At 40.5% G+C, this 288358-nt stretch overlaps 1 protein-coding gene across 1 annotated transcript; it reads left to right on the top strand.

Moving 5' to 3' along the window:
• Nucleotides 1-68014: 68014 nt before the first annotated feature.
• ADARB2 (adenosine deaminase RNA specific B2 (inactive)) lies at nt 68015-263524 on the top strand. The gene is made up of 10 exons (XM_031052490.2): nt 68015-68057; nt 155615-155701; nt 166304-167211; nt 206215-206329; nt 220971-221139; nt 227986-228137; nt 243348-243516; nt 254511-254692; nt 260323-260501; nt 263348-263524. The coding sequence occupies exons 1-10, from the start codon at nt 68015-68017 to the stop codon at nt 263522-263524; spliced, it is 2181 nt and encodes a 726-aa protein (XP_030908350.2).
• Nucleotides 263525-288358: the final 24834 nt, after the last annotated feature.

Below are 288358 nucleotides of genomic sequence, written 5' to 3'. Positions count from 1 at the left end.
AGTGTGAGGTGTCCCTGCCCATGGCAGGGGAGTTTGAATTAGATGATCTTAAGGTCCTTTCCAACCCTAACAATTTTATGATTCTATGAATATACAGATACAGCACACCAAACCTCTAAAACAATGTCTGCAAACCTTTGCTCTGCCTGTGATTCATGACCACAAACTTTGTGTGTGTGAGAATCAGAAGCAGCAGTTTCTGTGCACACCCTGTTCCTCCCATACCACCTCTCTCCTCTGTGATGTAAAGCCCTTAATTTTGCATTTTATGTGCATTTTATGTGTGAGTCTCTTTTTGAGGAAACCATGGGAAAAGACTAAGTATTGTTAAAACCATTGTAAAGTTATTTATGAAAATGTACTGAATTTTGAGAGGTACAGGATATTCTGATGTATGGAGGTGTAAGTCTGGACCTGATTTACACTGATTTCTGGCTTCAATGCAGAGTTTGATTATGAATAATTTTATTCCTTTTACACCTCTCTCCTTCACTCTGTCCTGATTTCACTGTTACCTGTGTGGGTCAAGGGCTAGCCTTTTTTGTCTTTGTACTGGTCCTGATACTGTCTGAAGCTTTTAGATGAAGCCATGATACAAAATAACAAAAGATACATTATAAAACTCATTGTGAAATTAAAATATGTTTTCACTTGGGGTGGAGCTTGGAATAAGAGTTTGAGGAATGAAAGTGCAAAGCATAGTCACAATGATCAAATTTCGTCTTAAGCCATACTTGACCCTCGTACCATAACTAGAAATTTAAGAACAGCCTTAAATATTAACTTAGCTGTGACTTGATAACATGCGATGAAAGCTTTGCAGTCTCACAAATACTTTGATCTGTTTGTGAATTTTATCATGTAATAGAGAAGCTGTCTAAGCCCTCAAAATGTGCTTAAATGAGAAGAGGAAGCAGTGTTGCATGCTGCAAATGTCACCATGAAATGAAAACCGTTAACACAGCATCATGACACATGTCTCGGGGAGAGACACGAACTGCTGCCACACTGCCAAGGGCATTTTTATGAAGGGCGTTGCTGAGTTCAAGAAAGACATGTAGGTTCAAAGCATGACTTTGTGGAAATGAATAGAGTATGATGTTGGTTAGTCAAGAGGCAGCTATCTACTTTGCTGCCACTGGGGACTAAGAAACAGCAGCATCATCCTCAGATGACGTATTTCTCAAACTCTGGAAAAGCTGAGTTCTTTTCTGAGATATGCATCTTCTCCATTCAATGTCCTTCTTTGTCTTCTCCCCAAGTCAATAGCAACCCAGATTTTCACAGAGGAAATGACAACCACCTATTTATATTCACCCTCTTGCCCCAGAACACTGAACTGTTGTTGGCCATTAGAAGTAGTCTCTAGTTCCCTGTAAAAATACAAATCTACAAAAATACAACCTTTAACTCCATCTGCCTTTGAGGAACTGAGTAACTCTAAAACTTTTCAGTTCTTAGAACTAAATTGTGTTTTGCAAGATGGTAGTTTGGAAACACTGCTGTTAGTAATATTCACTATCCTGTAAGCTACAGAAGATCATCATCTGTCAGATCAAATTAAATATTTAAGGAAAAATGCAAGAAGTGAAGTACTGGCTTTCAGCTCTGTAGCTCTTATTTAAAGGAAAAGAAGTCGATAGATGGGAGTGATTTGAATTTGCACTTGGAGGTTTTTTTTTCCTAGTTCATCTGTGCATTTAAGTCTGTCTCAAACACAGGAACCTTAGAGAGATGAGACAGGTTTCCTATTTATCACATGAGAGAATCCATGAGGTTTTTTACAAATTTTCTCTCTAAAGACTATTCATTTTTATCACCATAAAGAAGGGAGGAGGTATTATATACTTATTAACATGGTGCAATCAATTGCTTGTCTGATGTTGGTGAAGGTAGGGTTCTAAGTTGGATTGGCAGAAGAAACCCTAGGGCTAGCCACTAAAGATGGTCATTATCATTTATTAAGCAGGTGTTGAAATGAATTGGTCTTTTATCGTAATGCAGATTTACAGTGCATTAGGCAATCCATTTTTCAATTTAGTGTACTGCCTCTGATAAATTAACAGATGTCGATTGATTTTTTTTTCTTCAGTCCCCCTGTTTACACCTGACAGCCAGTGCTTTATAGCTGAGCGGTTATTTGAAGTTATAAACATTATAATTAGCAATTTTTTAATTAGGCTGACAATTAACAGGAGATTTGCAAAGCTGCTAATTTGACATGTCATACTCTCCACAGTGTTTATGTTAACCACTACTTGAGTGAATTCAATTGAACAGAACTCCGGTGTCTGAAAAATCAATCTCAGAAGAACCCTTTTCCCCACTTGGCTAACATTATGGCACTTCAGGCAGAGAAGTGGGACTTCAATGAAATTTTACAATACGACAGTTCCAGCAATTGAAGTTTAAACAATATGTCCCCATGTTAGTTCAGAGATGCAATTAAACAAGATGTGTCAAACACAGGCATGTTCCGAGCATTTTTTACTAATGTTAGACTTACTTTGAAGTTTTTATTTTTTAAGGACTGAGAGCAAAATAAAACCAGCAAACACCCAACCCCAAACAACACAAAGCCTCAGCCCTGAAGATAACCTTATGTTTTTTGAGCTGAACAAAGGAAAAAGAAATGTGTTATTCTAGTAAGTGTCTGTGTGGTCACTGATGAAATCTGGATGGCTTTTCCAGCAGAATGCTGCATATCCCAGTGCATACAGGTGTGAATTTCCTGGCACTTTCCACTAATTTGACCTTCTCAGGTGGTACAAAATGCACTTCTTTCTGATTGAATTTTCTCTGAGAGCATAATTCTCTGAATGCGGTTGCCAATCCTGACATGGAGAAGGCTGGGTGGATGCAAACCAATAGGGGGGTTAGAGTAATCAGGAGGAGAGAGGAGCTTGGGTATGGAAAGAAACAACTGATAAGTTGCCTGCCAACAACAAGGTTAAGATAATTTGGTGGGGCAGCCTGGAAAAAACCTGTTTCTGGCTGACTGCAGTTGAAAGGACCAGAAGTGATATGTTCTTAGGTCATTTCTGTTAATTAAGATGCTTAATCGCATCCACTTTATAAGGGAAACAAGGATAACCTTTAAATGCAAATAGACTTGGTTTCAACTGAGAAAGCTCAGTGTCTTAACATGGGTGTTTCCATCTCTTATATAGGTATTTTTAAACTTTCTTTCAGTTGGATCAAGTCACATAATTTCATCAGGTGCCTGTTTCTTTTGTATTCTCTTTCTGAATTGTCTCCTCTTTCTCTCCATTTGATGGCTCATCTAGTGGAAGCACCATTAACGCTTAAACTAGACCACCATAGCAATAAAATGAAAGAAAAAATAAATGCAGCCTCTTCCACATCTTTTAAAAATCCTACTTCTTTAATCCTCTGCAGCCATTGAAAGATGTTCACACCCCTTCGCATGTTTGCCTTTCTTCTCTGAGGTCCTCACTTGTGATGGAGGCAAGACACATCCTTAACTTGACTGGTGGTGAAGTACCAGGAGGAACCAGGATGTGCAAAAAGCACAACCCTCTGAAATACTCCCACTCTGCAGCCTCCCCCTAGTAGCTCAAAAGACAATCTCAGCACAAAGTTATTGAACTCTTTCATTTGACTGGTATCTCTCCCTCCACATATCTCTGATTTTCACTTTCTGAACATACCCAGTTACCTAAAAGCTGCATGAGAATGAACAAGGTGAGGTACTTATTCAGATTTCACTCAAATCAAATAGGACAAAGACAAGGGCTTATTTAAAGGGTGATATCAATAAAGGTCTCAGGAGTTGATTCAAAATGGCAAAATACGCTGTATATGTGTCAACTGTTTTATGGGTAAATAGTATCCTGCTTACGTTAAAAATATGCTCCCTGATGGTGACATGGCATTGAATTAATTTCATTTGAATGGTGAAGATTTCTGCCACCTATGAATCTTGCATGAAGTCACCAAGGGACAGATCATTGTCTGGTACAGATTGCCACAGGTTCTGCCTCTGAAATACCCTGTTTTTTCACACAGAGTTAATGATTTCATTTTCTGTTTCTTTTTTAGTGACTAAACAGACACAATTTTAGGTTCACAACCTAGTATGTTTTATAACTTAGAAAACTTAAATGCCTATTTCTTTCTGGAGCAATTAGACAAAGAGTATCTTAAAATGGCTTTATCAGAGCAAATGGGGAATCGATACCAAATGAGTTATAATTAAATATGTGAAGCTGTGGTGCTAGCATCTTACTATTTTTGAGCTAAAACATTTCTAATTGGTTACATGGGTTTGACATGAGGTATATTGCAGAATCCATCTACTATTTGTTTTATGTAAAATCCTGGTTGTTCATTTCAAACATGAGTCAAACACCGCTGCCAAGGAGTGATATTAATGGGTGAAGTATCCATTTTTTTTTTTCCTGTGGGACCAACACCCACATTCTCCTCTGAGAACTAGTCAGGAAAAAAGTATTTAATCACGACTAACATTCACTGCAGAGCTCATCTTCCTTACGTTGATTGCCCAGGGAAATGAGAAAGTTCTGGATTATATAGATATCCTTGGGAAACTAAGAGTCAAGGAGAACTCAATAAATGAGTAGGAGGAGCTTTTCACAGGGGAATTTTTTGAAAAGGGAGAAAAGAGAGTAAGAAGGTGTTTGAAACCTCGAGTTCCAATTGGATTTTGTCAGAAAGCTAAGATACTTGTGGTAGATGAATAGATTTCTAGATAAGATACATACAGGTCACAACTGAATCAAGAAGAAAAGATTCATCATGGAAGGAAGTGGGATAGGGAAAGGGATAAAGGTAGAACCTGAGGAGAGTTATTAAGGTGAGAGAAGGTAGTTCTAGGCAATAATTATCAAAAAAAAAACAAAAAAAAAAAGAGGGGGGAGTGTCCCTCCCTTCTAGCAGGGGAGAAGAAATCACTATTTGAGGAGACCTGAACACAATACAGGCTACAAGAGTGGTATATGTGACACTGACAGGCTTCAACCCATCAGTGTTGCAAACCTTGCAACCAGGATGAAACTACATGTCATATGGGAATATAATTCTTTGCCATAAAGTCCAATAATACTTCAGGAGAGGTGTGGGAGAGGATTTAAATCCTCAAAGCAAACTGGTTAATGCCAGTATAGCCTTTTGAAACTCTTGCATAGTGTCAATAAGGCCATGTCCCATTAAGAAAAAGGAGACAAAGGAGACACTCTGCTAATGAATATCCCAGAAAAGTACGTGAACAACACTCTAATTGAGAAAACTATTTATTTTGAGCTGTTTATTTAAGCACAGGAGGATTCCTAATGGAGCCATCAGACCTCACTCATTGGCTAATAGTTTAATTAGGCCCATCTGGTGGAGGCTGTGGAGAGAACTGTCCCAGCTTTCATATTGGCAGAGAGGTAATTTGTCATCCTGTGGCCCAGTGACTGGCACGCAAACATCTCTAAAGCCAAACAGAAGCTCAGCAATCTGTCTCACATGAGAATAGCTTAGAGCTATTGGAGGCATTTGTGTGGTTCACCTTGGCACACTAAGGAGAAATGACACTATTGCACAGTATCCTTGAGATAACCCCAGCAGTGAAATTCAGGTAGAGTCCCTGAAAGTCAAGTCAATCTTGCTATTGATAGCCAGAGCAAATACAGGGAAAAGGTTTTTTCCTCTCTTTTTCTCAACATCCCCTCTTTATGCAATTCTAATAGAACAATATGGTAAACATGTTTTCTGTTAGTTTCTATTCAGAAGCATTGGTACTTCAGATACAAATTTCACTTCTACAAGATCTTGGAATAAAAACTTCCATTTGGGTAGGAGAAACTCGCTGTTTTTAGGAAATCCACTTTCTAAAATATCAAGTATGGAGCTGCAAATAAATATCTGTACTGCAGAGACTTCACACAACTCTAATGAGTCTGTAAGCTGAGTGACTTGACAAAACTATGGGTTAATTCAGCTAAAGAAGCAATAAAGCTCAAAACTCTAGCAGCAACTGTCTTAAAAGATCAAATCAACATTTTCTTCTCAATCTGGTGTTACTGTTAGTACTAGTGTTAGAAGAGGTTAAAAGTACCACTGCCTCTTTAGGGATAATACTTGAGGAACATGGGACAAGATGCCAATGAAAGCTGTATCTCACATTTGTTTATCCACTAGTATTTATGTGGTACTTCTTCATCCTAGTATAACTCACTGCCTTTTCCAAAACCTTGAAAGCACTTAATATGTCAAATATTTTATCAGCTTTTTTTTACAAGCTCATAATGTTGGTGCTGACTAAAGTAAAAGAAGCAAAAAAGCTCATCCAGTACAAACATAGCAGTTTACATTATAAATGAATCATAGAATCATAGAATAGTTTGTGTTGGAAAGGCCTTTAAAGCTCATCAATTTTCCAACAAACTTTTCTGCGACTTGGGTGGTGTGCCTCAAACATTGGCCAGTGAAGAGTGGGGCAAAAAAAGTCATGGAGTACCTCAGTCTTCTCCATATCCCAGGTAACTAGGCCTCCTGTTTTCTTCCAGAGAGGGCCCACATTTTCCTTAGTTTTCTTTTTATCACTGATGTACCTGTAGAAGCTTTCATTGTTGCCTTTGATGTCCCTGGCCAGATTTCATTCTGTCAGAACTTCAGCTTTCCTAACCTGATCCCTGGCTGCTCAGGTACTTTCTTGGTATTCCTTTTTAGCATCCTCTGTAGGCTTCCTTTTTGTGTTTGTGTTTGTCCAGGAGCTCTTTGTTTATCCACACAGGCCTCCTGATATTTTTGCCTAACTTCCTCTTTGTTGGGATGCATCTTTCCTGAGCTTGGAAGAGATGATCCTTGAATATTAACCAAATTTCTTAGGCCACTCTTCCCTCCAGGGCTTTATCCCATGGTACTCTACCAAGTAGATCCCTGAAGAGGCCAAAGTCTTCTCTCCTGTAGTCAATGTTAGTGAGCTTGCTGTGTGCCCTCATCTGAAAATGCCCTTCCCCTTCTCTGACAAATGGACCCCATCGGCCTCCCAGGAGATCAGGTTTCTCAAAGCAAGTCCTATGGTGTAAGAGCCAAACCATTGGCTATGGCACCAGTCCTGTTACCATTTGTTGATTCAACTGGCCCATGAAAACTCCTTCCCTTTGGCCAGGAGGATTGATGACAAAACTACTTGTGCTTCAGAGTCACTTACTGCCACTCCCAGGGCTCTGTAATCCTTCTTGATACTCCTCAGACTGCTCCTGGCTGCATGACTGGTGCCCATGTGAAACAACAGCAGGGGATAATAGTGGTGCGTAGGCTTGGTAGACTGTTGGATGAGATCCCTGATACAAGCCCCTGGTAAGCAGCACACAGGCAGGAAAAGAGCTGCCTACTACTATCACCTATCGCCTTCTCCTAGTTCCGATGGTTATATGGGTAGCAGATCGGGCTGTCTTACTCAGTTCCAGCATCTTTCCTGATGTGGCAGGTCTTGACACTTAAAGAGTCTGAGTAGCCTCAGAGGAGGCATCATAGCCTAAAAAAATCTGTAAGTCAGTAAATCACTTAGCTTCTTACATCAGGTGCCTATCTAATCCTTGAGAACCAGGAGATGGAGACAATACAGAGATTAAAACAAACATACTTATGAAATGAAAGCAGCTGAAGTGATTGAATTAATCTCATGGGGTTCATTGTGATCTCTTGACCAAAAAATATTAGTACCCTTTTTCCTCTATATGGTGATATTTACTCACTGTTTTCTAAGTTAATAGTATGTCTTTTATGATAGGATTTTTTTCTTTTTTTTCATGAGGTCCTTTCCAACCCTAACTATTCTATGATTCTATGAGCAAGACATTAGAAAACCAAACTGCTGTGTTTAAATACTGTAATTTGAGCTTGAGCAACCTGGTCTAGTAGAAGTTGTCCCTCCCCATGGCAGCAGTTTGGACTAGATGATCTTTTAAGGTCTCTTCCAACCCCAACAATTCTATGATCCTATGAAATGTGATCTTGCTCCTCTTCTTATCTTTTCTTGTTGTGCATGTTATTACAGATGCAGTTATGCATTCATGCTTTATAGATGCTGATTCTTGTGTATAGTTCTTCAAATGGGTAGACACATGTTTTAAGATTCACACAAGTGAGTTCAGAGTCGGCACTTTCAAACCTAGGAAATAATGCAGTGTACTAAAATTCTGCCAGTCTAGTTGCCCCTTTAATTGATTTTGCTTCACATGCAAGTACAAGCATCATTAGTTTGCATTATTTTTAGCAACTTCCCGAAAGAATCAGCAAGTCAGTTTTGTGCTCAGCCTGATAAACTGTCAAGACAATTTTGCCGGCAAAGCTAACTCACACAGAGCAAATATTTACCAAGAGATTATCTATTCTTAAAACAAAGTCACTAATCCAGGTTGTCTCTTCTGGACATAATTCTGAACATGTATATTGAGAGAGCTAAAAGCATAGTAACAGAAATGTTTTGCAATGTAAAAGCTTCATGATCATCTGCTGCCTTCAGCCAAATCTCTTTTGAAAGCTTGTTGTTGTGTGCCTTGCTGCATTGTGAATTCTACTTTGTTTACTAAAGTGGAGGAGACAGTGGGTAAAGTGGAAAAAATTTTCAATGTATATATGTACTTGACTGGTATTAACTGGTATTTTTACTTGTACTGATCAGTTTTCTCCTCACTTGTCTGTTTCACTTGCCGACACCATGTGGGACAGATGACAGTCTTGCTCTTGTTCCTTGCATTTGAGCTAAAATCTGGTGTGTTTTATGTCTGAAGTGTCTAGTTTTTGTTTGTATTGGTACCTCCGAGGTACAGATACTTCATAATAAATTAAATGCTCCTAAAATCACTCAGCAGCATGCCTACTTGCTACTGGAAAAACACAGGAGGGCCTCATATAATTTGCAAGACTCATGTAGACTACAAAACTTTTGCAAAAAGAATTGATCTGCCATCATCTTTATGCCAATAAAGATGACATATAGAAATAAAGCTGGATAATAATCACCTGGAGGTGAGAGCAGCCTGAAGTTACTGTGTAGGGCTTCATGGACAACAACAGCCATACCCTTTCAGCTTGGATGGTACAGTAGTGGCTTTCCAAAGGGAGGCTTTCCACTGAAGCTGCAACCTTGAGTGCTGGTGCCTCAAGATGAGGCTAATAGGACAGGTGCCCAAGACATGGGCCTGCTTGATTGCCCACCTGAGGGCAAGCTGAACAGTTACCCAACACATGCAGTCAAAGGCAAAAATGGTAACAGAATAATATATTATCACACCATGACCCAGAGCAAAGTACTGAATTACTTCAGGGAACTCAGGGAACCCCAAAGTAGATTGAACGGATATTTTTCCTGTGAAGAATGGAGAAAAAAGATATCAAAGGTTTGTTCACTCTTATATGTTAGAAAAAGGCAATCCAACAGGAAAAGTCTCAAGCTATCAATTTATCTTTGTGGGAGACTGCATGGTTATTTATCTTTTTTTAATTATGCTTCAAAAGAAAAATGGTGCTGCAATAAATAACATTAGACAACAGCAGGGGAACAGCACAGAGACCTGACTGTAGTGTGTTCTTCTCACCCTCTTCATTTTAACCTCCATAAAAGTATGGGGTTTTCCATATTGTTTGAGATATTCAGGACTGTGATATTTCTGGAAGCAAGTGAAACACAGCTGTTTGCTGATGAAGATGATACTGGAGATGGCAGGATTACATTAATAGGATGCATGTGCTGATACTTAAGGACCAGTGAGTTCCCAAATTTAGTGCCAAATACACACACAGTTACACTGGGCACATATAAAAATGTGGCAATTCCACCAAAGCCTGAAAAGAGTTTAATATCACTTGTGTACTAGAGAAAAAAAAATGTAAAATTCCTAGATAAGGATTGGGAAGGTACTGGTATCTCTTAAAAGAATTCCAGAACTTTTGAAGGGTCTTTTTCACTTTTAACTCTCAAGACACCATCTAGGAAGGACACGTGAGCTTCAGTGTTTGTGTTGGGCGAGATCTTCTGCACAGTGAAAGCATTTTTATAAATAATTTATTTTACAGGGTTTACTTTGAGAGGTTTCCACTCAGGACACTGACAAGGAAGTTTGCTTTCCAGAAGGTCGAGTGAATGGCATCTCTCTGAAGTGCGCATCTTTCTTAAAGTTTGACAAGGCTGGGGCAGTCAAACTCACTGCTCTTTCATGTTGTTTGGTATTTGGAAGCAAATTAAAGGGAATTATTTAACACTTTTTCCAGTATAAATTTGGCCCTAACGCTTTTTTATAATCATGCTGGCAGTAATGTAACAATTTTTCTTGCAGACAAGTCTGACAACATCATAATTTCAAAAGCTAAAGAGTCTTCCATATTTCTTTCCGTAGGAGAGAAATGTTGGGATTTCCATGTATGTTTTGCCTTTGTAAAAATAGAATTCAGAGTGTGAATCATAGATCATTCTTCACACTCATTAGCATTTTAATGGCTTCTCAATTGTTAACAGATTTGATGTAGCTACTAGAAAGATAAGACTGAGTTGTGATTTACGTCTACGCTTTCCAATCCTGTACTAGTCAGTTATATTACATTTTACTAAGTGTAATGTCAGGTCTCTGAAATAAATTTTCAACCCTTTGAAAAAAACAATGATAAAGGAAAATGCCAATATGCCCTTTGTCTTTGCAAAGTGATAGTTCTGATCTGTTATTTTTGCAGAACACAGAACATTTTCCCCACAGAAATAATAATTAATTGCATAATTTGAAAATGAAAGATGAATGTGTTCTGCATAACTTAACCCTATAATAACACAAAGCAACATAAACATTCACAAAAGAATGATTTGCAAAAAAGTAATACAAAGAAGTTATTGAAAGATTCATATTTTACTGTATTTTTAATGTATTACTCTGTTTCTGTAGAGGAGCAGAGTATTTGATTTGGCTTATTGAACAGCAAACACCTTTCTGAACTTGTATAGACCAGCTAGGATGTAGCTATTACACTTTGCATACATTTTAACTTCTCAGAAGCTATCAGCTCCAGAAAGAGCTGTCAAACCCAAAACACTATAGTATCGCATTTAGAAATATTATTAATGTCAGGAATTATTTGAGTTATCCAAATTAAACTACAGAGTGCATATCAACTGAGCCTGGCTAACTGGTTCCTACCATCTGAATACAGGCTGCCATAACCCCATGTGTCTTCCATGGCGTGTCCCTCTTCCTTCCCTACCCTTAAAGACAGGGCTGAACATAGCCCTGAATGTAATACAGATGTTTAGGATCTAAACACTGGCAGTATGTATTTGATATACCTTTATGTTCTGCTGTGTTAACCCTTGCTTTGAACCAGAGTATCAAAACTTTCTGGACTTGTAAATCAACATGATAGTATTACTTCTCCCATATTGGAGAGGGAAAGGAGAGAAGGGGAGAAATGATTCAGGCATCTTTTCTGAGAGATGACATACCTTGAGATGGTATTTGCACGGTGCTGTTAGAAAGTGCCTTGAATGCACTTTTCATCACATAGCAAATTAGATCCCTTCCGGTTGGAAAGTTAGACTCTAAAAATGTGAAATGTCTGTGGAAGAGATTTCCAGCTGCCAATAAAAGGCTCACTTTCATGAGAATAATTTAAAATGCTTCTGAGTCATTGTGAAAAATAGGAGCAATGGCTGTGTCTGCAAAAACCCATTGAGCTGAGGCACTGAAGATGAGAAAAATTGCATTCATACCACTGTGATCATCATCTGCCCATTCAGCGTGGTGCTCTCCAGGAGAAGACAAAGCTGGAGTGACAGCTCAAGGAGAAGCCTGTGCCTTTCTGTGTCATTGCTTGTGCTAACCTGTGGGAGTGGACAAGTAGAGAAGTGTAAAAAAACACTCCTTGCAGGTTTCTTTTTCCTCTTCCCTTTTCTTCATCCCCAAAGTCTTGATGTAAACTTGCTGTGATAGATGCAGGAGGCTAAAAATAGTGTTGGTTTTGTGTACCATACTAGCAAGTGAATAATTTTCTGCTGTAGGCAGGATGCCAGGGGACAGCAAAAACCTGATGGTAATGGCAGGTAAGGTACAATGATGGAGTGCAGCTTCCAGCCCACTAAATCAGTGGCAGAATACTTGGCATATGGGCCAGTGCTGCTGTGGCCAACGAAAAACCCTGAGGAAATGCTCCCTGCATTTAAAAATTATGCTTGAGATATACATGTTTTATACTAGGAGTTTGATAATTTATCCTTGCAGCATAGAAACCTTGCAGTAACAAGTGCTTGTTCTCATTATATTAGTTGTTTCAGCTTCTGCTTCCTGGATTTTCAGATTCTCTGCTTCTAGCCAAGAGTATCCCATATATATCTTCCCACAAGAGAAATTGTCTTGGGCATGAAAGTTTAAAAATTACAGTAAATGCTGGACAGAATCTAGGAAGAAACCAGCACAATCAGTTTAGATTTTCCTGGTTGTGCCTCTCATATCAGCAGCACTACATCTGGAAGTTATTTCATACAATCACAGCAGATGAGACAGCTCTTATGTTTAGAATTGTGCTCTGAGTTTTGGACAAATTGGAAATCCATTATAAAGATTTACACTTTGCTGAGTGTAAATCCCATTTTTTTAGCATTCTAATGCCATACTGACTATTACTAGGAGCAGTTTCTGTCATCTGGAATGAAATCCTGATCTTTTGAAGTCAAACAGCAAAACTGTTGACTTCAGTAGGACAGATTTAACTCCCAGAGCTATGCAAGACTGTAAGTCACCTGCCACTAGCCAGATCCTTCAGCAGTGGGTATTTTTATCAAGTCGACCTCATTTATGGAGTTGCCTCAGCAAGTTTCTTAGAGAAGATGCAACTGGGATAAAGCAGGTGCCTTCCTAATTGGAAAGTGGGGGAGGCTGAGTTTTACAAGAGGTATTTAGTGCTAAATAAGGAATAGAATCGTTTCCCTGGGGAGCTTGAAATCCTTTTAAAACTTTTATAGCTTCCTATTTCTTTGCCTCCGGTTCCCACTGCCAGATGGAACATTTCATGTCCCAGAAGGATGCACTTCTGTATTCTCACCAGCCTTGCCGCACAAGGGACGATGAAGGGTGGAGATAGGAAATAAGCCTGCTATTTCAGGGGTGGTGGCAGTGATGCTGCTCATGGTGTGCAAGGAGGCAGCACAGAACAGGGTGTCTTGCCTCTCCTGTGCTCAATATTGTTAACTGTGTGGCAAAGTGTGTCTGAATACCTGAACTGAGCAATGAGCTGTGAATTGTGTCCTCACTGCAGCAGTATGATTGAAGAGGTATGTATTTTCTACTCAGCATGTTTGTTTCTCTCACCATTGCAAGAAAACCAGATCCAGTAGTCTAGATTCATCATCTAGATCTCTTCCTCTAGATGATGGATGCAGTCTATACCCTCACTCTCCTTCATTATGCGAATAGTTCAGACAAATCTTCCTTCCCTCCACTTCCCTATTTAAATGTGCTATTGTGAGCAAAAGGCCCAGTGCAATTTTCAAGGACTAGTATTAGATTGTTCACACCGTTAGTTGAAATGAGATTACGATTATACCATCTGCATTCTGTTGTACTCCATTCAAAACCTGTCATTGCCTTTGCCAAATTCAACATCTTTTGGAGTGTTTCTTTGAACACCATTTATCTGCTCCCAGCCTATTCAAAGACACCTCACTGCCTGTATTGGCTGCATTTAATTTCTTTCACTTAAACATTGCTTATTTGCTTTATGTCAGATTTCCTGTTCCACATTATTAGTATTTAAACTTGAACCTATTTAAAATCAGATGTCAAATTAACCTCATATGGTTCCTTTTCCAAGCATTCCTCACTTGCTAGAATACCCTGGAAATTAGTTACTTTTATCTCATGCCTGACATTGGCAGCCATATATAAAAGACAACTTCACCAACAGGCAGAGTTCACCATCCAATTTTTAGCCCTGCTGAGCACATGTGGGACTCAAACCAGAAGCCTCGTGGTTCCCTGGGTCCAGATTTGTTGATAGCTGTGAAAGGGAGCTGTGTCCTCTGACAGAGATCTGAGCTTCTGAGAGCTGGAAGCTTCTCTTTCTACATCTCTCCCTGCCATAGCAATGTGCTGCTTGGCATGCCAGTGGTCCCAGACCCAACTGTCTGCTTGGTACTTGGTCTCCTGGTGTGATTTGGCTGACGTCTAAGGTGTTCTCTAGTCTCTAACAGTAAAGTCCTGCCAGTCTGACTGATATCCCTCCAGCAGCCCATTTTATATATAGCTGGACCTTTACAGCAATGCCTTCAGTTTTTATGTTACTGTTTGCATTTGGTGACATTCCCCTCTTGTAGAAGTTACCCTCCATGCTCCTGCTGCATTTAGCAGCTCTGCTAGTAGCAATTCCCCACTGCTGTGTCCTTCCTCAAATCCTTTTGCAGGATAGGTGAAGGTTGCCAAGCATGGCACACCTGGCAGCCCACTCCTGTTCTATGTTTCATTTCAACTCCCATTCATCTGAGAGGGTACCAGAGAAGTCGTGGAAGATTGTCCTTTGGCTGTTAGAGGCAGCATTGGTGCCCTGTGATTAGGAAGCTGGACCTTCCTCTCCCCCTGCTCATGTGCATCTTGCCTGAAGTACTAGCAGGGACAAATAAGAGGCCTGGCAAGAGCATGCTGAGATGCAGCTATAGGAAGAAAGAAGTACTGAACAAGCCTTGTCCTGTTTATTTAAACCAGCTGCAGCCACATGAGCTATCTGCTGGCTGTCCCCCATTTTTGTTGTCAGAAGTAGAACTTTTGATTGCAGAAGACAATGGTTACAGCCATAGCACATTACTTATAACATGTAACACAGATCATTAAATTTGCATAAAATTGCACAGGGAGAACACCATGTATCTTGCTCTGAACATGATACATTCAGAGAGAACAAAAGTACTCTCATTTATGTATGAGCATACAGGAGTTTTTCTTCCTCTGATTTTGTCTTTCATTAGTTTCCTTATTAGAGGAGTATCTATTCAGTGTAAGGACTTTCTTTTCTGTATATTTTATGGCTCTATGTGTTGTGGAGGCGTAAGGAATAGCAATAACCATACAACACAAAGTCACAACACATCAGGCACACAGTGCAAAACGCAAACCTTTTATTAAAGGGAGATGAAAGATGGCCAGGTTTAAGTTACTGACCTGGGTCTCAGGAGAGCTAAAAAATTCCCTAAGGTCTGTGTCATGACTCCTCAATATTTTCACCTTCTCATATATAAAACAGAAGTACTCATTTTTTTCTGAGTCTCCTAAATATTTAAATTGTAAGCTTTGTATATTGTCTTGTGGCATATACACACACACACACATATATATATATATACACACACTTGGTACATAGTTCAGCCAGCTGGAGTCTTTTACAAAGACCCTAGATGCTACTAACATTTAAATTATAAATCAGTAGCTTTGCAATATTTTCTGTCACATTCATCAAAGATCACCCTACTGAGGTTTGGAATGCCATGTGTTGATTAAACAAGATTTTAAATGTATGCTTAAAGTGTCATAGACAAAACCCATCAACTCATGTGGCTTTTATAAAATATATACCAAATAAAAAAGAATCAAAACTATAGCCAGTATCTGTCTGTATTTGTATTTTTAATATTAGGAGCATTTGGAAGATGAGTACAGGACTCTGAGCTTTAGTCTTACAGCTTTTGTGTGGACCTCTATTGAAGTTGGTTCATTAATTCTGATATATCTAAACACCAGTTCTGCTTTTACACACTTTTTATATTTTGCTGACCTACATACTTCAAAAAATTACAGTACTTTCCAAAACGTTGGACTTCTTGTTTTCTAAGGGTGAAGCCATATTTCTAGGGGTGAAGCTGCTTTCCTATGTTGCGACGTGGTTTCTGCATCAGGTTTGCCATTGCAAATTATTAGAAAACTGTTCATTTTTTCTGTTTAACTTCAAGTTTAACATAGTCATTTGAGAACAGTAATGGCAGCTAAGGAGACTTGTGAAGAAAGTCTTCTGCTGTTTCAAAGTGCCTGCATAGCAAGGAGCAGAAAGCTAAGATTCCCTTAACCTGTTTATGACTTGACTCCAAACAATACACACTGCTGGAGAGAAGGTAATTTCGTGCCCATTATTACTATGCAATCCTGCACCTCCTTTGAACCTCTCAGCTTCAAAATCAACTCCAGTTGTGTATGTTCATTTGAAATCTCTGCTGAACTTTTTATCAAAGCATGACACAGAGCTGTTTCCTAAACACCTTCCCTTTTGCACACCCAAATTAACCACTTTCTCCTCATCTACCCAAAGGGAGAATTATTTTGAGGTCCATTTTGAGGTTTTTGAGGTGGTAGGTTTGGCTCCTCCTGTGTCTGAAGTCAGAAGAGTACATTTTCAACTGTAAGGTCGATCTGATCTACAGGTGTCTTCCAGCCCAGTCCCTTCATCAGCTGACTTTGATACCTGATACATGTGCATGTTGCTCAGTACTTGACTGCAGAGAGGCTGGAATACTTGTAAAGGTTTTACAAGCTGTGAGGGAATTTGTTATTTGAAATAATTTCTTTGTGGAAGGGCACAGGAGAACATTTTATGACCCTTTGCCTTTTTATAAGCTCAGCTTTCCCTGTGAGTTTAGCTTTCCCTGTGAGTTTAATCTGTCCTCCCTTTCCTGTGTCTCAGCTACAGTGAACATGATTTTGTCTGCGTGCAGCTATTTCTGCTGAATATTGTTCTGTGCCCCGCAGCAGTCTCTTGCTCCTTCAGGCCAGCAATGGCCAAGTACACTTAGGACATGGTCCTTGATGGCTTGTTATCAGGGAATACGAACATTTTTCATTAGTAGGTGGCAAACCCCCCCCCCAGAATAATGGGAAAGATTGTGGCAACCTTAACTGTATCTTTGCAAAGAAACAATATAATCCTAACATCATCCCAGTAAAGTCCATCCAATGCTTGAGGGAGTCAGAAAGTCACCAGTGATGTGGATGAACCAGCTGGCCAGCAGGTTAGAAGAGATGGCAACATCTCAGGCACAGCAAGAAAGAAATTAAAACTTTACCCATTTCTGGATCTATGATTTAATCTTTAAACCAAAGGACAAAGAAGCTGAAGCAAAACAATATGAAAATTAAATAAAGATTCCTTGCAGACCCTTTTACACTTCCCTTTGGGTTTCTCCTTCATCTGAATAAAGTCACTTAGCTAATGTATTACATTCTAGGTAATGCCGTAAAACCAGTATATTTCTTTGGCTGGTTTCTTGGTTGTTTGAGAGTAAATAAGTGTCAGGAGGTCAAGGCATTTTCCTATGAAAGTCAGAGGAAGATTGCATCTCTAAGTATTTGGACTTCTAATTGCAAATCACCTTAAACATTAGCAAAGCTGAGATTCATGCAGCAGATTTCCATAGCTTGTATATAGACTATAGCAACTCTGGCAGCTGAATCAAAAGAAAGCACAGAAGGTTGTCTCTACTGCATGTATTCATAGAATCACAGAATCACAGAACTGTTTGGGTTGGAAGAAACTTTAAAGATCATGTAGTTCCAACACTCCTACTATGGGTAGGGATACCTTCCACTAGACCAGGTTGCTTCAAGCCCCATCTAACCCAGCTTTGAACATTTAATATGAAAGTCTACTGTTAATAGTAGCTGTACATACAGTTCAAGGAGGATTGTCTCTTCATATGAAAATTTACAAGAGACGTGGCTGACTTCCTAATTCCTAAAGGCAAGGAGGAGAAAACCTATTGTTCATATGTATGCAAAATGTTATTATGTCCTCAGTGCTACAAGCAGTAAAAAGCAATGAGATGGATTTCAAAATCCTTCATAACCAGTTTCAAATATTTGACAGCAAGTTTCATTAATATATATATTCCTGCTGTGCAAAGAGATAACGAAACAAATTTCCACAGAAATATCACAGGACAGTAACCTTCTTCATGTGTATGGGTTTGCTATACAAGTATTAGTAATAAAGCAGCGTTAAAAAATAAGAGGTGGTCATATAACACCAGAATTAAAATAATTCACTTAGAATGCTCTGAAAAGTATCTTAGATATCAGGGAAATGTGTATGTCCTGTTCTGACTATATACCAAACTCTAGGTGAAAACCTGTGCACCATTTGGAAATTATACACAGGGAACTCTGCTACAGACAGTTTTTAAATACAGTTACTAATAACATAGAAGTTTTGACATCTTATAAAGAAGTTGCTTTTATAGAAAGCCCAACCAGTTAGGCTGCCACTATTGGATTTCCTCATAGAGACAACCAAGCTGCCCTGAACAGGCAGCTTGGTACTCAAATGTCAGTGCATCCAAACTGTGCTATTCACATCAGTGTGGCACTGCATCTAAGTAAATGTTGTCTTGAATCCAAACTTCCATGACAGCCTTTTGACTATTTGGGTTTTAAAAAGTAGCAGTTCTTACCTAAACACTGTATTTTGCTACTTCTATAGGAGCACAGGATGTATTTTGATCTGTACAGACCTGTTACATCTTGGGAAATAAAATCTCCATCCTTGACTTGTTACATCTCCATCCCTGACTTGAATCCTGAACTCCTGATGTTGCTGTCATGTTGATACTATCAATCAAGAACTCCTGGATGTCTTAAGTAAACTCCATATTTCTGAATAGAGTTGCTGCCTATATCTGGGTCATCACTGAGGATCATTTCAGTGAGCCCTGAGCTCTGGCTGCCGTATCATAGATGACTGGATCGATGGAGTCCATTAGTATCCCAGAAAGGAAAGGACCAGCTTTGTGAAAATGTGATGGAGTGTATGGTAACATATGTGGGGGTTTAAGTTAGAATATAAACTTTAAGCCAATCTGTCCTGTTTACAGATTTGATCTGCCTAAATTACAGTGAGGAAGAGGGAAACGAGAATACCATTAAAATAAAATCCTGTAGTATTATCAATAGAAAGCCTACTGAATTTCAGAAACATGTTAGTTGCAGTTAATGTGCAGTAGGTGCTAAAGAAATATTTAAACTATCTTTCAAGGATTTAAATGAAAATTGGCTTCTATAAATACCAATTGGTTTACTTCAATGCATCCAACTGTGACAAAGAAGTGGTAGGAGGGGAAATAAATCAGAAGGAATTAAAATGCATTTGTTCTGAGAAGTGACTACTGATTTCAGCGAAAAGCCATATTGGGTTGAATAAAAGTGGTGAATATTTGCTCATTTATTTAAACCATATTCTTTCCATATATCAGTACCAGTTCCAGTGTTAATGAAATGAATTCTATTAAATCACAACAAAATCGTATCAATTAGACGAATTAAACTGACAACAGTAGTGGTAACACCTAAGTCTTTGATACAAAAAGAATAATCCCATTCAAACTGATAAAAAAACCCCCACCAAATTAAACCCAGGTGCCGGACTGAATCTAAATGAATTGAGCACATATCCTGAATGTACAGTTTGTGTGTGTTTCTACTATATAGTATTTAGCTGAAAGCAGCAATTAAGATGGTACTTGAGCATGGCTGTAATTGCTAATATATGTGTAGCTGTTCTTTAACAAATCCAGCTGGGAGATGCAGGAGTTTGAGACTTATGCACTGGAAAAAGAGAAGTCAAAAATCAAGACATTTAGGGAAGGTCAGAATTATACAGCAAGGCATGTTCATGTAATGTTTTCTCATATTATTGTCTTGTTTCTTTTATATAGTTTTAAACCTGTGCATAGCGTTTAGTGCATTAGGCAGTGGATTTTTGTGTGACCTAATAGAGACTTAACCAAACTATATTATAGAGCAAATTTAATAGAGGGAGGAGCTGATCCTCTGTGTGACCTTCCTGCTCTTTGTCATCTTCTAAGCTGGAGAAACTGCAGCTGTGATTGAGGTCAGGGCATGCTGAGGAGTGCTCTGTGCAAACGGGTACCATCCTGCTACTACCTAAGTGTGACTTGCTCCAGTTGTTTCCTTGGGGCAGAGTAAGGAGCTCACACAGTAAAGTTCAGGCAGTACATAAACCTGTGGGAAAATTGCTCTTGAGTTCAGGAAACCCCATGTTCATCTGTACAGTGTAGGCAGCTCAAAGAGCTGATGTGAACTGTGATTAAATGTATTTGTTCTCATTCTCCAAGCTCAGCTCTGTAGCTCTAGAGCTGAATTCCCTAATAAGCTTCCAGTCCCATTTTTCACTGTGGTGGAATTTTTGCAATGGGATTTGTCGGTAGCAAAGGAAAACATTAAAAGAGATGCATTTTTCTCAAGCTGGGGAACTTTCCTCTTTTGTTTCAGTTTCCATATGTGCTGCATAAAGAAAGGACCATGTTATCATGTTTTGAAGATCAACACATTCTGATTTTGAGGGCTCTCTGTCTTATCTCAGTGGAGTTCTAAGATGCATTTTATATGCTTGAGACCATTTCCCCACTCCTCCCACAAAAAAAAAAAAAAAAATTACCTGATTTTTCTACTCTAATTTTTTAACATACTTCCGATGCTTGGATTTTATTGAGTCGATCCATTCTTCAGCAGATGAAACTATCGGAGATGCAAAGATATTCATGGGCAATAGTTTCATCTAGTGTACCAGCATAGCACCAATAAGTCTATAATTTTACCCCAGGCAAGGAGAAGGTCTTATGCTTTGTAATTTTTTCTGCTACCACCTGCTATTTCCATAACTTAGCATCTCCTTGCTTCCACAGCAACAAAATAACTGAGCAGCTATTAGTGAAGTACAAGTGTATGTATTTGAACCAGGGTCCTTCTCATACCAGGAAGAGATGTTGATCTGTTCTGTAACATCTTTTCCAGATGGCTGCACAGAATGTGCTGCTCACATTGGTTCACTAATGATTTTATAATGTATTTTAATCTGACACAACAATTGCCTAGATCATTCTTATATATTTCAGAAAAGCCAAATAAATATATCTAGTAGTACCACATCATCTGAACGTAATTGGAGGAAGCCACACGCTTCCTACCTGCATTAATCAAATGTTGATGAGCTTAATTAATCTCTGAGATCTAAATGGAGAAAGAGTAATGAAAGCTATTTGCTTGAAAGCCAGAAGAGCTGTCCTGTTTACAGGTAGGGATTTGTAATGATCGGTGTCTTGCTTAAAAACTGTGAAGGAAACACAGTCAAACAATTTTGTCTTGGTTTTGTTCCAAAACGTGATTTTTCTCTCAAGACAGAACTTGCCTAAAGCTCAGCTGTATATATGAGGGCCCATCATTAATACCTCACAATACTTCGATTCTTCACTAACTTTTTGCCACTTATTTCCTAGGAGAGTAAAAATAAATGCATCATTTTTATTAATATTTTATCAAATGTATACAGACTAAAACAGGTAGAATAATGACAGGTTTCTTAACTCCAATTCCACTTGAGGCTGCCCCATTTTGCAATTGCTCTATTACAATTTGTTGGCTGAAGTGATGCTTAAATATAAATATCCATCATAGCTGAAATTCAGGTACAAATAACAAAATATCTTTATAATAGGATTTTATACCTTAAGTTTAAGGCAAACAAGTGCCCCTTACATTTCTCTCATACTTTGGGGGTAAATCTGACAGACAGTGTTTTGCAGCTGGTGATGTCAAATTCAGGAGAGTTTTTTCTTTGTTTTCTTCCGAGCAAAGTTGGTAGCTTTCTTGTAGTAGCAGATTCGTGAAAATTAAATCCAGGAAGATAATTATTTTATCCAGTCCAACTAGTCTATTACAAACAATTCGATCTCGTTGACTCTGTTGAGCTCTGTAATTTGTGCTTAGCCAAATTATGCTTTCCAGCTAGGCCTCTACGGTCACTTGGTAGAGATACAAAGACAGGAAACCAACCACTTCCTTTAATAGATTTTTCCAATGGTTAGTCACCCTCACTGTTGCAAATTTGTGCTTTGTTCCTAATTAGAACCTGTCTGGCATCAATTTCCAGCCACTGGTGTTGCTGGGTGCAGGGGTGGATGATGTCTTTTAGGTCTCTTATTCTTTCTGTCACATAATTGATTTTTCATGAACAGCACAAAGTAAGGCTAAAATTAGCACAGAAAAGCAATAGGAGACATGTTGGATCAGGAGGCCTTCCTGCGAGATAGGAAGGTAATATTTTATCCTATTTATTCTAATATTTTATTGAGCTTTGCATCAGGTTAGTGGATACTGTTTAACCGTGACTTCCTCTGAGGCAGCACATTGTTGAGGCTAATACTGAGAAAATAAATTAATCGTTTGGCCTCTGGCACACTCCACTCTTATTCTCTCCCTAGCTTATTCTCCCATTTGTCAACAGGATGGTAATCGACATACAATTTCACTATCTCGCTGATGGTTCAGATACACATAATCCAGATCTCTGTTCCACAAATGTGGGCTTGTAAAACTGGTGCCTCTGGATTGCTTTAGGCTTCTCTGCATGTAGGTACACATCTCTTGTATGTGTTATCTCATTGTATAGGCATAGGTATGCATATGCAGATGCTCTCAGGCACTACATCTTGTTTAGATAATAGCATTAGTTGATAGCAGGAATTGATTTACAAGTTCTCTTGATGTTTTCATTAAATGGATCATTTATGCACTCTTCATTTTTAAATAGCTCCTTTTTAAGTGTAGTTATAGCTTTTCCCATATGGAACTAACCAGAGTTTTATAGACCAAAACCCAAGGAATAAAAATTAAACACAAGTTCCACCAGTTTTGGTGGTAATTTCATAACTAATGGTACCCAGCGCATTCCCATACACATAAGAAAGTCAAACTGACTAAAAGTTTCTAAAGCCTTTTTCTGGAGAGAGGCCAGTGGGGCTGTAAATTTGTTCATGAAAGATTTCCTGGTCTGAGATGCAGTTTGTGGTCAGAAGGATCTAGCGATGGCATACCAGAATGGGCAAGCACCAGTAACTCAGATTTTGTGCATCCCACGTATTGCAACTTCGGTTCTTCCTGCTTTCCCACACCCAAAGCACATATTCTGTCAGTCTCCAAGTGGAGTCTATTTCTTTCAGCTACTGGATCTGTTCCACTTAGTTTAAATAAACGTCTTAACTCTGGAAATGTTGGCATGTCAGAAATTGGTTTAATTCTGAATCAGAAGAGCATATTTCAACATTTCCCATAGATCAGAATTAAAGGAAAATCTTCTGGAAAATTTCAGGAGTAGTAGATTTAAAAGATATTTTCAAATACTTTTCTCATTTTTAAATTCTTTACATTGTTAGGAATGTTACCTAAATTTAATCTTGCTTTTAATTATCATAGATAATTACTGATAGAGATTGCTGCAAGGCACAGCAGTCTATTACTGTGGTTGCATACAGCACAGCAGTCTTGTGTGTCCTCCTCATGACTGCACTATGTATGTAACTTTAAAGGCTGACTATTCTGAACAGAAGAATGTAAGCAGAAAAGAATCCGTTGCATGTGTTTCAGTGAAGTTAATGTTAACTTTGAAGGACTAGCATGATATAGAGACAATCACAGACCTTATATCAGCAGGCAGCCTTTTTTTTTAGTTTGGTGACATAATATTTTCTCTCCTGTGAAAAGATCAGTAGTACTGTGCCCATCTCAGTAATAATAATAATAATGATAATAATAAAAATGTGGCATGGGCTTTTATTTGCATGGCATGAGGGATCAGCTAACAAAAACTTGAATAAAATATCCATTCCAAAAAACCTGGAATCTGAGCACAACCCTGTTAATCTTCTCATTTGCCTTGTGTACCAGAGGGTATTGCTGTATGTGTGTGTGTATGAAAAAAAAAGAGTTTTGGTGAAGTCTAGATAGGATGCTGAGTGTCAATGCTGTCTTGGAAGAACCTTTGGTATCAGTGTTAGCTTATCTGGTCTCAGATAAGCAAAATTAGTCAAAACATCTTAATAAAAGTATCTGTCTTTCCTCTGCTAAATGTCACCTTATTGATTTCTTCACTGTGCTGTTACAGTAGCAGAATTTGAAATGTTTTGAAACCATCCCTTAGAGCCGCACAACAATAATTAACAGCAGAGCAAGTGCTGAGCAGCAAGTAGCTGATAATGACAGTCTAATGTTGACTGAATGTGATTAATCATGGATACTACCCATAGAGCTTTGGATTTATACTCAGTTATTATAAAGCACTGATGAGGTCCCCTCTTGATCTTTCACAATGTATGTATTACAAGCATCTCTTCACCATAAGCAGAAGAAAGCAGAAGGAATGCTTTGAGACTTGTATTTCTTAATACGTTTACTATCGCTCCATTATGCAGCTAGTGTCTGGTATTCTCTTAGGAAGGCAGTATCATAGGGAAGCAGGAGCCGTTCATGTCTCTAATCTTTCCAGCAGACAAGGCAGCAAGCAATATATATTCACAGTCCAAAAGCAACAAGCAAGTGCCAGTATCTTGATACAGGATGCCTTTCTTTGCACAACCTAAAAACAGCCTTTCAATGCCCAGCTTTGCTTAGGGTAAGCAACCATGATCAGTGCTATGTGCGTACTCGTGGCTTCATAATTCATATAAAATTGCATTCATTCTTTTCCTTCTCTATTGTTCCTGCCATCATGTTCCACTTGATCAATCCACTCTAATAGCAGTTTGGCACTTGACAAGTGACTAGACTCTTAACCCTGAAGGGAGTTCAAAGCAAGTAAAAGGGCACAAGAGTTTGTCATGTTGCAGTACACTTCCAGTCCGACCTGAAAACTCTTCATGGATTAGTAAAGAAGATCTCAGTATTTAGAACTGCACTTCTCCAAACTCAATTCAAAACCAACTCAGTCTCACCTAATCCCCCAAAAAAGGAAACAGGAGGGAATAGTGACTTTTAAACTGAAGTATGCTAGGTATACACTCCTAGTTCTTAAGCAGTTAATGAAGAAAAGACCATCCATATCTTCTCCTCTATATACAAAGGAAAAGTCTAACTTCAAAGTTGAATGCAAAGAAATAACACCACTGGTAGTCAAGGCATCTGGCTGATGAAAAATATGCTCATTGGGAGGCTGACCAAAAGTCTTAAATGCATTCTTAGTTGTTTCACTGACTATGGGAAATGAAATATACTGCTTGAATCTTACTGATCCTTGTTCATCACCAACAAGTTCAAGAGTGAAAGTCCGCTGATAAAAGCAAATAATCTTCAAATGCTTAGAAGATAATAGAAGGTAAGAGTGAATAATGGCTGTTGATATACATGAAAGAGCTCTTTGGGAATTACTCTGAAGGGTTCTTGAAACTGTTGATGCCAAAGCTACAGAGTCAGATCCCTTTCTTGTTGCTATCATTCACCCCTTTTTAGAGTTCACAGACTGTGGAACATATGGACATGAAATGTTACCTAAGATGAAGGCTTAACAGTATTCAACACCTGACTTGATAGTCCAGCAAAAGCTGAAAACTTCCACTGAAGGAATATGATTTTTACTGATTTTGGAGGACATGAAATGAGTGTCTTAAACTGGGAAAGATGCAAGTTTCTGGGTTCCAGGCAAAAAGCAGTATTAAACTGGGGGAATGGAAAGGAAAAATGCCATGTGGCCAGACTGTTCCTCAGCTGAATTTCCTCAGAACTGGAGTATATGGTCTAAACAGTTGTTTTCAGTAGGATATTATGATATGCAAGTTTTGTCTAACTTTCTGAGGTAACTCTTATGTCCTGAAGGTATTTCATAAGAAAAGTAAAAAAATCCCCTCCCAAACTAGAAATGTGATAGACAATATCTCACTTTCTCTGGAAAGATTACTGGGTTGGGTTTCTTTTCATTGTCATCTCACTTTTAAGGCATTCCTCCGTAGTGCTTTGGAGAATGATAGATGGACGTAGCATTCATAATACCTTAAGTGTGATTCCATTTGTGCTTGATTTCCACAGCTAAATAGAAAAACGTGACTCACTGGAAATCCGATTTTCAGACAAGACATAAAACATCAGAGCATGGGTGGTAATTACAAAGTCTGCATAGCTTTCCATAACAGTAGAAAGTTGTTACTCTGAGATCTTAATCATCTTGTGTTCACGAGTTTTCAGTAATCCCGCATATTCCAATGGATTTCTTTTAGTAACATCTTTCTGATTAGAATGCTCTTTTTTTGCAAGCACAAAAACAAAAAAGGAAATAGTTTGTAAGGAAAACACCACATGAGAATAAATGAAGAAGCAGAATAACAAAAAAAAAAAAAAAACAATCAGTGGAGAAGACTACTTGACTTTGTGGAATTGTCTCCCCAAGTTAATTTTCTTCCTTTAAGTGAAACAGACACAAATGTTCTAGATAGGCATCTTGGAAACCACAAAATAATTATTTTGTTTTCCCAGAAAAATAAAATTTTGAAAAATTCTCTGTGCCTCAGAAAACAAATAAATTATAATAAGTGAAACCAATAGAAGTGAGAAAAATAATTGATCACTGTGTTTTCAGTAAGAGGGAAAACTCCGTTATGCCAGAAATTGTTTTTTTGTTCAGTGATGGTATTTGTCATGTGTCATTCTAGTCTAATTAAAGTAGAAGCCACAGATACCTGGAAGCTGAAATTATCTTTTTCTTTCCTGTCACCTGCCAGTTTCTGTTTTGGGTTTTTTCCTAAAGCTGTAATTCAGTGCAGCACTCCTGAAAACAGAAACTATCCAGACATATTTTCTTTCATGTGTCTCTTTTTGATTTTGCTCCTAACTGTACTGAAATCTGTTAGTGTTACCATTGTTGTTAGTGGAAGCGCTAACAAAAGGTTTTATTGGATCAAATGTCTATCTACCTAACATGAGCATAGGATTAATATCTTTGTCTTTTGATTTGCATATCAAAAAGTATAAAAAGAGAAATGCTTGTTCAAAACAAGGAGTTACAAAGTATCAATAACATAAGAGTTATGCAATCTGTTTATTTTCTGTCTTATCACTTATTACCACTGATTCTGGTAATTACTTCTCCCTATCACAGAGCAAATGCCAGGCGAGCAGCAGAATTTTACATCATTCTCTGCTAAACCTAGAAACATCATCTCTTTACTTGTATGAAAGTGGCTGCCATGAGTCTGAATTAATGACTCTCTATGTGTGCTATGTTCATGATGGACATTAAGTCTTCCAGGTATAATTTTCTGTAAGAAAAGTCATTTTATTTCCAGCTGAATAGGCACTCTATCATACTGCCCAAGTCAAACAAAGTTATTATTTGGCTTTTCGCCAAGTTGTACAGTACAGAAAGGTCATATTTTTAATAGCTTTGTACTCCACAGTAATCAAATTTGTAAGCCTGGAGAAATAAACTACTTGAATATATCATTGTTCTTTGTGCATGTTTAACCACTAGTGTTCTTTTCATATTGTACCCTTCTTCCATGCTTCGACAGCAAAGCAGCTTGGGTTTTACTTTTACCTTGGTTATTAGTTTTGTACAGTCAGGTATAGTGTGCTGTTCATCTAAGAGCAGGACTAGCTAATCTGAACTATTTCTTGCTAAACGCCAGTTTTGAGGACTAAACTAAAAGATATTGTTCTCGGTCAGGTGTCTGCTGATAGACAAACAAGGTTACATTATTGTAAACTTGGGTGCACGTAAGTGTTAATAACTTGCTTGAATCAACAATAATTAGAAAGAACACCTGCTTTTAAAAGTCATTTTTCTTCTGGTTGACTGGGTACTGCATTTGCAGGAAATGGATGCTGAGTACATGCAAATGAGATTTCTAAGTTTTTCTTGTGTTTCATTTTAAAAATAATCATGCCCTGTTGTGCAGCAGGAACAATCCAGCTCATTTATTGTTCAGCAGCACCTGTGTGTCAAAAAAAGAGCTGTGAAACCTTGAAAAGTCCAGAGGAAAAGAGAAAATTTTGCATTAGCACTTGGGTTATCTATCTTCTTAAACATTAGATTAACCTGAGGTTTTTGTGATTTTATAATAGCAGTTGTTATGAATTGGCTTAGAGTCAAGGTACAATCTGACTGGTGAGAGGAGATGAAGTATTAACCTGTAACACAACGGCTGGGAATTGGGGCTGCCAGACAGGACTGTTAGTGCAATGTATATTGATAGCTTCTTGATTATGAGCTTTTTGTCTGTCTCAGAATAGCTGAGGCTAGTTGCTGTAGCTACACTGCTTTGGTAATGCTACCTTTCTTGCTCATTGCTTTCATTGATCTTTCCTTTTTTGTTTCTTGATTTTTACCTTGCATGCAATTTGGCGGTCAGTTTGAAGTATACAACTTTTGGCCATGCTTCTTGACAACTACAGTGTGAGACTCATATCCTAACTGTCATTTTAAATAGTCTTTCTTATGTTAAATTGCTAAAGATGGTACTAAATACCACTCAGTATTTAGCCAGAAAACCTAAGCAATATTGTCATGGAGACAGAAATTTTCCTCACCTGTTACAGATTTCATTGCTACAGAGCACTGCTAGAACTGGGCTTTATGTTTTGCCTATGTAACATATGCTACAAAATTTGAATCCAATTTACCTAAAAATGTTAATATATAACATTGTTAAATTATGAAATTCTGTGTTTAAAATTAAAGTGGTCTTCATTGGATTTAGCTTAATTCACTTTGGAAATGTCCATATAGAATTACAATGCATTTTAATTAGTCAAGTAAAAAGCTTATTAAACATAATTATGTTGTCTACCTGAGCATCGCTTGTATTGTCCTCTGTCTGTAACGTTCTCTGATAAAAAGCTTTATTTTGTTAAACCAGTGCTTTTCATAAGCATTAGAGAAGCAGCAGCATGTTTTACCTCTATTGAATAGTGTTTTCCTTGTGCCTGGGTTTCATCATAAATATTGTGGTACTCAGGACTCACCTCTAAAAGACCCACCTTGCCATGCACTTCAGCATGATCTAGGCCCTCTCCTACAACTGCTTTCACACAGCAGGAAGCCCCTAACCCAGCAGAGCATGCTGTTCCAGCTAAGCATAAGTCTGTCAGCTCCCAAGTGCAAGGAGTTGGGGGCCCTGCTTTGCATTTTGAGGAAGTAGGTCACAGAAGCAGTGGTTGTTGTGAAATGAGCCTGCAGAACTTCAGAAATTATCATTTGTGGAGAATTAAAAGAATGCTTCAATATATTTGACAAAAGCTCTTCAGAAGTAGAGTCTTTGTGCATGTGTTGAAAAATGAGGAAAATGCAGAGTGTTTTAATTTTTTATGCTTTTTTTTCCTTAGCCCTCCAGTTTGTAGCAATCTTTTCTTCCAATCACCATTTTTTCTTGCCTATTGGAACTTCTTAAATACAGACCAAAAAGCGGTGGTTTTGGTTTGGAGGAATTTTTTTTCCTTTCTTTGAAAAGAAAGAATTTGTTCCTCTGCCAAATTACTCTAAGGTAAATTTCAGTTTCAACTAATTATCAATGAGTAAGATGTGTCATCACATAAAAATAGGATTTAACTAAGCAGAAATGTTAGCAGATTCTTGATATTTCAAACCAAGCATCACAAAGTTTCAACACACATGAAGTGGTGTCATAAGCATAATTACATTTAAAGTTGTGTGACTTCCTGTTGCCATATTCATAATAAGGTCACTGTCATCTTGGCGATGGCCGGGTATTGAGCATCAAAAATCATTCCCTTGAGATGCAGTTGCAAGCATTTACAAGATGAGACTTTTTTCCTGAAGATATATTTGAACTTGCACAACTTTGTTCCAACAAGAGGTACTTCAGGACTGCATTGAAATCTTTGAAGAGGTAAGTCTTTTTTCAATTAAGGAAGGAGCAAGACACTTTCTGATGCTTTTAGTAGACTGAATTAGATCTCTGAGTGAAGATTTGAACTGACAATAGTGATTTTAAATGCTTCCTGTGTTTTGTACCAAGGGCTTCGGGTTGTGACTACTCTGCAAGGCACAGTGGTTGTATACAGCCAAACAAACAGCCAGTGACACTGACGCATGGCTCTTATGCCAGCTCCATTGTGGATGAGGTGATTGATTGCATTGCACTGGCAAGGGATATTCTAGATAGACTCAGTGTGCAGCTGCAGCCAGGCAAATAAACAAAAAAAAAAAAAAAGCTTCAAAAATTCCCACTTTTAAGAAACGGAGACACTGTTTAAGCTCTGACTGTGATCAACATTTGATGCACTCATCTTTGGGAGCAAATCTTGTGAAGAAAAGTGTTGGAATATCTTATTTTTTCATATGTCCTGGTGTTTGTCTCCAAAGATGTCTGTGAATCTGCTCCTTATGGACCTGCATACCACACCTGCAATGTTACATGGTTTTTTTGCATTTCCCTCTTGTTTAGGGCATGCTATTTCTTCTCTCCTTGGACTAGCACTACAGGACAGGAATGCAACATAAGCAGCAAAGAGGCATTTTGCACACTGGTGGTGTTACAGTCCCAGTAAAATCAGCCAAGTAATTGGACTGAAATGGCAATGTCATGATGAACCCACTTCTAGTGCCTTTCAGCAAAAGCCTCTGGCATCCTATGGAAGGCCATGTGAAACTTGAAGCCTGCATGACAACATACTTTTTTCTTCATATTCCCTTTAAAGTTAACGAAGTGATGTATCATTGGAAACACAGGTTGATTGTCTGTGAAAATACCAGTTAAGCTTTAAAGGAAATATTCAATGAGCATAAAATTCACAAATGCATTAATCTATAACTCTGTGTGATATGAAAAGGAAACTAGTATTGCATTTTCCTGCATCTTACAAACCTGTCTCATTGAGGGTGGTTCCAAGGAACCAATTGTGGAGAACTGAAAAACAAGAGGTTTGAGTACAGCAGGAAATTTAGAGGGTAAGCACAGGCACAAATAGGCAGAAAAATCTGCTGTAGATCTCCACAAGATAGAAAAACTGGCAGAATCGTGTTCATTACATGACAAGAACCCATGGCATGGGCGCTGCCCACCCAGAATTGGTGAAATCAGGGAAAAAATCTGAACCATGGGTTTTCCAAAGCCACTGGAGAGGATGAATATGTACTCAATCCTCTAAAACTTCTGTACAGCCCTTGATCTTAATAGTGTTACTTTTTCTCTTGTTTAGTACCTGTAATACAGTCTGCAGTCACTGAGACAGAAGCAGATTGCTAGGATGTGAAAGGGCAGTGACCGAAGTCAGCCTCCCCACTACCCTTCCTTTTTCTTACCTTTCCCCTGGGCCAGGTGGAAAAGAATAAAGCCAAAAGCTTAACTCATATTAAAGAAGTAGCACATATGACTTTCCAATATTGCAGATATACTTCAGGCACATTCTTTGCTATATATAGCGCTGAACGCATTTTTGATGGCTTGTGCTGCTGTGGGTGGCTCTTCTTCAGGGGTATCCAACCAAAAGCAGTGCTGAGTTAAGGCAAGGTAGATGTGAAGGAGAAGAGGTGGTGCAGGATACAGATATATATTGAAAAGCATATATGCAATTAATTTCTATGATGCCTAATCCATAGTGCCAGATGAATACTAAACACTGAGGTCAAATCTGTTTCTAATGTATTTTACACAATTGCATTAAAGTCTCTGTGAACAGAAAGAGACGGTGCTAATGTCAGGAACAACTCTGCCCCTCCCCAGCACTGAGGGGGGCAGAGTTTACTGCACCAAGCAGTTATGCAGCTAATTGTTTGCCTGGAAAAGTCTATTAGACCATGTGATAGTGCAAGTGATGTATATCCAAACTGAAAGAGATTAATGATTTTGTAACTGTAATCATTTGTACGGCTAAAGAAATAAGTTGTTCTGTTAAGATTTCAGGCAGCATTGTGCAACAGTGGATATCCCATGTATGCATTTCATAAGGGCACAGACTCCAGCCCAGGCAAAATATGAGTGTAAGATCCATGAATGAACAGTCATATTCTGAAGTAAACAAAGGAAAATATAAATTGTGCTCTTATCTAGGACCAGGATGCTGTTGTAAACGTGCTGCTTCTGTTTGCTTGAATCACATGAGGTATTGCTGATACAATTTGGGAAGGTAGTACTCGTGTTTACAGGCATCTGAGAAGCATAGTGAATCACAAAATGGAAAGTGTAGAACAGAGGAAGGACTGGGGGGAGATCAGGCATAGTCTCTTTTGCTTGGTTTCAGTTGCATTTGTACTTAAATATTTGTATTACAACACTGAGACAGCAAATGGTTAATAGCCAAAGACAAAACCCACTGTGACCATCAGGTCTCTGTGCAATCATCAACAGAACTAGCTATTCTAGCCAATTTAATAGCTTGAAAATGAACTCATTAGTGGTCTTTTATCAGTGGAAAAAAGTCTATTAAATTCGGATGTGTGAAGAAGCAGTACAGAGGCTCATTTCCATCCCACTTGTGACCTGAACAAATCAGAGAAATGCTTTTCAAGGAACAGGGTCAGGCTTGACTGCAATAAGGTATTTTCTACACACAGCACCAACTTGTATCTTTCCTTCAAGTTTCTGATGCAGTTAATTTTAATTTACAGCCTATTTGTTGCTCCCCACATCTCTCCCTCTTGCCTCCTTCCCAGTATCACTGTCATCCATAAACATGTGGGCTGTTTATACTTTATAAAGAGAAAATGTACTACAGTCTGTTGGATTTCTTGATATACCTGCCAGTGATAGCCTTGTGACAGCTCTGGACTCCACTGCTCCCTGATGAAGGCAGTAAGTAAAGATTCAGATCCTCATCTGGAAGCTAAGTACCACAACAGAATTATGCTGTTTTACGTCACCTTGGGATCTAAACAGAACTGTGGGCAGAGGCAGAACATAACTCCAATCTTTCTGCCCCTTTGAAGAACAGAAAGCCAAATGTGAAGTGTTTGACATGTACTTATCTCCAAAAAGGCACAAGCACTTTTTATATCAGTATATTGACATTGCTGTGGGATTATGTCTTTAAAAAAAGCTGTTTCTGTAATTTTTGCTTCTGACATGATGCATAATGTTGAGTGAACTAACATTCATATAGAATGAGACTAAACCACACTTTTCCATCAGAAGGTGGTGGGATAATACTATCAGGCAGCTGCCTGCCTTTTGGCAACAGTCCATGGTGAGCTGTAAATATTCAGCCTCTTGAGGAGACAAACATTTAAGGACTGCCTTTGACAGAAATATTCAAAAACCATCTCATGTCTTGGTAGGAATGAGTTAATTATAGGTCCAACTCTGAAATGAACTGCTTCATACACTTCTGAAACATTGCATTTCCACAAGGAGTGATACTATCGTTCCTAGACAGTTGTATGCTGTCACTGCATACATAGCAAAATAACACCATCTTCAACACTGTATGAGAAAGGCTGTTTCCCTTTTCCCCTGCATCTGCTTGGTCAAAAGTTAAACTTGTAATGGAATTAAATTATTTTTTTCTAATTTAATTCCAGACATTTTATGCACATGTATTTAAACTTACATTACTTAATAATATACTAGGATTACTTAATGGCCTCTCATCCTGCCCTGAAACATAACCCTATTATTCCAGTCTTAGCTCTTTTATGAATAGAAAATCCCAGCTATGGTAAATTCCTTTGAAATGAAATGATGCTGGGATTTTACAGTGAGTCTGTGGGCTAGTTTGAGACCACCAAACTCATTTACTGTTGTCTGTTAAGCCAGGCATGAATCACAGTTCTCTGGGGTGAAAATTTGCTTTATTAACCCCGTGGGTCACCCAGCTACCAAGGCAACGGCTTTCTGCAATGAGTTACTCCATAACTAAAGCATCAGCCACATGAATCAAATCCCTTGATTAGAACAGAGGCTGGTAAACCTCAGACCAGCCACATAAATACTTCCCAGAAGTTTGTTTAGCTCTTAGCAGAAGCTGTTCTCCTTCACTTGCTTTCAAAGGAGAAAAATTGAAAATTGGTCCCCAGCCTGCCTTGCCAGCCCTGAGCTGGCCTGATAACTTGATTCACATGGTCCCAGCCTCCCAGCACACCACAGCAATTCTCCTGTCATTGCCTGGCATGCTCCTTCCTACATACCTCTGTCCTGGGGGATGCCCATCATTCCAGAAGGTCTGGACATGTTATTAGGTTGTCTTGTAGATGCTTGAAGGTTTGTTAAGAGCCTACCCTGCACTTTATTGTGCGTCGAAAGAGGAAGCACTTGATACTGTATCCCATGCAGTCCAAACTTAAATAAATTTGGAATTAAGACTCAGTATTTATTTAACATATTAAGATAATCAGAAATCTCGTTTACCTAGGAAAAAGGTCCCACCTTTTCAGATCTTCTGAAGTCTGGTTTAATCGCTGTGTCTCACTCAAAGACATGTGATAGAATTAAAAGAATATGGCAAGTGATTGTTATAGGAAAATTTTATTGAATAAATAAGTGTCTGTCTGATTTAATGTGTTAAGATTTGTATCCAAGTGTTTCAGTAGATGTCCTGAAGTGCAGCCAGGCTGCAGTGGAGCACTCTTAGGCAGGTACCATTATTAAAGAGCATTGCTCAATCTTCTTGCTGAAGCTTTTGATGCACTGTAAATTTGTTTGCAAAATTCCACTGTGCTTTGCTTAGCACATCTATAGACTGGCAGATGTGTGCATTTGTTGCTGAGAAGTAATTTTATGTTATCTGAAGTCCCATTCTTATGTTTCAAAGTCCTTCTCCACACATCACTGGGAATGTTAAACTCTCACAAAGCAAGGGGAGAGAGCCATTTAAACAACATGCATGCAGATAACATGCTGGTTTTTATTCTTTGTTCTCAGAAAGTATGTACTGTGCAAGAAAACATGGTCACCTATCCTCTTACTGGGGAAACTGTCATTCCTAATTCATTTATACAGGGTACTTAAGATGCCTTGAGCGAACTAAAATAGCTTTAAAGGAAAATTAATCTAGTTTGACTGGAGGAAACTAGTTTGGTATTTTTCTAGAAGTGTAACACATTTATTAAAGAAAGAGGACATGCTGCTTTTGTAAGCCCAATCAGGAAGACTGTTAATAAAATCCTTAGCTGTACTTTCACCTCCCCATGGTGGGAGGATGGCAGCACAACCATCAACCAAGCACTTTCCAAACCAAAGTGGAGCAGCAGATGCTCCTGGGCAGCACCCTGCCAGGTGGAATGTGATGTCCTACGCTGCTGGCAAGCAGAGCCCCCCTCATCTTTGCCCACTGGTGGGAGGGAGGCATAAGCCACCCAACCCTCATGGTGGCAAGGCAGCGGTATTGGCTTTGAATGTCCCCAGTAGAGCAATTGTGAAATGAAGGAGGTAGTCCTGCTCAAGAGTAGTCATAGGCTGGCAGGGCTATGACTGCTGAGAGGCTGAAAGGCTCAGGAGTGAGTTAGTTTCCCATAATAACTCCACAGGAAGTTACCTGCTGGCCCTGCCTGAACTAGGCATGTTGAGCAGATACGTTGAAGGGCAGAGTTTAACCTCTTCTCTGACAAAAAGATTGCTGAAGAAATGTGTGTTGGCTTAGAATGACTTCTCAGCTTTGTATTCTTTTCTTCTTGCATCTCAGGGAGTCCTGTTCCTGTGACTTTTTGTGTTGAAGGATTTTTGCTTTATTGCTCTGTGAATAGAGACTTAAGAGTGATTTTTCTAGGGACACTAGTGAAAGTACTTTGTAGAAATTAACATACTATTTTGTATTAAACTCATCAGCTTATTCCTTTTTTGGAAGGGTGGAAACCCAGAAATGACAAACATGTTGTTTCTTTGGTTCTTATGATATACGCTGCTTGGTGGCAATGTCAGTGTGCTATACCTCAAAATAAGAGATGAGGCTAATTAATGGCTAATATGTCAACATAGAAACCCTTCTTTATGTGGCTGGATACTTTCAAGAATACTACAAAAGTCTTTCTAATTTTTTTTGTGATATTTGATCATGTTGTTTTACAACAGTAATATTACTACTTGTAATAGGATTTTTTTTTACCATTTTAAAAGCACACAGATTTTTAAGGTCTAATTTCTGTCATCTGTATTTACCAAAAAGATTTGGACTTTTGTCCTGACAATATAGTCTAAGGAAAAGTGAGAGTCACAGTTAATTTTAAAATTGCAAATGAAAGTAGAAAAACCTTAAAACCCCAAGATGTATGTTTTGATTGCTTACATGAAAGTCCTGTAAATCTGTTGATGAAGGAAAGGTTCTTTTTTCTTATGAAAAGGAGCTAGATCCTACACTGATTGTAAATAAAGCTATTTAGAAGTAAGGTGAACAGGCTGCAGTGTTTGTTTATAGACTTTAAGTATATTACAAAAATTCTACCCTGGCATCAATGAAGAAATAGTTTCTGGAAAATATTGAGGCAAAAGCTTTTTTAGAAAAATAAGGGAGTTTATCTTTTAATCATAAAAAAAAAACAAAACAAAAAATATCTGGACCATATATATGTAGCATCTCTTAATTTTCTTTATAGATTTACAAATCCGCTGCCATAGAGCATCATGTGGATATTTAGAGTTAGACATTGCAACATAGCTAAGATATTTATTTTGGTAACTCACTCTAAAAAACATTATGTAAATCCTCCCAGAAGTCTGGGACAGTACTTACCTTGCAATGCTATCTTCTTTGTAAACATAAGTGGTCTGTTTATACTGACATAGCTTCACTGTCACACAGGTTGAGCAGGTTGTACAACACCTGTTGTGCATGTTAATGTGTGCTAGATAGGAGCAGGAAAACAATGCATGTTTTTTAGACAAAAGTGTTTCTGGGTTCTGATTTGAATCCTCTAAGATACCCGTGTTTATACGTCATAGCTTTAAGAGCATTAATATCTTAAAGAAATATATTGTATACATAGGCTGACATGGTCATCCCAAAGGTCAAATCTTAATGATTAGTAATTACTGACTTTGAATGAAACCTAGCATTATTTTAAAGTGCTTATAATTACATAAGTGTGTTTAAAATTTATTGTCATATTAGAATCTCATTATTGTAGTAATGCCAAGTACATTAGATTCAAATACGTATTCCCTGTTCCCTATTCTGACCAACTGGCTGTTCCCTGTGCAGTTCAGGATGTGCTTAAGAAAATTTACCTTTTGTTCTGCTTTGATGTGGAGTGAACAGAAGCATTATTCTGTCTGATGAGCTGGGATTGAACTGTTGCATAAATCCCCAAACAATGGTGAATTCCACCTCATTGTGAGAAAAAAAATGCATCTCATTAGTTCTCTGCTGTCATTTCCTGTAAGTTATCAGCTTTAGAGCCCTCCTTTGAAGAATCTAAGAGCTGATTTTAAAATAGGAAGAAATTATCTCAGAACTTTTGAAGAATATTGGCACTTTTCCTTTAACAAATTAGAAGCTGAAGGAAGACAATTGAGAAAAAGTGTCTTGTCTCACCTCCCTGCTCCATCAAAACGCTGTTCTTTAGGCAAGATCTTTCAGGGATATACTGTCTCCCGACTGTCATCACTTACACCATAGAGAAGCACCTATGAAAAGCTGAGAAAAGGAATGCTATACCACCAGTCTGCAGACTGCTGTAAGTATTATTATGGTCATGTAAAGATTCCTAAATAAATTATAGTAATACAGAAAAGATGACAGTAGCCTCTGATAATGACTTACATTTCTGGGACCCCAATGTCAAAATCTTCATGTTCAGACAGATGAATGTCTGTTATAGACAGACACAGAAAATATAGTAGCTGTGGCTCTTGTGCTGTGCCTGTCTAATAAGACCAAGCTTTGAAAAAGTCAGTGTGTGATTATTTTGATTTAAAGGAAAGAGAGGTCATATTTTTCCTGTATAGAATTGTGTCTTATAGAAGGACATATTATGTAATGCTGGCTGTGTATGAGGACCAAAAGAGTCTTAAAATAGTATTGATTTAATCTGTTGAGTAGGATTTTTGTCGCAGTCTTTTATTAATTGGAGTGGTCACTACAGCACAGAATGTTCTTCTCATTCCTGAAAATTATTTTGGCATAATGGGTTCACTCTGACTTCACCCTACCTTTTTATAGCCACTGTGAGGCCAGGTAGCAGAGTCTGAAAGGTGAGATACCCAGCTCACAAATGTACATCACTGCTCTAGAGGAATGCATAAAGTGCAAATGCTGAAGAGTGTATCTGTGTGACAGTAAATTATTCAGGCATCATTTGAGCTGCATCTTTTAGCGTCACAGTAAAAAACACACCTGGGAGCACCCGTCTCGGAGATGCTGCTGCAGCTGGTGGCCAGGAACAGGGGGAATGCACAGCACAGGCTTGAACGAACACAACAGCTCCTAAAATAATACCATAACCATGACTCTGGGTTTTTTGTCTCCGAGACTGTTTTCCCCATAGCAATGTGGGACACATCAGCTTTCAGCTGACTAAAACCCATTCAAATATCTCTGCTATTCATTCCTATAGTGCTTTGCATTTCTCTTCTGTTTCCTACCAGAAGATGTAATGGAAACTGCCTAGAGGACTAATATAAATAAAATTAAGAGTGATTGGAAACCCAGCACCAGTTTGTATAGTGCAAGAACTGATGGGGTATTATTCACTTTGTATCAGGCCTTAGCTCCATTTATTCTCTTTATTTTCCTGTTCAGTTAACTTTTAACAAGAGGGAACTCTCAACAAACCCCTTGCTCATTCATTTTAGTACTTTTATTTATCTCCTGGTGCCTGCTGTGGATAGGAAGCCTAAAGATATTTCATTAATGGAGCACATGAAAATGAACCAAGTGGACAACATAAAATATTAATTTTCATGGTTTTTGTTATCAAGGTTGTACAAAATAATTCAGACAGATTAAAAACACTTTTAACCTTACCCCAAATGTTAACTGAATGAAACTGAAAATCAAAGTATTTAGCAGCTTCTGCAGCACACACCACTCACATCTGTCCCCTGTGGGTCAAGAGCAACACAAGAATTAGTGGCTTTTGGCTAACCAAGTGCAAGCCACAAACACTCATCCGAATCACTTGCAATAGCAGGAGTGTCTGTAATCTCAGGGATCCAGCTATTAGCAAGTAGCTTTTCACAGTAACATTTGAAAAGATCTTTTAATGTACAGAGCAAAACTCCAGCAATACACCTCTATAGGTTAAAAAAAGGGACATATACTTTAGAAACACTGGTCTTGGAAATGAAAAGAGGCTCAGAGATTTGTGAATACTGTTTGCATTGTAAAAACCTAGGAGTGGCCCTGTGGCTTGCAGCAGATGTATATGGAGCTCAATGTCTGACAGTGGCCAGTTGCAGACATGAGGACAGATTATACGCTGCTCTTAATAGTCTATCACCACTCACTGACCAGCAGCTGAAGCATTTCCTGAGCTAGACACAGTGCTTTTCACCACGACAGGAACAACAGGAAAAAAAAAGTCTTGCATAAATTACTTTATTAGTGTATATAAATTGTCCATCTAAAGGCTAATTGGTATAATTGCATAAACCCACTGATTTCAGATCAAGTTTACTGTATATTAGCTATTCATTCCAGAGCTGCCTTGGTACAATTGTCTTGGATTTCGTCTGCTTGATGGGTCTATTCCTCTAAGTGCTAGATGTCCTCCTTTCAAAGTTAATTGAGTCCAAGTCAAAGTCACCCACCATAAGCAGAATTTAGTTGCTAATTCCAGTCCCTGTGATCATGTGTTTTCTTATTCATTGTATATTCCACTCCTTTGCCTGGATTCCGGTTTCAGAAAACTCTCCCTGTACTTCTCCTCCTGTCCTGCCTCCTGAGTGACACAGAGTGTCTCAGCATCTGATTTCACTACACTGCAAACCTCTTTAAAGTACTGATCAGACCTTCAGTTCTTCCCTTGCCTAAAAGCTGTTCCTATTTTAAAAGCTCTTTGGCTACTGTTTTCAGCCTCTTGAATGTAAGTAAGATTCTGGTTTTAGTTGATATCTACTGCTGTATTATATTTTCCTTTCAAAAAATGCTTCAGTATGGGTCCCTATTCCCCTCTTACTGTAGGTTACTATTTAATGAGCTTTAATAAGCTTAGATGCTGAGATAGATGGATTCTGCTTCCTATATTTAATATAATGTGTTGCCATGGAGATAAGTTCTTCTCTAACAAGTGACAAATAAGCCAAAGAACACTTTGCCAAAATAGTTCAAAGATTGGAAATGTGACATTAAAAAAATCTTTTTGCCACTGAGCTAAATTATTTATTTTGATGCTCTTTTTGCTGTTCTATTTTATCTCTTCTCTCTGGAACCAACTTTAACATCCTCACTCCTGCTCAACAGGACTGACAGGCATGTACCTTTGGAGCCTATCCCAGTTCTGCCCCATGAACTGGATAACGTCACTCTGTGATGGAACTCGCATTTGTCTCCACTGTCTTGCTCTTTGCTCCCTTGTCAGCAAAGACTTAAAGGCTTTTCTTCATCAGAGATCGATCAGTTGGGGTTTTCGTGATCCCACGTCTAGCAGTTCACTATGCAGCACTGCAGGAATTGTACCAATTGGGATAACTCACAAGCTCATCTCCTTCTGGGGCTTACAGCCTCATTATTTTATTTTGTCCTTGGTACTCCTCTGAAGCTCTTTGCCATTGTGTGAGTAACTCTACTGGATTAGCAATTTAGGGTTTTGTTGTTGGGGGCTGATGGTTTAATTGATTAGATGGATTGAATAATCCATTTAAAATATCCACCTGTCAGAGTAGAGCTAGACAACTGCTACCTCTATGTGTTGAGACACTGAAGCACCGGTTTCAGAAATATTCTCCTTTGCCTTGCTAAAACCCTCGGGAGCCCTGCTATTGATTTAACCCCTAACATGGCAATGAGGGCTAGGCACTCAGAAAGCACAAGACAACATAGCTTTCTCAGCAGTGAAAATGGCATTAATAGTAGGAGTAGCACATGGAGCTTCCCTGGAGAAACTATGTTGATTCTGAATGCTTTCAATTGACCACTGAGTCCCATAATAAAAGATGAATTTGCTGACATTGCAATTAATTTTCGCTTTGCAAAAGGCTGTGCCTTACTGCACCAACCACTATGCTGGCTTGTGTCATCCATCTTTGGTATATTCACAGCAGCACAATTTACTTGTTTCTAAGAGGACTGACTTCCTGAATTTCTCCTTATTTGCATCAGTAACAACAACAGTTTAACAACAGCAATCAATATTATTAAAAAGGTTTCATTTCTTCTGTTTTGAAGTCATAACTTTGAGAGAGCAGAATTGATTTTTTTTTTTTTTGAACCTTGGTTGCTAATAAGGATCATAATTTTCTTCTCATTTAAAGAAACTCCTCTTCTGTCCATCTAAGTATCAAAAAGCTTCTGTGAAGTGTTATTAGTGTTTAAGAAGCATTGGGTACTTGTCTAGAGCTTTACTGCTAGCAAACTACAGGTATTTATTTCAAATCTGTGCACACTGTGTATTTCAGTATTCTCCCTGAGCTAAGGAAGTGATCTGGCAACTAATTATCTGCACAACTTCATAGAAGTCAATTTTGCCAGCAGCAGCACATATTCAGTGAATATTCAGTATATCTATGCTGAAGGACTGTAATTCAGCAAGAGACATATACAGACCAGACTGGAGCAAATGCAAGTCTGAATGAAACCAAGATGAACAGCACACACTTTTCCCTGTGCTTACAGTCAGCAAACTTCAGTCACAGTAAGATTGAAGCTTGTGTTTTCTTTATTTTCTATAAAGAAAGAGAGGACTTACATAATCAGAGTCTATTGGAAAAATGTGTAGTTCATGTAAAAAAATCATGTATCAAAAAATTGAGGCAAACATTTCACCTCAGGAATGCAGGTGGAGTTCAGGGCACAGATGTGCAGAGCCAGGCTTACTTGGACAAGAAGTGGCTGTTTGGCCAGGTGTCCAACATTAGCTGCAGGAGAGCTGAGACTTTCTTGTTGGCTCTGAGGTTACTATTTTGCCACTGATAGCCCTCCTGTCCTACCAGGGAAGAATGTATCTCCTTCAGTTAATGAGTACAAATTCAGTTGCCTGATCTTCTCCAGATTTCTCTCTTTCTCCCACTAATTCTCTCTCTCACACACACTCATGCTCATCACTTTATGAGAGCAAGCATGTTCTTGACATTTTACCAGTAGCAAAGAAGGCAACAATAACCTTTGACTAAAACTGTTTTTTAGATAGGTACCTAATGTGAAGTGTTGACTGCTTGCATGTCAGATGACTGTGTTTCCTAAGGGTTTTGGAGAGCTAAAACTCCAACCTGAAGGGTCTGTACAATCATGTAACATTTCTTCTATATTTTCTTACTGTTTGCTGATTCTTTAACCAATACTGTAGGCGTGAGGCAGGTTTACTTCTGGTATATTAAATCTTCTGACAGATTGCATATGTGGAGGGAGTCTCTTGGAGGGAGAGCAGGTGGATGTATCAATCATTGTTTAAAGTTGGCTCACGTCGTTTTGCAGAACTACTGCCATGTTGTTATCCTGGGTAACTTGGTAGCTTGAGGGTTGGGCAGTCAGTCCATGTGATTTCTCCCAGGATTCACTTTCAGACTCTTTGCTGTTTTATATCCACCTGCTTCCTTTCGGAAATGTGGTTAGACTGTAAGACTAGAGCCATCATGACTCTGTCAGTGATGAATAACCAATTCACTTGTCATTCTCCCTGATCATGCCATAAATGCTTTATGCTGCTTTTCACAGATGTTGTTTGATGGAAAACTTGCAAACTAGTTAGGATAAAAATCTCATCAGAGAAGGTTTACTCAACATCTCTAGTCCCAGCCTCTGGACTGAGTCAAAATGCATATGCTTTTTTTTTAACAAAAGGCACTGGAAATCCTGGAGCACTTCCATGCCACCTGGCCTGAACCCTTCATCAAGTATCAAAATACCAAGAGTGCCAAGTTATCACTAAAATGCAAAGTCCATGCTTTAAGGCATCTTCCATGTACAATTTCATCTCAGTGAACTAACTCAGCCAAGTCAGCTGTAGCTGAACACTGTGGCCTGCGGGACTGGGGCTGTACACACTGGGGAGGCAGCACCTGCTCTTGAGCTAGTCACTAGCATCAGAAGTGTTTGCCCTCAGGCTGTCCAAAGTAAGGTTGAAGTGTCCAGTGAGGTGCCAAAGGCTTTGATTTAGGTCCTCAGCTTTGTTTCATGAAGTCTGCTGTCACTGGCACTATTTTAGATTTCCAGAACTATTTTACGAATTACTGGAAAGACCAACCCACGCTGGAAGAAAACAGCACTGTAATTCTGATGTACATTCTGCCCCATGCCTCCGTGTCCTTCATGCTGTCATAAACCACTTTTTCCAAACATCACATCCTTGTTCAGAGCCTGCTGGATAGTAGGAGAACTTTCTGTAGTTTTATGAACAGCAATAGATTATTATATATCCTTCACCATATCTTTGAAACAGTTTCCTTCATCAGCATCAAAGCAATCTTTTCATTCATTTAGAGCAAAAGACTTCTGAGCTACCTTTCCTTCCATTTTTGCATGTTTTACTGTAATACCTGGAGAGCTACCTCCTGGATTCCTCTGTAAATTCCATAATCAAATGGATTAATATTCTGTCCAATTTTGTGCTTGTGTACCTGATAATGCTTCCTAATTTCCTTCTGCTTAAAACTATCAGTAGTAAGCATTTTTCTCTGCCATCTCTTGTAGAGCCCTTATGATTTTCAGACAGGTTTTTACACAGATATCATCTTCCTGATGAAGTCTGACAGGTCAATTGTAATTCTAAGAATGGGAATGTTTCAGGACTTGTATACTTTTGATAAATGTCTAAAAAAATTCAGGGACTTTTAGGTCTGATAAAAGGAGCCATGAACAGTTCTGGGAAATGAACTTTTATTTTTCTACCAAACACTACAGACAGATACATCTCTGTGCTGGTATGCAGAGATTACTCCTGTGGGTGATCTCTACAGGCAGTCTGCTCACCATGTTTCTGTAATCAAACTGCCAGCTCATATTGCTTGTGGCACTACTTTGTTAAGAAACAATTTGAAAAGATGATGAGTTGAAATAGGAAAGGAGTCCTGAACTTCTGGGGGAATTGAGTACCGGGGGAGCGTAGCTCTTTTGGAAACTGTCAGGCTTGGCTCTATGCTCATGACAAGGAGTACAGGTGAGATTATCTGTACTCCCTTTGCCATCAATAACTATCTATATTGTTCTTTTTAGTTATATTCTTAGTTACCAGGAAGTAACTAAGCCTGATCCCTCTCACACTTCTTTTCACATCAATGTGGCTCTGTTGATTTTCCTTTACAGCAGTGTGAAAGGAAAAATTGATGTATTAAGGAAATATTTTACTCTCTTTCATCACACAAAGGGTAATAATATTTTTAAGGTGACATAGGGAAAAAGAGGAGGAGTGTAGTCAGACTTGAACATTCAGTAGAAAAATGAGTCTTGGGATGCATAAAATTTCTGTTTAGGCAAGTTCAAACTAATTTTATGAACCATTCACCCCGCTCAACTTTCTTTTTCTATCTCATTTTCCTTTACCAGCTGAAAACAAATATAACAAACATCAGCAGACCTTGAAAAAACACATTAAAATTGAGCACAGGGTTCCTCCTTTCTTTCAATATATCTCAGCTAAATTGAAATACAACTATATTTTTTAAGATGACAGCTTTCAAGAAAATGGTATCAAGTTTAACTTTAAAAAAGACTGGTTTAGCTCAGTCTAAGAAATTTAGGTAATTATATATTCCAAAATATGCTGTAAAGAACTATCAACAGACATGTTCAAAACCAAAATGCAGCATACCAAATTATTTAAAGCTCTGCATGTATGTGTTGCTTTGTCTTTATAGGTTGTTAATTAGAATGCCATAAACCACAAAGAACCTACAGCCAAAGGCATTCATAATGATGTTAGATTGGAATGTGTACTACTGCATTTGTGAGCATTCATTACCTTTTTTGTCACTGCTTTTTGGATATGAATTGACATTTCCATCCCTAGGAGCAGAAACAGTTTCCTTAGACAACAACAAGCAAACATCTCCAGTGACTGCTCAGTGCCAGTACCATTAGATATGACATGACCTTTGATATAGGAGGATCTGAGTTAGAAAAGTTAAGTGCTGTTAATTGTTTCCAAAATTCAGAGGTGTGGGTAGCTGGTAGTTTCACTAGGCTTCCTAGATTTATAAGGCTTTTCAAAATATATACCCTGTGCACTGACCTCCGCAGGAGAGTTTGGTGCTGGTATGAGGTGTACCCATATATTTGTACCTTCATTCCCTCAAAAAAACAGGCAAAGAAACTGCCTGTAATTTGTCAAATAAACAAATGGCATGCCCATCAGACAGGGCAATGTGCAGGAGCTGTTTGAAGTTGTCAGGAAGGGCTGGTGGAGCTGCCTCAAAGCAACTCCACTGTAGTGTTGCTATCAAGATGCCAGGTTTGTTTCTTTGACAGTTGTTGGTAATCTTCAGTGATAGGAAGCTGGTGTGTGTTTTGAAGAAGAGGTACAAGGACATACTCTGAATTCCATGAGTCAATACCCTGCCATAAAACATGAATTAGTTACAGAAAAAACAGGCTGTAAACACTAGCTCTTGTGCCTTGAGAAGGGAGGGCTCACATGTTTTGTTGAAAGCTGCACATTCTGTGTGGGGACCCTGCTGGACTTCCAAGCAAAGAACCTCTTGTCCTCAGTAGGATCAGGATTATACATTTAGATTTGCCTCTCATGGCCAAAAGATTATGAATGATGTAAAAAGAATGAGACAGATACTCAGCTGGTGCCACCAGCTGGTACAGGTACATGCAAGCCCATAGTGTTGCTTTGATTTACACTGTTTGGAGGTTTAGTTCTGGACACAACCACATTATTAATACAGATGATACTTGCTGAACCTCACCACAGCTGTTGCTATGCTACTTAGATGTGAAGACAAACTTCACCTCCTTAAAAGAGAAAAACCTACTCTCCCCTGTTGCTGCTCTGCCTCTTGGCAGGATCTGAAACTGCCTGTCCTGCCTGAAGGACAAGGCAGACTGGCTTTATGGGCTGTCAGCACAAAACCCTTATCTGCACATTTTCTCTGTCCCTGATTGTCCTGTCTGCAGGACATAGCAAAAACAGGCTTGCCAAAACTCACCTTGTGCAATGCTTCCATTTTGTTCTGATCTTGGCCTGAAAATTCGTCTTTTCTGAAGCCCACAAAAACTGAAGAACTGCTTAGGTTGGCTTTATCCCTAAAAAAAAAAAAAAAAGCTGAAATCCAGCCTCTCTTCTTGTCTGAATGAGGGCTTAGGACATTCAATCAGAAAACTGTTCATTAGTTACTGGTTTAACCAGCTAGAAACATAGGTTTTACTCGTTAATTCTTCCAGAGGGTTGCTAGAAGTTAGTGCAAAAGCATAAGCAGGCACAATTTCATTTCATTTCTAGGAACTTTTGCATACGCTCTTTCCAAAGCAATTCAGTGAAAAATGTGATAGCATCATAAGCACTGAGAGACATAGATCTGATAATTTAGGATGCAAAGTATGTCTGTTAAAATTTACTAAAATATGGCTTTGATTGATGTCATGACTGAAAACTGCTATGACTGATGGCATTTCAATGGTGTTTGTGAAATGGAAAGACCTAAAGCTTCAGATCATCCATCATGTGCAGATGTTTACTTTGCTGCAAGGGTTCTCATTCCTATAAAGGAGGCTGCCTGGGTGGGTTATAGTAAGAGCACCAGCATTCTCCATGCTCATAGCTACCTGGAGAAACTCAGCACTGCAAGGTATAATCCTTTACACAAGTTCTAAGCTTATTTTAGAATTTGTAAAGGGTAGAGAGAAATAAAATGCTGACACGCACATAACACAGACATTGGAGTTCACTTTGGCAGTTAAGTTTTGCACTTGGTTTATTCATGGCAGGATTGTTTTCTGGACCCACTCTTAGGGATTGTTATGGACAGCGAAAAAAAAAGGTAAGAACTTTAATTTCTCCAACTGGAGTTCACTTTTAATGGGAGTGTTTTTTTATTGAGGAGGAAGGTATGGTTAATGAAACATAACTGATGATCCACTAGGGACTTCGCTGTTCATATTGCTGCTCATGTAAGGACTTAAGTCACTATACTGATATGCCCAAGATAAGCAGGCAATATGGGAGTGCACAGATAAGATATTTGCCTTGTTATTCTGTTATACTGTATTTGTAATATGTTGTGTAGTGCTATTTAATTTGCAGTTATTATGCCCAAGATTGATAGATTCTGGTTATCTTCTATAGATAGCATAGTATACAGACAGGACCAGCCCCAGACAAAAAAGTCAAACGATTATCTGGGACCATGCAGGACAATTTCCTGACCATCAGATTATTGCTTGGTACCCAGCTTAGCTGGTCATATTCCTAGGCAGGCTGAACTCTCTTCTGGATGTATAAGGGTGCCCAGAGAGGCAGCAGCTGCAGAGCTGAGGGGTAACCCCTTCTCACATCTTTGTTGCTCTAAAGCAGGGACTAAGCCAAGACCTGTGCCCCTAGTTTGGGACATGTTGTACCAGCCATGAAAGTCAGTAACTTGGTAGATGAGTGTAATGGAGATGTGATGGGGACAGGAAGGTGAGGAAGCGGGGGCCAAGTCATGGCATGAGGATTCAAAGTGAAGAGTGGTATAGGTTGGAATAGAGGAAGAGGACAATGACAGCATGAAAGGAGAAGACAAATTTGCATTTTTAGGACCCATCTAGGTCCTGGATTTTGATGGATTCCAAAATGGCTAAAGCCTAGCCTGGAAGTAATTTTCAAATGTTAGCTTATTATAAAAAAAATATGCGTGATGTTGCAGTTTGGTAATAGTAGACATTTACCCGGGGATAAAGTTAAGTTCACATGTTAAATTTTCATGCTGTCATAGCTTGAGTTTTATTCAAGAAATATTTTTCCAAGGGGGATTTGTATTTGCCTGAGTGACTTAAGGTGCCAGATGGCTGAAGGTACTTCAGCTTTGTTCTTTTCTCTAACACTGACTACCTGCCAGTTCCACACTCTTTTAAATACTGTATGTACCTAAGAAAAAAAAAAATTGCTCCATAAGAAAAATGAAATATCTCACTGTTGCTAAAAGACATATAAAAAACCCCAAAAAACAGTGCTGCACAAGCTCACAAAGTACATCTCATCTGATCAGATCCTGCTTGTGCTTCAAGCTCTCAAAGGAAGCACCTAGTCAGTGTCCACCTCTCTGAAAGAGATTGCAGGTAGGAGAGTTTAAGGACCCTGAGACAGCTTTAACAAATTATTAGTTTAATTTGAGAGAAAAATGCCTTTGCCTCAACTTGGAGATGCAGATGTGACAAAGGTCTATAGGATCAGATCTCCCCATGGCATTACCCCATTCTCAATTCACAGCTTAACAATCTTCACAGGACAGGCCATCTTTTGAATAGTGTAATTTCATGACACTATCCATTTAGTCCTGTAACAGGTATTGCCATTGCTAGTAACAGGTCATAGACTCTGTATGGAGTTTGTAAGGCCTCAGAGCTGAGGCTTCGTAAGTTTACTATCTCTGAACTTCTTCTCACCTGCCTTCAGTTTTGATTTCCCTGGCTTAAGTGTGACAGCAGATTCTTTGATTGATCAGGTAGCTATGTCTAACTTGCTTTACTTTGTTTATCTTTGTGTGGTACAACTGATAGCTTTATATAAATAGGAATAACAAGCAGTTATGCTGTGTAGAATAAGATATTTATGGCTCTGAGTGATGTCATGCAAAGAAATGCATACTTGGCATTATAGCAGATGCCTTGAGAGGTGGAGACATAGGATGGGCATAGAGGCATGCAGGCATGGAACAATAAGAGACATAGGTGATAAGGCACAGGTGAGCACTGGGGACCCCATAGCTATAGACAGTTCAATAGTCATCAGTTAAAGAAGCTCAGACATGGGGATGGAAAAATAATGGGCTAGGGGGTAACCCAGAGAACACAGAAGTTATATCTGTCATATGCAAAATTCATCATGTGATGAAATCTGGATGTGTGGAGCTGCAGACCAGCAAGCAATGAGCAATGGTGCAAATGCATGTTAACAAACATACAAAAATAACCCAAGTACATTCTGGCATGAAGAAGAGACTACATGGCATCATGCTTGTCCTGGTGCAGGTTGTCTAACAAAAGTTGTGTGTCACAGCAAGGTGGAAAGGTGGAAATATATTACTTTGTTTTGCTTGTAATCCTCGTTGAGTAATCCTGGCATATTCTGCGCTTAGCATTAAAAACATAAGTATTGACAAGATAGTTTGATTGAAGGCAATCTAGAGTTTTGTTACGCTTGAGTGTTGCACTGGATGGGAGTAAAGTCAGATGAAACAAATGTTTGTTTGGTATTAATGAACAAAAATGTCCCCTACTTTGGCATGAGAAAAATAAAAACTCAATGGAAAATAGTTGCGCATTTTTCTTCCTGGCATATCATCATGTATGGACCACAGCTTTAAATTCCAGTGTTAGTCTTCATTATGTATGAAATTACACTGTTCTGTTGGTATAACTCTCTCACCTTTAATAAAGAAACATGAATGAGAAATTTGGCTTAATTGCATAGTGTTAAGTCAGAGCAGTGTTTCTAGCGTCTAAATTCTATTAGTGAAGACATCCTAGAGCCTGAAAGAGCAGAAAGGGATACTAGTTTTGTCTGGGTACTAAATTGGTACAGATGGGAGGTACTCCTGGTCTAGTTCAGTACCTGCTATGTCTCTGCCATGTCTCTGAAATCCTCCGCCATGTGGGTCTGCATACAGCTGGTCAGGCAATGTGGCTTTGACTACACTGTACACTAATCAGGCTTTCAAATGAAGATGGAGCATAATTAAAGCCAGTGTAAAATTACCCAGAAGGCAGTAACACATTTTAACAGGCCGTAGCTCTTTGACATTTATATAATGAAAAAAGTGTGCTTTCTCCTTAGGGGTATAAACCCAGAAGGTGTTTGGTCTGACTTAGCTGGAGGGGCTAATGACCTTCAAAAAGATGTGCCATGCCTTGCAGAATACAGCTGTAAGGCATGAAAACAGTTTCTTTCTGTTTCTGTGCTGCAGACACCAGCCTGGCTGGTGGCCTCAACTCACATGCAGAGCCCAGCAGCAGAAAATAATAATAATGCTGTTCTGCAGAGGCAGCAGTGCAATGATCTTGCTTTGAATGTCACCTCACACATCAGCCTCTTTTTTGCCTCTCATGCGTTGAAGTACTTACACTCTCCAGAGTGGCAGAAATAGGTTTGCCAGCTCTTGCAGACTCATCTGTTTGAGCCAAATGAATCTTCAGGTGGTAAAGGTGTCTAAAAAGGTAGAGAAGAAAGGCCACCCAGGAGTTTTCAGACATATCTCCAGCTTGGGCACCAATAGCAAATTCAGGGCAACTTCTGCTTCCCCTGTGAATGCATAGTAATGGGATTCCTGCTGTCCCGGAGGAAAAAATGCTGATTTGGGATCAGTAGTAACACTGCTGTACAGGGAAATGTATTGAAGAAAATGCAGATGTTTCAGAGAGTTACGTCACATTCTGTCCCACCGGGGCTCTCTGGCCACAGTGACCAAAAAAGTAAAAGAGAAAAATGAGCCATTTGATTTAGAATGGCAGCTAAAGCAGGAGTTACACTACTGTGCACATAAATTTCCACCTGATCATTTCTCTAAAATTAAGTTGATGTATTGAGTCTTGAAAAATGCTAGTGGGGGTCTGGAAGGTAGAAATAGGGCTCCTGCACTAATGCAGCTTTATAGGTATCATTCTGTCTGGTTTAGCGCATCGGTGGGACTTCATGAATCAAACTCTCCAGGGAGTGATATTAGTGTCCTGGGAGGTGTTAGTCCAGTCTGCCAAGATCTAGATGAACTTATGTGAGGTAGAAACTATGAAGAGTGCACTGTTCAAGAGAATTCCCTGCAGAGACAGAAAAGGCACTGGGGCAGTCCCCTTTCACCTAAAAGGTTTGGAGTTTCATGAGGGTCCATCATTTTCTGTCTATCCCAAGGTGCTCAACCACCACTTAAGTCATTTTCCCATCTCATCATGTAAATGAAATGCACCATGTTTCTGTAAGAGGCTGACTGCTGTGATGAATATTTTTTTGTTTGATTGGATAAAGTTTACACGGACTTACTATTCCAAACATACTTTCCATTTGTTTACAGCTGATATACAAAAAAAAAACCTGATAGTCCATAATCAGGAAAGCACAGAAGTCTCTTAAAACATAAAGCAGAATTCTCATTAGGGTTGATATAATAAGGTCAATAATTTGGAAATAATGCTACTGTGTCGGTATTTCTATATACTTTTCTTCTCAGGGGTTCATAAATATCTCATAAAAAAGCAATTGTCTCAGAATGAAAAAACAGTGGGTAAAATTTTATATAAAATTAGTTAAGCATTGGTTTTAATTTGAAATATTTTCCTGTGTTTACTACTGCTGGTTTGCTAATCTTTGGCAAAAAAAGACAAATAGTTACTTTTATGAAACAGTCCTGAGGAGGTAAAAATCTCTCCTTTGAGCTCAGCTGTTCAAATTTAGAATCCTCTGAAATGTGCATTTTCCCTCCCACTGTCATGCTGGTAGACAGCAGGAGGAAAGGCTCGGAAGGAAGGATAGTCTTTGATGCCTTGACTGCTTGCTGCAGTGCATGCGGGTCAGGGCCTTTGCTTGCACCTGACCTCCCAGCATTTTGTTTCTGCTGAGAAAATGCCCTCAACATCTGTGTGCCTGCTAATGGACATGTGTAAAACTGGAAGTGTCCTGGTGACAGCGTGCTGTTTTACAGCCAAGCCGAGCTAGTGCCCTTCAGGTGGGCATTATGTTGCCTGTTCTGCTGGTAGGACACATCTGGTCAATTGAGGCCATCCCTACATGACCACCCAGAAGACTGGTACTAGTTGTATGAAAATACAAAATAGCAGTGGAAGCAAAAGGAGAGGGAATAGGATGGAAATTGTGCGTTAGGGTTTTCATTTCAAAACATGACGTTGTGAGGGTACTAAATATAGGGTACTAAAGACACAGATGGCAGAAAGATGTTTTCAGAACTGCGTGTTCAATGTCTCTTGAACTAAATAAGAGCTCCATTTCCAGGGCATAACTGGAAATGACACAGGTCAGTAGCGCACCTTTAGACAGCAAAATGCCTTTAAATTTGACCTGAAGTATTTAACATCTGAATTGTGAACCTTGGACACCTGTAAATTTCTGCGAATTTCAGCCTTTATATTCTTTTTCTGTTTCAGCATTTCTGGATATTTTATCATTTGTGTAATTAAATTACCAGGAAAGGGTAGGTAATCTTCTAATTGGAATATTACAATTTTGTATTTTCTAAAATCATTTTTAAAAATTATAAAACTGTGCTGGACTTGATGGTCTGTAGTTCAGTTCATCGAGAGCATTCAAATAACAGGTAATGTTAATCAAATGCTTATTCATGTGGTTTACAGGTAATTTCAGTGGTTTTGACTTTATTAAAATAAAAATGGATGTATTTTTATTGTGACACGAGAAGCTACAATAAATTAATGGATATGTTTCTCAGCTCATTAAAAAGGTAGCAGCTTGATATTGCATTGTTACTGCTGATTACTTCTATAGTGAGAAAATGTATGGCTATTCCATGCAGGCAGTAATGATAGATAATAATTGGTTTTAAAGATGCCACCAGAAAACCCTAACAAATGGAGGAAGTGAAACAATTCTAACATGACCAAATGAAATAAAATGTACGATACATTGTTTGTTATTACAAAACTACTTCAGGTAGCTGAATGCCAGCTCGATACCACACACACACACAAAAATATGCTTGTAAGGTTTTTCAAAAGTCAGCATATGTTTTAATCTGATGTGTAATTGCATGTGACAATAATGTACATGAAAGTGAACCAGTATCTGGCAGTTTGGTTGGATTTACACAGATGCTATATTCTGAGGCTATGAAAAAAAGACCTCTTTTTGTCTCACAGCATATTTAGAATTCAGGTAAAACTCAGATTCAGTGGAACTTCACACTATCCAAAAGGGACAGTGAATAATACTACAAAAATTAGAAGTGCTACCAGAAAGAGAATTGCTACTTCAAGTCTAACTATATCTGATTGCTTTCCCTGTGACCATGTTTAATCCAGTGTAAGGAAGGTATTGTATTTACTGAGGTGTCTTGGAAAATTACAATCCTATTCTTATGGAAAATGAACTAGTTTTTATGGTGGACTGTACCCAGATACTGCTTTATTAACTGAGGGTTTTTTTCTGCCCTATAGTAATTCCATTCGTGCATTGTTCTTTCCTGCACATCTGTGTTGCTGTGGGAGTTCTGAGAAAATGTGTAGAGGATGAATGCTGCTGGTTGTTATGTAGGGCTTTGGACGGTTGGTATTTGGCTTTATAAAAAAGAAATAATTCCAGAGATTCTTGTAGAACAGGTCAAGGTTCATACCTCGTAAGCTAAATAATATAAAATAACCAGACAAAGCAATTATATTGTGGAATAAGAGATCCCCAAAGGTTGTTACAGGGGTTTAACTACTGTGTCTGTAATTATATCACTAAAATGCCCTGCTAGATTAGGCTGAACAATCATTCTTAACCTAAAGACTGTCTGTGGTAGCTCTCTCAGAATCCCTTCAGTGTTTCTGTGAAAAGAGAAGTATGGAATTTGAACATCACAGGCCAGATCCTGTGAGAGAAGAAGGTAGCCTTTAAAGCACTGAATGAATGTGCTCCTTCAGGGTAAGAGTTATGAGTGCATCACCCAATGATTACTGAAGGAAATGTTCCCCTTCCGAAGCCACACCTTTAGGTAACAGAAAGTGCTACTGTGTTCTGAGGACCTGCTCCTGATAGCCTTTGTTTCAACGGCCTTAATTCAGTTGTAAAAGAAGGCTGACAGGCTTCTATGACTTGGTAGCACATGGTCATGGTGTTGTGGTGGCTATGCCTGTCCTCCAGCCACTGCTGTCATAGCCTGGCTCCCAGCAGAGAGTCTCTGTCCTGAGATGAGCTGAAGCAATTCCTTGATGGGGATGGGGATGGGGAAGATTCTGGCACCTGCTCCCTTCTGCTCTGCCAAAGGGTTCACAATCTCCTGGAGAGGGCACAAGTGCAGAACTTTCTTAAATTGCAGCTAAATCAGCCTAGAAAAATCACTGTCAGAGCCCCACCTACACAGCAGTGGCATTGGTCAGATTTGATACCTAAAGGTATCTAGAGATGGACATCCATTTCAGGTCCAGCCTTCTAGACAATGTCCTTTGCTGTGACAGTTCTCAAATTTATTTTTCATTAACTTCCTCCCTAATGCCACTTCTACCTTAATCTGAGATCCTAGATATTGAAATCAAGCCTCAAAAGATGTGAGCAGGACTGGAAATATTCTGAATACTACTGGCTTTTACTAAATTAGTCAGAGCCAAGGTCACTTATTTTGAAGCCAGAGTTCAGTTTTGTGTGTCAGGAGGTTGTATCCAGAAGGTTTTCAAAATAACTTCTGGATTAACAACATTGGGTTTACCTCCTTTTCTTTTTCCCTTCCAATAAAGTTTTATTGGAAAATTATTTTGTCATGATTACAGAAAGTAAATTGGCATGTTTTCTACCTTGGGAAGTCCTGAGACTTCTAATGGGAATTTGATTGAGATGGGAATGGTTGGGATGGGAATGGCCACCCAAAAAGCCTGACAAGCTAGGAAATGTCAGCCATTCATTTCTTCCCATTTTTAATACAGATCTACAGTGAAATACTTAAATTGAATCATTATAATTTCATTGGTTTAGAGCATAGCATGGCGTAAGCAGATAGAAAGATCTTGATACTGAGATGGAACAGATAAAATACCTAACAAGACTTTTTCTAGAACTGATGTATAGAAACTCCATTAAGATCTTCAATACACCTTTTAAAGAGCCTTTGCCTCACCAAAAAAAAAAACAACAAAAGCTAGACTGATACACAACAAACTATCTTTATTATGGACTACAGTAATTGCTTTCAAATAAATATCATACTTTCCCATTACTTTGTTCTTCCATCTTTGCTAATTATGGTTCAGTAGTGGACATAACCCTGACAATTTAAAGCAAGCAGAAGTTTCACTGAAATCATAGCTTTCACTGTGTAATTTCAATCTCTAATTGCATGAATGCAACGAATGCATGAATGTAACCCATTTGTTTACACTGTTCATTTAGGCAAGTATACCAGCTAAGGCATTTGATTCCTAGTCACACAGTTGACTTTTTCCAAGACATATTTGGTGAAAGTGTCTCTTTCCACAGTAATTTTTGACACAATGGGATCTTGATCATGATTGGGCTTTCTGGCTGGTGTTATAATTCAGACAGTAGTAATGACCTCACATCTAAGAGAGGACAAATGAAAAACTATCAGATAAAAAAATAAAGGTGAAGAAGAAGACTGAATTTGATTCGACAGTCAGCTCTTTCGGAGAGATATTTTCTTTTCTGTTCTTTATTGTGAATCTCTTTTGGTTTTGCCTATACCGAATGTACACTCCAATGTGATTTGGTGCTTTTCTTTTGAAATCAATAATCATTGAAGTTATGTGGCACTTGCCATAAACCCAAGACATCTTTTTCTCTGTACAGAACTAATAAATCTTATCCAAACCAATTTCTTCTTTTTCTTCAGTATATGTTTTACATAAAATTATTCATGGGTTAAAAATAATATGGGTTAAAACTTAAACAGAGGAAGTTTATATTGGATATAAGGAGGAAATTCTTTACTGTGAGGGTGGTGAGGCACTGGAATGGGTTACCAAAGGAGGCTGTGAATGCTCCATCCCTGGGAGTGTTCAAGGCCAGGCTGGATAGAGCCTTGGGTGCTATGGTTTAGTGTGAGGTGTCCCTGCCCATTGCAGGGGCATTGGAACTGGATGATCTTAAGGTCCTTTCCAACTCTGACTATTCTATGATTCTATAAATATGCATCTCTGTGTATGAGGAAACAAATATGTTTACATGCCGTTGAGTTGTTTTACCACATAACTTAGATTTGCACATATATACAAAAGAATAAAAAATTAAGATTTGCTTTGAATTGTGTAAAAGACTAAGGATCCTGTAATGACTGCTTGGTGGAAAGGAGGGTTGTCAAACTCATTGTCATTATAATTACTCTAGTGTTCAGTCTTCTAACTAGTACTAGCTAGAAATTGTGACATTCAAGGGGATTGCTTATGATAATAAATACTGTCAGCATCCAGTGACCAATATTTCCATGCTCTTAAATGTACATTTTAAGTTCTCTAGATAGTGAAATATCTAGTATTTTTAAAGCAAAATAAATAAAAAGCCTTGAAATTGAGGATTTAACCTTTTCTGCCTGCAGAGGTGTCTTGCTGGGTAGCTGGTGTGAAACAGCTTATTACAGCACCCAATCGCAGTTATTCACTTCTGCAACATCTTCCTTGAGGAGGTTTCATAGTATTTTGTGAATGTAAGGAAAGTTCTCCTTGTTACCAGAGGCAGACAAGTGTCAAATCTGTTGTACTAATTATGAAATCAAAGTTTCATTTACATTTTTAGTCCTTTTAGAAAGCAGAGTTGAAAGACAATTTCAGGCATTACACCTGCCTGTTGGTGACACTGACAAATAGCACAGTTTTACACTTGTATCATAACCTTTAAAAATGTTTTCCCATCTTCATTGTTCCTCAGGGAAGGGCTTACATGAACAAGAGCAATACTAATACCTGGAGAGAGCAAGGGAATACTGACTACACACAAACTGCTGTCTAATGCACTATTAAATAAACTGAAAATATGGGGAAGGAAACAGTTTTCTGTAATTCTTTTCATCACAAGGTCTAAGGAGTCCTTTAATAGAGGCAGATAAGTATCATTCAGGGTAAAAGTGATTAAGAGGGATTTTTCTTGCACTTTCTGAACCACCTCTTGGGTGGTTCAGCGGATATTCCCCCCATGGTCCAAAGCATGATCTGAACCTCCAGGCCGGCAGAAGCTTACCCTTCACAAGGCTGTAAGGAGGCTAAGGACAGCATGGGATGTCCTTCTGCCACCCTGAAAAGCTATAGACTTGTGTCCTTCAGAGCCCAAAGCTCAGCCTTATTAGAAGCTGGCCTTTTTGTAGTTTAAGTGGTGCAGGCACCGTCACGTACCAGCACGGTGTCCTTAATGGATGCACCACAGAAAGAGAGTGACTCCATTAAACCAAAGTACAGCCTTTTAATTCCCTTTGGTCCTGAGCGCTCACTTATCACTATCTCACAGCATCCTACATCCAAATCAAACCTGTCAGCTGCTTGGAGCTCTAGTTGTATTTAATTTAGTTAGTTAAAGCGGCACCTCGACTTCTCCCTCCCAACCGCAGACAGGTTCCTTTCATGCTATGCTGAGTGGGCGTTTTCTCTCCTGACATGAAAGGGCAGCCAATTTGTAAGGGGGAAAATTAAATTTAGGACACTTAGTTCATATGAGAGGAAGGAAAACAGAGCATGGGGGTGAGACAGGGGTATAGCATTTATAATGTGCATTCAATACATACACGTATATGGATATATACTTGCAGAAACAGTAAAGATAATAGACCAAAAACAGCTAGTAATTTTTAAACAATTGGTAATGCTGCACATCTTTTCATAATAGGCTATTTTGCATTTATTGCTAAGACTTCATGAGTTTCATTAATTTTTCTTTTGTCCCCAGAAAGAAACAAAAAACAGATTTCCTTCTACCCTACCCTGGAAATCCAGAACAGCCCTAAACCACAATATTTTACCACGACTGCGAGTGATCTGAATTCAAATTTTTATGTGTGCTTAAGGGTTTCTTTATGATTCTGAGCAAGTCCCTCAGCAGTTACCACTTCCAGTGCTCCAGTCCTCCATCTGTGAAACAGGACTAGGTCATCCTTCTTTTAGTTCCCCATTTATTGTAGTTCACTCAGGAATCCTCTGAAGCACGTATTGGCCATGGATATATGAAGCACCTATCAAAATTAACTCTGAGGTGTGTTTTTCTTTCAGTCTGACTGCATGAATCCCCTTAAAACCAGTCTCTATAGAGCTGTGACCCTGAAGCAGGGGAATATAAAAGAGGATTTAACTGTGGGAAAGAATAAGATTGGATATGCAAATGGTAGAAGATACCAAGTGATTGTTCAGCAGGAGGGCAGGCAAGTGCTGCATGCCTCAGGAAAGACAGCCAAGTGTCTTGCTGAAGTTTTACATTCCAAAATCTGTTTCATGGAGAATGATGCATTTGCAGAGTAGACGTGTGTAGCTTGTACTTATGCAGTAGAACAAGCCTGTTTTGGCACATGAACTTTCTGCATGATGGAGAAACCACTGTTGTGGAGGTTTTTGCATCACTAACTTTTCTGGAAGCCCTGAAGTAAAATATAGCAATTCAGATTCACATGTACGTTCATTCTGTTGGTGTTCCTCACAAATGGGAAATATGTTTCCCTTGGTGAATTTAGACTTGATACTTGCTTTTTATCTTTTTTGAAGATAAAAAGTTCGTTCACATTCTCTCCTTCATCCTATGCCTTCCTGTCCTGGAGCATTGGCTGCCTCCAAATGCAAGAAGGTAACAGGTACATCCTGAAGAACCACTTCTTGCCCTTTAGCTGAGGCTGACAATGAGGGAAGAGGGACAGCTTAGTTTTTTCCTAAAGAAAACAAAGGTCTCTTGGCATCTACTGACAAATCCTTAAGCACAGCTATCATAGTATTTGCTCCCACAATCAGTGACCAGGTGCTTCTGCACACAGTGTTATCCGTACACCCTTAGGAGGTGATTCTTGTATTAAGACCATACTGTCTATGCAAGCCAAGTTGAATGGCAGATTTTGGAGTTCATGCTGAGTTATATCTGTTCTCTTTATTCCTATGGCTGTGTCCTGAGTTTAACTGATTTGACTAGTGGCTCCCCATGGAACTTTGGGGTAAACAGCTTTGTATTACTTAAAGTTCACAGAATTCTATCTGCTGTTTTGATATACAAGGTCAGAAAATATTAAAAAGATTATACATTCAAATACAGTGTTTAATGCAGATTGTTCTTTTCCCTGCGATTGATTTGCCATGGTGTCTTGAAATTTATTCACGCAAGGGAGCTGTGATAGATGATGTAAATTATTTTGGTTTTCCCTTTTGACTTAAATAATAATTGCTAATATCTTAGTGTAATATGGAAATATGGGAATAAGACTTGGCAAAGTGTTGCAAAGTTACTTTTTTTTCTTTAAGGCAACAGCAATTATAAGCATGAGTTCATTATTCAGAAAGAGTGTGTTTCTTTAACAGAGGAAAAATGTCACAGTTTAAGAACGTTACCTGAATGTTGAGAGGCGATGCTGTCAGATACACATCCAAATAAAAGATAATCAAATTGAGATATCATTTTTTTTAGCCAGTGGTCTTTTTTTACAAACTTTAACTCGTGGCAAGAGATATAATATTAATAGGTTCTGAAGATGAAAATACAGGTCCTGGCATAGAAGTTAGCATTTTGTAAAGCTGCCTCTTATGCTTATTTCTAGGGATGGAAGCTTAGAAATACAAATTGGAACTGGAAAATTTAATTTAAAACAGCCTGAGCTGTTTTAAAACAACTGAGCTGGACCTTGCAGAGCTGCATCCATCCCAAAATAAGTCACTGTATTTTAGTGAACCTACATGTGTTCTCATTATTAACTTGGTTTTAAAAAATTGTTTTCTGACACAGTCATATATGATGTATAAACCAGTTTAACAGAAAGATCATGGGAGTGTACACTCAGGCAGGACAAATGTCTCATCCAGAACTGGTCACCAAGGTCAGGAATGTGTGAACCACGGAACATGGGAACTGTGTGAGTGGTGTCCCACTGTCTTTGTTATGAACAAGTCTCGCTGCTTCTCCACCAGAGATTGCTCTCTGAAAGATGTAAATTGGCAGGAGGTAACAGAGGTTCTCCAGATATCCCATGGTTAAACTGTGTGAGGACTGGTAGACTGAGTGTTCACCAAGGTTGCAAGTGATGTCTCAGCAATGCCTGGTTGCTTCCAGCAGCCAGAGACTCGAGTCACCAGCACAGCTCTGCTGCTAGCTATGAGCCTAACTTGAACCATGGATGTGCTGATAAATCTGAACAAATGGACTGCTTTGATGAAAATAGGGAAAAATAAGGCAGGAAGTGGGACAGAGAAAGCAGAGTGCTCTGAGGTGGCTTGAGTGACCTCAGTGAAGAGCTGTAAATCTGAATCCTCAACCCCTGATGTCCGTAACACTATCACATTGCTGGTTTTCTTTCTTCCTTGTACTGAAGAACTTGAGTCTCCCCAAAGTAGCAATAGAAAACTGAGGCAGCTCATCTTCCTTTTGCTGCTTTAGACCCTGTCCTCTGGAAGATACCTACTTACAGACTGCATATCTAATTTTAGGTTTTGATCTCCATGCCAAATGATTCCTAAGACATCAGTCTCTCAAGTTCATGAAATTCTTATCCTTAATACTCACTGTTTGGATAACATACTGTGGATGGCCTCTATGTAGGGTGATATACTGTCTCTGTTCCTGTTCATGCAGAATCACGAGGCAGAAGACTCAACAGTGATAAGATGCTTTTGGTGAATGTGCCTTCCAAGAGTCCATTTCCACATCTTCTGTTTTCTATTGTGACTGCCAGGTGCCACCAGGAAAAAGACCTTTTACAGCATCATGCTTTTGTTGGTGTGACCCCTCGATGAAAGAGGTTGCTGATAGGTCACTACAAGAAATAACTCTGTGTTGGGATATTGTGTCCAGAGTGAAGGCTTGCAAGGACTATAGACCAGCCAAGAGGGTGGAATTCAAATAGTCTTTTTTCCTGGCTGAGGCAATGCTCTCAGTACACAAAAGGCAGCGGTGTGTCTGTATCAGAAACAGCCTGCACTGTCTGCCAGCAGTACAAAGGGTATTGTTCCTCCTGTTCCCTACAGAACAAAGACCCACATATGGGAATCACAGAATGTAATATAAAAAAAAAAGGGGAGGTAGCCAGGAGCTAATGGGAAGTGGCAAAACCCTTCATATACTTTCTCTTCCTGTAATATCTAAATATATCTCCTCAGATAGAGAAAGTGCTTCTTCAGCCAAGCCAAGGGTCAGAAGATCATATTCAAGTATGGAAAATAAATTGCATGTTTGATATTCCTCTGTGCTATGGAAACATGAGACTGTCAAATAAAAATCCACCAAAAATAGGTGAGCTAGCAATGCATTAGAAAGTGCAAAACCACAAATTATTCTGGTAAACCTGTTCTTACACTGCTTGTGCAGATAATGTGCATGTGCTTTTACAATAATAAGCATATCCTATGGATTTCTGTATTACCTGCAAAGCACTCAGGCTGATTAGGACCCCAAGTTTAATTTGGTCCTAATCAGCTCCAGGCAAGTGGACCGCGAAATTAGCTTGACACATTAATTTTATGTTTTATAGTAGGCAGCCCTGCTGAATTTGCCTGACTGTGCTACACCAATTTTATAAGCCTATATATGCATGAATATATATATATATATATATATATATATATATATATATAACATTTGTCTCAAACACAAGTGCCACGATGTAAGATGATCCAGTTTTTCTTTTGACTACAGGCAATGCCTCTTGGGCCTCACATTTAAAGCTTCACGCTTTCTTTTGGTTCCAGTCTGCTGATGGTGCTAATGTTTAGTGACAGTTACTCAGTACTAATGATCACCTTTGGGGATTTTCAGAGTGCTTGCCTCTTGTTGGTCACTAGTGAAATGTAATCAATAAATCTGCCAGCCAGGCTTTTCCTCTTGCTTTTCCTATTGGAATTAAATGAACATCACAGTAACAGATTTGTGATGGAGTCCCCTTGCCAGCCAGAGCCATTCTGTACATGAGTAATGCCAGTTTAACTGATCTATGAAGCATACCATTAAATTCTAAATACATGAAAGAAAACAGATGAGTAATATTTATCTTAAGATTGTTCTTGGGTTTAATTATTCACTGGAAAAAAAAGGAGGAAAGATAAAAATTGTTTAAAAATTTGTTCTGTTTCTCACTTTCTTCCCTGATGAACTGCTTTTCTCTTTATAGCTTACATCCATATTAGCATGAAGGACCATTCCTTATTTTTTTTTTCTGACAAGTTCTTCCAAATAATTTTTCTTTCCAGTTCAAAGAGGCATGTTTCTTACTGTATTCTACATTCAGTAAGTGCCTTTAACATTTATTTTCATTGTTGTTCACCAGACAAAAGCTACCTGTGTTTTCTCTGTAGGGGACAGAGGATGTCACCTTGTAATCCATCAGTAGTATGAATTAAAAGTTAATAATCTTTCATCTCAAAAAAATGCATTGCTTATCTTAAACCACTGTCTTTAGTATAATGACATTATGATTGTAAGAGTGATTTTTTTGTCGTTCCATCTGTCTGACGTAGTACTCCAATAGATGTTAAACGTTTTCCACTGCATAGAGAGTAGTGTGCCTTGGACCAGAGGCAGAGCAAAATCTTGCAAAGCACCATGAGAGACTTATGTGAAAGATGTAAGTTTCCCTAAATTTTTTATGCAAGTTTAAGAACTGCTTCTGAAAGGCAGGGGTCTGCCCTCATGTGCTAAGAAGTCGTATAATTCCAGTGCTGCTTGTGTTTGTGTTACAGGGCTGTGGGATAATGGCTAAAAGCATCTTACGTGACAGGGGATGAGTAGGTGTTTCTGAATGCTTATAACATTGTCACAAAGTGAAAGCTCCCAGGCCTTTCAAAAGCAACAGCGGCTTTCATGAGAAAACAGGGAGAAAAAAAAAAAAACAGAATAGCAACCATTTATTTGTCTACTTTCTTCTTTGCTTTGCCAGTGGGAAAGCACAGAGTTTATGTCCTTCTGTAGCTCATTAAGCTTTTCTGATGGTTGACAATTTAAAAGCTGAAATCTGTAACTAAATGGTTACAATAATTACAGTCTAAATGTGGTCTAAAATAGCTGCACCTGAGGAAGTCATGAATTAAAAAAAAAGGGGTCCTCTCATGGCAGTCACCTTCTTATCTTGGCCAATTGCCTACCATTTTCTTGGTTATATCCTAAGCAACCAAATGACACTTAGCTCTAACACTTGTCCTTCCTGTCAATACTGTTCTAATGCAAGTCCTTTGAAAGCCTTTTCCTTTGAGAGCAGAAGCAGAGGAATGCAGGAGCTGCTGGCTGAGCATCACAGGCTGCCTGCAGGGTTGAGGTTATGCTGTGCATGTCCAGCTGGGTATGGGTCTGTGGCCAGGAGACCCTCTCTTTGGCTACCAAACAAGTGCTACTGTTTTTCTGCAGCTTCAGGAGCAAACTGACATTGACTGTCTTGTTTGGTATGTGGGTTTGAGGCACCAGAGAGAAACCACAGCATCAGAGCCATGGCAGAAGAGTAGGAGGCAGGGTCTAATAGGTTACCTTCCCCTGAGCTTGCTATAGATATACTTGGAGTTTCAGTAGCTCTCAGTTACATCATGTAAATGACTCACACTCTGCCTTAGTCCTTGTAGGATGAGGGTCAACTTTTGGTCAATTAAGAAAAGTAAATTCTATCAACTTGCAGACAAACTGCAGTTTCCTGAATTTCATGACTTGTGCTGAGTAGGAAAAGGAAGTGCAAAGGAGATGAAAGAGGGTGAGTTTGTGTTGCTTTATGTTGTTCTCATCTGGTGGTGCCTCAACTTATACAAAGTCAACTGAATAATCTAGAAGATTTAGGCCTATTTTGACATAATTTACTTATAAAAACAACTATTGTAATTCTGCCAATAAAAATGCTTTAGATCCCACATCTTTTTCAAAATGTTAATCATAAATTTAATGCATTTTTCTTAAGCCAAAGGTAACCAAATACTAAACCTGAAAATGGCATATGTGTAATGAAGTATTTCAGAAACAGAACTCGGGAATAGGCTACGAACATATGCACATATGAAATGTGCAACACCTACGTTTGTGTTCTGTATCACTCCTCATATGTGAGTTCTGTCACACGCATGTGAATAAGTAGCATATGGCTTTCAAAAAATACTCCCGTGGATGCTCTTAAAATATATCTCACAAGAAGTGATTCCCCTCTTCTGAGGAAAACTTCCATAGTTTTTCTCCCCATGGGCACTAATATTTTAATCATTTTTCATCAACGTGTTCATTGTCCAAACAGGCTGCTCAGCCCCCAAAATAGCAGGGAAAAAAGCTCGCATGAATCCAATCCAGGTGCTAACTGGGCGCTGCAACTTATTGACTTACCATGGGGAGGAATTGCTGTGTCCACTAAGGCAAAAGGACCCTGAGGGGATTAAACACTCCTCCCCTGTTTGTGACATGGAGGGGTTTTCCTACCCCACAAGGGTAGAGAGGAAATTTTGAAAAACCCAATAAGATAAATATTGCTGAGGTTACTCCCATTGCTGCATCCTACTGTGAAGTCTTTAAGGAAAACATGATAACATCTGAGACAACAATGCATGAGCAACCCTGCCTTCTTCCCTCTGCTTCCACCTGCATCTTCACCCCCATCTTGACCATGCCAGTTGTCTTGCAAAGGGTCTGTCCCATAATCTGGATCATTATCACGGTCCGGGTTAAAAACACACCTCCAAGAAAAGGAGATTAATATTTAACTCAAAACTGTGATTAGGGCAGACCCTGCCATGGGAACAGCAGCATGAGGTGGGGACAGTGAGCCACGCTGTAGGGAGAGGTTAGGATAGATGAGCACCCATAGGAAGGGCTTCATCTGGGCTTCTCCTTGGGACTGTAACCCTCTGAAATGTCCACAAAAGAAAATGTAAACAGCAGAGGATTTCTGTTTTGATACCAAAGTGATTCTTTTTAACAGTTAGGGTAAATTATTTGAAAAGTAAGACTTCCAACCAGGCCTAAATCCTCTGTGTGATGCCACACTGCTGTGGTTCATGGAAGAGTTTTAGGTGCGATGGCTTAGTGAGCATTACTCTGCAGCAGGCACACAGCCTCATTAGGAAACATGCCAGGCATACCTCCAGGTAGACATGTCCTTGTGATCCTCCTGGCATAACCATTAGGAAAGTAAGCGTTCACTGCTGGGCTTGAGACGTTTCTGAGTAATGAAGCATGAGGCTTGGCTGCAGGGGTATGATATGAGGCTTGGCTGCAGGTGTGTGATAGGCAGGTCCATTAAGGCTGTTCTTTTCTGGTTTGTCCTGTTTGGGTTTTTTTAAGCTCAGAGAGTTGTGTTGTCGGCACTTTTAAGATGGCATAACAAGAGCAAAGTCAGTTGCACACAGGAGTAAGCAGCATGTCCGATAGAAAATACTGATGGGATCAGGCCCTAGGACTAAAAAATTCTTATCAAAAGGTTTTTATTTTTTATCACTTCCATTCAGGCCTGTCACCCCTGTTCGATAACTAACGCCATTGACTTCAGCTGAGTAAAGATTACATGTGAATTCAGTGACTGACGGATTAGGACATGACATGCGAGACGTATTTTCTCTTTCCAGAGCACTTTGCTTTGGTCTTTTTACAGATGACAATTATAGCATTTGTGCAGGCTGATAACACTACAGTGCAGCAAATACTCAATTAAATATTTGCTCTGGGTTTTTTTCCCCATTTTCAGTGATTGCATGCATGCCAACATATTTTGAATCCAGTCCAGCATTTGTTTGCACTGTATAACTTTCAGAAATGTAGCAATTATAAGCCATTAAAATGAAAGAACTTATGAAACGCAGATGCCAATTTATAACCTAAGTCAGTGCCTGTATTATATTACTGAACTGACATGTATTATTTAATTAATAATTAGAACAGGAGTTCCTTCAAGCCATCCACCATTACATAGGACCAAATTATGTCCCTAAGAGGGAAGTTAAGAAACTGCATAGGCATACACGCTGGGGGAGCCATAGGGAGATTGGGATTTCAGGTGGGCTTTTTATATGGAGATAGCACAGACTTTCTGCAGAAAACAAAGTCTGTCCACCGGTGCAGGAAGTGCTTGAACCAGGCTGGAGCATATTTCTGTAGAGCCCTGAGTACCTATAGGTTCTGAGTTATTCCTGTGGGTATCTGTATAGGCTGTATAGGGACAGGATGTAGCTTGGACTACATGTTCAGAAATTATGCATAAAGAAGTAATTTGCTATGGGCTATTGCTGTTTTAACATGAGTGTTGCATATTTCCACGTTAACATAAGAGGTATTTCCATATGCTCTACAATTTATTTGCAGTTATCCATCCTGAGGCCATCTGCTCAGACCCTAAAGGATAGATATGGAAGCAAAGAATTATTTGACCTCTTCTGAAAGAGCATTGTGTATGGGAGTTCACTTTGTGTATCCATGCCTGTGCTCTTAACAGAAAAGCCTGTTTCACTGTAATCTGACAGCCACTGAGAGAGAAACCATTATCTGCACATCCTGGGAGGGCTGATAACACCAGTCTTCATAGCATCTAAAAATCTGTGCTGAGGGATAAGGAAAGAAATTAACACACTTTAAAAAGAAAATAATTACAAGTTACTAGCTTATAAATCAGGTTTCATTAATATGAACCATGTTCTACTGGAACATAAATTTAGAACCCCCCCCTTTCCTTTGACCATATCACTTTGGACATGCAAAAGGCAAAGTTTCTAAATGCAGCTTCCTTTTCCTTAATTTCTTTTCTTTTTTTTTGGTGTACAAATTTTTTCATCTAGAAACTCTGCTCAGCCTGGAAATGAAAACATGTAACAATTTTGCTGTGCATCAAAAGAGCATCTAACTCCTTCTATGTCATAAAATAAAACTATAAGAAACAAAACTGCAAAAACATGCTGTTAAAGTAACAGCGTTTGGATGAAAGCAAAGAAATTCAGAGTTAAGTGCTTGGTGTCCTTTAACTCAACCCAATTGTGTCTAGGAGAGATTGCACTTTGCAGCACTTCACTGTGTGATCGTTTCTAACCCTGCAATCCCAAACACAATGGGGTGAATTAAGACTGGAGGGGAAGCATTAACTCTTTGTTGCAGTGGGTGCTGACAGAGAATCTGGCTGTGGAGTGCTAACAGTGTGATTAGTGTAGTGAGATTCAAACTGCTAAGAAAAGTCAGGGCTGCATAGTTTCCTGCAAGTCCAGTGAGCTGGTTAAAACCAAAAAAGTTAACAGGAACCACCAACAAAATACTACAGCATAGCCCTATTTTTACTCTTGTATTGCATCTCTCATATTGCCAGCCCTCAGGCAACAGAAGTGTGAAGTGAATACTTCATACATATACACAAAAAAGTACATACATAATACATTATAGATCCTTTTACTTCCATACATAAGGTCCCAGGTGGTGATTTCCAGAAAAGGACTTGTGAAAAAATGGCAAGCCTAGTCAGGATTGTAACTGTAGGCAACATGTAACAAGCCTCTTACCACCACAAATAGAATATAAAAGAAGCTGTGTACTTGTTCAGTGTAAAAAAATACATTGTTGGTTTTGGGGTTTTTAAGCAACTCTCAGGTGTAGTATGTTGTTTCTGGAGTTGTTGACACTAGTTGCTAGAGCTGCAAAAGCCCCATGATCAATTCTGGGTCACCAGCCTAAGGAAATGTGGCTCATCAGGAATCCCAGTTGCCCGATTGCTCTACAAACACAGGTACTTCCAGTCTGCAGAATCTATGACAAAGCACATACCTGATTCAATATTCCTGTGGGCTCCAAATGGACTGAGAATGACACTGGTATCTCTGAAGAGCTCAGTCAAGAGCTTCCTCTCCTGAAATGACAGATATCTTAAAATTGGACATACAGGTGTTCGGAGTAGAGATGACAGTGGCCACATGAATTCTGAGATGTGGGAGCAAATCAAGGCCACATGTTGCCCTCCCTAAACAACTGGGGACAGACCAGAAAGATACCCCCTGACTAGTTGATAAGGGACACTACCAGAAGCTTAGCACAAAACCTTCATGTAACTATTCCCAGTCTGTCTCCTTAGTGTTTATTTGCAACCTGAAGCAGTGGCTTGACCCAGAACTCCTGCACAGTCTCAGAAAAACAGGCTGCAGTTTTGATGTCAAACGGGTTTGGTTTGGTTTGGGGCTTTTTTAGCATGAGGTATAGTTTAACTGGAATTCCCTCTAGCCTTGAGGCTTATTTGTATGACTTTGGATATGGAAGCATGGGGAGATTGAGTGACTTTATCAGTGACTTTCGTTACTCAGGTAGGTCTTTCATTACTTTCATTACTGTGGTAGGTCTAGGAATTAGACCTTGATGTTGGGCATTCAGAGGAGTACTTTTCTTCCTGAATAACTGAGTGGCAATACACTGCATTCTTATTTGGAACATTCACATTTGATTTTCGGTTCTTTCATCTCCAGAGAAAGAAGTGCTCTGGATTCTGAGCACTCAGCCTCTGAAAGTACACGAGCCAGTATTTCTGTCAATTAATGGACGTTAGAGGAATGGAGAATGTCCACTCTGACATACATGTTTAAAGCAAGGGGTGAAATGGCAGGGAATATTGCAAGCTAATTCTTCCCATCTGAACTGTTTTTCCCAGTGACTTTTTCTTGTGCTACTATTACAGGTTAAATTCAACTGTTTTATAAGCTCATGTCCTATATAAAGGGCATAATGACTGCTCTGAGAATAAACATTAAAAATGTGAATAATTTTAAAATAAGCAGACAGCCATCATTAATTCACTTGGCACTCATTACAACAATGTTAATAATGACTTATGCACTGGACATTAATATAGTCTTCCACTGAAAAGCTGATTTGCTTCTAATTTTATTTCAAGGAAAATAATTGATACTTAAAACTTCACCTATTCTGCTTAGTTTCCAAATCTTTTAAAAGTTAAGATTGGGAAAATAAAGAAGCTGTCAAGTGAGAGGGGACGTATGAAGGTTTTTACTCTCTAGGTCACACCCCAAATGTACACCAGTGTAAAAGTGATGAGGATTTGGTGGCAATTCAATAGTTTACACCAAAGGAACTGGTGACCTGCCTCCATTTACAGGGGAGCAGGTGTCTCCGGTGGCTTCTGCAGGGGGGTTCCTTGCAGAAGGGCTGGTAGAACTTCAGGCACATGTTATAGGTAATGGGATCCAGCCTATGTAGGGGCAGCCCACATAGCTACTGCCCAATGTGTGTTAGTTTGTAACCCATGGTGGGAACATGAGTTTCATTTGCATGGCTGTCATTCTAGAGCATTTCCAGATCAGTATTGCTTTCTAGATGCAAGGGTCAGGCATAGTATTTGCAGCAAAAGGCATAGTAAAGGCAGAATACATTGCCTTGCTTTGTTCTGAGGGTGTTTTCAGGTGCTGGCTTCCATCATTAGAGAAATTAGAAATACTGGCATTGTTTTGCCAATAAGTTGAAATGACTGTCTCTCTACTAATGTGCTCACAGTGAGTGCAAGCTTTCAGTTGCTGGAAAAGATGTGAACAAAAAGGTTTTGTTTCATTACTTGTTTGAAGTTAGGAAACTTTTTTGGATATGATCCACATTTCAAAAATTGGCTTTCATCTGGTAGTTTTATATGGAAATTTGTCTGTCTCCTGGTGCTGTATGAAATGCAATGTATTCAGAACACTTTTATTCAATGTGAATTGTTTGGGGAATACACATGTTTAACAATGAGTACTATCATCTGTAGATTGCTGAAGTTCTAAATTGGCCTCCAATTACGCCTAAGATTATTGAGGATGCTTTAATTGATCTCACTTTCAGCTGCAATAAAATACTGAATGCCAAAAGCAAAACTAGAATTCTGCTTCTGGACATGATATAAAAACAATTGAAAATTGCTTGAAAGGGAATGGCTTGCTTGGTCTTCACTCTTTGTCTAGTCTGACTAGCCCTCCAGGAAGTCTCTGTGATTTTAGAAAATTGGTTTATAAACTCATTAGTGTTTAATAGTCAGTATTTTTCAGCAGCAGTTTTATTTTACTGTTCACATCAGTAATATGTTAACTCCTTAATATTCAGCCATGGAGCAGGCACAAGTGAAACCTGCTGTTGCAAGAAGGCTCACTGGACTGAAAGAACAGCTATTCCTCTTGGAAAAAGGGAATATGAAATAGCTGGGGTATGGTCTTTTTGTCCTGAAAAAAAAGTATCCATTTCTGGATCAGGTTTCCCGTGACCTGAGATGGGTTGGAGTGATCTGGTGATCACAGACTACTGAGGGGTGTGACTTGGGGCATTTCCCATCACGAATCAGTGTCTTGCCTTCCTTTAGGGTAAACATGTGCTCTCAGTCTGTTCCTCCATATCTCTGGCTGGACCTGTAGGGATTTTGGCAGTATGCATGACATGGATTTGCCACCTTCGTCCTGCTGTTCCTGGCCCCATGCTTAGGTAGCACAGGTACCACAATTGTCCTTCCACCCTCTGCCCTCACAATGGAGCAGAAACAGAAGCCTGGGGAAAGGGAGAAGGCTGTGGCTGCCTAGAAAGATGTGCTGGGCACATCTTTCTTTTGCCCTAGAAAGATGTGCTGGCTGGGCATGTCTGCTGGTTCCCTACCCTAGTTATTTGTTTCCCCTTGTTTTCTTCTATTTGTTTTCACAGACACATTCTCCAGACATTGCCCTCCAGTGCATAATCATTCCCCATATTTGCACTCCAGGGGCCCAGTGTCAGACATGAGCCAGGGATAAAAAATAACTTATTTTGCCCATTGTTTTTGACAAGTGGGACACACGCACACCTTTATTTGGTCCCTAACCACCAACAAGAAAAAATCAAAAGGATTAACTGCCAGTTCTCAGATTAAATCCAAACTGTCTGTTAAACCCCTAATTATCAGCTTGCCTTGTGGGTAAAATGGTACCATTCAATTATTGTTTTTTGTTCTCTTGTCAGCTGCAAAAAACATATCACTGCTTTTCAAACCAGCCAAAAGAGCAGAAATTCTGCAAATTGCTTTCTAAACGTAGTTACTTTAAACCTAATACCTCTCTGCAGCATGTCAGCAATTGTACAATGCAATGTTGCATGCAAATTTTATTTAATGTAGATATTCCAATTATTTGTTTTACATTATATAATTTTAGTGAAATTATTTTCTTTGTGGCCATGTTCCATGTGGTTCAGTTTGACACATCCAACTTAGCACATTAAAATAAACACAAGCACACACACATAGACACAGGTTTTATCAAGCTACTGTAAATTGTCAAATGATAGCTCTCTGCAGCCATGTTGAGGTCAGAAAGAAAACCTCTTTTTAAGAATAACCTCAGTACTGATCGCATTTTATAGGAACAGTTATGTGTTTGGGATATCCTTGGTCAATTTATTATCCCTTTGCTTGTGTGTGGTGCTGGCAGTCGCTACCAGTAAGCACCAGCACCCACACCCTCTGAGCCGCTGCAGATGACACAATGGCTCTGTTATACAGTTGAAATGACTAAAACTCCACTACTCGCATGATAGAATACATGACATATTTACATCCGACTTGGCTGGTGGATTTTGGATGTTTCACTTCCTTAGCTTTCCATTTTTCCATTCACATAATATGAAATCTATTTTACTAAAGCAAAGGGAGCTCAGGGAATATTTCCAATGGAGGGAGTTAAAACCTCTCCTTCCCCTCCCTGACTTCCCCCTCTACACAGACCTGTAAGTAATCTCTGCCATAATCAGGGATCTGTAACACCATCATGAGTGGCAAATAAATATAGCTTTCGCCAGCCTCCAGGTTTGTGAGCAATACATCTTACCAAGGCAGGCTGAGAGATGGCTCTAGTTCAGCCTTTCTGTATCATATAGGACCTCGCAGACAAAGATTCATAGGGATTGCTTTCTTTGGCCAAAATGGTAATTTTCAAAATATTCCAGCACTTGTTAAAATGGAGGTCAGGTTTTTATAAGGTCCAGCATCCTCCTGCCCCAGTGGGAAACTTCATAGAATCACAGAAAACTTCCATGGGTTTATTTGCGAAAGTGAAGCTACATATATCATACGCTGCTTGAACCAGTTCTTACTTTTCCTTTCTAATGTTAGAAAGAGCTATATATTTATTTATTTGTAGATGAAGCTGGAATTCTCTTGCAGTTCTTCTTCAAAAGGCTACCAAGAAAATTGACAGTTTAAGGGCATAATCTATCATTCATCTTTTGTTACAGGAGGAAATACTTTGCTGAGAAAAAGCTCGGTGCTTGACTTGCCAATTAGAAAATCTACTTGCCTTGGGCAAGTGGTGAGAATAATTTTCAAGGCTGGTTTAACCCCTGGATGGGCTGGTGGGAGATATTTTCTCTCTGAAGCACAGTGAAGCAGTACACATGGAGTGAGTTTCCCCAAAGTTTCTGTCACTGATCATTGCCTGTCCTTACTCAAAGACAAATGACGGTTTGACTTCTATTGACTGAGAAGAGACCACGGGGGTCAGAGGCAAGGAGAGTCAGCCAGGCCAGGCAGCCAGGAGAGGCAAGTCACACCTCATTAGCAGGCATGCAGGTAGGAGAGTGTTAGATTTGTTTCAGGCCCCTTGTAAAGGTGCCTTGACAGCTTGAGTTATGCTGACAGCCTCCCCTCAAAGGGAAAGAGAGTGTCAGGCAAGAGAGATGAAACATGTTTCACTGTCACCCTCCACACAGCATAAATGGATGGCCCAGCATCTTGCCATCAGCGACGTTCCCATCTGGGGAAAAAATGGAAGAGTTGAGTTTGATGTTATAAATCACAATAATTTGTTACAATTTCCAAAGACAAATATGACAGGGTGAAATTACTTTGCGGTGCTGAGACAGTCATTTGCAGAAGCCATAAAGTGCCAGTATAAATCTGAGGATGAGATATATTTAATCTGAAGAAACAGAGCACAATATCACCTTAGTATATTGTGTTTATCAAGAACTTAGCTGCAGTGATGCTATGGTATTGCAGGTTGCTCATTTCATTTTACCCTTTGAAATCAAAATGACTATTTTATAAAAATTCAAATGAGGGAGAAAGATTCTTTTGTATATGTTGTATTTGCTTCATTGAAAGGTAGAAAAATTGATTATGTCCTCCAAGAAAATGATGCAATGCTCAATGTTGACAACAGAAATAATTTGGGGTTTGCAAGTGGTATTTTGGAGAGAGACAATGTACTGTTATGCATTCAGTTCTGTGTCTTCACAGCCAGTCCTGTTCATCAGCTCTTATAATAACAAACCCTCTGGCATACTGTTCCTTTTATAAGTGTCCAGGTCACAAGCATTACTCGCAAAAGCTGTACCTTGAAACTTTTATTTTCCCCCTTCACTGATGATGGCACAGTCCAAGAAGATGTTTTGAAGACAAGTTGTTGGAAAAAAAGCAGAGGCGAATTGAAGGTGTTACCCTGTGATATTTACATGGTCACAGTCTAGATCATGAATTTAATCTTTTCTATAGCAGACACCATTTGAGGTGGCATACGGAAAGGAATGTGTGTGTGTGTGTGTGTGTGTGTGTGTGTGTGTGTGTTCGAAGTGTAGAAGCTGAAGGCATCATTAACCATTGCCTGTATGTTTGCATGTGCCCATATGCATACCTTGCTTTAGCCACATGTAGCAGAAGAGCATTGCTGTAAAATTATTTGAGTAGACATAAATGAAATGATTTCCAAAGAAAAGTGCAAAGTCCTTTTAATAGTATTTACTTTAATAGCAATGATTTTTATTTCCCAGATAAGAGAATGATGGAATATTACACATCATTTTTTTTAAAAAAAGGCCATTAAAAGAGAGAAATAAGTGTAAATGCTGATTTGGTACTCACTTAGATAAGCCTTGCCCAAGCCCTAATTTTTTACTTCTGTGAATCCCAGATTTTATATGTCAGTGAGTAGATGATGATATGTTCACCCATTCCATATTTGGGTGTTATCAGGAGAGAGATGAAACACATTTCAGTTTTGCAGTCGCTACTGAATAAATCAAATCGTGGTGATGCAGTGTGATGGTATGAAAATCTCGCAGCCTGCGAAGTCAGTCACTCATACGTGATGAAACTGGATTACTCTTCTTAAAACACTCTTAACTGGAGCTCCCAATATGTCAGCTCACTGCTCTGGAAGAAACTGGCAGGTGTTTTTGAGCTTGTTGAAATGACAGCAACTTTAGTATATGTTAAGAAGAAAGGGTTTACTGCTGCCTTTCCCTCTTCCTACTGTCCTACAGATGAAGCTCAGCTTGTTTCAGCCCTTTGAGATGTCATTCATGAAATCTAACAACTGCACAGGGGCAGCCCGCAGTAACTGCCTTTACAATTTGTGTCTTTGTTGCTTGCTAATTTCCTGAGCTCTGCACTTGTCAGTGTATCCAACACATAGCAATAATAATAGGACATTTGTTTTCATGCTTGTGTTATCATTGTGTTTTCATTTTGTTTCTTAAAAGAGGTAATATGTATAGCTACTACCCATGAAAGGTAGTTTCTAAAAGGCTTGTGTTTCAGGAACGCGCCAACTGGCATGTCTTTGCCAATGCTAGGGTACCTGCAGTGGGTTTGTAATCCTGCTTTAGTCAGAATGAGAATCACATGAGCAGAAGGGAAAAGTGTAATTTTTCCCTGCTGAAATGATGTATAAATAGTATGTGAAAGCTTCTTTGGTCTGACTGCACAGGTATCTTCTGGTCTACTTCCAAAAATGCTCTCACATGTTTCCCACACCCCTTCTAAAGATCTGCTGTCTCTAGCCGAACAAAAAGTTAAAAGATTATTGTAGAAGAATAAACACCTGAGTTCCAACATGACCAAAGGTTAACATAGGAGGGCTTAGAATCTTTCTTCTGTTACATATTCAGCATAGAATGAAAGAAGCAGTTCAGCATCTTGCTGCTCAGCACCGATTTACTGCTTCAGTGGAGTAGTACTGGAAGGAAAATTAAGAAGGCATTCACACACACAGCACATACTGTGAGCAAGAAAACATCTGCTAAATTGAACCCCGAAGAAATCAGGTGGGCAGAAGTTAACACCTAGACCACCTGTGTGATGGTCAAAACCACTTTACCCTAGAGCAGCATGGTGTGGGGCAGGAGGAGCAGTGAATGGTCTGTAAGTGCCCCACTGGCACCTGCAGACTCTTAGCTGGGAGGTTGCCACAGGAGAAGTGGGCTGCTGGAGTGCAGATGGGGTTTGCACAGCAGGATATTTCCTTTCAGACAAAAACTGTGTTTAGCAGACAGGATGGTACAGATGGAGCCTAGTGTGCCTGGACCAATGAAAATGGGTAGGGTGGGATGCTGCTTTGCACCTTTCCCCAGCATGAAGAAGTGAGAGAGAGACAATGAGGAAAATGTTAAGAATTTTGCAAATTCGTTTGTCTAAATTTCCTCACTTCTTTGCCTCTGCTCTGACCTTCAAGTTTTACCAAAACAATCTTGAAAACGTTTCAATCCATTTTGCTGTGAGTGCTCCCTGAGGAAAGAGGCTGGACATTTCTCTGCATGATGGGAGGGAGATGTAATCACCTGGCTGGGGCACCCCGAGGTGCTGCACAGCCATTAATGGAAGGTGATAAGGGCAGCAATCCCTTTCTCCATCAGAAAAAGCAGCTTTTTCTAAGTGCCACCAGCCTGCACACTGCTGTGTAAACTGTTCCCCTGCCATTCCCACCTCTCTGCCCCTCAGGGCTCAGACAACCTTTAGCTCCTGAATTGTATGTGGGGTTTTTTTGTTCTTGATGCCTTCAGTATCTTAACAACAACAAAGCCCTTGCAGTTGTATCGCTTTGTGCAAGCTCTTGCCATACCTCACAAAGCTGCTTTCAACACGGAAATGTTTTCTGGGCAATGCCAACAGGAAGTGGGAGCTGTAAGAGAGACCAGTGAGATGTTTGTGAACTCCACCAGTGCTTTCCAGAGCAGCCAGGCTGAGAAAGAGTTGTGAAGTGTTGCTGCTTGGTGACTGCTGCTCCACCATCTCCGGCTGGTCCTGCTGGCAGGGGCATCCTTTCAGTGACTCAGTCACCTCCTTAGGGATCTCCTGAACTTTCTGCATTTGTGTGTCCCTTTGTCATCATATGTTCTACTTCTCTTACCAGTTCTCACTGCGGCAAGCTTAAGATGCCCAAGGTTTGACTGAACCAGAGACAGTGCACAACGCAATTTCTTAGGCCTTACTAATCTTAAAACACTTGTATTATCTTTGAAATAGGCATGATCTCCAGGATTAAGCACAAGACTAGAAGTCCAGGTGGATTATTTTTCTCCTTTATCTGTTGTGTCATTGTATGAACATAGATAAGTGCTTAACCACTCTGCCTGTGCTCAGATCTCCTATGGCAAGACATTGTGACTATGACTTCGCTGACATGCTCTGGCAGCTCTGGTTAATAGACAATACAAATTATTTTTTCACCTCCTTGACCTTAAAAACAAGACTAGCCATGATTTCACAGTTGACACATATAGTTGACAATGTACGTGTAGACCAGAGAGGATCTGGAGTTGCTCATGTTGACACAATGACCTGTTACAGATTCCTGGTGTTTGGGACTGGAGTAGTAACACTTAACCACCACATCTTATATTTGGAAAATCATGGCAGTCAGGTGATGTTCCCAATGACTGGAAAAAGGGAAATATAACCCTCATTTTCAGGAAGGGAAAAATGGATGATCCAGGGAACTACAGACCAGTCAGTCTCACCTCTATGTCTGACAAAATCTTGGAGCAGGTTCTCCTGGAAGGCATACTAAGGCACTTGAAAAACAAGGTGCTTGGTGACAGCCAGCATGGCTTCACTAGGGGAAATCCTGCCTGACCAATTTGGTGGCCTTCTATGATGGGGCTACAGAACTGATGGACAGGGGTAGAGCAGCTGATGTCATCTACCTGGACTTGTGGAAAGCATTTGACAATGTCCCACATGACATCCTTGTCTCTAAATTGGAGAGACATCAGTTTGATAGGTGGACCACCTGGTGGATAAAGAACTGGCTGGATGACCATATGCAAAGAGTTGTGGTCAATGGCTTGATGTCCAGCTGGAAACCAGTAACGAGTGGTGTCCCTCAGGGATCAGCGTTGGGACCAGTCTTGTTCAACATCTTTGTCAGTGACATGGACGGTGGGATTGAGTGCACCCTCAGCAAGTTTGCCAGTGACACCAAGCTGTGTGGTTCAGTTGGTACACTGGAGGGAAGGAATGCCATTCAGAAGGACCTTGACACACTTGTGAGGTGGGCTGATGCCAACCTCATGAAGTTTAACCATGCCAAGTGTAAGGTCCTACACCTGGGTCGGAGCAATCCCAGGCACAGCTACAGGTTCGGCAAAAAGGAAATTCATGGTAGTCCTGCGAAGAAGGACTTGGGGATGTTAGTCAATGAGAAAATGAATATGAGCCGGCTGCAGTGTGCACTCACAGCCCAGAAAGCCAACTGTATCCTGGGCTGCATCAAGAGGAGCGTGACCAGCAGGTCGAAGAAGGTGATCCTGCCCCTCTACTCTGCTCTCGTGGGACCTCACCTGGAATATTGTGTGCAGTTCTGGTGTCCTCAACATGAAAGGGACATGGAACTGTTGGAACAAGTCCAGAGGAGGGCCACGAGGATGATCAGGGGGCTGGAGCACCTCCCATATGAAGACAGGCTGAGAAAGTTGGGGCTGTTCAGCCTGGAGAAGAGAAGGCTGCGTGGAGACCTCATAGCAGCCTTCCAGTATCTGAAGGGGGCCTACAGGGATGCTGGGGAGGGACTATTCATTAGGGACTGTAGTGATAGGACCAGGGATAATGGGTTGAAGCTTAAACAGCAGAGGTTTAGATTGGATCTAAGGAAGAAATTCTTTACTGTGTGGATGGTGAGGCACTGGAATGGGTTGCCCGGGGAGGTTGTGAATGCTCCATCTCTGGCAGTGTTCAAGACCAGGTTGAATGAAGCCTTGGGTGATATGGTTTAGTGTGAGGTATCCCTGCCCATGGCAGGGGGGTTGGAACTTGACGATCTTAAGGTCCTTTCCAACCCAAACTATTCTGTGATTCTTGGTTTGTGCAGACTGACAGATATTTAGGTAATTGTCTGCAGCCCCTTAACTAGAGCAACTCACCCCAGTGAAGAAACTGAACAAGGAATGGATACTTGCAGCATGCAGCAGATGAAAAAGAAGTTGTCTTGTGTTATATACGCACTGCACCTCTTCTTTCTGATCACAGGATCACAGAATCGTTAAGGTCAGAAGAGACCTTAAAGCGTATCTTTTTCCAATCCCCCTGCCATGGGCAGATATGCCTTCCACTAGACCAGGTTGCTCAAAGCCCCGTCCAATCTGGGTTTGAACACTGCCAGGGATGGGGCAGCTGCAGCTTCTCTGGGCAACCTGTGCCAGTGCCTCACCACCCTCATAGGGAATTTTTTTTTTTTTAATATCTAATATAAATCTCTCCCCTGACAGCTTAAAGCCCTTCCCCCTTGTCCTACCACTGCAGGATTGCCTGTTCCATAGCCAAGGGTCCTTGAGTTGTCCTTTTTCCTCTTACACTCTTCTGTCAACAGCATTACTTTGCAAAAAATGAGTTCTCTGGAAGCCATTTTTGAGCCAACTGCAGCCTTTGTGAAGAAAAGTGAGTAGAGAAGAGAGGAGACCCCAGCCTTCCAGATGACTTCTCATCTGGGAGAACACTCTTATCAGAAGAAAGCCTCTGTGACCCAAGAGAAAGATGGCTGCCCACTCCTCAAAAGACAGAGGAGGAGCAGAGGCACTGTGGCTCACTTCTCAGATCTGGCGGTGAGCACTCCCCTGCACATCTATTTCCACCACTCTGGGCTGGGAAGAAGGCAAAGAGTGAAAGAGTGTCCTTACTGACTTTCCTATGCTCTAGGGCTAAACTCAGTTTCACAGTAATTTAATTTATTGCTAATTCAGTACTGAGCCATTCTGAATGTGCTCTTTCATCAGTCTGATAATAAAGAGCATATTCTGCTCTGAAAATTACTGGAAATGGGAACTTCATTAATGTTCATTTTCTTTGGGGAATCCTCTGTTCCTTTCTGTCTGCTGTCTGGCCACAGAAGTTCTGTAAAAGAACAGTTCATTAGAGCAGAAGAACCATGCCTGAACTACAAGAAGTGTATTTTGATTCAGAGAAATTTGATTATGGAAACACAATTGCCTGGATTTTCTGTTGGTTTTATTGGTGCAACATGTAACATGAGAATGCATACCATGAAAGTAAATAAAATAAGCTCTTGCAGGTCAGTGTGTATGTTTCTCCTACCAGTGTGTAGGTTAAGGTTGCTTACTGTTTTGTTTTGTGCTTTTACTGTCCGCAAAGGTCAGACTTTAAAACTTCCCCTGGTGCATCCTTCTGCAATCCAGCAGATCTTCCAATTAGCAAAATGTTCATTATATGCAGCTAATACAGTATGGATTTACTCATTCACTCTCACTGCTGCTTCCTGGGACCCTTGGAATAATTCATAGACTCTTTGCCTGAACACCGTATCTTTCAATAATCAATCTAAATTGCAAAATAAGCAGCAGCAGCATTGTTTGCCTGGCACTATTTAAAAGTCATGGACATGGTGGAATGAAGGATGAGGGAGCAGATCCATTCTCAATATAGTATCATCCTTGAGAATGGGACATTGCAAAGACATTGATATATAAAAAGATGGTAAAAAAATGGACTTTTATGTATTTGGGAGGTGAGGCTGAGGTGTACATCATGAACAGTGACACAGCTCTGTAACAAATAACAGTGTATATTCTAGAGGAACATGTAAGGAAAAAGGATATAATCTATATTTTTGAAGTTAATTTAGTGTCCTTAAAGGTGCCATACTGAATGCAACCTGTTCATCCATAGACTTGTCGTATGGGCAGCTGCCAGGTGAAGGACACTTACTGCTGTGAAGAGATGGGTTGGACAGAAGAATAAATGTTGTCCTCTAATTTTTCTGTCTGTATGGTGTCTGGAACCTTTCTAAGGACATGGGAGATTATATAGAAACACACATTAAAAGCAGGAGGGACAAATCAAAGTGGTGGTCTCAACTCCAGTGAAATGTCATTGTCTTTCCCACAAGAAAGGTGGTAGAAAATTAAAAGAAAGGCAATCTCAGCATGGTGAGGCATGGTCTCAACATGCTACTGACTAAGCTGTTTCTGCCAAGTGCACAACACAGGAGAATCACAATTTCTTTCTGTGCTTGTTTTGGTTTCTGTTATACTCAGAATGTTGTCTGTGAATAGAAAGAAAACACACCTTATTTATAAAGCAAATAATCTATTGTTAGTATAACTGAATATTAATACTCTAAGAATCAATATTGGTCCAGATTTCATTATTAGAAAGAATGCATTTATTCAGAAAATAGTTTCAATAGTAATATAGCTAAAATTGTTATACACACACATCACAGTTTCTACTCCATTTGATGGTGTCATACTCACCTTTCCCCAGATCCTCTGGATCATTCTGATGGTAAGGTGGGCACTATGGTGGGTCATCAATATCTGGACTTCTTCACTGGAAGGCATATGTTGTTCATTTTTATGGTTCCTTCTTTCTTATCCCAGGATATATTCTGAGTCAATTTTGCATGGTTGATAATAGGTTTTTGCATCTTACACTCTCCTCATTTGTCTGCAGCTCCAAATTACAGCCAAAATTCTATATATGCTCTCCTTCACATATGTTAGGAATGTTTTCTTTGCTATCTTTACTACACTTTAAGCAGGTTTTTAGTAGCTCCCAGGCTGCATCAGGGAATATAGGCAAGCTGTTTATCACTATGCAGTCCCCAGTTCTGATCTGTGCCCTGTCTCTTAGCATCCCATGCCTGCCCTCTTACATGCCCTTCTCTGTGTTTCCACCTCTTAGGGCTTCTGCTGTCACATGAAGTCTGTAGTTACTTGACAGTGTCCTTGTACTAGAGTCATAAAAATCCCATTCCACACAGAGTAATTGCTTATTTCCGTTATCTACATAAAACTATGGCTGTAAAACACAGAGATAAACATAAGTGAAACAAATTAGGCATAGGCACCTGGTCAATTAGTGGGATTGCTGTCACTGCTAAACCAGAGGAAACAAAGCTGCGGGCATGTCAGAAATTCAGACAGAGAACACCTGACAAGCCTCAGTCTTGGCCTGTTAGTAGCAATGGCATTAGCTGTTGAAAGGTTTGGAGCAGTGTTATAGCTACTGGTTGTGGTAGTCAATGCATGTTTGGGGTAGATCAGCCTGTGAATTCCTACAGCTGGGAGCAGAGTAAGCTGGAAAGGTCTTAACTTTCTGCTCTGCTGCAAATAGCTTCTGGAGATCATTGTGGGAAGCATATAAACTTAATTCTTTTAACCTTTATACTTAGGAGTAAATACAACACCCAAGATATGGATTATTCCTGTAGAATTAAAATCTGGCCTGACCCACCTCGCTGCCTAACATCCTCCCAGAGTAATTATCTCAGCCCTAAGAAACCAGGTGTTCCTAAGAATTCATAAATGGTGAGATTTATTTCATCTAATATTAGAAACCTCTGCATCTAGATTTCAGCTATGTGCTAGTCACAGGCTTTCTTTCTAGCCTTTTTTCACTGCTGCTGTTTTCTTTGCTGCCTACAACAGAATCTAACTAGCTCAGATGAAGATTGCAGATGTCTAATTTTGAGTGAGATAAATAATTCCCAAATTATCTGCTGAAAGCATATTCCTGTATCCATTTAAAACAATCCTTGTTTTTAGTTCATGATAGGGAGCTCTACACTATTCTGAGCTTTGTACTGCAACATAAAAGAAAAGACGCATAAAATTAGTCGAGGTTAATAGGAAATTTCAGCAGTCACAGTTCTCCACTGTTAGTCCTATTTAGTTAAAGAAAACTTATTATGCATATTTTTGGTCCTTCCCTCTGCGGCAGAGAGGTATTACCAAAGGTGTGTATGGGTTAAATTTACAGTCAACCTAAGCAAAAAAGTAGTCAAATACAGAAGCACTGTTTCTCAAAGGGAATAATGGTGTAGGATAAGTAATTGCACCACGTATTTCTAAGTTCTGGAGGGCTCAGTCTCCTCTAATAAACGATGCATGGAGACAAAATGATTTAGCACAATTATATATACAAAGCCAACATCCCAAGAAAAATAACTGAATCAAAGGAGAGCTAGGATGCCTATAGGGTTCATAGCTGTAACTCAGCAAGCTCAACAACTGGCTAAACCCAGACTTCGTATATTGGTGAAAGAAGGCCAGTAGGACAGTATGTCCTGGCTCTGACAGCCCTTTGTGAAAAACTTACGGCAAAGCCTCACTTTCCATAGATTTATAAAGCTCAGGCAAGGAAAGATCATCTAGTCTGATGTCCTATATATCACAGGACATTAAATTTCTTCCAGTTAGCTCTGAGTTGAGCCCAATAACTTAGGTCAGCTGAATGCATTTGAGTCTTTAGAATGTTAAATGATACTGTGCCAAAGAAAGATATAAAGTGCTGGTACTTAGAATTATTTAATAATAAAATGTGGATTAAACAGCATTGCAGATGATTGTAACTGATTTTGCAGATCCATGAATTCTGAAGAGTCTTGCTTTTACAGTGTAGGCATAAATTCATCTTTATAGCTTTATTTCAAGGTTTAAATAGCTCAGTTTCACCATACAGTTACTTCTGTCTTCAAGCAGTGCACCTCCTCACACTCCATCAAAATCAGAAGGTCTGCTCTGGGATCCCTAGAATAGATCTGACTTGGATGTTTGTTCCTCCGCAGAAGACCTGTGTAGGACATAGAAGATTCACAGAAGCTTTTTCTTTGCTACATTTTTTACGCATTTTCTCATGACATGGTGATTTCGTACTTTTCTGTCCTCCCAAAGCAGGAACAAGTGGAAGGTTGTGTTGATTTGTGACTTTCCTCCTGTGTTTTTGTAGTGTTTCGCATTTTGATTCAGTCAGGAGCGATGCTAATTTTACAGTATTTGAGTTATTCTTCTTCAATCTACAAACCATTCCTGGATTATGTTTGATTGAGGAAATTTTCATTCAAACTCCAGCTGTTAACAAGGATATCAAGGAGCTCCTACAGTCTCCTCCAGATGAAAAAAGGACAGTCCCTCATCTATACTGTGTAGCTACCAATATAAGCTCCTTGTCATGTCATGATGATCTCTTAGGATGGTATGTAAATGTAGGATTAGGTGGTGCAAAAACTGGTCTTTGTGGGATCCTGACTGTAGGAGTTACCTGCAAGGAAAAATAACAGTGGGGTGTGATTCTTCAAAATGTAGTTGAAAGGTGCTGTAGAAAACTGGTGTCCTTACTTTCAGTGACAATGTAATTGGGGCAGCACATGAAGACCACATGTGCTGAAGATTACTGGCAGAACAAGTATCACTGACCTAGGCCTATCACCCCAACTTTTACCTTTTTTTTTGAAAAATGATGGATGGAAATCTGTCCACCTAATTTGTAGATAGGATTTATGCCTAGTTTTTACCAGTTTAATGAAACAGCGAAATAAGTGCCCAGATTCCCCATCTGTGCAATACAGATGAGGTGCCTCAGGAGGCCTCCAAGAGGAGTTCCTTTCTACCAGTTTTAGGTAGCTAAACATAAGTAGACAGGGTGTACCTCTTAGATCCTTCAGCAGGTAATCACAATAATCTGTTTTGTCTCCATTGGTTATGTTAGGAATTCACTCTAGATGAGGCTACTCCATTAGGTGCCTAAAGTGGATGAAGCCTGGATGTTTAAGTTAGGTGGATAGGCTCCTATAATCGAGTTGTTCTAACCACCAGCTAATTGCCTGATGTCATCTAACTCCAGGTACAAGTGTACTTTTAAGGAGCCTGCACCTTGTCCACTGGTGCTTGGAAGCTGACTGTGAAGAATGCTTTTTTTCTGTAAGTAGATTGTTGTAGTAGTCAAAGGCAAATTAGCAAAATTGTCTTGGGTCAATTACACCAAAGTAGTGACAGGCTTCACAGCTTCATATCTTTACTTTCTGAACCACACGGTTATGTGGTTGCAGAGCTTCCCCAAAGTAAAAGGGAGCAATGTCTCCTTTCAAATTTGACTCAGTATTGTTCACATAACCCAGCAGAGAAATGCTAATTAGTAGGTAGATTAGATGCCTCTATCTGCATTTGTCCTTGGAGAGATGGTAGATATATTTTTCTAGCAACCTTGTTATCCTCTTCTCATTCAGTAGGCTGGATTAAAAACCAGTGCACTAACCCAAAGGGTGTATCACGTAACAGCATATCTGTTATGAGTAAAACGCTGTTTAACAGCTAGCCAGTGCAGAAAGTGATGCTTTACCCTCTGTAATATAACCACACAGCTGCCCTATGCTGTGGCATGACAGGATGAGCGATACTGGAGACCATTCACGGGTTTCTTGTTTTCTCACACCCTCCTGACAGCTAAACAACATAATCTACTTTGCAGTATATTTCCTTATTGTGAAAAACTTACCTTAGTATATTGCAATAAAAAAAAGAAATATTTGACTGTTCTACATCTCCATTGCACATACTGTCAAGTTTCAGGCTGCCATTTAGATGATGCTATTATGGTGGATCAGTTAATAGAGGAAATAGCTTACACATCAGTTTTCCAATCCAGCCCTGCAACTGAGAACATTCAAAGTCTGGAAATAGTATCTTCAGAGTCTATTATCTGTCTACAGAGTCTGTCTACAGAGTTGCTATTATAATGCCATGAGGGTGGTTTAGTCTGACATGTTTTACTTCACTTGCATTTGTCTTGATGCATCCCCCAGTTGGTTATAACAGCTTTGTTTACTTACAGCAGCTCTCTGAATAGTGTTTACTTGATCATATTCAGGCATCTGGGTGTAACTACAGTAATAACTGTCTTCTAAAAGGGCAACCAGTTTTAGTAACAAAAATACTCCCAAACCACATCACTGTCACCACTTCATGCTGTGACAGGGCAGGCAAGTGCCCTGCCTTGTGACTGCACTAGACTTCTCCATTTGTGGTAAATGAGAAATTGCTCTGGGAATCTGAAACCCAGTGGTCTGGTGACAAAGCAACATTTTTTAGGTCAAGAACGTGGAAAAAAAAAAAAAAACAGGAGGATTTGGAAAGGATGGTAAAGGTAAAAGGAAATCAAGCGATTTGCAATGGCAGGCTGAGAGTTTGTGATTATGGTGTAAAAGGCATAGTCAGAACATCAGAAACAAGATTTTACTTTGAAATGCAGAGGTGGTCTGACTAAAGCACAGGGAAGAGGTTAATTTAAAAGGAAGTTACTGTGCTGATGAGGAAATACATGTTCATCAGGACCTTCTGAATGACCTTAGGCAAATCACTATTTCTCAGCTTCTAATTTGGAAATGAGTATAATAATACTTCTCTGCTTTACAGGAGAGCTTGTGTGAAAGATGCATCTTATAAGCAGTCTTGTGCTTAGTACCTAAAAGAAAAGGAAAAAGTCTTCTAAGACTTTTGATCCTACTGGTTTCTTAAGGTCAGAGTGTCTTAAGAATCATGAATCTAATATGCTGCCCACTAGAGTAGAAGGTGTTACCTCACAAGATGCTGACGCAAGATCAAACCTCCAGCACCTGATAGCTAAATGCTTGCCTGAAGCAAGATCAGTCAGGACTGAATCATTTCAATACATTTTATATGCCTGTGAGTGTTTAGTAAGGAAGATTTTGTCCACTGGAGAAATTAAAAGTATGGTTTCTTAATCTATCCATGTAAATTCCTTGTAACTAGGTATTTTAAAGTGTTTTCAAAAAATAGAGTTTTAGGATAACAGCTACAAGATATTTAACTCATCTGCCATATGGCTTACTATCATAAAATGCAGTTATTTGGCTACTTTTCTTTGCGATTTCTGCCTCTCTAATCTCATAATAAAAAAACAAGGTACATTTCATAAGACGATGCAAAAAGGTACAAAATATCACCTTCAAACTGTGTCAGACTAGCCTATAAGACTAGGTCATGGTATCTTTTTGGCAAAGAATATGTCAGGATTCAAAATCATTTGGTGTTTTCGTAGGAAATGCAAATATCCAGCGATGTTAGAATTTTGGAAGATTTTAGAAGTAACACAAATCCCTGTGCTTCAGGGAACAAGCCAATCTATAATTAATCAAGGTCAGAAAGAAGCCTTTAGGAAAACCCGCTTTGTTGAAGAATATCTACAGCAAGTTTTTAGCTTATTACTCTCAAGTATTTGGTGTTGGATCAAACCCAGAATAGAAAGACAAGCGATCAGGTTCCATGTGGGGCTTGCTGTTTCAGTTCCTCATTATGTATTTGTCACACAGACATATATAATACAAATACTGTCACACAGTATTTCTGCGTTGTTCCCTACCTGCTGGTGTCACAGTCTATACAAACTCTTATTGAACAGGATATTCTTTGAGCTCCCAGGAACACATCAATGTTTCTTCCTAACTGCATGAGCCAGCTGTCTTCATTACATATCTGATCAATAAATAGCGAAAGACGTAAAGTGGACCAATGAAAAGCACTCACTAAACAAGTCTTTTTTCCAAGAAAACCTTGATTTCAGATACTTTTTAAAAAATATATCTAACTCATTATTTCCATAGACTACAGAAGAATGGAAAATTTGCAATTGCTTTGCATTGTGTTTCCAGCAACCCAGGAAAATAAATTCCATGTTTCTAAAATCCTGCCATCATTCTGGAAAAGAAAGTAATACTCGCCCCATGTGGAGTGCTCATCCTCCCTGCTGCCGGCTGAGCAGGTTGAAAGGAAGGACCTTTGTTCGCAGGTCTCAAATCACAAGTCAAGAAAAGCCAATGTGCAGCACACAACCCTAAGCACTCCACAACTGCCCCTTTTTGTCTCTTTTCCCCAAAAAGCATTCTGAGGGCCAGAGCTGTTTTTTTAGAGAAAACTAAATCATTTGCCAGAAATGGTTTCTCAGTTACAGAGAAAACTTTTTCATTAAAAAGAAGGGTTATACAACATTGATCTGGTGGGGAGAACTTCAGCCAGAGTACTGAAGATACTAATTTAGATACTCGATTTGCCTGATTTAGATCAGGGGCCTGACCCTTATTCTCCCACATTTCAGATGAGTGACCAAATCACTGAGCTATCAAGGCAATCGCTCTTGATCTCTGGCCCTCTTAGTATCTCATTAGTGAATCAAACAGAGCGGCACGCTGAACCAGGGTCTCCCACTTCCCTGTGTGTGCCAGGCTGTCTCATACACAGTGGTCACAATTTCTGTCTTCTTTGAAACACCTCCAGGAGATCTTAGCTCCTTCCTACTGGGAAGAGTCCTGAAATCCCAGGAAGTACATTGGGCTAAAACCCCTTTCTTGCCTGGCTCCAACTCTGAGTTTCTCATAGGGTTGCATCCACATTATCAAAGTTTGTGTAAATATGACAAATGGTTAGTCTATAGCTCTGTCATATTGTGTGCTGGGGACTCTTTTAGAAAACAATCAGGGCTCAGGATGTAAGAGCATGTCAGTGCAATGCAAGTGCAAGTCAAATGCAGAGTGCTACTGCTATTGGTTGAGTTTATTTACATAGATATTTCCTGTGAGCTTGGTTATGCGGGGGTTTTTTGGTTGTGGTTTGGTTTTGGTTCAGTTTTTGGTTTTTTTTTTTTTTGCTTTGTTTTGTGTTTGTTTCATTTTTTAAGTCATTCCCTATCTGAAACATTATTCTCCTCTATTCTTGCTGATAGTGGTTCTTTGAAAATGTCACCAGTTGCTAGTTATTTTATGTTAAGCCTAGGTCAGAGATGAGAATGACCCCTTAACTCACATCCTCTTCAAATTCCTGAGCACTCGGTGCTCCATTACAAGGTTCCGCAAAGGGGAGCTGGGTACCCTTAGCCAGGAGGAAATCCTCTCAATCAGTTCAGTGCTGGTTGAAACCCAGACAAGTTATGACCAGCCTCGCAGAAACAAGTCAAGAGGAGAGCCCAGCCTCAAGCACCAACCCCAAGAGAGCTCTTCCCTTCCTCGGTTTTATCCTGGCCAGGCTCAGTGTTGCTGCTCAGCTGAGACTGGCTCCTACTATCTGCATGGTCATCATGCTATCAGCTACCTCCAGCCACCACTCCGTGCCTGGCCAGCTCTATGCCGATCAGCTCCACATCTGACCCATCTCAAAGGTCTTTGCACTCATGTTTAGGGCACATATTTTTCAGCTTCATCATTTTTGTTGTTACATCTTGAATCCTTTGCTAAACAGCTACTCAAGCAGAATGCCAAGGATGCTTATAACAAATGAAGCTGTACAGGTAAAGAGACCTGGTAATGCAGCAGCTGGGCCTTCATGCAGAAGAGAAAAACTACTTGCACCAAGGATGAAATGAAAGGTACATCCTTGTGTTTAGCACTTCAGAAGATTTTCTTGGGTGGAACAGCTTTTGTCTCAGGCAGAAGCAGTGTCATCCCCTAGGAAACAGATATCCTCTTGGAAATAAAGACATATTTAGATTAGAGAGATTTCCAAAAAAAAAAAAAAAAAGAAAAATACAAAGCATTAAGGTTAGAATGTGGTGTCTGCTTTGAAAAAAAAAAGGATCAAATACTTAACCAGGGCTGAGAGTGTTCTGTCTGAAAGAAATGCCTTTATAAGGATATGAAAGTAATAAAAATGGCTAGTACTCACAAGGAACAGTAAAAATTAGTCTCTCTCTGGGAGAAGTTCTAGCTGTACATTAGCTTAAAAAAAACAAAACAAAACCTAGAACAATCAATCAAAGAATTGATTAGATACCAGTTGAATACACACTCCAGTGTGTATTTTCTTGGCAGTTATGCTCACTTGTGGATGGTGTTAAAGAACTTTAGTTTTCATTGTGCAAAATAGAGTCAGAGAAAACAGAAGTGGAAGGGATCTTAAAAGGTCATCTAGTCCATCTTGTTGCCCAGAGGCACAGTCAGGTATGCCAATACCATCTGGACAGATGCTTTGCTTCTTAAATGGGCATTTCACACATCTATAAGGACTGAAATTAAAAACACATTAAACACCATGTATATTAGAGATATAGCTACACCATCCTAGGAGAACCTGAGAGAAGTACATAATTCCAGGTCTTTGTTTCTCCTCTAATATGCTGCCTTTCTGTCAGGAAACAGATGCTAATTCACTGTTAGTAGGCAGGAGAGAGTGGCAGGGAAGGGGTAAGCAGCACTGTTCAACCTGGCAGCAGAGACAGGTAGAGAACTTGGGGGGGCTCCACTGGGATTGCCATGGCTGTTTGTAATGACAATGTGTTGATGACCAGGCAGCCATAGTTCCCAAATGCAGCATCATAGACCCAAGTCATGAACCCACTAGGGATTCAGTCTGAGAACAAGAAATGACCGCAGAAGGATGTCGCTAGCTCAGAACTGAAACAGAAATGAAACTGCTGGGACATTTGGGGAGGAGACTTTGAAGCTGTACTAGGACTAAGCAAAAGGTCAAGCAAATGCACTGTCATAGTTGTTCACTCTGGGACAGTTACAATTTATTTGAGTCTAGTTTCTGCTGACTTTAATTGAATTTTACACCTTATGCAAATATGTACTTTACTTGTCCTTGTCCTTTAAATATTACACTTTCTGTTGCTCTTCACAGGGTTTGCGACAAAAACTGTTGAAATCAAATGTGAGCAGAAATGTTTTGTAGAGTGAAAACAATTAAATATGCAAGTGGCAGGAAAGTGATACAATTATTCTTTTCAGCCAAGCCATTTTTCCCAAGTGAAGCTAGTTAATTTTGGTAACAATTCTGTTATCTTTTTTTGAAAGTTATCCTGTTGCTTAGTTAATTTATTTGGTCAGCCTAAGTACGAGTGAATCTCACACACACCCTTTGCAGCTGATTCAAACTCTTCATTTAAAGTTTGAAGACAGGAACTTCTATAGTGCTTATTTTGCAACCATTTAAAATTAGTACTGACTGTCTAAAACCTTAGAAAATATTCAGATGGACACCTGAAGAAGTAAGTTGAAAGTTTCTTGATGTATGACATTTAGGCACTATATAATGAGATTACAATATAAACTGATGTGAATGTGTAACTGTGGCTCATGTCATGAACACATAGAGTGCTGCATGCATGGTTGACAGTAAAGTAGGAATATATTAGAATATAATTCATTGCTGTATCCTGGAGTATGGTCTTCCCATTTTGGCAGATCCAAGTAAATTCGTGGATTTTGTCATGTGAAGGTTGGACCTTTTCAGAGCATCTTGCCTTGATTGTGAAGGCTGTGAGCTATACAAGTACTTAACAAGTGTAATGGCAATGGTCACAAATTAGTCACCATGTGCTGGCTTTCACCAAATGTTCATTTCTTCAATTAGGACTTTTTTCATCTCTGAGGATTCTCCCTAAGGAGGTGTCATCACTGTCTATGACAAGGGAAATATTTTTACCTTGTGTTTGGCCAGAAGTTCACAGCCACAGTGGAGAAAATTTCTTATGCTGTTGAAAGCCCAAGATTGTATTTTGATATCTTTTCAGCTGCAGCTTGTCTGTCTATGTCTTAATGTCTGCTCTAATGAGAAAGCAGCCTTTAGGATGGTGTTTCCCATCTGTAACAATGATAAAGCTCTGTCTCTGAGACACATTTGTTGCTGCTATTGTTTTTTTTTTTGCTAGGACATAATCCAAATCCTTTTAAGTCATTGTGAAGACTTCAGTTCCTCCCTGGAGATCAGAATCTACCATGAGAAAAAAGACCATAGGATAATGTTGTATTTCATTTTGATGAAGCTCACCCTTCCTAGAATTACTGTCTTTGGGAGTATCTCCAGCCATATTTCTCCTTTATTTGCAAGACCTTTAACCTGCCTGGATGATCTTCCTAATATTTACATTCAGCAGATAACCCTATTCTAAATACATATCTCTACCAATATCAGCTTTTCAAGGGCAAGTTTCAATGCTGATTTGCACAGCTAGAGCATTATGGTGCTTTTTGTGGCACCACAATCCTATCAGTCACATTATCAAAACTTGTGCTTAGTAAAGAAAGTATAATGAGAGTTTCCAGTACATATTCCAGAGGTGGGAAGTTTGGAGTTGTCTCAAGAGATCATCACTCCACATCACTGCTGTCAAGATGAGTTAACTGAAGCATGATGTATATAGAAATCACTTTTTCAGGTAATAGATATAAGGAAAAATAGACATAAGTGCCATACCACCAGTGGGAGATTTATTGCACTGCTGTTTGGGATCTATGTAAACACTAGAGTGGATTGAAGATAAGGTGCTCATATGCAAATCATAGCTCTCAGAGCTGCCCAGGCTTGGTTATATAACCCACTGTACTGAGATTATAATTTTGTCATTACTGGATATTAATGAATGATTTCAACATTTAGTCCATGGACTTTTCCAACACCTTGCACAATTGCTGGTGAGGAGAGAATCCCAAAAGATTACAAGATTTGTTTCAGTCAAAAGCTTATCAGTATATTTCATGTTTACGGAGCTACTCAGATAAAAACACTTTGAGACAATTTCTAAAGTGCAATTTCTGATTGAGTAAAAAAAGCTCATGTACTAGTTTTTGTTTTAATATTTTATCTGTTTTTTTAGTACTTTCTTCCAGGACATCTCGATGCAGGAAAAATAATCTTAACCAAACCTGATCTAAAAACCTTTTGACTGAATTTTGAATGCAACTTTCTGTTGGGTTTCACTACATTCACACTGACCATCCACCAGGAGAGACTCCAGATCATGAATACATTTTACTGAAACTGCATTTGTTAGTGCAAAGTAATCTCATGCTCCTCACAAGGTCTCAAGGCCACTTGCATCCTATATGAGCATCCTGTTAGTGCCTTCTGCACAGCTGTGAGTTTAAGTATGCTCTATAGTCTTTTAGCCTGGAAGAATTTGTGCACAAGAACTATGAATAAGTCTATAAGAAACAGGATGGCCTACAATGAATGAAATTAAACACCTTTCAGGATCAAGGCCCAAGATTTCTCCAAGCATCAATTTTCAGGTTTTTTGTTGGTTGTTGTTTGGGTTGGGTTTTTTTTTGTTAGCTCTTGTTACTTTTTTTTGTTTGGTTTTTTTTTTTGAGGAAACATATAAATATTAATCCTTCTTTCACTGCAGCACAATGGCTACATAATTGACTTTGATCTTCCTTCAGGCTATCAGAGATCTCTACTGCCAAGGAACTTTCCAGGGCCACAGCTAAAGAGCATGGAGGAATGCAGAAGGGAGAGGAGGAACGAGGCTGAGGAGGGGCATGACGGGGGTCTGGTGCAAAGGGGAGGCCCAGGCAAGCAGAAGAAGGAGAAAGAGGAGAAGGGGCCATTAATATTGAGGCTCCCCAGAGGGGCAGTGGTGTCTGCTGTAAAGTGTTTTAATGACTGATTTGAGAGTTAGCAGTGATTTATGAGGTGGCTATACCAAATAAAACCAAACTATATAGCCCATCTAAACACAAATAACCATATTTCCAGGACAGTTCTGTCTTGTTACATTGAATGAAAATAGAATCATAGACATATTCTAACCTCCTTGCAAAATATTTAAGGAAAGTTTGATTAAAACAGTTTCCTAAGAAAGGATATTTTTTATTATTTACTTTTTACTGTTTTCATGTTCTTCCTGAAATTTTACATGGGATTTGAGTCTCAGTGGACATATTTTCTATGGATGAAAACAGAGCCCCATTACAGATGAACTGATTTACAACAGCTAAGAATCTGTCCATAAAGCCAAATCAACCTTTAAGTTAGGCTCAAAAGAAATACAACCAATTAAATTTAGTCTATGACCTCTAACATAGGTTTAACAAGCTCAAAATATTATGGATTTCAGTAGGGGAAAAAATCAATTAAACTTAAAAAAAAAATTAAATCCCCAAAGTCTAAACCTTGACAAAAGTAGTTCAAAAATCCTGTAGCATCCAGCTGTTTCCATGGTTTCACATCCTGTGTTCCAGTTTTTAGGGTGCTATGTAGGATATGAAAGCAGCCTGGAGAAAAAAAAAAAAAACCCTCAATGAGAAATACCTTTATTTCAGTTCCTTTTTTGTTTTGTTTGAATTTTTTCTCAACTGCTTGAGCCTGAGGTTTTATGTTTGATTGGGGGTTTGTTTTCTTTTTTTTTTTTTTGGTTTAGTGGGGTTTTTTTGTTTGTTTGGGTTTTGGGTTGGTTTTTTTTCAGTTTTCCTCCTCTCTCTCTCTGAAAAGCCCGTGTTTTAATTTGGATTTGAACACTTCAAAGCCCTCAGACATCATGGGACTTTCTCATAGTAGGCATAGGCAAAACTCTCACTGCCTTTGGTAGGATCTGGATTGAGCCCCAAGAAAGAAACTGAGGGGTGAAAAATCATCATTGTTTCTCAAACTCCCTTTCCCCTTGAAATAAGCTAACATAACCACCCTGATGCAACAAATTTATTAAAAGCAAATAGTCAACTTGTGCTACAAATCCTTCTGAATACAATGTTTTGCTTTAATGACATTTAGCAGTGCTGTAGCTTTAATGGTAAAGAAAACACTAGCAGCTCAGTACTTAAACCTCTGTCCCATGGTGAATATCATTTTCAATATCCTGTAAAAATTCTTTGAAGTGTTTGTATCCAGACTGCCCCAACGGATTTACTCAAAAGTAGTTAATAGTGAGAAAGCATTGAACTAAATTTATCGGTTACGGTCTCTCATGATCGCATAAAAAATAAAATTAAAAGGACCCCTCTATAGAATACTTTATCAGGCTTGGTAATGGCATCATCTCTGACAGTGTGGCAATAAAAGCATATTAGTGACCCCCTGATGAAACATGTTTACAGGCAAAGTCAAAGAGATTGATATTCTATCTGGAAAGCGGCATTTTCCTTCTATGCACTGTTACTGCTAGTCACAGAAGCATTCTGATCAGCTAATGTATGACATGAAGGAAATGTGTGAAAGGGGATACAATTATCAAGTCCTGTTCAGCTGTTCAAGGAAATTTGGGAATCTTTTCTGCTCCCTTGTTATACCAATAATGTTGCTAGAGCTATGAAAGAGAACCAAGAGGTCACAGCCAAGACTCCAGGTGTCGTTGTGCTGGTCTTCATACAGGTATAATTTCTCCCAGAAGTGTCTGCAGTATAAGACAAGAAGAATTAGAAAAGAAAGGGGAATAGTTAAGAAAAAGACTTTACCAAGATCATAGCAAGACAAGGGAAGAATCCCACTTCTAGTGCCATGAGACCATACTGAGAAGCTTGTCCTTAGCCATCACTGCTGGGTTTTTCAAATGTGATCTTTGGGATATTTTCCATATGTTCATACTCTCATATTCAAAATACCAAGCCATAGTGACACGCTGATTGTTTCCTGCAGTTTCATGATCCTGCAGAGTCCTTCTGATCCTTTGCAGTTTTTCCCATTTAAAGGGTTTTTTCAGTCTATCACTGTCAGCTGTATTTCTTCTTTCTTCAGTTGCTTCATTTGTTATTTGAGTGAAAATGAACACTTTTATATTTTATACATGGAAGTGCAAATTGCATTCTTTCTATTTTAAGAGCTCCCCTGTCAAATGATGGACCAATGCTCTATTAAGAATGGATTGGTCTTGCTCAGAAACTGCCCTGCTTTCATATATTTCCATTTATATTCTCTGCAAAATGCAGCAAAACCAAATCTATGCTTTTCTGAACCATGTTTAGCCCTCAGCTTATCTCCTGTCTAAATATGTGAGTCAAAAATTACCTGGAGTGTGTCACAGTGCCTCTGAGCACAAAACAGAACCTTGTGTTTTCCCAGTCCCATTTCTCACCCTGTCCCTCATTAAACAGTCAATCTGGCAGGCATGTCTGCAAGAGAGGGTTCTTAATGTGAATATATTTTTCACAAATAATAATTACCCTATGATGAGCCAACTGGAGTGCAGCTATTACTGCTGTAAAGCTCTCTTTCTTGATTTCCTTGAGCCCTCCTCTTCTCCCATAGAGAAACCTTCAGCGTCAGCTCAGCCCTTGCACATGGACATGCATTGCCAGGTGAGCAGGAGAGATGGGCAGCCCAGGATGTGAATTGGCAGTGGGAACAAGACAAGATACTGTATGTCTGGTAGAGCTTGGCAGGACTGAGGGGTCAGGTGTCAGGGCCCAAGGACAGTAACTTCTTTGGGAATTGGCGTTCAAAACATTGAACATTTCTGAAGACTTCTCTTTCTGTTAGCTTCCTCATTTTCTTTAAAGTCAACACAATCACAATTTTTGTTTAGTCACTAGCTTCTGTGCCACCATCCTTAATTCTGTATTAAGGTCCTGCTCAAATAAATATGACATTAAATTTGAACCATGTGGATGGAGGTAGCGAGAAGAGACAACTTTAAAGAACTGATTAAAACAACAGTTTCACTTGGTGTAAGGGATCCATTAATGTTTTGCCATCTTAGCCAGGTCCCATATACTTTGTTGCTCCTGAGTACTCAGGACACGGTAAAGGTAAAACTGCCTTCCTCTACCTAATCAAGATTCTCATATTTTCCTGCCATGTGTCCGGAAGATCATCCAGCCTTGTGTTATCACCTTTGCATTAAATTACTGAGCATTACTATACAAAAGGTTGATGAAGAACATGATGAAGAGGAAGCAGATGGTCCAACACATGGTGACCTATCACATCAGCAACACAGATTGATATGAGCTGATCAGTTCAGTTCACCACAGATCACCCTTGGCTCCTTGTTCAGTACTGGCTTTTATTTTTAAGACCTTTATTTTCACGGCTTTCAACTGTCTGGATCTTGACTCTTTCCTTGACCCCATTTCTCACTGTGCTGATCACCTATGACAATAATCACCTATGGCAATAAGTTATCTGGAACAACAACTGACAGATACCAGAACAAGGCTCTAACAAAGATGACAGAACTTTCTAAATGGACCCTGAACCAGAGTCAAGGCGAAACATCAAATCAGCCATGCTCCTGGCAACATCTAGAATGAGGTATAGAACCATATAAAAGACTTGTTTGAAGATGTAAATTCCAATACTTATAGTCTGGAGGGAAATGAGAGAAGAAAACAGAATATTCATGAGAAAAACAAGTGCAGAAAAACAAGCAAAACTCAGGTCCTTTCCAAAAAAACAGGCCTTTAGAGGAACATAAGAGAATCTGCTGCCTTCTAATGTTAGCTGACTTAAAGCTGAAGTGGTGAAACAGTCACACCAGCGACTTTGCAACACTGACACTTTGCAGCTGTGACTGGGTAGGGGAGAATTTGGTACATGTACCTTAATAAAGTGGATAAGGAAATACAGAATACATAAATTTAGAAGCACTTTTAAATAGAAATTTCCCAAACATTGTCATGAGGTTTTTGTTTTAACACTTTAGTACTACAGCACAGTGTGGTACTGTGAAAAGCATTTCATCATTTGCAAGGCAAAAGGTTACTGGCTCAGACAAGTGTCATTATCAAAGACAACTTTCACATTGTATTCAAAAGCTTCATTAAGCATCTGTCTGACAATAATATTGGCCCTGGTGCCAGAATAGAGATCCGTAACTGACTACTGTTTCAGGAATAAGAGATGAATATCCATCTTTGACCTGCAGATTTATCTAAATCCATCACATTGCCTGCAAGACACAGGTCAATGTGAGTAGGTCTGTGTGGCGTCTGTGTGGCAAGAACATCCTAGTGCTGAATGCTTTTTGGTGGAAAAAAGACACAGAAAATTACAACAGAACTGGAAAATAAATTAATCATTTTTGTAGAAGTTCTTAAATCAAAAGAGAGCAACGGGAGACAACATAAGGGCAATGCTGTTTAAAGTTTAATGTAGCTCAATAAATCAGGTCTTAAATCCTTTCCTTACCCCACACCTCAGCAATAGATTATGAGAAATCACAGAAAGTTATTTCCTCTATCTAACTGAAAGTGACTGTTATGTTTCAGGTTTACAAGAAACAAGGAAAGCCTAAACAAATTAAGTGGAGATACTCAGAGAAACAAAAGGCGGTTATATATCCAAATTGAAAACCATTTCTGAGGGATTTAGATGGTAACACAAAACAAACAAGTTCTTCAGGAACTGCTCCAGCTCACATATCCCTTCCATGCATGCAGCCCTTCAGGAACAGACTGCTCCAGCATGGGTCCCTTCCATGCATGCAGTCGTTAAGGAACAAATTGCTCCAGTGTGGGTCCCCTTTGGGGTCACAGCTCCTGCCATCAAACCTGCTCCAGGGGTGGGCTCCTCTCCCCATAGGACCACAGGTCCTGCCAGGAGCCGGCTCCAGCACAGGCAGCTGAGTGTTTGTTCTCATAACAGACAGCTCTTTATCCCAGATTGCTGCACAGTGGAAAGGTTTGGATTCAGTCTTCAAGGGGCATTTTCCTTCCAGCCCAAATGGCATTTCTAATCTATTCAGGTTGTGGATCACGCATTGTGCTCAAATGTGAATTCCAAATAATTTTGGTTTAGTTTAAGGCATCATAAATATGTATATGGATAATAGAATCATGGAATTATAGAATGGTTTGGATTGGAAAGGACCTTAAGACAATCTAGTTCCAAGCCCCTGCCATGGGCAGAGACACTTCACCCTAGACCATGTCACTCAAGACTCCATCCAGCCTGGCCTTGAACACTGTCAGGGATGGAGCATTTGTCACTTCTTTGTGCAGTCTGTTCCAGTGCCTCACCATCCACACAGTAAAGAACTTCTTCCTTATATCTAACTTGAACTTCCCCTGGTTTATTTTGAACCCATTATGGCTTGTTCTACATTATGGCTTGTCACTACAGTCCCTAATGAAGAGTCCCTCCCCAGCATCCCTGTAGGCCCCCTTCAGATACTGGAAGGCTGCTATGAGGTCTCCACGCAGCCTTCTCTTCTCCAGGCTGAACAGCCCCAACTTTCTCAGCCTGTCTTCATACAGGAGGTGCTCCAGTTCCCTGGATCATCCTCGAGACCTGCACTTTCTCCAACAGCTCCATATCTTTCTTATGTTAAGGACACCAGAACTGCACACAGTGCTCCAAGTATGTCCTTCTTACATATAATGGCCCTGTGTTTCATCATGCCACAGAAATAATACTTTGCACTCAGACCCTCATACTCCAGGACCTTAAAAGACAGATAAGAAGGACTCTTTTGATGATACTAGTAGAGTCAAAACACACTGGGAGTATTTCAGCTGGATATTTAGTCTTTCTGGTCACCTTAAATTCTTCTATGAGTCATTCACATCTGTTTACTACTGATATATAAAAAACATGCTCAAGGTTGCACAATGAGACCCCTGATAGGATACAAGACCATTCTTAGAAGATATTAGTCATATGTTCCATAGTAATTGTTTTATATTCTCCTACCTAGAAAACATCAGATATTTCATCAGTCGTCCTTCTTAAGGTTTCAAGAAAGCTAAAGTACTCTCATATTTAGAAATCGGAGTATACACAATCTGCTTTGTCTTTATGCAAATATATGTATTTAAGAAAAAATGTTTGAATGTTCGCTAGCATTGATAGCAGCCAAAACCCATGCTTTTACCAGAAGATCATCCCTCCTTTTTCTAGTTCTAATACCAGCATTTCCCTTTATTTTTCCAGTTCTTTTCAGGACATGCTTTGCCTTTGACTCTACCTCTAACTGTAATGTCAGGAACTATTGCAATGTGATGGGGGCAGAGAATGGTAGCAGCACAGTTGATGACACAGGATGAAAGCCGTGGCAGCTGATGTGACAGTCCTAATCCACTAAAATGACACCAATTTATTGCCCTGTTTTTTCATAGAGTATTACCAGAATAGCTTTTGCTACCATTTGTGAGTAAAAAAGCCTGCTCATAAAATCTACAGAAACAGTATGTCCATGGCCTTTGCAAATCTTTATAAGCCTAGTTTTGCTTTCTGGACTTAGGAATAAACCTACCAGAGCTTTAGTCATCCAAAGGTCATCTGTCAGCTAAAGGTGCTGGGCCTTCACTTTGCTGTCACACTGTCAGAAGTTAGCACTGGGGAGACTTGTGATGACAGGGGAGTACTGTATTTCAGCATTTTGTTGCTCAGGCTGGCTGAGACACTGTAATATTTCTTCCCAACTTAGGCTTTCTCGTGGGCTGCTTGAGCAATTGTCACTGTACTGTACTAAACCCAGCACTATAAGTCCTGGGGGACATGTTTCAGAGATGCTTGTTCTGGTCCCGGTTAATGAAGGTAAGTCCCAATGGTCGCTCCCAACTGCCTCGAGATAACATTGGATGAAAATCACTACAGGTAGCCAGAAAAAAACTGGGCTGGTATCCATGTGCTGTTTCATAGCATAAAGACTTGGTGTTTCACCTAATTTTAGACAGCCACACTGGGAATGTCTACAGCTAAGCTAGTATTCCCTTAGCATCGGGTGACAGCTAGTCACCAGCAATTCCCTTTGTGGTCAGTGAAGAGAAATAGGCACTTTTCATGTGGGATTCATCTTATCTATTTTAATTTACTTCTTGGGGAGGAGACAAATTCTTCCCAACTGTTTTGAGTATATTGACTCCTCAGTGAGTCTGGTGAGCATCCCAGGGTGCTCAATTCAACTGCAGGGTTTTAAGCTGGAGATGAGACAGAAAGCACTGCAGTTCCCTAGTCACTGCAACACTAGACACCTAAGTTTAAGACACTGTAACCCTTCCAGTCTCACTTCTGTTACTTGGCAACTGCATGATAGCACTGCTTTTTATCAGGATTTACCAGTGAGAACATCAGCCCAGGTGTCAGCCTGCCATGAGTAGCCAAGCAGTTTTGTAGATTTGTTCAGACAAATCACTCATATTCTTCACATTCTTCAGTAAGTCTCTGACAATGGCCCTATTGGATGTCTAGGGCAGAGTGTAAGAACAGAGAATGGATTTACAATACTTTCCTGTTGTATGTTCTCAGCTTCCTGTGATCTGCAGCTCAGGATCATGAGTATCTGTATGACCTCAGTTGTTCCTGCTAGAGTTTTCTTCCAGTAATTCATTTAATTGGTTTTGGAAACCATTTACTGCGCACAGTATCCTACTGCAAGAATTTCCACAGTTTAACTATGCCAGGTGTAAAAGCTGTCACTTTACCTTGTATAGTGTCTGTCCCTTGACAAACCTAACTCATTAGCTGTGAGTAGCTGTTTTTTCCCAAATGCTGAATGCTGGATCCCAAGGGACTAAGTCTGCCTATGGGAACTAGAACTTTTCTCCTGGTCATGCAACTAAGCAGAGATCTGCTTTTATTAATACAGTAATGAACAGGAGAATACGGGTGCTCCCTGGTGTTGCAGTGCCCACTCTAATGTCCTTGTAGATCATACAATTCAAACGAATCACCTCTAGGCATAGTACTGCTTATCAGGGCTTAATAACTGTGCTTCCATTTGGCTTTGTGGAGACTTGGATTTGAAAACACAACCTGCTAAATTCTCTATTCAATTATACATATTACAGAATATGCAAAGAATAAGAGCCTGCCTATCTGTACACACAAATTTGTGTTTGTGCTTTTCTATTTCTGTTAAGCAAAGGTTCATTTTAAACAACAATAACAAAAAAGGAAACATGGAGATGTTTGGAAGGCAAGCAATGATTCATGGATGCAAGGAAGCCCAGCATGCAGTGTTAGAATGCTAGATTCAGGGCAACCAGCTTGCATCTCTCAAGCATATGCTGCTGTAACAACGGCTGCTGTAACAATGGCTATAGTACAGAGAGCTCTGCTCGGAGGCACTTTGGAGTGGCAACCTATAGGGCTGCCATCTGTCCCATTTCAGGCAAGGAAATCTTTTCACAGGAATGGAAGCTGTAAACTGATTGCAGTCATGTGGGGCTGGGGTTTCCTTGCTGGTTTATGCTTTTAAGAATGAGTGGCCAGAAAACCCACTGTTTTGGATAAAATTATAAATGTTCACAGTTTGACTACAATGTTCACATTCCAGTGATCAGCATCATGCAGGTACCCAAGTCCTGCTAAAACTGTTGTGATCCATGTGGCATTATGAGAAAAACATACATTGGCAATGTGCACTGGCCCTTTGTATCAGCCTTTCAAAAATCATTTAAGAAAAAATAATTTCTTCTGGGTAGTAAATGACAGAGAAATGCACTAGGTGACCTCTTGAGGTCCATCTTTCATGCTTTGTGGTTATACAATAGCTAGAGTTCAGACTCAGGGCTCTTCAACTTTTCCAGAAAACCTTTGTAAGACTGAATAAAAAGTGGTAGTGAATCAGAAAAGAAAAATAAATGCTCAGAATATAACTGATAAGTCTTCTGTTCCTGTACTAGTACCCAGGACACTGCTTATAATGAACATTTGTGTGTTTTTCCTGCCTCTGTCACAAGAATGTTGTGTTCAGCAATCATCAGTAACTTCCGAGCACACTTGTAGTTATAAACCCAGCATTCTGGTGTCACAAAGTACAGAAGAATCAGAGGAAGATTAAATACTACAGCTTCAATTTACTTCCAAAGTAACAGGAATACACTTAAAGTAGGGTTAATTTTCAAAGTTGTATGTGATATTGCTGCTTTAACTGCAAACACAGTTTTCCTAACCAGGTCAGATGAGTGTATAGAAACATGCTCCCTTCCTTATGGGTTACAAGCAAATGGGTGAAATTAAGGCACAGAGATAATAGCACACATCAGGGGAAGAGAACTAAGCTTTTGCTTCAGACACATTCTTCACAGATGTGTCTAGTGGGATTTGAAGTTTTCTTCTGAAAGTAGGTAAAAGTTAGAGCTTTCATTTGAGTTTTACTTTATGTTTCGTGTTCACTTCAACCCACAGCTCAAAGTGAAACTCCAGGATTTGGGGAAATGAGCAAAAACCTGAAGATGTACATTAAAATGTCATGTGCAAAAATATTCTAGTTGGGGCCTTATAACACCATCCCTTTTAAAGCTGCAATGGAATTTTGATATTTGACCTGCAAAGACTGCTTTGAAATTACAGCTGTAAGCATTCTGTCCAGTACCAGGCAGCTGTGAGGTTACAGGACTGTCTCTTATGCACACTGGAGTTGGAGCAGGTAATGCAATAAATGTTAAAGTACCTGTCATCTCCAGTAGCAATACAATTGATATACAGACATGAAGAATTGAATTTTTTTGTGTGTGTATCATGATACTGGTTATACTAGAAGTGTATTTGAGCATGATGTCCAGCCACATTGTAAAAACCATGTCAGTGTAGGGATAAAGGGAAGGAAGAACAAAGTCTGTGGGGGAGTATCACAGTTCAGCAGCAAGCAAGGAAAAATACAAAGAGATTTGGAGAGTAGTGTTTTATGTGTGTTCTGCAAAGAACATAACGGCCTTGTTCCAAGAGCAAAAAAGCTCATTTTCCAGCTCAGGAGCCTCCAGGAACCACCTGGGACTGAAGAACTACTGGGTGGGTTGTTGCTGAGGAGGACAGAGTGCCTTAAAAGCTCTTGGATGCTGGTCCTCTTGCCATGTGTCGATCTTGTCAAAGCAGCAGACTTTGGCCTGGATAAATCAGAATTTCTTAGTCTTGGGCAAATTCTTATTTTTTGAAATGTGTAAGTGTGCATGAGGTCTTTATGCCTTTAGCAAGCTGAAGTTCAAGTAGCAGTGCCGTATTACTTACAGCATAAAATTTCATGAGTTCGTATTTTCCCTTCAGTGAGAGGTTGATTGAACTTTATACATCAAAAAGAGAAAAAGCTATTCGTTCTCAGGATGGAAGTGTGACGATAATTTCCAATTTAAAATTTTAAAAGAAATGTCCTTAAAGAAATGTCCATAACCACACAATTTTTTTATTTTTATTTCCAGCTATTCAGAAGATGGTGAGAGCTGGGATAATTCTTATTTATGATGCTTCCCATCAGCTGAATTCTTAAGCTCTTGGAATTTTATCTACAAACTTGTTTTCATTCAAAAGGACTGAATAGAAGTTAAATATTACAGTTCCAACCAAGCTTTCTTCTCGAAAAGCTGCAGGCGAGAGTTTCTAGTCAAAACCCAAGGTGCTAAAATAGTGCAAGAAGCAGAAAACCCAGATACTTTTGAGCTGTTCTTTCTATGTTTGAATAGAAACAACCTACCCTGGGAAAACAACTGTTTCCAGCTAAGCAGTACCAGTCTGCCGGTGCCTTTGTCCTTCTTCCTCCATTGGTACTAGAGCTTCCTTTGACTCTCTTTAAGACCTGTGTTTTCCCTGTCTTCCCCATCTGTTTATTTCACAAAAAGTCCTCCTACAGTATTAGAAACTCTTTGCAGTTTATTGGTTCTTTTAGTCCTTCTCTTTGTTTTCTCCTTCCTCTTCTTTCGTTCTCCTGTTCAGATGGATAAAGTAGTCCCAAGTCAGCAGAGGTTCAGAAAAGCAGATTGGCACACCAAGAATGGCCTAGGGCTGCATCATTTCCACTGATGACTCCCCTCAGCACTCATCATGTTGGAAACTTCTTCAGAATTATTCAGTGAATAAATATGAATTACTCCCCTGCTAATCTAGTGTTGTAAACGGGGGATGGAGACAAAGCAGGGTGTTCAACAATGCCTGCCAGAAATAGGAAACCAACAGTGTCTCCTTCTTTAGTTTAAAGTCATTAGGCAAAAGGGAAAACTGGCAAATTAGACCATTACAGCATCTTCCAGAAGCCTTGCTGTCTTTGGTGCAGCACAGCCTGTGAGAGCAGCGCCACTCAGTTTGTAAACCTAAAACCTCTTGTTTGTGCAGTTACTTAATCACTGTAAAACTACACATTACTGTTGTCACATGGCTATACTAAAAGGAATATTTAAAAGGAAGCAGAGCTTAAGGGTAAGCTAGGGTTTGGTGATCTGCCAAGCTGAAAATAGCATTTAACAGGCTTTTAATCTATTTCATAGGTTATTGTCCCCATGAGTGCTGTTATAGTCTGCAGATAAGAAAAATGAGAACAAAGGGTTATTTTCACTTACAATTCAGCAGCTGCTGGTATTATTACTGTGTCACTGGTAATCACACAGAGGTATACTAATAATTGTATCCTTTAAAATGCAGTGTGCAGTAAATATTTGTTGATTTAAAAATAAGCAGGCTGTAGAAGTGAGACAGCTCTTTCTGTCAAAGTTAGCAGATTAAATGCTCACAGAGCCAAGCACCACCATGAGAGAAATGCCTGGCATTTGTGAAAGATTTTGTTGATCTCTGCAAGATTGCTCAGGTCTGTTTGCACCAGGGAGAAAAATAGATGTTTGAAGTAAAAATGCAATTAAAATCAAAATTACACACATGTTTTTGCTTTTGAATCCTAATTTGTAGATAGTATGTAATATATCGTTTTATGCCTTAGAGATAGGCAATTACCGAAATAACCCTCTACTTGCATCCGTTTGACTCGCTGTAATTACCAGAATACACAAAGCATGAGAAGAAAAGCTTTTTTATCTTTCTGCATATCAGCTCTGCTCAGGATGGAGAGCAAGGCTTTCCTCACACATTGCGAAGGACAGGCAGTCCAACAGAACAGTTTTCTTCATGTTCAGCAGTACAGGGGAGCTGCTGGAGACTTTGTTTTGCCTTGTAAGGGCAGGAGAAGGGACAAGAATATTTCTAGAGTCTGGCAGGTTATTTTGCTTGCGATTGTGTCTCTCCCATGTAAAAAAGTGGTAAGAGTGTAGGCTGGGATGACAAAACATCTTGTACTCCTCAGTGTCTGACAGCTGTGGTAGGATTCGTTTATGCTGCTTTTGAGTGTTGCAACCTGGAGAACATGAAACAAGACTGTAGCATGCTGTGTTCATGGCACAGACTTACGAGGGTTGGACAGGCCTTAGCAGAGAGCAGTGATACTGAGGAGATGGGATGTGTTGTTATCTTTCTTGCACAGCAGGACTCAAGTTGTATGAGTGCAGTTAGCTTAATATTAGATGCCTACAGTAGAGACTTCCCTCCTGGAGCTGTCTAGAATCAGTGAGGAGAATCTGGTATATCTAGTGCCTGTGTTGTTTCTTCCTCATGCAGGAGACAATGCAAAGGATCTCAGGGAAGACAGATGGGTTGTGTTATACCTAAGCCCTGTTTCTGTCCAGTGAAAGTAAAGGAAACATAAAGTAACTAGCTCAGATGAGTTCATTCATTGTGAAAGTTCCAAAATTATTTAGGAGGCTTTATCTCCTTTTCAGAAATTACTTAAGCACATATAAGCCTGTATGTTATTACCAGTCAGTAAGATTAGGTGCTGAAAATGGCATTTCAACTTTGAAAGTGCTACACAATTATGAAAGTGTTACCTAAGGTGACTTGTCCAGGGCACAAACAGGCATAGCTCTGAGCCACAGCATACTGCTTTAACAGGAAGCCTGGCTCTGGTCTCCAAGGGGTACCATACTGTCCAAACACTGTACTGGCAGAAAGTCTGGCTATTTTGATTTTATGAGGTCTCTTTTAAACACCTTGAAATATTTTTGAGTCTTCAAAATTTGATATTATTACTACTATCAGATAATAATTAATAATAATAACAGCAGGCTCCAGATAGTGTTCCCACTGCACTGGGAACACAACAGCTGCACACAGCAGCTACTGCAACCTTCAGTAGCGAGGATTTTCCCCCTTAACCACGCTTTGGTTTTGCAAGTGAGGAAGGTTCAGACAGTAATAAACTGAATCTGAGCTACACATCTGCTTTTTCGAGTAGTGTTTGGTACAGGGGCAACACTGATAGATTTCGTTACAGCTGCCTTCGCAGATGCTGATGTATTAACACTGTCATCTTGCATTCAGTTTGGATGAGAACGCCACTGAATGAAGCTGAGAGCTTCTGATACTGATGTGGCAAACGATTCAGCACAGATCTTTATACGAATTGGGCTGTTATCTCCTCGACGACGTGTGAGGCTGAGAGTGAGCTGTCTCTTTGCTTCATTATTTATTTTTCCTTAGCTCTGGGTTCTGTCAGCCAAGCAGCCTGGAACTCTGCCCGAGAAGCCGTTTTGGGTACAGCACAGCACGAGGAGGAGGCGGTGTGAGATCACGACACTCCAGTCACGCTGGAGCACTGACCCCATGCCCCTTGTGGTAGCAGGAGGTCAGAGATGTCACAGGACAGCATGGATGGCTTCCCTTCTGTTATTGGGACTGCTAGCAGGCTTTGTGGTGTGATGCTTCAGAGGTCTGCTGTCATCATCCTGTGCATCTGTTGCACCTTAGATCTGAACAAGTTTAAGCTCTTTGGCAAGCATTCAGCCTTTCTCTGCTGCCCTTAGACAAGCAAATTAGCTCTGTTTGGTGGGTTGAGAAAGTGTAACAGCAAGACGAGGTCAGTTTCCTCAGATCATGCTTGAAGAGGAGTAACAGAACTAGGAATAAAAAGAGAAATTGTCCCACTTGCCACAGTGTCCCTGCCACAACAGGGATGAGCCCTGTCAAAGTGGAGACTCTGGAACCTGCAAGTGAACATTTGTTTATTGAAAAGCATGATGGTAAGAACTACGAGCACAGGACATTAACTGTGTTTCATGCAAATGGCTTGGACAGGAGCTGGTGCTCCATTAATGCCAGTGTCACACTGCGCAGTGCTTTGCAGACCACCCACTGGCCGGTCCCACCAGTGCCAACATTGCCCAGTGAATCCCCATGGGAGGATGGGGTGGAGCTTGTCCAGTGAGGCAATTCTGGTTCCTCCATGTGTGCCATGCCCTTGCCTCCTGGGCTTCTGCCTTCCCTGCAAACACATTGTCCTCCTTGGTACAGCCAGTTCCTTGGCTTGTGTAAACTGATAGCACAGTCTTATTTCAGTGGAAATAGGCCGGGTGAGTCTAGCCAAGAGTCTGGTTTGTGTCTCTCACAATAGGCTTTAGCTTTAAAAAGCCAGGGTTTTTCTGCTTGTCAAAAAAAAGCAGACAAAAGCTCTGACTCTGACAAGAGTTCTCTATAAGCTCCAGCAGCTATTTCATTTCATCTTTGCCCGTGAAAAAAGCTGCATTGTAGAGCAGGGTGGGGATAACTCATGTCAGAAGCTTTTTAAAAGTTACTTTGAAAGCATATTTCATCTTCAAAATTTAAGTGGCTTATTCAACTTGCGGCAACTGAAATCAGCTTTCCTTATCTGATATATGGTGTTCTCAACCAGTCACCAAAAATTTTTCAGCTGAGGCAGCAATCTTGGGGACATCAGAAAAGCCAGCCCAGAACTGACACCACTGAGAATGTGTGTGCTGTGACATTCCACAGCCCTATGGGGGGTCTAGGAGTGCTTGCACTATGTCTTCTATTGTCTCTAGAGATCAACTCCGAGCCTGAATTCACAGCAGGTGGTGAAGCTGGTGGTCTTATTTCAGCCTCTGTGTGACCACAGCACAAAACTGCCAGGAGGTTCAGCAGTTTGTTTTTGGTGGAATCAAAAAGAAAATCCCTTGTCTGACATGATAAGGATATTTCAGCTGCAAATTCATAGCAAACCGGCCTGGAGATACTTGTATGCATCCCACTAGCATCCCGCATCGCTGTAGCTACTGTTACAAGCTATTGCAAGTAGGGTTAATTTGCTCCTAACTGCTCTCTACAATCCCCTTATTGCCCAGCCAAACCCACCCAGATGCTACTGCTTGCTGGGTAAGGGGATTATTGATGAAAGCTGAGGAAGACACCACATGTGGCAAGCTAATTAGAGGGACCCCAAACCAGTGAATATCCATGAGCATGGTAGAATATGGATGAATAGAGCCCAGGGGAGTATATTCTCAAATTATACATGCAACTTGTATTGGAAGTGAAGGAGAAGCAGTGTAACTGAGCTCTGCACGGCAGGTTGAAATCTCTTTCTGCACACATTAATGCTGATTGTTTGCTGAAAATGCCTCAGAACTCATTTGGTAATAGCAGCAAATAATCATTGTTTGTGTAGACGAGATGGAGAAACGTACATTTAGCACTTTTCCACAGCTCCCTTAATGCTGTTAGGGCATTTGTCTATTTTTGCACCAATTCAAAAATGCAGTCCCTGAAGGTCACTCTTTAGGAAAGGCCTTAATTAAGATTTCTGCCTGCAGCAAATCGTATGAAGTATAATACATCACGCTGTAGCAACCCAGATACAGATCATTGGCTACCTTGATCCAGTCATGTAGTATGAGCAAATATTACCATTTTCTTATCATCAAGGATCATTTTACAATGTGAATTAAAAAAAAAATAAAAATAAAAATAGCAGCATCCAGGTTTTCTTAAAATGTTCATGAAAACACAGAAAAATGTCTGCCATTCAGGCTAAATAAAGCATTCACTTAGGGAGTGAAGGTCAAATGGAGACATATACTTTACTGACAGAAAAATGCAAATATTCTTTGCATCATAAATATTAAAAACAATACTGTTTAAAAGGTCTAATTTATTTTTATTGAATTAATTTCCTTCCATCTGTTTTTCTGCTCTTTCCCTCTGGAGTTCCAAGGGCTGTTCTTCCCAAACCAAGGACAAATCCTCTCTGTTTGCCAAGCCTGAAAGTTCAGTTTGGATGCATTTCCAAATCAGAACTTTTAAGCCCTTTTTTTTCAAAGCACCCAAAGCTTTAGCTATGGTCAAAAGCAAAACCACCTATGCAGAACCACATTGTTGTTTCCACCTCTCTAACACCTTTCACTCTCACTTGCAAACCTTCCTCTGCAGACCTTCACAGGATAGCCTGTGTGCATTCATACAGTTGCACATACATGCAAAAGCCAGTCCTTCAGAGGCAGTTTCAAGATCAATGCCATAATAAACACTCCTTTCAAGTTTTCTGATTTCTACTTCTATTCAGCAGCAAATCTTCCATTTATGCTTGGGATTTTCCTGTCTGTACACCATCAACCAAATAAATATTTTAGTTCCTATCTTAGAGAAATTATTTCCCTAGTGAAAAGCTTATTTTGGATGGTTCTTACCTCTTAAGAATAAACTATTTTCTGTTCAGATAGACACACGAATACTTCCTCGTTGGAAAAAACAAAAGCACTCACCTGTTGCTGATGGTAGTGCCTCTGAAACCACAATCCTATTGCAAGAAGGGAGGAAGACAGAGGTGCTTATTAGTGGAATGGGTGGGTGGTTTAATTAAGCATTAACTAAACCCAGCTATTACCCTGAAGTGTCAAAGGCTGACTTGTTAGGGATGCTTGAATCAGGGGCAGGGGACAAGAAGAATTCACGTAACTACTGATCTTCTTTCTACCACACAAATGACAAGTGGAATCAAACCAAGCCTCTGTGGTGGATTGATCACAGTTTGTTTTCTGCTGTAATTAGCTATCAGCAGGACAGGAGTATCTCTGTACCCACTTTTAAACCAGGTAGCTTCCTACTGTGGGGGGGGGAGGGGGAATGAGATGGGAGAAAAAGGAAGAGGGAGAGTGGAAAAAGTGGGGGAATCTCCTTAGTTTTTAGAACTTACTCTGAGTAAGTTCTAAGTCCTAAATTAGTTTCTTTTTTATTTGTTTTGGAGGAAAGCATTTTTCATTACCAGCTGACAAGACAGTGAAGAACAAGTTAATGGTTTAGCCTTGTGGGTCATGAAAGGCAGGTAATCAACCACACCTAGAATCTTGGTAGCATTTAATATTGCATGTTTATAATGCATGGCAGCATATGCGGCCTTGAAAATGTGAGGGTGAATAACAGCAGTGGGTATTTAAATGATGCCTGTGTTTAAATGCGACACAGACAGTATTCCTCCTTTCCTGATACGCAAAATGTGATCTTGTGATACAAAGCCGTTAGAAACAGATGATAGTAGCATTTCAAAGTAATCAGTACAGCAGCCTAACTACCTTCTTGCCTTTCTTTCATTGTTTAACTTCACTGTCATGTTCAGGGAGGGGTTTAGTAAATGATGTGCTACAAGGAAGACGGAAGACAAGAGATAGATGGATGGATAGATAGATAGATAGATAGATAGTTAGATAGATAGATAGGAAAGGCTTCACATGAGCAAGAGGCAGTTTACCTATGACTTTCTTGTATGTCACTTTTCAAACAGATTTTCAAGGATTTTGTTCTCCCCTTTGCAGCTGAATGAGAGAAATATAGCCTGCACATGAGAGATAATATTGTCCTGGGAAATATCCAGTGGATTAATGTATTTCTACTGAAGCTAGCAGGAAATTGTGTTTCAGTTTGTGCTTATGGGCTTATTGTGAATACGTCATATTGAGTACAATTTGTTAAACAAGAAACATAGGGTGTTAAAAAAATCAAAAGGGAAAATAAACTGGGAATGTCAGGTTCAATAATAAGCTTGATATGTATCTGTATTGTCAATAACTCTGATGCCAACAACTGACTCCATTATTGTTTTATAATGAAAGAAAAAAGACTGTGGGTTTGTGAGCTATTTGTGGTCCATCTCTAATCTTTTCTGTGTAAATTATTACAGTTCTGTACTTTAGCAGCCTTTTGATGACATCATTATAGGCAATCAGTTCTATACTTTAATTAAGTAACAAAGCTCTGTTTGTAATGCAATTACTCTTCAGCAAGATTTACTTTTGGGATGGGAAAAATCTGAGCATGAACAGAAGTCATGAGAGTCAGGTCTGACTCAGGGACATTGGGGTACAGTGGATGGATGGCCCTAGTGAGTCAGAACCCAGGAATACAGGATCAATACAAATTTGAAGTAAATGATGTACCCAGTGTCAGCCACTTATATGTGGCCAGGATTTTACAGAAAATGGGTTATTTTTTAGCTTGCTTTCAGTGAGGCTGTGACAGTGTTCATTCCCTGCTTGTAGAACATTCTATTGATGGGACCCTAGACTTAGTCACTGCTACAGCTGGGTGAGATGTTTCCATAGCCGTATCCTGCCCCAGTGCAGGACCCTTCCAAGGATTTTGGCAGCTTATTCAGCAGCAACTCAGCTTTGCAGCATGTGATTAAAGCCTTTTCTATTCACAAAAACAGACCTTGCCCTTTTGGTGTAAATTTGGGAGATGCAGATATAGATATAGATGCAGATACATTGATATGATAAGAAACCAAAGTAACCCAAAGTAACTGACAATGCTAGGCACTTAATGGTTGTTTTTTTTTTCCTGCCTAGCAGGAACTACGTCTGACACTTGACTTACAGTGGGCAGAGGGTCTGGTCCTCTTGTTCTTCCTTTGAAAGTTTAATATTTTGCTTCAAACCTCTGAGAGCAGATGTGCATCGACACTTTGAGCTATCAGAGTGTTCATGCTGGGGTGTGTGTCTGTGTTGGGTACCAGTTACTCTCTGTAGGTGACACCTTTAAGTGAGAGGTCTTCTTGCTACTGATGTGTCTGAACCTGTTTCTCTGGAAACAAAGGTCAGGTAACAGAAGAAGAGGTTAGGTGTTTTTTTTTTCTTAATTATTTTAAAATCTTCACCTTATTTTCCTCTTTCTACTGCCTGTTTTCATAGAAGAGAAAGCAAATATGGTCTATTCCTATCTGTTATTTATGTAGCACCACATATACGTGGGTGTACACACACCCCACACACATGCATATGTATATATGTGTGATAAGATCTTCAAAGATTACATGTTGTTTAACAGAGAGAACTTGAATACAATTTCAGATGTTTTTTCTCTTGTTCACATATCTATCTTCAGCTTTAGAAGCACAATAAGAAATATGACACAAATCAACATCAGTAACACCAACTATCCTAAGTTATAATAGTGCTTGTGTAGTTTGGACTGCTCAGCAGCTGCAACAAATTACTTTGACATTGGAAGTAAATTAATTACTTCAGGCCAGGGTCATTGTACCATGTAGGGCAGTTATAAGGACAGCTTCCCAGTTAAGCTCAATCTCTAGTCATTCTTACTTCTTTCCATAGAAAAAATGGCATATTTTTAAGGGGCCTGAGAAAAACAATTTCTATCTGCTACTCAGCTATTTCAGGATATGGCACTGAGAAAGTGGCCCACGTCACCACTGGAAAACAGACTAGAAAACATGTCACTGCAAGAAACAAATTACTAGAGCTGATAGTGTATGATATTTTATGTGGTTGTGATGAGGTCTGTCTCAACTAATGATAGGCATGGGGTCTGAACAACTTCTTTCTGCAGGAAAATGATAAGGGAGGCAGACACTTCCAGAGGGAGTCTGCCTTGTCCGGAGCTAGAGGTATTCAAGGCAATTAGCTTAAACATCGACATTTCAGGTGGGTAAGGCCAGATGAAATAGCAGGGTAGGATTTCAGAAATAGACACTGAATAGTGCATAAAATAAAAGGATAGAAATAACACATACATTGGAAATTCATCCATACAAATATCTCTAAATTGGAACCAATGTTAAATACCAGAGCTTGCCTTCATAAATATACTGTCTCCCATTAGCTGCATCTCATATTTACCTTTCTTATATCCTTTTCTGGCAAAATGAAAGTATTTTCCTAGATCTGTACATAAAGAAGATTTCCCTTTCCCGAATAACACAGCAAAATACCTTTTCTTAGAGAAAAAAAAAAAAGGAAAGATGAGGCTTTGTCTCTGCTTTCATGCTGGCTGGCAGGAATTTTTATACCTTGGCTTTTTATTTTATCCTAAAGCTCTTATTGCTACCAAGGGCACACTCTACACTGCAATCAGTGTATAAAAAAGCAATTAAATTCCTCCCGGGTGTCAAAAAGTAACCTGGCTGTCAGCACTGAATGTGCAGACAATCCCACATCAGTCAGTAATGTCAGAGATGTGACCAAATGAACAAGGGAAGAGAAATGAATGTAAGGGCTTGACACTTAACCCATTTAGGTTCCTTAAGTTTGCAACCAGCCAGGGGAATGGACTTTTTTGGCTGCAAGTTTTGTGAGGGAGGATAGTGACTTTGGGTGCTCTCATGCCAGGGATCTAGTTGATAAAAAGAAAGAGTGACAAGTAGCCATGGGCTCATCTATTCTACCCCGTAAATGATTCACATCCGCAAAGCCAAGTGTGTAAGCAGGCAAAAGGCTTCCCCTACACCTCAGTCCTTTATAGGTCCAAGAATAAATGGAGACAGTCACAGAAAACAGGTATGGGTCAGAGTCTGTAAGTGTCCATTAGCTGGCTGTGGACAAGGATAAACCATCCTCAATTTTCCTGGGTAAGCATGATGGACTGCCAGGATGTGCCGTCAGTCTGCCCCGGACACCTTTCCCTGTGTTTCAGTTTTCTTCCTGAAAATGCTCAGTTGAGTCAGTCTTTGATACAAGAAACTAGTTAAGGTGAGTGTCATCAGATCACTGAGCTGGAACAGCACAGAAAACCTTCTTGCCTGCTCAATGACTGTTAGGCTCAGCCACAGGCAGAGGAAAGCAGAGGTGCAGAGAGCTTTTGATGAAAACTGTATCACTTGAATGTTGAGTTAGTGTACTAAGTAATTGGGCATGCAAGTCAGGATTTTCCAGACACTAAATCAACTTCATAACAGGTTATTCATGAATAATTTCAACCTGTTTTCCATTATTAATAATTATTTCTACAATAATATGACATCAAAAGCCCTAATAAATGTAAAGCTTCATTGTGCTGGGCGCCCTACAAACAACATAATAAGGGACGACCTGATAAATATTATTAATGGGCTGAAGGAATTGATCTGAATTGCCTGGAAAGACTCTTACAGTAAAAGGACTTAACTGTAGAAAAATGTTCCTTCTGTTTCCCACAGAACTATTTGAGAGTGCAGAAGTGCCTCAACCTTATTTCCAGAGTAACCATAGGCCTCTTGAAGCTGTCAAGGAATATCAAAAAGAGGAGCAGGGATAGGATGACATGGACACTATAGTGAGGGGGAAAGGCAGCTTTTGGTAAATCTGGAGACATGAGATCCTTAAGCAGTCACGCATGGATTCAAGCCTCAGTATATACCAGGATGGTCAGAATACAAGTTAAGGGAGACCTTTTGTAAGAGGGACATTACTGTAACTACTGAGATCTTGCTTTTCTTCCATAGCATTTTTTTTTTCTCTTTTGTTCATAACCTCTGCAGTGGACCCCAAAAAACTTTCCTGATGGAAGTTTAGTGTTGTCCCCACGGAAAGCTTTGTGTTTATCCAGGGGATGGTTTTATCCAGGTAATGATTTCTTACAGCCAAACTTATAAACAAAACAAAAACATGGCTCTTTCTAGAGTTAACTGCGTAACAAATGTCATTCATAACGCATAGTTCAGCTAGAGATAGAAAACACTGGTAGTCTAGGTAGCTCACAGGAGATCAGATCATAAAATGCAACAAACTCATCCCTCAGACACTTTATTAGATGACTACTGTAAAACTGTAGCCAAAATATTATATCTGAGAAAGAGAATTTAAACTGCAAATTTCAACCAGGCAACTGGACTCATGGAGTGGTATGAAGTATTTCACGTGGTAATATGATCTTAAACCCAAACCTACTGTCTTAACCTTGTTACACATCATGGTGGTTTGGGGTTTGTTTGATTCTTTTTTAATGCACATACCTTATTCTGATGTTCCTTGTACCTTATTAGAGAGGAAGGACCAAAGCTAATATTTTCTAATCCTGATAAATTTCGCAAGACCTTTTATTTCCTGTAAAAATATTATGAGACTGTAAGTTTTGTAAATAATTTGCATTTCAGCCATTTTAGGGAGACTATATTTAAAAGAAAAAATAAGGAAAACAAGAAAGAAAAAGGATTGTTTCTGACAACCACACCATCCTAACATATTAAAAACATTTTGCCTGAGACGTGATGATTATAAATAGCATTGTAGCTCAATACATTAGTGTGCTAGTCTTTCTTTGATTCCTCTATAATTATAGAATGAAAGCTTCAATCCCTGCATTGGGTGAGCACTTTAAATTGCAGCCAAGGTAGTAAATTGCTAGTCTTCAATGTTCTAGTCAGACAGATTGCTTTCAGTTCATAAAGAGAAATTCAGTGTTGTGTCAGAGGCAGATTCCCCAGTGAGCTTATTGTCTTTTGTTTAAAACTTGTAGGTGAACTAAAGGAAATACTAGAATATTTTACAATGTACCAACATAAGCAACAATTCTTATTTTCAAAACAAGCAGCACCAGTGTTGCCTCAAAATGTTCACATTGTTCATATTGATTTTCAGTTTACACATCCCCAGGAACAAAACATACCAGCTAATAGATTGTTTTTATTAGTTTCACTGGATGGTATATCAATAATAGGTTTAACACTTGTGTGAAGGTAATGCACCGAGCTTTTTGAACCTGCTGATGGACATTTAATTCAAAGTGTCATTCTGTCAGTAGGAATCCTAATAAGCACAAAAACCCACAAACTGGGAAACACCTCAGTGAATTCCTGTTCTAAAAAGTTTAGTCTTCTGACAATTTATTATATTTTAAGACTTGTTTATGATACATAAAATAAAAATAGTTATCAGTCCTAGAGTTTATTTTAACCCTTTTAGAGCACTGCAAAATACTCTGAATGAAATTCTTTTGCTGTTGTCCCAGGCAATAGCTGACAATAATGTAACTACAGATTGAGAAGAGTCATATATGAACTGTGGTCACTTAAGCAAGACTGATTTGTGTGTTGATCCAAAAGTGCATCCTCTTAAATCCATACTTAGGTGTGTAAGTAGCTACCTAATGCAAAACTCAGTAAATTCAGTGGGCAAATTCCCAGTGAACATCCTGGCTCACAGTGTAAAAGGGTCCTGATTTTCACATCAGCGCAAGTTTCAGATCAACAGCACTTCAAAACCCAGAGGACGTGGGTAATTTGAGCCTGACTTCTGTTGTCAAGGTTGGATGCTTCAGCTGTAGCTCTTGAAGAGGTGATCACTGTGTCACCAGACAAGCCTGCATTCTTCTGTCTTGAGGGCACATAGACTTGAAATGATCATGAAAGGCAAATATGCTCTGGATATATTTGCTGAAAAAAAAAAGTATTTCCACCTTTTCCTCATCATGATTCAGTCAGCAGAAAGGTCAAGAATTAACTGGGCAATAAGATGAAATTACTTTCAGAAACAAAAGTTGGTGCTGAAACATATTTGTTCAGTGCTGTGACAAAGCATGTTCAAAAATTCTTAAAGGACACTGGAAAACCTGTGTCAGTGGAGCTTGCCTATGAAAGTTAGAAGTTGCTTGGGAATTTTTGGAAAATATACTGGTACTGGAGTAGTCAGACACCTACCTTATGAAAATACCTATCAGATTAGGTTAAATGAAAGCTCAGGTAAGGACTCGTGCTTTTCAGAATGCCTTGTGTGTCATTGTTCTGCGTTTAATATGAAGCTTATGTGCAAGAAGTAGTAGTTATTGTCTCAGATCAGTTAATATCTTGAATCTTTCACCAGACTTATTAAACAAACAATACATGACTGTGGGGATAACGCAGAACATAATCTTGAAAGATAAAAAACTCAGTTCTGAAACTGAAGGGATTTTAGATGTAATATTAAATTCACAGGATGTTGCTTTTTAACGGGAATGAGAAAGTCTTTTTTGAACAGGAGAAATGGAAGATGGTCAATCTGTCATGATATCACTTTAGCCATGCAGAGGCTAGGCATCAGTTCAGATCCTATGAAGAACAGCTTTGTAGTGTATGCTGTATGCTCTTCACTCCACACCTGAGACCAGACAGGTAGCTCTGTCAAAAACACCCATGTAAATGTACATGGAAATGCCTTTTCTGTCTTCATTTTCAGATGCTTGTGGACAAATGCTACACCAAAAAAGATGATAATCAGCATACATATGACCAAGGAACATGTTTTCACAGTGGTGAAAACAGGGTTGCTTGGTTATTTTTTTGTGAATTGCTTTAACAGAAGGTTGCATATTTTGCAAGAATGAAGTACAATAACTATACTTATTGAAAGATTAATTCAGCTTTTCTTTTGCTCTTAGTTCTCTTTATGAAAGAATTGACTGTGGTACGTAGGAATGTAAAAATACTGCTTATCTGGATGACCTTTCACATGGTGAAGTTAAAAGATCAGACCATTACTCTAGATTAAAGTGATTGCTTACAGTTTGAAACACCTCTTTTTCACTGTACAAAGTTAAATAGGAAATAAAACAAAAAACATTTATCCTTTGAAAATAAATACCCATTGTTTTTGAACATACTAAAATAGACTGGGGAGCTTATCTTTTTTGCTGTTAGATTGACTCGCTTTTTGCAGTGTGCTTCTAACCTCATTGTTCTTTAAATCTGGCCTTGTTGGAAGCCTACACTTAATAATGGCAGAGAGAAAGCTGCTGTTGCCATATATAGAACCACATTTGCAGTAGAAAACTTTGCTTCTTTTCTCTAGGATGTATGTAAAAGTGCTGAAGGAAGACACAGGAATCCTGTAGTAATTCCATAACATTCTGAAACCACAAACAAATATTTAAGTAAATTCCAGGCTGTTGAGATTTCTTTACATATGTTTTCAAGTCAGTGAAAAATTCTTACTGCTCATGTAAATGGACTGATCATGCTTCTGAGGTCAGTGGGTTTGTGTTTGCTTTGGATTTGTAAACAAGTGCTTGCTGAAGAAAGAAAAGGAAATAGGCAAGTATTTTATTTTGTTGTTATTATTACAGTTAGAAAAATCCACTTTAGTGCAACATGTTTTATGGAGTGAGTGAGATGAAAATAATAACATCTGTCCATAAGATGAATGACTTTTTATGTATTGAAAAGACCTACTTTCAGTGTTAAAGAGCAGAAGTATATCATTCCGTACAGCTAAGCTTAAGTTTTGATTTACAACACATATCCCAACTAAATAGAATCTTAGCATAGCATAATTTAGGTTGGAAGGGAGTTCTGGAAGTCATCTTGTGCAACCCCCTGCTCATGTTGCTCAGAGTCTTGTCAGGTTTAAAAATCTTGAAAGACATTGTTTCCACAGCCTGTCTGGGCTACTTGATCCAGAGCTTTTCACCCTGATTGTTGGGTTTTTTTCCTTCTTTGCAGGGAGTCAGAATTTCCCTTGCTGTAATTTGCAACCTTTGCCATCCATGCTTCCATATCACACCTCCCAAGGGGCTCTGCTTTCTCCAGAACTTCTCATTAGGGAACAGGGACAGCAAATCTCTTCCTCTTGTGTTGCCGGCCCACATTGACCTCTTTACCATCATGTGTGCCAACTCACTGCATGAATACACCAGCTGCATATTTCAAGTGCAACTTCACAAGTTTCTCAGAGAGAATAACTGCCTTTCTTGGCCTGCTAGTTATGGTCTTGGCTAATAACAAGTCTTTCATCAAGTCCTACTTCCTCAGCACTTTGCTGCTAGCATAGGAAAAAGCTGTTTAATGGAGAGAACTTCAAAAAAACTGAGAATTAAATGACCAATTGTCTTAATTTTGAGGATAGTGAGGGTCACTTTGACTATCTGGTCTGACCCTGGAAATAAATTACAAGAATTTCCTACATTAATTGCAGCTTTAGATGCAACAGCAATATTTGCATTACAGCACATGTATGAACCTTGATTTGAAATCACCAGCAAATCCCCATTACCTTGATAATTTGTTCCAGCTGACTGTTGCAAAAGTGAGGTTTAGTTCTATTTTGAATTTAGTTTCAACTTCTAGACATCAATTTGTTCATATATTTATGTCTGCAAGGTTGAGGAGCCATCAGAAGTCAAATTTCTGTCCCTGATTTGGTTCTTAACAAGCGTAATAAAATCATTCTATAATCTTCTCTTTACTTAACCAGAATCGTTCCCTAAATAATGTATAATATAGCATTCTCTCTGATACTGGAAGTGTTTTCATTATTCTTCTTTGAACCTGTTTAAGATACCTCTGTGGACATCAGAACTTACTAAAGTTCTCTGGCACTGGCTGTACCACGTCAAATACCATATACTGCAACTTTTCTGTTCAGTGCTTGTGTCTGCCTAATAATTCTTTAACCCTTACTAGTTAGAAGCTCTTACAGATGGTTTACATCAAATGTTTTCTTGACTCACTGTTTCTTATGACAGAATCCCTTAGTGTGCTAGAAGAGTTGGCCTTCCTTGTTTTATCATTTTACATTTGAACAGCTCCATCAGAACAACTGTAGTTACACACAGATGATCTAAACTTCATTTGCAGCTGGTAGCGAAAAATTAATAATCTTAGGGTACAGTTCATCTCTTTATAAATTAGACATCTTAAGTGGTTGAATGAATCACCCACTGAAAAATTCCTATATCTCCCCATTGTATTTTCACATGGTTAATGTGTCCCTTTCCCTGAGAACTGGAATCTCTTTATGTTAATTTCTGTAGAATTATTAAATCAGTTAAATATAAATGTGCATGTGTTTGTACGCAGCAGATACATAGGTGCACATACCACTGTACAGACACCTTTCTAAACACGTACGGCATTCAAAAGTGTTGCTACGTCACATTGTTGAATGTAAAGATAAATAGTTGTTGTGCTGGAGAGCTTCTCTGCAGCTTCCCTGTGTGCACCAGCAGTACAAATCTGATGAGATAGCTATCAGTTTCATACCGACACTTACTGTCCTGTGAGCAGCTTGGGCTGATAAAATGCTGAAACAACTGATCCGAAAATATACCATAATCTTTCTCTGCTCTCCTTTTTTTTTTTTAAAATGACCTTTAGCTAACCAGCTGTTTAGCTCATTTTTCAACTCTTCAACTTTAAGTAACAAAAATATAGTAGGGGAAAATAACATTACATTCAACCCAGGTCTTCTAATTTGGGAGAAATTAAGTTAATCCGTTTGTATCATTTTTCAGATATGCACATTTCTTTCAGTTTACTTAATTAGAACTCTCTAATTAAGCAGCATATAGAATGAGCACTGGAATATTTGAATGAGCATATAGAAAGAAAATATCTTTTCCTGTTTTAATTTTGTCAGAAGCCACCAAAGTGTCTCTTGTACTGTTTCAGTTCCAAATACTTGAAAGAAATGCCTTCCAGTTATTAGTTTACTACATAGCCAATCTTATCTATTATTCCCATTGAAGACCAGTCCTGCTTTTCCTACCAATTTGTGCTTACTTTGGTAGCAGAACTGACCCCTATAAATACACAGGAGTGATGACTATACAAGGATACTTTTAATAAGTATACATGTGAAGAAAAAATCTAAATTGAAATTAAGTGTAACTGATCAGATTTTATAAGGACAACTGTAGTTACTCATTCTTTAATCATGTATGTCTACCATAATGGTGCAGCTGATCAGAAAATACCTGAAAACTGAAAAAAAAAAAAAACCCAAAACTACCAAACACCAACTATTTCTCCTGAAAATGTAAAAAAAAATAAGGAAAAGAAGACATGAAACTATCTGAAGCTCTATACTTGAGCAGAATTTTCACTTATATTCTGAACATTTTATTGCTGCTGGAAGCATCAGGTTAGTACAAAGTGCTTGCTTGGCACATGGGATTTATCTGCGAGAAATCTTGAGTGTAGGTATACTCTGCTCTTGTTATGGAGAGCTGTAGAGAGCCACAGATATCTATTAAGGCCATAACAGGGAATTTCAGAAAAAAAGATATGTTCTTTGGTTTTCATCCTAAGGCCAGCTGAGGTGTTTTGTCATGGTAGCACGTGAAAAAGGGAAAACTGAAGAACAAAGATGACCTTAAAATGCTTACATTAAGCTAAGCATATTCCTGGCTGCTACATTAGCTACATTACCTTGTGGTAAAACTGAGATTGTTTTTCCCTTGCATCACGAATATCTAACAGTGGAAGGTTCGGTGTCTCTTGAAAACCTCAGGTTAGCCTTTCTTCTTCACTGTCCCTATAGCTTCACACCTTGACTTTACACCATACACAGGTGCCTACTTGCTTTACCATGATGCAAGGGTGCTTCTAAAGCCCCATCTCTTAATTTACAGGTGGTATTGCTTTACATTCAGGGGTCAGAGGAAAGAGGAGGCAGAAAGGACCTTTACATTCAAAACTTGAAGCATATGGTTGAAGCCATATGCTGCCACCGTAAATAAGTGATAACAGAAAGTCTATGTGACTTTACCCACTTTTGCAGAGCACATATGACATGGTTAGAAAATAAATGGACATGAAAGTATCTGTAAAGTATCACTTAGATAAAGAGAAGGTCAAACTAAAAAAGACTTCCTCTTCTTTATAATGAACTTTCATTTCATAAAATACTAAGTCAATAAATTAGATTGAAACTCTTTGGTCTTCTTGTAATTATATGCTACAGATTATCCCATCTATTAATTATCCACGAATAGATCCAGTAATATAATCAGAACTGAATTATGCTCTTTGGGAGCTGAATCCCAGTCTTATAAATGAACTCTTTTCCTGCAAATTCTATTTTTTCGCTGTTGCTGATATATGGATTCAAATCAGTCCTGTGGGAGAGAGGATTGTTATATTTTTAACAGGAAAAGTTACACCAGCAATGGAGTATGTTCGTTTATTCCAGTTGAATGCCTTATACATGACATACTTCACTTAAACCCAAATTTTCTATTTTGGATAATTCTTCATGATTGGGTTTTATAACTTGGATGAAATTTACTTATGCTTAGAGATTTGCCTTCACTCCTACAATACCATTTTTTTTCTTTTTTTTTTTACTTATCATAAACTGAGGAAAGAAAATAGCCTCATTAAAAATACAAACTCAGGAAGATAACATGAGAACAATTTCCCTAAGAGATCTTCAGATTGTCACATTATGGTGAGATAAACTGTTAATACAAAGAATACAGACGCTTTCTCCAGCTATTAACAGGAGCTTAGCCTTCCATCAAGAGCCTAAGTTCAGCTGGATCTCTGTGACCTAGAATCCACCATGTCCTTTATTTACTAATAAATGTGGGAAGGGATTGTTGCTATTTTATTGTTTCAGAATGACAATGGCTGTTTCATTTCCAAACCTACAAAAGCAATCAAATATTATGGCCACTAGCAATACCAGTCATAGCAAATAAGCATTGTATTTCCTCACCAACTGAGTAATTCTTAAAACATTCTAAATTAATGTTTTAAATTCATCACATTGCTGGTTTTTAAAGTAATATCTATTGAATAAATTCCTGCCAGGTGGTGCCTGATATGCAGCTGGCAAAAAAATATCAAAGCAGCTGCACTTTAACAAGAAGCCTTCTTTTCACCTGCTAACAAGCATCTGTCAGCTGGCTGTATGGATAAGCAGGACGTGGATTTTGCTTGTAAATAAATTGTACCTGTGAAAATCATGCAGTGCAGCTCTTCCCTCTACAGAATGAAAAAGAGGGGAAAAATCTCCTTCAGGAAACTCTTTCAAGAAATGTTTCAATTTTGATGTAAACTGAAGTCCTGCTAGACTAGATCTTCTACAGCCCCTCTAATAAATGGGCACCTTTCGTGTTAAAGTCTTTAAAGGACAAAGGGCATTGGAGAATTTGGAAAAAGTGGAAAACACAGATACCACAGTTTTTTGAAGGGAGGTAAGGCAGAAGTTGTAGATATAAAAAGGGGAGTGCTTTTATTCCTTGCAAAAGCAAAGACCTCATGTAGAACAAAATGGATTTGATCCTTCATGGAGACCATCTCAAAGCTTATTCCAGCCTGCACGTTTTAAGACCTTTTTGCTGGATTTTAAATGGACTTTCAGTTTTCCTGAACTGATTTGAAGTTCTATGTTTAAACACTTGTTCCTGTCATAGGGTCACTGTGGCCCAAGCTCACATCATCTGCTGCAAGTGCCACTGTAGTCACCAAGCTTCTCCTCTCGTGGTCTCCTCTGCTTCTCAAAGGTCCTGGCAGCCTTTGATAAGAGGCACCCCACAGAGCTCTTTGCCTTCTGTGGCTGCTAGGTTAATTGGGGTGATCAAGTGTACTCATAGAAACTGGCTGAGATGCTGCCAGATTATTTAGGAAGGCCTACATTCTGGAGAGAACCCTGAAACTTAGATAATCTCCACAGAAGGAAAGTTTCAAGTCCTTCCTGCTTTTCTTTACCCAACCAAAATCTGGGGAACATTGACTGCAATTGTGTACATCTTGGGAGTATGTGAGGTAAAAAGTGGGAGCAGCTGATACTAATTGGCTACAATAGCATCCATCTCACATAAATCCTTCTTCTCCAGCCTTTACCTCAAAGTGCCAACATGCCATCAGTCACCATCAGCATCAACCTGCTTGAAGAAATCTCCCTCAAACACCACAGGGAGCAGGCCTTGTTCCGGATGCAGAGCCCTCAGATCACAACCCATTGGGGCCCCAGGGACACGAGTCAAGTTTTTTCAGACATGCCAGTGGTCTCAGAGCTTCCACACCTCTCACAGCAAGCTCTTGGGCAGAACAGGGAGCATAAAGCTGTTGAACTAACAAAACCTGTTAGTCTGGGGGAAGCAATTTTGAGCATGTATAAAGCAAGAACAAAACAGAGTAGAAAAAGCAATCGGACCACAGAGCAGATTCCCAAGTAATTTTCAGGTGTGATAAAGGACTGGAAAAATCTGGATGTTCTTTCCATATGGCTGGCACCTCTGCTTCTATCCTTGGCACCCTCACCCTGCACCTCTTTAAGCCCATCTCATTTTTGTGCCATCACTCCAGACACTCTGTTTATATCATCATGCTTAAAAACTAGGACAAAAGGTTTTGAGTGGTCGCGGTCCAGTGGAAAGCTTTCTGCCTAAGCACAGGACACTTCCATAGCAATTTGGGAAAATATGAACCCATCACAAATCTGGAAGCAATCCCTGTGAGTCTCTGCTGTGTGGTACCATCATTAAGGGCAAGGATCACTGCAACAGCTCATAGCTGGCTGGGGGAAAAATTATGATATTCAGGTTTTGTTTTAAGGAGCTTTTCTTTTGTCTTATAGTGCTCAGCTCCCCAAAGATAAAATGCTGTCAGTGTTATTGACAAAAGACAAATCTGAGGTCAGAAATCCGGTGTAAGCTTCCTTGCCTTTTTGCATAATAAAATACTTCGTGGCTCCTTCCTTCACGGCAAGCTGCTAGCCAACAAAGTAGATGATAATAAAAATATTTACACTAATAAAATGGGAAAAATAGCTAAATGTCTGTGCATTCTCACCAACCATGCCACTTTCTTTCTCTAGATAAATTATATTCAAGCAAAGTAAATGTCAGGTCTTGAAGGTTATTTTAAATAAATAGATAATTTAAATGCAACAGTAACTTCCTCACTGCTTAGTGTTTGTTTTTAAAAAGACTGCTGATCAGGAGTATGAACTCTCTCTCCTCTTTAACAGCACCTCAAGGCACATATCAAGATTGCTAACTTGTAACGATGTGATTCAAAGTCTGTCCAGCCTTTTTGGAATCTAACCTGAACCAAAGATTCCCAAAAAATCATTTCCCTTTTAGAGGGAAAATCATTAAAGTTTGAGAAATTGAAAAGCATAGATTTTGCTTGCAGAATAAAAATTTTCTGGTCTGCATCCATGAATGTGTGGTTGAATATTCAAAATTCAGGTAAAGAATGGTGAAGAATTATAAGAAGTTTTGGTAGACTGATGGCCCTTGCACAAGCTCTATCAACCTATAAAACAGTCACTCTGAAGCTGTTTTCTACCAATAGTGGGAAGGGCAGCCCTCAGCAAGTAACATCATCTCTCTTAGACTTACATGATCTATAAGTACTATGTGTTTAATACTACTTACCTGCCCAGGGCTTGACAAGATTTCATTCACTTGTATTCAAAAAAAAATATATATATAAGTATGGAACAATAGATAAACACACATACACAGAGAGCTTAATGTATATAACTCCATACATGGGAACCCAGCCAGTTTTGCTGTGGGTCAGCAGGGTAAGCTCTTCACTGATCATATTTTGAAACCCCTTGTTAAAACTAATGTGGAGAAGACATAGCAAAACTGATTGTAGATGTGAGGTTTGCCACCTTCTGGAGGAACCAGTTTGAGAAAAGTCTCCTTCTCCAGCCAGGGGCAGCCTGTTTGCTTTACCTGAGCCCCCCTCTTTTAGCTTTGTTTTTCACTATAAACAGGTCTGTGTTCAGCAGTACAGTATATTTTCTACTCAGATTTTTTGTTTGTAACAAAAATCACCTCAGCAAGTTATAGGCGTAATTTACCTGAAGCATATTGCTAAAACATAAGCAAGGTGCTGATACCTGTGTAAGACTTCCACAGGAATTTTTTAGCTCTCACAGTTGTATTTGTCTTAGAGTCATCAGAGCTGTACAGGAGTGAGGAGAGTCTTCAGCAGCTGACAGTAGTGCAAGGAAAGTGCAGTCTCTCGCTTTGGCAGTTTGCAGCGTCCCTTGGGAGGTGTGGGAACATCAGTTCAAAGTCACATGAGTTAAAGGTGGCATTTCCAGCCTCAGTAGTGACCCACCAGGGTTTTCCCCCTGCTATCTCAGTGTGAGGGAACAAGTAAGTGAGATGATGGATTGCCCTCTCAGGTGTAGCAGGAGCCCTGTGAGACCAGCTGGTATTTGCAGCACATGCTCTTTTGACCTGGTAACATGAGCTTACAGGAGTGCATGGCTCAGGTCATGCTTGGCATTTTCTCACAGTTAGGGCTTCAGAGGTACCATTAAATTTTCATCAGACCACTCTGAGGAGGTGCCATTTGCACCTTGGCAAATATGAATTTACATATCCATGACAGGTCGTATCCTAGGGATGCACAGGGAAGTAGGAGCTTGTTTTCAAGTGCAAATTCACTTTAGTTTTTAATTTACCAGGTATTCCAGGATTCAGAGATTGCCTTACTTTTATTTGCTTAGAGACACTCTTATCAATGGCTCAGGGCTTTCACCACTTGCCTGTTCACTTATATTTCAGTTGTAGGGGACTCTGCCATTTCCCACACAGCCCATAAATGATACCAGCCGGTTTTTTTAAATTTAAACAGGGGAACATAAGGAATATATGGATATAAGGAGGAAGTTCTTTACTGTGAGGGTGGTGAGGCACTGGAATGTATTGCCCAAGGAAGCTGTGAATGCTCCATCCCTGGAGGTGTTCAAGGCCAGGTTGGACAGAGCCTTGGGTGATATGGTTTAGTGTGAGGTGTCCCTGCCCATGGCAGGGGGGTTGGAACTAGATGATCTTAAGGTCCTTTCCAAACCTAACTATCCTATGATTCTATATGAGGCTGTGTCCTCTTCACTGTGTCTTTCTTCTTCTTAAGCTCTTGTCCGGTAAAAATGGATTTTAAACTGTACAATTTAAACACTGCTTATGTTGCCAACAGAAGTTCAGTATTATTTATGAACTTATAACTCTATAACTTCACCTCAGATAATAACTCAACTTCTTAGGTTTTTTAATGCTGTTTTTGTATAATTTATTACAGTCTTGATGTTATTTTACCATTAAAATATAATGTAACTCCCTACCTTGATTATAATGATTTATATTTATGTTTTTAAAGCTGCCTGTCTAAGTAAGACTTGGAAAGACATGAGCAGAGGAACAAAACACTTTATAACTCCTTATGATTATCAGGAGTTTATCCCAAGGAAATTCTGTAGAGTTTCCTTTAAGGAAATTCTCCTGTTTATGATTTACAGGTTAGCTGTTGATGTAATCAATTTTTATTCCCCTAGTGTTCCAGAAGATATAGGAATCAGTACATGTCATTTCAGCTCTTGAAGAAATTCATGACCCCTTCAAGCTCTTGTCTGCCATATATTACTTCTTTGTCCATTTGGGAGAACATCAGCTACCCAGCTTCATGCCATAATAACTTTCTCAGTGTAGGTAGCATATGTAAGTGCTCTTCCCTTTCATCCCCAGCCCTGGCTCAGAATCTGGGCAAGACTAATAAGGATATATCCCACATACCCTACATGGTCTTACCGTGGCCTTGCCAGAGAGTTCTGCTTTAGCTAAAGGCCTCTGAGGCTTTGAAGTATAAAACCTGCTTAGAGAGGTTGATGAGTTCCTGGTACCCAAATTTGCAGCTTTATAGATATCAAAAGTTGGGCAGGGGTCCATCCCTGGGCAATTGTTTTACCTGGTCTTTTAGTCCGAGCCTTAAGACTGGTACCAACCCTCATGTGTGCCTTGTATTACTGTATTTGGTGTTTTCTTTCCTCTGTCTGAAGTTATGGTTTTATAGCAGCTTCTGGAAAGTTAGTGTTTCAGCATAAGCACTTTTTTACAACCTGTGCAGCAGTGCATCCCTAGTCTATCAGGAAATGTGTGTTTATAGTCAGAAAAGTGCACTCACCATTCTTAATTCTTTTCAACCTGAGTAGTTGTGCTGAAACATTTTGGGAGGATCTTCTCACCTGCTGTGGCCGTGGCACTGCTTTTCTTTCTGTCACAGTTCTGGCAATGGTACAGCAAATATCAAAGCTCAGATGGGATAGAAAGCTGTGTATGGAAAATGTCTGTGAAATTACCAGGACCATCTCTATGACCACAGAATGTGCCAGTGCCATGTCCAGAGGACTTGCTGTTCCCTGTCTGGAGTACATGGTCCAGTATTTACTCTGGAAGAAGAGAGGATGATATCCTGCATGGAAAGAACTGCTCTGATATTACATTAGGCCACTGAACAATTTTAACATTTCTTGGGTTTTTATCTCAGTATAAATGGAAACAGCCACAGAAATGAAATGAAACAGTACGAACTTGTAGGACACAGTGCGCAGGACTCGGGGTTTTCTGAGACTGCTGTGTATGATAACATCATATAAGATCTGGTTAGAGTTAGGTATCCAGCCAATAACCTGTCCTGTTATTAATCATCAAATAACAGGATTTCTCTCTGCTGCATGTGGAAGCAAATTACATTTTCACTGTCATTCTGTGGTCCAAGTCCTCCATAATCTGTAATGCATGCAGCCCAACCACTGTTTGCAATCTAGGGCACCTGGAAGCCTTCCTGCTGGAGTTTCTGCTCCATAGGTTTTGCCAGAGTGAATCAAAATATCCTGCTAGTGACCCAGCTGACTTCTGACCCATAACACAATGAACACCTCCTGCCGTTCGCCCTACTTAAAGATGGGAGGGAAGGCAAGGCACTTTCCTCAGCTATGGCAAAATTACACTGATCAGAACTTGAGCAAGTGTAATGCAGAGGTCCAAGACAGGCACTCAACACCATCTCAGCTGCTGTTGAGATTAAGATACTTCTTCAAATCCAGAGGATATTAATGTAATGAGGATTTATTACCTGAGATGCCTTCCAAACAAAAGAATTGTATAATAACAATAAATTACATGCAGCAGGGTCTTCTAAAACTGCTCATCTAATTTTACAAAAGAGCTAACTTGCTTTTTATGTACCCTTTTAACTAACATGTTTAAAGAAACACATTAAAATAGTTTATTGGAAGGGATATGATAGGATCCATACCATAAAAAGCAAATAATATAAGCTGTGTACTAAAGGGGAGTAATGTCATTTTACATTCTTCAGAATTTTCATAAATGCAGGGATTCCCTTCCCTGTGAGTTTGGAAAATGTAGTTTATGGGACTGATAAAATTAACAAGTCTATAACAAATGAAACCAGGTAACAGCTATACAAAGTCTTACTCTTGTCTGCTAGATTTGACAGCTCATGCTTATCAGTGATTCAACTGACACTACCAAGGAAGCTTAAAAACTAGGCTGTCATACTACGTAGGGAGAAGTTTTATTCATTAAAGATCTGTAAAGAAGAAGTATTTGTAACAAGTCTGCCTTGTTCAAGGTGTTTGACTGGCAGCATTTAGCTTGTGTTCATAGCAATAAAAAACCTTTTATTTCAGTGCATCATATTTTATTAATATTATGTACAAAATATTTCCTAAAACACCATGATACAATATATAGTGTGCAAGAATGCATTTTGTTACAGAAATACCCTATTAAACAGACATTTTCTTTGGAATTTGTATCTCATTGCTATTTTTAAATATTTTTTTTCTTTTTCCTTTTTCCCTGTTTGGGCAATAAAAGTAGAACATTTCATTTTAGCACACTGGTATAACAACATTTTATCTTTCGAAATGGCCTGACTATATTCCAGCAACACACTTTTGCAGATTTTATGATTTTAAATTCAGGTCTCCAGGTGAATGTAGTGAAAAGACTGATTTAGTGAGATCGTTCATTTAAAATGGCTGCTTAAAGTGTCTTTTAAGAGCAGCTAGGAATCTAAGGTGCGTTTAAGTTTCAATTTTGCTTTTTTAGACTGTAAGCAGGGAATTAATTCTTTTTTGCCATTAATTTTTCAGTAACAATTAGTACATCCCAGACCATTATATTGTATAGACATATGTATAATCCAAGCAAAGCCTTAGTAACTATATAACACTGAAAAAGTCTTGTGACTTATTTATAGTATGGCTCTTCTCTAAGGTTGCTGTTGGACGTAGATTGCATTGTTTTCATGCACAGTAGTAAGGATGGCTCCGTAATTTCATTGTAACTGATGGTGTTATTAATGGCCTGTATCCCATTTTACCTTTTCTTATTATATAAGGGGGTGAATTTCATAAACTTCAAACTGCCCTGTTGGAGAAAGACCTCAAGCCATTTGTTTAACTGCATGAATTCTCCTCCCAGGGGAAAAATGGGATCCAGCAGTGACTCCCATGCCCACCCAGTGTGAGAAATCACACCTGTTCATCAGCCATCCATCCCCATTTCTTTAGCAAAAAATGTTTCCCTCAAAACCTGAGGCAAGGAAAAAAGTGGTGTCCAGGAAAGGACAAGTGGATTTTCCTTCTAATATGGTCTCTTTCTGCTTCCTCTCAGCAGTATTAGGAGTCACAGCAGCAATGTCGTCCGCAAAGTAACAGTCAGATGGTTTAGCAGTCCAACCCATACTCTTATTTTGGATAGCACAGTCTGTTGGGGAACATTGTTAGGCATTAGATTTCAGCTTCAGGTGTTTAATTAGATGTCTATTGCTCCCAACAATCCATATCTAATTCATACTTGATATGCTGTTCATGGTTCTTCCCTGATGGTCAAACCATATAGAAGTTTATGAGTCTCTGCAACCTTTGTTTCAGAATAGATGAATCTTTCTGAGCAAAATATACTTATGGTTTCAAATAAAAAAGCACCAACCTCCCATCATAGTTACATTGACTGGGTAAGTATGTAGCTTAGAGAACTTCCTACATCTCTCTTCTCTTCAGAGAGCCATACTCCACCACCACCATCCATTTCTGATTTACTATTATAGCTCAGTTCAGTAAGATTTTGACTGCACATTAACAGTTCCCTAATAAATGGAACTTCTAGGATAGACAATTGCTCACAAATTTATGTGAGCTACAGGTATGGTGCTTACACTTGTTCCAATACAAAAGCAGGATTTCCTGTGTGCATGAGCGCTTGCTGGAATTTACAAAGTGCTATTTGTGCATGAATGAAACCAGTGTTAAAGTTTGTGAAGAGCTATGCTAACCAACCAAAATTGGACAGTTCATCCAATTTTACTATATAGTAATCCTTATGAAGCCATGATCATACAAGGGCATATAACATTATAGCCTTCATTTTTAAATTTAATACAAAAAGTGCAACTCAGAAGGTATTTTTCATCACTTAAAAAGCAGAAAGTGATGGTTTCCCCTTCAGAATTCTGTTCTTTTTTTCCTTTTTAAGAAACATCCTGATACAGATAGTTTCAGAAAAGTAGAAGAGGAAACTTGAAAGTCTTTTCATTTCTCAATTTATGCAGAAAACATGCTTTTCAGATAGATAACTTTTAACATCTCCAATAGAAGACAGCAGAGTAGTTTATTAATATGAATGCAAAGCATTAAATTCTGCAAATGTATTTATCCAAATATGTAATAATCCTATTTCCCATTTTGCCTCCTAAATTTCATGGATTCAGATATGGTGAGATTACTATAAAGTGCTATGTAGCAAGAAATATGGAGTTAGGTGTAGAATGTCTTCCTAAGGAATCTTCTCCTTGAAGGAGTATATAGTCACTAATAAATCAACATGCTGCAGGGTTACTTGAAGCAGACAAATTTCCATCCTAGAATATAGACCTTTTTATTTAAATGAAATAGCTGATTTAAAGGAAGAATGTAAAACTTGAAATGATAGCTAAGTCATCCCATCCCCCGGGGAAATTTAGATGTACCTAGATACATTAAGAGTTCCAGCAATGATTTTTTTTATCCCCTCAAAGCCACTGCAATTTAAGATACACTCTTGGAAGTCCCAAATGAAGTATTACTTCCTACCAGCATATTTGCCTTGAGAACTGGTAAAAGCCTGTCCTCACTGTTGTCAATAACACATTTCCCTCCAGCTCCAGTATGGCCAATGTTCCCTCGTGGCTGGTCTGATAAGAACCTTAAGTCTTAACAATTTATACATTTCCATAAAGATCATAGCAAAATTGCAGGGGCAGGGATGTAGCATTGCTGAAGAAGTACATGGAAGACATAGAAGCAGAAGCCATAAAGAACTTTTGTATTACATTCCACATAAGAAATCACAGGATCAGTCCTCAGATTTAAAGTTATCACTTAGCAGATGTGAAATCACTATGTATATTCTGACTGTCCTCCACGTTGCACTGGTTAATAGAAACGTTTATCTTCTGCCTTTATTAAGTGGCAAAAGGGATTTCAAATACCAGCCCTAGGTAGCTTGTAGGTGACCTTTGAAGAAGGAATTATAATCTTAAACTACAGGAAGGCATAAAGCATCTTCCAAGATAGGTCTCGTGCTTGTCTCAAAATTGGTGATCACTGCTATGAAAACTGCTGGTAGCTTATTGTGTCCCAGTGCTGCAAACCTTCAGGAAATTTATGGGCGTTACAGAAATGAGACTTCAACAGAACAGCTCATATTTGCTGAAAGTATTCATTCTGTTCATAAAAGAAGCTGCCATAAACTGTTGTTACATTGAAGAGATTTTGATTGGTGCAGTGAACCTAAAATATCTTCTTGCCTTTCCATAGTTAATAAATCAGCCAATTCACTTAACATTTACTTGGTCAACAGGGTGCATGCACCCAACCAAGAAAGAGGACTTGGCAGCAGAGTGTAAACATGCTAACCACTGCCAAGTGCCTTTCTGAATATCTATGCCAGTACAGGCAGGCAGAGCCAACCTCTCCATCCCTTCTCGTTGATATGTATGGCTGCCTCATGCAACATGCATTCAAATGCCACTGCAGGGTACAGCTGGGGGTGACATTCAGGATAATCCCTTAGGTCAAATTCAAGGACTGTGGATAGGTTCTTCATACTGTCCACTCTCCATTCATCTCCCAGGTGTCCCATCTCTTGCTGGGCCTGAAAGAACAAAGGTAGTAGAAAAACATAAAACTGCAGAAATGTGGGGTTTTTCAAATAAACTGAAAATTCAACCTTGAATTCTCTCATCATGCACGATTTTCAGCCTATGATACTTTTGTCTTTCTATATTGACTGAAAACTGAGAGCAACTACAGAAGCAACCAGCATGATCATTTCCATAGGTGCTATCGTCCTTTTTCACAGCCAGCAGAGATTATAAAAAACCCTAACATACAGAGTCCCACCAGAATTAATCCCTGCAGGAAGAAAGGGTTTTCAGAAATCTCTGTCACATCAATTTTTCACTAAGGCAAACAGAAGTAGACAAGTAAGGAATTTTCAAATAAAGTTTTATTTGTTTGACCCTGATGAATTCGGTATACAACACTAGGAAAAAATGTGCCCAGAATTGCAAAGTTCAATGACGTTTAAATCAAATGATGCTAAAAATGGGTTGCCTCTCAGGTGCCTGGGCTATGCTGTCTAGCTTTTGATTTGATTGTAAGCAGTATCAATGAAATTTTCTCTAAATTGACCCTGATTTTATGTTCCACTGAATGTGAAATATACAGAAAGTCTCCTGGTAAAAGCTCTTCTTGTCATATTTCTTCCAAGGCTTTACAGTTCTACAAGGAGTAGGCTGTGCAATAGAAAGGTCTGTAGCGTAAGGAGAGGACAAAAGTGACGTCTCTGAGTTCCAGAAGTCCCAGCTGCTCACTGGGATTCACAGAAGAGATAAGAATTTATTTCAGGTGTATGTATAACCTCCCACTAAAAACCTGGAAAATATTATCTTCCTATGTGAAGCTCTCTTCAAGGCAAAGTACTTTTGCATAGATATAACTGGCCTTATGCAGTCTTCCTTCATTAGCTGCCAGCTAATACCTCTGCCTTAGACCCACAATGTTTTTCAGCTGCCATTGCTCAGACTAGCTTTAGTTGAGGAGTCTCCATCCATAGAGACATTCAAAGCCCAAATGGACATGGTCCTGGGCAACCTGCTCTGGCTGCCCTAGCATGAGCAGAGGGATTGGGCTAGGTGATCTCCAGAGGTCCTTTCCAGACTCAACTATTCTGTAATGAAACCTGCAACCACAAAGCTGATTTTCAAGCCAAGACCAAGAAGTGAGAGACTCAGAGTTAATCTTATGGTGAAAAAGGAAATAGTAAAGGCATTTGTTTTGAATGTCACAAGGATATAATTCTGATATAAATGCAGGGTCCAGCATCATACTACTGCTCGCCACAACAGCTATGTATTCACTGCAACCATTTTTTAGAACATAATCTCATTTAACACACACCTCACCTATATTTATCAGCTATCTGAAAAGCTTAAATTGCATGAAAACATTTCATTATCAAATTAGAATTTTTGTGAAACCAGCTACATTATGGACCATTTAATCCTCAAATTATTCAGCTCAAAATGTGCTTTTCAGTCATGGAAGGATGTCTTAATTTTTAAGGATTCCTTCAGCATATTCTGGTTTATTAGACTTCTTAATTTTTTCTTTTTCTAAAACAAAATAAAAGTCCGTCATATACAACTTTAACAAGGTTTGCCCCACCAGAGATGTGAAATGGACATAAGAAAGCAAGACACACTGGCAGCATTTTCATACACTGTAATTTAGGTATTGGCAGGAGTGAGAAACATGCTTTTCCATCACATCTGATTGCCCATTCCAGGCCTGATTCTTGCAGTGTTCGCTTTCAAAGGGGGCCCTTCTTGCAATAAATCCAAGTCTTATATAACTACAGCTTCCAAATAGTGTAAATTAGTACCACCTAGACAGTATGTTTGGATAAAAAGAGTGTTGTCGTCTAGTGGTTAGGGGACAAGTCACGAGACAATAGCAACTAAGGAAGCCAGGTTTTTAGATGATGCTAACTGGCATATATTAGCTCAGACCATCTGAAAAAATCTAGTCCAAAATGGCAGTAAACATCAGAGGTTCCCAGAAAATAGGGAAGGCCTGCTCATCTGTTTGTCAGAACCCTAAACTACTCAGTAGCTGCATATATCAGAGAGGATAGCACTTGTTTCAAGTTACTAGGTTAGGTTTGATTTTCATCTGTAACTCAATTATTAGCAGAGAGAAAGTGTGAACACTTTTCTATCTCTTCACACTTATGGAATACTCTGGATCAAAACACACTATTAATCTGAGGCAGAACTCATATCAGGCACATGTTCAAAGCTAAGGAGCACAACATGGGCACTTAAGAGTAATCTTGTGAAAAACTGGTAAACATACACTGTGTCATTGTTGTTCCCATACAGATAAGGTACTGTTTATTCTTTCAGCAATACTAGAGAAACAAGGTCTGACCTGTTACTTGGATCAGCAGTGTCAAAGGCTTATATGTCATTAAGTAGAAAAATATTTTCATTATTCTGAAATGGCTGACATTAAGTGCAAGATATGCTGGTACATTACTGATCAGTCAGATTCATTATGAAAATGCACTGCTACTTAATTATATGCAGACAGTCCAATCCAGTACTTTTGGACATTACATGCCCATTGAATGGCCATGGGAATGCTTTCACTGTGTTTCATAGGTTTTCTCATGTTACTGAATGCAATTTATGTATGTATTGCCCACCCATTAATAGAACTTGAAATTCACACCTTCAATCAGACCTGCACCCTTGTGCCAGAATAGCTCTTGACTGAAGGGAAATGGCTTAAATTGTTCACACAATCGGAATTTAATGCAATAAAGCATCTATAATATGAAAATTAAAAAATCAGACTGGAAAAGAAATGACATCCAACACTTTGATTTATTGGTAAGGAGATGAGGCAAAATAAACATAACAAATCATAAATCACAAGTCTGTCTTTCAAGATGATCAGCATGAAGAATTATGGTACAAAAACATTTTCAGCCTGTATTGATCAACACATACAAACATCAAGGTTCCTTTAGGATCCTTACTTTTCTTGACAAATCAATCTATTTATGGCCAGGTTCCTGACATAAAAGACCTAGCATACAAAAGAGAGTGTTAAGATCACCACATGCACACCACAAGCAAGGGCATTTTCTGCCTCTGATATTCTTGTCCAGTCAAAAAACACTCACCTAGCTGTAGAAACAGATGGAAATGTGCACACAGACAGCAAAGACAAACAAACTGTTTCTTGCTCAAGTGTTTTGGTTTCTTCTTATGAATGCAAAATGTCTAAGGAAAGATTACACTGAAATTTTTGCTTATAAAAAAATACAAAAAAGAAACAAAGCCACCACTGGTGATCCTTGGAACAGCTGGTAGTTTCTACCAGTTAGTCCCAAGTGGCCAGCAGTCGCAATTTGTGACTAGTCTTGTCTTCAGACATCTCAGGGCAACCAAAAAGCGACAGGATGACAGATAGTTCTTTCAATAGATACTGACAAACAAATTAGTGCAAAGATGCTTTTCATAGCATACCAGATGTGTTGAGTTCTATCATATGGAACAAGGAATGAAAAACTGTCTATGCCCCATCTGTGCTTTTTCAGTAATCACTGATGCACTTGTTGTGAAGTATAAGGTACAGTAAACATTTGGACTGTGTTCTACGTGTGAAATAAATGGAAAACTCCAGGTCTTGGTGTTATCATCAGTGTCTAAAGCTCTTACATTAGCACAAATACCTTAAATGCCTGGGAGAGAGATGTTCAGGAGTTAGAGTATTGTCCTGGTGATTAATTGAAAAATTATGCAAACACCAAAAGAAAGGTTTATGCAAATCAGAACAGACTGCAAAAATGCACTTTGCTTCTGATCGCATGCAGGTCTTCCAGCTGGTCATAAAAAAGCAATAGGTTAAAGAATTGCTGTTTGGATTTCCATCATTTCCTCTCGTGGGGCTTATCTGTCCTTAGACTGTTAACCCAGATTTAATTCAAAAGGCTGCAATTGCAGCTGCAAGAACAGTGTTAAAATGGAAACAATGAGAAGTCAGTGCTCTCAGCAGGTGATTGAAAGGCCCAGGGCACTGCAGCACATGCATTTCTAGCCCACTGTAAATGAAACCAATATTTCTTAGGAAAAAAAGTCCATTGTGAGGATTGTCCTTCCATTCAGAACAGAAAGGTGCTGGATCGGAGTAGAAGCAGGAGGTGGGGGGAGAGGTACAATAACATATACAAATGCCCACAATGATAGAGTGCAAATAAAAGGTGCAATAAGTCTAGTCAGGACCATCTGTGTAGGGATGAGCCTTACCTACTTCTAGATCTTTTACTTTAGGCTGAAATGTTGCATGTTTTCCCTACAGTTTCCTCCCAGAAAATCGTTTCCTAACAGCTGTCAACTAGGGCACTCGCTTTTGACTCCCAATGTCATCGTCTTCTGTGCCCTGACCACAGTGGTCCCTCTCCACATCAGTGCCAGACCTCACATAGGCATGTGAGATGACATAGCTACCCCACATCCCACCCCAGATGAGTCCCTGGCTGCAGCATCTCCTGTAAGCACTGAGGATTGTGTTGCAGCAACCACTTGTCCTGCCTTTGCCAATGCCCAGAGCACTCCAGGAGATAGCTGTGCCAAGAAGACACTCAACCAAGTCTTGTGGCTCGTTGGCATCCTCTTTGCAGTAAGTCCAGGACACCCAAGGACCTCTTTTCTCACTGTCTGCATTGCTTGTGGCTGCTGATACATGCTTACCCTTTTCTCTGCAGCCACTCTCAGCCCTGCAAGACTTTAAAGCTCTCGCCTGTCTCCCACCATGAGATTCAGTCTCCCTTCTTGTCACTGCCCTTTCTTCCTCCTGCTCTATTGTACAAGCCCCTTATTATTGCATGAGAAATAATCTACTACTTTGAAAAACCCATTTTGCTTTCTCTTTCCTTTTTGGTTGGTTAGACAATCCACCTCCTTTTCATAAAATAGCCATAATAACAAAGTCAAAATATGATTTCCCCATAATATAGTATAATCTCTTCCTTTTCTTTATTCCTTGCAGATGGTACACCTCTTAGCATAAACAACATGTTAACGTACTGATTCCAGATGCATAAAATATGTACAAAGCTTCACATTTTCTCTCTCTCTCTCCTCTGGAGTGTGTGTGTGTATATATATATATATTATCCTTGCCATTTAATTTTCCCAGCTTTCCATTTTGATTTCTCTTTTAGGACCACACAGACTTGTCATAATCCATCTGGGATTTTATTCTTCATCATACAAAAATGTTGCTTGAAGGCCAGTTTTTACTTGGCATTAAAACACTGAAGATCAGCCTAAATCAGAGTTTTATAAACCTCTTATAATAAAATCCCTTCAGTTGTAAATGTGTTGTCTCAATAATTAGATAAATATACCAGACCACTTGTTACCAGACTAACCCAGGAACTAATTACATTATTTCTTGTGACTGCATATGATGTGCCAATTTACCACCAAACAAGAGCCTACGGTATCTGTTTATCTTCTTCTGACATTGTTGGAAATAACTCTAGTTCTAAAAGGGGGTTACAGCAAAGGGTTTATTTGAATTAAAAGGCATTTAAACAAAGAAATCTATGAATATGTTTGTGGACTAAAGGATAAACTGGATGTATTTTGAATTAGTAAGTGAGGGGGTTAAAATTCTCATTTGATCATTTACAGAAAGCTTCCAACTTGATTGTGAAATGTTTTCTCTTGTGCTTAAATTTCATGCCACAGATTATTAAAAATTGACTTTGCAGTATTTATTTTACTTATCTACCCCAGCCAGGCTGTACTTAGCCATAGATTTTGTGAATTATTAAATTTTAAAAGCAATTTTTGTTGGATTTTATACACCAGTTCCATCTGGAGGATTGTGCACCTCCAGTCCTATCCCTGAAGCTGAAGCGCTTTGATACATCTTTAATCTGAACAGTTTTAAAAGTGCGTGTTCCTAGATGTAAGACATGATAGTCTCCAGTGTAATGCTTAACTAACTGCTTGTTAGTTTTAACATTTAAAATATGATGGAAAATAACTAGTTTCAATAGGTTATCAGAGCCATTACAATACTCAACATAATTCATTCCGTCAGATAACAAGAACTATTTTCAAACATAATGAGAAGCTAAGAAAGGTCACTATGCCTACAAACACATATACATCACTATTAATTTAACAGTACCGAGGCCGAACACACGCGTTCTTAATGCAAATCTCTTTAACTGAAACCATTTGCTGCTAGAAAAAGAAAGGCAACTGAATAAATCTTCAGTATTCAAATTAAAGCTAGACCCAACTTACAACACTTAAATCTAAGTCAGGACTCAGACTGGTACTAGAATCAGACTAGATTTTATCTAAAAAAACCTGAATTATCCAATTAATGTGTAAGGTCTAAAGTTTAAAACAAGATCTCAATTTCATTGTTAAGGGCAAAGCTGGGGGGGTTGTGTGTAAATTTGGGTGCCCTCCTTTTGGTTTATGTTTATGACTTAAAAAAAAAATCAACACTTTTTCAGGATTTTCTTAGACTTCTGCAAACTGATCCCCTATGTGAAGGTGGGAAATTTGAAATGCTGTGTTGAAAACTGGAACTGTTTAAAAATGTTGTTCCTACCCCTACCTAGAGGACAACAGCAGCAGATCTCTTCCATGCTGTATGCATTAAATGCAAATATAGATTTGTTATTTACTTGGGTTTTGCTGTTACGTTGGTCTCAGTGACTTTGTGAAGAATTTTGCTTTCAAGTGTGGTATTTCCTAAATCATACAGGTATGGCAACAGAACGAAGCAACAACTCATATGCAGCAAATAGATTGTGTAAAATAATTTTCCAAATGGCTCGTAAACAAAACAACTGAACACCACTCCACATACAAACCTGTGTTCTAACTATGCCCATAAAACCAGACCAAAACGCTAAGGCCCAGAGGTGCTCCATATTGTAATTAATGCCAGATTTCAAGGGGAAATTATTTTAATTATACAGAGCACTGGCAAGATTAGTACATTCAGTGTTGACCTCATTGGGTTTTGTTTGTTTGTTTTCTTGTTGATTGTAAAATTGATGTAATTATTTCCATGAGGACTTTATATTTTGATGCCTTTTTTGTGTGCCATGGAGCAAACAGCAAACCCCTGTCACAGCCTGTGAGAATAGGGCAGCATGTAAGAAAGAGGAAAACACAGAAGGAAGCCTTTTTTTCTGCTTCTAAATTACTTAGGGAGAAGCTATGGTATTTTTTGTTCTTTAAATAATACTTCACAGCAGACCTTCAAAAGGAAAATCAACATTGTGAGCCAGGAAATTCTATTCTTCTGATGGGCATATAGGTAGTATCTGGGATAGTTGTGCATCTTAGATCAAAATGGGATGTCTTTCTAAACATGTATTCTGTGCTGTTTCTTATAAAGCCACCATTCACCCAGATCCACCTTTTTCCAGATCTCTGTATGGCCTTGGTTTCTCTTCTACAAGCCTAATCATAATGGCCTTAATCTGTAAGTCTGCCAAGCCTTACTTTTTAAGGCTTTCCTTTGAACACTGAGAACCCAAACATGAGTATCTTTGCCAGATGCCAAGAACTCTGGGGTGTAGGTGGTTTCTGTATGTCTTCAGGTGTTTAGATGTTATAATTTACAAACTCTGTGCCTGTGCTTGGAAAACTGCAAAGGTTCCTGTAAATATATGTGTGTAGGCATGCAAAGGTGATGTGTATGTACACTCTTTTATAGACATTGTCCACATTAGAGCTCCAAAGTTGTCCAGTCCACAAGAGTTGATAATCATTGCTGTCACATGCTAAAATTCTTCTGGATGACCTTCGCTCTTTCTTATAGATAGGAGGCAGCTTATGGAAGAGATTTTCCAAATGGCAGAGGACTGCATGAATACCAGTTAAAATTGAAGATATGCAGCATGGATTTAAAAATTCCAGAACACCTTTTTTCCAGCTTTTTCTGAGTCACACCTCAAAACCAGCTTACAGTATTTTTTCGTTGACAACAGTGTACATTGAAAGGACAAATCTACACAAAGGGCTATAGATAGTAGCATTGAAATTAGAATGTTACAGAAAAGACTATGTCAGCAGAGTCCTCAAAATAACAGTGCCAAATGACCTTCCTCTACACTTAAAAATATATAAGCCTATTTTAGGTCAGATATCTTTATTTTCTTTTAATTATGCCATGTGATATGATAAAATTGCTTAGACTGGAAAAGACCTCTAAGATCACCAGGTCCAACACTTAAATCAGCAGTGCCAAGTCTACCACTAAATGATGTCCCTAAGTGTCACATCTACTTTTAAATACCTCCTGGGGTGGTGACTCAACCACTTTCCTGGGCAACCTGTTCCAATGCTTGACAACCCTTTTGGTGAAGAAATTTTTCCATATATCCAATCTAGACCTTTACTGGCACAGCTTAAGGCTGTTTCCTCTTATTCTATAGCTTGTTATTTGGGAGCAAAGACCAGCCCCACCTCACTACAACCTCCTTTCAAGTAGTTGTAGAGCGATAAGGTGCCCCTGAACCTCCTTTTCTCCAAGCTAAACAAGCCCAGTTCCCTCAGCCATTCCTCATAAGACTTGTGCTCTAGATCCTTCACCAGCTTCATTGTCCTTCTCTAAGACATACTCTAGCAACTCAGTATCCTTCTTGTAGTGAGGGTCCCAGAACTGAATACAGTACTCAAGGTGTCACCTCACAAGTGTTGAGTAGAGAGGGATGATCACTTCCCTAGTCTTGCTGGACACCCTATTTCTGATACAAGCCAGGATGCTACTGGCCTCTGGCCACCTGGGCACACTGCTGGGTCATGTTCAGCCATAATAATAATGTTATTACAAGGAGTCATAAGAAGGCATTTTGAGTTATGCACAGTTTAAGAGTTTGTTGTTTATGAGAGGCTGAAGTCATCTGGATGAAACCCGTGTGTGGACACTAAAATCACTAAATATTGTGATCTGTAACATGTTTCCAAGTTGTCAGAAATAAAAATGTCCCCAAGAGGTGCCTAAGACTTCACTGAGATCATACATGGAGCTATGGCAAAAGACACACATTCGTGAGCCCTGTTCTGAAGGCACCTTTGCCTTCAGATATGTCATTAACAGTCAGATTTCTTCTGCAGCTCATTCCTAAAAACTGTGCCAACTAACCTTAAAAACAGCACCTTTGTTCCATAGGGGCCTCTGCAGATGAATGCAGTGTTACTTCTGCACTAATACAGCACTCTTTAACAACCTGGCAGTCAGAACTGTTACATCAAGACTGTCAGAAATGGGGTTCATCTCATCTAACCGTAGCTACTACTGTGCTAAGCATCAAGACGGCCAGACAAAAGACAATGGGGCAGTCAAGGGATTTGCTATGGCTTAGCCTTGAGAAGCTCTTTCTTTTTATTCACTCTTATTCATCAGGAGCAAAAATTGCATCTCATTTTAGATGGTAAAAACCATAGGGTATTGCCATAACTTACCCAGTGGATTCAAACTGGTTTCTAAAGAGGGCTTACAAGCAAGTTGGAAAAGGACTTTTTACAAGCTCATGTAGTGATAGGACAAGGGCGAATGGCTTTAAACTGAAGAGGGAAGATGGAGATTAGATGTCAGGAAGAAGTTCTTTACTGTGAGGGTTGTGAGTCTCTAGAACAGGTTGCCCAGGGAACTCATGGATGCTCCATCCCTGGCAGTGTTCAAGGCCAGGTTGGATGGGGCTTTGAACAACCTGGTCTAGTGGGAGGTATCCCTGCCCATGGCAGGGTGGGTGGAACTAAATGATACTTAAGGTCCCTTCTGACTCTAACCATTCTATGATTCTATATGTAGCCTTGTAGTACAGAGCTCCAGATCTCTTCAGCAGCAGCCTGATCAGAAATATGCCTAGTGAAGACCTAATATGCATTTTTTTAAAAAATATATATTTATTGTACTTATTTTTGATGAAGGATTCTGCAAGCTAGCATTTTTACTTATTCTTAGTTTATAAAGAGACTTAGAAGTGAGGTTTACATTTTGAACTTGCTTGAGTTAACAAGAATCATGAAAATGTTCCTTTTCAACTTATTTTATGTGTGTGCAAATCACTCCATCATTGTTTCCATTTCTGTCAGGACACTAAGCATATCTGTTAAGAGTCAACAGACAGTGACCCTGGTTATATGACTGAGAAATAGCTTTTGGTAACCTTATCGGGTGACTGAAGACAGATTACAGTAGAGATTTGCAAAGCAGTTCAGGGGACTTCAGGGATCAGTCATCTGCAAAAGCACTGCAAAACTGTAGTTTGCCTTAGGTGCCTGGTTACACAGCATGAGTAGTGAACAGTCAAAACAAATAGTTTGCATAGGATGAAATACGTTTACAGAGAGTATTTGAGCAAATTCTACTGACAAGTATATTTGGAAAAATATAAGTCTGATACAAACAGAAAAACTATTGAGCAAATCAGGTACAAATCACTCTCTCAGTAGTAGACATGAGCTAGATAGATCCTGAATTCTGCACATATCGATGACACAGACCTCAATATGCAGCCTGAGCCACCTTACAGTATCAAGGTCATAAGGAACATGACTTTATGTTCTTGCTGTCCCTTTGCAGGTAAGATATGGCTTTGTTTTTGTCCATTTCCTTTTGAATTGAACAAATTCGTGTTTTGCTAGTAAGTCATTTGTGGAAGTGGCAGAGGTTAGTTTGCAACTATGAAGTTTTGGCACTCAGAGTCAAAGAAACAAAGGATAGGATTGTTTGCATTTAAATCATCAACACTAGACAATTACATTTATCTTGAAAACCCTCTATAAAATCAGGAAGCAGAATATTGGAAATGGACTTTCTCCTATAAAATTCTGTTCACTGGAGATTTACTGTATGTCTGCTTCTGGACACAAATTGCCACCTTTCTTTCTCCCCTCCTGTCTCTTGCTCTCTATTGTTAACAAATATGAAGCAAATCCATCTGCTGAAGCTCAGCCAAGGCCAAAGTATTCCAAATTTCTTAGCATGAATACTCCTGGACACTCTGAATGGTCCTGGACAATCAAATCCTTTGGAAAAGTTGAAAAATATGATTGCAATGTCTTGGTCTGTGGACAAGGCACTACTTATGTGACCCCCATAACTCCAAATACATTGCACTGTCCTGGATTCAGAATTTGAACAAGAATGATACAAAACAGAAGAAATCGGAGCACATCCTATTTCTAACACTGAAGAACTGAGGTTTTAAGTATTGATCTGCTATACTGACCTAGGGTATAAATAGGGTAACAGAGAAACCATCCACCCTGCAGGATGTTACCTTCAGGCTGGCCCCATCAGGGGGTTACTCAGATGAGTTCTGTGGAAACTGTACTGGTGCTTCCTGCCCAAGAAGGCACATTTGCTCCTTTGGCACCCATTGGCTGTCACCCATCAGTGAAGGGACAGTGGTTGGGATGGAGACCCAGTGTTGATGGTGGAGATAGGCATGTTCCCATGCTGCAAGGTGGTCATGGATGAAGTCACAGGGTGATAGTTTGCAGTGAATTTGTTGCATATCAGAACCACATGCATTTTAGTCAATAGGCTTTGGAGTCAAGCAAGTCCTTGGCACCCATGGTCCTTAAGTGTGTGATTTCTGAAAAGGCTAGTATTCTGGGTGGTATAGTGCCTGCATAATTGGCAGTGGGGAAGAGCAGAATTACTGTTAAATGTTCATTATTATTTTTCCTACATTGAAAACTCACTGGCCTAACTTAAAGATCAAAATATGTAGAAGAGCATTAAAATATACATAGAGGTGGAACTGTACATGCAAGTAGCCAGATTGTATTAAAAGTCTCTTGATTATGAGGTCCCTGAGCACACTGACGGGCTCCTCCCACCCTGCCCACAAACCAGAACCTTGTTTCAGCCTCCTCTGCTGACTCAGGCCCAGTCTCCAGCCCTGCCACAGCCCTGCTCTGGATAGTCCAGCAACTGTGTCACACTGGGTAAAACGGTCTTCCTTCATTGCCATCCCCCAGCTACCCCATCACTTAAAATACAACATCCCTGTTCCCATTTCCTCCCAGTTTGAAAGACAGGGCCTGGCCATCAGTCATTAGAATTTATCACCAGAGGCAGAACAAACAATATGCAGCAACAAAAGAGCAAAGTTTTGCTGACAGTGAATGTACCCATGTCTGCAATTGTGTAGAGAGGTAGCATTTATTTTCTGGTGATTTAGGAGAGGACTGTAGCCATGTTGCCCCTGTCAGTGCATCCCCAGTTTGTTAGGATCTCTATGGCGGAAACTGTGGTCTTTTGAATCAGTGTGGTTCAAATAACTCCAGCTTTACCAGAAAAAAAGTATTTTCTTTGTTGTTATGGAAAGAAGGAAGATGGCTTGTAAGAGGGAATAAAAGATACTGAATTCACATGACTAATGGATTTAGATACATTTGAAGAGTGTGAGCTATATATTTTCTAGTATAAGGGGCCCTCTCCTCGCCAAGATTTCTTGTGGCAGAGAGAAGAAAGTTTCGGATTGCTTTTGCATTTTAAAATGAAAGAACAGAGCATGGGAGCTGTCTTATAATCTCTCGCTGAGATCAAAGGAGGGAGAGGTAAATGCATATGTACTTCTTTCTCTGGTGCTGCACTACCTATTTAGTAGAACTAATGGAGCTTCCAATGTAGAAGAAGCAGAGATTAGCCTCTTTATCTCTGCTAACTGTAAAGAGTCCAAAAGGATTAATATTATTAAAGGCGAATTTCAACTAGAAAGTAGAAAGAAAATTCTCTGTCCCCTTTCTATCTTTTCATCTTTGCTACCAGAAATAACTCGGAACCATAGTTTTCAGCCTCCCACCCATTCCAATTTTTTTTTTCTTCTTATTTCTCTAGAAATAGACTTAGAAATATCTAACACCCCTGAGAAGCTTTGACTTTGTCAAATTTTTGACCAGTTTGCATGAGAACTGTGAAGGACTAACAAGACTGAGTAGTCATGATAAGTTTATGAAATCAGATCCTTAACTGTTTTGAAATAGTGTTATTCTACTGACCTCAGCTAGTGTGACTCCATGTATGTTCGCGAACTTCAATAAAGCTACACTGACACACTCCAGCTGAGGATCTGACCCTTGAAATTATGGAGTCTTACCCAACGCAAACTGAACTTCTGTCATGAATTGGTCTTCAAGGGAAAAGAATTGCTAATTCAATTACTCCCACTGTTTTACTGCAGCTGCTAGTCATTCTGTGCTGCAGAAATTCTTTACTTTTAACTGGTGAATCAAGAGTTTCCCCAGCAGCTTCAATACACAGAATATCAGAGGTGCAGAAGTGCATACGCGGTCCTCCAAATATTATGTATTAGAAGGCAAGCCCTAGGGTCAGTCTATGAAGAAAAAGTAACACATGCAGGAGAAATCCTCCCAGCTAAACATTATGCCTTGGTGTCCTATTAGCTTTTCCACTAAATGATGAAAAAAAAAATTAAGATAATTCTGATTACTTTCTGATGATTCTGGCACATCGAGGGTCATCATATTCAGGGTTAATACCATGTAGAAACAGCTTGAAAGAGCTCTCTGGAACCAGTTTTCAGCATACCAAAGCATTAACCCTTGCATGTACATTGATGCTGCAACATCATCCAAATCAGTCCTCAGAATTGCAGAATTTGGAGCTGAAGAAAGTAAGCAACCTGCTCAGGAGGTTACAGTTCCTCTGTTCCTCTTGGTATCCACTGAAGGGAGATGAGCAGAAAAGAAATGCGATAAAAAGTAAATGGCACTTTTCCTGCTAAGCTAATCAGTTCTGTTTGAGAACAGAGGGCTGTGCCAACTGCAGATCAATGCACTAAATCACTTTCCTTCTTGTGCAAGTCCTGCTGTCATGGCAGCTGCTAACAAGGGAATAAAGAAAACCATTACTGGATATTTAGTAGACTTTTTTAAGTGCTTGTGTAAAGTAACATATTTAATTTAATGTGAAGTTATAAATGTAATTGGAGTTTATGGACATCATAGCAGGAAAAAAAAAAAAATAAGATTCCTCTTCTTTCTGCACAAAGGACTGTGCTGTGGTCCCAGACCATCCTTATCAAACTCTGTCTGCAGTATGTTAAAGAGGAGCTTTCCTATCAGGTTTTACCACTTCGTCTGTTTATTAAGAGGTAAACACTGAGATAATAATGTGGTTGATAGTTCACATGGCTTTAAACATGTTTAAACTACTGAACAGGATTAACACATACTTAATTTAGGATGAAATTAATGTACTCTAATGCCATAGGCTCTATTGACTAAGTCTTCGCTGACTGTAAAGAATGCCTACAGTTAGTGCTCCAGATGTGGATATGTGTAGATTTAGTCTGATAAGCTGTTTAAGACAACAACAACTGGACCCAGAGGATTTACTCAGTGATGTAATATTATATACCTTTCCTCTTCCATTCCTTTCCAAAGAATTCTGAAATAATAATCTTTCTTGTCCCTAGCTGTGATTGGAACTAGTCCCCCCCTGTGACTACTCTATGGGAGTTTTCAGTGATGTTATCAAATGGCTCATGAGAACATTGCAGTTTTCCTAGAAAGCTCGATTTCTGCAGTATTTTCAGAATTCTCTTAACCTAAAACACAGGACTCACATCCCTGAACTCCTGATTGCACATACAGAGCAGCCTAACTTTGTCACCATTTAAATCATCAATCATAGCTATGCAGTGAAAAGCTTAATATGAAATATCCACGAACAAGCGGTAGACTGCCTTCTCTTTAATTACATCAACCCTCAATCACCCCAAAGCAATGCCATCCTTGGAAGTACTAACTCTGACAGGTAGTACTTCTGGGAATGCCATAAAAATGCCAGCAAAGCAGCAACGGCAGAGAAAATAAGCTGCCTCATCTCTGGAGAATTATTGGACTGTACTAACATTCAAGGGTACAATGTCAGCACAATGCAGAAAGAGTTAGATGCATAGCCCCCATTATTATTGTTGATGGGAGTCACATGTCAAATTTTCTTTGCATCACTCTGAAAACTTGGCCTTCTTTGTAAAGCTTTAGCCAACTTTTCGTTTGTTACTGCACTTAATTGAGGAATAGATTTTGAAGTACAGTGATTGAATAAAGACAAAAAGGGTAAAAAGAAAATGCTAACAAAGTAGTAGTGATGAACCTGAAGCTTTCAGACACTGCACAAGATGTGATGGAAAGCTTAATAAATATTAAAATCTCATGTGTTAACAGGTGAAACTCGAGCAGTAGTTTTGTAGTAAATGGCACTGTAATATCAGCAATGCCTGGGACAGCCCCAGGGCAGCCCCTAACTCTTTTTAGCTATTTTAGCTCCTAGAGAGTCAAATGGGAATTTAAGTGCCTAAATACTTAAATAACTGGCTCAATTGGCAGTCCTGACTCCTGTCAGTAGCATCTTGTCTGAGAAAACCTTATAAATCTCAGCCCTCTTATATCATCTGGAGTTAATTGTTTGCTCTCAATAAGCACACATATCTCAGTAAGAGCATTCCTAAATTATAATGGTAGTGCTCACAGACAGATTGGTTAGCACAAGGCTGCCTCATGTTACAAAGAATAAATCAGGACAAGATTCAGGTTAAATATGCATTATTGTGGAAGTACAAGAGAGAGGTCATACTTTGTTGGCTTGCAGTAGATGAACAGAGAACAGAACAGATTTTAAAATGGTTTTAATCACTAATTGTTGACTAGACCTTTCTGATGCAGACTATTCATTTCCTAATGTGTAAAGAGGTATTCAGTTTGAGAAGAGGGTTACAGCTCAAAGGGGGGTGCTAACAGGCAGCGCTTGCCCTCAAATGGCCAGCCTCAGTTAGGGCTATTTCACATTGGTCCCTCCATCAGTTATGTAGGGGAGATGAATAGCTATATCTGTATGTGTGTTTGTAGGCATTACTGCACATTGAAGAATGAAACCTTAGAACTAAAAGAGCAGTTTGTGTTGAGGTGAAGTGCATAATTATCCCCGTGTTAGGTGATCACACTTTAGATTGAAACTATCATCTTGTAAAGTGTAAAAGAAACACTTGGCTGCTCATCTACAATGCTCCTATACAAGCATCCCATTGTTTCCCCATGGATTAATTCTTAATGTTTGCAATTCTTTGAGTGCCCTCAGCATGAGCTCTGTGAACGTAAAGGAGTCCTGATCCAACCTTCAGTAACACACCAGTCAGTTTGTTGCCCAAACCTAGAGTGGATCAAGGCCTGAAACAGTATCAAGAAAATCTGTCAACAGCAAAGCCCTCTTGCTGGGGCTGAATTGCTCAGGCAACCAAGACATCTCCCTCTGCACCACATGATCCAGACACCACCAGTGATAACACCCACCAGGACACAGGTCAAGACTTCTGGCAAGAGAGTGGAAATCATGTCTCCTCGCTTTGGGCATCTATGAGTTAGTCTTTCAGTCTAAATCAATAGTCCAGGCCACAAATAAATTCAACAGGCACTTGCTGGGAGGGATTTATTGTACTCATCTCAGCAGGCATGTACATATTCATGCCAATGTCTACACCTGAATGTAAAGTGAGATCAGCCCCTCTTAGGGGTGTACTGCCCCTCTTACAGCACATGATGCTGGGTTTGCCTTAAATGTGTAGACGGGTGCTCTTTCTTTGATAATACTGTCTGATATACAGCTGACATAGTCAAATAGTCATAAGTAGAGTTAATCAAGCAGATTTATTATATGCTTAATAAATCCACTGGCCATTTTTATGGTCACCATTGCAAGACTTCAGCACACAGAGCTGAGCACTGGTGGGTTTTGTGCTATTATTCTCTCTTGTGCTTCTGCTTTCTAAAGTAATGGCATCCCAAAAAAGGGAGGGGGGGTGGGAGGGGGAAGGGGGAAAAAAAGCCTGCCAGAGTTTGTAGAGTGCAAAATAAATATATTTCCAAATTGCATGTTCAAATAGCATAAGAAGCTTTCTGAAGACATGATTCTTAAACTGCCATCTCCAAGCCGCAGCCAGATCACTTAGACAGTACATAATATAGTACACTCCACAGGCAGATGGAGATGCACATAAACTGATAATAACTTGAGATTTTTATCTCTGTGTGTCCTCAAGCAAGGCATCAGGAGAGAAAAAACACTTTTGCAGCTAAGTTAAATAGTTTTTAGATCTAATTTTACTAGGCTGAACTAGATTTCAGATTGATTTCTGCGGAATCTAATAGAGAGTAACACATACATATTGCCTTTCTTATAAAAAATCCATCAACCACTTTGTGGTTTTACTTACTTTGCTCTTTACTAGAAGCAATAAGAAACTAGTATTTCACAACACGTGTTTCATTCTGTAAATGGTCTTTCATGGTAAAGGAGCTTGGAGTGGGCAGTTAACGGAGCACCGAAGCACAGCCCCTGGGATTGGTCTACTCAAACACCTATTTACATTCATACAGTGAAATGGCAGCTAAAACCCACTATCTCCAATGCTGCAACAGGTGATGACAGCTGTAGGACATGGCACTGTAGAAAGAAATACTGTCTCAAATACTGTATGCACTGGCTAAGGCACATGATGTGATCAATTAAACATATCCCAGAGGACATATATATCCTGTATCTCAAAACTTATTGGATGGATCCATACGAATCACATGCATAACTTTATTGCTGGTCCTTTCTGTTTCCTAAGTGATAAACTAGAAGTTACTTTGACCTCAGAGCAAATGAGCATGGCTGTGTGTGGAAGCCCTGCTGGCATGCAGGGCTGCAGAGTGGACAGAGCACAGAGGATGAACCTGACAGTGCCCGTTAGGGTTGAATCATGACTGGCAAAATGTTTCACACAGCTTCCCCAAGAGCTTTCTAAGGGTAGCAGTTCTGGGTCAGTAAACAGCCAGAAAAGGATGCACAGAAGTAAAAAGATTAGTCCTGTTGCCAGACTCCTGAGCTAGCTGATGTTTCACATTCAATGATCTCTGCAGTATCATAATACCATAAACTGTTTTTGCTGTTTAGTGCAATGGCATTTCAGAGCTCTCATCTTGGACAAGTATCCCATTTTGCTAAGCACTGAACAAGAACAGAGCAGATTCTCTGCCCCAAGAACAAGATAAATAAACACTAAATTCAGCAAGCAGATCTATTCACAGAGGACCCCTGCACTTGGCAAGCCATGATCAACTTCCAGGAGAAAAACAGGGGCAGGTACTGTCGTGCCTGGGCATTGTATCATACTGAACAACTTGTTGCCCTGTTTCAGAGGAAGACTTTATGGCTCTGGGTTCCCACCTCTGACTTCTAACTCAAGGCGCAACCTGCCTCTTGCAGCTGAAAGTCTTTGCCTCTTATGCTGATTATACAAGCATTCACTAGTTTTTATCCTGTGCAAGGCACCAAGATGGAACTCCTGCACCAGGATGCTGCTTTGCCTGCACTGAAATATGAGCCCTTTAGAAGGGTTTAGGGCAGCCACATTTCTAACTTAAACATGGTCCTCCCAGCCCCACTGCTACCATGGTATTCCTTCACAGGCACCCCAGCACAGCTTTGTCAGAGTGGGTAAGAAAGAGCATTGTACAGGAAGTTCCCACTTGCCTGTGAAGCAAAAAGCACTTGAGCAATGCTGCTGCTGCAACCCTGCACTATCGGTGATTCATGACTCAACAGCTGGTTCTCAAATTCGGCCGTAAAGGCTGATTCTGACACCAAGCAGGTAAATCCCTATCTAGAAACTAGCTGCTTAAACTAAATGATGCAGCATAGTGGCTGTACAAGCCATAATTTAGAAAGCTGTGAGCCCTTTTTGGTAAGTGTTGTGCTTTAAAGACATTGCTATTTCCCCCTCAAATCTGTTTTTTTCTTTTCCTATAAAGACTCCCTCTGCCCTGTCATCACTGTCAGTCCAAGCCAGAACTGACTAAAATAAGAGAAGAAAGACAGATAATCATTTTCTGATTCCAGGCTCTCTTCTCTCCCTGTATCCCCACTTTCAAAGTAAATCAAGGTTAACACAATTATGTAAAGTAACTATTTCAGTGGCTGCAAATACTTTGGAGAAGTAAAAATGAGTTTTTTCACGATGTTTTGCAGCTGATTTTACATTATTGTATCAGAATTGACCCTTCCGGAGTAATTTCATACTCAATGCAAACAAAAAAAATTACTTAGGACTAGTTTGCAATGTGCACATTGTGTTTTTGAAAGAGTATTCTTAAGGAAACCTCTGACAAATAAAGTAGCTTATGGTAATCAATTTGAATATGAAAATGAAACTAATTCAGTAAAACATTGCTAATGCTGATCTGGCAAACCACTGGTAGCCATCTGTCTAATCCTTCTTGTGTTCAGAAGTTGCATTTAAAAGAAAATATTATTAATAGTGCTCATTAGCTGCCAAGCAAAAGAGCGTGCCACAAGCTTCTGCTCAGAGATTAGCTAATAATGGCAAATACTACTTGCTTTTCCAAGTTTGAGCTAAAACCTGCAGTGTGATATCACGGTCAGTGTAAGTTCTTCTGCTGGGGCCCACAAGGATGCGAGGGACTGTAAATCATGAGTCCAAGGATAGATGCAACACCCTGTTGGTGCAAATTGTCTTCCTACAGCCCTTCAGCACCAACAACTCCTCAACCTCCGCAGTTGATAGTCTATTCGAGTGCTGCACTATCCTTACTGTTAGGAAGTTTTTTTAACGTCTAAAGTGAATTTTCCTTGGTGCAATTTACGTCCATTACTTCTGGTTGTGTTAATGCACATGGAATACAGTTTGCTCCTTTCTTCTATGCAGCAGCTTTTATGTATTTGAAGATTGTTGTTATGACCCCACTCAGTCTGCTCTTCTTAAAGCTAAACAATTTGGCCAACATATATAAGGCCTGATTTTTGAAAGTGTTTAGTTCCTGCCATTCCCATTGCTTTTATTCAGGTGACTGAGAATGAGAGAATATCAGAAGAGTTGATGATCAAGCTGTATTGTCTGGTGCCCTTTAAATACTGATAGGTATGAAGGGCACGAATGCTATTTATGGCTGTATATGTGTATTCTTGTCTTCACAATAAAACTGTATTTATGAGACTTGTGACTAGTCTTCTGACTGCATCTACAGGGCAAAATCAACTTTACAAAAAGAGATTTTAGTGGAAACTTGGCCAGGCTTTACTGAATCATTTGGAGCAAATAATTTTCTGGTTTTCATGCAAAACCAGTTGGGGTTTTTTGTTTGTTTAAATGATTTACATAGCTATTGTCAAAAGGTGTTCGTGATTCTTTTTTAACTACTGGCCGTTATTGGAAAATGCACTTAAGAAATGTAAACTGAAATATTTTTTCCATCCCAAAACAGAGGAGACTGAGGTTTCTTCCTGTAATGGACTTCTCATCGGGATTTTTGTGCTTGGAGTACTGGCACAGAGCTCCATTTAGCTTCACTTGCAGGGTTATTTTTATAGTGAATGCACTAGAAAATATGTCTCTATCTATCTTCTTGCTTTGGTGTTTCCAGGGTGGCTAGAAATAAATTCTGCTATTCCTGTTCTTTGTCTTTCAATTTCCATTGTAAATAGAGTTTCCTTTTTGTCCATGTAGGCCCTCATGAAATCTCTCCTTCATGTTATTGGAGGCTTTTAGTACAATTGTAATGCAAGCAATAATAGTTCCTTGTATTGATTCTCAAATATAGGGTTAGGTATTCTGCCTTTCTGGAAAAAAGAGGTTTTGAAATGTCTTGTTTTGTTCTCTTAGACCCTCTCTCCTAACCTTGAAAATAATTTCCTCAGACAAATATAGAGGACATTTACAATTATAAAGTAAAAATAGCCACTCTAATTTTGGCCTACCTGTCATTGCTCTTTTTGTGAGGGAAAAAAAAATCATAGAAGGAGAAGAGAGTGAGAGAAAAAAAAACAGGCTTTAAAGGTATTTCTGTGTATGTCTTTTTTGTATCCAACCATGTCCTTTATTCTTATTCATAAAATTTCATCAAACTGCTTGAAATAAGCCCAGTTGTGATGGAAATTAAAATACACAGGAACCATAAAGTATGAATACACATCTCTCCTAGTCTTGTTCTGAAATGGTAAGCAAAAATAACACTGAATTTCGCCATTGATAGTTAAGCTGAAGTAGTGTCCTATGGTATATATATAGTAATAGGTAGTAATGTGCAAAAGATGGAAATACACAATCATAACAATAGTTTTATACCTATTTCCCTGTAAACGCCTACGTTTAATTATCCTGGCATATATCTTCCCCTCCTCCAGACACTTGATAATTCATATAGGCAATGTGCTGTCTTTGTACATTGCTCATTCAAAAACCCTGCCCTTCTCCTCCTTCCAGAAACACAGTAAATCTTCCATTGCTCAACCAATGGATAGAAATATTAAATTACAATCTTTATGGTCTACATCGATTGAAAGATATCCTATTATTAGGGCCTGCCTGAGTTTGGTGGACACAAACCCAACCATAGCTGCTCTAAGAGTGCAGTGAATTTCATAGGCCATCCGCTTTCTCTGTCACACAAAGCAAAGCCACCAGCAAGGTCTTTGGAAAATAGTTACAACAAAACCTTAAGATGGCGAATGGGTCTCTTAAGACAAAAATAATTAGATTGCACAATGTGCTTGAGGTAAAAAATAATTCATGGAATATATTTTTTGTATCTAGTATAAAGCTATATAGTTCTGCTTTTTGACTGGTTTCAGGAGTAAGCATCAGCAACCTCAGCAAGAAAGCACATGTCCTCATTATTTGGTTGATGGATTAACTCTCTATCAGAAGTGAGAATATTTTCTCAGCAAAGAATCTTTAAGTTTGTGCACATCATCCAGTGTCTTGAGAGCTACTCCTGAAGGTCTGAGAGGTGTGCAGTCAGGCACAAGACAGAGTACACTCCAGCTCACTGCATCTCAGTAACCAGACTCAACAGTCAGTGCTGCTGCTGAAGCCAAGGACTGCCCTGATCCTATTTCTATCATCTGAAGCATTTCCTCTACCAAAAGTAGCCTTTGGATCAGGTCCCAAATACCTACACTTTTTTCACTTCAGTAAAAGAACCCAGTTGAGAATGTTGAGAGTGAGTAACAGCCTTTATCCTGATCCCAACAGTCCCACACACACTGAGACAGTATCATACAGAGATACCAAATTTCTCGGTGAGCAATGCCTGAAGAAAAAACTGCTCACTTAGGAAAATCGTTTGGCTAAATCATTCATGAATTGCTTAATTCTTTTGGTTTGAGACATCACCAGAATCCCTTAATAAAATTACAATTCAAGGAGGCTAATTTGTGCTCTAATTATATATTAGTCTGTGCTTAAATGTTTCCAGACGGAAAAAGGTTTTCTTGAGGCAATCTTTTATTCTGCTTATTGTATTTACCTAGCAAAGAAAAGTCAGCTTTTACTGTGATTTCTCATAACAGAGTTGAGCTGTAATGCTACATAGTTAAGGGCAAACATATGCAGACATTTTTGATGTATTCTGATGCCAATCTTTAACAAGAGCAAAGATTATTAGCAAATGTAGGAAGAATGAGGCCAAAAAGCTATGTGCTGCTGAAAAAGTTTAAATGCTCTTCAGCTGGAATGCCATTGGTAGACTAGCAGCCAGGCAGTTTAAGGAAATTCAGAGAAATATTTTCTCACCAATAAAGGAAGTCCCCATGGGAATCCTTTTACCCGTGTCACTTGAAAGGAGACATTCTTGGTTTTGTTTTGGTGGTTTTGTCACAGAATGAAAGCCTCACAATGTGCAAGATTCATTTTCACCTAACTGAGGTTTTCTAAGCAGAGAAGTACTTTAGGAAAGCAACTAAGTCCTCCGAAGTTATGAATTACCTTTGTAGAAGGTGTGTTTCTGTTTCTTCTGCTACCTAAACTAGACGCTCTGCTAATGCTGGTACCCAGCAAAGTACTCATAGTTTGTCAGAGGAATTCAGCCTAAACAAACTTATCAACAAACTAAATAAATTAGCTATCAAACCAAATAAAATATATCTTCAATATAACTCTGTTTCTAGTGTTTGTGTTAACAACAACTTTCCCCTGTAGATAACTTCTGAGTCAAATTTTAAGCTAGCATAAATCAGTATCAGTTCTCATTTTGCTGAATCTGTCCTGGCATATAATGCAGATGTTGATTGTGGCACTGGAAGGAAACATCTGTGTCATCCACTATCTGTGGGATAAATAGAAACTACAGGTAGAAGGAACTGCAATTAATATGAACGTGAATAAGAAGGTTTGCAAATAGTATTCTCATTGTTTGGATAATAGCTACCTGTGCACACCATAAAGATTTTACAAAAAACAAATCAACAATTTATAGAATTAGAAGCCATTGTAGTCTCTTATGCCATCTCAGTTTTCCCTGAGTTCTGGCTTAGCCTCTGTCAGAAAGAGGAAACAAGAGGAGATGAGCTGATGGTCTGATCCATTAAAGTAGTTCTCATGTCCTTCCTTCCGGGACTGACTGCCTGCCCCTGTTCCCAGATGGACAAGCCTGCATCCTGCATTCCCAGCTCTGCAGTGCTTGGAGACCATTACTGGGAAGCATAAAAAAGGAACATTATATAGGGGCAGAAACCAGGAGGAATGTGTGTGTGGTATTTACACGTCTCAACTCTTATGAGTGCATTGCAGTTGAGTGAACTTTGATGGAACTATAGAGTCAAGCTGAACAAGGAAAAACCCCAGACTTTCAGGACATTTTGATCTGAGAAAAAGTGTGGAGTAGGTCAGAATGCAGTGACAAAATATTGATTTCATATATATCTTTTCTTCTGTTTTCTTCTAGAAAAAGTAAGCATACTGTCAACCTTTATAGCACCCTTCAAGTACCTGAGTCCTGGCGCAACCACCATGGAGGATGAAGACAATTTAAGTAAGAAGTCTCTTTTCTCTATAGACAGATGAAAAAAAGAAAAAAGAAAGAAAAACAAACAAACAAACAAAACTTTTAAAAAATAATAATAAAAAAATCCAAAACACCAGAAATCAAATCCAACTGAGAAGTAGTGGTTAACCAGGCTTAAATAAACTATATGTAACCCCAGAACTAGCCAATGGATTCTCTTGGGCCCTTACACTTGGACAAAGTCACTAACACTCCCTGAATCTGTGACTGCATAGCTGGAGGAAAGTGCTGCTGGATTGAAGGAGCACTGAAGTCTTCAAAACACCAAGTCTGGGAGTGTGCAGTTAGGACTGAATAAACCCCAGTAAACTACCTTGTTTATCACCCAGAAGCAATTATCAGGTGCTACCCAGCCCTGCTTATTGTAACGCACCCTGGAACAGTAAAAAAGGGGAGGGAAACTTTCTGAACCTGATGAGCAAATCTGGGTTTCAGTATCACCTACCAGATGGGTTTCCTTTCCAGCCACACACACACTAACATGTTGCCCCTATTACAGCCAGTGGGTGAGAGGAATGTTTGGTTGTTTATTTTTTTTCCCCTGACATTGTTAATCTGTGATTTAACTATGGTGGGGCACCAAGGAAAATAGATGTTGAAGGAATGTAGTACAGCCCTCTGTTTCCTGCCTCTAGTATTACATGGACATCCCACCTTCCTGCTGCACAGGGCTTTTGCAGTTATATGCAAAGGCAAAAAAAAATCCTGAAAACCCATAAAAATTGGTCTCAGGGAGGCTACATTTTCAGGGAGATATGACAAGTATACACAGAAAATGTATTATGCACATGATGAGCTTATGCAGGCTCCTCCTGCGTAATGTTTCCCAAAAGTGTTACTTAGTTATTTTTAGGTAATGTAGGAAGTTTGTACAAGCCAAACACTGTAACACTATTTTCTTATTGCTACTGTAATGCCAAAACTGCTTCGTGCCTGCGCAAGCTTTAAAATAGCTCACATGGACAGGGTTACGCTATGTTTTCTGAAAGAGAAATAGCAAATTTCACTGTTCTTGAGGTCATTCTGCCTAGTCCTCTCTTGGGTCAAACATACACTCCAGTGCTAAAGCAGCAATTTGTTTCTTCCACATACAACATATTTTAGGTGTTACTATAAGAATCTTTTAAAAAAGGGGGAAAAAAACATCTAAAAGCAGCCATATTTCAGTGTTCACTAGTAGTATAGTGGTATAAATCCCACTAATGCCTACAGAACACATGTACCTGTATTTGGCATTTTAAAGAGCTTCAAGGATTTGCTCTTGAACAAGCAGAGGAACCTTTTTCTGTGTTAACAGTTTAACAAGAGCGTAAGAGAATGGCCAGGCAGAGAAGTGGTTTGCTTATCCCTGTAGTTTTCTGCTCACTGAGCATCCTGTGAGACTGTCCCTACCCAGACTGTGCTGCACTGACAGGCAGAGTCCCACTAGCTGAAATGGATGCAAATCCTGTTTCACATTCTTTTAGCCATTCTTCACAAAGGGACCCATGCCAGGTTAACTACATATGCATTTTCAGCTGGTGATTATTAGCGTATAGAGCCTATTATTGTGGTTTATGATCCATGAACTAACACTAGAAAAATATATCACAGGCACTATGCACCTTTGGAATGGAATTTTGGGTGATTGCCAGTGTCTGATGAAGACCTTACTTTCAACATGCAAGAAAATGACCACTATATTCATTACCAGAAGTCAGTTGTAGCTGAGAATGTGAGAAATGTCACAGAGGGTTAGAAACAGGAAGTTTAACTCTGTGCGGTCTAAAGGTTATGACCTAGTGGCAATTACAGAGACATGGTGGGACAGCTCTCATGACTGGAATGTGGTCATGAATGGCTATGTCCTTTTTAGGAAAGATAGGTCAGCAAAGCGAGGTGGTGGAGTTGCTCTTTATGTGAGAGAGCAACTAGAATGTATTGAGTTCTGTCCAGGGGCAGATGAGGAGAAAGTGGAATGTCTGTGGGTACGAATTAAGGTACAAACTGGTAGGGGTGATACAGTTGTGGGGGTCTATTATAGACCTCCTGATCAGGATGAAGGAGTTGATGAGGCTTTCTACAGGCAACTGAAAGCAGCCTCGCGACTACATGCCTTAGTCCTCATGGGGGATTTTAACTACCTTGATATTTGCTGGACGACTCACACAGCCAGTCATTCACAATCTAGGAGGTGTCTCCAGTGCATTGATGATAACTTCTTAATGCAAATGGTGGACAAACCAACTAGGAGAGGAGCGCTGCTAGATCTGGTACTCACCAACAAGGAGGGTCTAGTTGAAGTGGTGATGGTCAATGGCAGCCTTGGATGCAGTGACCATGAGATGGTGGAGTTTAGGATGCTGTGTGGGAGGAATAGAATACCTAGCAAGGCCACAGTTCTGGATTTCCGAAGGGCCAACTTTGGCCTCTTCAATCAACTGCTAAGGGAAGTCTCATGGGAAAGGGTACTAGGTGGTAAAGGGGCTCATGATAGTTGGTCAGCACTCAAGGACCACTTCTTCCAAGCTCAGGATCAGTATCCCAATGGGTAGGAAATCAAGTAAGGGAGCTAGGAGATCAGCGTGGTTAAACAAGGAGCTGCTGGGCAAACTCAAGTGAAAAAAGAGAATCTATGGATTATGGAAAGAGGGGCTGGCCACTTGGGAGGAATATAAGACAGTTGTTAGAGGATGTAAGGAGGCAATTAGGACAGCTAAGGCCTCCTTGGAACTTAATCTTGCTAGGCAGATTAAGGACAATAGAAAGGGCTTCTTCAAATACATAAGAAATAAAACTAACACAAGAGGCAATATAGGCCCACTGCTGAACGAGGTGGGTGCCCTGGAGACAGAGGATACAAAGAAGGCAGAAGTGCTGAATGCCTTCTTTGCCTCTGTCTTTATTCCTGCAGACTCTCCCCAGGGGCCCCAGATTCCTGTAGCCCCAGAAGGAGTCAGGACAAAGGAGGAGTTTGCTTCAGTAGATGAGGATTGGGTTGGGGATCAGCTATGCAATCTGGACATCTATAAATCAATGGGTCTGGATGGAATGCACCCACGGGTGCTGAGGGAGCTGGCGGAGGTCATTGCTAGGCCACTCTCCATCATCTTTGGTAAATCGTGGGAAACGGGAGAGGTGCCTGAGGACTGGAAGATGGCAAATGTCACACCAGTCTATAAGAAAGGCAAGAAGGAGGACTCAGGTAATTATAGACTGGTCAGCCTTACCGCCGTCCCTGGAAAGGTGATGGAACAACTTATTCTTGACTCCATCTCTAGGCATATCAAGGATGAGGGGGTTATTAAGAACAGCCAACATGGTTTTATGAGGGGGAAGTCATGTTTGACCAACCTTACAGCCTTCTGTGAAGAAGTAACTAGGTGGAGGGCTGATGGTAGAGCGGTAGATGTGGTTTTTCTTGATTTCAGTAAGGCATTTGATACTGTCTCCCACAGCATTCTCATAGATAAGCTAAGGAAGTGTGGGCTTGATGATCAGGTAGTGAGGTGGATCAAGAACTGGGTGAAAGGAAGAAGACAGAGAGTTGTGGTCAATGGCACAGAATCTAGCTGGAGGTCTGTGACTAGTGGAGTCCCTCAGGGGTCGGTGCTGGGACCAGTGCTGTTTAATATTTTCATCAATGAAAATTTAATTAATTTTCATCAACAACCGAGTGTACCCTCAGCAAGTTCACTGATGACACTGAACTGGGAGGAGTGGCTGACACACCAGAAGGCTGTGTTGCCATTCAGCAAGACCTGGACAGGCTGGAGAGTTGGGCAGGGAGAAACATGATGAAATTCAACAAGAGCAAGTGTAGAGTCTTGCATCTGGGGAAGAACAACCCCATGTGCCAGTACAGGTTGGGGGTTGACGTGCTGGAAAGTAGTGAAGAGGAAAGGGACCTGGGGGTCCTGGTGGATAGGAGGATGACCATGAGCCAGCAATGTGCCCTTGTGGCCAAGAAGGCAAATGGCATCCTGGGGTGCATTAGAAAGGATGTGGTTAGTAGGGCAAGATAGGTTCTCCTCCCCCTTCACTCTGCCTTGGTGAGGCCGCATCTGGAATATTGCATCCAGTTCTGGGCCCCTCAGTTCAAGGACAGGGAATTGCTTGAAAGAGTCCAGTACACAGCCACAAAGATGATTAAGGGAGTGGAACACCTCCCTTATGAGGAGAGGCTGAGGGAGCTGGGTCTCTTTAGCTTGGAGGAGAGGAGACTGAGGGGTGACCTCATCAGTGTTTACAAATATGTAAAGGGTGGGTGTCAGGATGATGGAGCTAGGCTTTTTTCAGTGATATCCAGTGGTAGGACAAGGGGCAATGGGTGTAAACTGGAGCATAGGAGGTTCCACGTTAACATCAGGAAGAACTTCTTTACTGTAAGAGTGACAGAGCACTGGAGCAGGTTGCCCAGGGAGGTTGTGGAGTCTCCTACATTGGAGATACTCAAGGCCCGCCTGGACAAGTTCCTGTGTGATGTACTCTAGGTTTCCCTGCTCTTGCAGGGGGGTTGGACTAGATGATCTTTCGAGGTCCCTTCCAACCCTTGGGATTCTGTGATTCTGTACGATTCTCAACATTTGCCGTTAGCGACACGCTGAGAAAAAGGACATTTAAATGAGGGTCCTCCCCATGGTATATCTGCCTACCACCCAGCAAAAAATTTACTCAGCTAGTTTGCACCTGAATCTTCGTATTTCTTAGACATCAACAGACCTGTCTAGTCATCTCTGGAGCCTACTGATACTTCTGATCTCAACAACAACCAGGAACAGGGAGTGATTTAGTGTGCTGTCAAAAAGTGCACCCTTTTATTGCTTCAAGCCTGCTGTCTCTAGTGCTTGGATTGCATGAAACTGAATAATCATTCCTTGTTCACTGCCTGCTTGCCTGCCTTTCATGATGTTACAGACCTCTACCTGTCCCTGAACATTAATCGTTCCATCCACACTATACCAAGGCAGACTATTACTAGACAGAGATACTTGCAAATCTGAGGGATACCTCTGGCAGAACTGTATGATTCATGGGGATCTCATTATGCAATGTTGCCATATGTACAGAGTTGGTGCAGCACTCTTCTGCAGGTATATACCTCTCCCCAGCATCTGCAGAGGGAGCTGATGGTGGTGGTCCCTAACATACATATTTCAGCCAACGCAACAGTCTTGTGGGAGGAATCCCAGCCCCACATTCAGTTTATTGAAGCATGTACAGTTGTAAGCATATCGGTCAAATTCGTCCTCAGGCAGCATGAGACCCCAGAACTTTTGATTTCACAGTGTAATACAGCAGGGGCCCTGCCTCTAAGAAGACAGTGGCTATCCCCTTCCAGCAGTCAGGGCTGCAAGCAGTCCCCCACAGAATCAGACCCCCTGTTTTGGTTTGAAAACTGTGCCTATTGCATCTTTTTAATTGTTCCCATGCCTAAAGCTAAGCTATAGTCTGGTCCAGATTCAGGGAATCATATACTTAGATCTGTCCATGGGCTGCCTATGGTTTATGCTGCATGCACTTATTTGCTAACTTGAACAGAGAGCATCGGAGTCTGAGTATTACCTAAATCAGATCATTAGATCATTTGAATAATTGCCCTAGTTGGTAAGAGCTGTACTAGATGTGCATGGATTTCATGGTTATTTCAAACAATAAAATGGGCATAGCAGAGTATCTTCATTGCAGAACAGCAATCATCTTTCACAAATTTTCAGTCTTCAGTTTGTAAATAAAAAGTCCTGTACTTTTTTTTGCACCTGTAATTCTTCCTTTCACCGTGTGGTGTTACAAACCAATAAAGTCTAACAATACTGTTTTAAACAGCCTTAACCCTTTGAGCTGGTGGGGAGGGCTCAACAGCAGCAGAGAGATCATGGCAGATTTACCTTAAGTAGACTTCTTTCATGAAGGTTTATAATACATATCTGTAAGAAAGAAAGGACTGATTTTTTTGCTAGCTACAAGTTTATTATTCTAAAGTCAAGAATACAAACCTAAAAATTCCAGCAGAAGTTTCCAATCCTTCATTGTGGATTCAATAAGTGCATGAAAATACCATCTTGATTGCAAGAGAAGACTGCCCAACATTGTATTTGATGTAATAGCTGACCTTGGACAAAAGTACTATGGCTCTGGCTCCTGGGTTTATACCTATCACTTCTAATTTAAAATTTTTCACTTTCAAGTTCCCCAGGAATTATGGAGGTCAATCCTTCTAACCTCTGCAGTCAGGGTGATGTAGATGGACAGCAAAAATGTACTCCACATAAGCAGGTCAAACAGGGGCTAGATATTAAAACACAGAATAATTAAGTCCAACCTTTATTGCTGAGAGTGTGTTGGTAGCAATCTTGTGTTTACTTAAAACTTCTAAAGACAGCAGCTTCCTGTGTCAGAGCTATCAGTTGAACCAGAAGTTTGCTATACTACAGAGATTGCAAATTCTTTCTTTCAGTATCATAGCTTTCCAATAACGTACTGCCACTCGTAATTCAATAGTAAAAATGCCAGCCAAAATTGTGATGCCACCTACCACCTCTCCTTTCCCATCCTCCCTGGAAGCTGGCTTGGCAGCAGAATAACCTTCAACAGGAACAATATTATCTCTTCAAATGTAGCGTGGAGTATCGGATGGCTAGTTTTGCAGAGCCCTCATGACCCAGAGACATAGGCAGTGTCATTATTAGTGATGCAGTATAGTTCTGAAAAGCTCTTGACAATGCACACTTCCTAGGCTAACTCTACTGTGCATAATGACCAAAAGGATAAAAACATGAAAGAACAGACAGAAGACTGAGGAATAGTGCATAAATAAATATATTTCACTAGCTGCTTTCCTCTCCCCCATTCAATTACTGAAACAAATACGAGATTGCAGTTTCTCCTCTTGCTTGTGAAACTGCAAAAATCAGTGAATAAAGTTACCTGAGGAGCTATTACTGTGCAGAGGTGTGGGGCGTTTTTAGAAATCTTACACAATAAATTAGAAACTATTGCCAAAAAAATACAATCTTTTTCTTCCTCTTTTTTTTTTAACTCCCTCCCCTTAAAATTTTATCATTTTCCCACCTTTTTTTTTTTTTTTTTTCAAAATGTAGACAATGTTTTTTGGGAACTCAAGAGCAAAGACATTGTGAGAGATAACAGGACTGAAAATGATCCACAGTTTTGCATTTTCCCTGTGTGCATCCTCCGACTTACCCCTTTCCTTTTAGTGCTCTTCATTTCTAAAATTGCTTGTGATTGTTCTATTACAGCTGCTTACAGTATTTATCTTATGTGGTTTGGTGTCATTTGCCTGCTTTGTCTGATTTTCACAATAGAAGTACATGTGCCACCATTAGAGAAGTAATCTTATGTCTGCTACACAGAGGGCTCATAAAAGACACATTTCAAAGACCTCCTATTTCAAAGATACCTGAAAGTATAAAGTAATTTCACATTGTCCAGCGGCTGCCAGGTATCTATCACACAAGTCCATCAGACTCCCAGGCTTTCTGCAGCACTCACTGGATTTAGACTGCCTCTGATTTACATGCTATGATGACTTCTGGCCTACTGCAGCTGTCACTGGGGTCTGTGAAGAACTGAGATAATTCCTGGTGTTTCAGGATCAGGTCCTCCAGAAATCTGGTTGACTGTAAGGATACTTACATGTATTTCTGTTATTGTGGCTAGGCCAAAACATACCATTAATGTAGACATGTTACTGTCCCACATGCCCGATATTATCCGCATATCCATTGCACCTCATCTCTGGCAGTTTTGCACTCCATCTCTGCATTTTTTTCACTACAACAATGCAAACTCCTTGTTAGCCAAAACCTGGACTAGACAATTTCATAGACAGAATTTAAGACAAACGAGTAATGTTTATGTTGCCATGTTTTGATTAACCACTGTTTTAGTGGGAGTGATTAAGGTAAGCTGGTAAGGTCACACATTCATGTTCACAAATCTGTGGTTCTCTGAGTACGAAACTAAAAACAGCTGGAATAAGACAATATGAATTATAAATACAAATAACCCCTCAAGTTTTCCTATTCAGTGGTGCATAATCAATACAAATTCTTTTCAAACCTAAATATTATGAGAAGCAAGAGCTATCTGTCTTTTCATGCTTCCTGACTACAATATCATTATGTGCCATAATTGGCTCTGTAAAAACCTATTAGGTAAGATGAGAGAGGAGGTGTGAAATACAGAACCAAACCTGCTTCCTGCTAAAAAGTGTGTCTGAGTCAAATTATTTCACTTTTATTTAAGAAAAATGCACACAACTAAAGAAGCATATTCTGACTGGGATGGAAACATGAGAAAGGGTCACAGTGGAAAACTGCTCGCCAAAGCCACTGCCAGGCTAGACAGAGGAAAGTTAAAGTTGGCATCTCCTTCGCCCTCTGATCAGAGTTTCCATAAACAGAGGTGTGAACTCAATGAGAAAGGACCATATTATCCTTGTGTCTTAGTTAACCTGACCTTTTAAATGTCTTGTTTCCAGAGAGGCTGGTTTAAAGATGTCATATTTCATACAGCTGAATGCCATATAATGAAAGGTGGTTTTTTTCTATTATGTATTTCTTTTTCTTTCCTTCCTCACCTGTCTTCATTCTCTCCCCTTAACTTCAGAAACTAAAAATTAACTAGTCAGCAGGCACTAAGACCTTAACTAAGGCACTAAGACACATTAACTAGCACAGACAGACCTTAATTTGTCAGTTTGTGTTCTGCCTCAGCAAAGCAACACAGCACAGAGGTCTGCAAGTAACTGGTGAGACAGAGACACAAGCTGGAAGCTTAGTGTGCTCTGAAGCATTTTCAGGATAAGGAGACTAAAAACCTCAGTCCTCAGGACCCCCACACATGCAGTTGACCCATGATTTTTACTCATATCTAATAACTGAGATGCTTTCTGTGGAACAACTTGCACGAGTGCAGATTTACTGCTTTGATAGAAAAAAGTCTTTTGGTATTTTATACAAGTGCAACTCATCAGGATATAAAGGAGGTTTTTAATTATGATGGTTGGTTCCACATAACTCTCTGGAGGCTCCTGTGCATCTGCCAGCCCAGCCTATGCGTGGTTTCAGCAGACACACCACTCCAGCAGAAGCTCCTTGAGGCGTAGCAAGCACCTTACCCCTTACATCCTTGCAGACAGTTTGTATATCAGACTATAGAGGAAACCAAATATAGCTATGGCCCCACAGAAAGTCAGAGGGCCATTTTCTGTTGTCTAAGGACCACAGGGACCTTCTCTGTGGGATTCAGAGAGTCTGCATGGGTGGCAGGCTTATGTCTGACAATAATAAACCACAGGATAGGCTCCATGATCAGTGCTGGTTGGAATACAGCAGGCAGCCAGACAGTGCTCTGCTCAGAAAGGGATCAGGTGCATCACTCCTCTGATGGATTGCTTCACAGGTTGGTTACACTCATGTGTACTTCCTCAACTAGTCTCTGCCCCAAGGTACACACAGAGGACTAGAGGTTATATCAGAGATGCAGTACATTTAAACAAACTCATTAGAAATGACAGATATGTCACAGGATGCTTATTTAGACAGCAGAATGTTTTCTGTCTCATTCAGGACATCAGTGAGATCAATCTCTGTTCTTAGTCACTCATCTGCTGTAGCAAAAGAGCATTGCTTTACAGCATGGGTGTTGCACAGGCGTAGCTCACAGCAGTGTGTGATTCATTGGCTCAACAACAATGGAGTGCTTTCTCAATGGCTCCCTACTGTTATTTCATTCCCTTCCTGGCCCTACTGGCAGTCACTCTCTCCCATTTCTTTTCTTTGACATAGGTCATTCTTCACATCAGTAATCAGTCTCACAATGATGTTCTGCCTTTCCCTAGTCTCATTTGGATTTATCTAGAATTTCTGCAATATTTGTTGTTACTGATGCAGGAGCTAAGAGTATCTGCAATTGAATTTGAAAGACACTTACTTAATAAACTAGAATCTAAGTCCAGACCAGATTATTGTTTCAAATGCTAGGGAGGTCTGTCAGATTATTTCTTAGACTCTATTAGTGAAGTTTACAATATAAAAGCCTATGCTGTGAGTAGAGCCAGTCAGTGTGCTCATTGAGAATAGATTACTCAATGCATTTGACCACTTTTCTGTTTGTGAATCATATGTGAATCATTTCTGACTTCTAATAATGTGTTCATAACCATTCACCCACATGGATTATAAAACAAATCTCAGCCTAGGGGAACTTTGCAAACTATTCACTTTTTACTAGTAATTATCCAGTGCGAATGCAGTAGTTCATTTAAGTCACATGGCATCAGTTATGCTTCATCTTTGAATCGTATCATCTTTTTTTTAAAGCAGAACAGTGACTAATACAAGTAGAACTTAAGGGACAAGTAAACATTCAGGACACGCATTAAATTTGTGCTATGAGTAATAAATCAACCATTATACAGACATTTGAGATAAAAAACAAAAAAGGGCTGAACAAGAATATGTCATTAATGTTTTGTGGGGGGGAACTATTCTGCCAGCCCTAGGCATAATGTCAGCTAGTACGATGAGAACTGTAATGAGAGGTTATTTCTTTCTTTACTGACAGGTACCAGCAGTGCAGAAGTAAAGGAAAATCGAAACATTGGCAACCTGGAGGATCATCCGATCTCATCTAATGAGAGGGCAAGAGGGGGAACACCTAGCAGTAAGAGAAAAAGACCCTTAGAGGAAGGCAATAATGGCCATTTCTGCAAACTCCAGCTCATCTGGAAGAAAGTCTCATGGTCAGTGACGCCAAAGAATGCGCTGGTTCAGCTACATGAACTAAAACCAGGTTTACAATATAAAATGGTTTCCCAGACAGGTCCAGTGCATGCTCCAGTCTTTGCTGTTGCTGTGGAAGTAAATGGACTTACATTTGAAGGCACAGGGCCCACAAAAAAGAAAGCTAAAATGCGTGCTGCGGAGCTAGCTCTGAAATCATTCGTTCAGTTTCCCAACGCCTGTCAAGCTCATTTTGCTATGGGGAACTGCATCAACCCATCCACAGACTTTACTTCTGATCAGGCAGACTTTCCAGATACTCTGTTCAAGGAGTTTGAACCATCTACACACAGTGAGGACTTTTCAGTCTATAACCCCGTTAATAATGAATTGCTTTCCACTGCTTATCGACACGGGCGCTTACTCTGCCATACGCTGGACTTAATGGGCCACGGTAAGCAAAACAAGCACAAGATGGCATCCAAAGCAGAGAGTGAGAAGAACCCAGTGGTGCTGCTAAATGAGCTGCGGTCAGGCCTGCGGTACGTCTGCCTGTCGGAGACAGTGGAGAAACAGCACATCAAGAGTTTTGTGATGGCCGTACGAGTGGACGGGAGAACATTTGAAGGCTCAGGACGTAGCAAGAAGCTGGCCAAGGGTCAAGCAGCACAGGCAGCCCTGCAGGCCCTCTTTAACATTCGACTGCCCAGCCACATTCCCAGCAGGAGTAAATGTCACCATTTGCCACAGGTGAGAAGTCCTGGGTAGCCATCACCACGTTGGAGGATCTCTTTGATGAATGGCATTAGCATTGCTGTAGCTGTTTTCTACCAGGTAGTTCCTCTAATGTTATAGCAAGTGCCATGCCACAAAATAGTTATTTTCTCAGACAAAGAGCCAGATGCCACCAGCAAAACCATATCCTGAAGTCATTGAGTACAATTCTGCAGCCCTTTCCATAGGACAAATAGATGAGAAGGCAAAATACAGGGGGAAATGCCAACATTTCAACTCACTAGAGAGAATGATAACATTGACACAAGCAGAAAAACTCGGGCATTCTGTAGTACTGCGTCTTTTTTGACTGAAAGGAGCCCATAAATGAAGGGATGCCCCATATCCTCCTTTCAGAGTTATTTTTTAGTGAGGAAAGTGCCATTCAAAGGAGACGGCAATGCCAAAGAATGTGCCTGTGTTGAAGCAGTCTCAAGACAATTCTACTACCAGAAAAGTTAAGGATTTTTGTTTATCATAGCCTCACTTTTTGGGTTGGGTTTTGGTCTCTTTGTTTCCAAGTATGCCTCCAACAGCACAGGAGTTTTAGTGAAAACTCTGAATTTTTCCTGTAACAAATGAAGAGATTACTGCTGTATTCATACAGAAAATATAGTTCTGAGGTATATACTTCGCACATCGAAATTTCATAGTTGGTGATATGCCAAAGGCTATCCTAGCACTACTCAGACTCTTGTCAATTTTCTAAGTTCAAAGGAAGCCAGGATTTGCAGACATTGGGAAACGTTACATGGTTTTAAGTAATTCCTTGATTTGTTTGCACTATCATAAAAGTTTTGATCCACCAGAACCAGGAGGTGATCTACCGCTACAAAGCTCCTTTTTTGAAGGGAGCTCTTAACATCCAGGATTTAATGCAAAGCACTGGGAGCACTAAGAGTCATTCTGCTGCTGGCTTGCTGTGAGACCACAGGCAAGCCATTTAAATCCAATATGCCTGTAATAAAAATGAGCATATTATATGAAAGAACACTTCAAGATCCTTAAGTAGTGTGTAAATGCAAATTATTAGTAGCAATTCTCATTAACATTAGTAAAGATGTCCATTAGCTGTTCAAGGAGTTTGATAGAGGAGGAATCTTTAGGTGACATGATTGCCTGCAGGACACAGGAATTATATTTGGTGACCTACAAGTTTCCTTCCTACATTTCCAAAAGGGAAACATGAGAAACGTAAGGAATTCTAAAATACATCATATTCCTCCACCTCTTCCATTTAATTCTAGTTTGTAACCTCCATGAAGCAGGGGGATAATGACATAATTTAGTAATAGATGTGATTTTCACAGCGTGCTTTGCAGGCATTTTGGAAGCCTTGGCCAACCTGGCAGTTCCATCCTCTCCAATACAGGTAGCTTTAAATGAGAAATGTATGCTGTTTCCTGCTCAAATTAATTCTGGTTAAAAGTAGTTTGTTTAAATGAACATTCCTATAGAAACCTAGCACTCAGATATAAAGAGGAACCACTAGTCCTGTCCTGCTGGCTGCTTTGCTGCCCCAGTGAACTTTGCTGGGTGGATCAGCAGGTAAATACCATGTATTCATCAACTGATGTTTTGTCATGTTCTGAAACTGCACCACAAGAATCACTACTTCAGTTCTTGAGCTCTCTGAAATATTTATTTCCTGATTGCTTGGCTTCAGTCATCTTCTGCTTGAATATCACATCTTACCTGAGTCCCCAACTGTTCACTAGGCAACACGTCTTCAGTGTATATTCTCTTTCTAATGGCCTTTTCACCTTTCTGCAGATTTCCGCCCTCCTTATCTTCTCCTCCTCACTGTTCTGAAGGTACCAATGTCAGTGAAAAGGTGTCACTGAACTTCCTCTGTCAGCATTTTTTGAGTGGTTATGTACTGTCCAGCTGAAAGATTACTTAGGCATTCAGCACATTAATTGAGAGATAAGCCTTAACACTTATTTCTGGTGACCTCCTTACTAGCTGTTTTCATCAACAGACATATCAGCCATGGCACAAAACCTGTGTCATGTGTTACTGAAGTCATAACCCAACTTCCACCAAAACCAACAGACATATTTCCACTGACTTCAGCCAGGCTATAGCTTAAACATTAAATCCAGAAGCATCTTTACTTGCTCTCTACATTATGCATTATCTCATGAAGTGAAAGTCTTTGCTCACTGCTTCAGCCAGCCCATTGGTCTGTTTGGTCAGCCAAAGCAATGGTAGCTGTACTGGGGAGAGCTGAGCTGTGGTCAGAACCAGCTTCTCCCAAAGCTGTTTCAGCTCCTTGTCTCCCTCAAATTCTATGAACCACAGTTTCAAGGACACATTTCAAGTTAACTTTTCAAAGCTATTCCTAATTTGGATGCTCAGTTTGTTTTGTGTCCAAAAGTGTTTAAAAGCAGGAGAAAACCCCGAAGCCCAAATAGCTTAGGCGCAGAATTTGAAATATTGGAGGAGTGGGGAGGGGGGTGTTGTGTGTGTGAGTTCTTCACAGAATATGGAGTAACTGTTGGCCTAGTCAATCATTCAGTCTTCTCATGTGCTTTGTTGTATTTGTTAGGATATCGGTAGGGACAGGCAAACAAGATCAGGTGTAAGAATTTCACCTATACTTTGAACATTTTGTAGAATCCAGGAGTATGTTTATCTCTGTGGTTACCCTTTACAAAGAGTATTCCAAACTTTGCATGTCTCTGTTCCTATTCTCCTTGCTGCTGTCAGTGGTGTTAGGACTGGAAACAGGAAAAGCCAAAAATCTTATACTACTGGTAGTCGAGTTGTGCTGAACTTTTGGATTTCACAATGTCCAGGAAAGTGTCAAGAAAGTTCAGACGTCTTTATGAGCTGTGTCTTCCTACCACTGGCATTTCTGCCTTTCTCATCAGGGCTCCCAGTGTCCCACTGCCTAGGCCTCAGGCATGCCCTTGGTCTGACAGCCACTTCTCCTGCTGACCAAGGGAAATTCAATGTAAAATGTCAAAAAAAGGCACCATATCCTCCAGTCTGAGCAATTTACAAAACTGGTGTTTCCTTAAAATAACCTTGCTGTGCCTTTGATTTTCTTCTTTGTGATTGTTCCGCAAAGCGTTTGGGCTGACTGCAATGCTATACCCCCAAAATAAACAAAAGTGTATCACACTTTACACCAGGGAAAAAATAGGATCTCATCATTTAAAGACAAAGTAATTGAGATTGTGTCTTTTTTACCACCATCAACAGCTGTTCTATGACACTGAAGTGTAAGATAAATGATATTGATGGTCTGAGTCTGGGCACACCATGTTGATCAGAGTAAAGACATGAGCCTAGAGATCTACTAAACTAATGGCAGAAATAAAGTGAGTCAGAAGAACGGAAATTGCAACACATCACTGTGTGCTCTCACTAAATATTGCTCTTTGTTTCCTAGCGTACTTTGTCCATCAAATAATAAGCAATTTCTTCAATGAATGCTTCTCCCCACTTTGGGAGCAATGTTTCCTATATTCCAAAATAGGAGACAACATTAAAGGGTGCTGACCTAACCAGCCCTAATGAGTCTGCACTGGTAGAAATAAATCTACACACTCCCAGGCTTTCCAAGTGCAGTGTGCTCATTTCAGGATGTGAAGGTGACCTCTGACTGCATCTGACCAGTTTACAGATTGTTTTTCTAATCCTGTAGTCCTTCTAATCTATCTCACTAAGTCTTAACAGCATTCTTACTGCTGTAGAGCAAACCCATTAATTAATATTGCCATAACAAATTAGTAATAGAGGGGTGCTTGGATTTCAAGCAGACCTAAATTAGAAGAGAATAGGTGTGAAAATCACATTCATTCTGCTTTGAAATTGCTTAATGCTGCTGTTGCTGGGTCACATCCAGAGCCTCCAGAGCAGTAGCCGTCAATTTACTTGTTTGTTTAAATGAAACCTCACTGTGGTTTTTGTGTGTATCATGAAAAAAAAAACTTCTTTTTTTTTTCTTTGGCAAATAAAGCTTCCTATTTGCCAAAAGCTTCAACAAAACAGATCAAAACAACCTCAGTATCCCTGTTGCGAAGATGCTTTACCCCAAGCCAGTCAGAGATTCAGGCCAGGTAACTTCAGTGTCACCTTGGTGAGCAGTGCTGTTAGAACAGCAACCATGCCAGGGAAAGCCCTGTGCCACACACCTTTCACCCACTTCCGTCCAGAAACCTGTTTCTCTGTGCTGCAAAACTGCTTCATTTTCACACAGTATCAATTGTCCCTGCCTTTTTTACATTATTTCTCTCCGTGTCCTCATTTGCCGCCTTCTTTGCAACCGTGCTCTCTCTTCCTGTGTCTCTATTAATATGGGGCTGAGGTTGGCCATGATAGATTTGACTCTGGTTTGAAGAGAGACGGCACACAAAGCTGGCATTGAGCTTTGAGAAGCTGCTTCAGCCTGTGTCTGTGAAGAGCTTTGTCTAGTCCAGTGACAAGGTACATTTTCTCTATAACCTCCTCTATTTCCTCCTTCACAAAGAGAAACAGCTGATATGTGTGTATGTAGTTCCTGACAGTGGGAAACGAAAAAGGGAAATGTTGGGGAGCAGAGAGGTGCCTCTGCAATGCAAATAATGTTTGATTTTCAGACACCTATTTCTGACTTTGTAGGTGGGGAAATTTGCTTTTTATAGTCAGAGCAATGGGCAGTCAAGACATTTACAGGATTACAGTTTCTTAAGCAAAACAATGGCAAAAGAACCAATTTAGAGGCACAGCATTAGTACACCAGGTACTGTTGTTATTATCCTGGTTGCTAATAAGATTGCAGTCACTTCTAGGCTCACAGTTGAGAAACCAGGACCACCCCCTTACCCTTCATACAAGTCCAACATAAAAGATGATTAATGCCCCAGAGAGATTACAGTTTGAGTCTTAGATGAAGAAATTACCATGTTTTAATGCATATAATCCATGCAAGATCAAAGGGAGATGCAGAAGGGCTACCCACCTGAAATCACAGGAAAAAAATAACAGGGTAGAAAGGATTCCAGACGCATGCTCTCATAGCATCAGCACATATGTGTAAACACATTAAGGGATTTGCACATGAAAACCAGTCATCACTACAAAATAACACATAGGTTTGCATCAGTTGGGCTACAGTAATGCTGCAGCTGTCTGCTGCAAGAAGTGTCTGAGTTGGCATATCCATCTCCACCCTCCACACTTCTCTCTTTAGGTCCTCAGTCACAGTACCCTGTAACTCCCTGCTTCCTCCTGGTCCTAAACAACTCCAACAGGATACCCAAAAGATCCCCCTGCCCTTGTCTTTGATACAGAGCATGCTCAAGGCTTTCAGAGCATTAGGTATGCTAAACAAAACTCTTCTAATGGAGATGTTAAAGAATAAATATGCCACTCACCAAATTAATAATACTTAGGAGAGCAGTAACAATGGCGATAATTAGTTAATGAGCAGCTGATCTTCATTTACAGAAGTGAAAAAAATAATTCTTACATCTTCAAGAAAATAATGTTTAAAGCTGAAAGGTGTTTTTCTCAAGTGTATAGATACTTAAGTAATTTAAGCTTATAAGCAGCCCATAACCCTTCTTCCTCTGAACAAAGAAAACTAAAAATACAATTTTTTTCCTCATAATGACTCCGAGGAGTCCATCAGTGCATTTAAAATGGGGTGAATATGATTTAGCTGTCTGACTTGGCTGCTGGCTGCTCTTTTAGGGTAGTTGCAAATACTTCATACCATTAGTAGTACAAAGAACCATCATTTGATTTCTTCCTTTCAGAGTTTAGCTTATTAAACATTGCTAGTGGATGCAGTGGGGACTCTGCTGACTTCTGCTGTTTGCCACAATGAACCAACCTTGCCTATCCAGGAAGCTGATGGTGTGGATCTGATCTGTGAAGAATTATTATGGGTGCAACCCATTATGGTGAAACAGGTTGTGCAGAATGATTAGGGCTCCAGCAACAAGCAGAGCTAGTTAGTACATGAAAGCTGAATCCCAGACTGGTGTCATCCACACATAAAACTTCCTTCTAAACCAGACACTCTCACAGCTGTCAGAGTTGCCTTTGTTACTTTCTGGCTTTGTGAGTGAGCTAGGGACACTTCAAAAAGCTCTCAGCAAGCTGGACCTCGTTAAAGCTCCTGCTTCATCCTGGACTTGCATCCTGACGTTGTTTATGATGCTGCATTATTATCTACTTAATACAAGCCATGATCATTCTGCTCCACTAAATGGAGTGTAATACAAGTGCCCAGAGTGAATTTCTCTTTGGTTGAGTTCCATGCAAAGCCTTCCCTGTTTGAGCTGGAGAATTATAGTCATGCCAAAACCACGTTCTTTGTCTATTTTTGTCTGTAGTCACATCTAGGAAGCCTTAATTATTCAGGCAGATTTTTCCCCTTCTCTGTACAGAGTACCAGAAGCAAGCTCCTACCATTTATTTTACGATGACTACCTCCCTCTTGTGGTCCTTGTGCCAACCGTATGTCAGGCAGAACATCACAGTGTGAGGGAAAGACAAATAACACAGAATGCCAGGGCACCTCAGAAAGGAGGCAGCTCAGAGCCTGCAGTTTCCCCAGTGATGCTGCTGAGAAGCCCAGTATCACAAGCAGCAGAGGGACCGCTCCCTTCCTGCTGAACAACGGGGAATGTCTTTGCCTCTTCTTTCATATTACATTCACTAGCCTTTAAATAGTGCATTTGTATAGAAATTTTGGACAAACCCATTACTTCTCCTCCCCTTTTGTCTCAGCTAAACTGCTCATACATACTGCAATGTCATAAAATTCAATAGGTGGAATATATTTAGGGCTTAATCTTAGGATTGTTGAGAATTAATGGACAGAGCAGAATTCAGACTTGTTACAATGGATGTAAAAAGTGATTTATGTGTTTAGACATTTATACAACCAAGCCAAACTGGAGAATTGGCTCATGTGCTTTGAGAGAGTAAAATCCTTTGTTGTTCATTTAGTGCTTTCTTTATATGAACATCTCTCAGATGAATTTGAATCCCTAATGGGAACGAAATTTATCAGAACAAGTTTTTCTTTTACTTTTTTTGCATGCATGATGTGATAAGATAAAATATTTTTACAAACTCCTGAGAAATAGAAATGGGAGATAAACATGCATGCTCACTGGGAAAATGAGTAAATTATCCACCTTCTTTCATCACAAAGTTTTATTCAGTGAAAACAATCAATATCATCTCTGTCTCATGATACCCATCAGCTTCACTGAATTCTAAGACACATAAAATATTAATGCATCCATAAATCTTCCCTCCTCTACCTTAAATACATCAGTATTGTTTCTAGACAAATTCACGTTGCTTTCTTATCCTTTTTAGTTTTCTCATTGATAAGTCGGTTTTTACTTCCAAGCAAGCTAGCCATTATTTCCTATTTGTCTTCTGAACTGGAGCAGACATTTGATATGAAAGCAACTAAGTGTGATTGCTCTTAACCTACCCGTCATCACATCTGCTGCAGGCATCAGCCATGTAATCAGACCAGAATTCAGACAATGGTACCTTAAAATCAGTGTTACACTGAGGTGTGACCCAAATGAGCACATGCTACTGAAGCCACGCTGATATGCTCTATAAATTCCTTGTGTGCTATTTCTTCTTACTCTATTTATCCAGCGCACCTCTAAAAACTAAAGGTGGGAACTTTCCCTGAAGAAATGTAGTCTAATGAACAAAATTCATGTGTTTTGATTTGCTCAGAGAAATAGCCTAAGCAGCTCATGATTTCTAGATTTTTCTGTTCATGTCATTTCACTCTTGAGTTCCTATTTTTAGGCCATTTTCTGTGAACTGGGCACTATTATTCACAGAAATAATTACAATCAACTCCTTTCCCTCCTATGTGGGTCACTGCTTTATTAGGTTAAACACAAGGAATAATGTGAGTCTCCAAGGTCTTGTGGGGAGGGTGAAGACAGCAACACTAGCTTTATTTCTTGTTTGATAATTAGTTTTTATCTAAATCAACTCTGCCATATACTTTTAAGGAAAAATGCTCTCAGGGATATTTGAAAATAAACTCATTACTCCTGAATCAGCCCTCTCTTTTCTTCCACTTTCCTTGATATGCACACAAGTCACTTAACCCCCAGTACCTAATGTCCCCTGCATACACATCATGGGGACAAGAGTTTATAACAGCACCACAGACACACTGTCAAGGCTCTGTTGTACTGTCATTGCAGAGAAACTGTGTCCAAGAGAGGTACAGAAATTGAACATGCTTCTTTAAACCTGATCAAGCTACAAAGAAACCCCCTGCTAACCAAAGCAGTGGCCATCAGTGTGCAGCAGCCAAAATAGACAAGCTAGAAAACAATAGGGAGCAGTGGCTGATACCACAACAGGTACAAACTCAAGTTCCATGAAGGCTCACGGTTATGGCAGCAATGTGGAGCCTGACGGACGTGCACCATAAGATGAAAAATGGAGCCACACTGAATTTTTTGTGTCTGAGTGTCAGCAATTCAGAAGAGAATGGAAACAGATCACATACATAGCTGTTGAAACTGTTTTCTGAGCCAAAAGTTAACAGGCACCACTTGGAAAGCAACATGATCACTCAAAACAGTGTCATATAGTAATACTTACAGTTGTCCATAACATGATAACATAGAAAAAAGCAGAATGGCCCATGAGATTCACCATTCTGGAAAACACCTTCACAGATGCTAAAGTTAGTTAGCTCCCACCCAAGAAAAATTTAAAAGCCCTGGCACATACATCCCTATGAATCCTATGGACCATTGATCTTGGCCCAAAGGTTTTGCTATTCCCAGCCAGGACAGACAACACTTTAAAACATGGTCATATTTTGACACCTTTGCAGCGTTGCATATTCTCCTTTCAGTGCTCAGCTAAAGGTGACTCAGGATTTTTTCCTGTATAGAGTTACCTGAACATTACCAGAATCACAGACATAAGTTCTTGACACAAAGACATTTTTACCTATTCTATGCTTGTCTTCTTCAAAAATACACCTTTTTAAGTACTTTACCACATTCCTGCTGATCATAACCCATACACATCTGCCTGGTTCTCTGATGCATTTTAGGCATCACCTAAACCAGCAACATTTACTTTGGCAAGTATCTCAGCACAGCTGGAGGAGTCCATGGATTGTATTTGCCTTTCCACTAGGTGCTGGCTACTACATAAAGACAGCAAGACATCTTAAAAATTATTTGTTTGCCAAATAAACAGAGTATTTTACTCAAACACAAAAAAGGTTCTGAGAAACAAACCCACAAAACATTGCCATATGAACCCTCACATAGAAATTATTTTTTTCCTTTTCCTTTTTTTTTAAGCATAGTATATTTTTGGTCACAGTCATAATAACCCTACTGATAGGAGATGCCCTCTCCTTTTTCAGGGCAAGAACCTTCAGATGCATGTTTTACATTTTGACATCTGAGGGAAATCAAAGTACAAGAGGGATGAGGCTGCTGCTGTCACCATGTTCTGTGGAACACTGGTGGACTGATGGGAAGAAATTAACAGCATTCCCCATAACACTGACAAGCTTCAGTGCATAAATTTTCCTTTTAAATCCTGTATTCAAAAATGCCATGGTTCAACCCCAGCCAGCAGCTCAGCTCCACGCACCCGCTTCCTCACCCTTCTCTATCACATCCCACTCCCCCCACAGGATGAGGAAGAGAATCAGAAGATAACCATAAGAAAACTCATGGGTTGAGATAAAGACAGTTTAAGAGGTAAAGCAAAAGCCCTTCAAACAAGCAGAGCAAAATGAGGAATTCATTCACTGTTTCCCATCAGCAGGCAGGTGTTCAGCCATCTCCAGGAGAGCAGGGCTCCATCACTATTACTTCAGAAGACAAACGCAGTAACTCCTAAGGTGTCTCCCACATTCTCCTTCTTCCCCCAGCTTTATATGCTGAGCATGATGCCATATGGTATGGAATTTCCCTTGTGTCAGCTAGGGTCAGTTGTCCCAGCTGTGTCCCCTCTCAACTTGTGAACCCCCAGTCTGCTCGCTGGTGCAGTGGGGTGAGAGGCAGAAAAGGACTTGACTTTATGTAAGCATTGCTCAGCAACAGCTAAATCGTCAGTGTGCTATCAACACTTCTTTTGGTTACAAATCCAAAACATAGCCCCATGCTAGCTACTATGGAGAAAATTATCTCAGCCAAACCCAGCACATACTCCAACACCCCTTATTCTACAAGAAGTAACATGACTTTCACATTTAGTAGTCTTCAGTGTAGATATTTTTCCCTCTATGAATAGGCAGAGGCCTAAAATTAATGTAAATTTTCAGAAAACTACATCGTTGTCTTCATCTTGGACATTTTTGAACTTAGAGAGATCTTAAGCACTCCCTCTCTCAAAAGGGAATAAAAGAAGAGGGGGAGGGAGGGACTATTCTCCTTTTGACCAAAAATCAAGCAAACAAACCAAACTAGAAAGTCCTGACAGGCAGATTAACACCCTTGCCATGTAAATGAGCTCAAATTAAGCTGATATCTTGCTATCTAAGCAAAGCTTCCCACTGGCAGAACGGTGGTGACTTGGGCAAGTCCGAGGGATCTTTTGGGGAGCACTTGATAACAACAGGTAACCAGATGAAGCCAGCAAGGCTAAACTGAGCAGAGGGAGAGAAAGAAACATTACAAAGACAAGCTAGAAAGAAAATAAATGGCTTTGAGACTGCTTTTGACAGAAATTGATCTGAGCAAATTAAACACTCGCAGTAAAGTGTTTAGCAGCCTTCTTTTTCACTTCTCCCTTTCAAAACATGAGACGCCAGGAGCAAGATCAGCACAGGCAGTTTGCCTTTCCTAGGCAGTGATATCTGTCATGGGGGAGAAGGGCTGCTCGCAGCTGCAGACATGGGGGGGACTTGGTGGGGTTGGGAATAGAAGCTTAAAATGTAGAAATCACTCCTTTGAGGATCTGGGAGCAGGCTTTGGGGGTGAGAAGCAGAATTGACCCCTTTGGTGAACACTGGACCAAAAAAAACCAAGACAGGGAAGGAAGCTATTGGAGTGATAGCACAGTCCTGAAGTGAAATCTGTGTTAAGATACACATAAGGAAACGCTCTGATGGTAGCTGGGAGCCATGTTATGCTACGAGTCCACATATTCTGGGAGTTTATTTCTTCACTCATATACTTGCCAACATTACAAATACCAAAAGTCCTTTTTGTGAATGGGAAATTAAGGTGGATAGCTAAAGCATCATAAACAAGATTTGCTCTGAAGCCACAAAGCAATGTGGGAAGCTAATACCTTTATTCCATATTCCCATGGGCATAAAGCGGAGCAGTATTTGAACCTGTGGATTTATAGCGAATAAAAATACCAAACTTATCCTGAAACGTTGCAGCTGTTTCTCATTCCATCATGCAGCTGATAAATGGCTAATCTCCAGTTCAGGCCTCTCATTTAAATAAAGCACAGTTGAAAGTTTAGCTATCTCTGACTGAACTACTTCAGCTGAATATCCTTAGTTCACTGCTTCTTGCCCCTATTAAATTAAATCCAGATAAAGTCTGTTTTCTACTCACATTTGTTTCTCTCTTGACACAGTATCTGCTCCTGCTAAAAGCTTTCAGACTGGAAGAAAAATCTATTGAAAAATACATTATTTCGAAAGCATAACCAAGCACCACTAATACTAGGAGAACAGGATCCTCAGCCCTTCCTGGTTCTGGTTGTCCTTTTGCTGGTTTCTGTTGTTCATTCTAACACTCCTGTTGTTAAGAACAGTTTCGTCTCTCTTAGCATGCCTCATCCAGGCAAGAGTTGGCTGGGGTTGGAAGTAAGAAAGCAGCTGTGAGAACAATTCAGTAAAATTTTAGGTCAAATGTTAGGTGCCCCGTCCTTGTGATAATCACTTGCATTCGAGCACATCACATTAACACAATTGCACTTGCAGCAAATTAACAGCGCTCTGTGCAGAGGCACAAAACCAAGTGCAGTAATAATACCCATGTATGAAAAACAACATGATCACTACCTAATTAATTAATAACAGGTTACTGATTAAAAGGGAAGCATTTGCAGCTGAATATGTCCTTGACAACACTAACAGGATTGGTTTAGCACTGATTGTATTTTACAATAAAACATATAAGTACAAATAATTGCTTCCACTATATCATGGAATTAGTTCCATGACAGTTCAGCTGATTACTTCAAGGCTTTATCTTCACTTTGTAGCTGCAAGATCTGCTACCATTTTGCACCTTGCTAGCCAGTAGTGAAACATTCTTGTCTGTTTACATGCATTGCATGTAATGTAGCAGAAGAAGCAGAATCAATACTGTAGATATATTCAGTAACTGCATCACAAAGGTTACCACGCTCAGAAAATAGCTGATGAAGACTTGAGGTAATGAGCTGAAACATCCTGAAAGTAATTCCTAGCAGCACTAAAGACAATAATATAACTTCGCCTGACACGGGTAATCCTCCGCAGACTGAGGGAAGCATAATTTTTTCTGGAAGGGAGTTTTGTGGTCTGCTGAGAGTTTGAGAGAGGTATGGGATATACCTTATAAGTGAGGAATGGCTCATAACTCAGGAGAGGGGGAACCTAAATGAAGTCACAGAGGTCGTTCTTATTTTATCACTGGAGGAAATACTTCCTGTATATAGCTTGGCCTTTCATACATTCAGTTACTGGGATTATTCTGGGTACAACAAATTGTTCAAAGTTTTTCATCTGATATTTCCTGAGCAGAAAGGTTTTCAAACAATTAAAAATTATTGCAGAGGGACTATTTGCCGTTTGAGTCCAAATCTAGGTTTCTTTTAAAGATAAGTTTAATGAAATACATAGGAATTCTATGGTTCATGTAGGGTACGGAGCTATTGGCTAAACATTTTTGTTCTCTTTCAGTACATTTTTTGCTGCTGCTGCAGTACAGAAGCTGAAAAAGCCAATGAAGCAGAGAAGTTTGCCCACCCTTTTATCCCCCTTCATGGCAGCAGCCATTCATGTGATGTGACTATTTCTGCAGAACACATTTCCATGCATGTTTTCAGAGTGCTTCCCTAAAAAAATTAGCTCTCTGTGATCAGGTGCTCCTGGTAATCCTTGAGACTATTCAACTATTTGATAGCAGCAGATATCTCAAGACACCTGGTCTCTATCCATACAACGTAAAGATGGTAACTTTGTAGAAGCAAGAGCAACTCAAACTAGCTCTGCACAGGAGACACCACAGTTACCCTTAATGCCAGTCAGCACATTGGCAAGTCATACTGAGTCATACTGGTGTCTCCATTCAGTCCTGTTTCTTCTCTTCTTAACAGAGGGGGCTTGTGCCTCCTCTTCTTCAAAGGTATGAGTCTATTTGAGCCTGCAGTCATAAAGGGTGTAAGAGGAGTCTCGGGCTTAATAAGTGCTTCCCTGTAGCTGCCTGTTATGAAACTATTTCTTAATTAAAGCCTACATGATGACCTGAATTTTGTAATGATGCTACTGCTGTGGCTGTGACCTGAAACAGCTTTTGGTATGATGCATCTCAAATTGTTCCCTTTGAGAGACAGCTGGACTTCTTCACTTAAAATGAGATTCTTCAGGGTGGAGTGGGAATTGTGTAAAAATGTGGGCCCCTGGCAGCCTTGTGGAGCAGCCAGTTCTGCCTCAGCATCCCCATGGATGGAGAGGCTGAGGCCATCTGTTGGTCTGGGACAAAACTGGAAAGGGCAAGTATGAAGGCAGTCATCTCAGTGCTCAATTGGTGGGTCCAAGGGAGCAAGCAAGAAAAAAGCTCTGTTTTTTTCATTTCTACCTATCTTGGTAACTCAAAATTCATTGTCTGAGTTTAAGTGCATTCTAGTAACAGCTGTGGAAAATTTCACTGTTTTGCAATGCAATGAGTTGCCTGTTCAGAAAACTGTTAGTAAACCTAACAAACCTACTTCTTCTCGCAAACAGTAAGATAAACTGAGACACAGAATTGTTAAATTCTCCTCTTATTCTAACTTACCTTGTTCTGATTTCTGAGGTGCTTAATTCACAGAAAGTAGAAGGTTGAGAGATGGTTGGTTGGAGTTTCAGCTGTAAACTGGTAATACAGTAAGTCTGTTGATGAGTGTACTGCAACACGTTTGTTATGGGATAGATGGAGCAGGTGCTAAAATCCTTACTTAGCAAAATTGAAGCCAATCAGTTTTGACACTGGATTAAACAGGAGCATTTGTTGTGTTTGGCAGCTGTAAAGAGGTTTGTAGTTTGTTAGAGAAAGGGGGTGGTCTGCAGTGCATCTGAAGGGTTTGTGTGCAACATGCCAGCAGATGAATGAGCCAGTGTTAGGAGGAAACTGAGTGACTGGGTATACTGGTTTTTTCTGGGATAGGTTTAATTTCCTTCATAGAAGCTCATATGGGGCTATGTGTGGATTTGTGACAAAATAGGGTTGATTACAGACCACCGTTTTACCTGTGGCTGAGGTGTGCATACACAGCATCAATGACTTCTCTGCCTCTCACCCCACCCTACCAACAATTCGGCTGGGGGTGCACAAGAAGTTGGGAAGAGACACAGCTGGGACAGCTGACCCCATTTGATGCAAGGGATATCCCACATGATATGGTGTCATACTTGGCATATAAAGCTGGGGGAAAAGAAGGAAGGAGGGGCATTCGGAGTTAAGACATTAATAACAGACCTATTAATATGTCTGTATCTCAACCCATGAGTTTTTTTACCCTTCTTATTGTCTCCCTTATTCAGCAGAGAAGGAAGGAAGGACAGGCTGCATGGGGTTGAGCTGCTTGCTGAGGTAACCCCATAACAGTGAGTAACACTGGAATGCAACTGTAGGAAGTATATAAAGTCACTGTTTATGAATCTGCATTAACACACTGGCTTTCATTGAAACCAGTGGTAAAATTTTTCTAGGTACAGGTTCCATGTTACATGACCGCATTTATGGATACATTTGAAAGGAAAAGACCGAGCTACCACAATTTAAAAACTACATGATGTGTTTTTTCAAATAGCTGCCTAGTTTCCATTCATACCTTGAGGTGCTAATCAATAAAGTATAATTATCTCCTCTGTTTATAAGGTGGTGCCAGTTCTCCGTTTGAATCAAGAACTATTGAAAGTCCATAAGAGGAAGACCTGAATATATGTGTCAGGATCAATTCAGAGTTTAAATTGCTTATAATGGCTTTTTAAAGTCAATGCAGATATCTCTGAGTGGCCTAAAGAGAGGGTGACAAAAGAGTAACTGGCTGTGTCACCAGGTAGTTGCTTTTGTAGTTTAAAGGGATATTGTCAGCTGGAAACGTAGGCAAGATACTAAGCATAGTACTAACTACAGCCCTATGCATCTTGCTGACACAGCTTGTGATTGATTTATTAATTTTAGCTTTCTTTTCTCCCTAATTGGTAGTGAAATATTAAAATAAAAAAAAGTAATTTGGTGAGATCATGAAGCTGATCATAAAAGGTTTTGATAAATGCAGTCACATAAAGCTGAGGCTGGGAGGAATGTCTGGAGGTAATCTGCATCAACTCAAGCAGGATCAGTTACAGTGGGTTGCTCAGGCTCATGTCCAGTTGTGTTTTGAATATAACCACAGATGGAGACTCTCTCAGCAGCCTGTTCCAGTGTTTGATTATCCTCACAGAAAACAAACAAACAAACAAAAAAGTGTTTTCTTGTTTTCAGATTGAATTATTTAGTTTGTGCCTATTGCTCCGTGTCTTACTGGGCACTACTGAGTATACTCTGGCTCCCTTGCCTTCATCCACTCACTTCACAAGTGAATGAAGATCATAAGGATCTCCTTATGAGATCTTCCTAAATGTTCTCCTCTCCAGGCTGGACAGCTCCAGATCCTGCAGACTCTTCTCGAGTGAGCCTTTGTTGTGCTCAGGCCAGTACATCCATAGCTTTTGTTCTGGGGAGCCCAGCACTGGACCCAGCGCTCCAGATGTGCCTCACCAGTGTTGAGCAGAGGGAAAGGATCAGAAAGGATGGCCTCCCTTGATCAGCTAGCAATTTTCTTTCTAATGCAGCGGAGAAGGCCATTTGCCTTCTTTGCCATGAAGTTAGATTGCCAGCTCACAGTCAGCTGCTTGTCCACCAGGACCCCAAGGTCCTAATCAGCAAATCTGCTTTCCAGCTGGTTGGCCACCAGCCTGTGTGTGTGCCCAGGGTTGTTGCTTCCCCAGTGCAGGACTTGACAGTTCTCCTTCTCAAACTTCGTGAGGCTTCTGACATCCCATTTCTCCAGCCTGTCAAGGTCCCTCTGGATGGCAGCATGACCTGCCGTATCAGCCACTCCTCCCAGAGCTGTATCACCAGCAGACTTGCTGAGGAGACACTGCCCCATCTTTCAGATCATTTTGTGAATAAGTTAATGATACTGGGCCCAGTGTTGAACCCTGGGGTACACCACTAGCAACATGCCTGAAACTGGGCTTTGTGCCACTGTTCACAAGCTTCTGGTTCCAGTCTTTCAGCAAGTTTCCAGTCCACCTCACTGTCCACTTATGTAACCCATACAGTGTCAGCTTCTCTATGATGCTGCTATAGGAGACAGTGTCAAAGGTTTTGGTAAAGCCAAGGTAAATAACATCCAGTGCTCTCCCCTCATCCAGCAAGCCAGACACTTGGAAAGCTATCAGATTGCTCAAGCACAATTTCCCCTTGATAAATCAATGTGGACTGCTCCTCAGTTGTCCTCTTGTCCCTCATGCATTTGGAAATGCTTTCCAGGAGAATTTTGCCTATCACTTCCTCAGATGTGTAGGTGAGGCTGTCAGGCCTGTAGTTCCCAGGATCTTCTTTCTTGCCCTTTTTGAAGACAGTGACATTTGCTGTCTTCCAGTCTTCAGGAACTTCTACCAGTTACCATGGACAGGAGCAGGATAAAGCAGGATATTTTCCATTTTCATTTTTTCCTCTGACCTGCAAGTTATTGAGATAATTTCAGGAAAAGCTGCTGCAACAATTTCATGGTCAGTGTCGTGCTGGAAGCTGGATGAGGAAATCAGAACTATCCGTTCTGGCTCTAAAATCTTTGGATTTGAAATTACTTATTATTCTGTCAAGTCAAATACAACTGTACAACAATACAAACACAACACCTTTTTTGTAAGTCGATTATGTCCCTTTAGCACGATTATTTAATAGTCCTCTTGTTAATAATGTGTGACAGGCAACTGTGGTGGGAATGCTTCATGATTGCTCTTTATGCAATATCATGCTGGGATTGCGCCCCCGTACTCTACTGTTTATGTTATCTGTACTTCACTCCAGATATGTTTTATTATAGTACTTTAAAAAGGAGAATGGAACATTTTATCATATTTTCCTGCCAAACCCCTTGTGTCTATTTTTTTTCTTAAAGAATTGTTTTTATCATCTGTCTTTTACTGTGTATCAGAGCATTATCTTCACCTGTTAAGGAAAAAATGAATGGACTTACAGTGTACAACAGACTGACAGCAAATCATAGCATGGATGTTCCCTTTAGAATGACAGTTATACCCTAGATGGCATAGTGACTAAATAACTCATTGTGAGAAGCTCCTTTTCGCAGACAGTTGTTAAATTGAAGGTATTACCAAAAGAGAATATGAGAATTATTGCTTTCTCTATGGCCATTTTTCTTTAGGTAAGGATATCTGCCTCTTTCTTTTTCCTTTTCCTTTTTCTTTTTTTTTTGTGCCTTCTGTAACTAAGAAACAAACTGGAAGACCCAGTCCAGTCCTCAGCATCATTACAGCAGCATCATGGTTTATGCTGACCTAGCATTTTCACTGTAAATCCTGTTTTCCACATGAGTCTTGCTGTCCAGTCTTGCTGTCCAGGCTTGTTTGGGGGAAAATATTCTTTTATGCACTTTGAGAACTGAGCCTAGCCCTTTTAAAATTTACAAGAGAGTGACATACAAATAAAAATAAATTATTTCAGATGCTTTCTAGTATTGCTCTTTCAATCCTGTAGCAAAAAAATCTAGATCTCAGTTTGTAGCTGAGACTCTGCTAACATTTAATGGGAAATTAGTATAGCTCCACACAGATTAGAATCAACATATTACACATTCAGATGAATGGCTTAATTTATTTAGAAAAGTGCCTTATTTTTCATAGTGAATAAATGTTCAAAAAACTACTATGTAAAGCAATACAGAAACTCATCTATCTTTGGTATTCTGAAGACTGCAAGGTGCTTTGTTTTATTAGATCAGTGGCAGATTAGTAATGCAGATGAGCATATCTACCTACTTTAAACTTAGTATTGACATAGATTAAAGGTTATCCTAATGCCCATAGTAAAGGCAGTCTGAAGCCTTTGCTTTGGAGCCAGGACTGGATCCCCACTGCCAGCAGAGCTAGGCATTGCTGAGTTGCTGCTGGGGATGGCAGGGTCTCCAGCCAGAATGGCTGGCTCTGACAGAGAAGGTCTGGCCACAGCTCTATCTCCCATTAAGGTCCAGACAGTGTAGCTCAAGGGAGGAAAAATGTGCTTTTAAGCCTATTTCCAGCACAGAGCCCACTGTGTGCTCAGACAGTTCTTTGACATCACACATAGCTGACTGGGTGCTCTGCAGTGTCCTATGGCTCGCCATGCCCAGGGAGTCATTGGTCTGTGCCAGCATCATGGGCTTCACCTAAGACACCCTGGCTGCAAACAGCAGCTGTCAGCTCCTCAGCAGAAAAAGGCTCCTGCCTGCAGCATCCACAAACACTGGATAAATCAGGCCCCAGTCCAGCCTACTACCTGCCAGGATATTGGACAGGCTCTGTCACGTCCCTAATTAAAGTGTAGCCCTGTTTAATTACTGAATGGAAGACCCTAGTTAAGGCCTTACAGCATGGCATAAGTCATCTAGATTTAGTCTGTTCCTATTGCCCATAACATGTTGGCTCAGCAATGTGAGTATTCAGGGACAGGACCAGGGTAGGAAGCAGTGCTCCACCATCTGAGCTCTCATGCTTGGAGGGTGTCCTTTCCCTGGGCATGAGTACAGCTCACAGTGGGCACTGGGCTTTGCTTCATCTATCAAATTAGTGTTCAAACACACAAAAACTTGTCCAACACATAACTGGAGTCATCCTGTGGGCAAACCAAGACTTGTCAGCCCAGCTCCTGCTTTCCAGAGCTAAAATTGACTCTTGCTTAAACATTACATAGGGAAGGAGGAAAAAGCTTTCATTCCTGTCTCCCTACCATCTTGTAAGTACATGACAAGAACATGGCAGTGCATGGGTTTACACCAGTTTAGCTTCACATGGAGTTTAACAGCTGATTTAAATTCAGCAGGTGCAAGTTTTCTGTGTGGACAAGATTCAAATCTATAGGAAATCAATGGGCTTAGGCATTTCTGAAACCTTCCCCTGTGCCAGGCAGTATGAAATTCTCTAGCACTGGGGTAAGTGACTACATGAGGTGCAGGTCAATTTCGAGTCAGGCCAGCTGACTGATGCTGATATAATCTGTTTTCTGTCTTCCATTTCACATCTGCCTTCATTTTTAATTTTTTTTTCAGATACCCCTGTTAAAATGACACCAGGGTCCTGGTTTCATCTGGCAAAGATTAGGGACAAAAAGAGATTGAGAGGGATGTTTGCAAAACTGTCAAGAGCACGGAGGGGTGCAAGTGAAATCTATTCACTTTCACTTTTTGCTACTGATAGGTATAATAAGAAAATATTTTTCATCCATCCATGAAAAAGTTTAGAGCTATATGCACATATATATGCAGAATGCAGGATGTGATTTGGCACAAACGCTTTAATCACATGCATTTCAGATGTAACCTACTTGTAGCTTCACAACTGCGAGTGTAAGACATCAGTCTCAAGTGCAGGCTGATAATAAGCATCATGAATCTTCCCTTCAGATCCCACAGCACTTCCCCGACAAGGGGCTTGATTTGTCCTGGGCTTTCATGCAAGGCTTTCACTGAAGGCAAAAGCAATTCCATGTGCAGAAAAGCCCACTATAGCACACAAAGGCAGCCGCTTCTGGGGGGTGAAGCACTGCAACTTGAGCCAGGGCCTTGTTGTCAGGAGAATTGTCTTTTTCTTTCTCCCCCAAAATACTTGAGCCAAGAAATCATAAATGAGAACAGAAAATGCCATGATATCATTAACGTGCAAACAAAGGAAAAGGACATGTTCTATGAGACTCCTCTGTAAAATTTGTGTGGCTTAATCATGCTTTTAAAGGGAATAAAAAGGCATCTGCTGCTCCGGCACGCTGCAAAGCACATGTGGAGAATAAAAGAAATGCACAGAATAGTCTTTTGTGATGTGTGAAACAGGCAAAAAACACTGGAAGACGTTGACCATTTATAAATGGAAGGTCATTCTATTTCCTTATACCCATGAAATATTTCTTTCCTATTTCAACACTGACAGGGAGAAATACTTAAATCTAATATGGTGTTAACCACATGTAAGCCAGTTTTTTTATGATTGATTTTGTTGAATTTCATATGTACACACACACATACTTGGAATTGCAGAGGGATACAACAGGTAAATTTGCAAGGTAAAGACATATGCTAAAATAAATCTTTAAAAATAGTTTTGTTTTGGATTTTTTTTCCATAAGATCTCAAACAGGAATACCTCCCAGAAATATTTGCAAAATTATCAGAAATCAGATACCAATTAGTGGGAATTTTTTATTGCTGTCACTGGAGTTTGACCTGTCCATGTTTACATGGATGAGTCATATTTGAAGGGGAAGGAAAATATATTTGTATTTTAAGGCAGTCAAGTTTTGATCTTTTATTGCCATAGCTTTACAGATGTTGATAGAGAAGGATTTCTTTGCTTGAAAATAATGAACATAAAATTTGGTATATTTGCAATTTTTTGAATGAACGCCAGTCGAAATAAGTGTTACAAAGTAAAGTTCATACACAGTGAGAATCTCTAGCATTAATTACTCCTGAATGTTTGTGAGCTCCAAAAATCCTGACATAAAAGCTGTAATTTCTATGCAAAGTAGATAGGATGATTGAGTTATAATTAAAATGGTAATTATACCCTTAATGCTCTGTATTTGACTTTTCAAAAAATGTTATGCTCCAAGAAAAGCTATTTAAAGATCAGAGAAAAATGTTTGAAAAATGACTGTATTCAAGACATTCCAGATCTTTTAAAATCCAGTTACTGATTTTTACATGCTTTCATGTGTAGTCTGAAGCATTTTCTTCATTTATTTTGGTCGATGGAAATAATAAAAAATCATTGGGACGTGAAAAGCTGAAACGAACGCAATATTCTCCAAGTTGATATTTAACACGATAAATATTTGAAATGTTGGAGGGCAAGCAACAGTATTCACTTGCTGACTAAAAGCTTGGCCTTCATCCTCCTTACTGGGTGACGCAAGGAAAGAGCCAGTCAGCAACCCTGTAGTTTCTTCCTCTCTGGTTTGAGATGTGTCATGCTGTACCCCACATGGGATAAATACGACATTTCCTTTGATCCCTCATTGACTCCTTAGAATGAAAATGAGAGCACCTAAAGCTATACATCAAATGTCAGGAGCAGCAGCCTACTGGAACCATATCAATATTTGATGATGTATGGCTTGCTGGGAGGCATAGGAATGCTGGCCATGACAGTGGTGACACTCAGGATGCTTTGCAATCATGCAGCCATAGTGAGTGCCTGGAACTGCAGGAAGGGCTAGGAGAGCAGTGCTTCTGAGGGGGGATGTGCCTACAGAACCAAGCAGGGACGGTGCAGCAGAGTGGAGCCATTTCCCAACCACTGCCAAGCTTGTTTTATCCAACACATGCACCCACTTGCCTGTGCAATTAGTATGTGCAAACTGGGATCATGAGCATGTTTATTCACTTTAAGGTTGGTACAGTAGTCCTTTCTTCTGCTCAAATAAGCACTCCTCTAAGGAAGGCAAAATAAGGGCCTTAGTAAGCTAAAAGCTTTTACAGTAAAATCTGTAAAGTTGTGCAGTCTTAGGTGCTTGGGGGTTTTGTAGCATTACTCACTAAAGAAATGTCTTTGCCTCCATCTGTTTACTCCATGTACCCATCACTTACCTTGGACTTAATGACTTTTTATTCTTATTAATCTGCAGATATGGTTTATGGTTGGAAGCTTTTCTTTATGTGCCACAAAAAAAGCATAATAGGGATGGTTTAGGTCAGAATAATGAAATTTTGTAATTTCAGTAAAATACTCAGCAGTGATTTCCTAGTTTCTAGCTAGCTTTCTCTAGCATGAAAAGAGAAAATACTTAAGGACTTCATTGCTTCTGATCTACTTTCTCATCTCTTGGTCCACCCATGGGTGGTGGGGACGAGCTCCGAGAAGGCTCTGAAATTGGAGTAAAACTGAAAATTCACTGAATGAAATTAGCTTAAATACTACATGCAATTCCTCTTCATCCAGTACCTGACCCAAAGCCAGGACCTGCATTCATCTCACTAGTGCGTAGTCCTCCCAGTAACTCACAATATTAATCTGTTCTCAAAATGGCTGATGGCTGATGGCATTTTCCAGTGTATGCACTGAGTAAGATCATTGTGTCATTGTGACCTAGGTCATGTCTCTGCCCAACACTAGGTTGTAACACCTGTATCTGGCATCATAAATCTCTTTGCATGCCCTTATGCCACATACCTGTAATGCTCAAGGATCCCCCTCTTTTCCAAGTGGACAAGAAATGGTAAGAGGAGAAAAAAAGGAGAAAAAAACCAAAACAAACATCTGAAGGCTAAAAGGGAAAGTGGTTAGCATGTGATAACAAGATAAACCTTTGTAAAGAGCAGAGAGTTAGTCAGAAGGAACAAAGAAAAGCCGAAGAGCAAAAAATGGCAAACAGGCAAGTAGTGCATGAGAAAGAATGAAGAAATCTGGAAGGAAAGGCAGGGAACCAGGACTGTTGGCCGTCATCTTCTCTTGCTTTTTTGAAAGAAACATTTGTAAAGTTGTTTTTTTTTATTGATTCTGTTTCAATATCCCATCCCTTGTTTCATACAATGGTTTATAGTCTGTCTGCATCCCCTAACTGAGAGCTGCTATTCGCAACCCCCTGCAGTAAGTTCTGAGTAGCTGATTTTTAGCCACTGAGATTTTTAGAAATCGTACTAGTTAGCAAAAGACATGCTATAGGTATACATCAATGCCAGTTGGCCTGGAAAAATGTGCTGCTAGGCATCACTGATAGCCATTTGCTATTCCCGATTTCTACAGATGTAGACTGAAATTAAATGCACAAGCAAATTTTTTAAAAGCCTTGCATAAAATGTTGAATTCATGAAATAGCAAAAATGTTCCACTTTTAAAGACACAGGAAGTCAGAAACAAAGTCTGCTTAAGCAATGGTAAACACTTCTATGGATTTCTGCAAGATTTGGTTCAGATTCTGAATTCTTTCCATATGTAACACAACTACAGTCTGACAGGGAGGCTTTGTGGGGAAAAAGGAAAAGCTTTCCTAAAATTATTGGTGATGGTAGATGTAGAAGTTTGGTTTAGAAAAGCTTTACTATTAAAAAGAGAACATTTTGGACAGCAGTCTCAGCCATGTCCAATTGGACTTGCCACGTGAAAATGAATGTAGCTGACCCTATTCTTACTAATTGAGGACCTCAGCAGCTGTGGTTCCCTTGCCAGAACTGGCAGGAACATGTGCCAGTCACTAACAATTATTTCTTTCTTCTTAATTTTGTGCTAGTCTATGCCTTTTGAGATGGGTTTTCCATTTGAAGCTTTCTAAACTAAAATTCTCAAAGTACATTGCATTGTTGTTCCTTTAAGGGGCTTTGCTATTCTCTTAAGAGATCTTTAGAAACGTTTGTGTTATGAATACTTCTGTATCCTTAGTCTTCCTGGGGAAGAACAAGACAGCCAAGGGAAGGAGAGAGGGGGGTATCTTTCTCCCTTGTTCTGCATTATGTAGGATACCTGTGAGACTGGTGAAAGCTGTAAAAGCATTTCTGTTTTTCCAGGTACTGAACCAGAATCAGCCCTTGGTCTCCCTAAGTCCCAGGAGGCCATTTTTCCTTAAAACAGTAGTCTTTAATGTCACTGCTGTTGCCCGCTGTGATGGAGGCTCAAACCCAAACACTTTCTCCTGCCTCTGACAGAGGAAAACCTCTGACAGGGCTGCCTCTGACCAGTGGTGCACAAGTCAGTGTCCACTGTGTCATTCTGGTGGGATAGCTCTGTACATCCCCAGAGAGATCTTGACTGTTGATTTGCTGCCAGCAAGCACACAAAGCAAGCAGCTACTGATTGAGCCACATGGTAGGAAGTGGTTGTTCTCCCTCCTGCAAGGTGCAACATCCCACACACCCTCCACCATTTCCGCAGGGCAATTGAGAAGGCAAAATTGCCATGGAGATTTACATGCTGAGGCCATGGAAATGTGATCCCTGGAGTACTGTGGGAAGATAAATGCAGGTAGAGAAACTGAGGCATAGGGATTCAGTAGCTGCTTCAACAAAGTAGTTACAACTTCTGACCAGGTCTCTCTTGTCTAATACCAAAAAGCATTAGAGACTTACTCCCTTGGCATCACACAATGTAAAAGGACAACCACACCTCTAGCTTGGGCCTGAAATGAGATTGAGCTCTTCAAAGGTCTCCAACCATCTACCTATGCAAGTCTGATTCTTTAAAACCCAAGGGAAGCTCAGGTTTTGTCCTTTTCTGTGGCACGACAATGCATTTTGCAATGACAAGAAGTTCGCTCAAGTGTCTCCCAGTTTGTACCCTGAGACATTTCCCATCAGCCTTGCCCTGAAAGACATCTTTGTACCTCTTTGATAAGAGTTTGTTCTAGTAGGGTTTTTTGCAGTTGCATCTGCACAGAAATATTAAGAACAAAATAAAGTAGTAAGAAGTGAGATGTTAAAGTCTGGATAGAGAAAAAAAGGGTAACACTACCACATTCCTGTTAGAAGCTGGTGTTAGTCTTCCAACAGTTAACTTACTGCTAAAGAAACTATAAAATACATGATATGTGGCATAGATTCTAGAAAAATAGTTGTTGAGATGTGTTGAAAATGTCAGCTAAAAAAAGCTTTCTTAACCACCTTAATATATATAAAATGGCGATCTACAATTTGGAATGACATGCATATAGAAACATAAAGTACATGACTAAATACAGCTGTACCACATCATTTTAGACAGCAAGGGTAAGACTTTATTACTCTGTTTGTTTTCCAGGTCACAGGGTCTGTGATAATTTCATTAGCTGCTGAAACATATTTTTACTGTGTTCCAAGGACAATGTTAAGTGCACAGGACTACTGTTATTGGCAGTGAAAATTAATATCTAGGACATTTCAATAGGATCTGAACATTTCACTACAATAGCATGGCAATGTAGTGAATGTAGAGCTAAATGGGATTTAAGAGATGGGATTTTATTCTATTTTCTGGTATAAGGAAATCACTTTATTCTGATTCACTTAATACTGATACCTTTTCACTATTACTACAGGACTGAAATTGAAAGAATAGACAAGAGATTTAATCTGCTGCTGAGAGCCAGAAGATCTGGGTTCCCCATATGGTCAGGAGAGAGAAATGGTCTCTTATGGGAAGAGATGGCCAGAATATGACCATCAGCCAGGAGCCTTGCATGGCTTTGTGGGCTGACCACTGGAAATGAGGGTAGCTACTGAAATGTTCACCTAGAAATAACAACCTCAAACATTCAAGAAAAGGTGAAGAGAGCTCAGTTTCCTAAATCCACCTCCTCTAACACAGCCAATTGCCTAGGGACCACTGCACCACTTTCCATCATGCACCCCTAGGGACTAAAGCTTGTTATCCTCAACAGAGAGATGTTACAGTTCACCATGCTATTTGGTTCAAAGTACATCTTGGTATTACTAATCAAGGAGACAAAAATGTACAACTTAAAATCATGTCCTTTCACAGCACAATCTGAATTGAACCATGTATACTAATCAAGGAGACAAAAATGTAAGACTTAAAATCATGTCCTTTCATAGCACAATCTGAATTGAACCATCTATTGATTGCTCATGGAAACAGAGGGGTGGGCTACCCCAGGACACATATAAAACAGACTAATATGTAGATTCACTTTTGAGAACAAACTGGATTATAAGAAGAGGGAGAAGAAATATAAGGAAGAAGGAATATAAGGAAGAATAAATAAAGAATGGCTGTGGAGGACAGAGACACTGAGGTACAATTGTGTTGCCCAGCCATGTATTACCCAGCCATTTGTCAAGATGGTTATCTTGGGGCACAAAGTGGAAGTGGTGAGAAACTATCAAACAGAAGAAAGTGGCTCTGTGGAGCTCAGGGATAGCTTGAAGCCATACAGCTTCAGTGAAAGGGTATTTTGGCACTTTGACACAAGAACCATAGAGTCACATTTCCCAGCTCGATGACCTTGCAGAGCACTCTCTGCATCGTGAAAAAGAAAATGTGCTCATTTTAGCTGTCACCGCTGTATGGGCAAAATATTATTATTATTACTGCATTACTTCACAACTAACCAAATGTTAAAATGAGTAGATCAGCCCCCATTTCCCTGCCAAGCAATATGATGGCTTTCCTTTATCTTCCTATCTCCTTTTTAATCAGTTTCATTTCTAAACAGGCACAGAAGTTGTGCGAGTCAGAACAGCGGAGCTCAACCTTGGCAAAGGAACTCAGGGTTTTTAATGTTTTGTCAGTTGTAATCAATGGGATCAAATATAATGCTTTTAAATTCCTGTCTAAGGTTTCCTTCCATTCACCCTGCAAAGCACAGTGTGTAACTCTGCAGTGAGGAAGGAACAAACAGCTGGCCACATCCGAGAGCGTGTTGTGTGCCCATGTTCACATACACATGTTTTCATGCCCATGCTTCTCTGAGAAGGAAAAAAACAAACCCACAAACCACTGCTAGAGTAGACTGTGCCAACCTGCTACTCACCTGTGAAAATGAACTACCCAGATTAATTACCTGACAAAGGCTGGACCACAGCTGTCAGCTCAAAAGGAGAGTAGTGTGTCAATGAGAAACAAAACCGGAGACATGCTGGAAAGGCTGTGTGTGCATATCCCAGGTTTCTTTTTTTGTTGTTCCCTTTTTTTTTTCCTTTTATTTTTTCCTTTTATTTTTTTCTTTTCTCACCCCACCCTCGTTTTTCTTCCCCTTTCTTGAGAATTGCCCCACTGTTGCTATCACTTGTGGTTTGTCTTGCAGTCTTACCGAAGCTCTCTGTTCCTGGAGCACCCCAGTGTTGGGGTAACCCATACACACATGGAGCAACAGCACTGCCAGCCACAAAGCTGCACAATTATAACAGAATTAGGAATACTAACAAGCTGGCTGCAGTATTAACTGCTGCCAGCAGTATCACATGGATGGATGATGGTTAAAATGACAATAGCTGCATGAGCTTGGTTGTATACTGGTTGGAGCTTTTTATTCTTCCAGATTCCCTTGGAGGATTCAGAAGTAGTACCAAGAACAGGCAACCTTTCCCCTTCTGTAGACCAGGCTGACAACCCCCGTGCGCATTTGCTGAGTGCAGTATCTGGTTGCTATCAGGGCTAGGCATGGCCAAAGGGCCAGTGCTGACCAAGGCAGAGCTCTTTTACCACTTGTCCTCCTATGTTACCTAGGTCTAAAGCTAGGTGCTGTGCAGAGGGGAGCGATAGGCAGAACAGTGCTATTCCCATAATAAGCTTGGCCATAAATTCAAGTAAAACAGTACTTTGACCCCACCTGTATCAAAGAAGTCACATGCATGGCTTTACCAGAATGCTTCCTGTTTTACAGGTTGGAAACTGAGGCAGCGGCTGATGACATGACTGGTATCAGGCTGCTTGAGATCCAGGCACAGGGGCAGAAACTCATCCCAAATCCCAGAGCCTTTACCCACTCCCTTTCGTGCCTGCATTTCAGACTCAGAAATGATTCTTTGTTCTAATTTAACCATAGTGAAAACAATGCTATGAGGCACTGCAGTTTGAAGCCTATGTACGGACTCAGGAAGGGTCCTGATCCTGTAGCTGAAATATTTGTGATGCAGACAAGGGCGACCTAGAGTCAGCAGTGAGTGCGTAAATCACTGCTCACCCTGAAGCCCTCTGAACTGCTACCCCATCCGTTACACCTCCAGTTGTTTGCAAAGCCTTTCTCCACCCGCAGGGGATTTTAAGTCAGATGCATGTAGAAATTCTCAGATTAATTTGATTTTGGGGAGGGAGGCAGGGGAATTTAAGTGAGGGGATTTTTTTTGTTTGTGTTTATTTCTCCCCTCCGAGCTGCCTTTCATTGCACATTTACTAGTTCTGGAAGACAACACCCTGCTGACACTTAGAGAAGCATCAGTGAATAAAGTCTGTTGTACAGGCTGCAAAGCCATCTGGACTTCCTACTGAAAAGGTTGGGCATGGTTTTAGGCAAGATTTTATCACGTCTGAAAAAAACCTTCTGCACTCAGTACCTCTTCCAAGGTTGATGTCAGATATTTTTTTTCTTTTGTCGGTTGCAAAACAAAAAAATTGACAAACAGTTGGAAGGCAGCGAGGATGGAGATAGATATAAATCTCCAGAGGAGGCTTTGTCAAAGGTAGTGGAGTATAAACAAAAAATAAATTAGTTTTGGTGTTATCAGAAACTGGACAGACTTTGATTTGTATAATAGTTTGTCTGGGTTTCCAGACCACCTAGACAATGCTTCTGTGAGGGGAAGCACAGATCCACTTGACAGAAGAGGTGAGGGAAATGGTTAAACACATAATCACAGGAGGAGATAGGGTGAAGAAAGACGAGAAGACAAAGGTGCAATGGCAGACAGCTTGAAATCCTTTACTTCTTTGCTTTTATTATTTCCAGGGGCTTCAAGCATCATGTTTTTACCTTGCTGTCCATATCAGTCAGCTCTTGAGTCCAAGAATTTTGTGTACCCCTTGTTTGCTATACCCTTCTCCTGAGACTTTAGCAGGACAGTCTCATAGACTGGAAATGGTAGCACAAGGCTTGTGTGCCCGCTCCTGCTTGCTGAGGAACCCTGTGAGAAGAGCAGGGTAGAAACATGATAGAAGTAATTTATTGGTGTGCCCTTTAGGTTATGTACATCTTAGCAAGTGAGCTAACATCCCGTGATTACCTTAAAAACACAGATTGGTGACACAGTTTTATATATTCTGAGAGCTGAGTATGAAGCTGGTTATTCACCTTTTGTCTCTGGAACTGCTGTCTGAGTTTTTACCCCATGATTGTACAGAGGAACCCAGACACCTCAGATATCCTCAGAGGTATTCTTCCAGAAGTACGTTGTGCTGATAAACGAAATTTATTCTTATTTGTACTATACTTTTTTTTTTCTGGAAAGAAAAATTTCATATTCTGTTTCTTGTCTTTGACACTAACTTAGCACAAAATATTAAAGCTGGTTGTCTCTCAATTATAAAGGAATAATTTGATAATTTTATAATTGTATAGGATTTGGTCAATTTGTAGGTAAACTGCTTTGATATTTTTACATAAGTTCTTAAATAAATAGACATAATAGTTTTTAATTTAGTTACTTGGTTTTCCATTTATTCTTTGTCTTTTTCCTCTCAAGAATAATTTCTTTTATTGCCTGCAGTGAATAAAGCACTTAAAGCATCTTTCCCATGATGAGGAAGTTTTCCTTCCCTGGGCTCTTGTTTAAAGACAAGTCTGCTGAGGCAACAGGTTTTGCCTCAGGGCAAAAATGGCTATTCAGGGTTTAAAATGGCTATTCCCAGGATCTATGTGTGGACACCTGGCTAGAAGCTTCTTCACTGGAGATGGAGGGGAGAGTGATGGAGAAATGATATTTGGTTTTTAGAGCATGAGCTAAAAGTAATGCTGACTTTTCAGAAGCAGGTTCTCAGCAATACAACACAGTACAACTCTTCCTTAAGTTCATCAATGTTATGTTAATTGCTTGTGTTTGTCCAGTAAGGGAGGGACAGGTTTTAGCTCTGACTCCAGGCACACACCACTCCCAAATGGCTCTGTTGGGTGCCTGAATGGCAATCGGGATTCAGCTGAACTACAGTTCTGCCTGTCCTGGCACAAAGCCACCACAGATGATGAGAAGTGCCCTGCTAATTACACATTTGAGGAGAAGCCCAGGAAAGGGTAACAAGAAATGCAGATTTCCTTACCACCCCTCCCAGCCAAGGGAAAGGTTGTTAGCAAGGTTACAGACGAATTTTGAGAATCATTACAGCAAATGACAGCAAGATCTCTGCAACAAGAAAAGAAAAATTCCAATGTCTGTATAGTAATTGCCATGCAGTGTATTATATGCCTTGCTCTGTAGTGATTCAGAAAGTTGAATCATGCAGTGCCTTGCTGGGATCAGCAGTTCAGAATAGATTAAATTTGTTTTGGACACTGCCTGCACCCTGCTTTATCTAACAAAGCATATGTGTGATGGGGAAGGCTCTTAATAGCGCAGCCCCTTAATGAGAACCATAAACACATAGGCATAGATTTTCAAAGTGAAGCTCAAGGGATTTGAGCAAGCACTGCTCTCTTCCTGTTTTGAACATTTACCCAAGAGCTGCTAACTGGTTAGGCTGTGGAAAGAGACCAGATCTCGAACAGCAAAGAGTATTGTATGCAATGAGGGTTCTGCCACCATTAGTTTACAAAGAATATTTGTTTTAATGCACCTAAGAAAGATAAAGCAAAGAAACAGAAAACTGAAAAGGCGTTTCTCAGATAAAGCATTTTTTTTTTTATTAAAGAGAGATGGCTTATAGTATGAATCTAAAATCTAGGGGTTTATAGAGACCATAAAATCCTTTTTACAGAGTTAGCCATTCCTAGGCACTGGTGGCTTTATAGAGCTTTTATCTAGTTAAAGAAAACCCATTCGTGCTAATTTAATATCTGTAATGTACAACAGCTTGACACCTGAGGCTTGTCCTAAAGCAGGCACAAGGCTGCAAAGCGAACAACTACTTCATTGTTTTGAATTATTCAGCACTTGCAGCTAACCTTATGTGTGCCTCTGTAGGAAGAAGGCTTTTGGATTAAAGATCAGTAAAAGAAAAGGAAAAAGGCAAACAAACAACCCCTCCTTTCTGGCATTTGTTAGCAGGTGCAGTATTGACTTCAAGAATGATTCTGCAGAATTGGTATGGACATTCTTCATTACCAGAGCGATAAATGCAGAGCTGTACTCAGAAGCAAAGCTGGAAACTAGGCATGGACTCCTTTAGGGAACAACTGTTCATGTCGGTGGAAAAGCTTGTTTCCTCTAAGTTCATTGAAATGGTACTTATTGGTAGCATCTTTTTAGAGCAAGATGAATGTAGACAGCAATGAATCAACCTCAAATAGAGGAGTTCATATGTTAGCATCCCAGCATTAACACACTAATGTGAATTTAAAGATTCTAATTAAACCTACATACAAAATGTTTTTTCTACTAAGTAGAAAAACGTACTTTTCAGAGGAGCTGGAGCATTTGGATTTGACAGCCTTTCCTTTTTCAATTGTATGCTTATTTTGCGTGTTCTATTTTCTTTCAGTCACTCCAGGGGTTTCTGAAACAAATAAAAAGATACGTTATATTAAGTTTGATTGATTCCCTGTAGTCAAGGGATATATTGAGAAAACAGACTATTTTTTTTCTTTTACACTGAGCTTGTAGAATAAATTCCCATTTGATCTTTGTGCTTCCTACTGGTGCTACAAATTTCTTTTGAGATATTTAACATTGATTAAACTCATTTATGGTATCACATAGTAGTAGCGGTACTCAAACAAATTCAGGGGCTTTTCCATTATAGCTGAACTCACATCATAGTTACCAGTTTCTAAATTTGTCCCTTCCTTCCCAAATGCCTGAATAAAACTTGGTGCCCACCCCTCCATTTTGAACTTGATATTTGTGTGAAAAAATTCTATATTCAAGAAAAATATTCTGTGAACAGTGGTAGAATGCCTCTTTTTGCCAGTCATGACTGAAAATGTCACTGAAGAGATTTTGAATACTTTACTGGGAGACTTTTGTGTTCCCTAGTAAAAAAGTTTCAGATGAAATGCAGGACTTCCAGCTTGCATTTAGCCACTCAAGGGTCATCATGAGTGGGAAGCCTCCTGCAGCCTTTAATCACTGCTGGAGCATATGCTGTATATATGAACAATTCATCAAACTGATCAAATGTTTTTAAGCAAACCACACATTCATTAGAACAGGGTGGAATCTAAACCTAAAGAAGTCATTGAGAAACCTCCCAGGCATAAAAGTGCTGATATTTACTCAAAATAGACCTTAACTAACCCTCCCATCCCACCTTTGTCTCATCTTAATTTCCCAGTGGATGCTGTATTGTCCCAACCCCAGCACAGCCGTGACTATTTTCATAAAGCTCTAGGTTTACTGGGAAACACCAAAAACAAGTGGGTGGGAGAAGAACTTTTCTATTCTGACTCCCACTCTATTCTGGGATCTTTCAGGGCATTTTGTTGTTCTGCATGTCCCACAGGGCTAACTTCAAAGTCTGCCTCATACAGCAGCCAGTACCATGCTGATATTTAGTAAATGATCATTAATGATATAAACAATGGAGAAGAGGCAAATATGGATTTTTGGGCCTGGGAAATTCACAGAACAATCAGCCTCCAGCCTGGGTGAGGGGAGGAGAGGGAAGTAGGTAGCAAATAATCTCTCTGAGCCCAGGAACCCATTGCACAGTCCAGGTGAGTTGCCCAAGTCAGCTGAGGTCAGCTGAGCCACTGAGTCTTCATGAATGCAGAGAAGATTTGATACATTTGATGATCACAGAAATAAGGAATTTGTAGTAGTAACTCAGCATCATATGTAGGTAAAATGTTGTAATAGGACTATGAGCAGATGGCAGGTTTGGTGAAAGCGATTATTTTGACTAAATCAATAGGAGCAGTTAATCTCCCCCATCAGTCTTTGTAAGAAAACTGTGATGATATTGAGTATCAGAAATGCATTACTGGAGTTTCCCTTAGAAGCTCAATGTGGGAGCATGTACCCAGCTTCTGCTTGGGCAGGACATGCTCAGTTCCCTCTGAGAAGACCTCTCTGAAACAGGATGTACATCAGATATACAAATGTATTCAACTGGACAGAAAAATATTGCCAGTCAAAATAAAACCACCTCCATCTAACATAAAACAAAGCCAATATACCCTGGCCCTTGAGGGATAAGCCAAAACCAGACAAAATGGTCAATACTGTAGGAGTTATGATCAGAGAGAAAAAATTACTGCACATCTCAAGGAAAGAACCACAATGAATTCCCTGGCAGTGCCTTGTTCTTTGAGTAATACCCTGTAAATGCCTGTGTGTGCTTGAAGGAAGGCTGCATTATAATGGGCTGTGGACTGCAGCCTCCAGCATGGGTGAAGAAGTCCGTGCATATCCCTGCTTGGAAAGTCTTAGCACCTGTAATGCCTCTTGTCTCACCATTCTCTTGTGAGGTGGCTAAAAAACATACACATTTATCTCTGTAGAAGTCCGACTCATGACAAAGCATGGGGGCTGCGAGGAAGCAGAGCAAGGAAGGAAGCCAGCCTGCAATCCACTTCCTGTGTCCCCCTGTCCTGTCCTCCCTGAGGTCACCCCTGCCTGTCCATTCCTCTAAGTCCTTGTTAGCCCTTTCCACCATGCTAGGGGAGCTCCTGGTGTTAAATTGATGCTAGAAGACAGATAGTGGAGGGCAGCCCATGAACACTGTCAATTTCCCTTCTTCAGGCTGAGTCTTGAAAATGATGTAGTACCTGGGACGAGCCTGACTAATTCATTGGCTCGAGGGTACAATCACTTAGCGATGAATCTCCAACTAGCTACAGCAAACTTATTTACAAGCCTGGGAAAAACTGTGCTGTGTAGCAATTTGCTACACACCCTGTCCAGGAGCAGTACCTCAGTATTGATATTATCTGTGCTGTGTTTTCCTCCCCTCCCATTTAGACAGTCAGAGTCCTCCACAGGAAAAAAATACAAACTCCTGCTGTCAGCAAGTGCATGTTTCCCCCTCGCCAGTAAAAAGAAGTAGGGGCGCATCTCCTTTTATCTGTGAAGAGAGTTGTGAACTTAATTCAGCCTGATCCCCATTCATTGTGCTCAACATTTACCCCCCAAATGTCAGTGATTTTCTGGAAAATAAAGTACTTGGGAGACAGGAGAAACAGAGCCCTTGGTGATATCTGTATAGCAGAGTATTTCTTCTCATCCATATGCAAATCTAACCTTTTTGATATTTCAACCCTATAAACCCTAAGACAGGATTTCAATAGAAAATGTTTACTAAAGGCTTTCTCCTTTATAATCTATTGATTTTAATATCCTTACTACTCCTGTTGAATGTCAGTTTTACCCTGAAGACTCCCATTGCAAACTTGAACACATTTAATTATTTATACCATTTGAAATATTAGTGCTGAGAAATGACTAAAAGTTTCTGGTTCTGTAATAGTATAATCTGAAGTTTGATTTTCCTTTGTGAATAACACTAGTAATTTGATATGGTAATCAAGGACAGATGAATACTTCAGACAAAACAGTGCAGTTTTACTAGTAATGACATCTATTTTTCATTTTTCCAGCCTCCTTGTATATATTAAAGTATAGCTCATTAAGTACTGCAGGATCTCACTGCCCTCTTTTACAGTCAACAATTTAACATTATGTTTTCATTCTTCTGAAGGCACCTAAACAAGTAACTGTTGCTTCCACCAGTGATGGCATTTAGGCAGCATGCATGGTTTGACTGCAACCGAGAGCAGATTTGCCCCTCGGTGTGGGTCTAGCGGTCTTGCTTGCCTTACTCCTATCACTCACTGCATTAGTAAGACAAAGCAAAGTTTTGATCTCAAAGAAACTGTGTCTGACACAAATATTGCTTGTACAGAACAATCTATGTGAAGGCTTATGAAGGATAAGATTTTGATAGCAGGCAAACCAAGGCAGGGGAGTTTGAAACTCAGCACCTACTGGGCAGTTCTTCCCCAGAATTGTGTTTTTCATCCCAACACACATCCATTGTCTTAATTTTTCCTTTTTTCTATTACCAACCTGATAGTTGTTCAGAAGCTGCAAAGTTGTAGTTAGCTCTTCTATTTACTCCAGATGGAGTTTTTCACCCCTATCTGGCAGGAGGAACTGTAGTATCACCAAACACAACTTTTCTCTGAGATTAATTGTTTTGAAAGTAGAGAATAACAAAAGAATGGTTCCTTTTTTTGTATGGTATTTAAGTTATTTCTGATGGCAGGTAACACAGTCTAGCTTGCTTCCTAAAAGTTTAACCAGGCTCACAATAGCCATCAGTAGTTGGATTTTTTTTTTTTTTATATCCTATGAGGAATGATCATCTGGATATAGAACTTTTAACAGCCTAGGATTATTGTTTAAAAGTAAAGCAAGAAAATCTCTGGAATTAAGTCTTTGATACTAAACAGAGCAAGGAATATGTGTACCAACTCTTATTCCCACAATACCTGTCCTATATGCATTAGAGATGTTTGTAATCAGTTTTGTTTTCATAGAGGCATTGAGAACCAGTCAAAACGCTCTAAATAAGCAGAAATACTGTCACTGAGCACAATACTGGGTCAAGCCAAATATGTGCTCTGATATGTGTTAGAGGGGAAGGCAGCATGCTATGCTTCTTGTAACATATGGATATAGGTCAGGAATCCAACATCATACCCAGCTCTGCCCCTAGACTGGCTTTCATGGCCAGAGTATTCAAGGCCCTGAAATTAATGTTGCACTACATGAATCAATCCTCAGGGGATAAAATCTCTCACAGGGCTGAGCCATGCATCTCTTGACTTCTCCTTTTTTGCCACCTGCAAAAATAGACTGCTTCTTTTCTTCCTTTCCATTTTACTTTGGAATATCCATTTGGAAACTTAGGGCAATAAAATAGCCTATAAACAATCTCTCAGATTAGACACTATGTTTCTGGTTGTTTTTTCTGGCATCCTATGTTCATTCACGTATGTCACTCCTTTGGTTCTATTAATTTCACTGCCATCCTTTTAAGCAACAGATTCAAGACAAAAAATATTCACCTGACTTATTTTAGCTAAGAGGCTTCACATTTAATGGATTTGCTGTTCTTTCATGTCCCAGATCACTCCTTGAGATCAGAAAATGTTGAATTCCTTATTGTCCCTAAAACCATCTGAAGTCATGTCATTATTTTGCCTTTAGTGAGTCTCTTTACTCTCTGGCTCTGGAACCTACTGCCAAATGAAGTAAAGAAAGCTCTGACTGTGGGGATTTCTAAATCCAAAGTTAAAGTTATTTGTTCTATTTAGCATTTTTAAAACTATTCTTTTAGGAATTGTATGTGCCTCTAAGCTAATTAACTCTTAATGAGCGCAAAATGCCCTGGGATGCAGATTTGGAGGGTACGCTAGAAACGCAGGCATGGATTGGACTGCAGTACCACAGGAGATGAAATTTACGATTGGATTCTTTTTTTTAAATGATGGTGCAGATAGTTTTATTGAGAGACTCTTTTATTTTTCTTTCTAGACTAAATAAAGCTGATCAGATTTTTAGTCCACCATATGGGGCCCAGTTATATCAGTCCTGCAAATACACTTTAGTTTTCCGTTATGGATGAAGCCACTCTTAAGTAGGGAAAACAAGTTTGGAAACAAACTTTCATATTATGAAAGACAGGCAGTTTTCCAGCACTGAGCACTTAACCAGAGCACCAGGAAATCAGAACACCTGGCTGTGCTCAGCTCCATCCTATTCCCCTGGACCAGTCCCTCACTCTTTTAGTGCCTTCACTCATTCATCTGTAACGCAATTATAATTGCATTTATATCACAAGTGTACCTTGATGCTTGACAAATGAGAATTGACCCAAAATTCATCCTTCAGAAACACTGTATGAGCAATACCTTGCTCACATGGTGGTTATGGACAATTCGATTAGAAGAGGTATAAATGCAGTCAAAGTGAAATTCCATTTAGGATCTGTCAAACTGTTCTTAATTTTTCTTAGTTTTCACCTAATCCTGGTGCAGGATTTTGCATTCATCTCCCGTAAATGGTTTATATGCCTCTTTCCTTCTTTTGCAGCAAGCCAGCATACTTTGTTCCATGTTATATTAAACTGTCATTTTGAGCAAATGGTTTATTCCAAGAGCAATACCTTGAAAAGCCACATTTAGCAAAACAAAGGAAAAATATTGTGTCAAAGAAATCCTATCCTGTATGTATATGAACAAATGACAATCATAAGGATTACACATGGAAAAATTATTCCAGATTTTATGAAGAAGGGGTTTCATAACTGTTGTTATGTTTTATCTAATTAGATTTTTATATTTGCTATAACAATGTTAAAAATTAAGCTGACTTTCTGGAACAAACTGTAGAAACATATGGTGTACAGCCTGCAGAGGCTCTCAGTGGCAGCAGTATTACTGATAATATTTGTGAATTAGGGTCTGCTTTCCTCTGAAAAAATAGCTGTGTATTCTCCCAATTTAAAATTCTGTGTTTTCACCAACATGTTTTCATCACCATTAACAGTTCTGGGAGAAGAAGTATGGATATGATCTTTTTAAATACATTTTCACTTCTGCATGTCTGTAGATCTTTCAGGATGATGGTGGCTAAACATTCAGGCTCAGCCATGAACCCACTTAAAGAAACCAAGTGAATTCGAGGAGACCTGTTTTACCAGGACCTCCCCCCAGGTTGCTTCGGCCAGCATCAGAAGAAAAAGTAGAGTTGTTGCTTGGTTACACTATCACACTACTTTTCCTAACAAAGGCACAATCACTTGGGGCTAATCAAACTACAGGATGCCAGGAGGTCTCCCATCAGCACCCCAAAGTAAGCTCCAGCCCCTAGGAACTGCTCCTGGAAAGATTTGTAGGTACAGAGTAGTTCCCCACAAGAAATTGTACAGCTTGAAAAAAAAATAATAATAAAATCCTTTGGGTCTTTCTTTATTATGTTCAGACTTGCAAAGCACTTTAAGAACAACTCATGCTAACAAAGAGCATTCCTCTGACTTATCTCCAATGTATGCTTGAAAGGCTGTGTTCCAAACAAACTGCAGAGATTAAGCTAACAAAAAGATACTAAACATTGCAGCAGGGAAGCAGTCCAAGTAGTGGTGTTCTTAGGAGCAGCAGAGCTGGTTTAGGTTCACATTCGTCCATACACAGTCTGCAAAATTCACTTTTTAGACCTTTTACCCTGCTTTGCTTCAGTAGCCTGCTTCCCAAGGCTCTTCTGGGTGACTGGACCCACTCATACCTGTGGGTTCAGACCACACAGTCTCTAGTACCCACTCCATGGGGAAATTTGAACTTTCAAATATGCTGTGCTCAGGAGGAGACCTGGCAGACCAGTCCCTCAGCATCAGTGAACTTGTGCAGACAGCATCTTTGGTAATATGTGCAAGCAGAGATTCCCCTTGCCTTCCTCCCAGTGGTTGTTGAGGTGGCATTAAATATAGCCAAGATTCCTGGGCCGACTGTTTCACCTCAGTAGATGAGAGTCATTAAAAACTTACATTGAATGCAGAAACAGGTGGTCCCTACCTATAAATCAGGTCCCAGCTCAGTTCTCAGGCTTTGGTGGGCTCATGGAAATTTTTACTGGGCTTAGAGAAATAAGTGGTTTGGTGGGACACACACATTCACCTCTTCAGCTCACTCCAATACAATGCTATAAGGGCCAAAAAAATTCTTGTGAACTGATCCTGGACCAATATCTAGGAAGCTGAAACAAATTCAGCCATGAAATCTTCTCGTTTCACCCCTAATCCTAGTCTATATGGCTCTCTAGCTTTAATTCAGTTAATTTGGCCATTTCTGAGGGTGATGTGGGTAGTCAGCAGAGAGATACTCCTTTTATCTATGCTCGGGTAGGTGGTGTCTAACTCTAAAAGGTGCCTCTCGGCAGTTGACAGCGGGTGACTAATCTGCAGAAGCTCCCAGGCTCCTCAATCAAAGAAGTGAAAGAATTCTTTCTGACTGTGTCTTTCAGGATTTTGCGGACTCCGTATACCAAATGGTTGCACAGAAGTTCCAGGAGCTGACAGACAATTTCACTTCCATGCATGCACGCCACAAAACTCTTGCAGGCATTGTGATGACCAAAGGTAAGAGATCCTCTCATTTATTTTCCTCTGGCATTTTTCATGACTAAGTAATACATTATTTACCTGGTCCACAGTACTGAAGGATACCTTTACTCCCACACTGAAAAATAAATAGTAATGCAGAGAAAAGAAGCATGAATTATTTATACCTCAAATAAGTTCACACATAAGGTATAGGGAACAGAGGTAAAGATTTCTTCATAAATATGTCCCTACATTGCTTCACTGACAGGACAAAATGCAAACTTGTCTAATTTTGCATTTCTTAATAAATGGTGAGGTTTTAGTTATCAGTTAAAAGTAGTATTATATATTAGTTGCTCTTTTAGATCTGGAAACACCAAATTCTCGTTGTTCAAGACAATCATAAACCTTGTTTCAGACTGACAACAAAAGCAAATCTCAGCCCATTTCCTTTCCAATTAAAAGAAACAAGTCCAAAGCATACATAGTTTTAATTCTGCTCAGTTCAAAGCATGGGAAATGCTTATCAGCAGGGCCATAGTTTGTCTTCTCCCCTGTTAAGATATAACTGACAGACACTACTATACAGAAATCTTTAACCCGTTGATGAATCCTGTTGCACAGACAGTCTTTCTTTCTATGTGATCATACCTCAGTTGGGGCACCCCAGTATTTATGAACATGTCAGCAGTGGAGATGCTGCCATAAACTTCATTCTCACTCAGACGGATGGTGCAATAGATGGAGTTTAGAAAGACAATAAGCTCAGAGGGAAAAGGCATGTATAATTCACCCAGGTTTGTCTTACTTCTTCAACAGTTACATTAGCTAGATTCAACAGGGACAGTCGTGAATACTGTAAGGCAGCAGCATGGAGACAGGATTATCTGATTGATCTCTTCCAACTGCAGAACCTAAATACAGCTGAGAGTTCTGGGCAGAGTAACTTACTCTCCACCTTTCTGATATGAAAAGAGTAAGCAATCCTCTCCTGAAATTAAATGTTGAGAAGTTCACCTAAAATATTTTAGACTGCTGGTTGAAACTGAACTGCTTCTTGGCTAAATTTGTTATGATTTTGCTTAATCTGCTTTGGTTAGTTATTTTTTCTATTACTTTAGGATCTGTAGTAACAGATGAGTCTGCCATTTTTTAAGTGCTGCACAGACACAGTGTTGTAAAAACACAAAACATGGTTTATAAATCCAATAGACCACAGGATACATATTCAGTACCAAGAAAAATAAAAGGGAGAGTGTGATTGACTTTGGAATGTGAAAGATACTAAGTAGATCTAGCATAGCAACTGGCTTGTCATAATCAGATTTCTTGACTGTGGCACTCATCAGATATAAACAAAGTGCTGTAATTTATTTAGAGGAGCTCTTTCCAAGCAGGACCACAAGGAATAATGTTTAAACACACCTTTTATGAGAAGTTAAGTTACACAAAGCAAGAACTGTTGCTCTAACCACTTTTTGAGAGGAGGTTGTACTCAGCTCAGTGTCCCGTTCAGTTTTCTTACACTGTGTATTTTGCCTGTAAGAATTTCATCCCATTCTACCTTGCCAGGGTACTGCTCCTGCATTCTTTAGCCCAGGCCTAGACTTGCCTTAAAAAGGTGTCACTCAAAGGTGACTTCCAAAATTGTGGCTACTCAGTGCTAGGGGTATGAACGGTCACGTCCAGAGCCCTGCTAGCCTTTGCTGGGCAGCTGGGACTGACTGTGTCTCTTCTTTGGGGAAGGGGTGAAAGTGCCCTCCTGCCATGGTTTTTTATGAATCACATGCCCTTAGTGGTATTTTACACATTTGTATTTCATATTTCATCTTAGTCAGCATTATGACAAAGTGTAATTTTACTTATGTTCACAAAACATTTCTCTCAATGTTTCTTTTTTAATTCTGAATTCCCTTTTATGAATTCCTTCAATGTGTCAGTTATCCAGTGTGTCAAAATCTTACTGGTTTTGTGGAGCCTCGAAAAGAAACTCACAGACATGAAGTGATTCACAGAAGATGCAAAACTAGACACATCCTTATCTTGGTATATGCTCCAAGAAGATTTGAGTTCTTTCCAGCACAAGAATGTCTGCCAGACATTGCAAGACTAATCATTTACCATTTATGTCATTATTTTCTGTACTAAAGTTGTAGATTTGCGGTCTCTTTCCCACCATTGTTCCCAGGGGTAGCAAGGATCTTGGCACACTGTTCAAAGATGACACAAACAGGTTTTCCATATGAAGCACTCAAATAAGTACCAATTTCCTCTATTTTTAACATAGAATTTGTCAGAAAATCCCTTAGATGTCTGCAAACAATTTACCAGTGTCAGCAACAAAAGAATATCTGGAAACTGTTGCATTTGGTACCATACACTCCAGAACAGACAAAAATTAATTTGTTTTTACCTTCATTTCAATTTAATGTCATCCTGACTGCAAACAGATTTATCTGTGCTTGTACAGTTTCCAGACAAAGCTGATAAAAAGCACAATGTGATTCTGCGATAAGTGCTGTTAAGATAATACAAAATCTCTCCAGAGGAAACAGGAGTGTGCTAGATTGGTTTTCTTTTCCTGAACTCTGACATTATTTTTCAGCCATTTCAATTTCCCAGGGAAACCAAGAAGAGTTACATTTGGGCAGTGTAATTGACTATGCTGTAGCACCCAGGGCAAATTCCGAAGTATGAGAAAGAAAAAAATGTAGAAAATTATGTTATTGACTGACTGTGAATGTTCTGCAGTAATAAATTGCTAGTCAGAAAAACAGGCAGTCCAATGTATTTAGATATGCTTTGCTCTGAATTGCGATAAGTTAAAATCTCTGCATTTTTGTGAAAGTAAGTTTTCAAAACATTCAATTAATAGACATCAAGATAACCTTGAAATAATCTGCCCTAAAAGCAAATTATACTAGATACCAGCTGATGTGATGATATCTGATGTAATATAGTAATTGAATATAATAATTGAAAAGCCTAACATAACAGATCTTGAACTAAATGTTTCAAAAGATGGAATAGTTGAAGTAAATTATTTAGCAGTTCTCCGGTTATAATATATTTGAAATCTGCCAGTCCTCTAACGCATTCTAATTTTGTTGAAACACAGCCAGAGAAGATTGTTGTAGCAAAAATTGTTTGACTGACTCTAGGAAAAATTGTTTGAGTAAGAGATTGCATTCACATCTTTCACTTACAGCAAGCCATATTCCCACAGAATATCTTCACACAGAATATTTGTTACTGTAGCATACTATTACTATGAGGACCCAAGTTTTATACTGATTATCCACAGTAGTTCTCCTAACTTCAGTGGATATGTGATGGGTTCACATGTAGTGAATTAAGAACATTAGTTCACTTAACATTGTTGCCAGACACAAACAGAAGCATGTGATGCATGGAGTTAACCTTCCTCAGAGTGGTTTGCTTTTGTGGCCAAAACATGATTAATAACACCAATATTTTGGCTATTGCTGAACAATGCTTGCAAAGTGTCAAGACTTTCTCCCTCTCTCCCATCCCCATCCCCAGCAGAGGGTGTGCAAGAGGCTGGGAGGGGGCATAGCCAGGGCAGCTTTCTCCAGCCGCTGAAGAGGATATTCCATGTTATAGAACATTGTGGTCAGCAGTAAAAGTTAGGAGAAAGAAAGAGAAGGGGAACACACTTAGGTTTACAGCATTTGTCTTGCCAAGCAACCATGAACTTTAATTATCTCAACCCACGAGTATTCTTGCCTTCCACGGGTCACCAAGCAGGACAGATGGCTTTATTGGTGGACAAGTCAATGAGAATAAAGCATTGACAGTGCTGCCTTTCCCCTAGAGCTGGGAGATAAGAAGCTTAATGGCAGAGCAGTGTGGGGTGGGAGGTAGAGGTCTGAGCTGCACACCAAGAGCTGCTATCCAAAGGCTGGTGGCATTTGCACTGTTTATTTACATCACAGACAGAGTTTGCCTTTGCCAGCTCTGAACTGATATGGGCATACACTCGTGCTCTACACAAAATCACTGGACCCAGTAAAGAATTCCTGTCACTCTGTGCAGAGATGATCTCTTATTGCTGAGGTCCTCTTTGCAAAAAATTCCTCCCATAATCATTACAGACAAAATGAGACTGCTATTTAAACACTATTTTCCCATTTGTGTTTGACAAATCTTAGCAGTTTAAATACTGATAGGAACTTTTTGTCATGCTTTCTGTTAAAAATGAAGCATTAAGAAAGTTCAGTCCTTTTCACAGGAACTTGGCATTCATAGAAAAAGGTTATGAGTTGATTTCTCATTTCAATTTTATCTCCCATCTTTTTTTTTTCTTTTAGGCTGACAATCATTTTGATGTTAAAAGCAAACTAGGCGGTCTTCTCAGTTATCTTGTATGAAATAAAGATGAACTGGACAAAAGAGCCCTGAATAGCAATTTCATGCTGTGATAGAAGATGGAAAATTATCATCTGTATCTCATGGAACAGATCTTAATCATTGCTAAGTGGAATAACAGAAAAAAGCAAAGTTGACAACACGTCTCTATGGATCTTTATAGTCGTATTAAGACTCATAAAACCTGACATGCAATCAGGAATACTGATGACCAATTGATTTCTGATCCTTAGTTTAAATAAGAAAGTTGTAAAGTAGTAAAATACTGTAGAAAATTCAGGCCCTATGTAGAGTATCAATCACTCCATCCCAGGTTGTATTCAAGTACATCTCAGACATCTGTTTTCCTCTGGTTATAAACCTTAAACCAATAATCTTCAGATTCTGTCTAAATAATTTTGAATTCCATGAGAACATCCCTTTTCCACAGCTGCAACTCTGTTCCTGGATTTTGTAATGTGGCCCTGTAATGGAAAGACTAGGATTTCTACTGCCCAGCAAGATTAGTTTTTCAAATTCCAGCACAGCACACATCCCCTCCTTGCTGTTACTGCCTAGCCTGAATCAGTCCTCTTAGCTGTTTGGTAGCACAGGTTCAGCAAGAAGAGAGGAAGACATCCCTCTCCTATCAGCAGTTTTAGGCACTCCCATGGACAATTTGGGAAGGGAATTGAGCCCCGTTTTCCACCTGCTGCACAAGCTGTAGGTGTCTCCTGCACATCTTGTGGGTGCCTTCTGGGCAGCTCCAGGAAGTTCCATCTTCTTGCTTGCTGTGCCCACTGGTTGTTTTGATTTCCATTTCAGAGTAGCTGGCTCTTCTCAGGCAATGAGCCTTTTATCACAGACCATTTACTGTCTCTGGACTTAGCTTTTTGTTCTTGTTTAAAGAACATTTCTGATTGAAATAGTAACTGACATCTCTCAAAACCTGGATGCAAGCAAGGCCCTGGCTCTGTGTCACATATAATTGCATTGGCAACAAGGATTGGTATAATAATTAACATAAAACATGGAAATGAGAATAGGCACTTCTGTGTGAAGCAAGGAGCAAGTTCACACTTCCATTCTGCTCTGTGATAAGCCAAACTGGAAATCATCCCAATCTCAATACAAAAAGTCTATCTCATCCTAAACCCAGAAGTTTCTCAAGGAAATAAAGGCTTGGTGACATAGAATCATAGAATAGTTAGGGTTGGAAAGGACCTTAAGATCATCAAATTCCAACCCCTCTGCCATGGGCATCATCCATTTCTTTTACTTTACTGACCTAGTAAAACTCATAGGAAGATATTTTTAAATGCAACTACACTTAAGATAAAAAGAAAATTAAGAACAAGTTCCTCCTGGACTTATCTGCCAAAATCCACATTCAGGATTTCATCCTTCCTCACTGCAATTAAGGATCCACTAGCATATAAGACTGTCAATTTAGTTAATGCTCAGATATCAGTGGCACAGCATTTATTAGAGAAACACAGATATCTGCATTCAGGACCTGGCAGGAAAAGTGCTGTTTAGTCCTGCTTTGAAATTAAGAATTATCTCTAAGTCCCTGCACAACTCTGTTCCTGATGAGAAAAACAGTGTTCAAACTCACATGAAAGAAAAGAACCCTCAGAAAACATTGATTCTGCAGTATCAATTTAGGTAAAAATGAAAACCCTCATGGATTTGCTATGGGGTTTGCACGGGGTTGCTGCCTATCCTTCCCCTTCAGAAAACCCACATTGAGGAAAGGAAAGCAAAAGGCAGTGATGGTTGCAGGAACAGCACTGTCTCCTTCCACACACCTCAGAAGCAAAACTGATGGGATTTCATTTTTTTCCATCTGCTAAGGGGACAAGACAAATGTACCATAGAAATTAGAACTGGGAAAGACCACTAAGCCATCCAGTCCGTTTCCCTGCAAGCACAAGATTGTTCCCTGTGGTGTGTTCCCAAGTGCTTTTCCTGATCTAGATTTAAATGAATCAATTAGTAATGGGGTTTTCAACAGTACCGTGGGAGACCATTCTAGTCTAATGGATTTCATTTTTAATAATTCTAACCAGTTATTCAGCCTGACTTTTATTTTCTGTGATATAAACCCAGGTCCTCAGTTGTACTGCTCTTAATTTGGTACCCACCTCTCTTCTGGGGTTTGCACCTTTCAGATACTTGGAAGCACTTGCACCATGTTCATAGGTGTTACTTATCAAGGGTTTATACATTTAATTTTTGTACTCTTTCCTGATGGGACACCCTCCTTTGAAGCCCCTGCCTTCTGATTCACCTCCACTTTGGCAACTTCTCCATTCTTTTCTGGGCTGGAAAATCCTCCTTGTGAATAAGACTTACTGGAAAAACCTGTGTAGGAACATCTTGCAGAATGGTTTAGTGCGAGAGTCCTTTTTTCAGGCATCTGATGATGTGATCAAGCAGTTCAAAACTAGCTTGTGTCAGAAAGGAATCTTTCTTCCAGAGGAACTGCATTTGAAATTTGTTCACAAAGAAACACCCCGTGGTACTGGTGGAAGTTTACTGTGCCTGACTGTGAAAGGAGAGCCACAGTTGCTCTCAGACAATACCCTGGTTCTTGCTTCTAGCACAGAGAGATCAGAGATCAGGGTAGAGAGCACTGCACCTCTGTTTCTGCTCATTCACTGACAAAGATGAAGAGCATTGCAGAGAACAGCCTTCCTTAGGCAGGGAAGTCAGAGGCAGGATTACCCAACGGAAGAAAATAGGACGCTCTCGGAGGCTCCCTCTACATCCTCTCTTTCCATAGAAATACAATGTATTTGCTTTCACATAACCCACAGTTTGATGTCGGGAAAAGAAATCTGTTCCTAACTCCAGCACTGCAAAGTCTGTGTTCCATTTATACACCCAGATATCTTTAACCTCACTGCTAGTTTTATTCCTAATATTTGCTAGCTATGTATTTGCCTTTTGTTCAGGCTTCTGCTATTACATTTCATGAGCCCTTAACACGCTTCTTCCTTCCCTGTTTTTTGGTCAGCACTTCTTCACATTAGCAGCCCCCATCAACCTCAGGGCTGCATTCCAGGACACTCAGTTGTCCCAGGTGGGGACAGGACCTCTTTGCTTCTTTTGCAGCAGTTTTTTGCCTGGGACATTTCCCACTCTTGGGGTGGCAAGTGAGCCATCAACCTAGCAGTGTAGTCCCACCACAGGCTTGGGGACCTGCTCTGGTTCAGTAGGGTGCAGGACTGTGCCCACAGCATGTTCCTGCCAGCAGCTTTTCCAGCATCACTGCCCTTTCATGTCTGGAATGTCTCTTATTTCAAAATTAAACCTGTGCTAAGGATGTGGTATAGCTGCCAGGGAAGAAGATAACAGAAAATAATGCAGGACTTGCTGGTGCTATGTTGCATCAAGAAATTTTCTGTCCCTAAACAAACCTGAAATGGAAACCTGAACTTATTCAGCTACAAGTAGAGGGTATTAAAAAGAAAAAAAAAAACTGCTCTGTGATCAGAGCTCTATTAAGCTGCCTTGAAAATTATCCCAAATACACTTTTTTGCAGATAACAATAGACAATCCTTTTCACTGATTTGTTAAAAAAAGGTAAAGAAAGAGCATAAAATTATTGCTTATCAGGGAGAGAAGCAGCACCATTTAAAATAACATGAAATTGTACCCCATGAATTATTCACAAGGGCTGATGTTACACTATCATTATTTCTGACTTTCCTTTTTACCGCATAGGATTCTGTGGCAGTTGTCTCCAACTCAATAAAAGAGGCGGGAATTTTTTTTAATTAATCAAACCTGATTTTTCTGATTATTTTTTCTAATTTAAAATGAATATATTCCAACAGTGAGTTGTCTTCACAGTGTCATGTTGGAAAAGGAAGATAGATTTCACTGCCACTGGCAGGGTCTAAAACATGCAGCGCAATAGACGCTTGCATACTGATTGGTGTTTCTCTATGTGTTGCGCCAGCTGCTGAGAAGCCAAGGTGTGATCCCAGTTGTATGCTGGCATTAGTAGTTGCAAACTCCATTCTGTTCAATGTGAATTAAGCTCACTGAATTTCACAGAAGTTCTCTGATATACAGCCAGTGTGATTCAGTTTTCTGATCGCACATAACAGTCAACACCTCTTGCAATTACCTAGTGATTTTGATTTTCCTTTTCTGACACATAAATATGCAGGGCTACAAAGGCTGTACTATAGAAGATCTTAATGACCATAGCACACTAGAAGTGAGAGTAACTCTATTAAAGTCAGCAGAAATATTGATTAGCCTAGCCCAAATTCCCTGGTTTTATTAGGAGAGCTGTGTCTCAAAGCAGATGTGTGTAGACAGTTTGCATTTATGGCCATGACTGACTTAAAAGCACAACTCGTAACTGTAGTCCGTTAGATGTCAGCCAGTTCTCTATATCCAACTTATCTGCTGAGCAAACTTTCATATTTTTTTTCTTGCTTACTGTCTCTTCTGTCAGCATCTTTCTGAATCATTCCTGTTGCAAGCTCTGTGGCTGCAGGACTGGTGGTTTAGGAGGTCACGTAGGGAAGAAGGCATTGTTTGCTTTATGTGTGTAATAGCCCAGCTCAAGGCAATATGACCATCAAGGAATATATTAACACTGATACAAACAATTATCCTTAATTGTTGTGGGGAAAATAATTAAAAAGTTGTCTCAAGAAGTTTAAAAAAATTAACATTAGATTTGCTCTGCTTGCCATCTTACCATCTGGGGAGTTTTGGTTTGCACAAGGTATTTTGTTATTTGTAGTAAGAGAAATCTGACTACAAGCATCTGTCCACAGTGTAGAAAGTCACATGTCTGCTGGCAGTCTTCAGAATTCATTATGAGAAGCTGACAATACTGAGGAGTAATACAGTTTAGCCAAAAGTAAATATCTAAAATAGGCCAGATGAATCACCTCCCAGGAAAGTTCCTCTCCTTTTGCCTAAATAGAGTCTGCGGCAATTAGTTCAGCTACAGACAACTCTAGTTACCCAGAATAGCTGAAATGAATCCCACTGCTGGTGTCAGCAAACTGAAAATGGCTTATAATAAAAGCCATTTTCTTTTCAACAGCTCAGCTATGACGTCTGGGCTACCACTGACACACAAAAAATGAATGTTAGCAGGGTTGAGGTTCCCCCTGCCTGGCTGTGATAGGAGACCCTGCCTACAGGACCCCAGAGCAGGGCTCAGGCTTTCAGTAGAGTACCAGGTCATTAGACAGAATCTGTGATCAAAGATGGCGTGTCATTTATGGGTATATTTTTGTTCTATAATGCAGCTAATTAATTGACAGGATTTGTGAAAATAAAACATGGCAAATTTCTTTCCCATTCTCCTGGTTGTCCTCATCAACACAGCACTAGCCAGGACCCAGCCAGTATGCTGACACAGCTCCCCAATTTCCTTTCCTCTGCTTCATTTCCTTTTCAAATTGAAAACTATTAGGAGTCTTTAGGCAAATAATAGAAACCTAATGCAGGTGCCTGTTATAAATCATTCACTGGTTACTTTTAACCTAATGTCTCCTCAAACATTACTTCACAGAAGGCAGTGAGGGAAGGAAATGCCTCATGAACTCTAACAATCAGTGGGTCAGGAGTTGAGGTCATAATAATGTAGCCCATTTGTTCTTGTTTGTCAAATGACCTGAACACAATTAGATCCCTGGGTCTTTCTTCTGAGATAGGCTCTTCTCAGTAATAACATGGGTCTTGCTAAGGGCAATCTTTGTCTAAGATCATAGATCCTGGATCTATAGATGCCTGCTGTACACCCATAAGCAGGGAATGTGGCACATGGCCTGTGGTGCCATGTTAGTGCTAGTTTAGGATTTTGCTACAGCCAACACTATAGCTTTCCTAGGCACAGCTTGATGATGTGCTCTGTCTAGATCTGCCCCATGTCTGAGGTTGAATTAATCAATGTTTAAGAGGTAGCTTGACATTTGCAAATAGAAATTACTTGAGAAATTTGAAGTATTCGGCAGGCAGAATAAAATAGAAAGTAAAAATTCATTACAAGAGTTAGTAATGACTAGTGTTTATGCAAAATAGACAAATGTACAGAAATGCCTATTAATTCCAAATCAGTGAAGCAAGTCTCTAGGCTCAAAAGTTTAAAATGCTGCCTAAAATGCCGATGTGATCAGTCAATGTTAAAATTCGCCTTCATCACCTAAGCATCACATGTCTTATTCTCAGAGACAAATGCCTCCTGTTCTCTGGAGATAATATCAAGCATTTCACAGGGGATAAAGCTCCAACTCTATGTATGTACAAAACAAGTCATGCAAGAGGGCACTCTGCTAGCATATGTGCTCCCAAACACTTTGGGCAGCTGTCAGATTGTTGGAAGTATTTCCCATCATGCTGGGTGCCCTCATATACAGCATTGAATGGTGCTACATTGGTCACAGATCACTTTCCCCATTTGGCTCCCCAGTGAGGTGTAAATATTTCAGAGCTAATGCATAAGTCATGTACACCTGTGTTTCTGAGTGCAGTACTAGTGAGACATAACTCTTGGGTATTTCTGAGAGAGGAGGAACATGGATTATCTCCTGTCATTGCAAAAGGAAAACATGGAGATTTTTAATGTTAACACTCAGACTGATTCTGCAAATTCTTGGAAACCATCGTCTCCATCCCCAAGCAACATGTAAGTGATGTTCTACAAACACACTCACCTTGCCAGGACTTGCAGATACCCCAGGCTGTGTCCACATGTGACTAACTACTGGGGCCCCATATCACTGAAAGCCAATATATGGAATTAATTCACCCAAAAATGAGCACCCCAAGAATGCTTGCTATTACTGGGGGGGAGGGGGTGGGCAGTGGGGGGTGGGAGGGTGGGATGGGGGGTGTTCTGGTAGCAAACAATGTCAGAGGGGTTCATATTATTGCTGCATCAATAGGTGTTGGGTGCCTTTGTGTTTTATTTGTGAACAAATCCAGTCGTCACTGAATATCCGGAGTGCATGCATCATCTTACACTCATACTAGAGGAGAGAAAGAGCTAAACTTATTTACAGAGGGAGGGGCTAGGGAGGTATAGCTCCTGGAGAGCAGGAGAGTAGGATGGCTTCCCCAAATGGTTTGCTCTGTATTTGCAGAGCCTGGTGCTTTGACTGTGAAGTGAATGAGGAGATGGAGAGACACATTTGATGTATGCTAATGTAAGAAGAAGCTGTCCATCTCACTTCCCTGAGAGGGAATACTGGCAAAGGTCCTCAGGTGCAGGCAGAGAGGCTCACAGATTTCCCAACAAGGGACTTGCCTCCTGGGGTACCTCTCCTGCACTGAGGAAAATAAGATTCTGTCTAAACTAGCAAATAAACAAAATAGAACAAAAACTAGCTGATCTTTATCATGGACCTTCCAAGCAAGAAAAATACTATACACTGTTCAGGAAAATATACACTACTTTTTGAGTGGGAGTCAAGCACCTCTGCTGCAGGCAGTGCCTCATAAAACATTTGGTGTTAGCCCATGTGAAAAACACTGTTAACTGGATGGACATGTGTCAGACCTAAGATATGTATTACTTTTCTCATTAAAGCAGTGACCCCAAAGTAAAGTGACACCAAAGCAGTGTACAGAGAATAAACACCTTTCTCTGTGGGGAAGGAGCGATTTGTCCAGCTCAACTTTTTCTTTGGTAATAAAACTGGAATAAACACAAGTTCTTTGTGCACTTATCCACTGCATTTGGAAAACAGTAACAAGTGGTGTCCCTCAGGGATCTGTGTTGGGACTGGTCTTGTTCAACATCTTTGTCAGTGACATGGACAGTGGGATTGAGTGCACCCTCAGCAAGTTTGCCAATGACACCAAGCTGTGTGGTTCTGTTGATAAGCTAGAGGGAAGGAATGCCATCCAGAGGGACCTTGACACACTTGTCAGGTTTAACCATGACAAGTGCAAGGTCCTACCCGTGGGTCGGAGCAACCCCAGGCACAGCTACAGGTTGGGCAAAAAGGAAATTCATGGTAGTCCTGTGGAGAAGGACTTGGGGTATTGGTCAATGAAAAAATGAACATGAGTCAGCTTCAGTGTGCACTCACAGCCCAGAAAGCCAACCATATCCTGGGCTGCATCAAGAGGAGCGTGACCAGCTGGGCAAAGGAGGTGATCCTGCCCCTCTACTCTGCTCTTGTGAGACCTCACCTGGAGTATTGTGTGCAGTTCTGGTGTCCTCAACATAAAAAGACATGGAGCTGTTAGAACAAGTCCAGAGGAGGGCCACGAGGATGATCAGGGCACTGGAGCACCTCCCATATGAAGACAGGCTGAGAAAGTTGGGGCTGTTCAGCCTGGAGAAGAGAAGGCTGCGTGGAGACCTCATAGCAGCCTTCCAGTATCTGAAGGGAGGCTATAAGGATGCTGGTGAGGGACTCTTCATTGGGGACTGTAGTGACAGGACAAGGGGTAACGGATTGAAACTTAAACAGGGGCAGTTTAGATTGGATATAAGGAGGAAGTTCTTTACTGTTAGGGTGGTGAGGCACTGGAAGGGGTTACCTAAGGAAGCTGTGAATGCTCCATCCCTGGCAGTGTTCAAGACCAGGTTGGATGAAGCCTTGGGTGATATGGTTTAGTGTGAGTTGTCCCTGCCCATGTCAGGGGGATTGTAACTAGATGATCTTGAGGTCCTTTCCAACCCTAACTATCCTATGATTTATGATTCTCCCATGTGCTCCCATCTTCACTTCTTGGGTTTTCTAAATTCTTTTGTTTAATCAATACTCCCAAACACTTTTTTAGTGCCACATGTATAGTAAAAAATAGAGATTAAGCTTCCAGCACAAGCATGCAGTGATGTGTACTTTGTCACCAGTACCGATGACACCTTCTGTATGTGGCTGTCACAACTAGTCGTTCAGGTACAATTAACTGAATTTTTCACAATATTTATACCTCTCCTACAAATGTCACAATGCTGCAATGCCACAGTACCACTAAACCTTTCAGACTACTGATATAGCTATCATATTTGTCTAGGCATGAGACAGCTTTGGTATAATTTGCTATTATATACATTAAGCATGGCAACAGTGCTATACCATGTCATCCACTACTAGTCCTGGTGCTTTGCAAAGACTATGAAGTATTTTTGGTCTTATTTACTAACTGGGACATCACTGCAGCACCAGCCATTTATGCTTAATATATAGTTTCCTTCTCCATTCAGTTGTTTTCTTATATCACACCAGTGGATCTTATGCAATAACATGGCCCCAACCATGGTGCTTGCTTCCAAACCAGAAAGTCTCTGTAATATTTTTTTCTTACAATCAGAAGCCTTCACCTAAAGAAAAAAAATAATATTGCTGCCTCTATAAAACAATTCCTAAAGCTTTTCAACGCCAAAGTAACATCATAGAAACTGCATCCCCATGTCCCATGGTGTACTTACAGCCTGAGACCTGTCTTTGTCACTGACTGGTCAGACTTTGAGGGCTTGATTCACTTGCTTGAACATGGGCATCTGTTTCCAGTGAGTCAATTTGTAGGTTTCCCTGTAAGGAACATGGGGAGGGTGCCGAACCTTGTGGACACCCCTACTTCCCTGGAGCAGCAGTCAGAGGTTAGGCAGTGATACTGCATGGGCACAACCATGCTAACCCCTGCAGAATCCTAGAAAGTGCTATCTGGACCAAGCAAGGCATGTCTTTCAATTGCCATCACCATTATCTGAAGAAACAATGGAGGAACAAAACTGGTGTCAGTGACGAATGCTACATCCCTGAGGCCACAGTCGAAAAGGCACTGATATGGCTGTTCTTGGAGAAACAAAAAGGAAACTGGATTGAAAGTCAGATCTGTTTTTTCTCTGAGATTTTTAATGAGCAGCTCCTGAAGTGTTACTTGCATTTGATATAGCACTTATACTGCAACAGCAATGAAACCTAGCATTACAGGGAGTGTGTGTTCCCACCAGAAAATGTCTTCAACAGCTCATAAAAACCTGGCCATTTATCAGCACTGCAGGAGATCTTTATTCCCTCCCTACAGCATATGCTCTCCTATGATGTAGTTATTGATTTAACCAGTAAACTTCATAGCAAGCTTTTATCTTGGAATTAGCAGCAAGACTGAAATAGAGCCCTTATTATTCTAATAACAGAGAGATAGGAAATTCCTGCATATTCCAGAGGCCATATCATCATCTTAACAAGCATCCCATTAGAGCTGCCTGGGCAGCCATAACAAAGCGTGGCCTGTGAGAACTTTAACAATCATGATATCATACTCACCCCTGGCAATATCACAACTCTTTTGTTTTTCTTCCTACAGGTTTGGACATCAGGCAAGCTCAGGTTATTGTGCTGTCATCGGGTACCAAATGTATAAATGGAGAATACATTAATGACCAAGGGCTTGCAGTCAATGACTGCCATGCAGAAATTTTGGCAAGAAGGGCATTTGTTCACTTCCTCTACTCACAGCTGGAGCTACACTTAAGGTAACTGAATTCTTTTGATGCTTGGGGAATGTTATACAGCTTTCAGTGGGGCAGATCCATCCTCCAGACATTTAAACTATTTGTTTCTTTATGTTGCTTTTTCCAAGTCTTTAGCCGACAAAAGACCAGTACACTGTGTGGAAAAAATGAGAGTTAGATAGTCTAGAGTGTTGGGTCATGAGCTCCTTTATTTCAGCTGATTTTCTTTCAGTAGCTATTAGATATGACTCATAAAGTTGGGGTTGATGAAGCCTGATGATTTTGTACAAATCTTTACGTGCTGGCTTATTAGCATCATTCTTTGGCCAGAGACTGGAAGGGGGTCATTTTGCTCACTGCAGCCATTTTCCCATCTTCCTTGCTGCTGCTGAAACATCTCAAGGAAGTGATTTATTGATCATTAATGCCTTCATTGACTCACTAGAGAGCCAAGGAGTGTTAACAGTACAGTAAACTTTGCGCCAAAGTGTAAGATGCTATTACTCACTCCTTCTTTATGACGTTTTAAAATGTTATAGCATGTAGAATCATTACAGAGGAATTATTGGTCCTGTCCTCAGCCAAACCCACATTGTTACCATTCAAATGGTTAATGGGTCATACACTGCCTGGAAGCTGGTAGTAAGCATGGTATCACAGGGTCTATCCAGGGACCTCATTAATCATGTCTATCAACAATCTGGAAAAGGCTATGCAGTGCTTGGTTATAAGCTTTCTAGAGGACACCAAATGATGGGGAGGACCAGGCAATACGCTTGAGGGCTGGGATGCCATCCAGGCAGGCTGTAGGACTGGGGCAGCAGGAACTTTGACAGAAAACTCAACAAGGACAAACGGAAAGTCCCACACTGAGAAGAATCACCTACAGTAACACAGGACAGATAGATCCTTACTGGCTGGAGGGCAGCTTTGCTGAAAAGGGACAAGGTTCCTAGGCAGACAGCAAACTGAACATGAGATAGTGGTGTGCCTGGCAGCAAAGAGGGTTGACAGGATCCTGGGCTCTATGAAGGCAGCCAATGGATGGGATCATTCCTGCTACTCAGAATGCATTAGACTGCATCTACAATACCATGTACAGTTTTGGATCCCCCAGTACAGGAAAGACATCAGCCATCTAAAGCAGGTTCATCAGAGGCAACTTGGATGCTCAGGAGCTAGAGATTTGGCCTGAGATCTTAACAATACAAAGGAGCTGGCATCTTTACCCAGGTGCACAGTGGGAAAAAGACAAACAGGCATGCACTGAAACAAGAGAATATTAGAGCAAACTCTCCCCATAGGAACAGGCAAGCAGTGGGTCAGGTCACCCAGAAGCCTTGTGCAGACTTCCTCCTGTCTTGGACATTTTCAAAACCTGAGCAGATAAAGCCCTGAGCAACCTGGTAAACTGCTTTGAGCAGGAGGTTGGGCTAGAGACCTCAGGTCCTTTCCAGCCTGGATTATTTTATGATCCTATGAAAACTGAGCAGAAGTGAAGCTGAGCCGGCATTTACTGTACAGAAGGAACCAAGGAATGAAGGAAGCAAGGAAAGAAAACAAAAAAAAAAGCCCCTTGTCTATAGGTCATTCTTCTGCCCTTCATTCTTGCTTGTGTTTTCATATGATTTTATCTAACCTCAGTGCAAAAACTCCCTTTGACTTCAGAAGGTTTTGCATCAGGTCACAGACACAAGAATCCGCCTGAGCAGAATTGTGTGTTCTTGTGAGCACCTATGATACTGTTGTACAGAAGCAACAATAATAGGAATAATGATTATTTTCACTTCAGGCTGGAGTTAAAGACAAGAGAGTATATTGAGTGTATGAGCTTGGCTAACAAAGGGGGGCAAAAGCCTTGAAGGGTTTAATCAAAACCAATATTCTCTCCATTTATTTCAATCTGAATTGCTTTCAAGCTTACATTAAATTATTATGTTTTCAGCAGTGTAGCAGCCCTAGTACTTGCTTTGTGCTACAGTCTCTTGGGAAACAAGTGCTACCACTGTGTCTTAAACTATTGTATTGATCCACCTCCCTAACATGTTCAGTCATATTATTATTTTATTTGGATCAATGTTAACAATCTTTTGTTAAGAGAATCCTCAGTGCAGCACAAGCTCTGTTCACAATAACTTTAAATCTCTCTCTGTTCAGACAAGAGCAGGCACCACTGCTTCCCTGACCAGCACAAGATAAAAATCTCAACCAGGCTAAGCCCTTTTGAAAGAGAGAGCTATTGTCAGATAAGATTTTGTTTCTTTAAGGTCCATGGGGAATCAAATTATGTGTTATAATATATTCTTTAATTCTAATATTCATTGCTAAACACAGTTGTATGCCAACATCTAGGCTTTTTCATATAGCAAGAACACAGGACTTTTAAAAATGAAATGAAAAAATTATTTTCTTTGCATTGAAGTCACATTTACCCCCTTTTCTCTAACAAAACAGAAACAATTGCCACTGATGCAGGAATCACATGGTGCTACCACATAGCAAAAATAACAGGGTTTTTAGAACAGTCTTGTTTACTCAGCTCCACTGGGACTCCTTGCACACCAGCTCCTCAGGCTTGAGGGAAACACAAATGTGGCTTCTGCATTGTTATGCATTTGCATTAACATGGCCCAAATTAAAGTCCTCTCCCAGGCCAGGAACCTGTTGTACAAAGTCGTATATGAACTGACAGCAGAAAGATGGTCCCTTAACCCCCAAAAACAATGGAAGCGTAGTTCTTGCCTCAAAGAGCTTAAATTTTTCATTCTTTCCTATGAAACAGGCAAGTTTGTTCTGTCGAGAACATTCCCTATTTTCCATGTATCTTCCTCTCACCAATCCTACCTGCTCAAAGCGATCTCTGCAGCTGGATTTCAAACTTCGGAAGCTTCCAGCACAAGAATTATTTTTCTATATTATATTTTCCTTGAACAGAGACCACTTTACTGGAATTTACAAGTACTACCATTGACATCAGTGAAAGCAAAATAGGATGAATGTGTCAAAGAGCAGGGACAATGAGGCTGGAGAAAGCAAGGACCAGAATAGAGAATTAATGGCCAGGAGATATGAATTCACAGAGTTGAATTTACTTTTTGACACTTCTGATGTCCAAAAGTTAGTGAGCTGAGTGTGAACTAGATCCCCAAGGCTCCTTTTATCACCCCTGGAGAGAGATGGGCATCTCAGGAGTGAGACACAGCAGTCCTATTCAGGTATTTATTGTGGGTGAGTGGAATTGCCATGGAGCAAATTTTCCATAAAGAGCATAGGGTGACCGCTTCAGATATTTAAACTGTAGAACAGTCCCAACTACAAACCAGAGCTGCAGAAATATGTAAATTGCTTTTTTCCCCCTTCTCTTCATATTGCTGAGTGTTGACAGTGTAACTTTCCTGACTTTCCTTAGGAAAGAGAGCTCCAAAATGGGAACTTTATCCTCTCTAAGAAGCAAGAGTGACAAACACTTCAAAAGAAAACTTTCTTTCAAAATTTATTGTCTAAAGCTGTAGTTAAATAAGAGCTAAAAGCACAACTAAAGCCTGACAGCCTCTAACTAGTCTGATTAAAATCCTTAGCCCTCTCAGATTTCACTTTTATGACAACCATAATCCTCCACTTCTCAAGACTTTCATGAAAATGATGAAAAGTAAGACGTAAATTTTGTGATGTACAGAAGAAAGACAAGAAAGACCTTTTGAGAAGCTTTTCTAAAAATTGCCATCAAAAAGTACACAAATACTATAGTCTGATTCTCTTGCAATGATGGCAGTAAAATTCACATTGATTTCTGTGAGATTATTTATACCAGCTGGCCAATAGGGAAGAAAACAAAATCCAACCCTTCTATTTTGAACAAAATTAAAACTAATAGCCTATTCTTAAAATAAACTAGTGCCATAGCAGTCTTGCTGCTGTAGTGGGCCTGCAGGTGCTGGGGGGATGATTTGACCAGAAGCTAAGCTCTTCCAGTGGGTCAGATGCAAACCACTGTTTATTCTACACACAAAAAGCAAGGAATAGTCTTACTCCAATCCAGTTAAGTTTTTTTTTCCCACAAAAACTAGCTGTGTGTTATACCTCTACTATTTCTTACTTCTGTCCTACTTTTAGTGGACACAGCTCCTCTCCATTTAAGCCTGCTGTTAGTTTCTCTGAGATGCCATGCTGTAGCAAGTAGTGTACTAGAAACTTCCCATCTGTATGTTTACTAAAACCAGCTTCCCTGCTTCTCTTTTCAAGAACGAGGCCTGCTTTCAGCAAAACATTCTGTATATATTAAACCATAAGTATGTACTTAAGTATCTTCTTGAAATCAGCTCAAAACTTATGTGTGTTATGCTAAGTAATGAATTTGAGCACAAGATTAAAATTTAGCACATTCTTAAGTGTTCCTTTTGAATCAGCCTCAAATCTTGACTCTCCCACTGACATTCATAGCGGGAAAGGTTTAGAGGCAAATTTTGCTCTTTTAGCTACTGCCAGCGTGTGAAAATGACACTTTAACACCACCCCCTGAACGAATTACATTTATGGGCTCACTGTGGGCTTCCCCATTGCTTTATGTAGTGTATGGCTGTGCAAAATGGCATTGCAAAGTTCTGCTACTGCAAACTCATTCTCCTCACAGCTCAAAATGACAGTTCCAGAGAGAAGGCAGAAGTGTACTGCTGCTGGAGGAGAAGTGGCTTTTGCAGAAGTACACCTCATGCTCCACCTGAACCACTTTTACAAGTTTTCTGGGTCTTCCTGGGCTTTGAAATCCCGCCAGCATCCCATGCACAAGAATCTCTCCTAAGCCACAGCAGACGATAACTACATTTCAAACTCTTTCATAACAATACTCTCAGAGTTTTGTTATTAAATTTATTCAGCCACTGTACAGGAATGAATCTCATGTTTTGAGTTCAGCCCCCAGGAAACCTCCCAAAGGCAGGTCAGGATCATACGCGATACAGAGGATCTCAGTCTCCTGGAGGAAGAGCCGAGCTGCCCTACCCTCCAGCCCTGCCATCTATTTTTAGAGCAGCTGTCAATCACCAAACCTATCAGCCACACTGGCCACAGACCTTTCTTGGTACTCAGGGTAAGAGAGCAAGGTTAATCAGTGGAAAACAATAACCAGTAAAAACAGGGTGGCTGCTGGTTACTGTGAACTCCTTAAATCCAGCCCAAAGAATGATTGCTCCAACCCTACATAGCAACTGCTTCTAAGTACTGCAAGCTGCCCCCACCCTGGTGAGGTTTAGCATAAGAATAGGAGGCAACAGGGCTGCTGCTGTATTCTCCCGGCTGAATTTGCAGTGAATTATTTAACACTAACTGCAATTGCTCTGAAGTCCAAGCAGCAGGATTTACAGGTATTTTATTATTTCAGAGGCTTGGATCAGGGTGATAATATAATTAGCGCAGTTGGGAAATTCCACCGCAGCCAGCAGAAAATGAAGGAGCTGCATGTGGCAGCCCCAGCTCGGCAGCCGGTGTGCCTCCTTGTCCCTGACAGCCGAGCTAATGTGCCTGTAAATTCATCCTGACAGCAAACGCATCCTGGCATCAAAAAATGACAAAACACCCAAACCGCGGAAGAGTGACAGCCAAACAGCTTCAATAGCACAGAGGCTGCACCAGGAGAAAACAGGCAGAAGCAGCTTGGATTAAAGCCAGGGACTTGCTCTGAGGCTGAGTAGAAAGCACCCCTGTTTACAGACAGGAGGCAGACAAACCAGCAGAAACCGCCTTGGTTAATGGGCTGTCCTATAGTGAATTAAATGGGTAGGATTCTGGCTCCTTAAGACCCTCCTAGGAAAATCATTACCCGCAGGTGTCATTCTGTTCCGAGATATTCCTGCAAAAAGACCCTTGAGTTTTTGAGGGAAGGACTGAAGCATCAGAGGGAAAGGAGTCTCATCATAATTTCACTAATCACATTTTCACCTTCAAAATTATAATCACAGCCATCATCCAAATGCATGTATTAGAGGCAGCTGTCTGTCAGAGAAATCACCCATGTCTTCCCAAGTGTAAATCATCTGAAGAACCACACAGCAAGCACAGCCTTAATGCGAGCTATTGCTGCAAACTGCAGGACTGGGAGGGTTTGGCCTCCCGGGCAGCTGTTGCTAATGGAATGTGTGTGCTGTGTCCCCATCGAGCTACTGAACCACTGCAAAGATAAAAGCTCCATCTTAATAAGTATCTTTTTCAACTGAGCTGAGAAAAGCCTGCACAAGTTTTGTCCTCACTTTTCTCAGGATGGGTTCTGTTTTCCAGAAATCCAAGTGACCAAGCGGACATTGCTGGCTTAGATAGAGCACTCATAGGTGGCTTGGGTTGAGTGGGGAAAAAAGCAACATCTGGGGAGCTGGGAGGGATCACAGGGGTGATAAAATCTAGCTTCTTCATTAGAGGCCCTTTCCAGTGAAGCATAGAAACACTCATCTTGGCTGCAGTGATGTTAATGGGATTTAAACACATGCCTGGGCATTGTGATGAGCAGAGCTGATTTACTCATATGAGAGCCAAAGAGAACTTTTCCTTTTTTCATGTGCCAGAACCTCTTTAAAATCATAGTGGTTATGCATCTGTGCATGTAAGGAAAGAGAGCTACCCTTCAGAAATCCACATGTTTTATCATTAGAATATATTGCAGGTAAGCAATCCAAAAGCACTTTGGCAGTTTTGACCCCATCCACCTATTTCTTCACTTGCAGAAGCTCGTTGTTTCCTCTTGTTGTCCCTAGGAGTAATATATGATGCCAGCTGCTAATAGAAACAAACAAACAGAGGAGAAAAAAAAAGAGAAAGAAAGCAGAAATGTTTCTGATTTGGTGTGTAACAAATGACCTGGAACCTCTTTTGTGATCATAGCAAACGGCGAGAAGACTGGGAGCGATCAATCTTCGTACGATTAAAAGAGGGAGGCTACAGGCTGCGGGAGAACATCCTGTTCCATCTGTATGTGAGCACTTCACCCTGTGGAGATGCGCGCCTCAACTCCCCCTATGAAATCACAACTGACTGTAAGAAAAAAATCTTACCTCTCTTTATTCCCTTTTGCATGGCTTTTTCTATGATCAGCCCTTGTCTCTTTAATTTGCTTGCAGAAAGTGTTTCACTTAAAAGCAGAAAACACTACAGGCTGTGTGGTGTGTGTGTGTCTGTGTAACTGATGCTCAGTCTCATGTGCTGGTGGAAGGTGTGTTGGGAAAATCAGAGCTGGGCAAGGCCATGGGAGACTGTTTCATGTGCCTGAGGCTCAGTGGCTCTGATAAGAAATATAGCCCAAATATCCTGCTTTTCCTGCTAGGAAATGCAACCCCAGTAGTAAATAAATGCTTTGGTAAGGGTCCCCATGATTAAAGAGATCCTTGAAGCCACAGCCATGGGCTGGACCAAAGGATCAGGACTCTAGCTGGGGATGCATACACTTTTCTCAGGGTTCGGGCAGTATGTACAGGTTGAAGGGCTGTATTTACACTAAATCTGAGCTGTCCAGGCTGCAGCAGCTGGAGTCTGAAGTAGAGCAATGATGTGATACGGTATATAGTGTTTGTAGTGTTGATTGAAGGTCAGCCTCTCTCCAAATACCACCTGCCCTTGCAGTGAATGATGTCAAGATCTTTCTGGAAGGGATCCTTCCTAAGCCATCCTGCCTATGTCAAATCAACTGCATTGTCATTGCATGGCAAATGGGCTAGATGGAGTCCATGAGGCCAGCCTTGGAGGCCTTGGGTCCACACCTGTGTCATTTAAGCAGAAACATGGTTTCCCAGGAATTCTTTCTCTAGAGGTGATTCTGCAAGTGAGGTAAACAAATCAGGTCTTGAGCCTCTGTGTGCCACCAGCAGAGCTGCAGAGCTTGTTTTTCATGAAGAGACACCCCATCTCCATTGTCATGACCCAGCACCCCTATCTCATCACAACCCCCCCAGACTTGTATGTCTGTGTTGCTGCTCAGCCATCGCAGAGACATGTCCTTTTTGGGTTCTCACTGCAACAGCTTTGCCCTTGCCTAGCCACAGCAAATGCCCCCAACAAGGGACAGGGGACTCAAGAGGTCTGGGGCTCGTTATCACATGTGCCTGTCACCCCATAATCCAATGCACGATGCAGAAGGTTGAACTCTTATCTCTGCCCCTAGGTATTACTTCTCATACATGCATTTTACAGTGCCATAATACCCATAGTGCCGGCTGCTAAATGTACATATAATGAGAAACAGTCCTTGTCCTACCTTGAATGTGAAGCAGGCAAGACAGTAGAATGGATGGAAGAGGAAGCATAGACACAGGAATGTAAAATTAATCATCCAAGGTCACACAACCACCTAACTTCCTCACAGGCAAATCTATCAGGCGGTAGGTTCACTCCTGGTTCTTATTTGTACAAGTTATTTATTAATGATTAGCTATTATTCTCCCCAGACTGGAATCTTTTTGTCATGGGTGAAACAGCAGCTTGCTGGGGCAAGAAAGCAGAATGCACCTAATCAGGAAGGAAATACACTTCCTTATCCAGTTTGATTTCTACATTCTGCTAGCAGTGTTTATAAAATGGAGGAAAACAAGTAAGTGTTTAAAAGGCAAACAGCAAATTGTCATATTCCTGGTAGCAAAATAAGGACACATATTAGCTTAAAAACAAAATGAAAAATAAATAGGTGCCGAAGAATATCAAAACCAAGGAGATTTTTGCCCTCCCACTTTATGTGTGTATTGAAGCATATCTAAAAAGGTTTTATGTTTGGTTAAAGGCACTTATGTTTTCCAGAAGGCAGGCTGCCTGGGGCACCCCTTACCTGACATGTGAGGTAGAAGCAACAAAATCTGTAACTACTTTTAAAATGCGGTCTATTCTCAAGAACAACCGAAAGCTGTCCAGGATGGATTCTACATCCATGAATCAGAAAGTGGGTGCTTTGGGCAGCTGACAGCCAGCACTATTGATATGAACCCAGCCCTGGAGGTAACTGCTTGGCTCATGGATTGCTTCAGAAAGCACATACATCTATCGGGTAATGAGGGAATGCTTCTTTACATAACAGGACATGCAGGAAGCTGTGTCTAAAACTATACAATCAAGCAACACCTGACACATACAGTAAATTTACAGTTAGTCACATAAATCCTTTTCACTTTGATTATTACACCAATTACAGTCCCAGTGCAGAAGCTGGGGTAGATAGGGCTGTGTGGCTAAACCAAGGTTACACAGTGACTCAGTAGAAGGGCTTGAAGGGACACTACATCTGGTTTGCAATTCAGTCTTTTAACCAGATCCCTTTGTCCTGTGTTCTTAAAATAATTTAGCACTGTGTAAAAAGACGTGTTGCCAAAAGCTGTCCTTCAGCAAGATAAGCATTTCCTTTCAGCGCACATTATCCCAGAGACATCTGGGAAGATAAGTATTTTATAATGTTTATCATTCAGATCTTCTCTTTTTTTTCTTTACCAAAGAAATAACCTTTCTTTCATCCAGTAATGACAAGAAACTCCAGGTGAATGCTGTTTCATTTCTTAAACAACAAAGATGCCTCTCCTAGAACTAGTGCAAGCCACCAAATGTTACTGATTATTCTCTAAAGATGCATTAACATTTAGAAACAGTGTCTCACCATGTGGTTTCTGGCTTTGCAAAGGAATATGATAAGCCTTTATCAATATAGGGGGTAAGCAAAATCCACTTCTCAAATCTCCTTCCAAAAAATTTCCTATTATCCACCGTGTCTTCCTAGCACCCTCAGGGAGGCCTCACATTTCCTTCTTATGAGCTTTGTTCTGTTAAGGGAGATAAGCTAGCATGCACTTGAAACCCAGTTTACTTCTTACTGGATAGTGCAGAGTAGCAAGTTAGCAACATGTGTAAAAGTCTGACCTTACCATGGTCCATGAGGACAGCTGCAATGCAGAGGAGCAATACAGGGAGCCCGCACCCGTGCCAGGTTCATTAGGAAAGTAAGAGATTAGTTACAAAAACATAAATCTCACTTTGGTTTGCAATGGTGGCCTTTTCAGATCGGGGTGAGCTGACTTGTCTTGTTGGTACATCCTTAGGCAGGTCTAAAAGAGAGGCAAAATCCAGCTGGACCAGGGCTACTTTGATCATGGAAGGGGTTTCTAACTCTTTCTTGGTACCTACAGGGCAGAAGGTTGGAAAAGCTTATGAGGGGGTTCAAGTGAAGTTGAAGCTTTAGGAGAGGCAGGTGCAATCCAAAAGAGTAAAGGAGGAGGCTGAGAGGAGAGGTGCAGCAGCAGGTGACAGCAGGAGAGGAGGCCAGCCAGGGTCAGTGGTGTTGCAAAAGTAAGAGGCTGGGAAATACCAGAGGAGTTTCAGACAGCTGTAAGAGTTCCTATGGGTTTGTCCTGGCTCATTCTCTCCAGCCAGTCTCCTTCCCAAGACTTTTAGTCATTTTCCAAGGTTATCCACAAGGTTGCAGCACAGCTATATAGTGAAGAGGCAGAACGTTCCCAGTGTCCTCACAACTCTGATTGATCCTTTGCATGCTCACCTTCTGCCCCTTCTTCAGTTCAATAGGTCAAGGAGCCTGGGACAACATCTCCTTTTCTGGTACCTTCCCCCTTTGTGTAAATCCAAGCAAAATATTCCTGGATTTCAGATTTCTCTGAAGGGCAGTATCACAGCACCAAGTTACCAGGGCTTTCCTAAAGGTTTTAAGGGGGCTGATGTTTCTTCCATGCATGCTCCAGCTCATGAGGTAGAGCCATAGGGGCAGCTAGCCCTGTACTATTTGTTCTGTATTTTACACCCTCTGAATCTAGGGCAAACCATGGAGTAATCAAGCCCTTGCTTTGCTAAAGTGCTTTCCTAGCTAATTTAGGGCTTCTTGACTCATTGGCACTTTTTTTAAGAGTCTCTTGAAAAGCGAAATGAAGTGCTTAAAAAAATGAGTTAACAAATCCTCTGCTTCCGCACTCCTACTTCCCTGGCAGGATTTTACCTCATTGTCCACCTTTCTTCTAGAGATGCTCTCTTTTTCACTACATGGATTGCCAGAGACAAACAGAATCTGCCCCAGGGCTTGTCTCCATTCCTCTCCCCAGGGCTGCTTTTCTATCTCTTGCTAACATGCTGTATTGCCTTGTACCATTGACTCCTTGATAGCCCAGCTCCTGTTTTATCCCACGCTCCCTTTAGGTCTGAAACACACCATTGCATCTGCTCCACATGGGGTCTTCCTCCTGCTTGTCTATTAACCTACAGCTGTGCTGAAGCTCTCATGCACACACATTTGACAGAGCTCTCATCTAGACAGGATCCACTTGCAACCACGTGAGCTGGATCGTTGCCTTGGTAGGTGATGTGATGGGGAGATGTGTAGTGCAGTTTTCAGAGAAGTTGGGTAACTGAATAGTATCCAGAAAGACAAGTTTGCCCTGTCTACTTCGAGTGTGCTTTCACTGTGTGAACCTGTGTTTTCCCTGCTTGTGACTCTGGCTGCTGGATTTTACATTCCATTCTCAGATAAAATGCTCTCTGATAACCCCCAAATGTGGGGCTGTCTCAAAGGGTGACCCTGCTCACACTGGAGACAGCCTTCTGTGTTCAGCTGGGGCTGATCCAGATTGCATCTGTATATGATCTCCAAATCAGAGTCCTTGAAAGTTGTACCCTGAGCAGACTGGCTGGAGAGGGCCAAACAGAGGTAGTCCAAGGAGCTTGTCTGTCTTCAAGAGATGTACACAAATGATCTTCTATGAATGTCATGAGACAGCTCCAGAGCTCTGCATTCAGTGTACTGCAGGCAGGTACCAGGATGGAAATACAATGAGGACGCTTATGGCAGCAGCTGGGCTAAAATAGCTCCCAAAAGCATTTGGTTTAGTGAATGTTATTGGATGAGAAAGGGAAGAAATCTCTGCCTTCCTTCTGCCAATCCCATGTTTTGTTTAAATGGACAAATTCTGTTCTTGTGGGTAGATGATATGGGGGAAAGCATTTCAAGATAGAACCAATGTAAATAATTCAGTGATTTGAAAAGAAATTAGATATCTGTAACTACAAGAAAATGCAGGTCCTAACAAATTGATATACTGCCCCTGTTGCAAAAATTGAGGATAACCATAGGTCATCCCTTGGGTTTGAACACTATTATTTGTTTCCATTGTACAAGTGCTCCCAGGTATCGTATCACTCCATCACAGCTGCTGGCCTGCTGCAGCCTGGGAAACCATACTGGAAATTCGTAGCTATTCAGTGCATGGAGCAGCTTCCTCCTAGGCTGTAAAGCTGATTTTATGCTGATGAATGGCCCGTCTGTGGAACCAGGATGAAGGTGCATTATTTTCCTATTTTTCATATGGCTGAGCAAAACAATACCTTGGGGGATCTCAGAATAAAATTATCATAGAGAACCATGCCCAGAAGTAACACAAAAGAAAAAAAATCATGCAACACTGTAGGCTGTAGCACTGAACACTGCCTCAGGAGAAATAATCCCAGCACTGGATGAATTACTGTGGAGGGCCCAGATTGCTTTGTCATGTAAAGGATGCTGCAGAAATTGCAGACATAGCATGAAGCTGTTGGATAGCTAGGGCACTGATTATTAAAGAAGGTGGAGGAAAATTGTCCTTTCATTTCATTAAGACTGGACCGGGATGGATCCAAAAGGTTTGGGTTCAGGGAGTGAGAAGAGGAGCCATTGTCAGCCTCCTCTGAGAAAAAGTCGTGTTGAAGCAGTGGCCCTTTCCTGCTTTTGCTGCTGGTGCAGACTCAATTTACCAAAGTAAATACAGAGGAAGCACAAAGACTTGTCTACAGTTAACTAGAAGCTGGTCTGTCCAAAGGAGAGGTTCAATGCCCTGAACAGCCTGCCATGCTAAACATTTTGCCAATTCTTAGGGTCAGCTCTAGCCCCTAAACCTGACAGAGAAACCAGTGATCTCCAGGGTTAGAATAGTTGTGAAAGCACTCATGGTTTTATTGTTGGTATTATCATGCTAGACCCCAGAATACACCTCTGAAAGGGACATTTGGTTTGCTACATTGGAAGTCCTAAAGCTTTCAGTGCCAACTAATCAACCTGTGAAAGTTTGCTATTGTTTCATGTTTCATCAGTAACCTCCACCAGTCTGGAGTTAGAATTTTAGTGGCGTTTTACTAAACTGACTAGTGAATAACTGCTTCATTTCATGACAACTTTCAGGTCTCAAAGTACTGACTGGCTGGAAAGAAAACAAAACTTGTCAGGCAGATGTGAAATTGGGATTGCACCCTGTACTTTTCATGTCTCCTGTTCAGCAGTGCAATAACAAGGAGTATTAAAAAACCTGTTTAATTTCTTCCTAGGCCTAGTTCAAGGTGAGCTTTTTCATTCCAGGCCACTTCGACTCAAAGGAAGAAAGTTGAACCTGTATCTCCCAAGTCCTGGATCACAGCTTCCATGAACTCACTATCAGTGGAGCTAGACAGCTCCCTTTCTTCAGTCTCTGTTATAAAACTTTGTCAGAACTGATAATCATGAGAAAACTCCTTGGCTTTGACCATGCACTGAAAATGTCCCAGTTCCCCCTCATTGTGATATTTTTGGCTGCTTTTGCTTATTTGGGTTTTGTTGTTTCAGGGAGAGTTTTAAAGTGGAAAATAAGATTTTTCAGAAGGATGTGTCAGCACAGTGTGTGTCTATCTGGAAAAAGAGAAAGAATATGCTGGAAACTATGGATTGCTCAAAGCAAGCATTAGCCACAGATTTGAAAATCTTTCATGTAAAGCAAAATGTGTTTGTTAGGATTCAGGAAAACAGGTTTCCACAGCTATAATCAGATCCTAATTTTAATAGAATGCTTGAATCGCTCAAGGGCATTGCACTGTATTTATTGATTCTGCTTTGTTATGGGTTTTGCTGCTTTGTAAAACACTGCATTTGGACACAATGTTCAGATGTGATAAAAAGGCTACATTAATCAGCAAAAGGCCATGTCTAGAAGCTTCCAGAATAGTGGTGCGAAAATTCACCAAGAAAAGCTGGTTTTCCTCTAATTTGTCCAGCCAAGGAATAATGATGTCTAATGTTCTCCAAGGTCCTCAGGGACAAAGACACTGTGTGATCCTGGACATGGCTTCCCCAGTTCCACCCACAACATCCAACAGCCTGCTAGAGATATGCACCTAATTACAGAATGTATTTTGAGTGGAAAAGATTAAACCATAATTGGGAAAAAACTCTGTGGGCAAAAACTTCACCCACTTAGATCTAATTTGGTCTCATTTACCCTTCCAATGACTCGGAGTCACAGGTAAACCTCATGACCTGAATTTCATAAAGCTTGTCAGGCAGCTCCAGGTCCCATTAAGATCTTTGTGGGACTTTTGAAAGTCCTCAGACTCAGAGCTTCTTGGAGTCTTATAGAGAGAAATCTGAAGACAGCTGCTTAAGAGTAACAAACAATTTAATCCTAACCACTGCTCTGCTAGCTAGCTTCTCTATCTAGCCTTGAGCAACTCACCTCATTTTGGTAATTTCTTTTTCCATACTTGTAAAATGGCAATAAAAGGTATCCAGCTGTCACAGCTCTGAGGAAGAGTAATTAATGGTCAGAGTAGGATATTAAAAAGGAAAGCACTATTCTAAGCACTATTCTAACATTATTCAGAATAATTTAGTAACTGCAATCCATAGATTTTTAATGCCAACAGGAACCATTTCATGATGATGTAGATTGAATTTCTCCACCCACAGACTGTAAGAATTTACTCAGCAATTTCCATCTGCAGATCCAGAAGCTGAAGTTGAACCAGAGTATGTCTGGTAATACAGCAGAAACCACAGCCTCTCTAGGCTCATACCAGCCACATGGAGGGCTGAGTATCTGTCCGTATTGCTGACAGACTGCTGTTGTTTGTGTCCCACACGGCTCATTTTCTGTTTTCATATTTTGCTGACTTCTTTCACAACATTTTTCTTAAATCACTATCGAAGATTTCAATTTCCAAACAACAGCAAAAATCCCAAAGCCACATGAATAACAGCACATTTCATTGATGAAAGAGGGTTATGATAAATAACACATTCTCTTTATGCTTGTGTAAACTTTCTTATTCAAACATGGTGAGGGGGAGAATTGGCACCAAATGGGCAATTCCAGTGATGCTGACAATTTTTCACACAAAGAATATTTAAAAGATAAAGCCTAGCTTTAAGATAAAACATTTTTCATTTAAAAAAAATAATAACATAAAAGAAGAAGATACAATGATGCACAGCTTAGGACATAGGTGATCAGCTGGCCCGCACTGATCTCCATCTGATGCAGCATCCCCTCCTCCACATGCAGCCTCCAGCTACTGCCCTGCCCTGGCTTTGCTCAGCCACTGACCTGGGCAACAGCAGCAGCTCCCGACACTGTGAAAGATGAGCTGATCATTGCTGGAGACCAGCTAATGTGCCTCTGTGACTGGACAAGGCTCACGAAGGCTTCAGAAGCAGTTTGCTGTCACTGGAGTTCACGACACCAGCACAGCCTTTTGCCAGGTCTCTAAGACTTTGCTCTGTGGGAGCAGCTGCACTTCAAAAGCAATGGCATTGCACATCTGATTTTAGATGAGAGGAGCAATTAGTAATTAAAAACAATAATTTTGAAGTGTTTGAGTTGTACTTTCCTTGATTGCCACAGGCACAGAATCTTAATTCCACTGATAAGTCTTGTGCTTTTGGCTTCAACATACTAATGCATTTCTACTCCAGAGCAGGCTGGAGTCTGCAGTCTGGGTTTGTAGGTGGCATGAAGGATCTCCCCCACACCTGACCCAGTACTACTCATTCCTCCTTGCCTGGAACAGTTATTTATAATTCAGAAGAAACAATGCCTGACATTGCTGCTAATAAATTATTTTTTAAAAGAATTTTAGCTAGTTACTCACATTTTGACCTGAGGGGTTCTTCAACAGGCAGACATTACAGAAAACCAGTTTGTTATATACTGTGATCTATTTCTCAGGTATTCTTTATCATTATTTTTGTCCCAAGGGATTAGAGCTTTCTAAGAGACTGTGTCTTACTTAGAAGCTAGTCTGATGGGAAAATGGGTTTCATGTGTTAGAGTGCCATTCTCTGCTCTAGCAGTTAGTTTCGTGAAAGTATCCTAGAACATTTCCCTAGGATGAATTTTCTACACATTTCATATTATTTTACAAAAACAATGAAAAGTCTTTTTAAAAGTTTCTCACCTCTCAAATAGATGAAATTTTGCCCATCAGTGATCATATATGGAGGCATTTTGTAAATTCAAATGAAGACGTTTCATTAAAATACTCAGTGGTGTGTTTTGATATGACAGAGAACCATTCTTACACCCTGCCTACAGTTACTGCCTCTAATACCAAAGCTCAAGTAAAAAATCATATTTTAATTAATATGTGCATAAAACAAATAAGGACAAATAATGCAGTCATTTCGTTTTTTCTTTTAATTCAAGCTTCAGGTTTTTCTTATCACTGATTTTTCATCTGGATTAAGTGCCACATGTCGATAACCTATGAATAGGCTAATTGCCTTTCCTTTCAAACCTTGTCTGTACATCACTCAAAACTATTGGTAGATGAAAAGTTATGGAAGAAGTATAAAGATTCAAAAATGTTCTTTGAAAGTTAATAAAGAAGAGAAAGCATAACACACCAAAGGGTAACATCTTTTATCGGGTCAAGATATACCTGACTGCTGTCCAAACTCAAGATTTCAGCCAGAAAACATCAGGAAGGAATCAAAAGGTAAAGAAGTTAAATTTCAAATGTTCATTTCAGTTCCACAAAATGCAGGTGTCCCAGTTTTTGTAACATTCACAGATGCAGTATATATTCAATATTTATATTCATATATAGGTCTTAATGATATGATCCAAACCACAGATCTGAACTGAACTATGCCGCATCGTGGTAGGCACTACATGGCTCTGGGAGTGAGCAATTCTTCCCTGATGCTTCATTCAGATGCAATAGACCTTTTGTCTTATATTTCAGAGTCATATCTTGACTTTAAAGGATTCATCTCAATGTACTTTTAACCCATGCAAGCCAGGTGCTTGTGCTCCCTCTTGGGAAGGATTCATCCCTACACTCACTGCAGGTGCAGCTCCATAGGCATTCAGACAAGACCACTGCTTTCATCAGCCTAGCCCTTGGTCTGATGAAACCTACCCTCAGTTTCAGCTTTTCACCTTGTGAAGGGACTTATTACATTGTCCTTAATCCAAACTTCTTTCAGAATTTCCCTGAAGTTTCTTGCTTTCAGAAGCCAGCCTACTGCATTTTAGCCTCTGCTGGTCAGCAAAGCACAGCACAACACACCAGAGATTTATCTGATCAGCCACCTTACCCAGCAAAGGAGAGATATCCAAAGCATTCAGTGTGCCATGATGCTCACTTCAACACTTCCAGAAATAATAATACTGTACATTTATTCAACATCTACTTGAGGAAAGTGCATCTCTAATAACCATCAAAATACAAAGGCAGGCAGATGTTAACAGCTCCTCTTTCCACCCCTTTGTTTCAAACTGCTCTAGGGAAGCTTTCTAAACCATGCTGGTGGATGGAAGGCCCAGCACTGAAAAAAATGCAAGATAGGTTGTTTTATTTCTTCCTTCATGAGGAGAGAACAGCCTCCACTGAAGCAGGGAAATAGAAAATGAACCTCTGAGGCAGTCATGCAAAATCTCAGACAGAGCCTTACTCGTATGATTCTGTTTAATCACCGTCCACTTCCTCTTCACCCTTCAACTAAATAATAAATATGGAGCAGCTTTTTTCGTTACCATTTGAGCCAAAACTGGTCCTGGAGAAAAAATGAAAATCAGGGGTGAGCCTGGGGATCAATAGGTTTCACTGATTTTAAATACAAAGCACCCATGTAAATTTCTAATCCAATAATTATTAATCCAGCACCTTTTTATTTTAGGAACTCTCACTAGTAATTTCCACTTCTGAGTGTATCACACATCATAAATCCACTCCAAATGATTTTTAAATCTGTCCTTTCCAATTCCGGTTTGAATTGACATTTTGTTCTGCTTGAAGTGGCATCCTCAGACGCCTTCCCCCTGCAATTAGTTGAGATTAAGCAGTTGGAGCACCAGCACAGCAAAGATCAGAAATGCTTATAGTCACTGATGCTTTGATCATACTGAACAGCAGAACAGGAGTAGGCTGTAGTTTGTGACTCTAAGTTGCATAAATAAATATGTTTCTGAGACTGCTTTAAGATGATCTGTAGCAGGCTGTGCCAGCAAGTGGACTGCATTTTTTACTGCTGGCAAGCAGCTTATGTGCTAGAGTCTGTCTGAAGCTTCAGTGCAAAACACACAGAGCCTCATCTTTATCTCTGTTCAATATTTATGTCTTCTTGTGCTACTTAATGATTTGCAAAAAAGGGAACTAAGTGTGTTCCAGTTGCAGACCTGGATTATTTAATTATTGGCAATCTGGAAGTAGTCACAGCTTTGGGTTATTGGTATTTTATATAAATGCTACAGATCATCTTTTGGAGCCTATGTGCCAGCTATCCCAGCAATGTGAGCAGCCTGACACAGGCAGTACAGCACAGGGTTTTAGTCACACCCTATCTGTTGAATTTAATAGCAGTTGAGCAGTTAAAACCGCTTATCAGTGCTGTGGAAGTGTATCCCAGGGTGAGCATACACTGGCCACAGTTGCCTGAATCCTATCAGCTAATGCCGTCTGCTTGGCTGCACCCTGGGCAGAGCATGCATTACAGGGAGCAAAGTTTGACACATGGGCAGAGTTAATATGAGCATTTGGAACCTGAGACGATCTGTGCACTTGCACACACTTCCTCAGTGCTTTTAAGAACTTCATTATTCAGTTTCTGGTACTTGCTGGCCAGGGCTGAGATACTGTAATAACAGCAGGACATGGAGTACTTTGGCCTTTGTATTTCCTTTGGTCCATGGGAAACTGAGAAGATCAAATAGCCAAATGAAAAATCAAATGAGCAGACCCCCCAAACTCAAAGAACTGTTTCAGATCCCCCTCCCCCCCAAATTGTTGGCCTATGCTTTAAATTCCTCAAGAGCTCAGCAGTCGTTGGTAGGGCTGCTGTTTTTTCTTCCCCTGAACTGGCTCCTTATCTCTGTCAGCACATTGCAGGTTGCTTTGCCCCTCACTAGGTAATATTTACCTAGGGAAATCAAAGTCATATAAATGATGGGTTACTCTTTTTTTCATGCAGGCACTAAAATTTCCTAGCAGTTACCTATCCCTTTGCATGTATGCAAAATGTAAGCGCATCAACAGGGTGAACTGCCTGAAAAAGAGAGTAATCTAGGAGACCAATGCACCTTCAGGCTAAGGTCAGAGTAGGAGCTGAGAAAATAAGAGGAATGGAGAGAGAGATGGGAAATGGGGAGAGAAAGTTGTAGCAAGGGAAAATATTTTTCTAAAAAAAAAGAGATGGAGAAAGAAACATTAAAAATTCATTGTCTCCTGGGGGATTTCCAGCAGGTGGACTCCTGTGGTAGATCTTTATTGAAAGGATAGCATCTGTTTTTCATAAATAGCTTCTGAGCAGTACCTTTAAATGAATTTGCAGAAGGATGCATCATTATCTTCTTTATACCTGTGGGAAAGCTGAGGAAAAGAGAACTGATTTGCTTCAAGTCACACTTTCTACCAGCTAAAGCAGCAATAGTCTCTTGACTATTCTCTTCACTGCTTCCCTGGCAGAGGTCTAGCTCTGCCATGCCATCAGTTCTCAGTGCATGCAGACTAAGGCACAGTGGTTTTGCTATACATTTCTCGCTGTTGCTCAGCTAGATGTGTTTGCTAAGCAGAAGTGATCACTTTCTCCTTTTGTTGTCTAAATTTCATGGTACCTTCCCCACAACTCTGTGGTTTAATAATAAAAAATGCTGCTCAACACTGCTTGAAGTTTTAAAAAATGAGTTTCCCCACTGAGTCCCAAGAAAAATATGGACCAGTTCCCAGACAGCTAATCCCATCCAAAGATCATCCTCTGAACAATACTGCAGGAGGCATACCAGACATGAGGGATATGCAAAGGAACAGCACGTGGCCATGAAAATGGCTTCTTGATAGTCTTGGCAAAGCCCAGCAATTAGAGGGAAGAGGGATCTGAGATGTTCTTGAGACTCTGGCATTTTTTCTTACTGATTTTTTTATTTATCCATTGGCTTTTCCCAGTTTCCCTCAAAACTGAAGTTTGAGAAACCACACGACTCTAAACCTGGGGGTTACTGCAGTGTCTGCTTGTGAGGTGCTCTGTGACAACTGGGCACAGGGAGCCCTGGACACAGGTGCTGATGGGGATGGCAGTGCAATAACTGCTCTTCCCCAAACTCAGATCCTGTGGCAGCACAAACAAACCCTACAGTATTTCAAGGCTATGTCCAACCTGGCCCTGTACACTACCAGGGATGGAGCATTTGCACATTTTTTGGGCAGTCCATTCCAGTGCCTCAACACCCTCACAGTAAAGAACTTCTTCCTTATATCCAGTCTAAACTGCCCCTGTTTAAGTTTGAACCCTCTTGTCCTACCGCCACAGTCCCTAATGAAGAGTCCCTCTCTGGCATCCTTTTACAGAGCCTTGAGCAACGAAGCTCTAGCAGAAGTTTTCCCATGACAGGGAGTTGGAGCTAGATGATCTTAAGATTCTTTCCAACCCAAACTATTCTATGATTCTATGATTCCATTATTTGCAAATATTTTGGATATAATGGAGCCTGGGTTTGGGTAGGAATTGGTTTTGGCCATGGCCAACCAATCCAACTGATACCTGGTCCAGCCCACAACTGGCACACACATCCCTGTCTTAAATTTGAAAAAAGCAGGAAGGAAGTGAAGGCTGGTGGGAGCTCAGCCACCTGTCTGCTGGCAGGTCACAGCTGTCTCTGCTGTTTTACATGTATTCACCGCTTCTGCTAATCCCAAAGGGCTGAAGCGATTTATTTTTCCATTCCCATTTTGTAAACCATCTATCGGCAGCAGCCAAAGTCCATCAATTGCTTCCACCAGAGCTTGCAGTACAAACAACAGTCATAGAAAGCAAGGACGGTAAAGACATGACAGGGAGAGTGCAGGTGGCTGAGGAGTATGCACACAGCCAGCTGCTCATGGCCAGAGGTTCAAACAGCCTCACAACCTGTAACACCCCAGTGTCACTTAATGCCAGAACCAGGCAGTTCCATAGGCTGTTGAGGGCTGAGGAGTATCACCCTCACAAGGTAAAACTTCTGGTCCAGCTGAGGGGCAGGCCATGGAAAAATACAGTTGGACAGTTGGAAATACAGGCAAGAGGATTTTCTTGCTCTGCCTTGCTGTTCTTTTGCAACCAAAATACCCAGGGGTAAAATAGCAGTATAAAGAGGGTAAGAGTTCATTATCATTTTGATAATGAACTTCAGTTTTTCTCTTTTCATAAATTGAAGGTGAAGTATGTTATTATCTTCTGCACCTACTGCATGTCTGCAGGACTCTGTTCAGTTCATTGTGGCACAGCACAAGTGCGTTAGCTGCTTGCCCTGCACCATCCTAAAGGCAACTACCTAGCACTGAAGTAGATAATATCACTGAAGAGATGGATGGCAATTGTATAAAATATATCAGTACAACACAAAGCAGGAGGGTATCTCACTTTAGGGAGTTTATAGATGGAATTTAAGCAAGCAATAATTAACTAGCAAGTTTTGATTTGCTTTTGATCCAGAGTATAAAAAGTCAGCTTTTGAGAATTTTCAATAAAATTTTGCGGCAACAAATCAAAAAGTTCTGAAATTATTCAGAAAATGCCACTGAATATTACACTAAATTATTGGACTAGACTGCATCAAGCAGGTGAGTCTTGATGGCACTCATTGAACCAAGGTTTTCCAAACAGTCTCCTGACACAAGTCAATCCTACAAGCACAGGTTAAAACCAAGATACTGTACTGCTTCTCTGAAAAACAGAGCACTTGCTTATGTTCTTTTTAAATATATGAGGGAATGGGAACGGGAACGTAAGCTCAGCATTTGCTGTGTGAAAGTTTTTACTGATGTGAAAATGACAACCATGCTAGAGAGCACATGCTTTTCTTCATTGGGCTGCTTTCTTGGGCTGCATTCTCATCTAATTTTGCATCCAATTTAAAGAACCTCCACAGGTGGTTCTGCAAATACGAGCTCTGGCATCAACACAGCCTCTCAGGTTCTTTCTAAAAACATTTAATTATTGCCATTCTTGTGTTTATTTTACCCAGTGAACAGCAGCAAGCACATAGTGAGAAAATACCGTGGGCATCTCCGAACAAAGATTGAGTCTGGAGAAGGAACCATACCTGTCCGGTGCCATAATGCTGCTCAGACGTGGGACGGCGTGTTGCTGGGAGAGCAGCTCATCACCATGTCCTGTACAGACAAAATTGCCAGGTACCTGATGTACATACATGGCAAAATTCTTTGCATGTGGAAATGAAGTTTGATACCACAGAGGACAATGGCTACTGGTGGGGAATAACTAGCAGTTGCTGATAAACCCTGTGGAAACAAAGACCTCCTTTGTATGCAAAAACAGACCATATAAATAGGATGGAATGCAAATAAGACATTTTCCCAAATTCTCCATGGATCGTTAGTTGCTTTTTACAGTGTGAAGAAAATATAAACTCTTTGCCACATTTTTGCCAATAGAATTTCAGTGTTCAAATAAAGTACATCCACTCTCCTCTGATTGGTTTATCTACCCCAAAACTTGCAAACCAACCGTCATGCAGATAAACTTAATTCATCCTCACCCTATTGGATAAAGTACCCTAAAGGCTGATAGGAATATTTCTACTATTGGAAATGTCATTGCAGAACTTACATGTCACACTGTGGCTGCTTTGTCCCGTAAATACATGTATTTATGCAGTATAATTGCCATATAATAAATATTTCATAATTATTCCATGGTGGCACATAAAAAGTAAACACATTCACCATTCTCAATTTAGGGCAGAAACTAATAGAAAATGACGGCTACCACAAACTGAAAACAAAGTGTATGCATATATATGCATACTTATTATACTACTGGCATATATACATGCGTGTATACTTATGCTCATAATTATATATATACTATGTGTGTTAGCTATAGATGCAGCTCTACATCCAGAATACATTGCATTATAGCTATAAAAATGTAAATGTTATCATCAGATTCTCTGCTGGAATACCATGCCTTAGAATTCAGTTAAATTACATCAGCTAAGAATTTGGCCCAGTTATTAAAGGCCAATATAAACATAAACTTTCAAAAAAGCATAAAGCTTTTGTTTAATGCAAATGCATAAATGTTGCTGTTAGCCTGATCCGGATGACCTACTGAAGTTAAATTAGTTTGTAGGCTTAGCAAAGCCTGCCATTTTGGCAGAAAAATGTATGACTGAACCAGCAAATGGAAATACTAACAGACTCACAAAATCCATCCTCTGCTAAGTATAATCATCACAACTGTTGTGTTTGCATGAAGGATAAAGAGCAACTTCTGGTATAATGTTTTCATTTATTTATAAAAGATAACAGAAAACCCTGTTTTCAGTGGATCTCCTGCACTGTTTTTAGATGCAGTTGCATTTTCCATGTTCTGATTCATATGGACTCAAAAACTTAAACAAATTTAAATTTGAGCATGGAAATATTGCATTCTCTGGTTTTAAATGTCATTAGCCAGTGAATTAAATATCAGCTTTGCAAACAGTACTACATTCGTTATTGATGGGGATGTTGACTGTAATGCAGTCTGAGAAATTGGGTTTTCTCCAGGCACATCTGCTAAACATTTTCAATGAATCCTTTCCTTGTTGCCACATATCTAAACATCATTGAAGTCTGTGAAGAAAAAGAGAATTTACCACAAAGATTTTTCCAGCATGAAAACCAAACTTTCAGCTTTCATCTTTGATGTTATTATTGCAATATTGTACCAATTGCTGCAGTTTTTATTATTTATTTGCACAGTAACTGAAATAGGCATGGAATTTTCCAGGACCAAAATAATAACCCCTCAGCAATCATTATTCCCTGCCTTGAACAAAAAATTTTACTCTCACCAGTATGGTAGAGTCAAAAAACAGGTTGAGATAAAGAGTGATAAAAGCATCATTTTAGGAGTGGTGGTGGGTTTTGGACATTTCCAAGCACTGTGGATTCCTTGGTCAGGTTAAGAGCTCTGGTACAGGGGAAATGGGTAGAACAATTGCTGAATTAGCAGATGACAAGACCAGGAAAAGTTGGAGATTCAGAAACCGATTACTAGAAGGAAGAGGAAATGGTCATTCTTAGCAAAGGGGAAGGATGGAGATTGTAAATGATCATAGAAAAGGTAATTTGTGGATCTGGTGTGGGCAGCACTAGTAACTACAAGTGACAAAAAACAGACAAGAGGAGCCCAAGCAGGGATTTAGAGGAGAAAAATTCAATGTTAATGAAGTAGAGAGCATTGAGTTGAATGTGAAAAAAATACCCTTCACAAGGGAAACCAAGAAAGTAAAATTGTGTCCAGAGAGTGCTGAGGCATCACCATGGCATGTTTAAGAGTCTGAAAGCTTCTGCAGAGAGCACCCAAGGCTATATGGAGATGTTCACAACCCCGGCTGCACTTGAAGGTCATGCCTCTCCCTTCCTTTCTCTTTTACAGTCACACTGTGAGACCTGATTCTGCAATTTTGCTTCCACTAGGCTCCTAATTACATATATTTGCGACATAACTTCAGTCAGGTTCAAAAGTTCTAGTTTGGGAGTCACTGTGCTAGTGAAAACAAAGCACTCACAATGCAGGAAATGTTTTAAAACATCTCTTGCATGGGAGAAAATAGGCAGGGCTGGCCACCAGTGACAGCATTGATGGAGATTTCTAGCTCCTGTACATTTTATGTAGAGCTTGGCAAAGAGTAGCGAGAGGAGGTTTGGATGTGGCATCTCAATCAACATTGTCCAGAATTTCAGTTTACCACATTAAATACTACCTGTGCTCAATTTTTATCCTCATTATCCTCAACTATAAGTGGGAGAAATCAAAGGTTTCTTCACCTGTTTTTTCAGCACACATAGGGATGTTTTCTGCTTTTGCCACCTCTGATCATAGAAAGTACAGACAGCAAACGAGTTCAGTGGACAAGGAGATTGCTGTGTGAGAGTCCTTTCCTCACTCCTGCCCCTCTGAAGAGCTCAGTAGGTGGTTTTGTGCCACACTTCAGACTCCAAATATTTGCTCTACCACATAGACAGCTGACTTCAAATGTCTGCAGGATGCAGCAATCTGGTTGCACAGTATCTGTACTTGTCTTGCAATAAAAAAAAGGTCTCAGAACCTGAAATTCATGTTTGTATAAGCAAGATATAACAAAAATCTGGCTTGTATGCTTTGGATTTTATTGCTTGTAAAAGCCCCTCAGGAGCACTGGGCTATTAGAGAATGTTTCCTCTTGAGAGCCTAGCCAGTAGCTGCTAAAATATACATCATTTTGCGTTATTTGCAAAGGACATTGCTATCAGAATATCAAAGAACCAAGAATGGAGAGAGTTACTCAGAAAAGTGAATAATATTCTATAAATCATGTCTCTAACAATTTATGCCCTTTCTTGTTCACAGGATAGCCATAAGCAGAGAGTGGTTTAATCAGATTTATTTGTTATTCAAAGGCATTTAGCAATTTTTATTACTATCACCACAAGTCTGAGAGAATTTGATGTTTGGTATGCATTATTTGGGCTCTGGCTTTGTTGAGATTGCAGGATAAACAGCCTGATATCATACCTATTCCCTTACTGAATTAAAGCACAAACACTTCTGGCATGAGTACTCATGTTATTTGGTTCAGGCAGAGAATTACAAGGTGAAATTCTGTGACTGCATTATAAAGGAGGTCAGACTAGATCTTAGTGGTTCCTTCTGGCTTTAAAAACCCATGCATTTATATGTGCAAATTTAAAGTTTTGGCTCTGTGTATCCCCAAATAACCCACCCTAAGAAAGTGTAAGCTTTTACACTCACAACTTCTACGAGTCTCACAGTGCAGCTGAAGTGAGCTCAGCCTCTCAGTGTCACAGGTTTTAGGATTAAACCACATTCTTTAGACCCATAGTTCGTTAATTACACTAACAACACCTAAGATTTCAACCTTCATTTTCCTCTGTAATGTACACAGTATACACTTGTGAAAAACCAGCAATATCATGAGCAAAATCATGTTAAAAATGATCAACTGTTTGAGGAAAAATCTGCGTCATTTAACATTTTCTTAATGCAAATCACCTGTATTAAGACCTTTATGTCAGCAGAGGCATTATAGTCCTAAGAGAATCTAAGGTATTTTGTAGCAGCAAACCCATTCATACACTGGACCTAATTAAACGTCTTTTCATCTCTCTCATACTAAGGCAGGATGCAGGAGCAGCTCATACCTTTACCTATTAGAAGGTCAGTGCAAGGTTACTGCTGCTGGTGGTGGAAGTCTCAGCAGTTGCTGGCATATGTACACACATACACACAAAGACATGCACACACACAGAGGCACACACATCTGGGTAAAAACCAAGGTTATCTCTAGAGTTCAGCTCCTTTTTGAGGATTTAAATCCAATAACCAAACATTAGGAAGGTTAGGCCCTAAACTGTGTCTTGGACCATCAGCACTGTTCAGACCAGTGAGGACTAGAGGTGCTAAGGTCCCCACCAGCCCCACCAGGACACCAGCTCTCTGTTTATGTCTCCGGCTGCACAAAGCCAGACCAGTGCTCTCTTCCCTGCACAATGCTGCTGGTTTCCCACTGCACACAAAGTGGATATGTGTGTGCCAGATTTGGAGATGATAGTTCATACATTCAAAAGCATACATATATAAAATAAGAATTTCCAAATGTGTCTACTTCTTATTCCTACAGCAGAATTTGAACGACTGGACAAAACATAAAAGAACTATGCACTTCTCTTACTCAAGCCCATCACCCTCTGGATAGACTTGTAGGGGAAATTGATAGTCTGCCCCAGGGTACAGAAACTGCCTTTCTCTCTATATGCTCTTCCCTCTGACTCCTATGAACACTGAGCTTCATGCCAGTCTCCTTTCACTATGGCTCACCCCTAGGCCCCTCATGCCCCTGCTTTACTGACACCACCTCCCTTCTTTACAGTGTTTCTTGTTCTATGCTCTAAGCTCATGGAGTTTATACATCTCATCACCAGCACCTGGATTCCTTCTTCTTCAGTGCAGAGAAACTAGGGAAATTATTTCTCCCAGAATCAACCAATCCTAATGGTCCCATTAGAGACAGAGTTCTGTAGTGCATTGCTCTTCCCCAAGACTCTCTTCCTTGATAGACCTTAGCAAGGGGACTGGAGATCTTATGCTGTGGCCAGGGCAGAGCATGTTCTGACAGAATATCTAGCTAATGTATTTACTTCAGAGAGATGCCAGCCTTCTGTGCATCAAGCTTGCATCTACACAGACTAATAGTGAATAGACTTACTTGTAAATGCAGGAGCTGTGGCACTTCTCCTCTTTCAGAAATGTGCTTGCTGGGGAGAGGCTTGAGGAGCGCACTTTGCAGGGTGCAGGATCTGGAGGGAGCAGTGTTCTCAAAAACTGTCTTTATTCAGCAAATAAAAGCCAGAATTCAATGTTTACTTTGTAAGTTCTGGCCTTAGAATTGTTTTCTTACTGCTGCTTCTCAAAAGGTCACCTTTGAAAGACTGTGTATTTTCTTGCCACCAGGTTAATGGTCGTCCACATCCTCACACCTCAGTGAAACAGTGACATTAAGCCCAGAGGTTAAAAGACCTTGAACATCTAAATTATACCTCACCTGTAAAATGACACAAACAGTAACAAAGGACCTCCAAACTTTGCATTACAGCATTGACAGTCTATTCATGTCCTTTGGCTAAGGTTTGTGGATTATTTGGGCCCACAAGCTAGAGGATGGTAAGGAATCTTTATTGAGAAAATGTTCAAAGTACTGTAAGGTAATGTAGTCTTAAGGCACTGTTTCAGGATTTAGCAGTGGGTGTCTGAAGTAACATTTTACAAGATGAGTTAAGCACACTAAGCTGTATTTAAATGTAGCATATAAAAATGCAAGACTAAAAGTCAGTGTTAGAAATTGGCATTCTTAGATCTATTTTAGTGTTAGTCTGTCGACCAGAGCCATTGTTATCAGAAGACTGAGCTTGACAAGGTAACTCTTAAGAAAAGCTACTTCAAAGGCTGCATATTAATGTAAATGAAAATCAATTAACACAGCTAGATCTTCAATTAGAGATGATTTGTGCACAAGATTTGTAATTCCCTCTCTTAACCCCTTTCTGTGTGACTGAGATTTCAATTTCAATCTTTCACCACAAAGTATGTTCCAGAAAACGTATATAAACCACCTACTGTTAAAATACAGATCAAAAACTAATGCACTAGTTCCAGTTTCCAAACCAATAATAGCTAAATGGTCGTATAAATAGGAACACCACAGGTGTTCTGCTGAGCACAGGCCAGCCTGAATAACAATTTATACTGTGTAAAGTGTAGCTGGAAATATTGGTAATAGAAACTGTGGTACAGGAGGTTAACAACATGCCAAGCAGGTAAGACTTAAAGCTGTTAATAATGACCAAAAAAAGGAGGATTCTTTTGTAAGAAGCCTTAACAAAATAAGCTTTGAAATTTATCAGCAGCGCTTTATAATGGGCAAGATTTCCAAGGGTCCAGAGGAGGCACTTCAGTCTCATCAAGCTTCAGCAGCAGGTGGACTCACTTCCTTGAGATGTTCTGAAGCACTGTGCAGATCTCACCACATCTCGGTTTCAAAGCAGTGTGAGGGCAGGAGCATGTCAGCATTCAGCTTTAGGTAATGCTGTGTACAAACTGATGCTGGCAGTACTCAGCTAAGAGTCTCCAGGTGTCAAACCACAGCTCAGCAATGGGTGAGGAGCCACATGCTGACCTGAGCAAGGCTGCAGCTCTCTGTGCTCCCGCGGGTTTGCCCCCAAGCCCCTTCCTCAGTATTTTTATCATCCATATGTTGGTTGATCCTGGCAAGGAGCTGCAACCAGATCACTTGGTGAGAGGACACTACAGCATGCAGGTGTGATGTGGTTATGAGTTGGGGACACATCTCCCCGCACACCTCACTGGTGTCCTTGGGCTGCCAGCAGTGTGGGAGCTGAGAAGCCTTGCCCCCAGCCCACTCCATGTACAGGGCTGGGGGAGCACAGCGTCTAATTAAAGAAAGGCTGCCTGCTCCAGGATGCCTCCCGGATCATAGCTGGCATTTCTGTGATTGACAAACAGGCAAAAATATATTTATTCAGGGATTATCTATATTGAAAACTGGATGCAGGATTTTGTCTTTGTAAACAGTGCAGTAATATCTGCTATTTGAACAAAAGGAAGGGTATACTTTCCATCCATTTAAAGCACAAAAAGCTCCCATATTTAAGCAGAAAGGGGAGACATTTGGTTTTATTGATCCTGCTTGCTGAGGATTTGGGGTTTTTTATATACAATCTGTGACTAAGGGAGCAGTGGGTTGATTTTCACTTTATTGGAAGGGTTATTATGAAGAGTACAACATATAAGTTATTAGAGAGATGTGTGCCCTTGAAAACAGCCCTTCAAATCTTGCACAATTAGGAAAATTCAGAATGATCCAGCATATTTCCTCATAGCAAAAAAAGTCACTTTGATATATGGAGGACTCAAAATGTAACACTGCATTGCTCTGAATAATAATTTTATTTTGAGAAGCCACATTTGCAGAGAGCACTTTGTTACAGATGGGAACACAGCTACTTTCATAGACCTAAAGGAGGGTACAGAGAAATAGCCCCTTCAAAAATGAACACCCTTATTGATAGTTTCATTGTTGTTCAGACAGATCTTTCCTATCATCTACCTACAAATAATCCCATAGATGTTCAGCTATCAAAGGATCAAGTCAGTACATTAGCTATGTGTGTTGGTCAAAGGATGTACAAAACACAGGATAATAGCACTTACCCCAAATATTTGTAAGCTAAATCTATTGTTTATGCAAAATACTGAACTGGCTGTCCTCCAAGTAAGGTCTTTTTATCCACAAAACAGAAGCACAATGAGTACTGAAAATTTCCCCCATCATTAATGTGTTTTTACTGTGCTCTGGAGGACAACAGTGGCAGTGCAAGGGTCTAACTTTGACCAGCTCAGCACAGGACCTCTCTTTTCCTAGGATTTGTGCTGACTTAGTGAGACTTGTGTGTGCTTGAGGATGCTTTCCAGAAAGAAACAGTTGGCCAAACACTTTACCAAACCTGGGTTAGACTTGAAGCAAAACTCCATCTCTGCTTTTTCATGCATCTTCTCTGACTGGAGGCTGCTAAAACAGTTTTGTGTTGCATGGGAAGCAGTCGATGTACAGGAGCATTGTCATAATCTCACCTCATTTCCCCACCACCATCATGGTGACACCAGCCTTGGCATTGTTCGAGAAGATACAGCAAGCAATCCCCACCAAATACTGCCTTCTTGCTCTCAGCACCTTTTCTGATTTCTCTGTCCTTCTTACCATAGGATGCTGTCTGGTTCTGGGACAGTCTCTTTTTACACCACTTTCTATGCACCAAGCATGGCTTGCTCTCTTAGCCTGTATTCTTTGTTATGTTTGTTCTCCCACTTTTTTGGCCCAGCCCCTCTGTCCCATTTGTCTTGCAACTACTTATACTTAGTAGTCAAAACCCACCATAGCTGATACAGAAGTTTCCTTGCCCCCTGCACTGGCCTGGGTCTTCCTTTGGGATGGGAAAACAGAGTTGTCTTGTGGAACAACTATTGCATCTAGAAGCCATGGACTCTAGCTCTGCTTCTGAAGAAGTCATACTGCCTCTCTGCCTTGATTCTTCAGCATGCATAAAAATGGGGCTTTACCTCACAGCAGCAGTGTGAGAACTAATTAATGTTTATTAAATGCTTTTAATACATAGGAGATGACCTGATCATGCTTGTATTATGATTTCCAATAATGTAATTCCACTGACATGAAAATCCCTCTTTACACTAGGATGAACATGTTCAGAATCAGGCAGAGAAATATCTCTAAAGAAAAGGAAGGGCTTGCAAAGAATTTAAATTAAATAATCATTATTACCTTGTAATTTATGATCAGAACACAATCCCCTATTTTGGTAAATAAAGCTCAGATGATTTCTCATTATGTGCATATTTCTAAAATTCAAATATTGTTGAACATATGTTGTTTTTCTGTTTAGCTGCTTTTTTTCTATCCATCGATCAAAGGTACAAGTTTTTTTCTAAGGAAATGTCAAGTGTTGAAAACAACACTGATATCTGATACATTTCCATCTGGACAAAGATATCACTGTCTAATTTTTTTGCTTGCCTTAGAAGCTGGTCGGAGGCTCGGTACTGTTAGCTGAACTCAACTCTTAAGCTTGCATTATTAATTTTGCATCATGATAAGATATTTACTCAAAGAGGCAGCTAGTTCTTTCCTTTAAAAATGATGTTATTTGCAGGAATGACCACACTTTTTTTTCCCCCAAATGAAGTTATGCAAATCTGATTGACTAAAGTAAATGTTTCATAAAACCAATGACTGTTTAAATTGTGGGACTAAATTGTTTGTATATAAATATTACCTTTTATATTCCATTTGAGTTTTATGTAGATGAGCACATTACTTTAATGACCTGCATTTACAGAGGGAGATGGGGAGAGTCTGACTCTGAAATCCTCAGCAGCCAGATGGCTGCCTTTTCTTGCATGAGTTTAAAAGATGTTTCTCATTCACAGCCCTGCTTCGGAGGCAAATTAATATAGGCGGCTAAATTGCTTGTGTTTTTGGAATAAAATTTAAAGAGAACTTTTTAAAGCAATTGGTGTCACAGGTTCCTAGAGCAGATTGCTCTCCAGGTACAGCATGCTGGTTTTAAACATTCAGTAATTAATGGAAAGTATACCGTGTTAATTGACTGCTTCAGGAAAGGGAAATATAATGACTCCTTATTAATCATGAAAAGAGACATACAGCACGGAGGCACTGCAATAATTGCACTAACGGTTGAGAAATGTTAATTAATGAAAAGAACAATGATGTAAGAAATTAGAGACATAATGCTTGCCGCGGATGGAGATTGTGCTTTAAACACGTTATTTAGCATGGCAGCCACTGGATGTTGCCTTAAATAGCAGGCACCTCTTACCCTTTTCTTCAGTCAGCTACGAAGTTCCAAATGCTGCTGGTGTTTTGGTTTTTAATGAGCCAAAATACGCTCTCCAGAACTACATTTTCTGAAGCGTTTGCAGTTTGAACTCTTGAACTCGGAACTATTCAAAGAGATTGACAACGTTGCACTTACATAAAAATATTATCCGAGTGTAAGAGAGCATGTTAGTGTTTGTGCAGTGGGGAACACCTTCCTAGGTGGACTGAGCTAAATAAATTTGCCAAGAAGATAACAGCATCATGACTTCTTTCCTCTTTATAATTTTTCCACTCTTTAACCAATTACCTGTCCCCTGAAGAATTTAGAGCAAACATCTTGTCATATTTGTGCTTAGCTAGACGTAAATATTCATAGGCTATTAAAATGCAGAACAGTTCTGGCAACTAATCCAACATCAGTAGTATGGAGCTCACAGTCATTAACAGATTGAAGCCAGTGAAGGTTTCCACCATCAATTTGTTGCACCTTTAAGACAGCAACAGAGTGAGACATAGTCATCACTCTGAACACATCAGAGCAGGTCAAACTATTGGTTAAAAATAAATTGCCTAAAAGTGTAACTAATTTTTATTAATCAGGATTTGGTTCTTATGGATGTCTTCAGATCTGCATGCTCATTTGTGCAAGGAAATGTTAGCCCATGAAGCTCTGGAAAATTATTCACAATTCTGTGGGAATTTTGGCCACCTATGTCATTTATTATCTTGGCGGTGTGACTAAGGGATGGTACTAATAGATGATAAATGGTAAATACAGGTAGAATAAAGAAAGTTGTCATTTTAGGTCTACCATTGCAAGTGTAAAATTATAGATGCACAGAACAATTCTGCTGAAGACATGCGAAATGAACATTCATCAAACACAATATACTTTTATAAAGAATAGCTCTATACAAGAGGCTTCTGTTTGCAATGACACAAGACAGACACATATCGCTTAACTCGGTAGTGTTACAGTAATCTAAAAGCATAATAGAGGTGGAATCAGTCCATGGATGTATAATAACCCAACAGTGCAATGCTTCATGTGCCATAGGACAGGGACAGGAATGGTTTCATTCGTTATCCAGTCCATATGCTTGCCATCCCTGATTTTCCCAAGGCAGCTGTCTTCTGGCCATTCTTCCACCCATGTGTTTTATTGCTCCTGGATTTCTTTTCCAGATGGAACATCCTTGGGCTCCAAGGTGCTCTCCTCAGCTCCTTCATCGAACCCATGTACTTGCACAGCATCATTGTGGGGAGCCTCTACCATACTGGTCACCTTTCCCGGGTAATGAGCCATAGAATAGAAGACATTGGTCAGCTGCCAGCTTCATACCGGCGCAATCAGCTGCTTCTCAGTGGTAAGCAAACACCTGCCTGCAAGACAAACAATCCGCTCTCCCATCACTAATTGTGCTGGTCACCAACAGGAATGTTTACTCGTTCGTAAGTGAACCATTAGCTCATGCTTCCTTTCTTCCTGCAGAGTATGAATTTACAAAATGAAGAATCTGATGCATTTAAATCCAGTTCCTTTTTAATATGCAGTGACCACGAAAAGCATCAGTAGTGGATAGAAGCAGACTAGCAAAACAAACACTGTACGAAGAATGCTCAAAGTGGAAAAAAGTGTATGACTAAGTAAAAGATTTATAAAAACCAGGGACAATGTTTTCAGTAAATATCAAGTTTAACTCTCTCTCATCCCACTCTTCCTCACCCAGTGTACACACGAATGTCAGTCAGGAGAACCAGCCCTTTCATTTCTGGTACCATGCATGCAGCCCAGCCACCAGTGCCCCTGCTCCTTTACCACTTGCTAGCCATTGTGTTTGAAGCAAACAGTCATAAGAAAAGAGCTGTTAATTCATGCAGGAGACCATGGTCAGGAAGGTCAGAGACCTCAGTGAGGCATTGTTGTCATCAGAAGAGGCTGCTGCCTGTTGTGTGACCATCTCTGTGGTTTCCAGTCATCTTTCAGACTACTTTCGTTGCCACCTCTGGTTTCCAGTCATCTTTCAGACTACTTTCATTGCCACCTGTGGTTTCCAGTCATCTTTCAGACTACTTTCATTGCCACCACTTCTCCTTTCTAGTCCCTGTTCCTACTTCATGTCTCTGGTCCTTCTCCATCCCCCTGACTCCCACTTCCTTAATCCCCAACCAGGTAGCAGCTGTCCAGGCTCATCCTAGCAAAATCCCACAAAGTCTTGAAAGCCTTCAGATCCTCATGAGGCACGTGAGTGCTAAGGGCCACCAGTTCTCCACAGGTTTAGACTCTTACTTTACTTTTAGACTGAAAATTGTTCCTCAGAATTCCCTGACACACCAATACAATGTCAAGGTTACAGAGCTGGGAGGTCAGGATGTTTTGGTGGGAGTACACCACTGACTTTCAAAGTCCTCTAGGTTCCTCAATCAGGAGAGTGCTGATTTATCCCTTATTTATTTTACGTTCTTATCTTGTTTTGGTTTGGTTTTGTTTTAACTTGTCCGTGTGACAAAATCAGTTTGGCTGAGGCAGAAGTGATACTTTAGCCACTGGGGAAATTCTCAGGTTCTGTGTGGTTAGTACATCTGGCAAGTGTGATGTGCATGTGTGTGTTATGAGGTGAGTAGGTCAGAAGGCTCATCCTTATTTGAAGAGCTTATCTCCACTTTTTAACTCTTCAGTGCAGCTAGTCAAAGATTGCACAACGCAAGTATCCAGGAAACTGTGCTCCACATGCCTTTTCCATCCTATGTCCTCTCCTGTACCTCCTGCCTTGGCCTGGACAGGGCATGACTCAGCCCCCTCTGCCTTTCCACACCACATTATAGGAGGGAGAAAAGGACTTGCAGCTGGTTAAGAAAAATCTCCTCATTTCCCAAACCTGGCTGTTATTTCAGCAGCACACCCCAGTCTGGTAGAAGCCCTTGCATCTCCTGCTGGAGAAGCTGATCTCATCCTGTGCCAGCTATAACACATTAAAAGTTCATCCATACATAAGATCAAAAATCACACCCACTTTCACTCTGTGGGATGTACAGGGAAACTCACCTGAACTGTTGAAAGGCTGAAAACACAATAAGGGATTTATTAAGAGATTTAACCACAGAACAGCTCTTGCTTTGCTGGGGTAGCCTTGCAGACTAAAAGTAATAGCTCATATTGGCCCAAGTGTTTATTTATGTCCAAGAGTCATTGCCAGATATTGCAAGGGAGATAGAAATGCATTAGAGGGATCCTTGTGTCACTTTAAATATCTGATTGTTTCATGGCTGTCTTCTTCTCTCCCAGAGACTTCAGTGTTTATAAAAGCTTTAGCTTTGCTTTCAGTGGTGTTTGTGGGTTTTTCTCAGCCCAGGATAAGCAGTGGGAGGAATCTGCCTCTCTCTGTCTACATTGCTTTGTCTCTAAAGCTATTATTTGTAGTCTTCCCTCCCCCAGATATCCCAGGGAGCCAATGCTGCTTAAAGCTTACATAGCTGAGCCTTGTGCTATATTTCCCTTACCTGGAAAACTGTGCTGACAGCATACCCAGTGACAGAGGAGATGGGCACCTAGCAAAAGCCATACCAAATGTGTTAGAGACCAAACCCCAGCAATCTCAGCCAGGCAACTCCATCTCCCACACTTGTCTCAGTGATCAGACCAGCCAGGCATTTCAAATTGCAGAGTCCTTCAAATATAAGGATACCAATTATTTGTCACTTGATCGTAGCAGTACAAGCTTTTCAAAGGAGAGAAGAGTTATGGTGTGTGATGAGATATCCTGAGATAACCCCTTGGCACCTCAGAAGAATAACCAGTAAGGTTTTCTGCTCACACCAGTCCCAGCCAGTGGAAATCCACTCATTCAGTGGGATTAATCTTGGGTGTATTTTTTAGAAGAAAGAAAATCCCTATGTCATTTTTATTTAATGTTCTCTGAAGATTGAGGCCATTCTAAATGGTATTTTGAAGAGGCATGAGGTTTTGCAAGGAGAGAGAGGAGAATGAGAACAGATTTCAGTTCATATCCCACAATACTCAAGTTCATATTATTTGTACAAAGATTTTTTCTTACAGTTTCTGCAGTCTCCTATTGTACTCGTTGTTGTGTTGGTTTTAAGGAGGATGATTTACATAAAGAAGAGAAAATTATCTAGATTATTTGTGTGTTCTTTTTCAGATAAAATCAGAACAATTATTTGTCAAAAGAAAAACATGAAAAAAGTGTTGAAGAAAGACCACAAACAACAATCAGATGAGATATCTAGGCTCTATATTTGCATCTGTCATGAGTCTCGTGTTTTCTCTTTTAAAGCCTCTTTTCTTGCATTTGGAAAATGATGTGATGATATCATTGTGTTACATAAACACATGTGCATATATGTAATAGATGGAAGAGAAAACATTAAAGCCAAACCAGCATGGAGGGTTTTCCAGGCACTGTAGCAAGCATCCAGCTCTCAGAGTGGTCCACTGAGAGCAGAGAGAGATCCCAGGCTGGGCAGGGTGTACAGCCTCCACTTGGTGGGCACCTACAGCCTGCTCTGTCCTCTATGCAGCCTTTCCTTCACTTCCTCTGGTGTTTTCACATTTGTATTTATTTAGTGGCCTGGGGCAACTTCGCTTGTCAGGGTGTTTGCTGTCGTGCTTTTTGGCACTCAAGTCCTCTAAGCTTTTGGGTGCTATCTCGACAGAGTGGTGCATAGTGTCAAACAGCTGATTGTGATCTGTGTGCGTCTTGTTATGTATAGAGGCATTTGACTAGCATCAGCGAGCTATCTGATTTTCAAGCTCTCAGTTTATATCCTGTTGCCTAGGTGAACCAGAGTTTTAGATGCAGACTGATCTGTTTTCTCAGGGGGAAAAGAAATTGAGAGAGGTATTAATACGATATGAATGTGTTTACAAATCCTGGGTGACGTTATGACTTAGCTGTAATTCTCTTCTATACACAGTAGCGAGTTCAGTCCCAGTGACTGAGATGATTTCTGCAATTCCAACTTTGCCACCGATACAAAGTGGTAATGCCGTATATTTTTTCCCCTTCAATGGCCACCTTTCTCTCTGTGCATGCTCATCTGGCTCTTGCAGCTCCCTCCCAGCACACAGGGAACAGGAGTGGATAGGGAGCATGTCCCTCACTGATACTGCTTCCCATGATGCTGAGAGGCCCCACGCAGGACCTGCCTGCAGAGCCAGCGTCTCTGCCATAACTGACGCTGTGCAGCCCTCTGCTTCTTCCGTGGTCTCCGTCAGGGGCTTACCAAGCTTGGCATGTTTAACATGGTGATGAATGCTGCATTCCCACCAGCTCCCATCTCCTTCCCACTCTGCCGGAGATCAGCAGATGCTCATGATGTGTACTTGTTCCAAAACTAAGATCCCTGAGCAAGAAGGGGCACTCTGGAAAGGCGGGGCTTTGATCTCTCTCCTTTAATCTCCTCCTCTCTGAACAGCCCATATCAGTACTTCCCCCTCTCTGCAAAACTCTTTGAAACCCTTCAGCAAGAAACACAGAGGACCTGTCTCTGTTACCCTCCACCCAGCAGCAATGAAAGCAGGTCCCATCAAGCTGTGCAAACCATGAGCTGTTGCTGCAGCTGCCACAAGCAGGGCCCTGGTGGGAGCTGCCATTTGGAAGAAGAGATCCAGCCCTGGCCTGTGCTTCAGTGGCTGTGCCAGGCAGCTCCTCCCACCAGCGCAGTCCCCACCTGCCTGTTCGCCACAGCGGCTTTCCTTGTCCAGGTTTGCAGGCTAGCAGCCCATGTAGGAAGTTAGCAGAGAGGAGCTCAACAGCTGAATGCAGACACACCACCAGTGCCCACCTTTCCAACATATTCAGACTGCTTCAGGTCCCTTTGTCTTTCCAGCCCTGGAAGCTCTTCGTGTTGGTTCTTTGCTCACAAAAGCACCGATGAACAAGGCAAGGCAGAGCTCGCTTGGTTGCATTTATCCTGTTCTGGAAAATGAACCAACCATGTTCTTTATTCCCCTTATTTCCTCGCCAGGACTAAATCCTTCCCTGGTTTCAGGTATAAGGAATAAGAAAGCAACAGAGAATCAAGGAAAGGCTGAACTACACTAAACAGTTAAGAATGAGACAGGAATTTACCTCGTTAAAAATAACTCTCTCTCATACATACACCCACACCTGACCTTGCAGCCCTGATCTGCATTTAGAGCCTAGGGAGGTCTCACCCTTGTAGACTGTGGACTCCAGTATGTGATTCAGATGTCCAAAATTTGCTATGCAAATGACACAAAGGTCATACAGTGACCCCAGATGACTGAAAACATCATCATTGTAGATGTCTAAAATTAAATAAGATGCATCCCACTTAAAGATATCCGAAATGTGGCCATTAGGACAGTAACTGTCTCTTGGAGAGATTGTTGCACCCATACAGGGTAGGAATCTTGCAGGTAGACACAAGGTGGGGAACAAGAGTTTTCTATGTAGGTCTGCAATGTCTACAAGGTCATTATTAACTTGGATCTAATAATCTCTCTCTGTGATGATGAAACGTATGTTTTGTATTTCCTTATCCCCTGTTGATACCCCCTGTGATCTAGCCTTCCTGTCACAGCCAGGTCCCAGCAGTTAATAGCAGATAAATATGCTGGACCGTGGAAAGCTCACCTGGAGGAATTCATGGCAAAAGCACTTTGCTGCTTCGCTCCTTGTAAAAACCAGTTATGCCATTAAAGCCTTTCTGAAAGATTTCACTCAGCAGCCGTCACACTGCTGTCAATAGCACACACTATATCTAATGGCTTTCCTTAGGCTAAAGAAAGGTTGGATGTAAGGTGGAAAAAGATCTATAGGAATTGCTAAATTATGTCTCTTTGAGATACTCTGCCTGATAACATTTCACCGGAGGTTATAACAGCACATACAGTGCACAATGCTAGTGTGTTCATTCAGCGATGATCTATGTTCCACAACTCACCACAGTAGCAGCCTCTGAAGGTTTTAATGTTTAACTGGATATTACTGGTGTCCTTCTCTCCTGCCAGGGATTAGCCACGCTGACGCTCGGCAGCCAGGAAAATCTCCCAGCTTCAGTGTGAACTGGATTGTGGGGAACACCGACCTGGAGGTTATCAATGCCACAACAGGGAAGAGGACCTGTGGGACCCCCTCACGACTCTGCAAGCACATGTTCTTCACTCGGTGGGCAAAGCTTCATGGAAAGGTAGGTCTGATGCACTGCCAGGACACTTCTGCCAGCCCCACATGGGCTAGTCCTTACCCTGGTCTCAACCCTGCTTTAGCAATCTCATGATGAAGCTGCAGGCTCCACAGGTGTCCTGTGTTCCTCTTGATAATGTCTGGGAGAGGATTAGAGACCCTGAGAGCCGGTGGGGTTAGCTATGGGAGATGAGTCTAGAGAAAGCTGAGGTGGTTTTGGAGCGAAGATGGGTGTTCTGGATGTCCTTGGCAATGGAGCTATGCTCAGATGAGCAGCCAAAAGCCATGAGATTGTTAAGTGTTCATACAAGCACAACTGGGTAATCTTTTAAGCATCTTACCCCAAGTATCCCTTTGACTCTAAGGGGAGTATTCAACTCACTAAGTCTTAGAGGCCTGAGGGAAATATCTCTCATTGCCTTGGGGGCATCTACTGCACTTTGTTGTTCCATAGGGATTTACACTCCCAACCTGAACTGAATCCACTCTCACCCAAGTTAGCTAAAGCAAGTGCTATGGATTGCCCATTCCCCTCCTCTTCACCACTCTCACCCAAGTTAGCTAAAGCAAGTGCTATGGATTGCCCATTCCCCTCCTCTTCACCACTCTCACAGATCTGCTAATGCACCCATACAGCAATACAGCTCTTAAGGTGAGTGGCCAGGTGCTGTAGGCTCTCTAATTTCACTACACACAGCAGCAGTACAATTTAATGGCATTAAAACTACAGGCTGTATTTAATTATAATGGGCACCAAACCCTGACAGCCCTGCTTTCTCTAGGGAAGATAACCATAAACTTCCCTTATTTGAAATGGCACTGAAGTCAACCTGCCTTCACACTTAAGTTACTTCCCACAGACAGGAAGCAGTGTCAGGACAGAGGGATGGCCAAAACCATGGTGGAGCCTAGGGACAGAGAACATATGGGAAAAAGCTTGATGTGGAATAAGGAAATTTTCCTCTCATTATTCCTGGTTCTGGAGTCTCCATTTCTCCTCTTACCTGACCCTTCAAGGAAGTACTGAGGGAGAGGACACAGATACAAAGGTGTTGAGCACCACATCCAAGAGGAGCAGCAGGGAACATGCGAAGTGTCTTCTCAGCCCACCTGTTTTCACTGATAGAGTATTAATTTGCCATCAGGAGGCCTGTAAAGCCTTTTCCTGCAGTCCATGCAGAATGGGAGAAAACAAGGACAAGAAAAAATATCTTATTAAGTGCCAAATCCTTTTCCCTGTTCAGAAATGAGTAGAAAAGAACAAGGCAGAGTGATGGCAGGGAAGCCTGGAGTCACTTCCACCAGTGAAGTCATTTGGGAAGCAGTCAGGCAGGGTGGTGAGGTAAGAGGATAAGTCATTCTGCTCTGCAGAGGAGCCCGGGGAAGGAGGCTAGTGAGACTCATTCCATCCCAGGCAGTGGCATGACCTGTCCTAGCAGGAACCCTCCTTCTTGGTGGGGAGCAGAAGGGACCAACTTGGGCTTCATACCCAGGGCTCAGCCAGAGTTTAGTGGCACATGTTCCAGCCTATTTATTGCAGGGCAGGTGGCATGGGAAGAGGGGTGAGAATTAGTTAAGGGATTGTTCCTCATGGGAACAAAACCTGAGGCAAGTTGGGCCCCAGGGCAAGCTATGGAGAGAACTATGGCCGGGAGAGCTGGACTGCACCTGGCTCCCACCAGGGATGGTGTTGGGCTGGGCAGGAGGGAGTAACTCATGGCTGAGCAGGGCACTTTGCTTTTGACAATACAAAGTAATGTCATCAGCAGCTGGAGGGAAGCCACTGCCAGTGAAGCTAGATTGTGGCCCCCTGCTTCCTGGGCTGGCAGCATCACCCTCTCTCACTGGCTGGACCAATGCACCCCCAAGCCAGAGCAGCCCTACCACAGGGACTGGAGCAGCTCATTTCAGGCTGCACATCTGCCTGCTCCTTTAATTTGGCTTTCAGCATCTCTCCTCTTTAGAGAGAAGGCAAAGAGTGTTGTTTGCTCACCAAGGCTGTGGTCTGAGGGTGTGTTGTCCTGCAAGGGTGCTACTTCCTTGGCATGTGAGCATTGGCTTTTCACCCATCTGCTTGCTCTAAAGGCATTTTCCAAGACCTCAGTTTCTTTCATACAATGTCAAAGCCTTCCTGATGGTTTGGCACTGAGACTTGGACAGGTCAGAGGAAGTCTTTTAGTCATTTTACAAAGCAAAGGCTGCACACACATGTCTGCTTCAGGTGATGAGGAGCAGAGGATATGTGGTGCTGTCTCCTAAGGCAGCTCCTAAAGAGCAGCTCCGATGTCCTACCAGGGCACTCACTTTCCCACACCAGCATGAATCCTGCTCTGTCCTGGGCAGCCTCCACAACATTTCCAACAATAACAGATCAATAAGGGGAAAGGGGAGAGTGTGGGAGGGCACCTTCCTTGTCGTGTCTCTTGGTATTACTTGGAAGCACTGAGCTGCTCTACTTCCCAGGCTAAACTGAGCACATTCCTTAAGGCTCCTCAGAAAGGATTTTTCCCTTTCTTTGTCCTAAAACTCATCTTACCTGGGAAGCAGGACTTTGCATTTGTAAAACACACCAAGATTTGCCACAGCCTGTGCCTACTCCAAAGCAAAGCTGTTTACCCTGTTCCTCTCCACAATGGCTCAAAACCATGTCACAGGCATTTATTGCTTCCCCGTATTTTTGTTGTTAAACCAAAAGCAAACACACAAAGCACAGTGATAGTTTGTTTGTTGCTTATGAAATGTGGACAGGAAGATTATACAGCTACTGAAGCCTCCTGTTTCCTTTGGCTTGTTGGTTGCTTTTTTTATTATTATATTATTTTTCCCCCTTCCCTGATTTGTGTTCTGCAGCTGAGCACACGAGTACCGAGCCATGGAGACATGCCATCAGTGTACAGCGAGGCAAAGCTGGTGGCTCAGACATACCAGTCTGTCAAGCAGCAGCTGTTTAAAGCATTTCAGAAAGCTGGTCTGGGCACCTGGGTGAAGAAACCCCCAGAGCAAGATCAGTTCCTACTAACTGTATAAATCACTTGACACCTCTGCTACATGACTGGATCAAATCAGCTGGAGAGAAGTCTAGGCAGGACGTGTGAGCCGAGAAAATTGAAGCAGTTTGAGATTTAATAGCAACCTCCACAGGAATATTTGTTTTTAATTCTGCATTGGAAATACATGAATAGAAATGTGTCTGATGCACTGAACTCAACTTCAGAAAAATGCTTTTTCATTATCCCTTCCCAAGAATATACCTGCCCAAATTATAATGCTACCCTCACAGAGTCTGCTTTTCACTGTTAATTGATGTTGGTTATTCCTGATTTGAGGTGTTACCAGGCCACCTGCCTGATCCAAAATGGAGTTTGTTTTCCCTCACACAGTCAGTGCAAGAGCCATCACTGAATAATGGAAAATAGTGAGCAAAGATGGAAATACCCCAGGCACACGGCATGACAGCAGGTCCCAGAGCATCCATAATTATACACAAAAAAGGTGTCTAACCTCTATGCAAAAGTCATCCTGTTAGCTGCTCAAATCTGTAAGACAGAATTTGGCAATTTTTAAACTCTGTTTTCCACCTCTGACTCCAAGCACAAAGACAGGCATCAGGATTCCCTTGGTTTTTACACTTCTTCCCTCTGATGCCTTGGACAGACCACTTCCCACCAAATCTCCAAATCTGGGCACAAGTATTGCACACTGCAAGATTTAGTTACCCAGACTCTGTTCATCACACCTGCCCTTTAGACACCAGCTGGGATGCAGATGCTTGTCAAGAGGGTAATTCAACCCTGCGCTGCCTGCAAAGGTACACAGCTCTGTATGGGCTGAGAGTGGAGGCCAGTGTGACGATGTTCCTAGCTCTGGAGCTTCAGGTAGCTGCCTAAAACCAGGCAGGCTGGAGCCATGACCTCATATTTCCAGGTTTCTGATGATCACAGCTCTAAATTAAGCGGGTATGAGCTCAGAATGCTCCATGCACCTGAAAAACCACTGGGTTGGATAGCGGCAACTAAGACATCCCAAATGAGAGAGCACATTTGACACCTGGCTCTCTCATGCCTCAATTTCCCCACCTGTCAAAATGGAAGAGTATTCCTTACCTGTTTCACTTCTAAGGAATTTGTCAGGATCAAAGTGCTCTGGTAATATGCAGCAGTGCAAGCCAGATTCTGTCACTCTTTTCAGTGTGTTTTGCCTCTCCACACAGTCCAATTGATGTAAGTGCAGCAGATGCGACTACCAGCTTGGGTAAGGATTTACTCCGTGTAAGAACTTTCAAGTTCTAGCTCTGTGTAAATGCCAAGTACTATTATTCACATTCATCTGCAGCCTGAAAAGCAGGTGGGGTTTTCAGTTAGGAGATAAGTAGCACCCAACAGTTAAACATTTTCTTCATAACTATGGATGGATCTGATATAATCTCACCTTTGAACCATCACAAACTTCATCAGAACACAGAAGATGGATACGGTCATGGGAGAGCTGAGCTTTGGTAGTCCCTCCGCAGAGCCAACTTTCAAATGCCCTGTACATTTCTTCCCATTTTTGGTTTTTCAAATGACAGGATTTGCGGGTATATAACTGCTGTTTTCTTTTTATTCCTGTGATTCTCTATAAATCTGTATATAACATGCTGCTACTGACTGGTGATAATTGTCCTGGTATTTTCTCAGAACTGTCAAGCTGAGTTACTTTTCAAACAACACAAGGCTCATATTTTTCCACGTAATTTCCTTTACACGGGAAACTGTTCCTATCAATAAAGATAGATGCTCTTTGTATAGGGTTTATCACGTTTGGAGAGCCATATACAGTAAATACATTGTTTATTGATGCCCACAATAGAATAGCTACAGTATTTTGATGAGATGTTATTTTTAGATTATAAACTACAAGATGTATCTATAGTGTCTTGTATAAAGACAATTGTGATAAACTAGAATTTTTAAATTAGATAAAACAAAGCTCTCCCCTTCCAGAACCCTTTTCAGCAAAATAATACATTCCATATTAACTACCAAAAATATAAAAATAATCCTTAGAGTAGAAATAGTTTAAAAAAATACCAAAAACCTGAGACGTTTCAATAGTGGGACCATTTTATGGTAACCACTTTGTCAATACTTCGAACACTTTGTCAGCTTTTCTGATTATCCTTCAGAATATTTCTGGCACCTTCTGGAGCTTCCCAGTACCTCCACATGGTTCCAACCTCTAACCAAGCTGTCACTGGTACAGTGTGACTTGTGCAGCAGAGGTGTCCAGAGGGGCAGTGAGCAAGTGGGGACTGTGGCCCATGACTGGAGGTGTGGGAGAAGTTATGTGTGACAACGACAATGGTGGTCCAAGGGGCTCTGGCTGCTCCCACCAATAGAGAGAAACCACAGGGCAACCAGAGAGGAGGACAAGGTTTCCATGCAGAGATCCACAGGGCAGGGGGAAGCAACGTCTTCTATTTTTCCTCTACAGGTTAGTCTTTATCTAGCACACAAGAGACCTCAATGGCTCCTCCATACATCTCTCTGCCCTCATCCATCCTTCTCCAGCCCTGGCATGACAGCTCAACTAATGCATATAGCTCCACAGGCCGGTGTTGCAGCTACTGTGAGAACCAAACACCGTGCCTGGCTATTTTTAAGGACAAAAAGTGTAGTGGGGTTGAATTATCCTTTGTTGCAAGAAACACGTAAATGCAATGCTGGATTCAGCTGCCAAAGTGAATTTAGTAGCAAGGACCAAACTGAGTCCCCACTGCAAGTGGACATCAGCTGATCTTAGTGAAGGCAATGGAGTTGCACCTGCTTGCAGTAGGGTTGAATACCACCTTAGATGTCTAGTTCTTCTCATTACGTGCAGCAACAGAGTGTGATGGGACCACATTCCAGAAGCACATGTGACCTACACACAGCATTTCCTGAAGCAAAGTTGAAATTGCTCAGTAGTAATTCTTTAGTGAAGATTCTGTACATAACACGCATGAGTGAATGGCAATACTGTACTAATGGATGTAAATTTGTAATATTTGTAAAAAAAAAAGAAACAAAAAAGACAGCAAAAGAAAATAAATCTGAATTTACATATGTGAATTTGCTGCTAAGTTCTGTAAATTGCACTTCAGTGATACCTGATAAGTGAATGTTTCTGTTAAGTGAATAAAATGCCAAGTAAAATTGTTCTTTCACTCTTTGTTGACCATTTTTCACTGTGGCTCAGCAATCAACTTGAATGCACCCCAAAATGCCAGTATGTATTTTTACACACACCTACCATAGATCTAGAGACAACATGTTCTTATTCAGTTTGCATTTGATGTACCATAGGAATCACACCCTTGCACTGCAAGATGGATGTGCCCACTCATGTAGAAGAAGCCATACAAGGACACAGTCTGATCCTGGAAGAAGAGTTACTCCACAGAGATCTTTCTTAATAAAAGTTAAATAAAGTTTTACAACCTCACATTGCATGGGACTTGCTGTATAAAGCTGCCTAAGAAAAACAAAGTGATACACAAAAGATCTCTGCAGATTTCTTCTTCATAGGTGTAGCTTTGGTTTATTTTTGTTTTAAACGATCAGTATTCAGCTACAGCCAGCTACAGCCGACTAAAAGCACTAAGCCCAAATACCATCATTCGCACGAGGGTTTAACATGCATTTAACATGCACCACCCGGTGCCTCAAGATGATTTTCCTTGGCCAGTTCCTCATACAGATCACTGGTGTTGCCAAAACCCCCAAAGCCTCTCAGAAGCTCCCATGGTCAAAGTATAAATACACTAACAGTGGAAATTGTCTAGAAAGAAATTTTCCTTCCCCCCTCCTTGTGAAGATTTGGATCCAAGGTGAAACTGAGCCCCACCAGCTCGCTAGTCCTGCAGCTTGTTGCTTGTTCATGTTGAAGAAGTCAGCGCCAGACCTACACAGACCATCCCATGGTCTGTTTCATTCCCAAGTATAGCAGGGCAGGGGCTATGAATTGCTTTATTTTCAAGCTAAGACTTTGCTGCAGTTGCATTTCCTTAGCTTGGATCTATGTCATTAGGTATTTGGGCAGGATAAAGAGATGTGGGAAGAAGAAAGCATTTGCAGGGTGGTGTTGCCTGTTTGGAAAATATCGCCGTTAGCTGACCCTATTCTGCCACCCAGGGTGGATCATTGCTTTGAGTAATGAAAGCAACAGATTTGTATATCTCAGTATTTGTATATAAAAAAACGTATTTGCATACCTCAAAATGTATTTGCATTCCTCCAAAGGTATTTGCACACCTCGAAAGGTATTTGCACACATGAATCTTACTGTTTAATGATATATGTAAAGCAAACCCTGTAGTCTCACCCTTACTACAGCCTTAGACACAGCAGCTACTTCTCTACCAGTAAAAACATGAATGGAAGCATAACACTGTCCTGAACAGAAAGAAGTGACACCAGTAGAAAAGCAGTTTGTGTCGCTATCCGCCCTCCAGGTGATGAGCCTATCATTATTTTGGTGTTAAAAAAGATAAACACCCCACTTCTTAACTTGGTGTAGCCTTGGCAGAGGGCATCTGGAAGGGTGTCGTGGTTTAGAACCAAACCCGCACAGCTCGTTCACTCACTCCCCCCTTTGCTCCCCTGACTCCCGGAGAGTTAGGAAGGAGAATCCAAATAATGTAGCCCCCACGGGTTGAGATAAGCACAGTTTAATGACTAAGGTATAACACAAATCACTCCTGCTACTACTACTACAAATAATAATGCTAAAACAAATAACAAGTGAAGAGAATACAACATCTCACCAGCCACCGACCCATAACTCACCCCACCCTGCCTGACCGAGCACCAACCAATACCTCTTCCATCCCCCCCAGAGCTCCAGCCCTTCCGGGTCTCTCCCGGTTACATCCTGGGTATGACGTGCTATGGTATGGAATACCTCTTTGGCTAGCCTGGGTCAGGTGTCCTGTCTCTCCTTCCTCCCGGCCTCCCCTCCTCCCTGGCAGAGCATGAGCTCAGAAAAGGCCTTGGACAAACCAAACATTTGTGCAGTAACTCAAAACATACTTGCTATCAGCAACCGTTCTCAGCCTGAAAGTCAAAACACAGCACTGCACCAGCTACCAAGAAGGAGAAAAATGACTGCTACTGCTCAAACCAGGACAAAGGGCCATGCTGAAACCAGCCCCAGTGCAGATGCGGGGAACAAGCACAGCTTTGGCCATGCAGGGCAAAGGACGGAGGTGAGGAGGTCCCTGCAGGGGCTCCCCATCAGCCTGGCAGCCCCTCAGCCCATTCCTGCCTAGTTTGTCCATGGCTGAGTTCACAGCAGGAGGCTCCCAGCCTGTTTTCCCCTCCAAAAGTAGCTGCTACTGCCTGACCACAGCAGACACTGTGACATGATTTGGCTGCTGAAAACAGCTACAAGTAGTCATTAGAGTAAGTTGTATGGATGGATTCTGTGTTTAATCTCATTAAATGTAAAAGCTAAATACCAGAACTGCATTTAAAACTTTACAGGCGTACACCCCAGCATCGTCAAGCACAGGTCTTTCTTTTCCAGCTGTATATTGGAAAAAAAGCAACATAAAACAGGAAGAAGCTCATAAATAGACTAATGGAGGGCTTCAGAGAAGTGCCCATTTCTCAAATAAAACTAATAAGTCCTTCTGCTGCAGTTAAACCTTGATAGCTATGCTTGTGTGTTGAAGAATGCAATGGCAATTTAAGAGCTTTTTAAGCCTTTGAGTTATTACCATTGTGCCTACTTCCCAACCAAGAGACCTGGTTGCTTTGGCCATTTTCAGCTTGATCATACAGATTGTCATGGTTTAAACCCAGCTGGTAACTCAGAACCATGCAGCTGCTTGCTCACTCCCCCTCTTCTTCCCCCCGCTCCCTGAGGGATGGGGAGGAGAATCTAAAGAATGTAACTCCCACGGGCTGAGGTAAGAACGGTCCAGTAACTAAGGTATAACATAGACAACTACTGCTACCACCAAGAATAATATTGATAAGGGAAATAACAAGGGAAGAGAATACAACCACTCACCACCTGCTAACCAATACCCAGCACAAGCCAAGCAGTGATCTAGTCCTTCCAGGTAACTGCCCCCAGTTTATATTCTAGACATGATGTGTTGTGGTATGGAATACCCCTTTGGTTAGTTTGGGTTGTGTGTACTGTCTCTGCTTACTCCTGGCTTCCCCTCCTCCCTGACAGAGCATGAGTCTTCAGAAAGTCCTTGGTCAGAATAAACATTACTGAGCAACAACTAAAAACATCGGTGTTATCAGTGCTGTTCCCAGGCTGAAAGTCAAAAACACAGCACTGCACCAGCTACTAAGAAGGAGAAAAATGATTGCTACTGCTGAACCCAGGACATGGATACACCAGTTTAGATGGAAATCTAGGTAAAGTCAAAGAAAACCTGAGGCTTTTTAAAGGGTAGTGGCAGTCTGTTTGAATGGAAAAAATCCCCAACAAACCCAAAGCAACATGAAGACATACAAGCAAATGCACACATACAGACGTGAGTGGTTTCTTAGGTATTCCAAGGCCTCCTGAATAAATCAAGCAGCCTTGGATACATAGGATTAATAATCATTGCTTTTTCAGCAATGAAATGGTTCTGCTCAAATGCTTCATTCAATCTGGCTTTCCTGATAATTAAACCCTCTATTACAGAAGTTTATGTTCTATTTTATCAACTTCCTTTGCAATACAGAATTACTTCCACTAGACCATTGAAGTCTTGTTCTGCTGTGGAGAGGAAAAGGTCCCATTCATTGTCCCCTGGCCCTGAACAGATGTCTTCAAGCCTATACTGCCATGAAATAATCCAAGCCAAGAGGAGTCAGCCCCTTCCTTTATACCAAATGCTATCAAAACAACCTTCCCCAAAGGAAAATGAATATATGAAGACTGGGACATACTATTGGGTCCAACCAGTCCTCTGATAGACTCACTAGTGCCTACCCTTCCTCCTCTTGCAACCTCAAAGTTGTGCTCAGGTGTCAGCACAGGCTGTATCTAGCATATCACAAAGAAGGTGGTGTAGCTGCAGTACCCTTCCTTTCCAAAACTACCACCCAGCCCTGCATTCCACAACACACTCCTCATTACAAATTACTTTTATTTCATTTCTTTAACAAGTAAATTGTGTTAGCTCTTAAATCTAGAATAAGACACATTTTTACTGTGGATGCAAATTTGGGTTTTTTTCCTAAAGAAAATTGCTTTACTTTACACTGTTCCTTATAGTAAAAGGAAGCATTTTCGGGAGTAACAACAGGTTCTAGCATCCCCTTGATACCACAGGCTCCTGAAATCCTGACCATCACACAGAAGAGTGGGATTTGGGCTCCTAATTTGCCTGTTTTAGTGGAAGATGAGATGATATTCGAAAGGGACTTGTTAACCTGCTTCTTAAGGTCAACACCTAAACGCCACAGTTTTGGGTATGAAATTCCTGACCATCCTCTGGCATTATATGTCCTCTAGAACCTACACATCATCCAGGCCTGTCTTATCTCAGCTGCCTGGTGCACAGTGCCACCTTGGTGGCCTGGTGCTACTCCCCACCATGCTTTGACCTGTCCAGATACATGAACTATACCTACATGTCCTCTCCAATCCTCTACAAGACCACATCCCAGCAAAACAGAAGGGTCTTTTTTCATTGTGTGACACAACTGATAAACAATTCAGGCTGCTGTCTGAAAGGACAGGCAAGTACTGTAATCACCACAAAGTCTAGCACTTGAGAGCAAAGGTATGGAGAGGATATGTCACATGTTTATATCCTTTTACAATATAAAGAAAAATCTAAAATATTTATTATTATTATTATTATTGTAAAACGTTTTGGCATGTGAGAGAACAAAAAAGACTTGATAACATAGCTGGGTTTGGGATACTTGCCTGGGAAAAGAGCAGACCTGAGTTCCTATCTAGGTTTTACCCTCTGGAGTGAGGAAGACTGGGTGAAGACTCCCAAATGGGAGTGCTCCTGCCTTCCAGGCAATGACTTTACAACATACAGTAAAATCTTCTTTGTTCAAGGACCATCCTCACCTGCCCAGAGGATAGGTGTTTAGTTCGAATCCATTTTCTAAGCTTCCTAGATAGAGAAAAGCGGCTCCATAAGACGTTTCATGCCACTTGACACAGTGTCTAAGAGACGTGGAGACCTTGTCCTCTTGAGGGCCTGGCCTTTCCCCATGCCAGGAAAGGGAATCTGGACTCCTGAATTCTGAGGACTGTGCACTGGAAGGTGACTCTCAGACAGAGTCTGCAAGCCACAGTACCTTCTGTTTCTCCATTTTTAAAAACAGCTCCTTGTCATAGGGAGCTGGCTTTTGTGTATTAGCATTGTTAGGCTGCAAGAAAAGACTACAGTATCTATATATGTGTGTGTGTGCACACACACATATATAGATACTGTATATGAAAAAGATTTATATGCTGTTAAAGTGTGAATGTTTTCAAATTCTGGAAAGAAGGCCTTCCAGCTATAAGTTTTGGTGGCTGACATATACTGTATATATTTAGAAGTTTGGTGAAGGTGTTTACTCCTAACATAACTTTGCTGCCATTGAAATCATTGAAAGGGTCATTACCAGCAGCAACAAACAGGGTTAGGTTGATGCCAAACTCATGTTTCAACTTGAGAGCTAAGAGAACTGGTTCCATATGAACCTTTTCTTTTGTGCCAAAATTTGGCTTCTAGCCCTGACACATGTTTTCACTGGACTGGAAATCCAGAATCATCCATCACTGTCATCTGAGCCTTCGTTTTAGAATTGTCTCAGCATTTCCCAGATCTACTTTTTTTCATATCTGACCCAGTAACTCTTTGAGCCACTGAAATACAAGTTGAAATACACTTGAAGAACCTTTCTCATTATTTGAAACATTTGCTGTGCAAGTTCAGCTCTGTTTTCTGTGTGCAGCTTTCCTAAAATATTCTCTTACCTTCTTGTTCGGTTATTTAAAGGGTAAGACAGAGATCAGAAGTACCTGATTTGTCCACTATTTGCCTCCATGCTTACTGGTCTCTTCTGAAGAACTGTGGCAAAAGTGAAGACTGAGTCATTCTGAGAATGACCCCTTTTTCACTCAAGAGGTCCACTCTACCACTCTATAGTGATAGATCACTCTATCCTAAAAACATCACTGAAATGTACAAAAAAATATTTTGGCTCACTACACTGTGGGATTGTCCAGCCAAGGTAAAACTCTGCCCCCTTAACGCAAATCTATTAACTTCAAAGGACTCCTAGTAGTGTAACTGAGCAGAATTCAGTTTGTGAAGGGAACTGGGGGGTTAAGGTCACATGAAAAAGGGACATGAAAACATTTTATCATTCCCTCTCCTTGTACTTTCACAGTGCCACTCAATGATTTGCACCACTGAGCACTGAAGCCTGCTAGTGTCTCTAGACAAGGCTGGCTGAAGATTACCCTGTGAAATGACATTAAACTGGTGAAGCATTTTAGTGCTTATAGGATTGGCCAGGGAGTGCCATACTTTACTCCTGCTGCTAATTTCTCTCCTCTTTTGTCATTCTTCCTCCAGTTTTCAGGGGGAAAAGCTCTACTCAGCCATTACAGGTAAGATTAGAAAGACCTTCAAGGGAAGATGGAAAGGACAATTTGGTGTAGTCCCCCACATATCATAGCAGTTTGGTACCTCTGTCCCAGGATGAGATCCATAATGTCATTTTAAGTTTCTACAAACATGTTTAGTTTCTGCTGCTGTGTCTTCCTCCTTGCCAGTTCTTACTGCAGATTTCCCTGACAGAAAGCTACGTGATCATGTCCCAAACCAACTGTTTCAGTGCCATCATGCCACTGAGGTTGGCCACTTTTGGGTTCCTGTTACTACTGCCAAGTATCTGCTGCTAATAGAGATAAATGTAAAACAACACATGGAGAAAAAGTAAACCAAATTAAAAATACATCTTATATGAAGCAGCTGTCTCCATCTTTTACAGGGAGCTTTGCATTAGCTCCTGACTTCACTGTGATTGTTATTTTTATGACAGTCTTTCCACCCTCTAACCTGTCCTTTTTTACCACTAGAGGGGTCTTAAGCCACAAAGAAACACACTGCTGCAGAGATGATGGCTGTGGAAATCACTTGGGTTGTCCTGTGTTTGTTGCCTTGTGCTTGCAGCAGCTGCAGAGCTGTGCATGGTCCCTTGCCTTCACCCAGCCCTGCATGTTTGCTCCCCCCACCTGCAACAGGGCTGCAGGAGCCTCCATCGGATTATTGCCATCAGTGATGAGATAGATCGTGTTTATGAGTCATACTGGCCTTTAATATCTGCAAGCCAGAGAAAAGAAAGCTGCATTAATTTATATTCATTAAAATAAATTAACAGACTAGAGCCCTTCAGTCCTTCATATTCTTCTCCTCAAGCACTGGCAGCAGCAGCCAGCCCTGGGAAAAAGGCAGGAGCTGCCCAGGAAAAACGAGCAAACAAACCAGCTGCCTCCAGCTTGGTGGGGCTGGTCTTTGCTTTGCTTTCCAAGGGAAAAAAGCCCTCAGTGCATCCAAGGAGAAACTGTAGCCCATGGGCTGGTAACTTTGGCATATATATATGTTTGTGTGTGTGCATACATATTCATATATATTTGCTTAAGGACTCCATCCTGCATGCTGAACCAGGACACTGGTGCTCAGTGGCCTACCAACTGGCCAGTACCTGCACTACCAGAAAAGAAGGGGTACAGGGCTATATGTCTTATGGTTGAAACAGTTTTACTTGCATTTAAGCCAGGTTTACCTCTGAAAAAGGTCCCTATGTCATTCTGCCCCCCCCAGCCCTGGAGTCCAGGCAGGAAACCAGTGATGCAAAGCAGGAATGCTGATCCTGCTGAAAACCTGGTAACATTTTCTTTGTCTGTCTTAGCCTGGGGTACTATTTCAGACTGGGTCCAAGTGGTCTGGTTCACCACAGCACCACACACGTACCTGTACCAACACAGTGCAGGGAGCAGAAAGGAAAGCAAGTGAAGGACTGCCCTGCAAGGTGATGGTGACGCTGCAAACGCAGGTTCCTTCATCTCAGACCACTACCCCTCACCTCCATGTCAACACACAGGAAAAGAGCTTACAAATAACAATGGAAAAATGCACATGTTCACTTGTGAGATCTCTGCATTTACCAGAGCTCCCCACTAGAGAAACTGCTGTTCCCATGTCATTATTTCCCTTCCTTGGGAAAACCTCTTCACATGTCTAAATACTTTGCGCAATGAAAGCATCCTTTGCAGAGTAAGAGATCCTAATGCATCAGGAGAAGCTGGAAGGTCTGCACATTGCAGCCTGTTGGCAGCCTGCAAAGCATTCACATAGCCCATGGTACTGGGGGTTATTCATGTCAATATGTGCATGGGCGGTTCTCACTGTCTGTTCTCACTGAAATATAACGGAGGGTTTCTTCAGACAAGCGCTGTGACATGAACACCTGCATGTTATATGCTTCTCTCAACTGGGGAATTTGTGTATTCATGGATGTGGCTATTTAATGTATTTTGGTTCTTTCTGAGATCTCCCACCTCCCAGCATTACTCACTCACCTCCTGCTGCCTTTCACAAAGCTGGAGCACGCATACACTGCAAGGAAGGATGGATGGTTTATAACCCAGGAGAAAGAAGGAGGCAAAGCAAGGCCTATTCCTCCATGCTTTTCTCCAAGCCTCAGAAAAGTCAGGTGAACCTCCCTTTTCTTCCACATGGACAATAAACACAAATGCAGTTTTCTAGTCTCCTTAAAGTGCACTAGGGCTTAGGCTAGCAAACAGAAAACCTTCTTTCCCCTTACACTTGAGGTCATAAATACCTGCTGTTAATCAATCAAATAAAATATTGAGGCAGTCTTACCTAACTCTTGTGTACATTCCCAAAGGACACAGCTACATGATACAGGTTCAGCCAACTCCACTGCTTTCTACTCCAATAAGGGGGGATCCCTTTTTTCCTATCGCCCCCCCACCTTCCTTACGCTACTCCTGCCTGTACTTCCTGCCCTCTCCCTGACACCCTCACGAACTTCTTTAAACCACTAAACAAGCAGAAAACTGACACAGCAGAAAATAGATAAATGTCTCCTAGGCTGGGGAGTTGAAGTCATTTTCCTTGGGGTCAGGAGGCTGCAGAGCTGGGGGAGGCTGGGAGAGGTGGAGAGGGATGGGAACACAAACAGGGGATTTTCCTCGTGTGTGGCAAAGAGCTCTGCAGCCTTACCTTAAGCACCAGTAGTTTCTGCATTTTTCCCCCCCTTCTTGAAATACTGTGTCTCTGTCTTTCCTCGCTGCCTCCAAGTGCCCTGGAGCTGTCCTGGGGCATCTCCAGCCCCAGAGGGACCTGCAAGCTCGTACAGGCACTTAGCACAGCAATGCCTCTGCCCTGGCAACAGTGTCAGGCTCCAAGGTGAGGGGCAAGTCAGCTGAAATACCAGGAATTCCCAGCCCCAATAATAAATGACCAAGCAGCATTTGCAGGGATGCTGGTGTGACAGGCCAGGCTTTTGGAAATGCTGACGCCTGCATACAGGATCATATGTGAAACTCAGATGGCAGGAGGACCAACCTCGCAGCACTTTCTGACTTGGCCCAGTGGCAAGATCACCCCAGATCATTTGAACTGGTACCCTGAATCACTGGAGCTAAAGAACCAGAATGCTTTCTTTCAATAGAAAATGAACTGGATACTGAATACAACTGAAAAGGATGGCAGCTATTCAGAAAGGGTTTAAAAAAAAAGTGCATTAAAATACGTTATGGAATATTTAAAAGTAAAATCAATTAATATATCATGTCATGTGTCATATCACAGTGTACAAGTGTAGCCATAGCACATTAGATACATGTATATTATCAACATGTGTATGCACACACGTATTTTATAATAGGCACAAATAGGCACATATTCTATGATGCACTACCTGCTATAACCCATGTTTGGCACAAAAACAAGACCAAAATCCCATAAAGAAAAAATTCTATGGAGTTTCTATGTAAATATGTGTATTTAAGTGTAAGTGTATATTTATATATATAAATATACATTATGTAACTATATATATTTATTTATATATACATAAGAGCAAAAGCTAACTAATAAATGGCCCCGTTTCTTCCCAGTTGCAGTTCAGCACTTTAGTCACCCTCACACAGGTGAGCCATAGGGAAGCATCCAAGGTGGTGGGAGCTGGACTTTACTCTTGTGGGTTCCTCAACACTTCTGTGCTCAGGACTGATCTAAAATGAAGCTGCCAGATGTATGTGTCCCCTGCCTGCCAGTAGCTATCTGGCATCCTCCATGTTTCCCTCCTGGTTGTATTTAGGTGCAACATGTATTCTTTCAAAACTTTCTATCCATTACCCATAATGTATAGCTGAAGTGTTCGGCTCTGGTACATTTACATGGTAATCAAATCATTAGCCTGGGGGAGGCATAACACATTAATGACTTTAGAAATGTTGGTTAAACTCCAGTCCTGATCAAAGAGACCAGAATTTATTGTCATTACACTAATAGCCATGCGGTAACCAAAATGAAATCAATTTGATGGAGATAATTATGTTCCCATCTCCATCACCACACACTTAGTACAATTAGGTGGAATGAGCTTCCCCTGCTAGCAATATGATAGCATTAGCACAGACTGAAGTACTTCAACAGCACCAGTCAGGAAACAGTTACCGAAACAACTGTTTTTTTTTTAAATGAAGAACTGATGGTTTACCAGAATCTGAATGTTCACAGGGGTCTCCATACCACACGCATAGGTCCTGGGCAGAGCTTACAGGTGGATGCTAGCAGAGGTCTCCCCTTGAGTGGAGGGCATCATTTTAGGACCTTGCCAGGGCTGCTGGACATGCACAGTTGGGTCCTGGATCTTCATTGGAAGCCTCCTCCTGTTCCTGTGGAGATGGTGCCCACCCCAGGGTTACCACTGTTCCCTCCTCCCTGCTGAGCAATGGCCAGCCATCGCAGTGGGCAGGGTCAGTGGCTTTTTGGTGACCCACCCTGCTTGCTGTGTCTAAGCCAGGTGAGGGAGGACACTGAAGCAAAGCTCTTTAGGCAAGTTTGGGAGCTGCTTCCAGCAGGGATGGGGTAGGGGAGCTGGATCCTCTCCAGGCATCAGCCTCTCCCACCAACTGGGACGTCTGCAGTCTCCACACCCCACATCTCCACATGCAGATCTCTAAGCCCTAACCTCTCTGAGGGATCTTTGTATCAGCTTGGTGCTGAGGAAGAAAAGCGAATTAAACCTTTGCAGAGTAAGAAAACCTTCCTCCAGCTCTGAATTGATGGTGCTCAGCATTCCTTTTAGCATCAGCTTCATAGGCAGAGTACATTAGTGCTTGAGCTAATCAAAGAGTGGGAAACCTGATTTATTAACATACTCATGAACAAGTGGCCAAACTGCATTTCAAGTTTTAAAAAAAGTAAAATATTCCACTCATGAATATTTAACTAATACTCATTTAATTTCTAACAAAGGTTTGAAAACACCAATAATTGCATGAATTTTAGCAGAAATTACCAGTATCTTTTCAGTGCAGGCCTTCAGCTACACAAGAACTGTTGCCAGCACTTTGAAACAGCAGTAAAGATAAAGTGACTTAAGAACCTAGGACTGACTCTTGGTCAAAGCTTTTGGAAATTGCTCTCTAAGTTTCATTCCCCATCTTTTACTAAAAGAGACAGTTTGTCCCAAACATTATCCTGCCCCTTGAAAATGAAAGTCTTTGTGTTACTTCAGGTTTTTAAAACCACACAGAGTGTCCATATCTCAAAAGACAACTTTCCAACAGAAAATTATTTATCACAACATTTCTATGCAATTTCTATCTTCAGATTTCCAAAACGACCCTTTACAGAGTCCTAGCCCTGTGCAGTGCAGGACATGTGACACGGGTTTTTCAACAGCATCTACTGACATCACAGTGACAAGGATTTTATAGAAACAGGAAGAGAGGCCCAGAGAAGCTATTTGCCTAAAATTCAAGGTATTTTATATCCTTTTCTCTTCCAGGTGTGTCCCCCTTTGCTGTCCTCAGAGTCCTCTTTAGGCACATTTTGGACAAATGCGATCTATGTCTCCACATCTGAAATTTCCAGCAGAGCAGGTCTGGCTTCTGCAGAGAGATTCCAAGGTCAAGCTAATGGAAACTGATGGGAAAGGAAGATGGGGAGAAAGGAAAACAGCAGCACTAAGGGCAGACAGGGCAGTGATCCACACCAGTCCCACTCAGTGACAGTGGTGGAAATGGGCCTCACATCTCCTGATCTGCAGCTGGGACTGTAGGTAGAAAATTGTGCTGCTCCTTGTAGAACTGAAACTTCTGTATCTCCATCCTGTCCACACAAAGGACTATGGATTACTCCTGTCATGATGTGTATAATGAACGAATTAATATCATAAAAATCCATCTAAATCCATGAAATATGAAGCCATCATATCCTGCTCCTGGAGTCTAGGACAGTATTCCTATTACTGCCTGCTTGTCCTGTTCTTACACTCTTCTCTAATGGCATCTATTGACTGCTGTTGGAAATAAACAGTGGGGTAATTGAAGGGATGTTGGCCCAATAAAGACATTCTCTAATGTTTTTACATTAATCTTATGGATCTGGACAAAAGCAGGTACCCACTTGGGCTCATCCTGGCTTGTTTTTGGTTCTCATAATATTTTATTAGACCTTGCTGGACCTTGAGGCTGTGGCTGTGAGATTTTTTCCAGCTGGAGCTACTGCTCTGTGGTGCAAGCAGAAAATAACCTTAACCAGAAGCTAAAGAGCAGAGGTTTTGTGCAAGGCACTGTGCATAGCCACTGTAAGTACATTAGGAATGAAGGCTGTTGAACAATTAGACTCCAAAAAGGTGATAGAAATCTCAAACAAGAAACTATATGAACTATTCCTGTGCTTAATCACAGTCTCTGGTATTCTCAAAGGAAATGCTGTGATGAATAAGGAGAGCAAAAGATGAAAATTCTTGTGTAATGAGCCTTATGTTAATTGCCCCACTGTCCATTGAAACACAAAAGGTACTAATGAAGCAAGCAGTCTCATCATCCCCAGAATGACTTTCGTTAGGCCTCTGTTTAAAAGTTATGTATCCAGGAGACACCATGGGATACAGGGAACTCCACTAACATGACTCATCTCTCACCTGGAAGTGAAATGTCCTTCACTGGGACCTGACTCAAAATGGGCCATATCAGCTAAACCAGACTGGTAGGACACTGTTGGACAATGGCCAGAAGTATAAAATAATCTTCATTCCTTTCCCAGGTTAAAAGGTGGTGCACGGTTCCCCCAGCCCCTCCCCAGCCATTACTCCATTACCACCTTATATGCAACAATGTTCAAGATTTCACAACACTGGGGGGGATAAAGGCTGGATTTTTATTCTGTTTCACTGGGACAAGTCATAGAATCATAGAATAGTTGGAGTGGACCTTAAGATCATCTAGTTCCAACCCCTCTGCCATGGGCAGGGACACCTTACACTAAGCCATGTCACCCAAGGCTCTGTCCAACCTGGCCTTGAACACTGCCAGGGGTGGAGCATTCACAGCTTCCTTGGGCAAATTATCTTTGGAGCTCTGGGAGATTTTTTGCTGGCAGTCAGACTATGGGATTTAGGGGGTATCCAACCTACTGAGTAAATTAGCTGTAACACAGACACACATGTCCCCATGTGAAACTCACCAGGGTAGCTACAACCAAACATTAAGGCAGATCTTTGGTTTCACAACCCTTCCTCATGAGGAAATAGAATGAAGCTGTGTCAGGGGAAGTTCAGACTGGACACTAGGAAAAGGGTCTTCACTGAAGCAATGGTCAGCAAGTGGAACAGGCTCCTCACAGCACCATGCCTCTCAGAGTTCAAGCAGCATCTGGAGGGTGCTTAGTCATACGATATTGTTAGGTAGTTGTGCAAGGAGCAAGGAGTTGAACTCAGTGATCCTTATGGATGCCTTACAACTTAAGATATTCTATGATTCTAAAACACTTTGAGATCCCTAGATGAAAAGGTGCTTCAGGTGCAAAGTATTTTTGCTTATAAAGTATTTAAAGCACATCAGTTCTGCTCAAAGAACTCATTTCAAACAATGAACAAGCTTTGAAAACATTTTATGGACATTATTTCCTCTCCAGCTGAACTTCATCTCTCAAATTTAGTCTTATGTTATGGTCTGATTATTCTCAGAAAGAATTAAATTGGTGGAGGGAAGAAATGAAGGTATTCCCTGGAAATCCTTTCATTTTATTAAAGCCTCTGTTATTGCTTGTGTTGTGTTTGTCCAAACCGTTTGTCAAGATTTCATTACCTCAATTTAAAACAGCAGCACTATGTCTAAATGTGGTTACGAATGGAAACGAAGGTAGTCTGCAATATTCCCAGAGAGAGTAAAGCACACTGCTTTTCTGAACTGAGCTTTGAGAAAATAGATAATAGATAACATACACGTTCATCCATCAAATATCATGCTACTAAACAGTGTTAATGTGCTAAAAGGGAATTTACAGCTCCACAACTTTAGTGAGTCAAGTAGAAGTTACTCTTTTTAAGCCAGAAATGGCCAATGCTAATCAGTAAAGAACACTATTGATCATTAAGGGCAGAGAGTCAGTCTGGCCCTCTTCAAGACTACTTAGCAGCAGCAACTTCACCAAAAGAGCTTGTAAAGAAAGGCCCATTAAGAAATTAGCCCCAGAATGCACTGGACCAAGTCATCACACCACCTGCCCTTTGACAATGCTGGGCACAAACCACATGTGAAAATGAGGCTTGAGCATCAAAGGACAGAGAAAGAAGGGTACAGCCCAGTTTGCTGCAAGGCAGGAGTATAGCATGCACAAAACCTGAAACATTTAAGAGCAGACAACAAGCTGTCTGCCCAGAGGCAGCTTTGAGGAACAGTGATCTGCACCTTCCCCTGTGTGAGCACTTGCTTGAGATCTGCAACAGGGAGGCTCCAGCAAAGCCTGTCACCTTGGGGTGATGGCCATGGGCTGGGCAGAGCTGTGGTGGCCCTGCACCACACTGTGAACTTTGTCATGGTCTTGCGCTGTGCTCTAAGAGGGTTTCATGCCAGTGTCGTTATCATGATATGAAAAGCTGTATGAGAAGTTTTGGAGCTCAAAAACTGAGAAAAGAACATTTCATAAAGCCCCGTTAATTTACCTACAGCAGGTGTCCAGTCTGAAGTAAAAAGATTACTGCACATTTTTCAGAATGTACTAGATATTCATGCTTGATCTCTGCAGGACAAGGTTTGTATTTCTTTAATAGTCACAGGCTTTAAGACAAACATTTAACTTAGATTTGACACACACAGATAGAAAGTTAAACTACTGCTTGAGACGATGCACATTTCAGTGTTATTATTTGTCTCCAGCAACTATGTGTACTTGATATCAATCAAAAGCAAAATTTGTAACTGCAATTCCACTGTGTCCATGCAGTTCATCAGGTTTAATTCCCATTCCCCATAATTACTGAACTTGTTATCATTCTTTCTCTGTAGGAACGTATCACTTGTATTAACAACTTACTAGGTCTTTATATAGAACTGTTCCAGTTATTTTCCCATACTGAAAATGTGTGCCAGCACAAAGGTAACTACTGCAAAACTCTAAACAATATCCAATATCCAGGTCACAGACAAGTGTTTCATTCCCACCTAGTGACTTAAATATGTGCACTTCTACATTTTGCTATAACTTTTGTTATTGAAATTAGCTGGAGCCTGGTGTTGATTTCAGTAGAAAATGTTCAGATCCCAAATCACCTGAATTCCACACTGTCCTCCTACAGTAGCAGTTTTTGGCCACAATTCATAAAGCTAACGCTGCTTAACATGTAGTTAAATTGATGCTTGAATGCTAGTCAATGAAATTGAATAGTTTACGGACTCCTGGTGGGAAAAACATGGGATTCAGATAAAACTAAGACATAAAACTCTTGGGGAGCAAAACAGATCAGCTATACTACAAGGGAATGTGACCCAAGCCAGGGCTGAAGATAAGGATGGCACACAACAATCCCACTGATAAAGGCATAGAGGCATAGTCCCACCATCCCCGAGTAAGGAGAGTCAAGCAGCTCTGGTGGGAGAAACCAGGAGCAGCCACAGCACAGCAATTGCTGAGCAGGTCTGTGGTGAAGAGACAGGCCCAAGGTCAAACCAGGAATACAAGTCTTTGGGTTGAGTCAAGTAAAGATCAAGGGTAAGTGACTGAGCTTCATTTAAATCCTGACCCAGTGGGTGCAGCTCAGCTTCTCACAGCTCTTTCTCACACAGCTCTTTCTCACAACCTAACCATTTTCAGAGACACCCCCTCTAAAGCCACCTCAGCACCCAAGATGCCCCTGAGCAGCCAAACCCTGGGGGTGCAGGAAGAGGCTGCCCATCTATTATGGAATCACAGAATCCCAAGGGTTGGAAGGGACCTCAAAAGGTCTAGTCCAACCCCCCTGCAAGAGCAGGGTAACCTAGAGTACATCACACAGGAACTTGTCCAGGTGGGCCTTGAATATCTCCAACGTAGGAGACTCCACAACCCCCCTGGGCAACCTGTTCCAGTGCTCTGTCACTCTTACAGTAAAGAAGTTCTTCCTGATGTTAACGTGGAACCTACACAGCCACTGGACTGGGCACCAGTGGTCCTGATTGCTGTGTCCACAAACACAGCTGCAGGGGTGGATAAGCTACACCTGCTCTTCTTTATGACAGGCTAATGCTCAGAAATAAGCATTTAGAGATGAGCATCCAACACAGGACATGCACTGTGTGCCTCCCACCTTCCCCACCAGGCCCTGCAGGGCATTCTGATCCTCACCTCCCCACACCCAGCTGCAAAGCTGGGTGATTTCAAACAGCACCATCATTATAAAACAAAAGGTAAAAAGATTGCTCACCCTCAGAATGAAGTATTACGCATCCTCTCTTCTCTGCCTAAAACAGGAAGCGGAATGGCTCCGTCCTGCCTAGCATAGGCATATCTAGCAGAAGCTGTGTCACCATTTAAACCCTCATCCACCACTCAGTGTCCAGCACAGGCAGGAACAGGAGCTTCATTCTGGAAGTCAACAGAGGTTCATAGATCCCCTCTGGGAACCAGCCACGGACCCATATATTGGACTTTAAAAGCATGACTTTCTGAAGGCTGACAAGCTGCTTACAGGTGATTACTTGTGATATATTAGCTTACATTTTTCTCTTTCTAGGAGCTTTGCACTATTAGCCAGTTAAAGAGCACAAAATAGGCCTAATGGTTGTATTTCAAGTTTCTAAAGCATTTCTGAGGTTTGTAAAGTATAAAGAATATATGAAAGCTTAAGTTTAATAGAGTGGAGTGGCTGCCACTTATTCTGGGACTAAGTTGTGATAAACACAGACCCAGCTCAGAGAGAAGAAAAATATATGAAGGATAGAAAAAATGAAATAATTATAGGTAGGTATTTTGGTTTTTTAACCACCTCCCCTACTGCTAACAACACAATAATAGCTTCCTGTAAGTCAGAACTGCCATTTTGCTGAATACAAATACATTGCTATAATGGAAAGAGATGTAAGAATACAAGAGCCTTTTGAATTTAACTTTATGGGTTTGAAAATATTTCCTAAAGCCCTCCCAGCTACTCCTCACTCACTGGAAACAACATGCACCAAGTTAAAACTTTGCATGTATATGTACAGAGCGTATGTGGGAATTTATGTCACATGATATTTGCCTTCCACAATCCATGTGCTCTGTGTAAGCTGGTGAAGGCACCTACCACCATCACACCACCTCTGTTCTGGTGGGAGGGAAAGAGGTGAGATGAACACTCTCCATCAACACAGCACTGACACAACTGACGCGTGCTGTCAGTCAGCCCAGGCAAGGTCCCAGGTACCCACTGCCAGACCAGAGGCATCCTGGTGCTGGGCATGGTCGTGAATGTCCATCAGAAAGGCACATACAGCAACACTGGCTATTCCCATGATTACTCCATTGATTGTAATGATCAGCTAAAGCAGGGATCAAAGCGAGCTGGAGGCATGGCAGCAAGTGAGGCAGTGGGACTGCTGGTTATGCCCAGCTGCTGCTCCTCTCGTTGCTGGCTGAATGTTTAGGAGTTTATCTTGTTTAGGGAATTACAGAGCGAGAGCTTGGCAGAATAGATAGCATGAGACAAAATTGGTCCATAAGTTTACAGGGCAAGGTTTAATGAACTCTTAGAGTCTGCAGAGGGTACCAATGCCTTAGGTGTTAAACATGCTTGTTTATTGCTCCACCAGTTCTCTGTTCGTTAGAGTTTATACATGCTTCAGCCAGCCAAAACAAGTTTCCTGAGGATTTTTTGTTGTTGTTGTAATTCAGGAGAAGGTTTTACAAGGAGATTGATTGGGTACCAAAGGCTGTATTGGAAATGTTTCTGAATCTGTATTAAAGAAATCTTCTCATAAAGTGAACAACATTTTCCACCTACATATTGCTTCTACAAGCACAGTCTGGACTATCCGGGTACATCCAAGTGTCAGGTTATCGCCTTTCTAAAGGGAAAATATAACAAATTTTTGGCTGGATTGAAAAAGATGTTTTGGTTCACTTCAAATTCCTCATTTTATTTGGGAATCCTTTTACTGCTTAGCTAAAAGAATCAAAGATTGCTTAGTTACCTTGAAAAGCCATATGTTACTTGAAAGCAATGCAGCTTTTCAGGGGTAGAAATTACTTGATGGATTTGAAAACTATGTCAGTCAACCATAACCACAACATGTAGTTATGGGTGTCAAAGTATTTTTCAAAGTAGTATTACCTAAAAAGACAGCAAAGACAAAGACTTCATTTCATCCTTGGAGTAAATCCTAAGTGAGTATCAACAAATATCTTGGAGCTGCTTTCACCCATGGGCTTGTGCCAGCAACCTCCCACCCAACAGCTAAAAGCCCCTGAAAACACCTAAGTCAGGTACTGCTGTGCACTCAGTATAACCATCATGCCCTGTTAAAGGCTACGTGCAGGCTGTTTTACCTATCTGTGTATTTACAGCTGTAATCATTCCTGCAGTTAAGTTCTCAGTTCAAGCCTACAGCAGCCAAAGAAAGGTGCTGGAGTTATCAACTCCTGAAGGAGCTTTGTGGTTGTCCCAGGTGTCCCCAAGTGTCTATCTGAGCACACAAGGCTTTCCCCACATTACTGTGGGGATCTGCTACAGACCGCCTGATCAAGAGGACTCTGTGGATGAAGTGCTCTATAAACAGATGGGAACAACTTCACACTCGCAGGCCCTTGTCCTCGTGGGGGACTTCAACAACCCTGATACCTGCTGGAGGGAAGGTATGGCCCAGCACAAGCAATCCAGGAGGGTCCTTGTGTGCGTGGAAGACAACTTCCTCCTGCAAGTAATAGAGGAGCCAACAAGGAGATGTGCCCTGCTTGACCTTGTGCTCACCAACAGGGAAGGGCTGGTTGGAAATGTGACGCTCCAGGGAAGCCTTGGTTGTGATCATGAGATGGTTGAGTTCGAGATCCTCAGGACAATGAGCATGCAGCAAGCTCACTGCCCTGGACTTCAACAGAGCAGAATTTGGCCTCTTCAGGAACCTGCTTAGTAAGGTTCCATGGGATATAGCCCTAGAGGGCTGGGGGGCCCAAGACTGTTGGTTGATATTCATGGATCACCTGCTACAAGCTCAGGAGTGTTGCATCCCAACTAGAAGGAAGTGGAGGAGGAGGGCCAGGAGACGTCCTTGGATGGATAAGGAGCTGCTGAAGAAACTTAGAGGGAAAAAGTAAATCTACAGAAGGTAGAAGCAAGGACAGGCAGCCTGGGAAGAATACAGGAATGTTGTCCAGGAAGGTACGGATCAGGTCAGGAAAGCTAAGGCCCAGTTAGAACTGAGTCTGGCAAGGGATATCAAGGATAAAAGGAAGGGCTTCCATAGGTATGTCCCCAACAAAAGACAGGGATAATGTGGGCCCTCTCTGGAAGCTATCAGGAGAACTGGCTACGCTTGATTAGGAAAAGGCTAGGGTTCTTAATGATTTCTTTGCCTCAGTCTTCACTGGCAAATGCTCCGACCACACCACCCAAGTCTTGAAAGGCAGATGCAGGGACTGTGGAAATGAAAACTGTAGGAATCCAAGTCTAACTCATCCTCATGTTTGCAGCACGGCTCCAGGCAATGCAAGACCTGCTCCATACTGACGCTAGCTTGATGCAAGTAAGGACCAACCCCCCTGTATCCACCTGCCAAAATAAAATCACATTTTAGTGACTCTGAGGTGATAGTTGTGTTCCTGATCTACGAGAAACTAAAGCACAGGAGAACTGTTTAAACACTTGCCTGGTTAGCTAAAACACTTTACTATCTTTAAATGCCTAAAAGATCAGCTTAGATTTTTCTTTTCTAAATGCTATAGGTTTTCCATTCCTCACTCCATCTGCAGTGAGCATCATCTCCCTTGTTCCTGGCACCATGGAGTCACCTTTGCAGCTCATCCTACCAGCCCTTGGTCCCACCACCACCCCACCCCATCACTACTTTGTCCCACCAGCAGCAGTGGAGGTGTAGCACAAGGCAAGCACCAGCCTAGAGAGCCCAACCCATAGACACAGAAGGCAGAAGACAACCTGGACTTGATGGCTTTCCATGGGGTCCTCTGGGCAGAGCCATCCATTTTTCTGTTGGAGGTGGTTGTATACTGGTGCTAGCTAGCTGCTTCCATCTACAGTTGGACAACTAAGGGATGTTTTATTCCCCAGGAATATTTACAGCTGTGCATTCAGTGTGCACAATCCCACCTAGACTAGCACATTAAGCTGGAAAACACCTCATGCCACAAACATATATAGTGTAAATCTAGTCCTGACAACCAACAGAAACTACTCTGTATTTAATTAAAAATAAATTTAAGGAGAGAGAAGTACTTACTAAAAACCAAATAAAGCTTCTGTGCCTTTTAAGAAGCAAATCTCTGCTTACGCTATTACCTCTTTCTAACTGTTGTGGTGGAAAGGTTAATAGAAGAGGACCAGGTAAGCCAGCAAAAGGGAGGCTCTTTTCTTTCCACCAGCGTATCTAAGATCATGTTACATTCACTGCTGTTTTAAGATATTTTGCTGATAGACTTTTTCAAAGCAAAATACCACCACTGCCCTGACAGACCAATTACATTCCCTTACAATGTCCTACAGGCACATGAATTACGAACCAACAGCGGTTTGCCCAACTCCTCAGACCAGCTGAACGTACGTGATTTTAGTTTTTCCCATCTGCATGTCTTGGCGTGCCCTCTGCTGGTGTGTATTCCTAACAACACATACTGTGCGCTCAATCCTTCCTCGCTGGGAAGTACCTGGGGCCGGCAGCTGTGCTCACCCAGAGGTTTGGTTAAATGCACGATACAAAGCTTCTGGATAAAGAATGAAGATAAGGTAACTTTGGTAGAGCCGAGAAATGAGGGCATGTCTCGTATGGACGCCAAAAGTCCTCTCCTCAGCCCTAAAGTGAGGATTCCAGGAAGGGTCGGCAGGGCTGGCTGGAGGTGGTTGTCCCAAGCATGCCCACCCCATGGCTCATCAACAGGTCTTTGGCAAAGGGTAGGAGAGATGAGTTTGGCAGCCACCAGGCACTGACAAGCACCGTTTACCAGCACAGATCAGACATACATCTGCTGTCCTTGCACAGCAGGAATATATGTTTTATTCCTGCCCAAAATTTTCACATAGCTTGGTGCTGATTTACCCCTTGAAAACCAGACAAACAAAAAACTTGAAAGATAAGTACCCAAAAATAAGAATTCAGCCTTGTGTATGATTTATTAACTTATGCAGCTCTAGGGGCAGTGCC

The sequence above is a fragment of the Melopsittacus undulatus genome, chromosome 1 (assembly GCF_012275295.1).
Source record: "Melopsittacus undulatus isolate bMelUnd1 chromosome 1, bMelUnd1.mat.Z, whole genome shotgun sequence".
NCBI lineage: Eukaryota > Metazoa > Chordata > Aves > Psittaciformes > Psittaculidae > Melopsittacus > Melopsittacus undulatus.
This window is presented reverse-complemented; position numbering and strand designations above follow the sequence as displayed.

Coding starts and splice junctions, on each gene's coding strand:
- ADARB2 (XM_031052490.2), top strand. CDS start 68,015: ATGGGGAGATTGAGTGACTTTATCAGTGACTTTCGTTACTCAG. Junction 155,702..166,303: donor GGAGGATGAAGACAATTTAA/GTAAGAAGTCTC, acceptor CTTTACTGACAG/GTACCAGCAGTGCAGAAGTA. Junction 221,140..227,985: donor CAGCTGGAGCTACACTTAAG/GTAACTGAATTC, acceptor TTGTGATCATAG/CAAACGGCGAGAAGACTGGG.